Raw genomic sequence first — 288358 nt, forward strand, 5'->3', positions numbered from 1 at the left:
AAATTTATAGTTATTCCCCCACTCCCCAACACACACACACACACACACACAAACTTCAGAGGATTATTGGTAATATATGAAGATTTTCATGTACTTCACAATCTATCTTTTTTTTCTGTAGAAGATCCTGAAATTTATTCTTAACATAGATCAATCATCAGTAAAGGAAAGAGCAGAGATGTTGGAGTCAGACAGACCTGACTCTGACTTTCAGCATGTTGTGCAGTAGAAAAATATGTCATGTGTGATATGCCTAGTGCTTTGGGTGGCATGTGGCAGGCAGATCAGAAATGGTAGCAAGTATTCTTGTTTAATGAAAATCCAAATTGCCTCTGAAGAGCATTATCCAAGGAGCCTGCCTTTTCCACCAAGTTTTGCAGAAGCCCCTGGAGTGTGGCAGTGAGTTGTGGTATTAGCAAGCTCGATGTTGGTAGGTGTGGAAAGAGGCCTGGAGAGAAGTGCTGACCTCATAGCGCAGGTGGTGAGCACACATCCCTCCCTTCCCTACGCACCCCTCCAACTCACACACCATATGACCTCCTCAAAGAAAACCCACCAAATTACCAGGAATAAGTATTAGGAGCTCATGGCAGATCTGGCCCATCTGTGTTGTCTTGAAGAAAGGACATTTCAAGGGGACAAGACTTGCTTGGTGCCTATAAATTGAGGAAGAAAGAAAAAAAAATAACCACTTAGTTTATTTCTAAAAATAACCAACTAAAAAGTCTAAAAATGCTCACCCTTTGTGAATAGGGAGGGGTTTTGAAGACTCAGAAAACCTTTCTTGATCCTGCACTTCAAGACTTACCATTTGGTAGAGGGTAACCCCCTATTTTAAACATGGATCTCAACAAAGGTATGTGTGTTTCTATTTGGATGTGACCATCCCTATATGCAGTGTGGATGCCAAATGCAGACTGGTGCCGAGCTTGACAATGAGCTCCAAAGTTTAGTTTGGAATCACCTAAATAGAGTTGCCCTTTTGTTCAGCATTACTGATATAATAAAAACAACAATAACTAAGGAAACCGATTTTATTCAAGCAATTGGAAAACAGAGAGCATTCGGACCTGAGGAGCATACTATCTCAGCAACCTGCTCTTGCATTTGATTCTCATTGGGAAGAGCAAAGAGTGGAGCTGTTTACTTCATATTTCTTAATTCTTAATTCTCATTTAGAAGGCAAAAAGGCTAATTCCAATGTAACCCTGATTTTTTTTTTTTTGGGGGGGGGGGTATGGGGATGGTGGCTAGCAATCAGAATCTGTGCCAACAAGCCCAGTATATATTCTTGATAACCTATAATTAAGTCATTGCCCCTTTCTCCACAAACTGGTGTTGCAAGACCTGTTACCTAAATGCTCACATCTTACAGAGGCCATAAACCATGACACAAAGACCCCCCAGAGAGGTGTTATTAGCACTGGCACCAAGCCAGGCTCTTAGGTATGGTCTCAAGACCCCTAACACCCGGGGCTTTTTGCAAAGCCTGGGAAAGGTCCAGAAGTCCCATTCCATATTTGGGGGACAAAGAAACCAAAAGGGGATAAAAGAGGTGCTTCTGCCATATTGCTTTACTCAGAATTTGAGAGGCAACCTCCTCTGGGCCCGTTGGTGTAATAAAGCTATGTAACTCCATTTCTCTACATGTTGCTTGATTTTTCTTCAGTCTTCTATAACAGTTCTGCAGTTGGGTGAAGGCTTACTCTTTGAGCTAAGCAGGAAATTATTATCTCTGTGTCCATGGAGTTTTAGGGGGAAAGACCTAATTTTAGGTAATCCTTCATGAAATGAATAAGAAGTTGGAAGGGTTATATCTGCCCTTTAGAGCAGGTTCAGGAAGAAGGAAAGGGGTCTTTGTTTGGCCTCATCACTAGTAAACAAGGGGGTCATCAGCTAGTCTCATGGGAGCCATGAGAAAAAGTTGACAAGGAGTCTTACCTTAGTCATAGAGGGAAGGGATTGGTGGGCAGCCATTTCTTAGAGCATAAAAGGATGAAGGGATTTCTGAGACCCACAATGGTGGGGATGGTGTTCTTAAACATTGTTGTTTTCAGAGCACAGGTCTCAGGGAAAGTTCAACATGGATATTGACATAAAGATATAGCTCTCTCTCTCTCTCTCTCTCTCTCTCTCTCTCTCTCTCTCTCTCTTTCTCTCAGCATTTTAGAAATATGTACAATATATGCTAATAATTATTAGTTAAAATAAGAGTGGTAACATGTCTTACAGAATTATTTCCTTTTTACATGGGAAATATGAAGTAAAAGTGTCTCCCGATCTTTAGTACCTTTGAAAAACAGTAAAAAATGCCACTATGGCTCAGTGGGTAAGCACTGACATATGAATCAGGAGTCATGGTTCAATTCTGGGTCAGGACACATGCCTGGATTACAGGATCAGTCCCCAGTTAGGGGGCATGCAGGAGGCAGCCCATCAATGATCATCTCTCATTATTGATATTTTTCTCTCTTCCTCTCAGAAATCAATATATATATATTTATATTTTAAAGCATAGGAATTCCACAGGAGTGAGACAAAAGGTTTGTCTTAGTTTGACAGCACATTCTTTATATTCTAGTTAGCTTAGCAGAAACCAATTTAGGATGTAGAAGTCATAAAACTGTATCAGTGAATTGTTTCACTAATACTAGATATGAGCCTATAAAACTTATAAAAAACACAAACTATATCAGGGTTTTTGTTGTTTTTCTTAGGAGTTTTACTAACACACTTTTTAAAAAATAATTCAAGGGCTCAAAACTCATCTTTTTAAACTAATTTTGGAATCTAAGCATGTGATAATATCTTCTTTTTTGATTATAGACTTCTTGGAACATTTGACTAACATATTTGACCAATAATTTTATTTGTGCATTACTTATGCTTAGGGTATGTGTGTGCACATGTGTGTGAGTGTGTGTACTGATATATATAGGAGAAGGCCTAAGACCAGGTTTATTATTAAGTATCAAGGGAATAAAGTGGAGTAGGAATGGGATTGTATGTGTGAATTAGAGAAAACTACTTAACAGTTATGATTAGATTCCAAACACAAGAGATAGAAAGGGAAAACAAATAACTCTTTGGGTTTGTTTTTCCAAAAAGAATTTCTCATTGTTGGAAAACTCAAAGTTGACTCCCTCAGAGACTAACCAGGACAACTGCTTCCATTTTGCTTTGAGAGGAGAGCCAGCTCTGCTTTGAAACAAACAAGAAGAGTTTAGAATGGCAGCCAACTGTAGTACTGATCATTGCTTACATGAAAAAATTCCCACCTGGGACTGGAATAACAATATCCACCCAACTCTGACCTCCCCTCCCATTGCAAATGGAAATAATTTTTAATCTCTACTACATGGAATAATGATAGTCTCCAGTTAACAGTTTAAATATTAAAGAAAACATTAGGCAAAAATCTCAAAATCATCAACTTGGGAATGATGTAAAGAGAAAAACTTAGGAAGTATTCAATTAGCAAAGAGGTATTCCTTTGTCACACAGACCTAGTAAAAAATGTTGGTGCTCTTTTGCCTTAAGGCAGATTTGCAATAATTATACACTATTTTCAATGCCCATTCCCCTGCCCTAACTCTGCTTGTTGTTCTCTCTCTCTCTGGAAGGTCTAAAGAAGTAAACTCACAATTTGCCTTTCTAGTGGTTCTCAGTGACACACACCTGATGTCTTTGGACAACTGACTGGACATCAAGATACGTCTTTAGGTAAAGCATGGTTAGTTTCCTGTATTTGAACCCTAAAAGTACCTTTATTTTCTCGGATCATGGAGGTATCAGAGAGAACCCTAGAGTAAACTCTAGAAATCCCATATAGTCTTGAAGGTTGACAAAAGATACCTCATGTCTTGTATCAAAATTTATAAAAGGAACCCAGAAAGATTTAGGAATTACATCAAAAAGTTGTGAACACTAAAATTTGTAGCAATCTACATGTGTGTTGGAGGAAACCCCTGGAGGGAACTACACCTCCTTCATGAAAAACTTTCAGTGTTTTCTGGAAGCTGTATTCTTGTGACCTCTTGAATAAGCAAGACACACTCAAGATCTTATCATCCTACAAAGGTAATGGGTAAAAAGTGATACCTTTCACCTTTACAGATTTCAGACACACTCGCTCCTTCAAACTATCCAAGCACTTCCTTTTCCCTATGGAAAGATGACCATTTTTGTCTTCCTTTCCTTTTTCCTTTTTAATTTAAAAAGTTTGTGTGTGGCCCTAGCCAGTGTGTCTCAGTGGTTGAAGTGTCAGCCAAATGCACCTAAGGATCCTAGGTTCGACTCCTAGTCAAAAGCATGTACCTGGTTGCAGGTTCAATCCCCAGTTAGGGCATGTGTAAGAGGCAACCAATTGATGTGTCTCTCTTACATTGATGTTTCTGTCTCCCCCTCCTCACTTTCTCTTTCCCTCCTCACCCTTTTCTACTCTCTTTAAAAATCAATGGAAACAATATCCTTGGGTGAGGATTAACAACAAAAGTTGTGTGTGTGTGTATGTGTGTGTGTGTGTGTGTGTGTGTGTGTGTGTGTGTACATGTGTGCTACAATATGGAACATCTTGGGGTTGTCCCTCTTTTGTCTCCAAGCATGAGATCAGAAATGTCATCCTGGAGGAAGAGAATCCTATACATCAAAGCTGATCCAGAGCTCTGTGCTTTCAAAGATTCATCAAACTGAGTTGCAAACACTTTGGTTAGGCTAAAACACATTTCTGAAAACACAAGTATTAAATATCTGATGAATTTAGAAAGTATGTGCCACTAAAGCAATAAATAGAGTTGATGGTGTGATCAGTGAATTCTTGATTCTTTGATATCATGAAATTTATGGGCAGTGGAAAAGGCACTGAACAAACACACAGGCAACCTAAACTTGAATCCTTATTACTTGAGCAAACCTCATGACCCAGCAATTCTGCTGCTGGGACTATATCCAAAAGAAACCCAAAACACTAATTTGAAAGCGCACATGTGCTGCTGTTTATTACAGTATTGTTTATACCTTAAGCAGCCTAAGTGCCCATTAGTAGATGAGTGTGTATGTGTGTGTGGGAGGGGGAGTGGGGGGGGAAGGGCGCACTGTGGTACATTTACACAATGGAATACCACTCAGCCATAAAAAAGAAGGAAATCTTATCCTTTGTGACACCATGGATTGACCTGGAGAGCATTATGCTAAGTGAAATAAGCCATGTGATTTCACTCATATGTAAAATCTAATGAACAAAGGAATTAGCAAGCAAAAATAGAGACAGACTAACAGCTTTCTGGGGATGTGGGTTGGGGGGCTGGGGAAGGTGGATGGATTAAACAAAAAAGAACAAAACCTCATGGACACAAACTACGGTAGTGTGGTGATTGCCAGGGGGAAGAAGGCGGAGCATAAGTGGAGAAGAGTGAAGGGGAATAATGGTGATGGAACAATACTTGACTTGGGGTGATGAACACACAATACAGTATGCAGATGAAGTATTGTGGAATTGTGCGCCTGAAGCTTGTATAATTCAGTCAACTAGTGTAATTTCAATACATTAAATAAAATGTAAAACAATATTTTTTTTTCACAATCTTAATAATATGTGTCAGGTTTCATGCTTTTTTCCAATTGGGTACCTTTCTCCCACCAGAAGACAATTGCTGTTTAGTATAAATACTCAAGGACAAGAGCTAGACCATTCTCTAAAACCTGCTGCCTTGGAGAGTTTATCACCAAGAATGCTGTCTCCACTATCAGTCTTTGCCCTGCAGAATTGAGGTGGAAGTAAAAAGACTGATTTGATTTCTCCTTTGGTCTTAAATTGCCTTCATCTAGCCTAAGACATATTTGTTTTGAGTTATAAATATCTATAACTATCTGTATCTATAAATATTTCTACCTCTACATATCTATATCTATATCTATATCTATCTATACCTATATCTATATCTATCTATATAACACTTTCACTCCTCTCAGTGCTGTTGGGACTAGGAATTTTAAGCTCCTGACTTTTGTACATATATTTTTAGTCATTTCAATTAGTGTTGGTGGCTTAGTGAACTGCATTGAAATAATGAAATCTAAAGTAATACTAGTAAATGGATCCTATGAAAATTTGACATGTTTATCAGACGAGGAACACTTAGGGACCTAGTAACTCCTCAGAGTCATGCTTATCACTATTTTATTGATGGATTAATGCCATTTATATTAGAGAACTCTTGTGGTAAGAACCTACCAAATAATATGGTCTATATACTATCAAGAATTTCTCCTTTAAAAAAAAAAAAAAAAAAAAAAAAAAAAAAAAAAAAAAAGAATTTCTCCTTTATATATCAATGTAATTGCTTTTTAGGTAAAGAAAAGTATTAAGAGTGATGCCAGCAAAATGATGGAATAAGGACCTCCATATTATTCTCCTCTATAAAAACAATGAGGAAATTGGCAAAAGTGGTCCAAATCAACATTTTTAACTGTAGACATTAATCAGAGCAGTAATCTGAGGAGCATTTCTTCAAGATAAAAATGGCTGACTCTTGGTAAGAACTGCAAGGTTCTCCGAGTTTCATTTCTCTCTTGCTAGCTCCACAGTAGCCTTGAAAACTAATAGCCTGCAATCACAGTGAAAACCGGCAGACTGGAGAGGGGAAAATGAAGTTAGAGACATTTGAAAGCTCCATTGCCAGAGAATGGTCATTATTTGACCTATTTGGTGATTCCCTGTAAAACCCAATTACAAGGAGGACTTTACTTTATGTGACTCAGAGCTCATGCTATTTGAAAAGCCTTTTCCCAAGGGATTTATTTTTAATATCTTTTTAAATGATTTTTTTAAAGGAATGGAGAGAGAGAAACATCAATGTGAAAAACATCAATGTGATCAGTTGCCTCCCACACACACCCCCAGGCCAGGGATCGAATCTGCAACTTGAATATGTGCCCTGATCAGAAATCAAACTGGCAACTTTTTGGTGCACTGGACCATGCTCAACCAACTGAGTCCCACTGGCCAGAGTCCAGGGGAATTTCTTTTTAAAAAATTTGAAGAAACTGTTTAACTTTGTTGTTGTCTGAAGCAACAGACAACAGTTGGGGCAAGCCATAAACCTAGCAAAAATCTTAAAAGAAAAAAACTGGGGAATGAGATGTCCATGGGCCTTTGAAAATTCCAAAATATTTGCCAGACTATAGAAGACCAGGCACATGAATAGAGCTATGCACATGCCCAGGGAAAACCTGGCAAGGCTGCACATTTTCTTCCCTGACAGACCAGAGGTGCCATATAAGCACGAGGTGAAGGAGAAGGCAGAGCGCATACATTGTCAGAGCACCGAAGACATGCCCCACACTTCCAGAAACACTTGGCAAAGACTGAGAGACTTGTTGGTTTTAGGTGTTTTAAAAAATCTCTGTGAAATCATTAATTAGCCACTAAGTAACTCTGCAAAAGCTTCAGTGACTAAATACAATTTTAAAGAATGAGACCAAAAATTTAGCAAGCAAACAACAACTGCTACTACAAACAGCAGTAACATCAAGCTGTAGGGAGGGGAAAATCTGATTTTCAGAGTTGTTACATTATATTATATAAAATGCCAGTTTTCAACCAAAATTATGAGACATGCATAGAAACAAAATATGACTCATATGTAGGGGGAAAAAATCTAAAGAAACTTTCCCTTAGGAAGCCCAGGTTTTGGAATTAATAGAAACAGACTTTAAATGGGCTATTTTAGATATGTTTAAACACATAACAGAAACCACATCTAAACAACTAAAAAAAGGGATAAGAAGAATGTCTCACTAAATAGAAAATATCAGTAGAGAAATATAAATGACAAAAAAATAAATTTATAAAAACTGAGTTGAAAAGTGCAAAAATTGAAATGAAAAATTTATTAGAGGAGTTCAACAGCAGATCTGAGTATATGGAAGAAAAATATTAGCAAATGTGAAGATAGATATATTGAAGTGATCACATTTGAGGAACAGAAAAAAGGAAGAAATTTTAACCGAGTCTCATATACCTGTGGGACAATATTGTGCATACCAAATAATAGGATTCCCAGAAGAAGAAAAAGATGAACAGGCAGAAGCATGGAACAGAATATCAAACCTCAGAAGGGAAGGCACGAATGGAGTGAGATCAACCAATGAACTTATATGCCTACTAGAGGCCTGGTGCACAAATTCGTGCACTGGTGGCTTCCAGCTGGCCCACCCCAAAGGGAGTCCATCAGGCTGGGCCAGTTGGGAGGGGAGGGGCCATGAGCAGTTGGCCATCTTGCCTCTGCCCTGATCAGGAGTGGTGCCAGCCTGGGGGAGTAGCCAGGGGAGGTTGGCCATCAAGCTCAGGATCAGACTGGTTGGCTGCCGCATGCACATCATAGCCACACTGGTCATTCTAGTCATCTGGTCATTCCACCCTTCTGGTCACTAGGCTTTTATAGATATAGATATGCATAACCCATGGACACAGGTAATAGGGTGGTAAAGGCCTGGGGTGGAAGAAAGGGGCAGGATGGAAGAGGTCAATGGGGGGAAAAGGGGAATATGTAATATTTTCAGCAATAAAGATTTAAATAAAAAGACAAAAACAAAATAATATTTGAAGGGATAAAGGCCAACAACTTTCTATATTTGATTACAAAAACAGTAATGTACAAGTCTGAGATACTCAACAAGCTACAAATGGATAAAATAAAAAAGATCCATAACTAAGGCAAATATTTTAAATCATATCTAATAAGGGTCTAGTATTCAGAATATATAATAAACTCTTAAAACACTAAAAATAAAAACCCATTTATAAAAATGAACAAATATTTTGAATAGACATTGAGAGAGAGAGAGAGAGAGAGAGAGAGAGAGAGAGAGAGAGAGAGAGAGAGAGAGGGAGAGAAACAAAAAGATAAGAAAAGTAAATGGCCAAGAAGCATATACAAATATGCTCAAATGGTCATCAGGGAAATGCAATTCATAACACAATGCAATAACATTTTATACCCACTAAGACAGCTATTAAAATTTTAAAAAGGACCATAAGCTTAGCAAGGATTTGGAGAAAGTGAAACCTGCAGAGTGAGAATTTTATATTGTGCAGCTGCTGTGGAAAACTGACAATTCTTCAAGTTAAACATGAAATTACCTTATGACTGAGCAGTCATTTTCATTGGTATACATCTAAGACACATGAAAACAAACATGTACATAAAATCTTGTACACTGATGTTTGTCATGGCATTATCAATAATGGCCCCAAAGTGGAAATAATACAAATATTCATTGACTGATTAATACACAAATAAAATATGGGATTGCCATACAATGAAACATTTATTCAGCCATAAAAAGGAATTATATATATAAAACCTTGTGGATGAACTTAAAAAACATTATACTAAGTGAGTGAGCCAGACTTAAAAGACTACATATAACTTGATTCCATTTACATAAAATGTCTGGAATAGGTAAATTCATTGAGATAGAATGTAAATTAGTAGTTGCTAAGGACTGGTGGGAGAAAGGTGTGGGGTACAGTACAAATAGGTGCAGGGTTTCTTTTGGGTGTAATTAAAATATTCTGAAATTACATAGTAAGGATGGTTGCATGATTTTATAAATATACAAAAAAATCACTGAATTAATATGGCTGGTGAATTATATCTCCCCCAATAGAGGAATATTATAAGGTCAAATATTCTTCGCGGAATTTACATAGTTTTAAAAAATAGAAAATTATTTAATGTTTGTTATTTATGTATAGCATATAGGCACTTTATATATTACCTCATTTATATCTCAAAACATCCCCTAATATCTTATTTAAAACAGAAAAGCGTAGGTTCTGCCCTCGCCCTGTATTCAGAATCTGCATTCTAATGACACTTTCTATGTCTTGTGATCCTTATGCCTTTTATTTTTGAAAAAGGGATGAGGTTGTCATGAAAGATTCCTACAAATGTAATGAATGTGAGTCACCAAATATCAGTTTTCCTTAGCAGAGGTAATACCAGCTACACATACTCAAATCAGGGCTAAGTGATGCATTCTTCTTATAACTTGACTTTTCCCTCCTGCATCTATCATTCCCTTTGAGTAAATGTGGGGGAAAGACAAATTTGCATCAAGTCTATTGAAGAGTCAACAACACACTGAACCCTGTGTTGACGCTGCTCTCACTCACCTCCACACTCTATCGTTTTACTGGACATGCCCAGTCCCTTTACTCCACAACATGGCTGTCTCAAGATAGTAGGTGTAGGCCCCTTTACTGAGGGTTTGAAGGTAACGGAGGGAAATCCATCACAGCACTTCAGAGCAGATAACGTACAATTGGCCTATTAGATATGTCTACTCTTCAGAGTTTGTAAGCTACCACCTCTATGGAGCGTTTCCCTCCAGGGAGCTCCGTTTCTTCTCATTAGGTTTCTCCTTGAAAATCCACACTTCTTGCTGTATTACTTAGGCCAAGTCTATTCTTTTTCTTCTCTTATCCACTTTCTGAAGGCTCCTGATCCACACCCAAGTGGCTCATTAATGTGTTTTCATGTACAAAAATGTACTATAGTAGAGCAGGTTTTAAGAGTTAGATGTGACTGCTTGTGGTTTTACATAAATCTTTCCTACCATAGTCTTAATGGATTTATCTTGTCAACCTAGTAATGCACTCTATTTAGGAACTGGAAAGCATGAAAACAGAGTGTGACTGAAGAGTTCGAGAAAGCAAAACTTTAAGGAGAAGTCAGACATCACTTTTGCTGAGCAGAGCAAGGGCCAGGCTATGGACATAGGTTGTGAGCCAAGCAGTGCTGCTGGACTACCGCTTCCTGGCATAGAAGTGGGCTAAGCTTAGATTTGTGGTTTATCTGGGCACACACAGAATTTTCATTTTGTTTTTGCTTCCTCTTTTGATCCTTTTAATAAGCATTTTTTTTCTTATTTATTTTTCAAATAAATAATCTGACAAAAAGAACTTAAGTTACCAATCATAGATCACAGCCCCAAAGGTCTATTGAAATTGGAGCGAGTCTCATTTATCAAATAATTCTTATATAAAACTTTTAAAACTATTTTCTTATGCTGCACTCCTGAGAATGAAAAACATTGTTCTGTTTTCCAAACTGTTACAAACAATAAGTCTTCCTTTCTTCTGTTCTTCCTTCCTTCCCTCCCTTCCTTCCTTTCCCCCTTTTTCATCCTCCTACTCTTCCTCCTCCTCCCCCCTTCTCCTCATCCTCCTCCTCCTTCTTCTCCTATCACTCTCTCCCTTTTAAAAAATGCAATATGTGAAAATTGAAACCTCTTTTAATTTATATTCCTTTGATAATTTTACTCTAGTTAGTCTATATATTTACTAATTTAATTTCCTTTTTATTAGCTAATTATACCTATCTTACTTCTATTTCTTTTAATTTTCCACATTAATGATGCTAAATCATCACAAATCATATCTTAATTTCAAATCTTGGCATTTAGAGATTTTTCTTTAGTAAGTATTTAGATGTCCCCCCCTTAACTGCACATTGGTAATGGTAGCGGGCACTGTGGGTGCCCTGACCAGATCCTCTCCAATCCCTGCCACCGTTTTTGTGTGGTCTCCTCTAGTGTCCATATGCTTTTGCTCTCGGTGAAGCCCGTTATCACTCTGATTGGGATACCCCACCATATTTGGGCTACCAGATAGTTTACTATAGGAGGGAGAATAAATGCAATGTGGATTCCTATGTTTGTGAAGATAACTGGGAAACCAAACCTGACTAATTTTTAACAAGACTTGGGGGGTACATCCTACAGGCAAAGTGAGGATATGGCCATAATACTTCTGCTACACAAAAGACACTGTCATGGGAACTAGAGAGTGGAAGTGAGTACATTTTCCTCAGATGCCTTGTCAAGCAAAATTGAGGTTGCTTTAACATCCAAAATTTGATTAAAATGCCCCAAATAAGCCTGTTAAGAGCACCTGATTGCCAATCCCCATTGTGTAAAATTGCAGCAACTAAATGCCAGAATAAATTTTAACTCACAGCCAGAAACAATACCAAAATGCAATTTAAATGCTCAGAAAAGCCCAGTTCAAATAAATTCCAAAATAAAAAATGTGCATGAATTCACAAGTTGGATGGCATCACATAGTTTCCCTCTTTATTTCCCCTTTCTTTTTGTTCTCATGTTAAAGAGTTGCCTCATCAATATGACTCACAAGTGGGACAAGACTTTGTCAGAGATGCTACTACCAGTTAGTGAAACGCCACGGAGGGCTGTTAGAGTAGCTGAGGACCAGCGCCTTCTCTGTAATACTCAGCTGTGGGCTGCCCCAGGCCAGAGGAGGGTTTTTCCTGCTTCCTGTTATTCACCATGTTTATAATTTGAAAATCACTCAGACCAAGGAGGTGGGCAGATATCTTCAGCAGCTAGGATAGCACTGCCTCCTTACAGCAGCGCAAACAGGATGTACCGATCACTTAGAGTTGCAGCCTTGTCAGTGTGTGATTCTCAATGAATGTTTAACTTTATTAGGTTCTCCTGGCCTCACATTTTGTGCATAAATTAAGGCTTTATGACTTTTTTATATAGTATTATTTCAAACGTGCACAAAATGCATTCATCTTTTATAGGATAAGTGTAGTAAGCATCCATCACAGAAAACAACGTTTAGGAAGGAATCAAGCGTTCTTTCCAAACCTTGATCCCTCTTCTCCTGCCACATAAAAGAAGAATTTTCTAGTTCAAGGATAAATGATGCCCCAAAGACAATAAATTACTGTGAAGCATAGAGGAGAGGAAAGTGTCAAGGATGATCACCGGGTCTCTGGTTGGGCTGTCTGGATGTATGATGAGGCTACCCCTGAGAAATTGGGTATTGGAGGAGAACTACATTTGTGCAGCTCATGACCTTGGTATGGGCACACTGAGTTAGAAAGGCCTGTGGAATAATATAGTAGGTAGGTGGGTATCAAAGCTGAGACTCACAGAAAGCATAAACATGTATTTAAACTAAAAGTGCCAGATGAATGTTTTATTTGTTTGTTTTGTTTGTTTGTTTGTTTGTTTTGTTTGTTTGTTTGTTTCTCTCTATACTACAAATGTGTCTTTAGAATAATACAGGAATGAAAACTCTAGACATGCCGAAGTCTATTCCACCTTCACTGATATCCAAGGTCCAGGTGGAAATTTCTCTCAATATAAATGAAACATGACTTGATCTGCCCTAACTGGTTTGGCTCAGTGGATAGAGCGTCAGCCTGCGGACACAAGAGTCCTGGGTTTGATTCCAGTCAAGGGCATGTACCTTGGTTATGGGCACATCCCAGTAGTGGGTGCCCAGGAGGCAGCTGATCAATGTTTCTCTTTCATTGATGTTTCTAACTCTATCCCTCTTCCTTCATCTCTGGAATAAATCAATAAAATGTATTAAAAAACAAACAACAACAACAAAAAAAAAACCACGACTTGACCTGGGGAAAACAGACCTCCATGGGACAAAATTTGCCTTGAAATCCTCAGGGACTCAGGGGGCTCAGAAGAGAGACTACACCTGGGTGAAGACCCTGCAATGCGCACACTCATCTCCAGGCACTGCATCCAGGCTGCGTTATGGGGAAAAGTCTGCGTATAAAACGCATTCTTACCAAATGTACCCTGAGCATATGGGAACCAGAAATAAAACCAAAGATTATTCCTCTGATCAAACATGTTTTTGTAGTTTAAATTAGATTCTGCCTATAAAAAAATGTGGGAGATTCAAAGACTTTATTATACTTTGTCGTCATATGTTTTTGAGAACTAAAAATTACAGTTTCAAGTATTTTCTTCCTAAGCATCGCTTTGCCAAAAAAGAAAGTTACACTGTCTCAACATTTTTTAACTTTTATACAACAGTCATTATGATATTTGGCGTTTTCCTAAAGGATACATATTACAATCAGTTAGGTCCCATTTCAACCCTGTTCTCTCCGTAGCAGCTTTTGTTCACAAGTCACGTCAAAATCAAGCCACTTCATTTCCTGAGGCTGTGCGATGCTAACTCAGCCCTTCCTACAAGTGATTCCTTTTTCTTGTATCAACTCTGTGCTCTGCCAAGTGATTTAGAAGCAAAAGCCTAGAAATCTAGACTCGGATTATGACAATTTGCAAGGCTAGTAACTTTGATAGTGGGACCCAGTGCACTAAATCAAAGCCAAGAAGTGAACGTATTTGCCTGACTGGACAGGGAGTTTATAAATGCTATATAATCACAGTGCCAGGAGATGAAGATAAATGGCTCTGGGTAAGCCAAACGTTATGTTTTGGTCTGTCTTGAATATAAATACATGTCTGGGAGGGGAAGAGAAGTCCGTTAGAAATAAGTCACAACAAAGGGGTGAGCTTGGATTGTCGCTGGGCTGCGTTACGTGTAAGGCTGGACGGAGAGATTGCATGTCTGTGCATTTTAGATGCTCATCTGTGAAAGGGGATCATAATGCTCTCTCCGTGAAATCACTGGGGAGACCAAATGTCATAAAGCATGTAAGAGCTTGTGCACCCTTTGGTACGTTTTATGAAGATAAAATGCCATGAAAACTATGGTTTCAGGGAAAAAATTTGCTTGTAACGAATGACAGGTAAGTAATTCTGGGGGGAGAAATAGAGTAAGAATAATCATTACAAGTGAACCCCAACTCACTCCTCCGGAACTGCAGCTCCTTTGACCTTCTTCCAAAGACGATGTGTCACCTACACATAGACATGTGTCCTCGTAGATGAAATGGCCTTCAGATCCAGGCAACAAAATGCCACCGCATCCCTTCCCAGGTGAAGGGGTGAAGACATCAAAGGGGCAGCCTCGTTAGGGCGACCTGTTTCCACAGGAGTTCTTGCCCTTCATCAAAGAGAATCTGTATGAAAACAATCTGAGTACTTCATGCCATTAGATCCCAGCCTGGCTCCTTCCTTGGTTATCTTGCTTGAAATGCATGCGTCTGACTGTCTCATCCCTCCAGTTCACAGTCGGGCCCTTGGGCCTTTTGGGAAATGGACAGCAGGCCGTGTTGTCACTCCCCTGCCAGAGACCCAGAGTGAGTGGTGCTGGCACGCACCAAGGCATTCACACCTGCGCTCACAGTGGCTAATTACAGCATTACATCAATGACTTCGTTGCAAGACTTTGCTGCGAAACTCTCCTGTAACAAGACTATTTTCTCTCCTTGGCCACTAACAGCCTCCCTTTATGTGCTATCATAGTTTACTTCTTTGCCCTATAGAATGGGAGAGAAAGTCTGAATTGCAGTTTATTGGGTCAGGAGTATAGAAATAATTATTCTTTAGTTGTCTCTCCTCTTCCTGATAAACACATGAAGCTAGATTTCTCCAAAATCCAGTCCTATTTTTTTTTTTTAAGTCTTCTAAGAATTTGGTCTTCTCTGGAATCTAATATACTTCCTTCTTCTTCTGGACCACAAGTAACTCACAGATAAATCCAAATCTTGCCTTCAGTTGCAGGAGCTTCGCATGGTCTTTACTTTCTATCAATGTAACCCTTCTTGCTGTGCACCCTGACTTAAGCTGTTAGGCCAAACAATCCCATCACGCACCAGGAATCAGAGTGCAGTGCAAGCACAGGGAGCCTCAGCTTCCGGCCTGATAGAGGCTAAAGACTCTCCTTCTCTCACTTTTTGTTCTGACTTCTGTCCATACCTACTCATCTCCTGACCCACTGATTATCATACGTACTCAATTCCATTTTGTAATTTATAATTGTTTCCTGTTTGTGTGTGTTTTTTTCTGACTTGATTTTGCTCCACTCCTGGGACTTCCCCCCCCCCCCCCCCCCAAACTATATCTGCTGGTTCTTTCCACCTCTGGCTTCTTTAATCAAGGTTACCTGCCAGAGTGTTAGTTTCCTGCTATTTAAATCACCATCACTAACAATCGTCTAAGCTGGACTTGCTGGACATTATTGACCTCTTGCTGTTACTTAGTTTTAACAGTTTTATTTCACCTCATTCTTTTATTGTATGTTGCCCCATTTTATTTTCTAGAAGCAGGCAGCTAATAAATAATAAAACATTTGCTTTGTACATCAAATACTTGAGCCAAAACACCCATCTAAATTCTAATGTAACTATGTCAAACTCTATCAATCAAGGGGTAAACAAAGAAAGCTCGCTGACTTAGACAAGAGGGTTGGGGAATGCAATGTTCATGACATCATTCTCTTCTCCCTGCTGAGTTCAAAGGACCGTTATTCTTTGGAATAAAACTACCTACAATCAGGTCTTTTCTTTCTGGCCATAAAGGAATCAAACAGATACAAAATGGGATTCCGTATAACAAAATCTAATGGTAAGGAAACAGCAGAAAGCCCACAGCATTTATTCACATATGGTAATGCAGTTGTTGACAGTACATGCTGCTAATTGGGAGTAATTAGAGAGGACTCCTTCCACTTGAATTTCAAAACTTTTCGATAATGGAAGAGTCTCAAAGAAATACAATTTTATCATTATAAATACAGCCACGAACACAAACGCTGGTAATTTGCTGCCAAATTGATTTCCTGGAAGACTTGATTTTACAATTTAAGCATTCCTTATATTTAAATGTTTCTTTAAAATGGCCAGGAAGATGAATAAGACAGGATATTTACCTCAAATAACTTGTAGTCCAGAAAGCAAATGAATAAAAATCCTACCAAGCCCACCAACAGGCCAAAAGCTGGAGAAAGGCAACAGCCAGAGTGAGGTGCAAGCGGGCTCCGGGAAGGGCCCAGGAGAGTGACCCATCCACAGCGGGACGCATAATGTTTGCACAGGACATGCCATTGCAGCCACGGCTTTGTGTTGTGGGTCCCAGTGTGCCCACGTGTCAGAAGAGAGTTTTGAACCTTCTAAGGTTCAAAAATTCCAATTCTATGAATGAGAAAAGTTTTCAGATGAGTCCCCAAAATGAAGAGAAGTAAAGAGGTGGAAGAAAGAACGCCAAGTAAATGAAGGAACTCAAGCATAAATAAAGGAAACCAAGGTGGGAATTGTTTGGTTTCTGAGGGAATACCAGTCTCTTCTCTTCTCTCTCTTTCACAATGCCCTCTCCCCTAAGACGGCCAAAGCCAGTCACTCATCACAGCACAGGAAAGCCTCCTGCCTCCCACAGCTCCGGCTCAGGCCCATGGAGGCCACCTTTGCTTCCTTAGGTCTCAGCCTTTTTCTCCACTTCTTTCCTTTCCTTTCCTTTCCTTTCCTTTCCTTTCCTTTCCTTTCCTTTCCTTTCCTTTCCTTTCCTTTCCTTTCCTTTCCTTTCCTTTCCTTTCCTTTCCTTTCCTTTCCTTTCCTTTCCTTTCCTTTCCTTTCCTTTCCTTTCCTTTCCTTTCCTTTCCTTTCCTTTCCTTTCCTTTCCTTTCCTTTCCTTTCCTTTCCTTTCCTTTTCTTTCTTTTCTTTTCTTTTCTTTTCTCTCTTCTCTTCTCTTCTCTTCTCTTCTCTTCTCTTCTCTTCTCTTCTCTTCTCTTCTCTTCTCTTCTCTTCTCTTCTCTTCTCTTCTCTTCTCTTCTCTTCTCTCCCTTTTTATCATTTCTTACACCCAGTCCCCCACTGCTCACTTTTGGAATGCATCTCAAAGTTATAAAATGTCTTTCATAAGAAGCCTTAGAGGGTGGGGATGATGAACTCCAGCTGGAAAAATAACCTTGGCCAGAGGGCCTGTGGGGGAGCATGGGGGGTGCCCAGAGCACTACTAATCCCTTTTTGCCTTTCTCCCTCCTTTCCTATCTTCCTTTCACTTACATTTTACCATGTCATAATACTCCCCTCATTGATCATTGTAGTTCTCTCTCTCTCCTCTCTCTTTCTCTCTCTTTCACCAAAATACAATATAATGTGGCGCCTAGAGGTTACAATTATTTCTATGATAGAGAATGCATGTGAATATTCTAAGATGCCAGGGAAGATATGACCAGGTGTAATCTGTTCATAATCTTTTAAATATCTTTTGTGAAAGATGAAATTGGGGGATGAATGGCTTCCTATCAATAGAACTGGCACCACTCTCAGCACCTCCCAGAATCCTAAGCCTTTACCTGCCCAAGGGGATGTGCTCAGCAGTTGTCAGCCCTCCTAGTTTCCAGCTGCCACTAGATGTCCCTCCTACCCAATGCTGAGATGCACTCACACCTTCAGGAGTCCCGGGTCACTGAAGTGTATAGATGGATAGCTGCTCAGGTGCCCCTGCCCAGCTCCAGGACTGCTATCTGATTACAGGGGCTGTTTCCAGCTGGGCGTTGATTGTGCCTCTGGTTATGTCTGCGTGGCTCTGATGCAGGTTGAGGAACTTGTTTATTCATACTAAATCAGACATGGCTTCTGGGTGTGTTTCTTTAAGAATCAGAGTTGTGGGCGCCTTCTTTCAGTCTTCTCGTGTCTGTCTTGGGCCTCGGTTCCGAACTTCATTACTCATTCCTGCTTCCCAGTCACCATAGCTGCCTTTGCCCTCTGCCTGGCTTGACTGCATCAATGGGAAAACTATGAGGAGCTTCAGAGTGGAGTCCAATGGAGCTGGTTGAGTGTTGAGGCAGGTACACCCTGTGGTGACTCCTGGTGACTCACACTCTTGTCTCATCCTCTCCCCTGTATGCTGATGAGTCTGTGGCTTTTCTCTAAGCAGTGCAATATGGCAAATGTGACAGGATGTCACTCAGAATGTTATGTTGCATTACATGGCAAAGATGAAAGGATTTTACAGATGTAATTAAGGTGCCTAATCTGTTGACTTGGAGTTAATTAAAAGGGAGATTATTCTGAGTGGGCTTGACCTCATTAGAATAGCTCTTTTAAAGAGGATCCCGGCCTTCCCTGAAGTCAGGGACTCAAGTAGCATAAACTCTGCTTTCTCACCCTCTTGCTAGCTTTGGCAAGTAAAGCTGCCATGAATTCTGTAACTATATAGACCTAATCTCTGCCAACAACCTGAGGGAACTTAAAAGTGTTTTGTCCCCAGTTAACACTCCAATGGGAATGCAGTTTAGCCATCGAGCTATCACCTTGACCTGAGCCTTGTGAAATTCCAGGCTCAGGAGCCAGCTAACCAGTGTGCCCACACTGCTGATATACAGAAATTGTGAGGTGAAAAATGAGAATTATTTAAAATGCTAAATTCATGGTGATTTTCATTACAGATAAAAATAAAACAGCTTATATTAAATATATAAATATGGTCAATTAGCTTCTCGAAAGTGAACATCTTTATTCTGAACCCCATCTAAATGTTATGCGTTCATCTGGTTTTTGTTTGTTTGTTTGTTCGTTTAGTTGAAGTACAAAAATAAAAGATGCTAATTTTTGTTGCTATTATGTAATAATTTTTAGTATAAGGACTTTATCACTCTTCTGCATTCATTTCAGTGTTCCTCAAAGAAGTAACAGTCGTAGAGTCCCTTATATGTTGTTGTTTTTTTTGCAAGTAATCAGTATTTCCTCCTCTCTGAGCATGAGCCTTTTTATCATTGTTTCATGGGTTATAGAGGGTTTTTTTTTTTTCTTTTTGTAGCAACACTCAATTCCACCAATAAATTGCTGGTTTTCGTTATAATTTGCAGGTTGACTCTCCTAGTCATACTCCAGGTTGTGGATGGGCTCTGGTTTTCTTGTCCTGGGAGCTTCTGTTTTGCTGTGCTCATCTCAAAGTGACCACCAGTAAGACTGCAGAAGAACAAGAGGATGTGTCCTAGCATCTTCACTCAGGGGGGCACTACGTTAGGTAACTTGTGCCCACACTCCATTTCTCAGAGTGTTGTGGGCTGGCTTGTCCCGCCCCCTCCATTCATAAGGTGAAGCCTAAAGCCCCATGTGATGGTACTGTATTGGAAGGTGATTACTTAATGAGTGCAGTCCTTATTACACGAGACAGAAGATCCCTTCTCTCTCTCTCTCTCTCTCTCTCTCTCTCTCTCTCTCTCTCTCTCTCTTTCTCTCTCTCTCTCCCTCTCTGCTGTGTGAGGACACAGCAAACCAGGAAGAGGGCCCTCACAAGAACCTAATCATGTTGGCATGCTGGTGTCAGACTTCTAGCCTCCAGAGAAATGAGAGATACATTTTTGTTGTTTAAGCCACCAGTCTATGGTATTTTGGTGTAGCAGCCCCAACAAACTAAGACACAAAACAAGCCACATGGCCAACCTCAAAGTAAGCTGACAGACAAGTATATTCCATCCCACAGGTAGATATATATATATATATATATATATATATATATATATATATATGGAGAGAGAGAGAGAGAGAATATATAATTTCTCTTCTATCTGACAGCTCTTTAAATATTTGAAGATAACTCACACATATTATTGCACAAAATAAATATCACTTCAAATACACCAGGTGATACAGACACAAGAATCCTCATTGTCCTGACTGTCCTGCATCAAAACAATATTTATCTCTTGTTTCCATTGTTTGTCCTAGACTCTAGTGTTTTGGAAGCAAAGTGTAGAATAGGATCCATTAAATCCCTGTTCCCATATGCTATAGCCCCATTAATTCAGTTTCAACTTCAATAGTATTTTGGAAGGGAGAATAGTATGGTTTTGTGAGAGCTCAAAGTTGGAGTTGAAGTACATGCACTCACTAGCTATGTGCCTGGTTTCCTCATTAATAAATCTATAAGATGCCAATTTTATGGGGTTCTACACAATTCCAATAAGACAACACTCACCAAAAACATCCAAGGTATCTGGCACATAATGAGAGCTCAGCTAATATTAATCACTATCACTGTTATTCTGCAAACTCCTGGTTTTTGAAATTATAGTCAACTAAATTTCACAGTGTAAGATACTGCATTCAACACTTAAAAATACTGTTATTTCTTCTTTATCATGTCAATCCGTAAATTCTACCTATTCAATGAATCTCTTTGCCAAAGTAAATCAAAGCTCTCTCTTCCATGCTGTTCCTTGACATGAAAGGAACCTACTCAGACCTGGAAATTATCTTTGAATTGTTAATTTTGAATAAAATAACATAACACCGGTAGCAGCAATAATAGCACCATTTATTGAGTATTTTCTGTGTCAGCCATTGAACCACACACACACACACACACAATCACATTAGCTTGTTCCTGTTTTTCCCATCAATAATCTCAGAATAATGATCATAATAGTGATAGTAATAGCAGCAGCTGCTCCACTCCCTGAGTCACGCAGACATTACAGGGATGAAAAGACAATATCTGGGTATGTCTTTCCCAGGACCTGCCACATTTGCCAGCAGGATTTGCTTGGGGGATTGGAACTCTTTCACAGGCAATTTCTTTCCCATTGAAAACATCCCCAAAGGCCAGTCCAAATATCAGCTCCGCTTCCCTTTGGCAAATACATCACACTCTCAACATTTCAATAGAATTGTAATACTAAAAAGTTTAAAGAACTTAACAACACTTGTGGCAAAGCCTGCAAGATCACCAATCAGGTAGGAAATTAAGATGTGAATTCATACTCTGATGCTCTGTAGTGTTTGCCCATCCCACCACACAAGGCCGCCTTCTGAGACCTTTGGCCTGGGAACCATATGGCCTACTTGTCTCTGCCACTCACTGTGGGTGTGGCCATGACAAAGTTATGCGGCCCCTTTTAACATCTGCTTCTAGCTCTGAAAGGATCCACATAATCCCTCCCAGAAAGCTGGCGTTGAAAGTGACCGTGAGGATGAAAGCGCTCTGCAGACTTGCAAGTGTCTGACAGAAACACATGTGTTCCTGACTTACAGGTAAGGAATGTGTGCATATTTTCCAGAAGTTTACACCTGATTTTTCACAGTGGCAGTTACTCAGTGATTATTGCTTTCCACAGTTGAACTCATGATTTCAAAGTACGTGCCTAATACAAATATACAGGCAGTTTGTAGCCATTGGTAAATGTATAAGACATGACTTCATTGTTCAGTTTGGAAAGTCTTTTCAATATCTCTTAATTTGTCCTACTGGTCCCAATTTCTTCTCCACACTCTTGTAGATGGAGAAAAGCCAATAACATAAAAGCACTGATTTTGCATTTTAGAAATAAATTTTTAATAAGTATATAAATTTGCATAGTTGGGATAGATGGTCTGTTCCACGTTTTCTTTATGCTCTACTCAAGCTCACTAAGGCATTTTATCTACTTATTAGAGGCCCAGTGCACAAAATTCGTGCATGGATAGGATCCCTAGCAGCTGCCAGCCTCTGGGCAGGGCCTTCTTTCCCTGACTGCTGGCCAAGGCCTTCCTTCATTCCATGCTGCACGTGTTATAGTGAGTGATGGAACTCCAGGTCCATTGAACTCCCAAGGGGACATTTTATTAGGTATATATATATATATATATATATATATATATATATATATATATGCATGCTTCATTTTCATTTTGTTGATCATGAGTATAGAAAAGAAATGTAACCATAGAATAAATGTAAATTAGTTTTAAATTATAAAATGTTATAAGATAGCTTATATTATTATTCTTATGGTTCCAAAGATTGCTTCCTAGTTTAATAGGCCTTGCTTGGGAACCTCAGACTTATAGCAGGAGTTAATATATGTCTTTCCCTGTAAGATTCATTTTTGCAAGAGTTTATATACTGGAGAAAAAAATCTAAACATCAACCAACTAGCTCAATGGTTTTGGTCAAGTAGTTCTGTACAATAGGATTTATAGTAAAACTATGTTTAAAAGTGTTTTATAATTCAAAATGCATTTACCATGCATATATATTATCCACACGTAAAACACACATAAATGTATCCGGGGGGAAAATTAAATCATAGTGTGAGAAGTGGTTGGCTGTACTTGACTTATAGGGCAGTGACATTGGTAAAGTGCTTAGGATTTGTCTAATGTACATCCAGCTTGCTAAATCACACAAAAGAAGAAAAACCTAAAATAACTCTCCCAGTTTCACCACGCCCATGAAGGTTCCTAAGGCAGGCTGTCAGGGGCCATCACAACAACGAACATCAGCTAACTAACCCAATATTACCCCGTTTAAAAAAACAGTGCTTGTTATTCAGTTTTCCACATCTTTCTCTTTCTTTAACTAATCAGTTTATTCCTTTCCAGTATAATCCATCCCTTGGAATTAAAGTTAATCAGTTTAATACTTCACACATATTACAGCCTCAATAGAAGGATTAGCAGAAAGTGTGTGCTGATAAGTGCTTAAAACTGTCTCTTTAACAATTAATGCTGGAAATGTAATGAGCATACAACATTAAAAGGCAGAAAACCACCAGCTTTAAATAAATTTAAGAATGAAAAGAGTCTTAAAAAGAGATATCCTGCTTTTTTTTCTGTTGATATGTTGAAATCTCTAATTTCATAAATAATTGTCCCCCAACCCTCGGGTGTTTGGAACTACCATCATTGCTACCTCTCTTGTTTCTCTCCTAAACTTATGAATTGAGAAGTTTTTCTCATAATGTACTCATTCTCTAGCCCCTTTACAACATAGCTTCAATTTTCCTCTCATTTAAAATAACTAGCTTTTTACATGGCCACAAAAGGCTCCCTTAGGCCAAAAGCTAGCATCTATTTTCTATTCTCTTTCTCTTTGATCTCCACAGAGTTCTAATTTGTTTTTTACTTTTTATTCCTAAGAATTCTCTACTCTCATAGCTTCCTTAGTACTATATCCTCTTTATACTCCTACCATCTTTTGATGTACTTATTCTAGGCTCCTGGGCTGGTCCTAACTCCTCAAATACATACCTCCATCAGCAATCAATTTTCAATTTCCTGCTTATAAAAGTCTATACACTCTTCTTTTGAAATGTCAGTCATCTATTAATTCTTTTTCCTTCGGGCAATCATATTTTTCTCTTCCAACATGATTCATGCAATTTTATAACAGCTATTGGATACAGTGATGAAAGTTGCCATAAAAAGGCCCAATTATTAAATTATTATACTACCAAATTAATTACACATTTTAATGTAAATATATTGCTCTCATTCTTGCCTGACCAACAAAGTACTTCATCCCTGGACATCACTGGTACAGCTTCACACTCAAAATGTATCTAAAATGAATTCATCGTTTTTCTTCCAACTAGCCTAATGATCTGAACTATGTTCCCTGTAAGATATGACCCTTCCCCTGATGCTAACACTCAACATATTGAAATCAATGTTGACTATTTTTTCTCACATTGTCAGCATAATTAAGTAGGTAGTATTTCTTGTCAGTTGTTTCTGAATCATAACTGTTGAATCTCTTTCCATCTTTGAAATCTGAATGCTACCCCTCTTTTCAAGGCCCTTCACATTAAGTCCTAACAACTAAATTGTCTTGCAGTATTGAGAAGCTTACCCTTTCCCTCAAGTCTATTTTATTCTACTAATATATTGTTAAAATTATCTTCATAGCCCTAACCACTTTGGCTCAGTTGATAGAGCGTAGACTTGCAGACTGAGGGGTCCCAGGTTCGATTTCGATCAAGGGTATGTACCTTTGTTGCAGGCATCTCTAGTAGGGGGTGTGCAAGAGGCAGCTGATGGATGTTTCTCTCTCACTGATGTTTTTAACTTTATCCCTCTTCCTTCCTTTTTGTAAAAAATCAATAAAAATACATTAAAACATTATCTAGATAAATACTAATTAGAATCAATTTCCACCAATCCTAATGATTTTCAACTGCTCAAGTCATCACAAAATTTTAGTGGGGGCACTCCATAAGCTAGCTCAAAACTACTTTCTCAGCCTCAACTCCAACTGTTTCTTTCATAAACACTCTTCTTGCAGTCTCAGGTCCTTTCTATCTATTGAGCTCCATACTTGCAGTATGGCTTTCTTCTCTCCCTCTTATTGATCATAATATTATATCAACTTATCTTTAACCAACTTATACCTGTGCTTATGATTTATTGTTAAATTGTACACCCTTTATTTTAATACTCTCCAGCCTTTGATTCTGTCCCAGAACTGATGTCATGTACTAATATTCTCTTCATTATTTATTTGGCACTACATTCATAGTCTCAAACGGTTCTTACATTCTGATCACAAAATTTTCTAATCTGCAATATAGGAAATGAAGATTTTGTGATAAGCTAGACAAAATATGCAGTAATAATAGCCAGCATTTTTAGACATTGCTTGCAAATTTTCTGCTCTATTTAATTCAACTATTCTTTTAAACAATGTAAATATATGGTTCTCTACATCCAATTGGGTCCTTAAGACTCTTGAAAACTGTTCTAAATTTTATCATCTTTGTTTCCTCAGTTCTTGACATCTAGAATGCCCTCAATAAGAATTCATTAATATTGGATGTTGGATGACAATCACATACATAGCCAAAATTACAATTATATGTGTACTTGTTGATCTGTATAATGAATGTTCATACCAGCAGTCATGATGATAAAGGTAGATCAAATTTGATTAGCACTGCCTACCTAATATTCAACATAGTAACTGAAATAGATATTTACCATCAGCTGATCATATAGTATATAGTTAGTATAGTATTTATATGATAGTAAATATTATTACAGACAATATTTTGGTTATAAGAGAAAGAGAAGAAAAGAAGCAGAATTTACATTTGGGGACCTTCAAAATTCATCAAAGGGATGATTTTATTAACTACTGGTTAGTCTGGGGAATATGTTGCATATAATTCATTGTAGATATATAGCTATGGTAAATAAATCAGATATACTAAAAAAGAAATATTCAATTAAGTTCAAAACAGCATGAGTAATTATGAGAGATAAAAAATAATATTTAGCGAAAGCATACCCAACTCTTGTTAGCAAGACTCTCGTGGTCCTCAGTGCATCAGACTGCAATGCCATCCTGACCACCTTTCCCTCCCCATCACTACTAGGGCCAGAGCCCAGACAAGAGCAGTCCCAGAGCTACACTTCTAAGGAGAACCAAACTGAATGCAAAGAGGAAAAAGTGAATGTCTCAGGTTTCATTTTCTCATGGTCAAGTAGTGCATCCACTCATCATGGTCATCTTCTCTTGGAATTAATGTCTTGGGATTCTGTTCTTTCTCTTGATTGCTCGTGGAAGCCAACTGTAGAGACCATGCCTTCTTTATTAAAGCCTTAGGCCTTCCCACTGTAGATAAAAATGAGATGTCAACTTGAACAGGTGGGTAACTCAGATTTTTAGGGTAAATTCTTGAGCTAACGGCCAGTAGTCCCTGCAGTCCGAATGGCCTGGCACTGATCTCGGGATCTGTAGGTCATCTTGTTATCCTGTGTCTGTGTGTCCGCTCATGGCCACGGTTGTTGGCTGGTCTGTTTGCAGACTGATTCAGAATTAATTCTGAGAACTCGCCATTTCTCACGCTCCCCTAGAGAAAAGAATATCATGAGGCACTCTGGGGGTGAGAGCAGCTTGTGTAAGAAAACAGATGTCTGACTTCATCAGGCTCATTTGTGTGGGCGTCTGGGTGCCTGTAATTGCACCTGTCAAAGAGGCTTGAAAACCACCTATTATTTGATGCACACACCTTAGAACAGTGACTATCAGCGAAGAAAATTTGCTTTTCCAGAACGGTATCAGCAACAGCAGCAGCAACAATAACAAAAAGCCAACCAAATTACTGTTAAGCAGCTCCTAAGTCGATGCATCTCAAACACTGCGATTACATATTTGTATAAAACTAATGTGAGTTTTGGCCGCGGCCACACTTTCTAAAATAATTATACACCCGAGGTGACTACAGTAGAATAAGGCTAGGCCTTATCTTAATTCAACCTTTTCATTTTGTTGGGGGAGGGGAGAGCTAGCATTTTAATTGAGGATGAGATCAAACCAGTCTTAGACACAATTGCTCAATCAAAAAAATAATAATCAGCACATTTCTTTTCTAAATCCAAAGATTTGCCTCTCCACCAAAAGGCCTTTCCCCTCCCTGATGACTCTCAGATAAATAACACAGGGATTTGAGACACAACAAGAATATCATTATCTTTTAAATGTTAACGTAGGTATCACTATGCATATATGTATGTAGTATAGCTATTATTATCTTTATGGAATGTTCAATTTTATACCCTAAATGCAAAGCATATCCAGCCATTTTCTCATGTGTCAGAATAAACAAAACAATATACCTTAGAATTGTAGTGCAAAGATTGTTGGCTTTTCACTATTTAAAATCTCTCTCTCTCTTTCACACACACACACACACACACACACACACACACACACACACACACACACAAATACACACACACACACACCAGATTGTTGGTTGAAATTAATCCACATTTTATTTTCTAGGTCACTGAATACTTGTCTGTAGCCTCCTGCTACTTCTTGATTAAACGCTTCTTTCTCTGCTAGATTATTGCTTCAATTTTTAGTATACATATGATTTGGATTTAATCAAAGTTCAATTGCAGAGGTATGACAACTTGAATATTGTATAATTGTAATGTGCAGGTGACATTTGGAGTAAATTCTGTGGTAAATTCTTCTGAGGAGGTGAGACCTCTCTTTTTGTTCTGCTTGAGTAACAGTAGAGTGTCCCTCACATGGCATTCCAAGGGAGAAGAGTTTTAGCTAAAAAAAAAAAGTAGGAAAGGCTGGGCTGTTCTGTGCCATAGAGAGATTTATATTCAATGGGGAGGGAAAGAAAGGAAAAGAGAAGAGGTGATTTGCTCATTTCACAAACTTTGAGGATGAAAAAATGGATATATCTAAGAAGGATTTTATTAAGCATGTGCTATGTGTTATACCTTTTCTCCATCCTCCTAGGAATATATCTTCAGTAAAAGGTTGATATTTTAATGCATTGAGGAGTTGGATCTTTTCTGAGTTGTGCCAAGTGCTATGTCTTGTTTCAAAGTCAGTGGGACCCTGGAACAGAGATACCTGTATCTGTCATCATCTATATCTATCTTTGTATTTATTGATCTACTAGATGCCCAGTGCATTGATTCATCCAGAGCATGTCCAGTCCATCTCACCCAGTCCTGATTGGATCGATCAGGGCAAGCCAGCAGGGCAAGGACCATGAGAGGGCTCCAGGGCATGTCTGGCTGGTCTTGTCCAGTCCAGATTAGCCAGACCCCAGTAGCAAGCTAACCTTCCAGTTGAAAAGTCTGCCCCCTGGTGGTCAGTGCATGTCATAGCGACTGGTCAAATGAATGGTCGGACATATAGTATATTAGGCTTTTATTATATAGGATTATCTATGTATTTATCATCTATATTCTATCTATCATCTATCTATCTATCTATCTATCTATCTATCTATCTATCTATCTATCTATCATCATCTATGTGTCTATCTACAATGACCTGGACACCCCATGGAAGATCACATCCCATACATTGCCTGTCTGTAAAAGGCAGAGGATTTTGGAGGTAAGTAGCACCCAAGAGCCAGGATCTGACATCAATATTTCAGGAACTGTTGGGTTCATTGACCACGTTTTATGGGGCTGAGATAGAGGGAAAATGGTAGCAACATTTTTGACCATTTAATGCCATATTTCCATGCCCACCTTAACTTCACTGCCCTCTGTTCACTAGTCTGACATGTTAATTTATGGGTCTGAGCTCTTCTTTCTGTTGAATTTCCTCTTTTTAGACATTGCCAACACAGTCTGTTGAAGGCATTGCTCACTGCAATGATGGAAAATGCGACCTCAAAAGAGCTCTATAGTTATCAGAGGAGAAAAGACAAGGTCAACTGAATTAAGGATAAGAAGTTTAATTTAAACTGGATCTTTCAATGAAACACCTAATTAGAAATGGGAAAAGTTTATGATATGACAATTTAGATCTGGTAGAAATAGGATGGCAAAAACTTTGAGGTGATGGATTTAAAAAGTCTGAAAGCCTAAAGTGTCTATTGATACTGCCTACTGAAGGGTGGAGGGAAATTGGAAAATTTGGAGAAAGGCCTGCAATGAACAATCAACTTATTTGCCTTGGCAAGGGCTTTCTGGAACATTTATGGCAATGAGAACAATGGAAGAGTAAAGTCTTGTTAATATAGATTATAATGCATATGTTAAACAGTATATGTGGATGTGGGGATGGGGCAATAGGTAGTTTTACAGCTTTGGTTTTCAGACTTTATACTGAGTAAGAGAGGAAGCCATAGGAAAAGGTTTGAGAATCTCTCTTTGCATCAGCTCTTGTGATAGCACATGCTTCATTTGCAGTATTTATTTAAGCCCTGGACTCCTTTGTATTTTCATATGAGGGCTTCCATGGGCTGCTCTGGTCTTGCTGTTAGCGACCTAGCCCAGGCTGCTCCTCCTGCCGGAGGAGAGCTGCTCTACTGAAGCCAGCCCATCAGGAACGCTCCTGGCTTTCTGCAGGACCCTTTCAGGTACTGCACGGTACCTGTCACCTCTCTAGGTGGAAGGCTCATGGCTAATTCTAGAAGCCCATGTCCCTCTGGTGTTAAACTGGACATGCAACTCCAATAGGACGAATGTGTGGGCTTCCGGAGGCAGTGCCTGACCTGCTCCCAGAGGATGCACACCCTTGTCTTCAACCAGGGGTGCCTCTCAATGGGCCCAGGCCTGGCCCTGGGTCTCAGCAGGAAGGTGAGTTGCCACAGTTCAGCATGAGGGGGGCCTCATGGTCAATGATGATGGGAAAGAAAATAAAAAGTTTACAAAGTGCCTTCTGAAATCACATGTTTCAATTTGCATAGCTTATGACCTTTATCATATGATGGTGGCACAGTCTCAACTCTCCTAGGATTTCAATGTCTTTTAAGATTTCCTCTCACTTAGGCCGATGAGTGGAAAGACCATATGTATTAAGAATCTCCATCAAGATTTCTGCTTTTTAAGTCTAATTGTGGTAAAATTATTATTATTATTATTATTTTTTTAATAAATGTTTATTGTTCATATTATTACAAATGTTCCTCCCCCCCCCCCCAATTGCTCTCCTCCACCAGGTTCCCACCCCACCCTCTGCCCTTTCCCCATCCCCCATTGTCCTCATCCATAGGTGCACAGTTTATGTTCAGTCTCTTCACACACCCGCCTCTCCCCTTTTCCCCAGGAATCGTCAGTTCACTCCCTTTCCATACCTCTGATTCTATTATATTCAACAGTTAATATTGTTCATCAGATTTTTTTTTTAATTTCCTTGGTTTTTAGATTCACTTGTTGATAGTTACGTATTTGTTGTTCATAATTTTTATCTTTATTTACTTTCTCTTCTGAAAGAACCCCCTTCAGCAATTGCTATAATTCTGGTTTGGTGGTGATGAACTCCTTTAGCTTTTTTTTATTATTATTAGTGAAGTTCTTTATCTGACCTTCGATTCTGAGTGATAGCTATGCTGGATAGATTATCTTTGGCTGAAGGTTCTTACTATTCATCACCTTGAATATTTCTTGCCATTCCCATCTGGCCTGCATGGTTTCTGTTGAGAAATCAGCTGACAATCGTATAGGTGCTCCTTTATAGGTAATTACCTGCTTTGCTCTTGCTGCTTTTAATATTCTCTCTTTGTCTTTTGCTCTTGGAATTTTAATTATGATTTGTCTTGGTGTGGTCCTCTTTGGATTCCTTTTGTTTGGAGTTCTGTGTGCTTCCTGGACTTGTAAGTCTAATTCTTTCACCAGGTGGGGGAAGTTTTCTGTCACTATTTCTTTCAGTATGTTTTCGATATCTTGCTCTCTCTCATCTTCTGGGACCCCCATAATTCTGATGTTGTTTCTCTTGAAGTTGTCCCAGAGGTTTCTTACATTATCTTTAATTTTCTGGATTCTCTTGCCTTCTAGCTTCTGCGGAGGAGTGTCTTCTGGCTCTTTATGTTCCAAATCTTTGACTTGATTCTTGCGATCTTCCATTCTGTTTTTAGGACTCTGTATATTTTTTATTTCAGACAATGTATTCTTTATTTCTTGTTGATCCCTTATCATTTCTTGTTGATTCCTTATTAATTCTAGTTGATCCCTTTTCATATCCTCATAGGTCTTATTGACCTTTTCTAGGAAATTCTTGAAAATCTATAAGCATAGATTTGAACTCTATATCCAGTCACTTTTTGTCCGTCATTTCTTTTGTTTGTGATCTATTTCGTTGTCACATTTTCGCAGCTTCCCTGATGGGGCGGGGTTTCAGGGTGGAGCCTACAGCCTTGGCTTCCGTCAGCCCCGCCCTATGCAGCTCCTGAGACTCAGGGTCCTTCAGTACTCGCTGCAAGCACCTATGAGAGAAAGGTGCCCTTGATTTTCGCCTGCTACCAAACAGTCTAGGCTCTCCACCAATAAGCCCGGTATTGGGGTTCAATTCAGTTGGAAGTGGAGTTGGAGGTGGCGTTCAGAGCAGTCCGGGGTTTTGTCTCCTTCCCGCCAGGGCAATCCCGCGGCACAGCCAACCGTCCCTTCTCTGCGCGCAATGTGCGCGCCGCCGGGACCTCCTTTAGCCGCTCGCCCGGGGTTCCACCTAACAGCCCAGCTCCCTCTGGATGAGCCTGGGTCCCTGGGGTCTGGCCTAGAACTGGGGTTCAGAGCAGTCAGAACGGGCCCAGCACAGTCAGAGCTTTTATCTCCTTCCTGGTGGGGAATGCCTGCCAGGCACTCAGCCTCCCTCCTCTCCGGCTCCGTCCTCTCCGCGCCCACCACGTGTCTCTGTACCTTAGGCTTTTACAGCTCCTCTGCTCTTCCTTCTGGTTTTCTTCTTGCTTCTCATTGTAGAATTTCCAGTCAGTCGACTTTCCTATAGTTCTGGGTAATGTCCATTTTATATTTTAGTTGTATTTTATTGAAATTGTTGTGTGCAGCTGTGGCTAGGTGTCTACCTAAGCAGCCATCTTGGATTTCTGCCTCCAAATTATCATTATTATTATTATTATTAGCATTTATTTCTTGAGCCTGAGCATGTTTATCCATGTTTTTAAATTTTAAGAATCAACGTATTACAGGCCCAGTTCTACCTCAAATTCTGGAAATCTGCAATTCTGAAGATCTACTTATCAAAATCTGTTTTGGGGATTTATTCTGGAATATTGAGGAATCTTATTTATATTCTCCATGTGTAGGGAACACTACTCAGCCCAAGTCCTTGGACACTGTTAGGTATAATCAGATGTCTGTGGGAACAGAAACTATTTTCTAGAGCCTCAGCAGACTCCATTGAATGGTATATTGTCTAGAGGTTGGCAGAGATCAGTGGGTGGGATGGTGTTCATAGATATTTCAAATGATTAGGAACTGAGAAGATATTTCAATTGGGATGGAATCAGAAACAAAAGGAGCTAACAGTAGATATTTTACTCTATTTGAACAAAGTGTATACAGGGTGCAGTGAAATTAAACGGGGAGGAAGGACAACGTTTTGGGAAGAAAGGCACACTTTTCTTAGAGGGGACCTGAAATCTCAAATATTCTTTACTTGTTCAACTTTTACTAGCAATGGTTTGGGGTCTATAGGAACTTTTGAATCCTGCAGTGTTGGAGAAATAGAAAGAAGCAGCTTGGGCTTGTGTTGAGGAAGGAAAGACTGTGAAATTGCTTGGAGCTTTTCCTGTTATAAATTTGGTGTCTGAGATGTATGCTGCATCCTTGGATGTAGGCCACTCTATTTATTATGAGAATGCCAGAAACTCAAGGAACTATAAATGGTATGTGGGGGCCAATAAGTATATGTGGCACAAAGAAAAGAGAGACAAAGGGATATTAGATATTTGGATTGAGTGTTAATGCGAATAAAGGAAATTCAGAAATTACCTGGAGATGAGGAAGGCCCAGCATTGGAAAATTCTGTCTTAATATTTAATTTTTCCTTTCAGAGAGGAGCCAGTCAGTTTGCATTACTGATAAAAATTGTTTCCCCAAGTATGGAAACCATAGAGCCACAATGAACTTCTGGTTGCAGCTAGTCTGCAAATATGGCTGCCATCAACTTCTTCCCAGCATTTTGTACATGTTACTCCTCACATCAAGAGCTGAAATCTATTTCACCCCCACCCCTTAAATATGAGACACTTTAATGATTTGCTTGACTTCTATTCAGTGAATGTGATATTATTGTAGTTCCAAGTAGGGTCAGAAAAGGCTTCCCAGGTTTTCCTAGGCCTCTTATAATTCTTTTAAAAAAATATATGTTTTATTGATTTTTTACAGAGAGGAAGGGAGAGGAATAGAGAGTTAGAAACATCGATGAGAGATAAACATCAATCAGCTGCCTCTTGCACACCCCCCACTGGGGATGTGCCCACAACCAAGGTACATGCCCTTGATGGGAATTGAACCTGGGACTCTTAAGTCTGCAGATCAACACTCTATCCACTGACCCAAACCAGTTAGGGCATAATCCTTCCTTCCTTCCTTCCTTCCTTCCTTCCTTCCTTCCTTCCTTCCTTCCTTCCTTCCTTCCTTCCTTTCTTTCTTTCTTTCTTTCTTTCTTTCTTTCTTTCTTTCTTTCTTAAGGCATAATTCTTGATTTGAATATTATTAATCTTAGAATCCAACCACCATCCTGTGAGAAGTCCAAGCCATTCAAGGGGGACACATTTGGGTCCTCTGGTTAACAGCCCCAGTTGAGCTCCCAGCAATACCCAGCATTTGACTAGCTGTCACTGAGTGAGCTATCTCTTCATCCCACTCAGTGTTCATGTGACCCTGGTTCCAGCCACCATCTGACCAGTCTCATTAGGTAACTCAAGGGAAAGCTGCTGGCTGAGCTCAGGCAACCCACAGCACCCTGAGTGAAAAAAGCAAGCTGTGGCTTGAAGCCATACATTTTGATGTGGTCTATTAACCCACAATAGATAACCCGAGCACCTTTTGATGTGCTATTTATGCACATTTTCTGTCAGTTCACAGTAGGTGGATTCTACACAATTAAGAAAAAATGAGTTGATTTGAAGATACAATGGAAACCACAAACACTTTTTCATGTACTTTCTTATGTTTCCTCTGCCTACCCTGGTTTTCCAGATAATTCAGACCTGCATTATCATGGTTTCCTCTTAAAATATTCCCGCTCTAGGATGGAATTTGTACTGCAGATTATAAACTGCTTCAGTGATCACATTTTATTTTGGGATCCTGATTGCCTCATCTAAATAATGATGGTGATGTTCTGGTATTCTATGTTGTCCTCAAAGCTCCAGGAAACTTTGTAAAGAGACAACAAGGGAGAACGTTAGGGAGGGCGCAACCCACCTTCACAGATGTTAATGGGGCATCTTGAGAGTCGTCTGTGATGCAGGAGGCAGCGGCTGACGCTGAAGGGGTTAACCAGAAGTCAGCTTCCCCATGGCTAGGAGAGGGTGGAGGAAGATACAAGCAGAAAGATGCCTTTTCCAATTTGGAGGGTTGAGAGGAGGGTAGGATCACTTTGTTAGAATTTACCTTCTGTGTGCACCCAATAGTCAAATTAACACTGAGCATTTCCAAGTATTTTCTTTTTTTTAGGGTTATAGAATATTTGGGTCATGTGACATCACTGGCATTGTATGTGCTTATATATTGTTATTTAGTGCACATCCTGGTAATCCCAGCTGGACTAATGGATAAATGTGATTAGAAAAGGGGAAGTGAGAGACCAGTAACTGCCTGGCCTGGTAGGCAGTGTGTGAGGAAATATTAATGAGCCTTCAGGGTCCTACTGCATGTGCCATTTTTCCCAGGTGACCATTAAGAAACAATTGAAAGGACTGGGGTAACACTGGGAATGGTTTTATTCTCCCTCTGAAATGATGTTATTCTCTCCAGAGGAACAGCCTTCCTCTAACAGCCCAGGGGTGAGGATAAGAATGAGGGAAAAGATATAGAGGAGAGTCATCACACACCAGCCTCCAAGGGGAAATGAAGGCGGCCTCATATCCATCTTCTATCCCTGCCTCCCTCCGCCACAATTCTCCAACAGCCCTCTGCTTCCCAGTCCGCAGCTCACCATGGAATGCTGTCCTGTGTGAAAAAAATAATGTTTACCACTTTCACGGGGAGAAGAGAAAATTCATTATTCCTCATCATGCATTCTTACTCTTACCAGAACCCATATGTGTGTGTTTGTGTACACCCACACATATTGTCAATAAAGATGGAGTTCTCTTCTATAATTTAGCAGTGATAGAAAGTTACTGCATATTAAATAAAAATGCAGGAAGAAGCTCTGCTGAAAAGCCACTTACTTTTAACTGAGAAGCCTTGGAAACAATTAGAGTCACGCATGGCAGATGCTGAATAATTAAAAGAAAGTTGCAGATAATTCACGTTCGCTCCTTGCAGCCACTGCCTGATCTACGAGGGATCTGAAAAATGATGTGGTCTGATGGACTTGTTGTTTCCCTTGCTGACAAATAACAGAGTATGATGTTTCTATAATTATCCTGAAATATTTCAGTACTACAACCCAGAATCATGGCAAAGTAACTGAAATGAGGTTTACAACGGAATACCAAAATAGCAGCGGTCGTTGCAAGGAATATGACTGACTATATCTAGAAGAAAACAAATATTTAAAAACTTCATGTTTCTGTAACTGGATCCAGTTCACTTCAGAGTTTATGAAATTATAGTACGTATCCTACATATGACTGGATTCTTGGCTACTTCATTCTCTTTGGGGAATGGGCAGCAAACCCTGGCGTTAGGAATGTGAAGCAAACATTTTTAAAATCTGAAGGTTTTTTTAAATTTTTATTTTATTGATTTCAGAGAGAGGAAGGGAGAGGGAAAGAGAGTTAGAAACATCAGTGATGAGTGAGAATCACTGATAGCCTACCACCTGCATGCCTCCTACTGGGGGTGGAGACTGCAACCTGGGCATGTAGCCTGAAAGGGAATTGAACTTGGTTCATGGGTTGATGCTCAACCACTGACTGAACCACACTGGTCCAGCTGAAGTTTTATTTTGTCCATTATTTGCATCTGTGATTTGGGAAAATCTCAAATTCAACATTTTCTGTAGCTTTATCTATAAAGTATGTGATAGCTTATGATTGTAAAGCCCATTTTAGAAACAAATTACACAAATACTAGCTCATCCATCTAATAAAAGGGTGATATGCAAATTAACCACCACTCTGTCACAAAGATGGCCGTGCCCATAGAGGCTGGGATGCTGGATGCTGATGGCATTATCCCGGCGACAGGCCCCAGTGTCCTGCACACCCACCTGTGGAGGGAGGGAGGGCGGGTAGGCCTCTGGCCAGAGGACACTGGTGTCATTGCAGGCTGGGCTGATGGACCCCATTCCCCTGTGCATGAATTTTGTGCACTGGGCCTCCAATTAGACTAAAAAAAACCTTGAATAAAGAAGTAACTATTGGAATCAGAAAAAGAAACTGAAACTTAGAAAAGTTAGAAAATTGTCTCAGATCACACAATCAAGTTTCTGACTCTCAATGCAGTGGTCCTTTTGTTCCAGCAAATTATTTACTAACTACCAAATAATTTATGTTGGTACATTTTGATACTTCAGAAGTACATTACAAGAACGCAATTGGCATTTATCTCTTTTTGTTTAGGTTACATCTTTTAGGGTCAAAGTAATTGGGCAAACCATCTCAGAAAATGTCGGCCTGACAGCCCTAGTAGTTATTTTGTAGGAATAATAAAAAATGAATATGAACATACACAGTCTGAACATTAGACTAGAGATCTGTAAACTATGAAAAGTCATTCTCTACATGTGGTAGCATCTCAACTTACTAGTGTTCCCAAGACTATTTGATGTTTCTGGTATTCCTGAGGTTTAAAATAGGCTTTGGAATATTATTTTACCAGGTTTTGGGGCATTTATATCCATTCTTCAAGTTTTGCTGAGCAGATTTCAGCACTAGCTTTCCTCTGTGAAGAATCCAAAATTTTCTCCTGCCTGTGCAATTAAACCCATCCTAAATAACCAACCAACCAACCAACGAAACAAAAAAACAAAAAAACACCTTTCACCAGAAACATGTAGAAATCCACTGTGAATCTAAACACACATGGCTGAGATTGCCTATTGAGCATTTCTCAGGTTCCAGGAGAGAAAGCAGAGAGTGTCTGACAGACACTGAGACAGTTATGTGAGGAGTGCTGCAGCTCGACTTGGATGGAGAGAGGGGCTGGAAAGCCTGGGCAGCTGGCATTTGGGAGGGATGGAGATGAGTCATCTAGCACAGAGGCTTACAGTGGGAATGGTTCTGAACCCGCCTGCAAATGTTTGATATCTGGAGACATTTTTGGCGGCCACACTGTGGGGGTGCTATGGTGTGGGTGGTGCTAACGACCTCTAATGGGCAGAAGCTAGACAATAGGAAGCGAAACTTCCTATTGAACAAAGCAGCAGCCCAGAATGAGGAATCATGTGGCCTGAAATGTCAAGAATGCTCAAATTGAAATACTCTAATCTAGAAACCAGGAGTTAGAGTCAAGGAAGAGAGACTCTGGTCCAGAGGAGTGAAAATTTAGAACTGAGACCTTCAAAATGAAAATATTTGTTATATATATTATTAATTTTTTACAGAGAGGAAGGGAGAGGGATAGTTAGAAACATCAATGAGAGAGAAACATCGATCAGCTGCCTCCCACACACATCCCACACTGGGGATATGCCTGTAACCAAGGTAACATGCCTCTGACCAGAATCGAACCTGGGACCCTTCAGTCTGCATGCTGACTCTATTCCACTGAGCCAAACAACAGGGCTAAAAAATATGTTTTCATTGATTTCAGAGAGGAAGGGAGAGAGAGAGATAGAAACATCAATGATGAGAGAGAATCACTGATTGACTGTCTCTTGCAGGCCCCCTACTGGGAACTGAGCCTGCAACTAGGCCAAGTGCCCTGATCAGGAATCAAATCATTGACCTTCTGGTTCAGTCAAAGCTCAACCACTGAGCCACTCATCTCGGCCAGGCCTAAAATGAAAATCTTTAAATATATTTTTTATTGATTTTTTACAGAGAGGAAGGGAGAGGGATAGAGAGTTAGAAACATCGATGTGAGAGAAACATCGACCAGCTGCCTCCTGCCCACCCCCCACTGAGAATGCGCCCACAACCAACGCACATGCCCTTGACCGGAATCGAACCCGGGACCCCCCAGTCCGCAGGCCGACGCTCTATCCACTGAGCCAAACCGGTTTCAGCCCCAAATGAAAATCTTAATCCTAGAGGTGGTCTATTCTAAGGTAAAGGGAGAACTAAAAAAGAAAAACAAATCACATATTTGTCAGGGGAATATTTTGTTCTTTTTGTTTCTGCCTGGAATGTGTGTAAATACAAACTCCCATGAGTCTAAGCAACCTCGCAGTTTGTGAATCATATCTACCAGTTCCATATCTTGGATTTTAAATACTTAGAAAATAAAATGAACACTAATTGTGTCTATGTGACGTCACTGGGGATTTGTTGCAGAAGTAGACACAAATATCTTTCTGGCAGGATAGTTTCAAAATTTTTTTTCAAAGAAAAAAAAGAAAACAAAAGGATAGATATGAATTTACAATACAAATTTAAAAAGTTAATGCACCAAAAAAGAGATTAATGCATTCAACTGATGGTAATATTGAAGCCCTTATCGCTTGAGAGAATAAAAAGGAAACACAAACTAAGTTAAGTTTAATGACATCTCATTTATTTAAAAATTAATTAAAATCCTGTGAAAATGAAGATACTATAAAAGAATAAGTTGATCTACACAAGGAAGCAAATCAGACTTCTAAAAATAAAAATAAAGTCACTGAAAATAAAAATTCAGTCCACAATTTACACAAATTAAGAGAGAATATTTTACTGCAATAACTTTGAAAATTAGCTAGACTAGAGCAGAAATGGGTAAAAAAAAAAAAAAAAAAAAAAAAAAAATTAAAAATCCCAATAATGCTGGAAAACATGAAAGCTTGAGAAACATGGAATTTAGAATAAAAACTGTCAAAGTTTACATAATGGAATTTTTAAAAGAAAGACTATAGATTTTTGGAGATAAAATATTCAAAATAATGGAACTTTTACTTGTAACAGTGGATTGGCCTATTCAGACAAACAGGTTTTTTGCTTTATATATTTGGGTGCTCCAAAGTTGGGGCATAAATATATATAATTGTTATATCTTCTTGATGGATTGACCCCTTTATCATTATATAATAACCTCTTTGTCTTTGTTTCTTTTACCATTTTCATTTTAAAGTCTATTTTGTCTGATATAAGTGGAGGAACCCCTGCTTTTTTTGGATACCATTAGCTTGAAAGGTCTTTTTTCATTCTTCTCTCTCTGTCTATATATTTTTCAGGCTAAAGTGAGTCTCTTGTAGGCAGCATGTTGTTGGATCTTGGCTTTTTTGTTTAGTTTTATTTTATTTTGTAATCCATCAGCCATTCTATGTCTTTTGATTGGCAAAAAGTAATCATTGAGAAGTAGAGACTTTGTTAATTGTTTTCTGGTTGTTTTGTAGATCCTCTGTTCCTTGTTTGTTATTTTCTGTCTTTTTCATTTTTTTTTTATTTTTTTATTTTGGTATCAGTATGCTTTGACTATTTTTTGTGTTCTTTTGTATAAAATTTCTACAGCATTTTTCATTGTGGTTTTCATTGTGGTTCTTGAGGCTTACATAAAATATCTTAAATTAACAACACTCTATTTCAAACTGATAACAACTTAACTTGAATGGAATTTGTAAACTGCATACTTTTCCTTTTCTTTACTCACATTTTAGGTTATTGCTATCACAATTTACGTTTTTTTAAAAAATATTATGCACCTAATAGATTATTGTAGTTATTTTCTTTTTTACTATGTTTGCCTAAAAAAAACCTTTTGTAAGTGAACTCTCATGTTGATTATAACTAAAACTTTTAGATGAATGATGGGAAAAACTTTGTAAAATCTGGGAAAAGCTAACATGTTAGTGATAAATTATTGGGCAAAATCCTATCATTAGCTGGACACATGTTGTGTTAACTTCCTGGCCTAGATTCACACACCTGGTGGGTATTGTAGGTATAGACACCACCATTAGGCCTGGCTTAGCAGGTCACTATCCTCTCAGGACTCCAAGGTCATGGCAAGTTCTTTTTGCTTCTTCTTAGGTCTGGTGATACAATATTCTACTTCCCAATTCATAATGAGAATGGCATTTGAGGGTGCCTAACTTTATTTAAGAAACTCAGTTCTAATTTCCTGCTTCTGTGATCTGAGACATTATGACTTATCTAGTAAGGACAGTCAAAGTCAAGTTCCCGGGACTCTAAATCCATTATCTGGTTAATGCTTCCTAAGTTCGGAGGCTAACTATTCTGACTTTGAGTACTCTCCATGAAAGGGAAGCAAAACACTCAAGGATTTCTTTAGCCATCAAATAGACAAATCAAATTAATAATTATGTTATATTATAACTGAAGTAAATGTGAATGTTAATCTAGGACCTAGTTAGAGACTTATAATAACACAGATGCTATAAATATGAAATCAATATTAAAAGGTGTCAAAAAGAAGTTATTTACAAATACCTTGGTTAAACTAAATACTTTGCAAATATTATTTTAAATTTTAAAATTAAAACTCCCATAAGTTTTTTTTTTTCTCTCTACTCCATAAGTGAGGAAATCAAGTTTAAAATAAATATCTTTCAAAAGTTGTCCTAGCTAGTTTGGCTCAGTGGATAGAGCCATGGCCCGAGGACCAAAGGGTTCTGGGTTTGAATTCAGTCAAGGGCACGTACCTTGGTTGCAGGTTTCTCCCCAGCCCAGGCCCAGGTCGGGGCTCCTACAGGAGGCAACCATTCTATGTGTTTCTCTCACATAAATATTTCTCTGTCTCTCCCTCTCACTTCTACTCGCTCTAAAAATCAATGGAAAAATATCCTGAAGTGAGGATTAACAAAACAACAACAAAAAGTCACATAACTAGTAAGTGTTTAGATTATGAACCAATGAGTCTAATTGCTATACATGAGGGTTGCAAAACTCACAGTATGCATAAAAATTATCTATTTGTTCAAAATGCTTGTTTTCAGAGCCCGGCAATACGGATTCTGATTCTGCTATTACAGGGCCTGGAATATGCATTATAAACATTTTCTAATGATCTTAACAACTGTATGAAATTAAAAATGCTATATTACCCTAATGACTAAGCATTACTTAGATTTTAAAATTAGACAAAGATAAGGATAATATATTAATTATAATACATATAATTATAATTATACACATAACAAACTATATATTACTCTCACAAAAGAAAAGAGCTTCTAATATCTATTAAATGTATTATGATCAAGTGGAGTTGCTTCAGAAATAATATTACAAGGGATCTGCCTCCATACATTTTGGAAAAGTGGGGACAACACAATACTGGAAATCTTGTTGGCCACATGATGTCCATCACACCATGGCAGTAAAACAAAGCCATTCTCAAAAACAGGTCCGCTCCCCAAAGGCTTTTAATTATAGAATTAAAGAAATGTTCCCAGTTGTTTACTGAAGTCTATTTTTCTCTCTTATGCATGGTATAAAGTACATATATTTTATCCTGTTTTGTCCAGTGGTCTTGTCTTCTTCCATATTGGTGCTATGCCTTTAAAAAATAGTGCATGCTTCTGTACATAATCTAATTTATTCCCCAATTATTTTATCAGTTCATTTTACCCATTTATTTTAATGAATTATATTTTCTTTTATGACACTTAATGCAACATAAATAATATGGGTATATTGGCTCCATTTTGACTATAAGGATAATATTGCTTTTATTTTCCTTGATATTTTTAGGACCTACCAGAGGTTTGCAAAGTCATAATGATACGGGATTTTTGGACTGGAACACACGGTGTTCCCCTGGACTGGAACCCAGATTCTTTGTCCGCCGGAGTCGAAGAATGAATTCACAGACAGAAGGTGGTATAGCTAAGGTGAAAATTTATTTTTAAAAAAGCAATTACAGCCTCCCACGTGGAGAGGGGAAGAGTCCCACTGAGTTCCTTTTCCCTGTGGTTTCTGAAGGCTGAAGATCCTGGTGTCTCGATATCCCCACTGATTGGTCACTATTCCCTTAGTCTGGTTATTATAGTATCTCCTGAGCTCAAAGGTCAAACCTTACCTGGGACAGGTGAGGTTCTCTCCCTCCTTCCTTATTGTTTTCCTGTTCCCTTTGGGCTTTCTTCTTCTCCTTCTGGAGGAGGGACTCCCTTCCCTTTATTTTGTAGATATAGACCTTCTGCTGTTCCCAGCTCCCCCATTCTATGGAAATGTACCTGTTGGAGTTTTCAGCTCCCCTATTCTATGGAGATACACCTTCTGCTGCTCTGCAGCCCTGTGCTTCTTCCATGCTCCCCTTGATTTCTAAAATGTCTAAAATTTCCTAAATCTGTCCTATTTCATCCCTAAAATTCCTGTTTCAATAATATTCCAGAATTTCAGGCAGAGATTAACGAAAGGTCAGCACATTTAAGAATTTCAATGAATTCATTTCAAACTTTATTTTAATAATATGAGAATACAATTATACAATATCAATGAAGTGGATGGTTAACTGGCTTTGAAAATTATAGTTTATTAGTGAACCACCAGAGAAATCTGTATAAAATCAATATTTTAAAAAAGCAAAAACAGTATACCTACTATTACCTGTGTTATTTACATTCCTTGGAGTTATATCTAACAAGATATAACAATAAATAATAGATTAAAATACTGAAAAGGAGACAAAACTTGCCACTATTTCTATTTGCTTCAATAATCCACATAGAAAATCATTAGAATAAAATAAAAATTTCCTTCAAGTCGTAAGTATTAAGAGTGATAGTATGATGAGTAATGGCTCCAAACATGTCCAGGTCCTAATCTTGGGGACCTGTGGGTGTTACCTTATATGACAAAAGGGATTCTGGTCATGAGATTAAATTAAAGATATTGAGATGAGATTTTCCTGGATTATCTTCCTAGACCCTAAATATAATCACAGACATCCTAATGAAACAGGAATTCTAGGGGTAACATAGACAGGTTTAGGAAATTTTAGAAATCAAGGAGAGCATGGATGGAAGAAGCACAGGGCTGCAGAGCAGCAGAAGGTACATTTCCATAGAATGTGGGAACTGAAAAGCTGCAACATGTACATTTCCATAGAATGAGGGAGCTGGGAACAGCAGAAGGTCTATATTTACAAAATAAAGGGAAGGAAGCCCTTTTTCCAGAGGGAGAAGAAGAAAGCCCAAAGGGAACAGGAAAACAATAAGAAAGGGGTGGGGAGAGGGAGAACCTCACCTATTGGTGAGGTTCCACCTTTGAGGTCAGAAGTTACTATAGTAACCAGTTTAAGGAAATAGTGACCAATCAGAGGGGTATCAAGACACAAGGATCTGAAACCTTTATAAGCCACAGGGAACAGGAACTCAGTGGGACCCTTTCTCCCTCCCAAGTGGGAGTCTATGCCCTGAGATTCTTTCCCTCTCCCCACTTGGGAGTCTGTACTTGTTCTTCAATCAATTTCCACCTTTGCTATACCACCTCTGTCCGTGGTTTTCATCCTTCAACTCCCATGGACAAAGAGTCTGGGAACCAACCTGCCAGGGAATTACCGCATGTTCCAGTCCAAAAATTCCATTTCACTGATAACGGGGATGGGAGAGGGAAGGTTTTACTATAGAAGTAGATGATGTGTGATGGGAGCTGAGGACACAGAAAAAGTTTAAGATGCTATGTTGTGACTTTGAGGACAAAGGAGATTCTATGAGACAAGAGACAAGATAAACAGCTCTTGAACCTGGAAAGGCAAGAAAAGGGATTCTCATTTAGCGGGAGAGGAAGCATGACCAGTGAAATCAGCTCTGGACTTCTGACCTCAGAAATGGTAAGAAAATCTGTGTTTATGGTAAATTCTTGCAGCAGCAATAGGGAACTAATATAAGAGAGGAAACTCCTCTCATAAGGTCTACAAAGAAAAAAAAATCCATATTTTGGAATTAACTTCAAAAAGTGTATGCTTTAAATAGCTCTTAAAAACATATCTAGAAATATTTTTAAAAAATGTACGTCGAAGTGCAATGGTGTTATTTTAATAATCATTTAAAGCCTTAATTTCATTCCAGTAAATATTTTCTAAAACTTTTTTGTGTTAAATTTTAAAAAAAATGCTGTTTTATATGGAAGAATAAATCTGGGAGAATGGGTAAGAAAAAAATTAGAAGAATAAATGTGGGGAGAAAAGTGAGAATGGGGAATATGGCTTACATTGACAAATATGAAAATGCTTTAAGCTAAAATAATTTTTCCTGAAACACTGATTTCTTATAGTGCTATGTTGAAGCCAGAAGAGTATCTTTCTCAATGAAACCAGGATTTTAGAGGGCAGCCACCACCTCATTTATATATATATAAACATTTAGCATCTGATAAATGTGACATTTCAAATAAAGGAGAAATTATGAATTATTCAGTAAATCCTGCTGAGACAATTAGTTATCGCTATGGAGAAATGATATACTCTATGCCAAAATAAATTCCAGAAAGATTAAAAAATGACATCTAAAAATGAAACAATAAGTACATAACAAAACCTTTCTATAAATAAATTCAAGGGTAGAAATCATATTACAAACATTGGAACATTTGACTACTAGCAGTTACAAATATTTGTATCTCAAAAACTAGGCAAAATAAACATAAGTAAAAGGAAAAAAGTAAGCTTGAAAATAAAATTAAAATTTGACAAAAAGTGTTTAACTTTTTTAAATATTAATAATAAACATTAATACTCCAGTGAACATAGGTAAAGGACAGATGCAGATTACTTAGTAAAGATAAACAAATGTCCATTACACTTCAGGAAGAACAGGAAGAAAAGTTCAATCTCACTTATAATATAAATGCAAATTTTAAGAACTAAGGTTTTATTTTGCCTTCCACATAGGTAAAGATTGGGGGGAGAGAATTATGCACTGCGTAGTAATTGTAATTTTTAGTATAATGAACATATTTTTATGTTGTAATAAGAATGTAAGGCAAAAACCAACACTAAAGGAGAAATTCCAAAAATTCTTTGCTCTCCTTTCTTGACCGGGATAGTCATTTTTTTTACTTGGCTAGAGCATTTTGGGCAGTTACTCCATTCCAGGCAATGTGCTAGGATCACAGGCAAGAGCTTCCAGTCATTTTATAGGTGGATACGTATATGTGGTTGGAGGGTGGAAGGTGGGTGTGATACCAAACCCATGTTTGGCTGCCTGCCACTGGAAAGCCAATAATAAAGAGATAGGGGCTTGTGAAAGGAAAATAGATTTATTCAAAAGCCAGCAGCTTGAGAAGATGAAGGATTATCACAAAGACCATCTTAACAGTTGGAGATGGGCAGGGGTTTTTGTAAAGAGAGAGGTGGGTTGAAGGGGGAGAAGCAAGCAAAGTCATTCACAACCCAGTGTGAGAAGCACAGGGGCTGGAGGTGGTGGTGGCATGGAGAACATGGCTTGTGAAGATAGAGAAGCCCTACGACAAGGCCATGGGAGGAAGTGCTCAGCTAAGGCTCAGAGTCCCTCCAGACAAAAAGGAGCTTCTCTTTAAGAAAGCAGGAGGAAGAGGGAATGGCAGGGAAGTGGAGAGGAGAAGCAGGGCCAAGGAGGGAGCTGTGATAGTTCAGTACCACTGACACGTGGTCTACCAGGATGTGTGGGTACTAACGATGATGCAGTCAGCTGGGACTGCCATGGAATTCTTGTTTGCTAAGTTGAGGAGATGGGGCTTTATTCTGTAACTCTTTGGGGATTCTCCGGATGTTTTTGGCAGAAGGTGGTAAGATCTTGCAATCAAAGAGAGGAACAGAAACTGTGGATGAATAACTTACACCTGCAAGAAAAAGTTAAAACTATTCAGAAAAATGCACCTGGGCCTCTGCTGCTCTCTATGCTTCTGTGTGTTTGTTCATTGTCTGTCCACTGCACAGAGATGGCTGCACTTCCAGCACTCACTGAGCTGGCAAGCCCACAGGAGGAACCCGAGAAGGTTAGTGCAGTACTACTGGGTGAATGTAGGTTGAGAGAAGGAGACAGGGAAACAAATAGGTTTCAGGAGAGACTGCTGTGGGGTCGAATCCTGGAGTCAAAATAAGACCACCAGAGGCTGCTAATTGATTTAAAAAAGCAGGCAAGGATTTATTGAACTGGCCAGGACGGCCGCGAGAGAACCACACACAGGTGGAGTCCACCCTCACAACCACACCGCTACAGGTGTAGGCAGTCCTTTTAAAAGTCTAAACCACAAACATTTTTCTTTGTTGTAAATTCTAAATTCTAAAGGTTGGGAACACGCAGGGTCGTTCCCAGCCACATCTTGCTGGACATTGGAATGTGGCCCTATCTTTTAAAAGCAGATAGTACAGAAGCAGAGCTGAGCAAACTTAATCTCTAAAGGTTATCTGCAGTTTCAACTCCTGGAGCTACGGAGTTAGTGGGCATCAATCTCCTGTGGTCCTGAGCCACAGGCACAGGAAAATTGCCTTAGCTTCCAGGTCATCTGGAAGCTGAGGCAACTACCCCATTGTTTAAGCAAGTAAGCGACTGTCAAAGCCAGAATAGTAGGGTTAAAATTCAAACAGCAGTTTTTACCTAAGTATGGTTGCTACCATACTTCAGAGATGGACCCGCAATGTAACAGGTGGTCCTGGCTAAGAAGGAGATGTCGGCACGGCTTTGTGGGATGACAGCACCGTTATTACATCTTTCTCTGATGGCTCTATGGCTCCCTGGGCATAGTAACCAAAGGTAGAGCCCACAGAAGGTAGAGAGCCACGCTGATCTGGCCTGTGCTCTCACCCACAGCTGCTTTGAGAATGAGATAACTGAGCTTTTTCTTCAGTTTCAGATGCCCTGATATCTCAGGACTTCAGCAATTCAAACCCAGCTAGGATTCCACTAACATTTCAAAGGAATTCAATTTATAAAGGAATTCAATTGTTTGTTCTTTAAATATATATATATATATATGTTTATATTTGGGGGGGGGTGGAGATCCAGTTTTTAATACCAGCCAAGATCCATTTGAAACAATGACTGTAATAATTTTCCTACTTCATTCCCTCCACAAGTAGGCAGGCAGAAAAGGAAAGAAAGAAAGTGTGGATAGGAAGAGGGGGAGGAAGGGAGGAGAAGAAAGAAAGCAGTGAGGAGCAGAGAGAGAGACAGCCCCAGATTCACCTGTGAACTGTGTGCTGGTGCGCTGGCCTGTGGCTGTGGGATTAGGGCCATGGGAGTGCAGCTGAAGGGGCCTCAGCCCTGGAGCTGCCAGAGCTGGGACATCAAGATGAGGTCTGAACAATGGTCCTCACACTCTGGGTTGTGCTGAATCTTGTTAAAGATCATTTTAATACCTTTTTCTGGGAACAAATATCTTGCTCTTTACAAAGAAAAGAAAAAGTCCCTCCCAATCTCATCCCACTTGTCAAGTGGTTTGTGTCTGAGAGGGAAAGAGGGGGGCGGGGGTGGGGGCGGGGGCGCAGAGGAGAAGGGAGAGCAGGTTCGCTTCCCTCAGGTTCCCCAGCTTCCTGCGTCCGCCTCTGCCTAGACACTCCCCAGGGGGGTTCCTGCCCCCTCTCTCTGCGAACAGAGCCAATCCCATGACATTTCTACGGGAGCATCCGGATCATGCTCACATAGAGACAGTGACATTTCACAAGTTCATCAAAAGGCAAACGCTGTAACTCATAGTTCTTTCCAGAAGCAATATGCAATTTTCTCTGCACAGCCCAAATCTAAGAGAGAGAGAGAGAGAGAGAGAGAGAGAGAGAGAGAGAGAGAGAGAGAGAGAGAGAGACTGAAGGAAAATGAACCAATATTGCTCTTTAGAAAGGTGAAGTATTAACCCATGCCTTTATTGACTGCCTTTCACCCATGCAGCTTTCATCTGCTGGAGAAGATGTCTTACTCCATGAGACCTAACTGGTTCTCTAACCCTCAATGCCACTTATTACTTTCCTTTTCAATCTCGTGTTACATGCGTAATCCCAGGAGTACACATCAGGGCCCAACAAAAAGCAGAATGCGCATTTAGCCAGGTGTTGAGAACAATTTGATGCAGCAGCTAGTGCAGAGGCATAGCCAGGGTTAAGGAAATCAGCAAGTGACACTGAGGTTCACAGGGAGTAACTACAGCCAGAAGCCATTACCGCTCTGTACCTGAAGGGCGAGGGCAGGAAATGGAGTGATTGGATTCAGGTGGGAGCTAGAGTTATTGAAAGGACAGCTTACTTTCAGTGGTGGTCATACAGCATCGTAATCATTGTCAGAAACAGGGGATTGGCTAGGAGGAATTGTGTGTACGTGTGTGGGTGGTGTGGTGTGGAGTATACCCTGAACTCTCTTTATGAGTTCTGATTTCCTGCTAGAGCAAAGATGGGTAGAGAATGGACCAGGCATAGAGGTTGGTAGACCCTCAGGTGTATTCCATTAATGCATGCAATAGCTTAAAAATCCATAAGCAGCCCTAACCAGTTTTGCTCAGTGGATAGAGCATCGGCCTGAAGACTGAAAGGTCTCGGGTTCGATTCCGGTCAAGGGCATGTACCTTGATTGCGGGCACATCCCCAGTAAGAGGTGTGCAGGAGGCAGCTGATCGATGTTTCTCTCTCATCGATGTTCCTCTCCCTTCCTCTCTGTAAAAAATCAAGAAAATATTTTTTAAAAATCCATAAGCAAATTCTCTTTTCAGCTAACAAGTTAAGCTCACTTGCTCAGCCAATAGGGGAATACAGGGTGTAGGGAGAAAAAGGGCACAGCCTTTTGTGTGGCTATTGAGAACTATGATGACATTATTGTAACTATATAATTATGATCATATTCCCATTATTAGACTGTGAGTTAATCAAGGAAGAGATCTTTCCTTAGTTTATTTCTATATCTAATCCATATATCCCTGTCTCTAATTCATGGTCAGAGTACTTTCAAATATTTGTAGAAAAGAAACTCCTAATTTAGCATCAGTAAGCCCACTTGTTAACCAGCACATCTTCTTGGGACTATTTTTCTAGTGCACAATGTTTATTTAGCTCAGATGCCAATCAAATTCTGTTGGAACTTTTTGATGGTAGGGTCAGGTTTGTTAAAGAACACTATGAAGGGCACTTGAATCTCCTTGTAAGTCTGAGGACAAATTCAAGCAGAGTGGAACATAATGCATATGAAATCAGCAAAAAAATGAAAGCCCACTATGGAAGCTACTGAAATAAACATATGAGAAATATAGATATGGATATTGATATTTACTTATGAGAATAAATCCCATATTTGTATCTGAGAAACAATCTTACTAATACTGTGTTAGAAGCACTTTCATAGACAAAACCTTAATTAGAAAAGTAAGTTAATCATAAAAGACATATGCCCACAAACTCTGGAAGAAGATTGTAATTAGGGAAAAAGAGCTCACTAAATAATTTCAACCGGAGTAAGGATAGTGGGAAACTGAGGGGTGAAGCTAATAGTAATTGTAAATCCTATCATACTCATAATCACTAGTAAACACAATTCATAAATATAAAATTGTCAATTGACCAGTGCGTGTTGAATAGGAACATGGGATTGCTTTACCCTGAACCCCGGCAAGCAGTTAGAAAAACAATGCGTCATTGACAAATGGGTTAACAGGGATTGCGAGGCTTTGAAACAAAGGTTCATCTGGGTAAACAAACACTATGCCAGGGTCATTTGGGCAAATGCATCTACGATCACCAGAATAATGGTGTGTATGTATGAAAATGATGAGGCAGAAAAGACTGTATTACTAATGGAACATTCTAGTGTCCAAATATGGCCTCAAAGCAAGCCTGGGGACAGTTGCCACAGGTGCTGATATCTTTTTGGACACCATCATTGACTCGGGGGCCACATGAAGATATGGGATAAACGCAGGTGGCTGCATGAGTAGTGAAGGGTAACTGCTAGATGCTGGTCTCTCTGGCTGGGATGCATAATGGATACTTTAGCACAAATTGATTAATATTTTGTCTCTTCCTCCTGGGGCCCATGAATAGCTCACTGTAAAGGTCTCACTTAAAGAGAACCTCTATTTGTATTCTAGTGTGATCCGTCTTCATCAGCGTTAGTCGGAGATCAAAGGCTGCAGGGCAAGGTTCCTTTGGGGAGGGGAAGTTGACTGCTCATCACATATGACTCAGAAAACGTGACGTAGGGCCAGGCCTTAAAGAACGTCGTTTCCATCCACAAAGTTTCACTACAAGGTTCATGAGATGCGCTAGGAGTGTAACTCTTGTTTATGTGAGTGAACTTACAGTAAAATTGGCTTCACTTGATGTCATTTTACCTAAAGTGCAGAACCTATTGACAAGTAAGGACTGACTGTACCTAAAAAATCTACTCCCTTCTGCGTCTGAGATATTTGAGGCCCCTGGGTTCTTCTTGTTACTCTGCTGCCCTGAAGTTAGTCTGCATAAGAACAGCTGTGTGAGAGACTGAGCACTACAGTTGGCTTCAGGGGGAAGTGTAGAATCAATTTTCTAAAATAAAATTTTGAGCTGAAACCGGTTGGGCTCAGTGGATAGAGTATCGGCCTGCGGACTGGAAAGTCCCAGGTTCGATTTCGGTCAAGGGCATGTACCTTGGTTGCAGGCACACCCCCAGTAGGGGGTGTGCAAGAGGCAGCTGCTTGATGATTCTCTCTCATCGATGTTTCTAATTCTCTATCCCTCTCTCTTCCTCTCTGTAAAAAAACAACAAAATATATTATAAATAAATAAATAAATAAATAAATAAATAAATAAAATTTTGAGATAATTGTAGGTGTGCATTCAGTTGTAAGGAGCAGCACAGAAAAATTGAATGTATACTTTATCTAGTTTCTCCCAATGGTAACATCTTTCCAAAACTATAATATCACAGAATATTGACATGGTACAAATCCCATTCATATTTCTTCACTTTAACTTGCTCTTGTTTTTGTGTTTGAATGTATGTGCTCATTTAGTCCTATATAATTTTTTTAATGTATTTGGTCATTTTATTTATTATTATGATATTTAAATAATTCTTTATTGTTTAAAGTATTATATATGTCCCCCTTTTTACCCCATTAACCCTCTACAGCTCACCCCGACCCTCTGCCCCAGGCCCTCACTGCCCATTGTCTGTGTCCATGGGCCATGTGTATATGTGTTCAAGGTCCTTGGTTGATTACTTCCCTCCCACCACCCTCCCCACCTTTTTTAATTTTTTTATTACATGGATAGGTTTGTCGTGTTCACCATCACAGACAGGATGCAGAGCAATTCTGCCACCATGAAATCCAGCCTCTCCACCCTTATTATCTCCAAGCCCATGTTCCTCCTTCAACCCCCTCCACTCTCATTCCTAATCTCTGGCAACCAATATATATTTTTTCTCCATTCATAAAATGTTATTTCAAAATTCTTGTATAAATGGAATCATGCACTATGGATCTTTTGAAATTAACTTTCCCCCCGACAGCATAATTCTCTGGATTTCATCCAAGTAGTGTGAAGTGTATAGTTGGTTCTCTTTTGTTGCTGACTAGTCTTCCATGCTGTGGATGTATTGCCATTTGCTTAATCATTCACCCATTCAAAACCATCCATCTGGCTTGTGTCCAGGCTATAACTATTACAAATAAAGCTTTTCTGAACATTGATATACAAGTTTTTATGTAAACACAAGTTTTTACTGGGGATATATGACCAAGTATTCAATTACTAGATCATGTAGTAGTTGCATATGTACTTTCAAAAGCAATCGCCAACTTTTCTTCCAGAGGGATCAAACTTTTTATATTCCCACCAGCAATGTAGGAACCTTTTTTCATGTCTTCAGGAGTGCAATTGCTGAGTTGTAGGTAGTTGCATGGTTTTTGTTTTTTAAAATATCTAGAAGAGGATGTTTTTCCATTGATTTGTAGAAAGAGTGGAAGAGAGAGGGAAAGACAGAGAGAAATATTGATGTGAAACACATCTATTAGCCTACAACCTGGGCATGTACTCTGACCAGGAATAGAATCAGTAATATTTTAAAAATATATTTTAAATAAATATAAAAAGAGAGGAAGGTAGAGGGATAGAAAGTTAGAAACATTGATGAGAGAGAAACATTGATCTGCTGCCTCCTGCACACCCCCCACTGGGGAAGTGCCCGCAGCCAAGGTACATGCCCTTGACCAGAATCGAACCCAGGACCCTTCAGTCCGCAGGTTGACGCTCTATCCACTGAGCCAAACTGGTTTTGGCAGAATCAGTAATATTTTAAGCATGGGACAACACCCAGTCAATGAAGCCACACCAGCCAGGGCTCTCCTATTTTTTTTTTTCAATGTATAGTTACATATTACAAGTTTAAGTTCATGATCCATTTTGAAAATACTTTTTGTATAAAGGTGTAATGTAAGGTTTAAGTCATGGTTCTTTAGCTTAAAGATGTTCAATTGCTACAGCATCATTTCATAAAGATATATTTTTATTGATTTTTTAAAACTTAAACATTTTTATTATTTTTAAAAAATGTATCTTTATTGTTGAAAGTATTACAGGTATCCTTTCTTTTTTTTTCCCCCCTCCATTGATCACTTATACCCCACATCTACCCCTTTCCGCCAGGCCTACTGCACTATTGTCTGTGTCCATGGGTTATACATGTAAGTTCTTTGGTTAATCTCATTCAAGTCCCCTGGCCCCCTTTTTAAGAGAGTTTGACAGTTTCTCCTTTCACTCTCCAACTTGTCCCAGTTTGGATAACAGTTACATGGTTATCCCTGCCTGATGTTAGGGCAGAGTGGAAAGGTCCTCCACGAAGGGACTTCAGTGCCCTCGAGCCTGATGGGTGTGGTGTGCCCTGATGCTGGTCTCTGCCATGGCTAATGGCACTGAGCCACACTGGCCAGGGCGTTCCAGCATCATTTGTAAGGTCACCCTTAAATGAATTTTGCACCTTTTGGTACTTAGGGTGCAATGGTTCTTTAAGGAGCCAAAGAAACGATGCCCTCACACACCCCCCATACAATGTTCAGTCACGTGTGTGCCAGCCAAGAATGCCTGAACTCGATAGTGCAAGATGGTTACCAAGCACGCTTCTTTTCCCCGGGTTACACTCTTTACTTTCCAGGGTCTCCGATCTTGGAGGAAAGGCTCTCCTAGATGTGTGAGTGGCCTCTCTCCACATGTGTTTTATGATATTGCCTTAAGGGAAAATCTTGATCTGTTGGAGAAAAAAAGTTTAAGAGCTACTCATCCCAGGGTGGTCCTTTTGGGGAGAGAAGTTCAACTTTAGCAGTACTCAACACTTAGCAGTACTCAACATGTAACTCTCATTTCAGGGGTGGCAACTGACAAAAATGTAGTGTTTTGTTCCTCTTTCTATGTCATATTTTGATCATTTATAAATGATGTTTCTGACGCTGACTCAGTTATATTTTATTACCTAGAAGACATGTTTTTAATTTAAAAATGAGCACTGCTGACCATGCTTTTTTGCTTTTATAGATAAAATATCCTAAATTATTTTAAGGTTGTAAATTAATGTTTTCTCCTTTTTGAAAAAGGAACTTTAATAGGGTTTAACTATTTGAACATCCTATCTAATAAAGAGGGAATATGCTAAGTGACCATCACTCCATCACAAAGATGACAGCTGAGGCCAAGCTCCCATAAGGAGCCTTAATGAGCAATCAGCAGGGGCATGAGGCTACACCCTCCCCCACCCCCATGGGGCTTGACAAGGGACCTCAAGGTGCACTTCCCATACTGGTGCTGGGCTAGGGGACCTCAGGCTGCTCCCCCTACCCCCCAGTGACAGGCAGGGGGACCTCAGGCCGTGCACCCCCAGTGCTGGGTTGGGGGAACTCAGGCCACATCCCTGCCCAGTGGGGCTTGATGGGGGACCTGAGACTGTGCCTCCCACCCAGTGGAGCTTGACAGGGGATCTCAAGCCATGTCCCCCACCTGGCAGGGCTTGACGGAGGACCTCAAGGCATGCCACCCTCCTTGGTCTGGGATGGGGGACCTTAGGCTATGCTCCCTGTCCTGGCCTTGGGCCAGGGGACCTGAGGGTATGCTCCCTGCCCAACAGCACTTGACAAGGGTGGGACACACCGATCTGGATCTAGCCCAATGGGGGTTGCTGGCCCAGTCTGGGTCTCATGCAATTTTGAGGTGCATGTGGGTGGGCAGGGACTTGACTCTGGGCCCCGTGGTGAGCCCTAGACTCTGACATGAGGAAGGTTTTCATATACATTTACTTTTTTTTTCATCTCTGACACTTCTACTATAGAAAAAGGGCAAATAGCAATATTAAATTATTTCCTCTAATTAATCCCCTTTTAATGTGCACAAATTTTGTGCACCTGGTCACTAGTGTATTAATAATCTTGTTTTCCTGAACCTTTTTTGCATATCTGGTGATTTTTCTCTATTATCACAACTTTACAACAACACAATGCCAACTCCTGCAATAAGTTCACTCATGCTGTGCTTAGGTCCTATTTAGACTCCCGGAAGGAATCCTGGCTGCACTAGGAGCCCAGTTGGTTTGGGAGGTCTAAAGAAGTCAGAGCTGAAAAGGCCTCCAGAGGCTCCCGGGCTGGCATTCAGCTTCACACTGGAGTTATTTGATGTGGTCCTCCCCGTCAGCTGACCCAGCGCCCACTTGTTTATTGGCGTGAGTGGCCTCCCTCTGAAACAGCCACCACAGGTGCCTTCATAGTGGAGACCATGTACTGGCTGCTCTGTGAAGCCCCAGCTGCTGTGCATTTGATTAAGTTTTTCATAGGATCATGGTCTCTCACAACCTGGCTGATGGGCCTCTCTCAGCCCAACTCCTGCTGTTGGAATTAGAGGTGATAGCTGCATTCCTCTGCTTGGTGGATCTTTTTATTTAGTGCTCCATGACCTTTTCCTTTGCATGTAATCAATAGGTTAGCCTTTATTTTCTTTTTCAAACATATTTTTATTGGTTTCAAAGAAGAAGGGAGAGGGAGAGAGAGAGAGATGGAAAATTCAATGATGAGAGAGAATCATTGGTTTAGCCATTGTTTTCCTGGCCTTGGCCTATCACTAGTTAATTTTATCAATAATAATAATAATTGTTATTTAAAAAATTTTTAAAGTTATAATTTACATTCAATGTTATTTTGTATCAGTTTCAATTGTACAGCATAGCAGTTAGCCAATCATATGCTTCACAAAGTTATTGTTCCTATCAACTTTTGTATATTGAACTACAAGTAAGTGCCAAATAGCGTGCTGCCACAACCTGGACAAAGTAGACGCGGTGATCTAGGTTTTATAGATAAGGAGGCACTACATAGTGTCCTCACACTCATGCTGCTTCTAAACGGCAGAAAGGGGTTTAGTTGAGGGCAGCCTGGAGCTAAAATTCATGCTTACATCCCTGCACCAAGTCTGTGGTACACAAACAATTTTCCTGGATTACAAAAGAAAAGGATTTCCTTAACTTTCCACACAATTTTTCCATGTTGACGGAAAATTGGTTGTGCTAAATGAGCTACACGAGTAATGTAAGGGTGCCAATTTGAATCTAAATCCTATGTTTCCCTTTATTAGATTCTTTCTTAAACATCACTCATTGAGACTGTTGGGCAGATCCCACACCTGGACACCAAGGCTCCTGACTGTGGACTAAGCACGTCCGATGGGGACTTTATTGTACCTTCGTCTGTCCCTGCCAGACCCAGCCCAGCAGTGTGCTCCGGGGCAGATGGTGAATGGGATGACAAACCAGCCTGGATTGGCACGCCACCAGGATCGCAGAGAGCAGACCGAGCCTGGCAGACTTGGCATACATGCCTTGGGGCCTCCCCATATAAAGTCAGCCAGATGGGCCAGAGGCACAGGAAAACTCTTAGCCAGTTTGTGAGGCACCCAGGCCTTTCCTAGTTCTTATTGTCTGTCTCCATGACTGGGCTCTACATCTAAGAGACTTTCCTTGTCTCTGGCCTCCTGCATTCTGAAATGCATCTTTCCAGAAAGCGTCTTTCCTGCTTTCTTCTTCTGCTTCTTCTTTTTAATTTTAAATTCTTTATTGTCTAAAGTATTACCTATGCCTCCTTTTCCCCCATTGACTTTCTTTCTTGATCTGTTTCTCACACATCCCTTGACTTCATTCCTTACTTCCAGTGCCCCCCTGCCCCAACCCATGACGATGCTTGGAGAGTGTTACTAGCCAAAATTCCTTATCAAAAGTCAAATATGTTTTAGAATTTAGAGCTTCTCAGATTATAGAGAAGTTTGATGCCTCGGGTAACAAAACATAGTCAAACCTGTTAATATTTTTTATTTGACAGTCTAAGGGAAAGAGGTCAGTGTCCCTGACTAAATGTATTGCATGTTTTAGAAATTCTTGTGCCACACCAGTGTGCCTTTTGTGCACATGCATGAGAATCGCTGCTCTGAACACATAGCTAGAGCTGTTAGATTAGATTAGTGCAAACCACGGCTTGCCAGCTGCAGTTTGCCGCTCTGTTGACTAATGAGTTTGCCGTCCACTGTCATATACTACCCTTTACGTCTTGGCACACAATATGCCACAATTGCCTAATCCTCACAGCTTCCAACTACACGGTAACATTTAGTCTAGTCCAGTGGTCGGCAAACTCATTAGTCAATTGAGTGGCAAACTGCGGCTCGAGAGCTGAATGTGGCTCATGAGCTGCTGTTTGCCAACCACTGGATTAGATGGAAGTGGGGGCAGGAGAAAAAAGTCATGTGACTGCCACTGGGAGCCTGAAGCTTTGCTGTTTTTAGTTTTTTGTTTTGTTTTGTCTTGTTTTGTTTTGTTTTGTTTTGTTTTGTTTCTATTTCTTTGGTTATAGTAAAACTGTGATTCTATCACACTTTTCTGAGTTGTGTGAGACATTCTAACGAATCAGCACACCAAAGTGGACAGTGGGAACCCCAAAATTGGAAGCCAGTTGGTTAGAAGTGTGAGTGGTCTGGGAATCCTGAAACTTATGTGTTGTGTCTGAAGTGAGAGTAGGCTTGTGGAGAATTGAATATCTAATTTGTGAAGTCTGGCTGAATGGTGAGCAGTGTCAGAATTGCATTGCAGAGGGTATATTTTTCCCTTCCCTTATTTTGAGCCATTTGTGATGGTTCAGTATTCAGTGATATCCGTGAGTAGAAAAGACCGCATAAGCAAGACATGGGAGTCAGTGTATAAGGACTGCTCATACAACTCAAAATCCCTGGATACTTTCTCAGGGTTGTAACAGCTACAGATGCTTTTAAATGCATTTGACAGCGGGAAATGAGAGAAGCAATGAATACCTTACATAATGGTTCGGCTTGCATGGGAATAACACTAAATACTGCTTTTCCATTGCAGCAAAAATGTGATCTGGTTAGATAGACCCAAATTATGGGTTCAATCCCTGGTCAGGGCTCATCCATAATCAATCAATGACTGTATAAATAAGTGGAACAACAAATTAATCTCTATCTCTCTCTTAAAAAATCAATAAATTAAAAAAATATTTAAATATGATCTGGCTTGAATTATCTAGATTTTGTGGGAGAAAAAACTAACCAGAAAAGGAAGACTTGAAGGCATCTTTGAAGGGAAATATCTGGTCTTTGATTATGCCAAACTGTTCTGTGCAGGCCCTCAACAGCAATATGTAAGAAAATGCCATCTCACAAAACTTTTTTACATTCCAGAGAAGCACTGCCATGGGTTTTTGGAATAAATATTTCTTGTTTTAGTTTTTGTTTGTAGGTTTGTTATTTTTAAATAAAAATTTCCCCAAAACACATTCTAAAACTTGTCATGCATTTAAATACTCTCTGACTGAAATTTGTGAAAAATGGAATATGAACAGGGAATTTTTAATTCGCTGGTAATAGCAACAATGCATAATACAACATGACAATGATGAGAGAAAGAGAGAGAGAGAGAGAGAGAGAGAGAGAGAGAGAGAGAGAGAGAGAGAGAGGGAGAGGGAGAGGGAGAGAGGGAGAGAGGGAGAGACTAAGTTACAGTGAACATCTCATTCAGCATTTCCTCCTATGCTAGGCAATTTGTTGCCATGTTTCTGCTCACGTAGAGGAAACACCCAACGGAAGAGGTCTTTACCCTGGCACACCTGGAAGAGGGTGGGAGGCATGTGCAGCAGAGCCATCTCAGCCATCAGCACCTGCAGCAGAGATACCCCACCTTTCTGCAAAGTAATGAGAAGCAAAGCTGCCACAGCCTCGGCCTCGGGCAGCTGATCCCCCCTGACCCATTGATACGCTACTTCAGTGGTCGGCAAACTCATCAGTCAACAGAGCCAAATATCAACAGTACAACGTTTGAAATTTCTTTTGAGAGCCAAAATTTTAAAACTTAAACTTCTTCTAACGCCACTTCTTCAAAATGGACTCACCCAGGCTGTGGTATTTTGTGGAAGAGCCACACTCAAGGGACCAAAGAGCCACATGTGGCTCACTAGCCTCAGTTTGCTGACCAAGCTGCTAGATCATTTTTGTTTTAACTCACTGTTTTGGGGCAGTTTGTTAATAAGCATTGCTGATTGATATAGATCCTGAATCCCAAAAACAGGTTGTGTACTTCACAGCAATTCAAGTTACAGTAACTCAGAATTTTACATGATATTCTACAGATATTCTGACCATCGGAAGATGAACAATTGGACCATAGGTCAAATTAAGCCTGAAACATCACTGGAGGCAAAAATGACTAGACTGAAACTATCCTACTTCAGACATATCATGAGGAAGCTGGGATCTTTGGAAAAGACAACCATGCTGAGAAAAATAGAAGGCCATAGGAAAAGTGAAAGGCCAAATATGAGAGAGAGTAACTCTAAAAAAAATCCATAGGCATCAGTCTATAGAGGCTGAGCAGGGTAGTTGTGGGTGGGACTCTTTGAACATGAGTCATTCATAGAGTTGCTACGAGTCAGAGCCAACTCAATGGCATGTAGCACACACATTCATTTAATATTTCTAAAATTAAAAATTGTATGTCATTTTCAATTACTGAAGAAATGTCATGGGTCAAAGAAATAGTAAAACAATTATATATTTGGAAAATAACAAAAAATGGTAATTCTTGGTATCTTATGAAAAATGATAAAAAATACAGAAAAAGTTGTCACTGTTAATGCTTTTAATACTAACCATATACTAGTCCTATATATTAAAAGAGTAATATACAAATTGACTGTCATTCCAACACACAAGATGGCCACCCATGTGGTCAAAGATGGCTTCCTCCATGTGGACACAAGATGACCACCACATGATTACCTGCAGGGTAGGGCAGTTGTGGGTGATCAGGCCAGCAGGGGACGGCAGTTAGGGGGAACCAGACATGCTGGGGAGGGCAGTTGGGTGGAACCAGGCCAGGAGTGGAGGGCAATTTGGGGTGACCAGGCTTGCAGGGGGGAGGTTATTGGGGGTGATCAGGCCTGCAAGGAAGAGCAGTTGGGGGCAAATGGGCCAACAGGGAAACAGGCATCAATCAGGCTGGCAGGAGAGTGGTTAGGGGGTGATCAGGCTGGCAGGCAGGTGAGCAGTTGGGAGCCAGCAGTCCTGAATTGTGAGAGGGATGTCCATGGGGATTGGGCCTAAATGGGCAGTTGGACATCCCTTCAGGGGTCCCAGATTGGAGAAGGTGCAGGCTGGGCTGAGGAACACCTGCCCCCCCCCCCATGCACAAATTTCGTGCACTGGGCCTCTAGTGTGTGTGTGTGTGTGTGTGTGTGTGTGTGTGTGTGTGTGTAATCTTTTATACTTATATGTGGAGGATATGCATCAAACTTTAATAGGACTTAGTGCCTTACTGCTATGGAGAAAGAGTGTTTGGACTCAGTGCTAGACATGGGGAAGAGTTTCATCATTTGCTGTGCATAGTTTAGTTTGAATTGTTTTCAAATATAATAATTTCCTTATTGCCCTAACCAGTTTGGCTCAGTGGATAGAGTGTCGGCCTGAGGATTTAAAGGTCCCAGGTTTGATTTTGGTCAAGGGTATTTACCTTGGCAAATCCCCAGTAGGAGGTGTGCAGGAGGCAGCAGATCAATGTTTCTAACTCTCTATCCCTCTCCCTTCTTCACTGTAACAAATCAATAAAATATATTAAAAAATAATTTCCTTATTATGTAGTTTTTCGAAGAAACTAAATTGGAAGGATACTCATCAAAATGTTAGGGTTCGTTACAGCAATATATGTTTTTTGTTATTATGTGTTTTAGTTTGGATTCTCCTGAAAGCAGAGCCTGAGAAAAAGACTTGCAACCAGATGGTTTATTTAGGAGGTAAAACCAGGAAACAGAGTGAGGGTAGAGTGAGACAGAAAAGGTAAAAAAAAAAAAAAAAAAAAAAAAAAAAAAAAAAAAAAAAAAATTACATAAAGCCATCACTGTGAGCAACAAGTGTCTGCTACCACTGTTAACCTCCTGAGAAGTATTCAGAATGTCTTCCAGAAGGACTGGAGCCCTGAACATTGATCTGTCACTTTCTTCTTTGGTTGAGAGTCAACGGCAGGGTCGTTAACTTCTCTATGCTTCCAGGTCATGATTACCCAAGGGCTAATTAGGTTCCTTCAATGTTGTGGAAGTTCTAGGGCCAAAATCAAATAATCTCACCTTGGATGCTTATGGGATAAATCTGATAGCATATGGGGAGTATGAGCTTAAATGGAACTGTCAATGGCAACTATGGCTACAATCAGCGACTGAAGAGAAAGGTTATCCTAAAAGCATTTTGGTAAAATACAATTATTTCTTACAGAAAGGGTTATTGGAAGCATTTTGCATTTTTATTCAGAGCATCGTCCATTTAAATATCTCACTGTGAGCTTTAAAACTGCTTCATATACCTATAGTTTCATAAATTGATTTTGGTGTTATTAATTAAATACACTGACAAGGAAACAGGCTTGCCAGGATACAATGTCTAACAGTTGATCATTTAAAAACCACTATAAAAATACAAATGTAAGAAATTAAGGAAAAACATGATTAAAAATAGGTCTTATGGTTGTTTGTATTCTGTTCTTTTATTCTGTAATTCTTCACTGGCCAGAATCATTTTTATGTTTCTGCTTCTTGATGAATCTTATGTGCATTTAAAATCTCTTATGATGATATAGTCTTTTATATATCACTTTATTCCAACAACAGATGTGTATTGCATTATTGCTGTGTTCCAGGCATTATGCTAAGAATTGAGATTAAATGATGATTTGATTGCATGGCCACTATCTTCATAAACCTGTAAGCTTATAGAAGCTGGACAACTTCATGAGCCACCTGAGGTTTTATACACACTCTTTATTTACCTACCTCCTTGGCTGTTCTTGAACAAGACCTTTTTTTTTTTTTTTTTTTTTTTTTTTTTTTTTTTTTTTACAAGACTTGGTAAATTCAGTTTGCCTTGAAGAAATTACTTTCTCCATTTGGGATAATTATGGCCTTGATATTTTCGGATTGCAGCAAAGTAACTGAATTTTATGGTGAAGGAATTTGATTTCACTAAGTGTTAGAAGTTGCACAGTCATAGCTATCTATTTGCTTGAGCAACTTGTAAATATTTACTCTAACCATGACATCTTTAATAAATGCTGCATAAAATGGTGAATGACAAAAATCTTTTACATTTTAGCAAGGAGCTTGTTTAAGGAACATGCCACATTAACTTTCTAAGTATTTATATGGGCTCTACTTCTTACTACACTAACCAATGTTGTTTCAAATGCTCGCTATGACCTTATCCGTGCTTACATCAGAACCTCTCCACTGTGAGGGAGCATGCCATGATCTGTTTCGCCATCCTTTTTCAGGAAATGCCTTTCCCCTGCTGGGCAATCTTTGAAGGGACAGTGGGCACTTTCCTGCCAAATCCAACCTGAATTTTGCAAAGCACGTTCTCATTTCTATTTAGTGTCGTTTCAGTACCTGAATACCTCCTATCTGATTGCACTTAGCACCATGGCTCTTCCCTTAACTTCTAGAGTTTCAGTCTATTTTTATTTCATTACCTGACAGTCTTCTGAATGAATCTCTTGGATTATGCCATTTGCCCTACCTTTCCTTAAACTGCCTGAAATGAAAACGAATTTTCTTTAATGGTTCAGAAGCACGTACATCTGGTTGCTTCAAACTAAATTTAAACCGTAATAAAGGGTTTTGCCTTAAAATGCCAATAAATTTAAAACTTTCAACAAAATAAAACAGCATGATGTCAGATTTACCTTACCTCCTAATTATTTGTTTAAGAAACATACCCACTGGCTTCAATACATTTTAAAAGGCTTCTGAATGCTGTTTTTCTTGGTTTACATTTGCTAAACAACTAACCCAGAATGAGAATAATGTCTTTTTTCCTTTAGCTCATTAAGTAAGAAAAAATTGTAAGAGAATTTATGGAGAAAATAAAATGACTCTAAGAATTACTTAAAATGTATAATTCACTGTTTGAAGCTTTATTTTTGGCTCTGAATGCTCTGATTTGTCAGCATTTAATTTTCCCAACATTCAGTCATTGAGTCTTTAATTAAACATTGAGGTATCTACTGCTCTGAGTTGGTGTATTAGAAACTATGCTAAAAGCATGATCTCAGTCATCTAGAAGCTTAGAGGAAAGTAATCAGAAATTAAAATGTGATATAAGAGCTACAATATCCAGTCATTCATCCATTCTTTATTTAGTCATTTACTTATTTGGTGCTTTAATTAATGTTTTGAAACTTACACTATATATATTACATTAATAATATAAGTACAAGTAAGATTCAGTTTATAACACCAAGTAATAGTCTATAGGAAAAGATAGGCACAAAACTAAAAAATAAAACAACCCTATCTAACAAAGAGGGAATATGCTAATTGACCATCACACCCTCATAAAGATGGCAGCACCCACAGCCTATAAGGAAGGAATATGCTAATTGACTTCCATGCCCTTAAAGATGGTGGCGCCCACAGCCACAAGATGGTGACACCCAGTCCCCTTAGCCCTGCTGGGGTAGCAGGCATGGGCATGGCTGGACCCTCCTTGAGGTGGGTCCAGTTGCTCCATGCACCTGCCTCTGAAGCCCGCAAGTCTCCTCAGCCTCTCAACCCCCCAGGGACGGCCCAAGGTACAGGCAAGCCTCAGATCATGGCTTCCCAGCTGATGTACAAGGTGCAGGCAAGCCTTGGATGGTGGCTGCCTAGCTGATGCCCATGGCACAGGCAAGTCTCAGATGTTAACTGCCCAGCCACCCAGGGCCACTCAAGGCTCATGTAACCAGGGCTGGCTGAGGCTTAGCAGAGATGTGATGGAAAAATTACCTTTCCCTATCACCAAGTCACCTCCTGCCCCTGAGGGCTCCTGGACTGTGAGAGGGGGCAGGCTTGGTTGAGAGACTCCCCTCCAGTGCATTAGTTTTCATGCACTGGGCCTCTAATGTATCCTATCTAACAAAAGAGTAATATGTAAATTGATGTCACCCCAAGACACAAGATCGCTACCCCCATGTGGTCAAAGATGGCTTCCCCCATGTGGACACAAGATGGTTGCTAGAGGAGGGCAATTGTGGGCAATCAGGCCAGCAGGGGAGGGAAGTTAGGGGTGACTGGGTCAGCAGAAAAGTGCAGTTGGGAGGGACCAGACCTACAGGGAAAGGAAGTTTGGAAGGACCAGGTCTGCAGGGGAGGGCTATTGGGGGAAACCCAGCCTGCAGAAGAAGGCAGTTGGGAGGGACCCAAGCCTACAGGGGAGAGCAGTTGGGGAGGGGAGGGGGGGGCAGTCCTGCAGGGGAGGGCAGTTGTGAGGGATTAGGCCCATAGGGGAGGGCAGTTAGGGGCAATCAGACCAGTAGCAGAGCAGTTAGGTATCTATCAGGCTGGCAGGAGAGTGATTAAGGGGTGATCAGGCTGGCAGGCAGCAGCAGTTAGGAGCAATCAGGCAGGCAGGCAGGTGAGCAGTTGGGAGCCAGCAGTCATGGATTGTGAGAGGGATGTCTGACTGCCCATTTAGGCCTGATCTCTCCAGATTGGAGAGGGTGCAGCCTGGGCTGAGGGACACCCCCCCACACACACACACACAAGAATTTCATGCACCAGGCCTCTAGTCTAATATAATAATATAGATATGCACAAGGCATTATGGGGGAAGAAGAAGGGGAACTTACTTTTTGTGGGAAAGGCTCAGGAAAAGTTTTATCATTGATACCTGAGGGAAGAGAAAGAAGAAGAATCAGCAACAGCTTCATAGACAAAGGCTATGAGCACATTGAATGTGGGCCTTTGAGAACGATGAGAAGTAAATAACTTCCTTGTTAATTTAGCATGTATTTATTGATAATTTATAATGTGCTCCACATAGTCCTCACTCTCAATGTGGTTACATTTAGGTGAGACAAAGAGCACTGTAGGAAAGGCTTGCATAAAAGGACACAAGAATGTTAACACTTTGCCTATTAAGATTCCCCTAAGCTCTAACATGAATCAAGAGGAGTTAGATCCCTCCCATGGATAGGACGGCATTTAACTGCTATACACATGCATTTTAGTGAGATAGCTCTGGCAGCAGCATAGCATCCAGAAGGTCTAAAGGGGTGTAAAACTGGAGACATGTCCACTATCAAAAAGTGTATTGTGCCAAAACTGGTTTGGCTCAGTGGTAGAGCGTAGGTCTGCGGACTGAAGGGTCCCAGGTTCGATTCTGGTCAAGGGCATGTGCCTTGGTTGCAGGCATATCCCTGGTGGGGGGTGTGCAGGAGGCAGCTGGTCGATGTTTCTCTCTCATCGACGTTTCTAGCTCTCTATCTCTCTCTCTTTCTCTCTGTAAAAAATCAATAAAATATGTCTTTTTTAAAAAAGTGTATTGTAATATCTAGAAAGAAGAAGACAAAAATCTGAAATAAGACAGTATCACCTGGCCATGGCTCAGTGATTGAGCATTAAACCTATGATTCAGGAGGTCATGGTTCGATTCCCAGTCAGGGAACATACCAGAGTTGGGGTTGCAAGCTCAGTCCTAGATCAGGGTCATGCAAGAGGCAGCCAATCAATGATTATTTCTCATTGTTGGTATTCCCATCTCTCTCCCTCTCCCTTCCTCTCTGAAATTAATAAAAAATATATTTTTAAAAAGAAACAAGACAGTATCAACTAGAGTACATTAATTCAACAAATATGTATTGTATTATAGACCTATCTTCTTTCATTGTGTTAGTCACCTTAGAAAAGAGTAGGACATATGAGAATGTGCATGTGTGTGCCCATATACATTTTTATAGTTAAATCATTATATTATACAATTAGATATATCTCTAGCTTTGCTGCAGGAGTAAATTAATTGTGGATTGACCTCAGGCTTTAGTTCTGCTCCATGTGTCATCTCATTCTAGGTCCCAGGCTGAGTAGCAGTCCCTGTCTGTCACCTGCCATGAGAAGGCAGAGGAGATAGGATAGTCCTCAATTTCTGCTGTCACACTCCAAACATATACCGAATCAGCCTCCCTTTATTCTCACACCCATTTCTGCTGTATCTTCTCCACATTCCGTCCACAGAAGCAAGGAAGCAGGAACACTGGCAGGATCTCGTGATTCCCGCTGGAGCTTCTCCTTGGGTGGGGGGTGCACCACATCTGCTCTCATTCCAGTGGCTGGGGCAGCAGTCCACATGCGTGTATGTATGAATGATACACAGTGATCACCAAAACCCATGCCATCTGGCAATGCCCGAACACTGACCCGTCACAATGTAAGCACTGGAGTGAGGTCCTCGGCACCCCTGGGTGTGGCAGCTATGGGTACACTACTTGTTGATGTGGGTAAGATGTTGGGGGATCCAGAGGAGAGGCTGGAAGATCTGGGGTGCTGGGGGACTCAGACTGTGGGTGTTTTTTTTTCAAATAGGAGCAAAATAGTTAGTAATTCAACCATCATTTATGCTACATTGGTGTGAACAGGGTGAATATTAGCTTTGTAAGTGTGTGTGTGTGTGTGTGTGTGTGTGTGTGTGTGTAGGGTGTGTTCAGGAATTATTTCTGGTTTCTGGCTTGAATGATGACTACGTGAGGTAATATAGAATAGGAAAGAGATAATGGAAGAAAAAACAATTAGGAGAGAGATAGTTTATTAGATTTGGTTATTTATTAAGTACTTATGTGTGAACTAAATAGTTCAGTTGTTTAGTTATATCAGTCAGAGTTCACAGGAGAGCTTTGCTGGACATACACAGGACACCGCACAATTGTCAGCTATAGACTGAGACAGAAAATGCATAAGCATAAAAAAAAAAGACTTACATGGTTGCACAAATTAAAACATAGAATTTATGAATATCACATGTTTAACAAACCCTATAATAAAAGCCACACGTTGCTTTAAGAATATACAGGGTAGGGCAAAAGTTGGTTTACAGTTGTTTGTATAGAAAATAATGCAATGATGACTAAATTATAATATAAGAGTAAATTGTGTTTCACATACAACTGTAAACCTACTTTTGCCCTTCCCATCTTTTATATGGAAGGCAAACAAATTATCTTAATATATTATATAAAGAACTCTAACACGCAGAACACCATCAACCCAACATAAAAAAAATAGGTAAACATAAATAAATACAAGTGGCTTCTAAATCTGTATGATGATTCCAACTCTCATAATTACATTAATACAACTCTAAAATGTTTTACACACATCAAAATGACAAACATAAAATGCTTCTAAATAAACAGTGCTGAACAGGATAGAGGGAAATGCTACTGCTGGAAGTGTTAGTTGGTGTAACTGCTTTGGCAACCAATTTGTTAATATCTGCAAATACATAGTAAGTAAATTAATTCAATGAGCAGAATATGTTCTAAATTTTTTTGCAGATGAGAAGTGTACATGTATGGAGACTTACAAACAGCATTTTTTCTGGTAGACTATTCCATAAACATTTTGCTGCGGTTGCCTCTTTGGAGAGAGACTTGGGATGCTGGTGAAAGAGAGAGTACTTTTACGCTGACATACACCGTTTTGATGTTTAAAGCTGTATCATTTGCTTCGGCTTTTTAAAGCATTTCTAAGGAAAAAAATTACATGAACAAATGCATGTAAATATTTGATAAAACAGTACTTATTTATGGACACTTAGGAAATAATCATACGGATTTATGAAAACATTTCGGAAGCATCTCTAAAACATCAAGCGGTGTTCAAAACAACATGTTTAATGGTTTTTATTCAAAGCTACTAAGAGGCAGAAGTAAATATGACTCGCAAGCTGCCCGGATGAAAAGCCCCACTATTTTCAGCACTCTGCAATTCTCATAATAGCCCCTGAGCGTTCTCTTCTTCCTTCCATTAAAAAGAAGTTGTGCAACCTTCACTAAGTACCTTCATTATTTGGAAAGACACAGTGTAAGTACTTTACAGAACAGATCCAGTGGGTTTATAGTGAGCTATGATGACATCCTAGAAATTAGTGTCCAATAAAGCTTAAGAGAACTCAGCCCCTGCCTGCCTTGCGGCGGCACAAAACCACCAAGCCTGTCTACTCAATGTTCTCCCTTTGAACACAGTTGTAGCTACAAAGCTACCCTCTCGGGTGCAAGCTGTGGACATGAAATGGAAACAGGCTAGATGACCTACCAGACCCAGCTCCATAAAACATTGGCATTGACTGAAATTAATCTATTCTCTGAGTCTGTTGCTATCAGGGTTGCCAAGGAAGTCCTTGCAATCTATTAGCCTGAACAAAAGAAGACAGAAAAGGCAAGAATGGGAAATCTGAAGCCATGTTTCTAAAGTGAATCCGGTTCTGGAAGAGTTTCCCCTCACTTGTTGTTTTTAGCACCTATTCTCACAATCATTCTATACTCAATCATTACGTGCTGCTGAAATAGCAACCTGGATTCAGTAGGTGGAGGAACGTTTATGATCAAAGCGCCTTGCAATTGGAAAGTCCTGTCTTACATGGGCATGCCATGGACGATGGTCTAATTCATCTATACTATATGGTTCTGACCACCTTCTACTTACCCCTCTGGTGGAGGGACCCCAAGCCCTAAATTGTCCACAGTGGTCAAAGATGATCCCAGCACTGGGCAGATGAGACTGGCAGCAGAGTTTAGTCACATGGCTTCACTTCCCAGGGAAGGAACACACTGCAGCCTGAATTGGAAGGGACTGTGAGCAGCGGGCTTTGTAGTGACACAAATTTAAGATTCCCAGGATTCCCCTGGGAGGATGTGACTGACTTGAGTATTTTAATGGATTGACAGGGAGGTGAAACCTACTAGATTGCTGAGGAAATCCCAAGAACCAGGTGGGATGCAGCTAATCTGGCTGATTGGGGCAGATAGCAGGTTGGGGAGCCATTCTCAGTGGGTGACATATATGAGCATATATGATAACCACAGGGGTACATGCAGTTAGGACCCTGTGAGGTTTCATCATGTCAAAGCAGCACTGGAAATTTTTCGATTTTATGGTTTAAATGTTTATAATAATAATTTCCTAACACAGAGTCTGAAGAAAATAAATAAAATAGATATGTGAAATACTTAGTAAAATAAAATGTGTTTTAAACTATTCTTGTAAACTTCATTAGAAAAACTAAATTTTGATTCTTAGTTTACATTTATGATTCCTCATTTGCATAATGATTTGTTAATAGAAAGTATAGAATTTACTTTAAATCTTAGTCATGGGTTAACCTTTTCTACACTCTTTGCCATAAATGAAGAGGGCAGCTCGTGTAGTATTGCTACATATAATTACTCTTCTCCATGGGACTATGTTGAAAAGTGATTGTGTAAGTGATATTATAAAAAGAGAACTGGACCAAAGAAGTCAAGATAGTTATGGGTAAAATGTTCAAGAGTCCTCAAGACCACTCTCAGTCTCAATAATCTGATGGAAGGATTCAAAGAACTTAGAAAAGCCATTATACTTATGGTTGTGATTTTCTACACCAAAACTGGCTAAACTCAGCCAAGGAAAGAGTTCCTTGGTAGAATTTCCCACTTGTCCTCTCCCTAGGGACTTGTGTGGATGGCACCTATTTTTCCAGCAACAACATCTGAAAATACACATGAAGTCTTGCCAATAAGGGAAGCTCACGCCAGCTTTGGTGTTCAAGTTTTTTACAGGGGCTTGATCATATGCACATGGATGACCACCTGCATGGCCTGCCTTAGCTCCAGCCCTTTCAGAGATTGAGCTGATCCATCTGCACACTGACACCCTGTGCTGGTGGCCTGGTGAGCACACAGCTGGGGCACCAGAGCCACCCTGCGGTCTCTGAGGTGGCCCTGCTCTCCACAGAGTTTGAGGAGCTGCGGGTGATTGACCTGTGGGACCTTGCCCAGTTGGCCAACTTCTCTGAGAAGGAGCTGGAGACCTTTCAGGTGAGCAGGGCACAGGGGCTGCCTGTTCTGTCATCTCCAGGCCTCTTCATCTCTGTGTTCCGAGGCTTCCACCACAAATCACATCATAACATTGACAATTTACATGTTTCAAAGCCCCCAGGCAAATGAAGCCACTCTTTCTGGACAAAGACATCTCAATGGAGATTACTGCCCAGAGCCAAGGGCAGAGTCATGCTTCTCTTTGGCAAGGGTAATGTTAGCCACTGGAGTTCTCTTTCTAGCTCTCACACAAATTCACCATCTTCGACAGCACTGAGCGTGGGTTTCCGCACCTGTAAATTAAGAGAGCTGGTCTAGATTAGTGGTTTCAACACTGAATTTTGAGGAGAATTTGGGGTTGTTTTAGAATTAACTGAGATATTGTTTGGAGAAAGAGGAAGCTACTGGGAATCTGCCCCAATCAAAACTATTAAAAGCAATTTATACAGTGGACCTTTATCTACACTTTAACAGGAAGAAAATACTCTTCCAATCACTGAGAAGTAAAAAAACAAACAAAAACCTGGAAATACATGGTTTTGAAGGTTCCTTCCAACTCTAGTGTGGGAGAGTAATACAGTTTTAAGAAAAGATAACCTCTTCAGTAATTATTTGGAAACTGCATTTTAATATAATAGTTTGAAAATACAAATATATTTCCATTTCTAAAGTGATTAAGGCTACATCTGATTTCTTCAAGAGCTGTATATGATTATCTATGATATTGGTAATAACTGATTAGTGGAAGTTTATGTAATATAAATTGCTCTAAATTCTCTATAGGTTTTATGTCGACTCCTACTACATGAATTATTTTTCTATTTTACAGAGGAGTATTTTAAGAGGGTAAGAATCCTCTGTTGTCAAAATGCAATAAACAAACATGAATTTTGAATACCCCTGTCAAAGAAATACTATAACCTAGTAAGTATTAGAAGCAATAAAATGGGTTTTAACTGGGACTTCCTCTGGAAGTCTGGAGTGAGGGCAGGGGATCCTGTGGTGTAACCTGATCCAGTGGTGCTATTACAGAAACATACCTGTTATGTTTTACAAAACAGATGCTTTCACTGTAATAAGGTAACATCCTTTTTTTTTTTTTTTTTTTTTTTACAATTTCCCAAGCCCTTCCTCTATCTTGTTTGTAAACAGGTGGGCTTGTACCTAAGGATCAAATCACTAGTTAACTTTTAATCTGTGAAGTGCATCACCCATTCCAAACCCTCTCCAATAAATAAATTTAACTTAAAACATGAGTGTAAATAAAGGAGCATGCTCACGTAAGAAGAATGCTTCTCTGGAAGCAAAATAGCTATAGCCATCTCTGAATATATTAGTTACTTACCCAATAAACTCCCACAATGCTGTGCAGAAGTTACAATTGGTAATAGATACCTTAATTTCAACCAAGTTATTCCACTTTAGCAAGAAGCTCTGTATGTTTCCCAAGCTTATTATTAAAAGCTTATATTTCAGTGAAAATCACCACAGTAATGAAAATGCATAGCACATTTTGGGTTCATTTTGAATGAGTGAGGTTCTTCAATCAATGAAAAGGAAAACAAGCCAATTACAAAGACATGTGGGTAAATGGCATCTTGGGAATGGCGAGTAGGGATCTGGATCCTTAGCATCACCCTGGCTTCCCGTAATTCTCAGAAAGAGCCATTGTTTAGGCAACCCTTACCCCTTCAATGGATTAGTGTCTCTCAACCCAGGGTAAGCCTTACTGTCTCCCATGCAAATTAAAATAAATACAAATGCCCAAGTCCCATCACAGGTGTCTTGTTTTAATTGATCTGTTACTAAGGTCTAGACATTGACATTTTAAAAAGTTTTACAGGTGACTGATGTATAGTTAGGATTCAGAACACCTAACTTGTTGTACTTACTATGATCAAATTTCCATTTTCCCCATTATGCAGTAAGCAACAAATTATATCTTCCATTTCCCTAGAGTCTGGAAATTATGTTACCATAATTATATCACCAGTTAATTTATATGTTGCATGTGGGCTTCTCGAACATATTGATAGAATAACATAAACTATTTTTATAATGTCTCTCTAAAAATGTCATGGAAATGTTAACACTCTCAAGTATTCTTGAACACTAATGAATGCTTTCTTTCTTAGACTTTCCTCCTCAAGGATCTTGTATTGGATTCTACAAATTCAGAATAGAAAAAAACACAAATAAAAAATCAAAAAAATCAGAAAGGGAGAGGCATAAAAGAATTTTCATTAAATAGACGGTATTAGTGGTACATTGTATAATTAAAATTTTATAACAAGCTTTGGAGTTTAGGGATGAAGCAGGAACTGAGGGAGTAATGAGCAGGAAGGGGAGATGCAGTGGCCTCACAATGTTTGGAGCTAGTGGAACATGGGAGAAGCCATTCTGTTGAATAAATAAATAAGTTAGTGGATGGATGAATGAACCGTAGGTCTGGAGACTTGGACCAAGAGGAAAACGTTAGATTATCGAAGCTCAGAGATGTCAAGATAGATCTGTGCCTCCACGTTGATGTGAGCTAGTGGGATTGGAACTGTGGAATGAGAAGTTAGAAGGGATGTCACCGTAATGATGAGTATCACTATCCAGCACAGTGATGGGCTAGAAAGGAAGGGAGGGAGACAGGTGAGACAGGTACTGAAGTCCTTGAGGGAAATGAAGGAATGTTCCATGGAATAGAACAGGGATGTCTAGAGACATTAACATGGAACATGACAAGGGCTTCAAAAGAAGTGCCATTGACCAGTGGCCCAAAGAGGCACTTTGCAGAAAGGAGGAAGTGCCAGAAGCATCTAGGTGTCATACAGATAAAACCAGTTTGTTAACTGTAAAGGGCAAACCATGTATGCTATGTAGGCACTTGTTAAGAAGTTCATATTTGAACTAATGAAGTGAAATAAATTTATGTCTTATATACTGATAGGATGATTCTTTTTTTTCTTTTTTTATATTTTATTGATTTTTTACAGAGAGGAAGAGAGAGGGATAGAGAGTTAGAAACATCAGTGAGAGAGAATCATTGATCAGCTGCCTCTTGCACACCCCTACTGGGGATGTGCCCGCAACCAAGGTACATGCCCTTGACCGGAATCTAACCCGGGACCTTTCAATTTGCAGGTCGACGCTCTATCCACTGAGCCAAACTGGTTTTAGCCTAGAGTAAAGTCTACTTATCGCCAACATCTTTGCAGCTAAATGTGACTATATGGCAGAGGTGGTTCATGTAGCTTCCAAGAATTTTTTAAAGGGCATCCTTTATCTTCCTTTTCTCCTTCTAATGGGCTGAAATGCAGCCATAATTGCTGGAATTGTAGCAAGCACCTGATCCTGTGAGGTGTTGGGATCGGAAGTCATGCATAGCAGAGAACAAAGGAGAAAGAACACAAATTCCTGACCTGGTGCCCTGCCAATCAGTTCTGCGGCAGCAACCTCTGTCAAAAGGAAACAGGCCAGACTTTTGGTAAAGCCAACAAGACAGATTTTATTCAGGCGACTGCAGTGAAAGAGGGAGACTTCAATGACAATTGAAATCAAATCTAATCTGGGAAGAAATTATTGGAGTTTTAAGGGGAAAATGAGGATTTAGAGAGAAGGAATTGAGGTCTTGCCTTGAGGAGAATCAGGAGAGTGGAGAAATTACAGAAGTTGAGGGAGGTTGATTTTTGAAAACTGTTAGGTAAAGTAGGTGTTGGTTTAGGGTTTGTATTTGCAGGCTTGATTGGAACAAACAGTTAATCCTTTCAGCAGCCTGCAACTTTCCCAGCGGGAACTTAGCCCACCTGGCTCAGCCTGGGACACAGCCCTGATCTGCTTACAATCATGATAGTCTTTGTTCAGGTGTCTAGTGTTGGGGTTCTGTGCTGAGAGTTCCTAGTTCTCATTGGCCAAGAAGAGGGCTCAAGGGAGCAGCATTAAAGTTTTGTCAAAGAGAGAGTGTTATCTCAGACTTTGAATATGAAAATGAAATTAATTCCAAAGTTAATTAATGCTATCTCATGTTTGTTGAGCCTAAGTATTACTGAATATAGTTTCTTTTCTTGAAATAAGTTATAGTAAACATTAATGATGGAATATATAATAGCAGAGGTCAGGTAGAGAATTAGTATTAGATGCCAGAGCTTAGAAAACAAATCAGGACAGGAAGTTTAACCTGGGTAATATTGACAAATGTATGAAGTTGAGTTTCTCAGCAAAGGACAAGAATAAGTGGGGAAGAGAAAACAGCCAAACATAAATCTAGAGGCATGCCAACTTTTGGCCACATGTCTTAAATTAATTTTCTAAGATTGGTGATGGGTTTGCATTGCTTTATTTAATTATTTATTTTTCTCCTCGGCTTTATTTAGATATAATTGACAATTAGAAATTATATATATTTAATTTGTACATCTTAATAACTATACATACATATATATATATATATATATATATATATATATATATATATGTAATTACAACAACCTAACTATCTATCATTTCACAGTATTCATTTTACTTTTTTTTGTGGTGAGAACACTTAAAATTTACCCTCTTAACAAATTTCAATTATACAATACAGCAATGCTACTATAGTATTGTATCAGTATCTCCCCATGCCCAATTCTGTACCCATAGCCCAGGTAACCACCATGCTATTAATTTCTACAATCTTTCAGAATCTCAGAAGAGAACTGGTTTATGTGTAAAAGATGTAGAGAACGTCTGATACACACATTTAAGTGGGAGAATACTGTCTTATTTTCTTCTCAAACCAATGCTTCCTACTTAAAGGTGAAGAGCTCACTTCTTGTTTTTCATTTCCCCCCACCCGTTAACTAACTTGAAGATTCTTCAAAGACTCTGCTTGCTGTGAAACACTATTTTTTTCTGGTTCTTTTCATTTCTAAGCACTTCTAATTACTGTTTTCCATCAATATCATCCACTTGTGTGTGATCATCCAAAAGAGAAAGTAGTTTTTATTGCAATATAAAAAACCCTTATAATTTGAAAAACCTTTGTGTTAATGTACTGGGATACTCAAAGATGAAGCTTTATCTCAAAATTACATTGTGTATTTCTCTCAAATATCATATTTATCTTTTATGGGCATTATTATAGTCAATGAATTTAACAATACTCAGTTAACTTAAGATTGGCAGTATAGGAAGAAAAAACAAACAAACCCAGGATACTTTTTAATTGAAACATATTTCTTCATATAAAATTTCCCCCAAGAGACTGAAGGAATAATAAGAGTATACATTGAGGATTCTTGGATTAAAACTAACAGATAAACCACATTTCTACAGCAGTAGGGTTAACACTTTTTCTAGCATCCTTGACTCTTGATACTTGTTAATTTCTACAGTGTTCAAAGCGTAGCCTCTAATTCAGAGAGTTAAAACATGACCAACTTGTTGAATGTAAAGAATGGAGTCATCAGCCTACTAAGCAAAATTTGGAAGCCTTATCTATGACTGTCCCCTTACCTGTCTCATGGAGTCTTTAAAGAGGTACACTAAGGAATAAAATAATTTTTTTGGACATGAAGTTTAGAAAAGAGATATTGCCCATATGGTTATTGGGCTATTGTCAATAATCTTAAATGCTTTTATTCAGTTTAGTTCAGTCCATTCCAATTGAACCCAATCCAATCCCATCTAATTAAACTCATAGCTTTTGGGTATTAACAATATGTTAAAACTATGCTAGACTCTAGAAATACAGATAAGGCCCCTGTGTCTGAGTACATTAAAAAGGAACATAAATAAATACATGGCAGCAAATTATTGCAATTAATATTGGGTTTAGGGCAACATGGCAACAAACACAACAAACAATTGGCAGGTTTATAGAGAGAATGTGACTTGGGGAAGAGAACACTGAAGAAATGATGCTTGAGTAAAATTGGGTGCTTAAAATTATTAATAGGATAGGTAAATAAGGGGAAATACGTGGGAGTTATAGATAAAAGAGCATGTGACATTACTATTTTCTACAAATAACTGTCTATTTTAAAATAAATTAATTTTTAAGAGTAAAAAACTGGCATGTGGCATTTAGAAAAGCTATCAGTATTAAGGGTAGCTTAATAGAGATAATATGTGGAAGATAGTAGATGTTAACAAAGGAGAGAAAAGACAGATCATTTATTCCATGATAAAGAATTTACCCTAACATAACTACAATAGAGGATTTTAAATAAGATAATAATATTGAGATTTCTGATTTTAAAATATGATTCTGATACCATTAGAGAATTAGGTATTAGGAGAGTGGAAGAGATGAAGTTATGCAGAAGGAATAGTTAAGAGGTTTGAGGTGCTATCATTGGCTCCATAGTGGAGATTGATATTAGTGTAAAGGTGCTCAAAAAATAAAGATCTGAATTCATGTTATGTCAATAGTAATGGAGAAGGAGAAAAAGATTTGGGACACATTAAAGAGGCAGATTAAGAGAACTGATGACCGATGGGATGTGGAAAAGGAGAGAAACAAGTGTCTGGGATGATAATGCTTTGTGTTGGAAAAAACACAACATTCATTTCATTATTGAATGCAGTGGGATGAGCATCGGCCTTTAGAGAATAAAGAATATAGAAATGTAAGAAAATCATGGGCACTATGATTTACTCATATGAGTTCCTTGCAGTATCCTAGATAAAAAGGCCAATGCCATAAACAAACAAAAAAAAGTTACAGAATTATTGTATCAGGTAATTCATGATGGATTATATTGTGTCCTGTGTTCTCTGAATTTTTACAAGAACATATGAAAAATCATGGGATTGTTTAACATAGTTGATTATTGTTTCTAATACATACCTCATAGTTGACATTAGCAAATAAATTTTCTTGCAAGAGATTTAAGTTTGACATTTATTAGCTTTTACACACAAATGTAAACTCAAAGTATTATATTCATGGTACATGAATTTGCTCTTTTAATGATATATTATTAAGTGCTTGGCACATGTAAATGACTGGTGGTATTCTAAATATAAGCATATTAATGAGGACTTGTGGAAAGATTTATAGATGTTTATATTCATGAACCAGTGTTAGAGAGTTTCTCAATGGAATCTAGCAACATGTGTTTCTTAAGTCAGCTTCCTTTTATATATTGGGAGATGGAATTGTATGCAATAAGTTTATTGGGTAGTGCTTTGGGAGAATACATGTGAGGGACTAAAAGAAGGAACACTGGGCAGGGGAAGAAGTTTCAGAGAATCTTCAGTAGATTCGATAGAGAGCTTTTGAGTTTATCAAAATTTATAGTTGTCCTGAATTAAAGCAATGGATATGGGTTTCCTGGGGATGAATTAACCTTGATTGAGATAGCTCATTTTGTCCATAGTCAATTTCTGGAGAGGACTGAGCTGTGAGCCATATGCAGCCAACATGACTGGTAGCTGGAGGAATGAATGTCTTGGTCCTATATGGGAGATTTGGATTGTACACCATGACATCCTTAACATCCTATTCTTTGTGCCACTTGGTTTCATGTATCTATCTATATAAAAGGCTAATATACTAAGTGTCCTTTTTTCTGTCCAGGTAGTGACTTCACATAGTAATGCCCTACTTCCTCTCCCTATCGACTACTGGCCTTCTTGCAGTTTCTTCAGCCCAGGAAACTCTTTATACTGTAACCAAATGTCTGTGAAGCATTTTCTTGTGCCTCTTCTCATTTGATCCTCACAGAAGTCCTGGAGTAAGAAGATAGGAGACTCAGTGGAATCCTATTTTCTTTTCGTTAGTTGGAAAATGGAGATTTAGAAAGTTTAAAAATGACCCTACTAAAAAGAAGTTAGAAATGGTGGACCTTGAAAATGACTTCAGGTTTTCTCACTGCGCAGAATATAGTCAAACACTGCTACAGTTAAATATTTTACCCTTTGTTCTCCCTGCGTGATCTACAATAATAATCTGCTTCATGTTGATATTTACTGCTGAGTTGCTAACAATTATACTCAATATTTAACAAAAGAGGCAATAGCATATAATAAAGACAGTCTCTTCAATAAATGGTGTTGTATAAACTGAACAGGTACATGAGGAAAAAAATGAAACTAGACCACCAATTTACACCATACACAAGAATAAACTAAAAATGGATAAGATTTAAATGTAAGTCACAAAACCACAAAAATTCTAAAAAACATAGACAATAAAATATCAGACATCTCAGGTAGTAGAATTTTCACAGATATATCTCCGGGCAAGAGAAACAATGGAAAAATGAACAATAGGACTACATCAAACCGAAAAGCTTCTGCACAGCAAAAGATACCATCCTCAAAATGAAAAGGCAACCCATGATATGGGAGAACATATTTGACAATAATACATCTGATAAGGGGTTAATTTCCAAAATATATAAAAAAAAAACCTCATAAAATTCAGCAAAAGGAAGACAAATAATTAAAAAATGGGCAAAGCATGAATAGACAGTTCTCCAAAGACAACATACAAGAGACATATGAAAAAAAATGCTCATCATCACAAATCATCTGAGAGATGCAAATTAAAACCACAATGAAGTATCATCCCACACCTGCCAGAATGACTAACATCAATAAATCAATAAATACCAAATGCTGGCAAGGATGTAGGGGAAAGGGAACCCTAGTAAACTGCTGGTGGGAATGCAGACTGGTGCAGCCACTGTGAAAAACAGTATGGAGTTTCCTCCAAAAATTAAAAATGGAACTGCGTTTGACCCAGTGATGCCACTCTAGGAATATATCATGAGAATTCAGAAATACTAGTTAAAAAGAATACATGTACCTCTATGTGCATAGCAGCATTATTTACAAATAGCTATGATCTGGAAACAGTCTAAGTGCCCCTCAGTAGATGAGTGGATACAAAAGCTGTGGTTCATTTACACAATGGAATACTATTGTGTTTTCCCAAAAATAAGACATCCTCTGAAAATAAGACCTAGTGAAACTTTGGGAGAAAAAAATTAATATAAGACACTGTCTTATTTTCGGGGAAACAGGGTATGTGGCTGTAAAAAAATAAGTATCTCTTATCCTTTGTGATATCATGGACGAACCTGGAGGTTATTATGCCAAGTAAAATAAGCCAATTGGAGAAAAACAAGTCTCATATGATCTCACTTATATGTGGAATCTAATGAACAAAATAAATTGGTAAACAAAATATGGATTCATGGAATAGGCTGACAGAACTGAGAGACAAGGAGTGCAATGGGTTAGGAAGGGATTAACCAAAGATTTTGTATGCATTCTAGAGGCCCAGTGCACAAATTTGTGCACAGAGGGTCTGGCTGGCTTGCCCTGATTGGGGCTGATTGGGCCCGAGGGGAGGGGATGGAGGTGGTTGGCAAGCTGGCCCTGCCCACATTGGTGTGTGAGGGGCCAATCAGGGTTGGGGCCAGCTGGGGGGGGGGGGGGTGTTAGCTGTGGGTGATTGGCCAGTCGGCCCCACCCCCTGATTGAACTCCCAGTCAAGAGGACAATTTGCATGTTAGTCTTTTATTATATAGGATATGCATAGCCCATGAACACAGAACATAATATGGTGAAAGCCTAGGTTGTGATGGGCTGTGTGAAGGGGCCAAAGGGAGAAAATGGGGAACATATGTAATATTGTCAACAATATAAATAAATTTTAAAAAAGAAGGATATAAGGCAAGCAGCTTTAAGCTTCTTCCTCGAAGCACAGGAGCAAACTATCCTGTTCTAGCTTGTCCTGTCCTGGCTGTCTCACTGCTGAGTTTGTATTATTTGGCTTTTCCCTGCATTGCAGGGCAATGTCCACATTGGACTGGGCTTGGAGGTGAAGGCAGTTTGACCAGAGTCAGTGGAAGGCAATGCCAGGAGAGGCAGCTCAGATGAAAAGAGGCTCCAGAGGATAGGCCAGTTTAGTAGAGTTCTAAATTGCAGTTTGGGGTCAAAGCCAAATAAGCAATGCACTGTTCTTTTGCTTTTCTTTGTTTCTTTGCATATTTTTTACTTACACTAAAAGCCTTATATTAATGGTAGGATTTGGATATTTTAGGAACTGTTTTCCTAAAACATTATATCCTCAATATAGAGGAGAGGTTTGATTGTAACTGATCTTTATTTATAAATATTGTGAGATTTTTCTTTATGAATACTTGTGGAATTATTTTTTGGGGATTTTATTTTTAAAATTGCCTCCATATGTATATTGAAACTTTTCCTGTTCAAAAATATTATTCACTGTTAACTGTGTCCTTTGATTTTAGATCAGGGAAATATTTTTTTCTCTAAATTTTTCTCAAATTTTTATGTATTGTATATTTGGTTTATCTCCATCTTTCTTTTTTTTCTGTATGTATTTGTTGCATATATTTTAAGTTTAATTGGAAGAATATCCAGAACTTTTATCCTAATATATAGATTTACTCTTCTGGTTTTCCAATCTGAGAAGCTGCCTCATTGTAATAATACAGTAGTTGTGATTTTAAACCCTCTCGTGGCTTTCTGGGATTCACTACTTATTTATTTTTTACTTTTTGTGATTTTTTTTAATCTTTCATAAAAGAAATTTGCTATGGAACTTTGCAATTTTGTTAATAATTCAAATGGTCTTTCCCCCATCTTTAACTTTCATTCAACAGCATCCTTAAAAACAGCAAACGTTTTAAGACTGTGACTATATCTGCCAATATTTCTACTAGACAACACAAATAATAAGCATGAACATACAGACAATGAGTTCATTATACCATATTCATAGCTAGATTTTGGTATTAAAATCAATGCAAAACTTGAGATTTTATCATTGCATACTGCCTAATTAAACTGTACAACAAATAGCATTTAGGTAGGACCAGTGTGAAAATTTGATATCCACTTGAACTAGGATAATGAATGGATCATATTAATGAAAAGACTCAGAAACATATCCTAAGATGAAAGTGAGAAGGAACTGTCAAAGTGTGACATGGCTCCCAGGAGGGTGATTAAGTCTACTATTCCTGTGTTGCCCTAAGAAATAGAAATTCAAATGGTATAATCCAAAAAATAAATTTAAAAAATCTATAGCATGTCAATCAAGAACAGTATATTCAGCAGAAGCTGTATGAACATAAGAGAGATGTAGGAGAATCCAAGCATGGGCACAAAACCATGGGAACTGGCTTGACCATCAATGTTTCTGCTAATCACAAGCTTCTATGATTCCTTTTTCCCTCTCTTCCCGTGGAGGACCACATTTCATGAATCTGGCATGGAAAACAAAGATTAAGAGACTTTGAGATACAAGGTCTTGTTTTTTGTTTTTCAAAATTGTGTGCTGATTAAAATGTAATTTTATAACTGATGAAGAGTCCATACAAAATCCGTACATGAATGTTTATGGATTATTTTATTCATAATTTTCAACATTTGGAAGCAATCAATGAATGGATAAAGAAACTTTGGGCCCTGTTCAGTATGACTCAGTTGGTTGGGAGTTATTCCATGCACCAAAAAGTTGCCCATTCAATTTCCTCTCAGGGCAATGTCCAGGTTGTGGGCTCAATGCACAGTAGGAGACACGCAAGAGGCAGCTGATTGATGGATTGATTTCTCTCTCACATTGAAATTTCTCCTTCTCTCTTCCTCTCTCTTCCTCTCTCTCTAAAAGTCATTTTTTTTAAAATGAAAGAAACTTTGGTACCACCATATAATGGAATGTTATTTAGGGATAAAAAAAATGATTTATTGAGCCACAAAACACATGGATGAATCTTAAAATAGTGTTACTAAGTAAAAGAAGCATGTTTGAAAAGATTACATACTTCATGATTAAAACTATATGGCATTCTAGAAAAGGCAAAACTATGAAGATAAGAAAAAGGTCAGTGTTTGCCAGAGAGAGGGTCAGGGGTGAGGGAGAGATGAGGGCTATTGAGGGGCAAATAGGAGGAGCTCCCGGGATTTTTAGGACAGTGTAGCTACTCTGTATGGTACAGTGATGATGAATACATGTTATTATACATCTAGCAACACTCAGAGAATATAAAACATAAAGAGTGAATCATAATGTAAACTATAGATTTAGTTAATAACGTATAAATATTGGTTCATCAATTGTAAGAAATGTACTATATCAATGCAAGATGTTGCTAATAGGGGAAACTGAGTGGTGAGATGGAATGAGTATCTGGGAACTTTCTGATTTATTTTTCTGTAAACCTAACAATGCTCTAAATGTAAAGTCTATTAATTTAAAAATACGTACAACTACTTAAATATTTTCATAAATAGTAGAGGGACCTTTAAAGCAATACAGTACATTATTAAGTGGAGACTTTTCTTTAAAAAGGAAAAGACAAACTACTCTATTATTTTGCATGCTTTTTATTCTTCTCTTTTAACTGAATAGTCAGAAAATCAATTTTTATGGATGATTACTGCTGATACCTTAGGGTTCAATCTTATATAAGTTTGTTTTGTAGTCTACCATATTTGGTACAGTTAGCTAGGGTTATGTGCTTTTTTATTGAGATGTGTGATATGGCTGACTTTATCACTTTTTAAAATGCAAGGCTCCAGGGCATGTTTTGCTTTCTCTTCAATATAGATTTATTTTCATGTGGGAAATTCTTAATTAATGCAATCTATATTCAGTTTATTATTTTACACACACACACACACACACACACACACACACACACGTGTACACACTATATACACTGGCACATATGCACACATATATTGGCCCTAGAGTCACCCATGAATTACTTAGAAACTGCCTTACTGCCTAAGAGATGCTCTGTGGGCTTCTTTCAAAGGTATTTTTAATTGTGCGCTTGAATCTCTCTGAGGCACAACTTTCTAAATGATGGGATTCTGCTTCTCTCACTCCAGCAAACTCATGGGTGGAAGTAGTGATTGGAAAGAATTCATTCTTTAAAATTACGCAATGCAATTGGGAGAATCTGTGCTGTTGGAAAAATGGATGTTCTTACCTGCTATTTTGTCTTCTCCTGTGGTGGCCAACATGGGACACACTATATTTAACCTTTTGCCATCGGATATAGAACTTGATGCTATTTTGAATTCAATTCAGCCCAAGTCAGAGTCAAACCTGAGATTTCTCTGTTTCCTTGGCAACCTAAAAGACACTTCCTTCTAAAATGGAGGCTTGGAGCTGTTGGTATGGGTGTATTGTACCTGACTCTAGGCCCAGGCTTAAAACACTTGGACAAGTTTCTCACTTTTGAGGGCGGGGGCAAGCACTCTCTTTATCCTGATGACGCTCAGCTGCCCAGAACTGTCTCAGTTCTCGATACAAACTGGGAGACTTACTGAATTTTCTTTGTAATGTTATAGCTTATTTAAACCTAACACAAACACCAATAGAAAATTGTCTATGTATATAATTTTTCACTTTAGAAAAAGGTGCTATACCTTGGAAGGTTAGATCAAGGGCTTAATCAAAGTAAAAGAAAGTAGGATGTTCTTAATATCCTACTTTGTAAGTAAGTGTTCTAGATGTTGATTTTGTTTATGTGAGTGTTCTGCAACTTTAGTCTGTTAGGAGCAAGTGGAAAGCTTGTTCAAACAGAGGCCGAGCCCTGCCCCTAAAATGTCTGATTCCATGTGCCTGGGAGGAGCCTGAGAATTTCCGGTTTGAACAATGTCCCAGGTGTTGTTGATGCTATTAACCCAGGGGCCACATTATGAGAACCACAGGTCCCATGAGTTCTTTCCTCACAAGTGAGGCATTTGATTTGGGATTCATTCTGTACTCTGCGTCACATTAGACAGTCTTGGATAAATATCATAATACATCTGAACTTTAGTTACCTCTTTCAGTAAATGGTGAAGATAATGCTCTGACCTGAAAATAGTCCCTCAGATCTCTGGGATATTCTGATAAATTCATTCTTATTTCCTACCAGCAACAGTTGAGTATATGTTGCATTTTACAGATCAAAGAAATTTTAGTGACGGATAAGGCGCGGTCCTCCGCATGTAGGAATTCCTGGCTTTCCCCAGTTGAGCGATAAGGACAGTCCAGCCATGTTTTATTTGCACCCTGAATAGCACTGATGTATATTAGATGGTTATGTAATGTACAGTGGAGTTAAGGTGGTGTTAAGGCAGGGGAGATTTGGTGGAGATTAGATCACCTAGCTTCAGCACCTACCATGAGGGATCTTTCTTACACTTTTACTTCTCTGACAGTAGCAGCCTGTGACCCTTTACCAATCTGTGCAGATGGAGAGAAATGAATTTTTCCTCTCCAGAGTAAGCTCTTGTGGTTTACCTATCTTGGATTCACAAGGTACTGAATACTGTGAATAGAATATTGCTTGTAGTTCTTTGGTTAAAACTTCATTCAGATATAATTTACACACATGTAATTCACACACTTAAATTACATGTAATTCACTGGTTTTTGTATATTTGCAGAGTTATGTCTACAGCACAATATAAATATAGAGCATTTTCTTCATGTTGAGAAGAAACTTTATACCCATTAGCAGTCACTCATCATTCACCACAGTCCCCACCCCAGGAAACCACTAATTTATTTTCTGTCTCTAAAGTCCTGCCTATTCTGGACATTTAGAAAATATTTTTATTGATTTTTTTTATAGAGAGAGTGAGGAAGAGAGAGGAACACACAGAGAGAAACATTGATGTGACAATGAAACATTGATGGGCTGCCTCTTGCATACTTCCACCAGGGATGGAGCTCATAGCCCAGTCACATGCATGACCTGGAATCAATTCAGCAACCTTTCAGTGCAAGGGATGACACCCAGCTCACCGACCCACCAGCACTATTCTGGACATTTTATATGAATATAGACTCATACAATATTGGTCTTTGTGATGGGTTTCCTCTGCTTAGCAGTTTTCAATGTTCATTCATGTTATAGGATGTGTCTTTATTATTTATTAATATTCCATTGTACAAATAGATCTCATTTTATTTATCCATTCATCAGTTAATGGGCATTTGAGTTGTTTAAGCATTTTGGCAATTATGAATAATGCTATAATTTGAGCAAACACATTTGTGTGCTTTTATTTCTTTTCTATAAGTGAAATTACTGGGTGAAATAGTACTCTACATTTAACATTTTGTAGAACTGTTTTATTTTAAATTCCCACTGGCAATAAATGAGGATTCTAATAATTGTCCTCGTAATGGGTGTGAAGTAGTATCTCGTTGTGGTTTGATTTTTATTTCCCTATGAATAATGATGTTGAGTGTTATTTCATGTGCTAATAGCCATTTGTATATCTTCTTTAAAGAAATGTCTACTCAAATCCTTTGTAAATGTTTGAGTCATCTTTTCATTATTGAGTTGTAGGAGTTCTTTTTTTTTTAATAAATTTTTATTGTTTATATTATTACAAATGTTCCTCCTTTTTACCCCCCCTCCCTTGCTCTCCTCCACCAGATTCCCACCCCACCCTCTGCCCTTTCCTCATCCCCCATTGTCCTCATCCATAGGTGCACAGTTTATGTTCAGTCTCTTTCCACATCCCCCTCTCTCCTTTCCCCAAGAATCATCAGTTCACTCCCCTTCCATATCTCTGATTATATTATATTCAACAGTTAATATTGTTCATCAGATTTTTTTTAATTTCCTTGGTTTTTAGATTCACTTGTTGATAGTTACGTATTTGTTGTTCATAATTTTTATCTTTATTTACTTTCTCTTCTGAAAGAACCCCCTTCAGCAATTCATATAATTCTGGTTTGGTGGTGATGAACTCCTTTAGCTTTTTTTTTATTAGTGAAGCTCTTTATCTGGCCTTCGATTCTGAGTGATAGCTTTGCTGGGTAGATTATTTTTGGCTGTAGGTTCTTACTATTCTTCACCTTGAATATTTCTTGCCATTCCCTTCTGGCCTGCATGGTTTCTGTTGAGAAATCAGCTGACAATCATATAGGTGCTCCTTTATAGGTATCTACCTGCTTTGCTCTTGCTGCTTTTAATATTCTCTCTTTGTCTTTTGCTCTTGGAACTTTAATTATGATTTGTCTTGGTGTGGTCTTCTTAGGATTCCTTTTGTTTGGAGTTCTGTGTGCTTCCTGGACTTGTAGGTCTAATTCTTTCACCAGGTGGGGGAAGTTTTCTGTCACTATTTCTTTCAGTATGTTTTCGATATCTTGCTCTCTCTCATCTTCTGGGACCCCCATAATTCTGATGTTGTTTCTCTTGAATTTGTCCCAGAGGTTTCTTACATTATCTTCAATTTTCTGGATTCTCTTGCCTTCTAGCTTCTGCAGAGGAGTGTCTTCTGGTTCTCTATGTTCCAAATCTTTGACTTGATTCTTGCGATCTTCTATTCTGTTTTTAAAATTCTGTATAATATTTTTTATTTCAGACAATGTATTCTTTATTTCTTGTTGATTCCTTATTAATTCTAGTTGATCATTTTTCATATCCTCATAGGTCTTATTGACATTTTCTAAGAAATTCTTGAAAAACCTTATAAGTGTAGATTTGAACTCTATATCCAGTCACTTTTTGTCCTCCATTTCTTTCGTTTGTGATCTATTTTCTTGTCTCGGCATTTTTGCAGCTTCCCTGAGTTGTTAGCCTTAAAAGTCTCTGTGTTCTGCTTGAATGGGGCGGGATTTCAGGGTGAAGCCTGCAGCCTTGGCTTCCGTCAGCCCCTCCCTTTGTGGCTCCTGAGTCTCAGTAATCCCCAGGGTCCTTCAGTACTCCTTGCAAGCACCTCTGAGAGAAAGGTGCCCTTGATTTTCGCCTGCTACCAAACAGTTTAGGCTCTCCCCCAATGAGCCCGGAACTGGAGTGCAGTTCAGTTGGAAGGGAGTTGGAGGTGGCATTCAGAGCAGACTAGGGCTTTTGTCTCCTTCCTGCCAGGGCCAGGGGAATCCCGTGGCACAGCCAACTTTCCCTTCTCTGCGCGCAATGTGCGCACCTCTGGGACCTCCTTGAGCTTCTTCCCCGGGATTCTGCCTTTCAGCCCCAGCTCCCTCTGTTTGAGCCTGGGTCCCCAGGATCTGGCCTAGAACTGGGATTCCCAGCAGTCGGAACTGGGGCCCAGCACAGTCCGGAGCCTTTGTCTCCTTCCTACCAGAGCAATCTAGCAGCAGAGACAACAGTCCGTCCTCTGCGCGCAATTTGCGCGTCTCTGGGGGCTCTGTCTTTCACCGCTCCCTGGGATTCTGCCTCACAGTCCCGGCTCCCTCTGTTTGAGCCTGGGTCCCCAGGGTCTGGCCTAGAATTGGGGTTCAGCACCGTCGGGTCTGGGGTTCAGCACAGTCGGAGCTTTTATCTCCTTCCCGCTAGGGAACACCAGCCAGGCACTCAGCCTCCCTCCTCTCCAGCTCCGTCCTCTCCACGTGTCTCCGTACCTTAGGCTTTTACAGCTCCTCCGCTCTTCCTTCTGGTTTTCTCCTTACTTCTCATTGTAGAATTTCCAGTCATTCGACTTTCCTGTGTTCTGGGTAATGCCCATTTTATATTTTAGTTGTATTTTATTGAAATTGTTGTGTGCGGCTGCGGCTAGGTGTTTACCTGTGCAGCCATCTTGGATTCTCTCGCAAGTAACTCTAGTTGTAGGAGTTCTTTATACATTCTAGATACAAGTCCCTCTTCAGATAATACGGTTTGCAATTATTTTTCCCATTTTGTGGATTTTCTTTCCACTTGATCGATTTGTCACTTGGTAGAGCACGGATGCTATTGGTATCAGCAAGAGAGGGACATACATCCACTCCTCAAGATCCTCCAATCTTTGCACCAACTCCAAAGTACCCATACCCCTTCACAGAGTGAGGGCTTCATAAAAAGCTGATTTCTTTATTATTACCAAAGTAATGCATCATCTTTGTGAAAAAATACAAAAGTGTATAGAATGACAGTTGAATTTCTTATCTTAACCCTGTACCTGCAACTAACTCTGTTTGTATATACAGACATGCTTTATTAACCAGAGAATGACATTTCTTCTATATTCCGTTGGGATTTTGAAATTTAATAATTATTTCATGCATACTTTAAATGGCAATAAATATCTTAAGTATAATGTGTTTTGCAATTATTTTTTATCAATGTATATGTTTAAGATCTTTTTTGTCACAGAAGTTTAAGTTGTCATATTAATAAGTGTCATTATAATTTTAAGTCCTCCAATAATGTTATTGGGCATTTTGGGGGTATATGTAATATATATATATATATATATATATATATATATATATATATATATATATATATATGTATGTATTAACTTTTCACTTTTGCCAATTGTTTTCAGGAATTTTGATATTTTAATTTTTAATTGTACAAAATGTTAATATAAAAATCTATTGTCATTTCAGCCACTAACAATCTCACATTCTGCTATTTTCTTTCAGTTCCCAAGACCATTTTCACTTTATTTGAACCCCCTTTCAGTAAGCTCCTTACATAAGTTTAACATGTTCTTCACTGTCTAGTTCTCTCCTGCCCAGGATGGCCCTGGAACCAGTCTCTACCACCTGCCTTGCAGAGCAAAGCAGTTCTTTCTATGTGTCATTATGGCCCTTATTTTGATTCTCTCATTTCACACATTTAGGTTCATCTAAATAGAAACAATATATTTTTATTCTTTAATATTTAATTTTCTAGATAATTTTCAAATGAAGTTGACATTTTCAAAAAAAATGGGATTCAATTTAGGATGTGTTAAATTTATGGGTACATTTTCTTGGCAAATGCCATCATTATAATCTTGGAAAAGTTTATGGATTTCTAAAAATTATTGTTGAAAGTTTTACATATGTTTCTGTATTCCCCCCATGGAACTCTCCTCACCTGCTTCCACCCCCTCTCTCGCCCAGTACATGCCTCCATCCCCTTATTGTCTGTGTCCATTGGTTATGTTCATATACATGCATACAAGTCCTTCGGCTGATCTGTTACCCCACTCCCCCACCCTCCCCAGCCTTCCCTCTGAGGTTTGACAGTCTGTTCAATGTTTCTATGTCTGTGAATCTGTTTTTGTTCATCAGTTTATGTTGTTCATTATATTCCACAAATGAGTGAAATCATGTGACATTTATCTTTTCCCGACTGGCTTATTTCGCTTAGCATAATGCTTTCCAAAGTTCATCCATGCTGTTGCGAATAGTAAGAGTTCTTTATTTTTTACAGCAGCATAGTATTCCACTGTGTAGATGTACCACAGTTTTTTAATCCACTCATCTGCTGATGAGCACTTAGGCTGTTTTCGAATCTTAGCCATGGTGAATTGTGCTACTATGAAAATAAGGGTGCATATGTCCTTTCTGATTAGTGTTTCTGATTTCTTGGGATATATTCCTAGAAGTGGGAACACTGGGAAAAAAATTTTGTAATTACAGTTTCATCCTTATTAGTTTTACTCAGTCTATTCAGATTTTCTGATTCTTCCTGATTCTGGTTTGGAAGATTGTATGTTTCTAAGAATTTAACCATTTTATTCTGATTGTCTAATTTGTAAACATATAATTTTTCCTAAAAATGTTTTATAATCTTTTGTAGTCTGTGGTATAAGTTGTTACTTCTCCTCCTTCATTTCTGATTTTTTCATTCTTGTTTATCTTTTCAAAGAACCAGCTCTTGATTTCATTGATCTAGTGTATTGATGTTTTAGATTCTATTTTGTTTATCTCCACTCAATTATTTATTATTTCTTATCTTCTACACTCTTTGGGCTTTGTTCTTTGTTCTTTTTCTAGATCTCTTAAATGAAAAGTTAGATTGTTTATTTTAGATTTATCTTGTTTCTTGAGTTAAGGAATGCTATGAATTTCCCTCTTGGGCCTGCTTTTGCTCTGTTGCATAGGTGTAGGGTTGTTGTGTTAAAATTTTTATTTGTTTCAAGGTATCTTTTGATTTCTTCCTTGATCTCATTGTTAACCCATTCATTGTTTAATAACATGTTATTTACCTCCATGTCTTTGTGTGTTTTCCAGCTTTTCTTTCTAATGATTGGTTTATAGTTTTATACCATTATGGAAAGAGAAGATACTTGCTTCTATTTGTTTCTTTATGTGTGTGATTTACTGAACTGTGTGTATCACTTATAGTATAATATATATTTATATTTAAATTTTCCTCGAGTATCTAAATGCACTTTATTTTTATTTGATTTGTTACATAGGTACACTTCATATATCAATTTCTAAAATAACTATTACAATTTTCAGCTTATAGTTGTATCAAAAACTTCTATGAAATATTCATATCTATTTATAACTGTTATTCTATACTAGAGGCCTGATGCACGAAGATTCATGCAAGAATAGGCCTTCCTTCCCCTGGATGCTGGCACTGCCTTCACTCTGGCCTGGAGTTGCCTTCTGCCTCTTGCCTTGTCACATCAATTTGCATATTCCCTCCTGATTGGCTGTGGGTGTCACCATCTTTGTCATGGAATTACAGTCAATTTGCATATTCCGTCTTTATTAGATAGGATTAATTTAACAACATCTCCCTTATAATAGATATGTTGTTAATTTTGTATGTGAAATTATACTCACTTTTCTAATATTTGATGTTGGAAATAAAAATTATTTTAAACCATATCTTTATTTTAAAAAATCATCATTTTGTGTTTTCTTATCAAATGTAGAGAAAGAAATTACCATTTCTTTGTAAATATATTTTGTTTTTCTTTAGAACAGCTTGGCAAAAAAACACATCAGTCCTTGTTATTTAGCAAGTTTCATGGTGGAAGACCTGGGCCAATTTATAAAAGCTGGATTAGCATATTCACTGAAGAAGACCAAGATCCAATGTTAAAAAGACAACTGCAATGGACAAGTAGCCCCAACGAACCAAGTTCAAGTGATGGGGAAAGCCACAGAAATTCTAAAACAGTATCACCTTGCTGAAAGAAGGGTGGGTCTAGGATGATGATTTGGGATAGGTGGTAACAGTGCAATTAGAATATGTTACAGGATATCTGACCCCGGTTGGGAAAAGAGGATGGGGATCTTATCTTGAGAAAGTTGAAGTTTGAAGGACAATACCCACTTAACTGGCAGCTTTATTCCCCTACATCACAGTGCCAGAATTAATGTGAACTCCCTGTTACAAGTACATAAAAATGTTGAGTAAGACATAGTAAGAACAACAATAATAACAAAACAAAAATGATGGATGTTAAAAGCAAGTTGTGGAATCCCTGTGGCAGAAATAAAGTGGGAGTTTAAAAACCTGTTTGTGAGTTCATGTAGCAAGGATCTGCAGAAACATCAGAAGTGGATTGTGTCTGGGGATTTACCCCCTACAAGACTGAAACAGATGTGCCCATTGGGTCTTTGAAAGTGCAGAGACCTTGAAGGAAGGCTGAATCAACAAAAGGCAAAGTGATAAAGAAACTTGCTCTGGCACTCTAGGTAAACAGAGATAACAGAATTGAGTCAGAATTGAAATATCAAAAAGCTGCTGGAATCCTCGAGGTGGTGAAAATGCTGTGAAATTATTCTAAACAATAACACAAATAACAATGCAAAAAACACACACTCACACACACTAGACAACTGGCAGGAGGAAATTAAAAACCACTGTCATAATAGAAGGCAATATTAGAGTACCAGGAGGAGAGCAGGATTAGAAAGGAGATCAAAATTTAAAATGCCTGTAATGTGGGTAACTGGAGCCATTAGAAAGGCACAATAAAGTAAATATCTTGAAAGGGAGATCAGAGGAGAATCCAAGATGGCTGCTCGGGTAGGCAACTAGCCGCAGCCGCACACAACAATTTTAATAAAATACAACTAAAATATAAAATGGACATTACCCAGAACTACAGGAAAGTCGACTGACTGGAAATCCTACAACAAGAAGCAAGGAGAAAACCAGAAGGAAGCACGGAGGAGCTGTAAAAGCCTAAGGTACGGAGACACGCGGCGCGCGCGGAGAGGACGGAGCCGGAGAGGAGGGAGGCCGAGTGCCTGGCGGGCGTTCCCTAGCGGAAAGGAGATAAAACTCCGACTGTGCTGGGCCCCTGACTGCTCTGAACCCCCGTTCTGGGCCAGACTCCGGGGACTCAGGCTCAGCCAGAGGGAGCTGGGCTGTAAGTCGGAACCCCGGGGTAGCGGAGAAAGAAGGTCCCGGAGGCACGCACACAGCGCGCAGAGAAGGGACGGCCGGCTGTGCCGCGGGATTGCCCTGACGGGAAGGAGACTGGGGCTCCAGACTGCTCTGAACGCCACCTCCAACTCCACTTCCAACTGAACTGAACCCCAATACCGGGCTCATTGTGGGAGAGCATAGACTGTTTGGCAGCAGGCGAAAATCGAGGGCACCTTTCTCTCAGAGGCGCAGGCAGCGAGCACTGAAGGACCCGCATAGGGCGGGGCTGACGGAAGCCAAAGCTGCAGGCTCCACCCTGAAACCCGGTCCCGTCTGTAACTGTGAAATGCGACAACAAAATAGATCACAAACGAAAGAAATGGAGGACAAAGAGCGTCTGGATATAGAGTTCAAATCTACGCTTATAAGGTTTTTCAAGAATTTCCTAGAAAAGATGGATAAGGCCTATGAGGATATGAAAAGAGATCAACTAGAATTAATAAGGAGTCAACAAGAAATGATAAGGGATCAACAAGAAATAAAGAATACATTGTCTGAAATAAAAAATATTCTACAGAGTCCTAAAAACAGAAGGGAAGATCGCAAGAATCAAGTCAAAGATTTGGAACATAAAGAGCCAGAAGACACTCCTCCACAGAAGCTAGAAGGCAAGAGAATCCAGAAAATTGAAGATAATGTAAGAAACCTCTGGGACAACTTCAAGCGAACCAACATCAGAATTATGGGGGTTCCAGAAGAAGAGAGAGAGCAAGATATCGAAAACATACTGAAAGAAATAGTGACAGAAAACTTCCCCCACCTGGTGAAAGAATTTGACTTACAAGTCCAGGAAGCGCACAGAACTCCAAACAAAAGGAATCCAAAGAGGACCACACCGAGACACATCATTATTAAAATTCCAAGAGCAAAAGATAAAGAGAGAATATTAAAAGAAGCAAGAGCAAAGAAGGTAGTAACTTATAAAGGAGCACCTATACGATTGTCAGCTGACTTCTCAACAGAAACCATGCAGGCCAGAAGGGAATGGCAAGAAATATTCAAGGTGATGAATAGCAAGAACCTACAGCCAAAAATAAGCTACCCAGCAAAGCTATCACTCAGAATCGAAGGCCAGATAAAGAGCTTCACTAATAAAAAAAAGCTAAAGGAGTTCATCACCACCAAACCAGAATTATATGAATTGCTGAAGGGGGTTCTTTCAGAAGAGAAAGTAAACAAAGATAAAAATTATGAACAACAAATACGTAATTATCAACAAGTGAATCTAAAAACCAAGGAAATTAAAAAAATCTGATGAACAATATTAACTGTTGAATATAATAGAATCAGAGGTATGGAAGGGGAGTGAACTGAAGATTCTTGGGGAAAAGGGGAGAGGGGGGCGTGGGAAGAGACTGAACATAAACTGTGCACCTATGGATGAGGACAATGGGGAGAGGGGAAAGGGCAGAGGGTGGGGTGGGAACCTGGTGGAGGAGAGCAATGGGGGGGGGGGGGGAAGGAACATTTGTAATAATATGAAAAATAAAAACTTATTAAAAAAAAAATATCTTGAAAGGATTTAATGGATAAAGCAAGGTATTAGAAAAAATGAAAAATATAAGAATAGGAATATTTTAAAGGAAATCAAATATTTCTAGAAATATAATTATAACCCTTGATATAAAAAAGTCAATGAATTTTAGATAGCAGATTGAACACATTTAAAGAGTGATTCAATAAACAGAAAGATGGAAGTGAGAAAATTATTTACAATGCAGATTATAAATGGAAAAAGAAAATAGAGGAATAAAGAAAAAAATGAAAATATATAAGAATCAATCTAGCAAAGATATACAAAGCTATCATAGAGAAAACTAACAATTTTATAAAGAACATAAAAAAAGCCCTATTTTTTGCCAAAACCAGTTTGGCTCAGTGGATGGAGCGTCAGCCTGTGGACTGAAAGGTCCCAGGTTCGATTCCAGTCAGGGGCATGTGCCTGGGTTGTGGGCACATCCCCAGTAGGGGGTGTGCAAGAGTTAGCTGATCGATGATTCTCTCTCATGGGTGTTTTTAATTCTCTATCCCTCTCCCTTCCTCTCTGTAAGAAATCAATAAAATATATATTTTTTTTAAAAATCCCTATTTTTTATTTTTTTAGTTACCACCTGAGGATATTTTTTCCATTGATTTTTAGAGAGTAGAAGGGAGAATGGTGTGGGGTGGGGAGAGAGAAACATTGATGTGAGAGAGAGAGAGAGAGACACATCAATTGGTTGCCTTCAGCACATACCCTGACCAGGACCAGGATGAACCTGCAACCCAGGTACTTGCCCTTGACCAGGAATCAAACCTGTGATGCTTTAGTGCAAGGCCAATGCTCTAACCACTGAGAACACCAGTCAGGACAGAAGGCCTATATTAAAAGAAAGATATCTCATTCTATGGACGAAAGACTCAATATCACAAAAGATGTTACATCTCAGGTGCAAATACACATCTAATTTATTTTTCACAGAGCTTAATAGAATAATCTTATAGTCAGATAGAGGAGTAACATTCATAAAGTTTTTAGAGCAAAATTAAGTAGAGATAAGAGTAAATTTGTATGAGTATGTCAGTCAGAGAAAAATAAATACCATATGACTTACTTATATATGGGATCTAAAGAACAATATAAATTAACTAACAACAGAAACAGTCTCATGGTGGCCACATCGGTAAAAAAAGGTGAAAGAACTAGAAGTACAGATTGATAATTACTATACAGCTAGAGAGATATACAGCATTTGAAAGTCTATATAATAAAAAGATAATATGCAAATTGACTGTCACTCCAACACACAAGATGGCTGCCCCCATGTGGACACAAGATGGCCACCACAAAATAGCCAGCAGGGAAGAAACTGCAGGCCCAGTTACCCCAACTGCTCTTCCATGCCAGTCTAGTTGCCCCTAACTTCCCTCCCCTGCAGACCTGGTACCCCCAACTGCTCTCCCCTACAGGTCTGGTCCCCCTCAACTGCCCTCCCTGCAGGTCTTGTTACCCCCCAAGAAATGTTTTTAAAATAAAAAATGAAAAAACAATGCTTATAGAATATACATAGATCAATACAACAAACTAGCCAAAAGAAAAACTGAATGGGCAAACAACATCTTGAGTCAATTTAATCAGGGCAGCAGGGGAGGGCAGTTGGAGGGACCAGCCCTGCAAGGGAGTGCAGCTGGGGGCAACCAGGCCTACAGGGGAGGGCAGTTAGGGATGACTGGGCCTGCATAGGAGGGCAGTTGGAGGTAACCAGGCCTGCAGGGGAATGATGTTGGAGGGGAGCAAGCCTGCACGAGAGAGCAGTTGGAAGGGACCAGGCCAGAAAGGGAGGGCAGTTGGGGGCAACCAGGCCTGCAGGGGAGAGCAGTTGAGGGGTGACCAGGCTTCCAGGAGAGGGCATTTAGGGGCAACTAGACTGGCAGAGGAGGGCAGATGGTGGCAACCAGGTAGCAGAGAAGGGCAGTTGGGGGCGACTGGGCCTGCAGGGGAGTGGTCAGGGGGTGATCAGGCTGGCAGGCAGGTGAGTAGTTGGGAGCCAACAATCCTGGATTGTGAGAGGGATGTCCATCTGCTGGTTTAGGCCTGATCCCCATGAATATTGAGTACTTTTTAAAGTAGATAAGTGTCTATCCACTATGCTGTACACCTGAAACTAATATAAAATAATATTGAATGTAAACTGTAATTGAAAAAAAAGTTTTTAAAATAAAAAATGAAAAAACAATGCTTATAGAGTATATATAGATCAATACAACAAACTAGTCAAAAGAAAAATTGAATGGGCAAACAACAGTTTGAGTCAATTTAAGAAGATGAAATGTAAATGACTAATACTCATGGAAATATGGCCAATCTCATAAATAGGTAAGTGCAATTTTGAATGTGAGATCCCTTTTCGTAATCATCAATATCACAGATATGAAGATGTGGAAAGTGAAATATTGCTGCTTTAAGTGTAAGTGCCTACAGCCATGTTTGAAAGCAATTTGCCAGTCTTTAGCAATGTTGGACATGTGCATACACTAATCTGCATCAATTTTCAGTATATGCTCAGGAGAAACACACACATGCATGCATATGGAGATATACAAGGATTTTACTGTGGCATTGTCTATAGTAGCAATAAAAGGCAAGCAAAAAACAAATATTCATCAACTGAGGAAAGATTAATATTTCTAGTGTTAATGAGTACATTATTTGCACACATATTGATATTTGTCTATCATAATATAACAGAGTAATATCTTACAGAATTGTAAGTATAACCATATCATTTTTATGTAACATTGGGAAATGCAATATACCGTGTTTCCCCGAAAATAAGACATCCTCTGAAAATAAGACCTAGCGCAAATTTGGGAGAAAAAATTAATATAAGACACTGTCTTATTTTCGGGGAAACAGGGTATTACTGTTTTAGTCAGAGAGAGAGAGAGAGAGAGAGAGAGAGAGGGAGGGAAAGAGAGAACAAATAGATAATAAATACATATGGATTTATGGAGTTGGCTGGAAAAAATAACCACAAGTTTGAGGATAAAGGATGCTTCTTGGAAAAAATAGAGAAGAATGGAATTGAAAACAATTTATATGAACATTAATTGCAACTATAATATTTTATTTTCTTAAAAGTGACATTAAGCACTTTTGACAATGATACCTTTATCACATGAGTGGTGGCATCGTTATCTTATTTTTGTACTTATTTCCATACTTGAATAATTTAACAATGTTTAAACAGGGAAAAGAGAAAAAAGTATATACATGTGTCTACACTTATGCATTGATATTCATGTAAATATATTTGCGTTCATACAAAATCACACACACAGTTGAAAAGAGTGGGGGTGTGCTAGAGGTTGAATTATTCAAGTCAAAGTATGCAAAGGATAAAAAGAAACAGAAATTTCAAGGCTGCTAGTACAGCATAGATATCAGTAGGCAATAGATTGGGCAGACCATTGTTAAGCAACAGAGAATTCCACTGAAAGTTTTAAAATTTAGGTGAAAGAGAAGATGGTTTTAATAAATTCTGTTTTTAAAGACCCTGCACAGTGCAGCATAGACAATGCACCGGGTTTATTCATGAACACTGTGGTCAATCTCTTAGAGATCTATTCCCAAGAAGAAACAATAGTAGCTTGTAGCAGAGTAGGGTGGAACATCAGCAGGACTTTGAAATAAATTGGGGGAAGAAAATGAAAGTATCAAAATGCTTGAGAATATTTGGCCTGTGCTCTGCCATTAGTCAAAGGATCCAGGAGAAAGTGAAGTTCACCATTTGAGTTTGAATATATTCAGTTTGATGTGAACTTGAGACATGGAAATGGAAATGGCAGGTCATCCTGGAGCTCAGGGGAGCAGTGTAGGTTGGAGGTGGAGAATTATGCATATTTTGGTAATTGAAATCGTGGACTAATTTTGTGTAGTCTAGGCGAGCATACAGTCGGAGGAAAATGGCCTTGATCTTTAACCTGGAAGAAGCTCAATTTCAAATGTCACTGTGATGAAGAGGTGCATGGAAATGAGTCTGAGAAATCGCCAGGGGGGTTGGACGAAAACCTGGATTCAGACATGTCAGTAATGTTAGAAGATATTGCTGCAAGGAAAAGATAGTCAATAGGATTGAAAGCTGGTGGGAGGTGAAATATGATGAAATCTAAAAAAAAAAAACACCTACGGTACCTAACTTAGTTACATTGTTACCATAGAAAGAACTGCTTTAGTTTAATAATAGGGACAGATAGCTGACTTGTCTGAAAATTCACTGAAGTATGGATAAATGAAGATAAGTGAAGAGTATAAACATTTTGAAATGGGCTCATCTGAGAGAAGAGAGAGATGGCCGTAACTGGGAAAGTCTGTTGGCTCATAATTTGATGTAGTATATTTAATGGGAAATTAAATTGAAAGATAGATGCTGAATATCCCAAATAGAAAGGCAAATGTTTGCACGTTCATGAGCAGGGAGATTGTAGAGGAATCAGGCTCAGATACAAGGGTAGTTTGTCATCGCTAAAGGGAGGGAAGGGAGGCAGACATGGTAGTATGTTTCTCAGAGGGAAAGTGGAGAATTCTAATTTGATTTTCTCTTAAGTAGAGGTCCAGATATCTGTAGAGACTGTTTGAGAGTGAGGACTGGGATACTTGATGAGCATGGACAAGGCATAAAATAGTTACTGCAGAGAGTGAGAGCAGGTCAAAGAAAGAACCAGACTTCTTTGGCCCTGCCGGTTTGCTTGTCCACTTGAGAGCATGAATTTTTGGCAGTGACAGTGTGCAATGGCCGGTCAAGTCCCCTCGCTGCCTTTGGCGCTCAGGTTCGGCACAGAGAACACGCATGGGGAGATGCTGGGCCATGTTTTTGCTCCAGCAGTGCAGTGACAAGTCAACAGGTGTCTGCCCCAGCCCAAAACCCCTGATGGAAATTGTGTGCAAAGCAAGTATGAGAGAGGACTGAGAGAATGCTTTATCACTGGTGACTTGCTTTCCTGGGGGAGATTAGAAAGAAAATGGCCAGATTTATTTTCAAGCAGATTTTCTGCTGGTTCATAGATAAATAAATATACGTTTAGCTGGAAGGCACTCCCCACTGAGTGCGGGGCTGTGACTCAGCCCAGGCCTGGGCTCTGCAAACCGGGCTCCAGTGGTCAGGACTCCTGTGTGAGTATCCAAATCCGGTGTCTGTGCAAGCTGCTGAGCTCCCTGGTCACAGCGCACCCCACTTCTGTGATGAGCAAAGCCACTTGCTGGGGTGGCCCCTCACGCCTCCACCACTGCCAAGACCCCTGTGCGGCTGCCCCTTCTCCATCCCATGCTCCCAGGCGCTATGCTCCATTCCCCTGGGAGTCCCACGGGTGAGATGAGAGAAGGCGCTCCCACAAGGCAACCCACGTGCTCCACATGTTGCAGGGGGTAGGGAGATGGGGGGGGGGGGGGCGGCTGTCTCCCCTGAGTGCTCTTTTCCCACGGGAGGAACTGAGGCTCAGGGAAGACCTCTCTACCTGGGGCAGCCTTGTCCTGCGGGGGCGCGCTCACCTCTCCGTGTAGCTTCTCCTCCTGCCTTCTAAGGCCTTCTGTCTGGGTGTCGGAGGTGCAGGGCTGCTCCATCTCACCTCCATGTCTAGCATTCTCTCTGGAGTCTTGTGCTTGAGTAGCTGTGGCTGTTCTTATGAGGGGAGTGAAGTCAGAAACTGCCCAGGCTGCCATCTGGGCGATGTCCCTCCCAAGTTTTTCTGTCAATACCCACTCGTCCTGGTCCTGCTTGCATGGTTTGTGTGGGGAAGATGGATGTTATTCTTATCTTTGTCCCTCTCTGGGCCAGGCATCCCCCACACACCCCCAACTCTGGGTTTGTTCAGGATTTTTACTTTATCTTTGGTGTTCTGTAGTTTAAAAAATGATTTGCCTAAGTGTAGGGTTTATTTTGTTGTTTGTTTATTTTTGTGTTTATTTTTTGCATTTATTCTGCTCAGGGTTCTCTGAACTCCCCAGATGTGTGGTTCAGTGTGTGACATTAATTTGATGAGATTCTCAGTCATTATTATTTCCAAGGGTGTGTCTGCTGCTTTCTCTGATGCTGCTGTCCTCATGACATTGATGTCACACCTCTAGTAGTTGGTCCACAAAGTCCTTGGATAGCCTGTTCTCTGGTTTGTTTAATTCCAGCTTTTGTTTTCTTTGCTTTTTGGTTTTTGATTTAAAAAAAAAAAAAATACAAAAACACAAACCTCACAAATATTGATAGATCCCCTAGCTCAGAGATTCTTCACCTCTGTCCAGTCAACTAATAACCAATTAAAGCCATTCCGCATCTGTGTTCCTGTGTGGTTTGTCGCTAGCATATCTCTCTTGTTCTTTCTTAGGATTTCCATCTCTCTGCTTACATTGCCCATTTGTTTTCGAGCCCTGCCTGCTTTGTCTATGAGAGCCCCTGGCATATTGATCATGCTTGTTTTATATTCCTGGTCAGACAATTCCACCACCCCGGCCATGTCTTCTTCTGGTACTTGGTCTGTCTCTTCAAATTGTGTTTTTGTCGATTATTCCTCAATAAAGCATAAAGCTAAAAAGAAGTGAAGAAACATATTTTCTGCCTTTTGGTATACCTTGTGGTTTTTTTCTTGCTAGCCAGACATGACGTGCCACATAAAGGAACTGTTGTAAATGGGCCTTTAGTAACAGGAGGTGTTGGGGAAGGGAAGTAGGCTGGAGCTCCATGATTAGGTCTCAGTCAGCCTGTGCCTCGGGACCATGAACTTAACAAGTGTGTTTTAGGGTTTGTTTCTCTCCCTGATGGGGGACAGGATGACTAGCGTGGGTTGGATTTGGGTATTTTTTCTTCCCCAGATCAGTTAGGCTCCAATAAACACCAGCTGGTTAGGCTCTAGCTAACTAGTTTACCCTGGGGTTGAGCCTTGTTAGGAGAACAGAACAGAACGTGCTGGTGTATTTCAAAGAGATTCGAGTTTCCCTCCCCCTGTCAGAAGCCTGAGAGATTTTTCTCTGATATGTACTGTGGGAGTCTGTTTTGCTCTTGGAAGTAAATACCACAATATTATGGGACCCTCTCACCCCAACCCCCGCCACTGCTGGGTCCCCCCGGAGATTTAGCTGGCAGAGCTTGCACCCCGAGCCTCCAGCAATTCACCAATTACTGAGCAGCTCTTCCTACTGGTTCCTCTGGTGGTTTCAGCTCTGTAGTCCCGGGTCTGGTGAACGTGACGCCTTGTCTGCTGGACTCTGCACCTTGGAGCCAGTGATTTTCCACGGACCCTCCCAGCTTTATGTATCCAAAGAGAGCTACTGGTTTCTCAGTCTGTCCCGAGTTTCACCTGTTAGGATGGATGGCGGGCAACTTCCAAGCTCCTTCCAGGTGGAACAGAAGCTTAACAGATATATCGGGAGTGTTTCAAAAATCATCTTCATTCTGTGATGTCTCCTTCTGTGCAGCCTTCTCTTGCTATCACACAGAGTCTACATTATGTTAGAAATCTCCACAGACACTAATCGATACATTTATTTGACTGTCTCCCTCATGTTCTGCATTCCTTCTCTTCCCACTGGGCTGAAATGTTTTGCTTATTCACCTGAGTGCATCTCTAATATCAAATTTGTTTTTTCTCCAGTTCCCACAGTGGAAGTTTGTTTTTGTTTATTTTTTTTATGTGCCTAGAGATTTTCAATGGTCTGTTTATATTTTCCGATGGATGACTACGTTAGTCATTTTAGGTATTTGGCAGATGTTTACTCAGTAGCTGAGACTAGCTGTTTCTGCTCTGGGAGCTTCCCAGGAGGGAGCTGCTGAGTGCAGGGTCCCACAGGTGAGTTGCTGCATGTGCCCAATGCAGACGGTCATTGGACTAGTCCAGCAGGGAGCTTCCAGTGAAATAAGAAACTCTGGAACCCTTTCAGGAGAGAGGCCTGTCTATTTCAGTCACGGGTTGGCTGTCTTCTTGCCCTTAATGCCTTTTGCATTTTATGAGGGTGCTTTTTGTGCACAGAGTTCTGCTGTTACCTCCTGGGATCTGCTTCTCCTCTATATCTGGTCTAACACCAATACAGGGGTGGGGAAAAGTAGGTTTACAGTTGTAATACAAATACATAATACAATAATCTGTATATATAAAAGCCTAAGCTACTGAATGACCAAACAACCTGTTGATGTGTCGTTATGACACACACTGACCACCAGGGGGCAGACACTCAATGCAGGAGCTTCCCCCTAATGGTCAGTGTGCTCCCACAGTGGGAACACTGCTCAGCTGACTTACAGACACCAGACACCAGGCTGATGGCTGGGGTACACAGCTGAGGTGGTGTGAGCCTCTCCCACCTCCACCTCCATGGCAATGCTACTGAGCAGAGGTGGCGGCAGGTGCAGTGAGACCAGGATGAGCGGGAGCAGTGCCTAGCCCAGGCTCAGGCTCCTCCCCAGCTGCCTTCCACTTTGTGCATTACCACATCCCTGACAGGTCCCGGATTGTGAGAGGCCCAGGCCAGACTGAGGGACCCCACTGGTGCACAAATGCATGCACCAGGCCTCTAGTTAATAAATAATAATACAACTATTTACAACTGTAAACCTACTTCTGCCCCACCCTGTACAAGAAGCAGATTAAACTCTGGAGAACTGCTCTCTTACCTGCAGTGTGGGACACTGGTTCTTAAAGTGTAGTTCAAGGGCCTACATTGGTGACCCTGGGAGTTTGATGGAGATGAAAATTCATGGATTGCTCCAAACCCACTCACTCAGAAAATCTTGGGGTTGGATTTAGAAATCTGCATTTGAAAAACCCTCCAGGCAATTCAGATGCACAATAGTTTGAGAACCACTGTTCAAAGGGAAAAGATACACAACGAACTCCTCTGTATGTATCCCTAGGTAGAAGTTGGGATATAAAATAACTTCCTTGGCTGGCTCTGCTCTTCCACATCCTTAATTAATTACATTGTCAGCAACCTATTCCCCTTTGCCTATTGATCTGAGCTTATCTGTATGTTAAGTTGGAAAAACTGGCTTTGAGATTCTAAGTCAGCCTCTCTGGTGCTTATTTCTGTTTGAGATTTTTCTACTACTTTATATATAAACTAGTGGCCCGGTGCACAAAATTCGTGCATGGAGGAGGTTCAGCGCAGCTTGCACTCTCTCTAATTGGGAACCCCTTGGGGGATGTCTGACTGCCAATTTAGGCCCATGGGATTGGGCCTAAACTGGCAGTTGGACATCTCTCTTGCAATCTGGGACCACTAGCTCCTAACTGCTCTCCTGCCTGCCTGCCTGATCACCCTTAACTGCCTCCGCCTGTCTTCCTGATTGCATCTAACACCTCTGCCTGCCTGATCACCCCTAACTGACTCTGCCTGCCTGCCTTATCGCTCCTAAATGCCCTCCCCTGCCAGCCTAATTTTGCCCCCACATGCTCTTCCCTGCCAGCCTGATTTTGCCCCCAACTGCTCTCCCCTGCCAGCCTGATCTTGCCCCCAATTGCCATCCTCTGCCAGCCTGATCTTTCCCCCCAACTGCCCTCTCCCACAGGCCTGATCTGACCCCAAATACCCTCCTCTGCTGGCCAATTTGGTTATGGTTGGTGAGTTTCTATGCCAGTCAGTGTCAACAGCTCCATCTCCTAGGCAGCCATTGGTTCCTCACACTTCACTCATATTTGGTTCTGATTGGTTGGTTTCTATGCCAGTCAGTTCTCTGGGACTATCAATGGGGCCTGATCCAAAGGGCAGGCTGATCAGCAGCCCTGGTGGCAGCTGGGAGAGAAATGGATGTGCAACTGCTGGCCAGACTGGGAGAGAAAGAGAGAGGCAAGTGCTGATCAAAAGCTGCTACAGAGGCAAAAGAACAGTCCCTGCTTCTCTCTTCAGTCCTCTCTCTGGCCCTGATTCACAGCCCTCTCAGCAGTCAGTGCTGGGGCACCATGGCAACACAGCGCTGACTGAAGGACTGACTTCCGGATGGTGGAGCCTCAGTTCTTACTGGATGTTATGACCCAGGGTTTTTATTTATTTGGATAATTGTACTCCTCATAATAAAGAAAATGAACATAGCAAATAAATGCAGGTATATGTGTGTGTGTGTGTGTGTGTGTGTGTGTGTGTGTGTGTGTTTGTTCAGACACATATGCATTTACTATATATATATATATATATATATATATATATATATATATATATATATAGTATATACTCCTATGATAAGGGGTATATGTATTTATACCCCTTATCATAGAGACCTGCAAACTATACCATGTGGGACAGCTCCTCCCTCCCTAAGGCACACATCCATTCTGTCTGTGAGTTCTGAGGGCTCTGCCTTGTATATATTCCTGTTCTCTGCTTTCTTCTGCACTTCCACTGGTGCCATAAGTTACAGGTCTCCTTTATCTTTTACTTAAATTATTTCAACAGGCTTTTCAATGTGTCTTATGACTTCTAAGCCCTCATCTATGTGAGAGTGATGATTGTGGGTACCTATCTACACTAATAAAAGAGGAACATGCAGATCACATCGCTCCACTATGCCCAGCAGCCAATCAGAGTGAGCATGCAAATTGAACTGAAAACATGGTGGCAGCCCCAACCCCCAGCCGCTCCCAGCCTGTGGGAGTGGGAGAAGTCAGGCACCAGGGCCTAAGGCTGGCTGCAGCCACAGAGACCAAGAAGCTGCCTGCCCCGTGAACCCAGGCTTTGCCAGCTAGAGAAGCTGCTCGCCCCATGTCCACCCTCCCCACGTCTGCCCTTCTCATGTCCACCTGCCCTACATCCTACGGGAGACTGAGAAACCTGGCCCCAGTACCTGAGGCTGGCTGCAGCTCAGAAGATGAAGAAGCCACCTGCCCTGTGATCCTAGGCTGCAGCCAGCTGGAGAAGTTGCCCCCACTGCATCCAAGGGAAGATGGAGAAGCTGCTTGCCAATGGTTCAGGCACCAGCACCTACAGCCTGGTAGATGGAGAAGCCGTCCACCCTGTGGTCCCATGGTCCCAGCGGTGGCTGCAGCACAGGCAAAGCCACCTGCCCACCATACCCTGAGACTGCAGCCAGCCTGGGCACCTATGGCTGACCAGAGGGAGGGAAGCCCAGATCCCAAGTGCCTGTGGTTGGCTGGAGGAGGGAATCCTGGGTCCAGGATGGGGGGGCCAAGGCAGAGGTGGTTAGGGGCAATCAAGCCAACAGGGGAGCATTTAGAGACAATCAGGCTGGCAGGCAGAAGCAGTTAAGGGCAATCAGGCAGGCAGGGGAGTGGTTAAGAGCCAGCAGTTCTGGATTGTGAGAGGAATGTCCAACTGCTAGTTATCCCACAAGGAGTCCCAGAATGGAGAGGGTGCTGGGGACACCCTCCCCATCACTTCCCCCTCCCCTGTGCACAAATTTCCTGGACCGGGCCTCTAGTAAGAAATAGAAGGACATAATGAGCCTTTCTAAATCTGTTGACTCATTTATAAAATGGAGATACTACAAGTCAATTATATTAGTTATAAAACCAATACTTGTTATATAATGAAAAAAATATTGGTAAGTTAAATATTTTTTTTAACTGTAAGGGGTAATAAAAATATTCTGGCATCAACAAATAACACTTTTGTATAAATTGACTTTTCTCACCAACACACACTAATTATAATGTATCTGTTCATCTTAGTGACTTTGGATTCTGTTTTCTAATCCTGATATCTTATTTATTGTAAGATATACCAGCAATTTAATAATAGCTCTTCAGAAATAAGAAAAAAGTTACAATACTAATTATATACAGTAATTGTAAAAATACTTTGGGGTTAGAACATCAAAATGAGAAATGTGTAAATATTAAAAAGGAGCTGTGGCAGGTGGACAGTGACCATGCCATCTCATGTTAGCAGCCAGGTGACACACTTAGAGGGTTCTCTGGGCTTTGGCTGTGTGTCAGGGGAAGGAGTGTTGGTCTCTCCCATCCTATAGAAATGGAATTCCAGGCTCAGTGGAGTTCAGTTTTTGCCTATTTTACAAATTGCTAAAATAGCATGGAAAGTTGTTTCAGTGACTTCCAATCCTGGCTGTATTTGGCGCACTACCCTGCTTTTGTAGGTCAAAAGTATCACCACTTAATCCCACTAGAGGCATTGAGTTCTATCCTCTTATTTAACCAAAGGGCAACTTGGTAGAAAAACAACTTTCTTCATTCTTTCTCCAGTGCTACCTGTAGAAATGGCATCACTACTCTTAGAAAAGAAAAACAATTCCAGTTTCTCTTTGAGAATTTTTTTTCCAGCCTTTATACAATTTAACAAGCAAGGAAAATCCTTAATAAATTGCTCTACATGGGAAATGTGGAGGTTTTCTTTCCCCATCTAATTGGACGTGAATAAAAGTTACAGAGCTTCCTATAAATCCACGTATTTTCTTTTAACTTTAAGCAGAATTCACATGTAAGTACATTTCTGTTTATTTGCAGAAAGGCCACAGACCTTTCTGCCTGGAGCTAGCTGAAGGTGAGTTCCATCTGATGTGAACTGCTGGGATTTCTCTTGCTATGTTCATTGTAGGTCTTTATGTGGTTTCTAAAGTTTTCTTAGCCATTTTTTCTCTTTATAGTAAATTATGGACTACTTCAACTAAAAGTATGCAGTACATTTATTCTTTTGCTAATCCCAATTCTAAATGTGTTGCTTTTCCTTCTGGTGGCAACTTATATTACTACAATTGTGCTATTTCCCTGTTTTTTTGCCCCTATCTGAACTCACTGATGATATTCACAGAATAATTCCTTAATGGACTATTCTTAGAAACATTGTCAAAGAGTAGTGATAAGAGAATCTGCTGTGGACCCTGCCAGTGTGGCTCAGTGGTTGAGTATCAACCTATGAATTAGAAGATCATGATTTGATTCCCAGTCAGGGCATATGCCTGAGTTGCGGACCAATCCCCAGCGTGGGGCATGCAGGAGGCAGCCGAACAATGATTCTCTCTCATCATTAATGTTTCTATCTCCCTCTCCCTTCCTCTCTACAATCAATAGAAAATTTTAAAGGGTCTGTTGTAGAATTGATTGTATGGGATGCAACTTAATCTGTTATTTAGAACTTCAACTTCTTCACCTTTGATGTTGAAATAACAAATGAAACTATTACCTGGTATGTATAATGAGAATTAAATGAGACAATCTGGGTAACTTCAATAAATGCTAGCTATATCTCAGTGCACTAATGTAAAACATTTTCTCTAGTCTTTTAGCTTCATTGTCCAGAGCACCTGTTAACTAATTCCTCCTTTCTCTTTAAAAATATAGTTTCTCACTAATAATTAGGATTTCCCTCTCCCCTTTCCTCCCTTTCTTCTCGCTCTCTTTTCCTCCCTCCCTTCCTTCCTTCCTTCCTTCCTTCCTTCCTTCCTTCCTTCCTTCCTTCCTTCCTCTTTTCTTTTATGAGGAAAACAGAAGGGAAAAGAAGGAAGAGGAAATTGGGAAATTACAGCTATTCAAGGAAAGAATTTCACATGGGAGATGCATATTATCTTCATCTCTAATATTTTATAAACAAAATAAACAAGAATGTTCAGCTCACCAATTCAATCATTGGGAATTTAAAAATCTACCAAGTCAACTACCACTAGAACATACCTTATAGTATACTTGGGTTTTTCTAGACAGAGCCTATTGGATACATTTAGAAAATTTACTATATAGTAAATTTTAAAGATGTTAATCAAGTTGTGTTTCTTTCTGGGCATTCAAATGATGCTCAGAGTCCCTTCCCTATACATTTTTGTTCTCTGATGTCCCCAGTTTTATTCTGAGTTGTTTGCTGAAAGCATCTGGGAGGTTTTCACAATATCCAATATTATTCCCCAAACTCCTTCCCAGTTAGCCTATTTATTTATTTACTTGCTTATAAATAGTGGGATTGGATTGTGTAAGGTAGGAGGATTTTTTAATTGTGAAGTGGTCCTTGGGGTCTTAGGAGCACATCATAGATGCTTTACCTTGCTAAATCACCCCAATTACTTAAACTAGTAAGAGACCTGTGAAAAGTAGTTTGCCAGCCTTCAAGTTCTTCAATGTCAAAACCTTAGGCTGTACAAGATGATTTTTTATGCCTTTTGTGGCATCTATAAATGAAGAGTCTCTTGGCCACACATTTGTTGCTAAGGAAGGGTGTTGGGCATATGATCAGCCACTTCCCAGGTTCTTTATTGAGGAAGTAAAACCATGCAATTAAGTTGATTATATATACATTAGAGGCCAGGTGCACGAAAGTTGTGCACTCAGAGGGGCAGTCCCTGAGCCCAGCCTGCACCCTCTTACCATCTTTGAATCCTTGGGGGATTTCCATCTGATGGCTTAGGCTTACTCCCCACAGGCCTTAGAGCTGCTGTGGAGAGGGGAGAGGCTCCTGCCACCACTACTGAGCTTGCCAACCTTGAGCCTGGTTCAGGACTTCTGGTTGAGTGGTACTCCCCCTGTATGAGTGCACTGACCACCAGGGAGAAGCTCCTGTATTGAGTATCTGCCCTTTGGTGGTCAGTGAGTATCATAGCAGCTGGACATTCCACCTTTAGGTCGATTTGCATATTGGTCTTTTATTATATAGGATAGCTTCCTGAGCTATTTACATACCTTGAATGAGTAATGATTTTAAATGCCAGCTTAAGGACATCGGTGATATGTGCTAAAATGTAAATCATGGATTTTTTTTAACAAGAAAATTTGTAAGAATAAAAGATTCTAAAAATCTATATTACACTTAAATGAAAAGAAATGGAAAAGGGCAAACCCTACATTTACAAATGCTGATTTATGTTGGAATGAGAATAGGATGATTTTTTGATCAAATACAAACCACACGAATTCTTCAGTGCTCTAGTGCTCAGAACATAAATTGTTCACAAACAATCTATTAAAGCAGCCTTTCTTTTGGCTATAGAATAAAATATAGCATAATCATTCCAAATATCCATCTTTATATATAGTTACAAAATTAGAGCTATATACAAATTTTCTTTTTAACAATTCAGTCATGTAAATATCTTATTTTTAAATAACTAGATGGATATTTGCACATATTTAATGACTCACTTCAAATCAAATAGCCATTGGTGACAGATGTCAGAAGCCATTATAGCTCTTTTGATTTCCTGAAAAATGCTGTTTTCATGCTGAATGCTTCATTTAACCCTTGGGGACGGGCTTTTAGGTCATTTTCCCCTCTCCAATGGTTTCCCCACTGGTACTCTAAAGTGCCTGCTGCTTGGATGTGAACGAGGTAGGTGCTCACTGGGGAAAGTCCAATCCTTACTTGGAGATCATTAGGCCAGCTATGCCTTGTTTAAAGGAAAAAAACAAGTCCACATACTTGTTATAGTTGGTAAGAAAGACTTGATTCAAGAGGCACTTAGGGTTTTGCAGTAAAGGTGAGATATGGGGCTCAACTCCAATAGCAAAGAGGGGACTTATAGCAATGGAGCGGGTGGGAGTGGAATTGTAGTGGGTGGAAAATTATAAAGAAAAAACATCAGGGTTAGGGGGGATTCTGGCTAAACAGACTTGACAAGATTCATGCTACAGTCAGCTCAGGTTGATAATATATTAAGAGAGGTAGATGAGGACTTTATTATTATTATTATTATTTTAAATATATTTTTTATTGATTTTTCACAGAGAGGAAGAGAGGGATAGAGAGCTTGAAACATCGATGAGAGAGAATCATCGATCAGCTGCCTCTTGCACAGCCCCCACTAGGGTCGCACCCGCAACCAAGGTACATGCCCCTGCCCGGAATCAAACCCAGGACCTTTCAGTCCGCAGGCCGACGCTCTATCCACTGAGCCAAACCGGTCCTGGCAATTATTATTATTTTTTTTAATTATTGTAAAACTTTTACTTTTTAAAAAAAAATAAATCTTTATTGTTCATATTATTACAAATGTTCCTCATTTTTCCCCCTCCATTGCTCTCCTCCACCAGGTTCCCACACCACCCTCTGCCCTTTCCCCACTCCCCATTGTCCTCATCCATAGGTGCACAGTTTATGTTCAGTCTCTTCCCACATCCCCCTCTCCCCTTTTCCCCGAGAATCATCAGTCCACTCCCCTTCCATACCTCTGATTCTATTATATTCACCAGTTAATATTGTTCATCAGATTTTTTAATTCCCTCGGTTTTTAGATTCACTTGTTGATAGTTACGTATTTGTTGTTTATAATTTTTATCTTTATTTACTTTCTCTTCCAAAAGAACCCCTTTCAGCAATTCATATAATTCTGGTTTGGTGGTGATGAACTCCTTTAGCTTTTTTTTTATTAGTGAAGCTCTTTATCTGGCCTTCGATTCTGAGTGAAAGCTTTGCTGGATAGATTATTTTTGGCTGTAGGTTCTTACTATTCTTCACCTTGAATATTTCTTGCCATTCCCGTCTGGCCTGCATGGTTTCTGTTGAGAAATCAGCTGACAATCGTATAGGTGCTCCTTTATAGATAACTACCTGTTTTGCTCTTGCTGCTTTTAATATTCTCTCTTTGTCTTTTGCTCTTGGAATTTTAATTATGATTTGTCTTGGTGAGGTCTTTGGATTCCTTTTGTTTGGAGTTCTGTGCGCTTCCTGGACTTGTAGGTCTAATTCTTTCACCAGGTGGGGGAAGTTTTCTGTCACTATTTCTTTCAGTATGTTTTCGACATCTTGCTCTCTCTCATCTTCTGAGACCCCCATAATTCTGATGTTGGTTTGCTTGAAGTTGTCTCAGAGGTTTCTTACATTATCTTCAATTTTCTGGATTCTCTTGCCTTCTTGCTTCTGCGAAGGAGTGTCTTCTGGCTCTTTTGTTCCAAATCTTTGAATTGGTTCTTGTGATCTTCCATTCTGTTTTTAGGACTCTATATAATATTTTTTATCTCAGACAATGTATTCTTTGTTTCTTGTTGACCCCTTATTATTTCTTATTGATCCCTTATTATTTCTTGTTGATTACTTATTAATTCTAGTTGATTGTTTTTCATATCCTCATAAGTCTTATCGACCTTTTTTAGGAAATTCTTGAAAAACCTTATAAGCGTAGATTTGAACTCTATATCCAGTTGCTTTTTGTCCTCCATTTCTTTCGTTTGTGATCTATTTTCTTGTCTCGGCATTTTCGCAGCTTCCCTGAGTTGGTAGCCTTAAAAGTCTCTGTGTTCTGCTTGAATGGGGCAGGGTTTCAGGGTGGAGCCTACAGTCTTGGCTTCCGTCAGCCCCGCCCTATGCAGCTCTTGAGTCTCAGTAATCCCCAGGGTCCTTCAGTACTCCTTGCAAGCACCTCTGAGAGAAAGGTGCCCTTGATTTTCGCCTGCTACTAAACAGACTAGGCTCTCCCCCAATGAGCCTGGAACTGGGGTTCAGTTCAGTTGGAAGTGGCGTACAGAGCAGTCTGGGGCTTTTGTCTCCTTCCCACCAGGGCAATCCCGTGGCACAACCAACTGTCCCTTCTCTGTGCGCAATATGTGCGCCTCCGGGACCGCCTTCCGCAGCTCCCCTGAGGTTCCGCCTTACAGCCCAGCTCCCTCTGTGTGAGCCTGGGTCCCCAGGGTCTGGCTTAGAACTGGGGATCAGAGCAGTTGGAACTGGGGCCCAGCACAGTCGGAGCTTTTATCTCCTTCTCACTAGGGAACGCCCGCCAGGCACTCAGCCGCATGCTCCTCTTTGGCTCCATCCTCTCCGCGCATGCCGCGTGTCTCCGTACCTTAGGCTTTTACAGCTCCTCCGTTCTTCCTTCTGGTTTTTTCCTTGTTTCTCATTGTAGAATTTCCAGTCAGTCAACTTTCCTGTAGTTCTGGATAATGTCCATTTTATATTTTAGTTGTATTTTATTGAAATTGTTGTGTGCTGCTGCGGCTAGGTGTTTACCTGTGCAGCCATCTTGGATTCTCCCTTGAGTGTCCTCGATGAGGACTTTGATCAGATAGCCTGGGTAGAGGGATTTTCAGCTACATGAAAGCAGCAGGATTCTTGCTAAAACTGGACTAAGCTGGTAGAGGACAGAGCTGAAGGATAGGCCTTCTGATAAGACCACTGGAGGAGCCTGACTCAGGTTTGGCCAGTGAGAGAACCTTGATGCCAGCTTCTTTGATCCTATTTGGAACAAGAAGAATCTTCCATCCCTCATTCTTATAGGCCAGTGGTCAGCAAACTGCGGCTCTCGAGCCGCATGCAGCTCTTTGGCCCCTTGAGTTTTTAGCAAAGGCCAGCTTAGGAGTACCCTTATTAAGTTAATAACAATGTACCTACCTATATAGTTTAAGTTTAAAAATTTGGCTCTCAAAAGAAATTTCAATCTCTGTACTGTTGATATTTGGCTCTGTTGGCTAATGAGTTTGCAAACCACTGTTATAGGCCTTTATCTCAATGCTAGGGAAGATGTGCAAGGCAAAGGGCAATCTCAGTTCAACCAAGCAACTGAGGTTGCTCTGAGAAAAATAGTAATTTCTTCTCTCAGCAGTTTGTGTACTAGTAATCTTCATTCCATTGGTAACTTTTTAGAGCGATCCAATGCCAGGGAATAGCTTGTTCTCTAGGAGTGGGAGGAACACACCACAACTGAAATATCCAGAAAGACAGTAAATTGTAGATGAAGCTAAATCTGTTCCTGCTCCACTTCATACTGGTTTTAAAGTATATCAAACTTATAATAAACAAACAAACAAACAAATAAATAAATAATTCTTTGTTGACTTTTCCTCATTTTTACAAAAGATTAAAGAGAAAAAATTTGTGCCCCGACTGGTTTGGCTCAGTGGATAGAGCATTGGCCTGAGGACTGAAGGGTCTGGGGTTCGATTCCTGTCAGGGGCATGTACCTTGGTTGCAGGCACATCCTCAGTAGGAGGTGTGCAGGAGGCAGCTGATCGATGTTTCTCATCAATGTTTCTAACTCTCTATCTCTCTCCCTTTCTGTCTGTAAAAAAATCAATAAAAAATATATTTTAAAAAAAAGTTGCCTGCTCTCCTTATATTTCAAGTGGCAGGTGTGGGATTGTGATTATAATTCAATTGTGTTTAGGTATAAGGGACCAGTGACTTTTTGTGTTGATTTTGCTTCAGAACCCAAATTGCCATGATTCTTTGGTTTGGTAGGCGGATTTCCTCTCTCTCCTCTGTAGTCCAGGATAGCTCAAGCTGTTACCCGCGATCCTTGAAATCAGGTGAGGAGAGGCTGTATGTGCTGCTCTCACTGATATGGAAATTGTGTCATTAGACAGAGTAAATGTGTCTGACTTTCTTTCTTATTGTGAACGCATCGCCTTCCTGCCACTTACCAGTTGACAAGTGAATTTATTCTTTTATTTAACTTTTTTCAAATTTATCGATATTGAACTTGACCAATTGTTCTAAAATTTTAACTTTAAAAAAAAAAATATATATATATATATATATTATTGATTTTTTACAGAGGTTGACGCTCTATCCCCTGAGTCAAACCGGTTTCGGCTAAAATCTTAACTTTTAATCCTAGGAGGTCTAGGAACTTTTGGGGGAGCTTGGTGGCAAGTCCTGTTAAGGGTGAATACCATGTTTTCCACCTTAGATTTAGTGTAAATGGCATCATTATAATTAACATCTGCAGAGACGTATTTATCCAGCTTAGGTCTGTGCCTAAAATAATATTGAATGAGACAAATTAGAATGATTTTATTTGAAATACATTGCATTTCACACATCAGGAATCTATTTATGTACACACTTGTTCATTTATTCAAGACATTTTAGTGGGTACCTCATAAATGACAAGCACTGTAATGCTGAGCAAAACAAAAACAAACAACAAATCAGACACCGCCACAATCCACAAATTGCTTATGGCCCAAGTTCTTTTTTTTTTTTAATCACCTTTGATGAAAAATAAGATACAATAAACTTTCCATTTAAAATTGTTGAATCCAGTTTATTGTGATAATTATATAAACCTATGAAACCATCACCACAGTCAAGACATAGAACATTGTCATCATGCCCTAAAGATTTCTTGATCCTCTTTGCAATGATCCCAATCTTTTATCTTCATCCATAGGCAAACATTGATTTGCTTTTTGTCACTAGATTTGCACTTCATAGAAATGGGATCATATAATATATTATATGCTCTTTTGTATCTGGCTTCTATCACCAAGAATGATAAGTGAGAGATTCAGCTGCATTGGTTCCTGTATCAGTAGTCATTTCTTTCTATTACTAAGTAGTTTTCCATATATGGCTGCACAACATTTTGTTCATATATTTCTCTGGTGATGAAAATATGCATAGTTTTCAATTTTTGACTTTTATGAACAAAGCTATTTGAACTTACCTATACAAATCTTTGGGTTGACATATGTAAATACTTAGGAAGGAATAATTAAGTCCTATGTCAGAACTATATTTAACTTTTTAGAAATTGCTGAACCATTTTTTAAAGTGGCTGTGCAATTCTACATGACTACCAGCAATATTGTGAGCATGCAAACCAGAGTTTATTCTTGTATTATTATTTATTAATTATTGTATTATTTGCCATACAAACAACTGTTAACCTACTTTTGCTTACCTCTGTATGTATGAATTCTAGTTGTTCTGCATCTTCACCAAGGTATTGCCATTTTAAATTTTAGTCATTCTCCTAGGTGTGCAGTCAAATTTATGTGGTTTAAATTTGCATATCCCTAAAGTCTAATAATGATGAACATATTTACATGTGTTACTTGGCTTCCTTTTATATGCCTTCTCCTGTGAAATGTTTGTTTAAATGATCATCCATTTAAACAATACAAAATACAAAAAATCATGCTCTTTGTATTTTAAATTTAAAAAATTTTTGTATGTATAATACATATATGTGTATAGTGCATATATGTTGAATAGCTGTAAACCTATATTGATAAACAGTAAAGATATAGATAAATTATATAGACATAGATATAGATGATATAGATATTGTTATATATATAGATATAGATGTAGATGTAGATGTAGGTGTAGATGTAGATGTAGATGTAGATATAGATATCTATAGGTCCCTGTTTTTAATTTCTCAATTCTGACTTGTGTTTGTATATATTCTATTATATGTTGAATTTATTTTGCTTTATTTTGGCTTCTTTTGAAGAAGCCAATTTGGTAAATTCATCTTATTATTATTTTCTTTTCATATTTCATGACTTTCATGTCCTAAAACTAGGATACAAATATTTTTCTCTATGTATCTTTAAAGTAACTTTATAATTTTAGTTTTGACATTTAGGTCCACTGATCTATTTCCAGTGCAGTTATCTAAACATACAAAACAGGTTGTTTGTATGTTCAGTGATGTTGTTATGTTTTACAGATAGCTAGTTATTCCCGTATAAGCTTTGAAATTACATGGTATAGGTTTCTAACATTTTCCTTTAAAAAATTACTTTGGATATTCTAAATTTTATAGATTTCCCTATATATTTCAGAATCAGCTTATTATTAATTTGTACAAAAATGAATATTATAATTTGTGATTTGCACTGTTTAGGTATTATATGCCCATTGTTAATTTTTTCTAAGTAATTATGTTTTAGTGCATACTTTTAAGTTTTATTTCTTCATTGTTAACTACTTGTGCCTAAAATACTATTGATTTATGTACATTAACTTTGTATCTTATGACCTTACAAACTTCACTTTTTTTAGGGCAATTTGTGTATCCTATTATTCTTCAGCCTTAATAAAGAAAACAGGTTGTTTGTATTTTGATTCTGGCTTACCAATAAAAAGAACATATGGTGTCACAGACAAGAATCTTATGACTTGTCAGCATTTTTCTTTGTTGTCTTCATATGCCCTGGGGTGTACACAATCTAATTTATGCTTCTGTTTTTTTTACTTGTACTGTTGTACAATATGTGTATCAGTAATTCTTATATTTTTTTAAAAGTGAATTTTTAGCCGAAGCCGGTTTGGCTCAGTGGTAGAGCGTCGGTCTGCGGATTGAAAGGTCCCAGGTTCGATTACGGTCAAGGGCATGTACATTGGTTGCGGGCACATCCCCAGTGGGGGATGTGCAAGAGGCAGCTGGTCGATGTTTCTCTCTTATCAATATTTCTAGCTCTCTATCCCTCTTCCTTCCTCTTTGTAAAAAAAATCAATAAAATATATATTTTTTAAAAAGTAAATTTATATTATGTGTCTTTATTATTGAAAGTATTAGAGATATCTCCTTTTTTCTCCATTGACTCCCTCTACCTTGTTCCCCCCACCACGTTCCTCACCCAGCCTTAACCATCGCTATTGTCTGTGTTCAATTTTAGTAGTTGGTTTTAGAAGCTAAACAGTTTCTGTGTAAAAATAATGTCATCTGCAAATAGAGACAGTTGTAATTCCTTGTTATCATTTTATTTTATTTTATGTTTCTTGTTTGATTCTACTGGGCAGTATTTCCTCTTGGCCATGTTCTGTAGTTTTTAGTGCTTAGTTATTGCATGTCCATTGTTATTTTTTATGTAAGTATTCTATGTTTTGGTGTTAATGTAAATATATTTAAAATTTTGTTTTCCCATTAATTATAGTCATTGGATTCTCTATTCTCTCCCATTAATCCATTTATCTATTCTTCCAGATATTACATAGTTTTTATTACTGCAACCTTAATGAAAATCTTGAAATGAGTACTTGGAATCCTCTAACTCCTTCCTTCTTTCCTTCCTTATTCCTTCATTTTTGAAGGAAGTTTTGGGTTCACAGAAAAATTGTGACATTTCCCACATATCACCTGCCCCCCCAAATATGCATAGCCTTCCTCATTATCAACATTTCTCACCCACCAGAGTTGTACATTTATTACAATTGATGCCAGCTTATTTGGGTGTTTCCTGAAAGTCTGGAGGGCTAACCAAGTCTCTTCATTTTGAGGTCAAATTCCAAACTTTGTCTCATATTACATAGCCTCTGAATTATCATTATTTTTATGTGTAGCATATCAGGAAAGGTTCTTTACTGAGCCCCCTGGAATCTTGCCATTTTCATCTATGAACTTGGCGAAGGATCAGATACAAATATTTATATAGATTTGGGGTAAATTTTCTGTATTTTTTTCCTTTTTGACTCTGTCCCCCAATTCCAGATGACATCTGTCAGCTCCTACCTCTGTTTCCTCCACCCAGTAAATCACAATTTTCCTATTTGAATTAGATTATCATGTTCTGATTTGGTAAAGCCTTCAAGATATGCATAGTGAATATCTGGTTGTATATTTGGTTCAACCAATCTGCATTGGTTGAGGTACAGCATCTGTAAAGAGTTGCTTTTTACATATTGTCAACTTTTTATATTTTGTTTTAATTGCTTATGGAAGAAAGGCAATTCTTTAAACAGTTACCCTCTTGTGGCCAGAACTAGACATTACCCTGACATTTTATTCTAATATAAGTTTAAAATAAGTATTTCATCTAATTGGCATACCTTTTTCTATTTTTGTTGGTTTTAACCTTTAAATATTTAAAATAATTATGTGCATAAACTTCTTTACATATAACTTTAATATTAATTATAAGTATTTATGGCATCAAAGAATATGTACATTTTTTAAAAAATATATATTTTATTGATTTTTTACAGAGAGGAAGGGAGAGAGATAGAGAGCTAGAAACGTCAATGAGAGAGAAACATTGACCAGCTGCCTCTTGCACACCCCCTACTGGGGATGTGCCTGCAACCAATGTACATGCCCTTCACCAGAATCGAACCTGGGACCTTTCAGTCTGCAGACCGACACTCTACCACTGAGCCAAACCGGCTTCGGCAGAATATGTACTTTTTAAATATATTTTTTCTAGATTGTTTTTGGTGTGTTTTTTAAATTACATTCTATTGTGATGAAATTTACTCTCTTAATTATTTCTAAGTGTACAGTTCAGTGATTTTAAAATACATTCATATTTAGTGCAAATGATCTTCAGAACTTTTTCTTTGAAACAAAAGCTTAGTCCAGTCAGATTCACAGGGAAGTTTTACCAAATATTCAAAGAAGAGCTAACACCTATCCTTTTCAAACTATTCTAAAAAGTTTAGGAGGAAGGAATACTTCTAAGTTCTTTCTAGAAGGTCAGCATTACCCTAATTCCAAAACCAGAGAAAGACACAACAAAGAAAGAGAACTACAGGTCAATATCCCTAATGAACATACACACTAAAATCCTCAACAAAATTTTAGCAAATTGGATCCAACAATACATGAAAAAGATCATACACCCTGACCAAGTGGGATTTACTCCAGGGATGCAAGGCTAGTACAACATTCGCAAATCAATAAATGTGATACAGCACATAAACAGATTGATGCAGAAAAAGCATTCAACAAATCCAACACCCTTTTTTGATAAAAATTCTAAGCAAAGTAGGAATACAATGATCATTCATCAACATAATAAAAGCCACATGTGACAAACCTACAGCCATCATTTTACTCAATGGGAAAAAACTAAAACCATTTCTTCTTTGAATAGAAGACAGAGATGCCTTCTTTCACTATTCTTGTTCAACATAGTTCTAGAAGTTCAGGCCATTGTGATCAGACAAGAAGAAGAAATAAAAGGCATCCAAATTGGAAAGGAGAGAGCAAAACTCAGTATTCCCAGATGGTATGATACTGTACTAAGAAAACTCTGAAGACTCCATAAAAAAAAATACTAGATTTAATAAATGAATTCAGTAAAGTAGCATGATACAAAATTAACACCCAAAATTCCATAGCATTTTTATACACCAATAGTGAACTCTCAGAAAAACAAAAACAAAAACAAACAAAAAAACAATTCCATTTACCATTGCAACAAAAAAAATTAAGATATTTAGGAATAAACATAACCAAAGAGGTAAAAGACCTGTACTCTGAAAACTACAGGAAAAAAGATGTAGAGGAAGATATAAACAAGTCAAAAATATACCATATTCATGGATTGGTAGAATCAATATCATTAAAATGTCCATACTAACCAAGGCAATCTATAGATTTAATGTAATCCCTAATAAAATGCCAGCAGCATACTAGGATTTCACAGACCTAGAACAAACACTCCAAAAATTTATATACAATAGAAACAAAAAGGACCCTGAATAGCTGTAGCAATCTTGAGAAAAAACAAAGTTGGAGGAATCACAATACCAAATATCAAGTCATGCTATTGACTTGATATCACAAAGCTATTGTGCTCAAGAACAGGCATATATTGTAGATCCACTGAAAATAACAGAGATGTCAGAAATCGAACCAAACCCCTATCCTCAATTAATATTTGAGAAAGGAGGCCAGAGCATCCATGGGAACAGAGATAGTCTCTTCAATAAATTGTGTTGGAAAAATTGGACAGCTACATGAAAAAAAGAAAGAAAGAAAGAAAGAGAGAAAGAAAGAAAGAAATTAGACCACCAACTTATACCATACACAAGAATAACCTCAAAATGAATACAAGACTTAAATGTAAAATGTGAAACCATAAAAATCCTAGAAGAAATCATGGGCACCAAAATCTCAGATATCTCTCATAGCAACATGTTTACCAATACATCTCTTACGACAATGGAAATTAGTATAAAATAAACAAATGGGACTATATTAAAATAAAAAGCTTTTGTTATTTCATTGATGGTTTCTGGGCGTGGGGCCTGTGGTGGATTGCAGACCAGCCACGCCCCCGGGTGACCCAAGCAGAGGCTCTGGTATCTGGAATTTATTTATCTTCTACAATTGAAACTTTGTAGCCTGGAGCAGAGACAAACCTCCTGCTCGCTCTATGGCTGCAGTCATTTCTGTTGGAATCCATGTATCTTCTATAATTGAAACTTTGTAGCCTGGAGAGAAGGCCTGAACCGGCCAGGGCTGCAGAAGCGTGGCTTCCTTCATCGCCTGGGGCAACCCTAGCCTCCTGCTCTTCAAGCTCTGTGCCTGCTGCCATTTCTGTTGGAATGTATTTACCTTCTATAATTGAAACTTTATAGCCTTGAGTGGAAGCCTGGGCTGCCAGGGTGTGTGGAAAGCTTGGCTTCCTCCATTGCTGGGGAAACCCAAGCCTCTCTCCTGCTCTCTGTGGCCACAGCCATCTTGGTTGGGGTTAATTTGCATACTTGCTCTGATTAGCTGGTGGGCATGGCTGATGGGCGTGGCTGGTGGGTATAGCAGAGTGATGGTTAATTTGCATGTTACTCTTTTATTAGATTATATATATATATATATATATATATATAATAGTTTGTGTGTGTGTGTGTATTTGATGGTCTTTCCAAGTTAAATTTCAAGGCTATAACTTAGGGGTGTCGAACTCAATCAGAGAAGGGGCCAAAATCTAAAATCCAGCCTAAATCGCGGGCCGAATGGTTTACTGAACAGTCATAAACTGACAATGTCATAAACTGACAGCGGAGTGCAGTGATGACAGTGCGGTGCGGGCCACATTGCAAGGCCTGGCGGGCTGGATTTGGCCCGCGGGCCTTGTGTTTAACTGAAGGATGATTCTTGGAAAACTCCAAAGACCTGGAGTAATTCAAGAAATTTGTACTCCCTTCTTAAAGAAAATATTTTGAATTTAATTGATTTAATATACTTAAAATCACATGGAAAGCTTTATTAAATAAAAATTAATCAATATAGTTTACTTATATACAAATATTTTATTTTTTAAATATATTTTATTGATTTTTTACAGAGAGAAAGGGAGAGGGATAGAGAATTAGAAACATCAATGAGAGAGAAACATCGATCAGCTGCCTCTTGCACACTCCCTAGTGGGGATGTGCCCACAACCAAGGTACATGCCCTTGATGGGAATCGAACCTGGGACCTTTCAGTCTGCAGGCCAATGCTCTATCCACAGAGCCAAACTGGTTAGGGCTATATATATATTTTAAATGTTATAAAGGTTTTGGCCTCTAAGGAGGGCAGGATAAAGTAACAAAGTATTTCTTGGAATCCAACAGCAGAATTCTAAGACAGAATTTTAATAACAAAAGCCTCTAGCCTTTTTTTGAAATTGAGCCTGCATTTCAATTAGGCTGGAGATGCGGCAGCGTTGGTGCCTTGTGAATCAGATGTATAAGTTTACTATGCTGTGTTTTGCCTTTTAAATAAAAATGCCTACTTTAATTACTTAATAAATTAGCTTTTTAAAATATAATGAAGGTCTTATATAAATTAAGTTATGTAAGAAGCCAATATATTTGTAAGCAATTTAATTAAGTCATCTAAGAAAGTTACTGAAGGCCGTCATGATCCCTCTGTATATGCAAATAAGCCTAAGGGGAACCTCTTTAAAATATAATTTTAAATTTAATAAAAAGGAGAAATTTGAAAATTTTGAAATCTCTTCCACTAATATTTACAGGGTAAACTAAAGATTGTTGTTAAAGTATTAAATCTGACAGTATATAGTAGTCAACTAATTGTAATGAGAGTCCTTGTACTATAGTTATTCAGACACATGACCCAGTATTCAAGCAGCAGTCCTGTAGGTTGCTTGTTGTAAAAAAGAAATACAAAGACTTTTGAGTGAAACATTCTGAGGCCTTAAAATTATTGTGGAAGAAAATAAAGAGAAGTTTTTTTCAAACATCTGAGGAATTGTCATTAAAAGTCAATATATATTTGTCCTCATAAAGAAAAGTAATTTGTGCTTTTGCCTCTCTGACAGACAAAGTTTATGTATAGTTACTCAGAGACTATTGCAGAAATTTTAATTAATGTGATTTGCTATCCATAACCTAGGACAAGCAAAGTAAAAAAAAAAAAAAATCAAATGTTGGTTTGAATGTACATCAGCAGTGTTCAATGCAGATTAATTTGATGAATTCATTCTGAATGAAAATAAAACAATAGGTATCAAAGCTTTTAAAAAATGAAAATTATGATTTTAGCAATTTTCCATGAGACCGTAATAATGGATTATGAAATTATGTACAAATAAGTGTATAAAATATAGAATTACTCATAATATTATAAGACTAGAAATATATTAATGTTCAAATTTTGAGAAAGTATAATGTATATGATTTATTCACACAATGAAATATATACAATTGATTGATAAGAAAAATAAACACTGAGTGGCCATATTATTATGATCTCTGAATGTATAATAATCTGGCCACTCAGTGTATATCTTATATAATAAAAAGCTAATATGCAAATTGTTTACTCAAGCAGGAGTTCAACCAACAGGCAGGTCGGCCAACTGCCCATGTCCCCTCCCTCTTGCAAGACTGGCCAGACCCCACCCATCCATGAATTCATGCACCAGGCCTCTAAAATCTATATCTATATCTATATATACATATATTCTTAGTGGCCAGATTATTATGCATTCAGAAATCATAATAATATGGCCACTCAGTGTATATTTTAATTCAACATGGAAACTACTTGTTTTATTTTAAAAAATGATATGTGTGCAAAATGTAATTTAGAATAAAACCCCATAAATGTGTATATGCATCTTAAAAGTATATATGTATAAATGTTAATAATGCTTATTTCCAAGTGGTGGAATTTTAGTTGACTTTTATTTCATTTTATTTCCTTTTAGAATATCTTTATTTTATAAATTTTTATAATAATCACACATTAATATGCTATTTTTATTATTAAAATTTTTTAAAGAAGTTAAAATTTTTTAAGAATTTAAATATCCAGTTGTGTGTATGTGAAAGAGAGAGAGAGAGGAAGAGAAAAAGAAATGGTTTCCTATATAAAATTTATTCTTGGCCTGGTTGATTTTTTCGTTATTGTATGCTTTCCTTCCTATATATTATCTGAATATAGTGTTAAGGAACTAAGCAGATGCAGCCTTCTAAGTTACTTGAGATAAAGGCTTGCATTGTAAAAGGGCAAAATTATTTTCCTGAAGATATGCAGTCAACAGCCTTCAACAGGAGGCTTCATATCCCTGGAGTAAGGCATTGCTGTAAACTTGCACATCCTTCCATAAAATATCATTGGCAGGTATTAGCCATTTCTCTGCAAATGCAAAGCCCTCATTTATCATCTCTCCACAGAAATGATGTTAAAAAGTTAGCACAGTTGTTGTTTTATACCTTTCATTTTTTATGACCATTTTCTCTACAGAAAAAAAAAAAAATGTTATATAAACTGTTGAACTGCTTGTTTTCTTATCTGCCCGTTTCTCTGCTTTCGTGTGCCTGAGCACTCTTCATTTGTCTTTATTAGATCTGCAAAAGGCTGAAAACGCCTGTCTGGTGTGAAAGTTCTTGTCAATTATTTAAGGAGGGAAACAGCTCTCCAAGACAGAAAGGCATATGGATTGTTCTGGTTACTTTTCCTCATGTGCTTCTTAGCCAATATCTGTTGTCCAACCGCACCATTCAAGAGGACTCAGATTTTCTTGAAAATCGGGGCACAAAGGCTTCCAGCCTAATTAAAACCAGAGGGAAGTGAGTTCTCCCTGCACAGAGTGGAAGGTAAACACACATTTAAATGCTGGCCTTATTCAAAACTAAGCTAATTTAAGCAGATCCAGAAGAGAGGCCACTCCCCCAACCCCCACGCCCCCACTCCCTGATCGCAGATGTTTTCTCAAACCTAATAATACAACTGTATTCAAGTTTTACTCTTCAAGGTTTACCAACCAATCTCTTTCAGGTGCGCATTTAAGTGCCAAACCCAGAAAGAGGACGGTGCCTAGGGCAGTGTTTCCCAACCTTCTCTCATGAGAATCACCTGGTGGAGTTGTTAAAACACAGATTCCTGAATCCCAACTAAGAAGTGCTAAACTAGAATTTTTGGGAACATATAGGTAAAATTGTATACTTAACTAGTGCTCTAACACAGATGTTATATACAGAGCACTAAGTTAGGTATGCAATTTTACCTATATGTTCTCAAAAATTCTAGTTTAGCACTTCTTAGTTGGGATTCAGGAATCTGTGTTTTAACAACTCCACCAGGTGATTCTCATCATGAGAGAAGGTTGGGAAACACTGGCCTAGGGCATCACGGGCCTCATCAGCTGAACTTCCTGGAGGACATAGGGCCCATATTAGCACCTAGGGGCCCAGGTAGGGAGGCCCGCCGGTGAGAGGTGGCATACAAAGAAGACAACTGTAAGCCAAGAACCAATAAGTAAAACATATAAGGGGGGGGGGGGGGGGGATCGCAGGAAACTATTAAATAGGCAGTGAACTCAAAAATCGGAAGGAGTGAGAGACTGGACAAGTATATTGAGACTCCCAGTTGAAGACAGAGATTAAGCTCTAATACCCCACAGAATACATTTAATTCCATATTTTTGCTGGGCTCCTAGTATTTTTTTATTTAAAACCTCTCCCATTCATTAAATTTATTAAAATAATCTGTGAAATACGCATGTAAAACTTAATGGTAAAATTGCTAATAACCCTTCCATCTTAAGATATTTTGCATTGATAAATTTTATTTGTATATTTTAAAGTAAAATTTGAGGTGCACTATATATGTGATTTTGTAGCTGGTCACATAAGCATCATCCATAACCTACTAATAAATATATTCACTGGATATATAGAGATATGTCATATGGATATGTTTTGTTTTGTTTCTTAAACAGTTCCCATGCTTTTGGGATGTGTTTTCCTTTTATTTCTTTTTGCTGATATACAGCACTGCCATGAACAGATTTGTGTAAGTACTTTACTGTGAAAATATTGCTAAATTATTTTTAAGAGTCGTATAATGCATTGCAATATTAAAAAACAGGTTATTTGATTAGTGCTTTTTGAATTTTAATGAACATTTGAGTCACCTGAGATCTTGTTAAAATAAAGATCCTGAATCAAGTCAGGTATTGGGTGTGGCGTGGGAATCTGACATTCTAACATGCTCCCGGGTGATTCAATGTGACAGGTTCAGGGAACACATTTTCAGCTTCAAAGTAGTAGATTACATGGTCAATAAATCCTCATCCACTGAAAAATAGTCTTTTTTTTAAAAAAAAAAAATTGGTTATTTTGATCATTGAAAAGGAGTAATAACAGAATATTGATTCTCATAATTTTTTTTTTTTTTTTGCTGGTGAGAATAAACAGTTTTGCAAATTTTTGCATTTTCTCTTTCATTGTTGGTCTGCTTATGTCCTTTTCTCATTGCTTAATGACAGAATCTCTGACAAAGACAGAGTTCATTGTTTTATACATTTTAAGAACTTTTATATGTATTTATATTTGACAACTTGCCTTCATCTTTAGGATCATAAAATAACGGATAAATGTGAATATAATAATGATAAGGAGTTATATTTACAATTTTTCTTTTAAAAAGTAAATTTAGCTGTAACTGGTTTGGCTCAGTGGATAGAGCGTAGGTCTGAGGACTGAAAGGTCCCGGGTTCGATTCTGGTCAATGGCATGTACCTTGGTTGCGGGCACATCCCCAGTAGGGGGTGTGCAGGAGGCAGCTGATCAATGTTTCTCTTTCATTTGTGATTCTAGCTCTCTATCCTTCTTCCTTCCTCTTTGTAAAAAAAATCAATAAAATATATATTTTTAAAAAAGTAAATTTAGATTATGAATTCTAAAAAGCTATTTTTAGAATGTTTAACTTATAAAAGATGAGTTTTTAATATATCAAGAATTCTTAAAACCAATCAGAAAAATCTAATAGAAAAGTAAGCAAAGCAAGTAAGCTGTCATTGTTAAAAGAGAATAACAGGGCTAAACATTTTTTTTAATGCTACCCTAATTAGAATCATAAAAATGCCAATCAAGATCCCCATGAAATTCCATTTTAAAAATAAATTTTTAAAATGAAGTCTGGAAGAGACACTAATTAGAGGAGGCTTGGATCAGGACCCCTCACATGTTACTGATGGGAATGTAAATGGGTGCAATTGCTTTGGAAACTATTCTACAACTTTCTTGTAATTCTGCACTTTCAGATATACACTCAGCAGTTCCATTCTCAGGTATAAATACATGATATAAAAATGCATTTGTGTAACAGGGGAATTTTTGTGTGGATAATAACAAGAATTCTGGAAGCACACATATCCATGGAAACAAGAAAGAATGACATATATGTATGTGTATGTGTATATGTATATGTGTACGTATACGTATACGTATACTTATATGTATATGTATAATGGCATGTTCTCACAATGATATACCAAAAACATCAAGAAGAATCACAGCCACATGCAATAACAGGGATAAAGCCTACTAATGTAATATTGAGTAAAAAAGAAATTTATAGAAAAATTTTTGCATGATTTATTTTTTTTTAAATAACACGCTTTTATTGATTTCAGAGAGAGAAAGGGAGAAGAGGGGAGAGAAACAGAAATATCAATGACAGAGAATCATTGATCAGCTGCCTCCTGTTCATCCCCAACTGAGATTAAGACAAAACCTAGGCATGTGCCCTTATGGGGAATTGAACTGTGATCTCCTGTTCACAGGTTGAAACTCCACCACTGAGCCACACAGGTTGGGCTGCATAATATCTTCTATATACAATTTGCAAACAAGAAAATCTCAATAATTTATTACTAAAACATATCTATTTGCATGAAGAACAAAGAGAAACAAAATATACAGAACACAATTGAGTTAGTTGCTTTCTCTGAGCAAGGAGATAGAGATAAGGTAAGGAAAAAGAAAGTTTTCTTTTTTGGCATCATGAGGAGTTGTTCTTCCTGTTTTCTCCACTGTCTGATCATACACTCTGATCATGTTTCTCTGCAGCTCTATTTACATGCTCTTTTGCATAGCTGGTTACATTCAGTTTGAATTTTGCAGAGTAAGACAATTGCTTACCGGTATTTATCTTTTTAATTTTTGACATCTTTATGGGCTCAGAACACTCTAGTCTCTGTTGCATCTGCATACTCTCCACCTCCTTATCCAATTATGGCATCGGCTGTGGTCAGTATCAATAAGGCTCCTGATTGCAGGAAGCCTGTCTGACAAGGTCTGGGTGGCTACTCACCTGCGCGGTTCCCTCCTCAGCTGACTTATGTGTATAAGACACCCCTCCATTTTCCGCCTAACAATTTGGGGGGTAGGGGTGGGAATAGTGTCTTATGCACAGAAAAACATAGTAGATGTAATTTTTCTGGTGTCATTGTAGTTCATTCATTGGACAGTCTAGTAGACTTTCCCCACTGGTTGATGGTAACAATGCTACCATTTATCAACCTTGAATATGTATGAGTCTCCTTGTAGCCTCCCTACTCTTTTTCTTTCACTATTTGATTATTCCCAAACAAATAAAACATTGTATTTATTACTATGTCTTTGTAAAAAAACAAAAAACAGTTCATGTATGTTGGGGCAAATCATCCTACCTTGTTTTTCAGAATTGTTTTGGCTATGCTTAACCTTTGCCCTTATACTTACAACGTTCTCCATTAAATTATAGCACACATTTTTTTAGATATTCTTAAATCCATTGTGGATTATGTTATTATAAATAGAATGTTCAATATGTTTCTTAATTTATTTTGTATATTGATCTTTCATCTATCACTTCTGCTGAAATATTTTAGTACCTCAAAGAGTGTACGGATTATTATATATTTTAGACGTTAAGGATTATTGTTCCTTTCTTTGCAATTCTTATACTTCCTTATTGATTATCATCTCTAGTGGTATAGTAGCATTTTTGTCTCATTCCTGACTTGTAAAATTTTATTCCTATGAAAGTTTGTTTGCTTTATAATTTTCATATATACCACTTATGAAAATTCTCCTCTATTCCACATTTCTAGGAGTTTCATTGTGAATGTTTGTTGAATTTTATCAAATGATTTTCTATATGTATAGACATATTTTTCTTCTCTTATCTAGCAATATACATTTATTTTTGTACATTGCTTTAGTTATTGTAGCGTTTGTAATATTGTTCACAAATACTCTCATTCCCTGTAAAAGTTTTATAAATCTGTGCTCAATGTCATGTGACTTGCAATTGCTGTGCCAACTGTGGGAAAATTATATATTCCTTCCTTTGCTCTAGTCTAGATGAATGCTTTGGTTACAGATTGAACAGAGACAGCCTGGAGTAGTGCTGTAGCTGACCTACTGCCTACACAAAATGAGACATAAAACAAACAGTGCTGCTTTAACAAGATCAGTTGTGCAGCAAAACTGACCAAAACAGTTTATACAATGTCTGTTTCATAATAATTTTGGTAGCATCATTTTATAAAGATTTTTTAAGTTAAGATTTGATTTTTTATAAAAATTTTCAACGTTAGAATTTATTTGCTTCTTCATTGCACTGTAAATCCCTCACTGCGTTGTTTTAATGTATGTTGCATTGTATTATTTCTATGAATTGTGCTAGTAATGTATTTAATTTTATAATTTACTGTAAGGCCAATTTTTAAACAAGCTCCATATGCATTTGAAAAGATAGTATTTCTTCTGTTTTTCAGAACATGCTAGTTATGTGTGTGTGTGTGTGTGTGTGTTTGTGTGTGTGTGTGTGTGTGTGTGTGTGTGTGTGTGTAGTAACATATATATGTATATATATCAAAACTAGTTTTTTATTATATCACTAGAGGCCCAGTGCATGACATTTGTGCACTGAGGGTTGGGTGTGTGTGTGTGGAATGGGCGGGTCCCTCAGACCATCCTGCACCCTTTTGCAGTCTTTTACACTTTTATTTCTTTATTGTTAACTTTAGTAAGTGTAAATTTACTCTAAATTCAATTAAAAAATCAAAATCAGTGCTATTAATCTTTCCATTTTCTCTCCCTAAATGCCCATCCTGCCTAGTTATATTGCTATAATCATATATTTCCCCCTTACCTTTGAATTACATTCATTTGAATAATATGCTTAAACTGTTTGCTCCTTGAAATGTCATATTTAGAGTATGTTATGTGAAATACTCACTATGAAAAATGAGAACTGTGTCTTCATACTTTCCTTAAGTCTCTTACCATTTAAAAATTATACTTATATTTTTACATTATCAAGGCTTATTAAACTTACATTCCAGTCTGTCCTAAAAAGCTTGGAGTTTTATAGTCTTACTTTTATATTTCAATTGATATGCTTAACTAATGTTTTGTTGCAATTTGTTTTGTTTCTAGTTATAGCAGATTCTTTAATTCTAGGTTTTAAAACTTTGTCTTGTCTCCTGGCTAGAATTGATTTTATTTATTTTACTGAATCTATTGAGATGACCATATGTGCTTTATTATTCTGAATTATCTGGATGGTCTACTGTAATCAAAAGATTTCTGATAAGAGGGAAAGGGTGAGTCAGAGTTAGAGATGATGTTAAGGAAGGCAGCAAGAGATAAATTATACCTTTCCTATGTGGGTGAAACAATTGAATGACAGTGGATGTCTCATCAGAAACAAAGATACCAGCAGGCAGAAGCGCAGGTTTTAATGCTGAAGTAAAAGAAGTGCAAGCCCGGAATCCTATACCCAGCAAATATCCTTCAGTGATAAAGGAAAAAGCAAGGAACATTCACACGAAAGACAATTAAGACCTCACTCAAAAGAAGGCTGAGGACGTTCTCTAAACAGGAAGGAAATGATGAAGCGAGGTATCATGGAACATTAATAAGGAAGAATGAGTGTGGTAAGCAAAAAGATGGGCATATGCAATCAACTTTCCCCTCTCAGATTTTTTAAATTATGTCTCGATTGTTGACCCATTATAAAACTCTCTCCTGTAATTCTAAATGTAGAGAATATGCAGGGCAGGGCAAAGTAGATTTATGGTTGTGAATAACTGAAACACAGAGTTTATTCTTGTATTATTATTAATTTTGTATTATTTTGCATATGAAGAATTATAAATATCCTTTTCCCCCACTTATATTTGACAATTATGAAAGGGGAGGGTAAATGGCCTAAAGGGAGATGTCATTCAGGCTGGTAAAATAACATCAGTAGACTGTGATAAGGAGTGTAACATAATGTAAAATCCCTGGTAATTATTTAAAAAGGTATGCAAAATATACAATAAAAAAGCACTCTGGGTAAATGAAAGGGGAAATTTAAGTGTATTCAAATAAGTCACAAGAAGGCAAGGAAAATAAAACAGAAAAACAAATAGAATACACAGAAAACAGAAAGGCAGACTTGTCTTACTATAACAATAATTACATTTCTGTAATTGGTCTAAATATGCCAGTTAGAAGACAAAATTTGGTACATGACCCACCTATATGCTGTTGACAAGAAATTAATCTTGATATAGTCAGGTTGAAAGTAAAATGATGAAAAAAGAAAGAACTCTAACATTTGCAACAGCATGGGTGGACCTGGAGAGCATTAACTAAGCGAAATAAGCCAGTTAGAGAAAGATAAATATCACATGATCTCACTCATTTGTGGAATATAATGAACAACAAAAAATTGATGAATAAAAACAGATCCAGAGACATAGAAGCATCTAACAGACCATCAAATCTCAGAGGGAAGGGAGGGGGAGCATAAGAGATCAACCAAAGGATTTGTATGCATGTATATAAGAATAACCAATGGACACAGTTGAGGGGTGAGGGAATGTGCTGTGGGTGGGAGCGGCTGGGGACAGGTCAATGCAGGGAAAAGGAGACATATGTAATACTTTAAACAATGAAGAATTTAAACAAAAAATGGAAAAATATATATTCAAGCATTAATCAAAAGAAAACAGTGCTGGTTATATTAACATCAGATAAAGATTATTTCAGAGCAAAAAGTATTGTCAGGGGCAGAGCGGGACATTCTAATGTAACCTTAAGTGTGTAAACACCAAGCAACAGTGACAAAACATGTGAGGCAAAAATAGATAGACTGGAAGGATAAATAGACAAATCTATACTTTAGTTAGATATTGCAACACCCATTTCATAACAATTAATAGAAAAACTGTAGAGAAAATCAGCAAGGATAAAAAATTCAATATGCCACCAAACAAAGGCATAACAGTTATATTTACTGCACCTGACAACAGCAGAATACATTCTTTGCATGTGCTGATAGAACAAGTGCCAAAATAAACTATATATAGAGCCATAAAAACAACAAATATTAAAAAAAAATTTCGAATAGAATAGAATGTGTTTTCAATCATATGGAATCAAAGTAGAAATTAATAGCAGAAATAGCAGCTTATACAGTGAGGAGGCAGTGTTTGCTGATTCTTCACAGAAGGTGCTTATAATATTACATTTTCTTAAACGAAAGGGAATTGGTTAGTGGTTACTATCAATACATATCAATTTTAGGAAACAGCTTAAGTTTTGCTTGTGATTTCCAAAGAAATTGATTCTGTTGTAATTAACCATCGTATTAACAACAGGGAAGGAGCAAAGGGAAGGTCAAATGTTATAAGAATGGTCATCGGGGCAGCTTCACCAAGAAGCTGCAGCTTTCAACTCCTCAGTCCATTCCTCACAAATCACAGAGGGAAGGGACTGGACGGGAGAGTAGATCATGCCCAATAAAAATTGGGTGATGTCGGAAAGGTTCTTGTCTGTCAGTCATAGCTGGGAACAGGTCAATGGACAGAATAGGTGAGGCCATTGCAAGCATGGAAAGATTTGGAATACCGAATTCTCTGAACAAAGGAGTTCGTTCTTTTGGATCTTTGGGGACTCTTGCTGAAGGGAGCATGCTCTCTTGGCTCTCCTGCATTCACTCACATGCTAGATCAATGGACTAGTGGACTGCAGCTAGCCTGATGCTGCACTGGACCCAGTACAACATGTAACAGACATTCTGAACACTGGGCTTTGCATTTAACTCTCCTGAGACCCAGCTGTACTTCCACTGTGATTGCAATGGTAGTTGGAAATGCAGGGGTGTAATTCCACTCAAATAAAAATCACTCATCCTCCCATGAGAGTTCAGAAAATTATTTTTCTCGAGATATCATAAGAACTCCACCCTGTTTTGGAAACTGAATAAAGGATACATGGACTTCTGTATTTTTCTTACAACTGCATGTGACTATTCAATTATCACAAAATAAAATGTTCAATTAACAAAATATAATAGAAAATATGAGTAACATTTGAATAATAAATTTGAAAATTTAGATGAAATCCTCCTGGAAAAAAAAAACTCATCTAAAATTATCCAAAATTATACATCAAGTGTATAGTGTCATATATCTCTTGAAGAAACAATTTAATAAAAATGGTTTCCATAAATTAATCCTCCAGCCCCTTGCCTTCAATAATGAATTCTTCTAAACTTTTGAGCAATAAATATTCAGAAAACTTATGTAAACTTCTGATATAGGAAAGTAGGAGCACTGTCTGTATTACTTTTCTTACACTGCTAAAACAACTTACCATAGTTTTTGTGTATAAGACGCTCCTATATCTCCCACTTTTCAACCCAAAATTAATAAATCAATATTTTAAACACAAAACAGAACACATTTTTATTTAGTAATTACCACGGGTAATGTTTACATATCAGTGCTATAATATTATGCTGCATATCACTTTATTCAGCCTCTGTTGCATCACTGCTCTCTTCTTCACTATTAGTTCCAGACATATCAATTTATTCAACTTCTATTGTGTCATTGCTGTCTTCTGAGTCACTGTTTATATATGTGAGACCATCCTCATAAACTGGTGGCATTTTCTGAGCTAACTTTGTTCATGTTCTCATGGCCAAGTCTTCTCTCCTCATGAAACTGAAGCACCATTTTGCCTTTCCTGTAAAATCAAGAATGTTCATTTCACCAGCAAACATTCTTGTCTGACATTGAATAAGTTTGGTTGGCACACATAAGCCACTCTGGTGCTGCTCCATAATGCAAATCTTGGGCCTCTGCTCCAAGTTTGTCCATTTTGCTGGTTTTCCTCTTAAGGCCTTCTTCTTTGGCCCTTTAAGGAGTTGTTCTTCCTGTTTTCTCCACTGTCTGATCATACACTCAGTGGGAGGAGGTCAAAATTGTCTCTCTGCAGCTCAGTTCCCATGCTCTTTTGCATAGCTGGTTACATTTATTTTGAATTTTGCAGAGTAAGACAATCACTTACTAGTATTTATCTTTTTATTTTTTGACATCTTTATGGGCTCAGAATGCTCTGGTCCCTTTCCTGTTGCATCTGTGCATTCTCCACCTCCACCTCCAGTTACGGCATCAGCTGAGGTTAGTAACAATAGGCTAATGATTGGAGGAAGCCTGTTTGACATGGTCTGAGTGGCTATGCACTCATATGGCTCCCTCTGTGGCTGACTTCCATGTATAAGATACCTCTCAATTTTCAGTCTAATGATTTTAGAGGGAAAAAATAGTATCTTATACATGGAAAAATATGGTACCTCAAGTTTGGAAGCCTCAAACAACTCCAATCTATCCATTCCAAGTGGTGAAGACCATAAGTCCAAAGATATCAGCAGAGCCACCTGCCCTTTGAGGGCTTCTTCCAGCTTTGAGCACTAGGTGTTCCTTGATTGGTAGCAGCACCCTCCAATCTCTTCCTCTGTTTTCCACATGGCCTCTCCCCTGGATCTGTGCCTTTCCCTTGTAAGGATAACTGTCACTTAATTTAGGGCCCATACATCAGATTCAGGATCATTTCATAACAATAACTTTAACTTGACTGCAATAGCAAATAAGGTCATCTTCACAGGTTCCATGGGCATATCTTTTGAGTATTATTCAACAGGGTGAATATTTTATGAGGCCAGAGATACTTTAATATCAATATTTGACAAGAACATTACAAAAATATTATAAGCAATTTCTCACAAACATGAATAAAATTTTTTAAAGAAAATATTAACAAATGAAAATCATGATTTACAAAAGCATATCACAGAAAATTTATTTCTTTCAGAAATAAAACTTTAGGTTATATTTTTTAAAAATTAGTCATAACATTTGCCATAGTAACAAAACAAAATAGAAAGAGCATATGATCAGCACAGCATCATTTTATTATAAAAACTCTTAGTAACCTATGAATAGAAGAGAAATCCCTTGATATAATAAAACATAATTCAATTAACATTTTGAAAACTCTTCCTTTGACCTCACAACTTCTATCAACTAGTTTCTTGCTAGTCCCATAAAACAGAGAACAAATGGTAGTCCAGTCAGCATCCCTCAGTGGTTGAGCATCAGCTTATGAATCAGTCACAGTCAGGGTATATGCCCAGGTGGCAGGCTCGTTCCTCAGGGGAGGGCATGCAGGAGGCAGTTGATCAATGATTCTCTCATCATTGATGTTTCTATCTCTCCCTCTCCCTCTCTGAAATCAATAAAAACATGTGCTGTTTTTTTAAAAGAAAAGAAAACAAATGAATAAAGACATGAAAAGAAAGAAACAAAACTCATTATTGCAGATGGCATGCATGCAAATAAACAAAATTCAAAAGAATCTTCACTTAGGATAACTAAGTAAATTCACAAGGTAAATGGATAAAAGGTCAAAGTAAGGAATCAATTTTATTTCAATTTACTAATAATCAACAAATAGAACATTAAACCTGAGAAACAGTGCCATTTTAAAATAGCATTAAAAATAAAATACCTAGGAAAAATAAAACAATATTTATTTCATTTTTGAAGATTGTAAATGCAATACAAATTTATGACAAAGAACTGTTACCAAAAATATATTTTAAAAATGCACGCAAATCATGTTTTTAAAAAGGTAGTCAACCAAATGGTGAAAAGAGGCAAACATTGAATGACATTTCACAAGAAGCCACCCAAATGGCCGAGACACTTACAGTGTTATCATAGAAATACAAATCAAGACCACAATGCACCATGTCTATATACAGTGACTAACACCCAATATCGGTGAGGATTTGGAACAGCAGTAATTGTCAATACTGGTGTGTAAGTTTATACAACCACTTCCAAACCTGCTTGACAATATCTATAAAGGCTGGATATGTGCCCATCTCATGATTCAACATTTCCACTTGGAAGGGTTATGTCTAACCATGATGCTAACATATTTACTCAAAATACTGTACCATGATGTTCATAGTGGCATTATTCATAGAAGAGATAAAATAATTTATAACATAACCCTACAAAAAAAATACTACTTTACAACAAGGAGAAGAATCTAGCAACTTAAATTTGAGCCAAAGAATCTTGGTGTAAAGGATTGCATACTGTAAGATCTCACTTACATACAATCAAAAACTAATCAATGATGTTAGATGTTCAGAGAAACCATGGTGTAAGGATGCTGAGTGGGAGGACCAGTGATGCTTCTGAGGGGCAGAATGCTTTTTCATCTGAGGTCTAGTTACCTAATAGTTTCTGTACATTATATGCATTGTGCTTCATTAAATGTTTTTAATATAAAGTAATAAAGGCTAGAGATAATGTCAGCTTTAGCTGTCAAAAGATTTTATTTTGTAACATTTAAGAAAAATGCACATTCTGATAAAAAAAAAAAAGAGCATTTTAAATAAGAGGAAATTATAGACTTCCCAACAAGTTATGATGAAATAATTGGCTATCTCTTTGGAAGAGTATAATTTTGTTGTTTTGAACCATAAATCATACATTAAAATGAAGTGCAGATGCTTTAAAGTAATAAACAAGAAAAGTTAACCATGTAAGAACTTGGAAAAAATATGAGCAAATCTTGCCATTATTTTGAGGTGAGGGAAGAATTTCGTAGCATAAAATAAAATTGGGATAATTAAAGTTGAAGAATATACAGATTTCACTATATGTAAATATTTTAATGGTTAATAAATTATCTATAAAATTAAATATTGAATAACTTAAAATTTATAGATCAGTCATAAGCTTTAACGCCTTAATATTAAAAGAGTTCTTGTAGTCAATTAGAACTTGATCAAATGGATAAAAATAATATTGGGCCCTAACCAGTTTAGCTCAGTGGATAGAGTGTTGGCCTGTGGACTCAAGGATCTCAGGTTCGATTCTAGTCAAGGGCATGTACCTTGGTTGTGGGCACATCCCCAGTAGGGAGTGTGCAGAAGGCAGCTGATAGATGTTTCTCTCTCATCAATGTTTCTAACTCTCTATCCCTCTCCCTTCCTCTCTATAAAAGAAATCAATAAAATATATATTTTTCAAAAGAATATTGGAAGGAAATCTGTTCACTTTTTTAAATCAAATAAATGCAACTTAATATAAGATATTGCTAATAAACTATCAAACTGCAAAACAGAGATAGAAAAAGAGAAAGAGAAAGGCAAGAAGAAATGGGAAACACATGTCCAGCTTTGGCCCACAGGCATGGCCCAATGGCTGAGCATAGACCTATGAACTAGGAGACCACGGTTTGATTCCCCATCAGGGCACACGCCTGGGTTGCTGGCTCAATCCCCAGTGTGGGGCTTGCAGGAGGCAGCCAATCAATGATTCTCTGTTATCATTGATGTTTATCTCTCTCTCTCTCCCTCTCCCTTCCTCTCTGAAATCAATAAAAATATATTTTAGCCAAAGCCAGTTTGGCTCAGCAGTAGAGTGTCGGTCTTCGGACTGAAAGGTCCCAGGTTCAATTCCGGTCAAGGGCATGTATGTACCTTGGCTTCGGGCACATCCCCGGTAGGGGGTGTGCAAGAGACAGCTGGTCGATGTTTCTCTCTCATCGACGTTTCTAGCTCTCTGTCTCTCTCCCTTCCTCTCTGTAAAAAATCAATAAAAAAACTATATATATATATATATATATATATATATATATATAGATAGATAGATAGATATAGATATAGATATATATATTAAATAAAAAGAATATAACATGTTCAGCATAGTCATGTGGTAGAAGGAAAGGTATGTTTTCATTCTTTTGTGTTAACCTTTCTGCTATAAAATAAATTAGATTAAGAAAAGCATACAAATGTCTAACTTAGTGGAATAAGACACCCTTGTAACCACCATCCAGGCCTGAGAACAGGACTTCCCAGCCATCCCAATGTACTTTCTTTGAGCTCACAGTTTCACACTCACTCTCCTTAAAGTACCCACAATCCTGACTTCCACAGTAAGCATAACTTTATGCTACTTTACAGTTTTATCATTTATTTACAAGGATGCATCCTTATAACTTTTAAGAATCTTTTAGTGAGACTATCTATAGGAAGGATACATAGCCTGGTTGTCTGTCATTTGCGATATTGGCAAACCAGTGCCTAATCAATGGGAGTTGGCAACATTCAACTTTTTATAATGGCTTTTTTCATTTATCAGTTAGAATGATTTATATCAAATAACACTTTTCTTTATCTACCACTATTTGTCCAATAATATAATTCATATAGGTTATTTACTTGAGATTGTTCTTGTTTCTTGAGGTAGTCATGTAAGCTGTAAATTTCCTTCTTAGAACAATGTTTGCCATATTTATAATTTTTAAAATATATTTTATTGATTTTTTTACAGAGAGGAAGAGAGAGGGATAGAGAGTTAGAAACATCGATGAGAGAGAAACATCGACCAGCTGCCTCCTGCATACCCCCTACTGGGGATGTGCCCTCAACCAAGGTACATACCCTTGACCGGAATCGAACCTGGTACCTTTCATTTCACATGACGATGCTCTATCCACTGAGCCAAACAGGTTTCAGCAATTATTCTCTAATTAAATTGTAATCCCAGTTCATTTCTGAGAGCAAGTGAGTGTTGCTTTCACTTTCTCTGCTGCCATCTTGAAAACCTCCTGTTTAGTTACTTTTTCAATTTTAAAATATTTCATCTACTCTACCTTCTATTTCTATTGGCATTATTTATTGTGTTTAGTCACTCTTGTGTTCTTGCTAATCAGTCTCCACTTAAAATTTTTAACTTCTAATTATATCCTGACTTTTATCATCTCATTTGAGGTTTTTAAATTTTTTATTTAAGTTGTTCTATTACATCTTATAACACTTTCTTAATGTCCTTTAGCTCACGTAAAAAGTATGAATTTTGATGTCATCTGTGATATGTCATTCTTGTGTGCTTTCATTATACACAGAAAAGTAATTATCTTTATTATCATTTTTCTTTTGTTAACTTAGTATGAAATTTGACTTCAGTACTTTTCTATTGCTCATTTTTTTGTGAAATGAATTATCCTGAATCTTTATTTTTATTTATTTATTTATTTATTTATTTATTTATTTATTTATTTATTTATGTAATCCTCACTGAGGATATATATTTGTTTGTTGTTTTAATTTATTTCCTAGTGAGAAGAAGCGGGAGGCGGGGAGAGAAAGAGAGAGAGAGAGAGCGAGCAACATCAATGTGAGAGAAAAACATTGATCAGTTGTCTCCTGTACTTGCCCCAACTGGGGATCCAACCTTCAATCTAGGTGTATTTCCTGACGCAAATTGAACTCACAACCTTTTGGTGTAGGGGACAATGCTCCAACCAACTAAGCCACGTGGCCAGGTTCTCCTGAACTTTTAGAAGGAAGTGTGGTTCCTGGTAGCTTTTCTCATTTCAAAGAGCTACCTCTTCTGGTCTTTTCATATAGACTTCAAAACTGTGGAAGGTTGCTTTCTGAACTTTCTTGGATCTCTTCCTTTTCCCATTTTTACCTGGACCTTCTCTTCACTTTCAGCATTATCCCTGTCCTGCTCAAACTCAGTGCCACACCTAGGGTTCTCTTCTCTGTGTGGACTCCTGCAGTCCTACTAGAAGGGAGCCCCAGGAAGTCAGTCTTTCTGGAGTTCACAGAGAATAGATTAGTCCAGAGTCCTTACCCTTTACTCCAGCTTCCTAGTACCCAGTCCCTATTAGAAGGGCAATACCATCTCTCAGTTTCTGAAACAGTTCTCAAGTTGGTCAGCCCTTTCATCTGTGGGCTATTTTGAAATACTTTTATTCCCATATCTGTCAGCTACCTCACGATCTCTTTTGTTCTCTCCTGCACAGACACTGATACCAGGTAGGTCTTGTGGCTATTAGTAGTTTGTCTGCTAATAATTTGAAGCTTTTTGTAATATTTATAACCTATTTTTTGAATTGATTTTGGAGAAAGAAAGAGAGAGAGAGAGAGAGAGAGAGAGAGAGAGAGAGAGAGAGAGAGAGAGATCCATTTGTTGTTGCACTCATTCATGCATCCATCAGTTGACCCCTGCGTGTATTCTGACTGGGATCAAACCCACAATCCTGGTGCATCCAGATAATTCTTCAACCAACTGAACAACCCATCAGGACTTTCGCCTTGTTCTGTTGTAAATGTTGTCTCCATGTCTTTGGCTTTGTTATCTATTTACTATGTTTGCTTTTCTGTAGATTTGGAGATACTCAACATCTATGCCACCACTCCCTCCTCTTCCCAGGATACTCATGGGTAGGATGTTAAATTAATAATAAATTAATACTTTCACTGATTAAATTATTTTAATTTAGATAATACTTTCCAATTTGGTACCTATATTAGTAACCAATGAATTTTATTCTCAGAATTTATTTAAAGAGCATAATTATATAAAACCACAATGATATGTGGGCAAGAGTTGTCATTGGGGTCAATATATAATTGCAAAAATTAAAAAAAATGTACATTTACAATATCAGTTGATTAGTTTAATAATAAATTGAAAATATACTGTCTAAATATTAATTAATAATCTGATATAGAAATACATTCAAAATAAAAGCACTTAGTGAGAAATAAAACATAGGCTCTGCAGTGCAATCCTTTTAACTTATAGAGCTAGATATAGACATGTCTCTTTATATAGATATATCTGAGGGTAAATGAAATATTTCAGTGATTGGTTAGTATGGTGGAACTTTAGTAATTTATTTATACCATTAGGTTATATATATTTTTAATGTGAATTTCAAATTCTCTTTATTCAATACTTTGACCTACTTGTGGGTAAGTGATAACCTAAGAGAAATGGTTGCAAAGGTACTTCAACACCAGAGTTGTAAATAAATTCCAGAAAGGCATGTGGTATGTATTTCAAAAAGGATTTTCCTTCTCTACTGACCTCTGCAACTTGGTTAATTTGCAATTACTCAAGAATTATAGGTTTGCAATTTCTGGTTTTGATTTGGGGCCAGGGTTTCTTATCACTCAGTGAAGTCTGTGACTTTTCATTAGATTTCAGAGGTTCAACAGGAAATAAAATCCTCTAATCTATAGGTAAACTGAAAGAAAATGGAAAAACAAAGCCTCTCATTTTTTTCTGTCATGATTCATTGATTTTTAATGAACTGTTTAACTTTATTGAGTAACAAAGACAAGCCAGATGTTTAATGGTCCAATAAAGTAATTAATCGGTACTTCTGGTTTAACAATGTTTTGCCTATCAGCCTCCATGGCACAATTTCAAATATATTGGATTGTTTAATTGCATTAACCAGGCCTGCTAAACCCTTTATCAACAATTAATGACAATGGGATATTTTTATTTACCACTTTCCTTTTACTTCCTGTAATTTTGCATGATCATATGAAGTTGGAATCTGAAAAATTATCAATTCATCTCTTCATATAACAATTTTGACATGTGATTAATCATTAGATCTTATCTGTTCTACTGCAGATTCTTTTTTCTTTTATCCATCTCTTTTGCCTTTGTTCTAACTCAGGTACATATATATTTCGTGGAACCTTAAACTTGTTCCCCCTAATTTTAATACACTTTCATGATCTTATGTTTCTACAGATTCAAAATGTGTGCTGGATCACCATGCCTCACAGCAGGGTTATGCTCTCAAAATGCCTTTGAGGGCCAGGCAGATCAATAAGTAACATGAGCAAGAGCAGAACCCAGACAATACAATAGGTATCAGAGTGCCGAAAAGCCAATTATCTTAAAAACATCCCCCTGAATCAAAGGAATGCATCTGCAGGGGGGGGGGGGGGGGAGGGGGGGGGCGGGGGCAGAAGAGACACAAAAAAGACAAGTTTATGCTTTCTGTCTGTGAGGACAGAATTCCAAATCCAGATGTAAGCATCCAAAACACCTCAGAACCTTTCCCCTACTCATCCTCCCATTTGTCAGTGTTGTCAAGTAATGACAGGTGATATTTCCAAATAAGCAAATAAGTGGGGACCCTCCATCCTTTATTTTCCTTCCCCCCCCCTCCCCCCTACAAACGCAGGCTTTGAAATTGCACCAGGCTGGGGTTTGTTTTGTTTTGTTTATTGGGTGTTTTTTGTTTTGTTTTGTTTTTTGCTTTTATGAAGAATTTCCTGCCATCTTAGTATCCTCTCCTGATTAATTATACTTTGCGCTTCCCCATATTGTTCCCTGCTCTTAACTGAGTTTGAATATATTAGCATTGCATTGCAATTATCTGTTGATGGGAGCTTCTGAAGATATGCTCCCGCTTCTTGGGGGAAGGGGCTGGGGGTTCTTCCCTGGTAACCTGTGCTGTCTATGGAAGTGCCCGGTCCATGCTTAACGAAGACATCTGAATTAATTTATTCTTCCTTTGACTTGTTTATAAAACAAACAAAAACATTTTGTTTAATATGTTTTGTTCTAAAACCTGGACTCCAGTGTTCAACTTAGAAAAACATTCACAGTGATCATCTATTTAATACATGTTTCTTTCTTTTTTTAAAAAAATATATATATATATATTATTGAATTTTACAGAGAGGAAGGGAATGGGATAGAGAGTTAGAAACATCGATGAGAGAGAATCATCAACCAGCTGCCTCTTGCACACCCCCTACAGGGGATGTGCCCACAACCAAGGTACATGCCCTTGACCGAAATCGAACCCGGGACCTTTCAGTCCACAGACCGACGCTCTACCACTGAGCCAAACCGGTTTCGGCTATTCAATGCATGTTTCTTAAAGCCAGTAGCATTTCCATGATTGAAAATCATTTCCAAACCTCAAGTTCTTTTAGTTCTAGTAGGGCCACCTGTGAGGACGGTGAGCAGGGTCAGAATAAAAATATCTGGTTTAGTGAGAACATTTTACAAATTGCACCACAGCTAGTGGGAATCTTTGTTTCATTCACTTCCTACAAGATTCTAGAAAGATGGTCAATTTTCCCTCCCAGGCTGTTCAAAGGAATCAACAATACATACTTTATCAAGTTGCTGCCAAAGTATAATTAGGCCCTTGGCACAACGCATTGGCACAGTGCCCAGCCCTTTGCAAGTACTGACCTCCTTCCCAGACCAGGATAGGGGCCACCCCTCCCTCTGGCCTCTCCTGGCAGCTGCGCAGTCTGAACAATGTCTTAGATGTCATGTTTATGGATAACATTCTTGAGATCTAAGCCAGGTGTGGGCATTTTGTAAGGTTTCAGAGAAAGAATTTCAAGTTGCAGCTTCACCTCTGAAAATGATTTGCCCGTTAGACCTGGTTTCACTTCAAGGGCTCCGCTCCACTTGAAATCTAAGTGTGTTCCCAATCATCTCAGAAGCAAAGTTCCCGGCGAGGACACTGGTGTGGTTTTGTAGGAAAAAAAGGCCAGCAGCTCCTGTTCATGGGCGAGAACACAGATGCCGGTCCACACCAGGGGGTCAGCTTAGGTTCAGGGCACACACCATAGGACGTGTTGGTTTCTTGGACACGTTGAGTCTGAGGCATTCAGTGACCCTCTTCAGAGGGTGGAGTAGTCAGAGAACGACTTTTAAATCACAGCCCCTGGGAAATGACAGGTGAGAGAAAAGCAGAGAACGGTTATTTTCATGGAAGTAGCAGTTTTCATGAACCCAAACTACCTCCATTCTCGGTGGTCTACATTTTCCTGCTTCTGGGAATTCATGAGGAACATTTGGACAATAAATAACAAAACCTCACAAAACAAAGCACAACAAAAAACAGCTGCCAGCTGGTTTTGTGCTGAGGCAGGAAACCAGGTGCTACGCAAATGCAACCGGGGCCTCAGATTTAGTTAGTTTTATGAAACCCAGTATTTCACTGTGTCTTGAGATTGCAGTATCCGCGCAGGCTGATTCAAGACAGCTTATATCCATCACCACATACGGAAAAATAGATCATGCATCTATCGAAGAGCACCGTGTATGTCATAAATATTTCCAGCACTAATTTGGCTCCCATTTCCAAGCCAAAATTCCTTCAGCCATACACAGCAGCATCCTTGAATAACAAGAAGAAAGTGAGCACATTCCTGTGACTCACTTTGCCAATCTGGCCTCTGTTCTCAGGCTCCTGTTATCAGGCAGGGGTGGGCGCTGTTGGCGTGGCTTCTCAGTCTTATTTCTGACTCCTGTGTCTTCTACATGCTATTTCAATCCATTCTCACCCTGAATCTCACACACATCTCACAAATAAAAACCGGATGTCAAACAGGAACATGAGACTAGAAAATGTACTAGATGTGAAGTTTATACCTTCATTCCAATTTATTAACTTGCTAAGGGCAACTACCTTGAGGAACAATTCATATCTCTTGAGCATTCACATAAAGGATCTTAGGAAAGTTCTATTCCAATGCATTTCCTTTGTGGTAGCTGAAGTATGGTGGCAAGCACGGTAAAAACTGCTGTTTGAACTTTAACCCTGCTATTCTGGCTTCTGCACTCACTCACTTGCTTAAACAATAAGGAAGCTAAGGCAATTTTTCTGTGCCTGTGAATCAGAATCACAGGAGATTGATTCCCATTGACTCAGTAGCTTCAGGAGTTGAAATTGCAGATAACCTTTAGAGATTAACTTAGCTCAGTTCTGCTTCTGTACTATCTGCTTTCCCAAGATAGGGTCACATTCCAATGTCCAGCAGGATGTGGCTGGGAACGACCTTGCAGGCTGTTCCCAGCCTTTAGAGTTTAGAATTTAGAACAAAGGAAATTTTTTTTGGTTTAAACCTTTAAAAGGACTGCCTATACCTGCAACGGAGCGGTAGTGAGTGTGGACTCCACCTGTGTGTGGTGCTCTTGTGGCCGTCCTGGCCAGTTCAATAAATCCTTGCCTGCTTTTTTTAATCAATTAGCAGCCTCCGGTGGTCTTAATTTGACTCCAAGGTTTGACCCAACAACAGTAGTGTAATAGACTGTCAGCTTACAGAAGAGCAAATCTTTACCCAATTGTGGTTTATCTGTCGTACTGACTACTATGTACTTTTTCCTGACTATTGCTTCTCATTGGAATTAAGCCATCACCCTGCCACTTGATATTTGTATTGTCCATATCTTTGAGTCTAATATATTTTTCAGGACTCAAAACTAAGCCACATAAGCATCAGACTTCTCTGCTGGTGGAGAACTCTGATCTCAGTGTAAGGGACTCTCCTGTTTGGCCTTTGGAGGCCATGCAGTCAGAGCCCTTGGTAAGGTCTGTGTCAGTGCTCTTTGCAAAGCGAACCAAATGTAATTTTGAGTCAGATTTGAGAATTAATTACGCAGATGAGCTTGCACATTTTCCTTAGCATTCTGACAAGAGTACATGAGAGGATGGCTGCCGTTTGTCTCACAATCTGTCTCAACCATATAGTTCCCCAGATTTCAAATCACTGTTCAATACAGTGATTTAATTTTGGAACTGATAAAGCTCTCAGAGCTAGCCCCTCATTTTTGAACGAGGACACTGATCCTGCTCTGTTTGTCAGTTTATCTTGTTCATTATATTCCACATAAAAGTGAGATCATGTGGTACTTGTCTTAATCTGACTGGCTTATTTCACTTAGTACAGTGGTCAGCAAACTCATTAGTCAATAGAACCAACTATCAACAGTACAACAATTGAAATTTCTTTTGAGAGCCAAATTTTTTAAACTTAATTATATAGATAGGTACATTGTAATTAACTTAATTAAGGTACTCTAAGCTGGCCTTTGCTAAAAACTCAAGGGGCCAAAGAGCCGCAGTTTGCCGACCAGGGCTCTAGAGCAAACTGTGGCTCTTGAACCACATTCGGCTCTTTGGCCCCTTGAGTTTTTAGCAAAGGCTATCTTAGGAGTACCCTAATTAAGTTAATAACAATGTACCTACCTATATAGTTTAAGTTTAAAAAATTTGGCTCTCAAAAAAAATTTCAATCATTGTACTGTTGATATTTGGCTCTGTTGACTAATGAATTTGCCAATCACTGCCTGGGCTTTGGAGTCCAGGAGAGGGAAGGATGGAAAGGGACCATAGATGTTAGATACATAATAACACATTTGCTCTCTTTTTATAACTACAATGTACTTGATATCAGGTTTTACAGAAAGCTCCTGAATTTTAGTTCTGGCCCTACTAATTTTATATGATAAAATGCATTGTTTTATGTAGTTTGGGTAGGAAAGAGAGGGGTAGTAAGGACCTAAACCACAGTATCTGGCCTAAGAATGAAAACTTAGACTCATTTCAAGGTTGATTTAATTTTGTTTATTCTCAAAATTGTCAAGAGCCACAATACCGGGGGTAAACTGTGAGACAGGAATGCCGCTCCCCATTGACTTCTTCCTGGAATTTGTATTCTCATGGAGTTTGCCCAAAGCTTGATGGTCTTAGTATTTTACTCAGAAGATGTCTTTTGGGTGTCAGGGGCTTGGAACTGTATTTTAAGCCCCTGCAATGTTAGTTCCCACAAACTACTTATATAATCCTAAGAAAAGAAGTAATTCTGTTACTCAGCAAGCCGTGTCCTTCAAATGGAAGATCAGAAACAACCAGGCAGCACTGGGGCAACCTCTTTTCAACATGTGAGCTGTAAGATCTGGGGGTGTTTCAGTGTTTCTTCCTAGGGTCATTTTGGGGAGCTCTGCCCCAGCCCCCCAGTTTTTCATATTAAATGTTTGAGAGCACTTGCTGCTGTTTAGGTGACAGTAGAATTATGGTGTGTGGTCCAAAAAAGTGGAACCCTTCTTGGCCTGTGGAAATCAGCGGTGGAATTCAAGCAGATTAGAGGTCCTGAATTGTGGAAACTCTCTTCAACCTGCAGTCACAATTTTTGTTGTGTGAGTTTTCATTTTTTCTGTCACCACAGGTGATTCTAAAACCTTATGGTGGGACATGCCACATCTGTTTGTGGAAGGGGACGTAAAGGTGGCACAAGGCTGTTGTCCTACAGATGTGCTGAAGGAGGGCCTCCTGTGGACTGGGGATGCCTGAGCACTGCGCTAGGAGCAATCAGGAAGAGAGACTTCCTGTAAAAATAAATACTAATTACATAATGCAGGCTCATCGAGCCTGTTCTAAGTTGGTAGAAAACAAAAGACACCAGGGTTAAGATATTTTGGAGACATTGCAGATCTAAATGCAAGATAGGGGTGGAGATAAGAAGACTAGGTGAGTCCTCCTGTGTCTACAAGTAATGCTTCTGTATGAACATTTAAATGATGGGTATAATTAAGTGTTGTTTTCTATGATGAGTTAAGAATGTTATTGCCCAGTCATCATGGCTCAGTGACTGAGCCTCAACTTATGAACCAGAAGGTCCCTGTTTGATTCCCCTTCAGGAAACACGTGTCTGGGTTGTGGGCTCAATCCATAGTATGGGGCATGCTGAAGGCAGCTGATCAGTAAGTCTCTCTTATCATTGACATTTCAATATCTTTCTCCCTTCCTTTCTGAAATATATATATATTGGCAACATTTGGAATCTAAGGAGGAAGTGTGCACTCTTTTTAACGTTCTCTCTGCCATGTTGTGGAGTTGTGGATGGAGACAGGGAAGGACAGGAATAGCCTGAAGTTTCAGCTGGATGGACTCATGTGGAACCTCTGGAGAGGCCATGAAGATGACTTGGTATTCTTGTTAAGTGACTTGAAGGAAGAAAAACTTTATCCCCAGACTGCGTGTTATTTGGGGTGTATTTTATTAACATGTTCTCAGTAAAAAATTTCAAACACTGTGCATTAGTTCCTCATCCTAAGATTGAAGAACATTATCTGGTAACCTACAGATTTATCTTAAAATCTCCACTGACCCTACCTCTTTTCTTTGCAAGTATCCAAGTGTAATAGACACACTCGATGGAAAAGAACAGTTGAGGGACATTAGGCTTTAAACATAAGTAGTTAAAGTACAAGAAGATTCCCTGAAGTCCTATTGGCATTATTGATTGCTGTTTTATTACCAAATAAATGTTAAAATCTTTGTATATTTTGCACATATTTGTCATATATGCAGAATATATGAGTTTGTTTATGGCATTCTCTATAGAAGTGTAATATATTTGGGTGAGATTTCACTTGACTTACATACTGATCTTGGCCATTATAAACCTGCCTTAGTTAGCTGGTTTTGGACTTTAGTTATTAGGAACAGCTGCTCCCGTAAGATTGCCTGGAGAAAATGCTGATGCAGCTACTTTCCAGTAAATTGACTTAATCTTACTTTGAGCAGTTGACTTAATCTTTTCTAAGCATCAGATTTTTAGACAACAAAATTGGGATAATAGCAAGTAAAAATTAAGAGTTTATATAAAACACTTAGCACATATTAAATGCTCATCAAGTGGAAAATATTATTAAATGTTATTTGAATTATATGTTATCCTGGACTATCCAGATCACATCTCCATTCTATTTACCAGTATATTTTTTTTAAAATAACATAAATAATTACTATTATTATTTAAAAGACAACAGGCTTATATGTTCCATTCTATATATATTTGTTAAAAAATAACATAAATAATTACTATTATTATTTAAAAGACAACAAGCTTATATGTTCCAAACACTGTTCTAAGACCTCTATTTACATATTAAGTCATTAAGCCCTCAGGTAAGAACCCTACTGCTGGCATTAAGAGGTGACAATGGGAACAGAATGTCCAAGTAATGGGGTCTCTTTGCAAGCTCTCCATGAGCTTCTGCTTTGACATTTTTGGTTAAATGATACTCTTCATGGCCTTTAGATGTTTTAAATGTCTGAAGTGAGACAAAGAACCATGAGAGAAAAACTTTTAAATTAGATTACAATAACTTTAAATATTATTTTTAATTTAAGAAAAGTATTATGTGATATTTCTTTCCAAATACAGTAGGGGTGGTGTGTAGGAGCCGAATGCCAGTTTGCTAATCTGAGTGGCAGGTTTGTTATGATATCTAACAGAAGCCAGGTTCCTTGCAACGATTAGATCAATATTGGTTTTGGTTCAGCAGCAAAACAATGTCAAAGCTCACCTGATTGACCTCAGTCCTACTGCCAGTAGCATTAGGAACAGAATGACTTGCAGGAAACCAGCTCATTTGGGTTCCCACTTGGGACCACTCAGCCCAGACTACCCTCCGGCCCCACCTCCAACCCTCATCCCGGACTCCAGGGAGAGAGATTTCCCAGGCCTTCTGCTCCTTGGGCAGGAGTAGCCTGAAGTCAATATCGGTTATTATTTGAGCTGCTTTGTGGATTTAATTACAAGTTGTTGTTTTCTCTTTATGTCTTTTTAGAAATAGCTTCCTGGAATTGTGTGCCTTAGATATTCTGCTTCTAATGACAAATTTTACCAAATCGTCCAATGGTAGATTTTATACCTACAAAAATCTCCAAATTGGTTACAGTGAAACCTGCAAAAACTTCACGTTTGCAGCTTAATCTTTAGCTGTGCAAGGTTTTAATGTTTGATTGTGTGACACAAATGCAATTTTAAAAATGAGCCATCTTTATCTCGCCATATGGTGCGTGACAGGTACCTTCGGTCTCCTCCAGGTAGTTACTAACTGCCTGTAAATGACCATGATGCAAGGTGGTTTTGCCTGGGTATAATCCTTTTTTGATTGAGTTTTCATCCCATTTTAAGATGCCACCCGAATCTTCTTAATTTCCCTTCATTAAAATGTGTCCATTTACAATGCAGGGCAGGAATAGTCTTTACTGTTGATTGTTGATTGGGGTCTCCTTCACTCACTGTTCCTTTCAAAGAATGAATTACCAGCAGATCAGATGGAATAAGAGCAGGTATAAGAGCCCAACCTAAATGTTACCGAGGGCAGACAGTGAAGCGGGGAGCTTCGTTAGCACCCACTGGGGCAGAGTCTGCTCAGCAACCCAGGAGAGAGAAACCACGATGGTCCCACACAGCCCACATGGACGAGGTGTGAGGACTAGACAAGCTGTTCCATTCTTTGAAGTACAACTCGAAGTACATTTCTTCCACAAAACCTTTCCCAATTACTTCATACCCATCCTATTTTTTTTTTTAACTTAGGCTGAAAAAATTTCTTCTACAAATATTCATAGTCCAAAAGTTAATTAAAATAACAATAGCTGTTTGTGTGCTTTACTATGCACAGATTAATTATCTTATTCAAGCAAAAGTTTTAATTTATTTTTAATTACTGCAAGTCTTATAGCACATGTCTGGCATGCAGATAACACAATAAATGGTTGTTGAAAGAAAGAAAACAAATAATAAATGTTACGGAGCCGTGAAATGCTTCCTTTCCACCAGTGACCTCACCACTTCCAATTTAATTTGATTTTATTTCAAACACACATCTTCGTTTTCTCCCTTTTCTTCCTCCCCACATTTTTCTTTCTTCCATAATATGCTAGAATTAGCATCTCTTTTTCATTCTTGTATCCCATTCCTAAAAAGTGTAGCACTTTGAGGCTAAATGGTGACTTCTACAGAGGTTTCAGAAGTGCCCCGTTTCTCTATTGCCATTGAAATGACCAAACCCAGGGAAGCAGCCAATCTGAATCTGTGCAGTGCTCTCTCAACGACGCAGCTCTGCTCATCTCGTGAACGTCTTTATTAAGCTATTAGTAGCCCTGCGCACGCAGCTTGCTGCCGCTTGCCTCAGCTGGCCACCTGCCCTTCACTGCTGGGAGCTCTCCACTGCTGTAGCTCGCTGCCCAGCTCTCCTGGAGCTCTCCTGACGCCTTTCCCTCATAGCTTGATGCCCTGCTCCATCCAGTAGCTATCTGCCCCCTGCTTGTAGCTGGCTGCCCCACCCTCCTGCTGAACTGTGATATGGTTGTCACACAGTAGGTCATTATGCCTCAGGGCGTAACGGATAATTAGCATATTCCTCTCTTATTCTATAGGATTGGCACAGGAGGCTTCTAGGACCAAAAGGGATACAGCATACTAGAGCTCAAGATGTCTGAACACAGGGGAGCCATAACCAGGCACATCTAACCAGTGTCTAGACACAGGAAAGGCACAGGAGCAACCTTCCCGGATGGGAGTAAACTCAAGAGGGAGTGTGGTGTCGGAGTCAAGCTTGATAACCTGCAGAGTTGTTAACTGCTAATGGCCTCAAGAAAACACGTTCAGGTCATGCTTCTCATGCAATTAAATGAGGAAGAAATGCCCCAAAGTTGAAAAAGGGTTCCAAGTAGTGTGATGCCTGTGATCGTCATAGATAAAGGATGGAGAAGAGGCCAACACAAGGGGAGTGGGCTAAGGATCTCCATTGCAGCTGGTAAATTTAAAAAAGGTCATCAGCAGCACCAGAAAAGGGAGCTCCCTCTTTTCAGATAGGATGCCTATTCCCTGCAGCCTGGAGGTGCTCAGTGACATCTTATTCAGGGTGAGAGTCACAGCCTTTACCATCACCTCCAGGCCCTGGGTGCCTGGCACCCAGTTCGCTCTCTAGCCTGCCTCTCCTTGCACTCTCCCCATCACACACACCCATGCTTCCCATTCACTGCCCCAATGCCTGAGGCAGTGGGCTCTGTAAAACCTTTTGCTAGCTCATTTGAAACTGTGTATCAAGAACATTTTAAGATGTGCATTTTTTTGAATTCATAACAGAACTACAAGTGTGCACAAGGAATATTTGTAAGAATAGTCATAATTCTATTTAATATTAAAAAATAAAAATGGTATACACCTAAACATATGGTAAAAGTCATAAGTGAACACTTTAAATTATGGTAAATGCATTAAAAGGAAGAATTAAAATTGATGGTGAAATGCTAATTTTATAATAATGGGAGATTTTTACTATATATTTTGTGACTGTTGAGATAAATATATAGATTATAACTTGAATTTTAAATACACACCTCTATTATATTCTATCATATATAACATTTTTATTATATTCTATCGTATATAGCAATGATATAATATTGATTGGATATTCACAAAAGTGAGTGTTAAAGATATACATCTCTTCGTAATTGAATTGAGCATAGATTTAAACATTTTTAAGTATTATTTCTATATTCACAAAAGTTTTAAAATTTGACTTCAATCAGAAAGTTAAAATGAGATTGAAGAGAACTGAGACATTACATGAGAAACTAGGAGTCCATAAAAGGTATGTTGATATGATAGCACCATTATTTAATGGTAACCACTTATTGAGAGTTTTTAGTATATGTGACAACCACTCACACAGTCTTCAGTGTTATTTTAAAGCAATCAACAATTGTGTTGGTTTGCTTCTTTAACACATGAGGATACTGAGAAGAAAAATAGCCCAATGCATCAGACTAACGCCGCCCTTGTATCTCAGTGGTTCTGACTCTACACCCTTCGCAAATGTGTGTGTGTGTGTGTGTGTGTGTGTGTGTGTGTGTGATTTACATATATCTTCACCTCACAGATAAATTGAAAGCACTTTCAAAGGAGAATAGGTGTCATAAAACATTTTCCGATCATATTTTATATCCAGGGTCTCTTATTTTATAAGATGGCATCTTGTTTTTCCCTTCCTCTTAAACTTCTTTCATCGGTTGGTATATGTCATAATAGCTGTTTTCAAATCCCCAGTCCTGATTGTCCAGTTCTGCCTTGAGCATGAGTCAGGGCCCCCCAGCTGCACAGGCCTCACCTGGGGATCTGGGCACGTACCCTGCCTTTGGATACGGTCCCAGGGGTTCCAGAGGCACATTCAAGTTTGAGAAGCTCTGGTCTAAAAGCTTTCTTAAACACCAAATGAAGAAAAACCTTTCCTTTTCTCTTGGTATTTCATGTGAACGGATTCTGACTCGTTATCTTTGGGAGCATCAGAACTCTTTTGTTTTGCCATTTGTTCCATGAAGTCTTGCTCTGTGGTGCCCCTGCAGAGATCTGGCTTGAAGGAGTCTGAGGTAAAACAAGTGAACTGTGTTTCTCCTGGTCCTGGAGAGATCTGGTGGTTTTTTCAGTTTGCTGCTTTGGCCATCTGTGATATCACCTGGGTGCCTGGCTTACTTCTCAGCTCCCACTCCCTGCCTGTACCAGCTTCCTTTGCTGTCAGGTGCACAGGGGAAGACCCTACTCCCTGCATTCTGGAGAGGCTCAATGACACCAGCACCTGCATGGCAGCTGTTGGCCAAGAAGCAAGTTATGCTGTAGGGGCTTCCAAATCGTCTTCCTTCTTCCATTACACCTGCCGCACCTGCACTAGTTTCTCATCTGTGTGAAGGACCAGGTTTTCAAAATGGAGGGGTCCCCAAATGTTACCTTCCTGCTCCCTCCCCACCCCCCCGGAACCTGAGCTACTCAGAACCAATCTCTCAGAAAATTACCTGAAACAAAACAATTCACATAGCACCATTTACATAACTTAAAATTTACAGTGCAGTCACTGATACTAAATCATAGACAGCCTTGTGAAGTAGGTGCTATTGTTATATATCCTAAATGACTAATTGTACCTCAGAGAGTTTGGTTATCACCCTGAGGGTCACATTAGTGAAGGATGGAGTCCCATATCAAGATCTCCATTTGCAGCTCCAGTCCCAGGGCTGGGAAATGAAAGGCAGCAAAAGGAGATTTGGCACTTTAGGGTCAGAGTAACACTGGGATCTCCTGTGTTGTGGTCACATCAGATCTCTCTCCAGAACTATGCCCACCTTGTTTCCTTTGTCTAAAATGGAAGCCCTTAGGACCTGTCCAAGGATCAAACAACTCATCTTTAGTCATCTATCTTTTAAAAGAGTATCATGATAGCTGACTGTGCCTTGGAGATGCCCACCAGCCAACCAGGAGTGAGTATGAAAATTAACTCAACAAAGATGGTGGGTTAATTTGCATATGCAGGTGCCGAGTGGCCAGGGGTGGGATGGGATGCTTGCATCGTTGCCATGGTGATGATGCAGGTGTTCTGCATCACCCCAGCCACTCTGGACAGCATGGGAAGGTGGAAAGGCAGCTCTGTCCAAAGCGAAGGCAGTGCTGGCAGCCAAGGAAAGAAAAGCCTATTCCTGCACAAATTTTTGTGCATCATGCTTCTAGTAAAAGTTATAAAAAACATCTTCCTCTTTACAATGGAAGTATCGGTTAGCTAATATTTTATTTAGAATTTATGTTCATATATTCTGTTTTTGAACTGTCCTTTTTCAGATTTAGAATCTAATTCTACTGTGGTGTTTTTTGTATTTTTTTTTATTTTTCTGTTTCTGCTTCTTCTTGCTCATGATGGGGGAAAAAAGAATGGAAGCGTCCCCTTCAGTACTTTCCTTTCCCTTCAGCTTTGCTATTGTGTCCTGTCTTCAACTCAGAAATTCTTTCTTGGGTTCCCTAATATGTCAGGCCACATAATTTGATCTGATACTTTATACTTGTCCAGAAGTCACCTTCCAGGGGCAGTGGGTACCACCAACTGGCTCCATTGTATCCTATGGGAAGCATTCAGACATGTCCATTTCACATCTCTGCCACTCAACCACTGTCAAATTTTATACCTGTTTTCAAGTACAGGGTTTTGTCTTGCTCTTAGTCTGATCTCTTGTGGTAGCCTGTTTATTACCAAGAGATCTGGCCTCTAATTTGCCTATGGCCTCATCTTCCCTGCTGAGAGCTTGATATCCAAGCTTGTGTCTTGGATCCTGACACTGGCTGTCATTGATAGCTGTCCTCTAGTCACGTTCCTTCTCTCTCTGCCTGCCCTGCACTCTACTGTCCCTCTGGGACACCTCAGTCACTTTGTCCAGGTCCCTGATACCAAGGACAAACCTGCACTGTAATTTATGGATGGAGACCACCTGCATACTGTATTTACCTTGACGATAGCTACCCTCCTGTTTTCCCCACTAACTCCCTTATCCCCCACCACTCCATGTTGTGCTCTTTGCAAGAGAGTCTAACTCTAGGTCCCGCTCTCTCCCTGCCTGTAGTTCTTTAAGCCCTGACGGACTAGCCTCCTCGATAAGAAAGACTACAAGGAGGGAGAAAAGTGAGTGTGAAAATATCTAAACAACAAACAGCAAGTTTCACTGGGTTTCCCCCCCATTCAGTGTTGTGTGGTGATGGGTAGTGATATATGATGAGGACTCAGTTACACTGAGACGTCATTGTGTGTCCGGCCCTTTTCAATCCTTCACAGAAGACAGATGCCTACAGTCGTGTCCAGTGGCTCTTTTCTCACTTCCTTTTTCATATTTTTTCACCCTTTCTGTGACACAGTGACCTGAGAGTGGGTAATAGGAGGCATTCTTGTTACTCTGAGGGTGAACAAGAAGATTGAGATTTATTGATTTTTTTTTTTACACTATCACTAACTACAAAAATAGCCTACCCAGAAGAAAGCCACGTGTAATAGGCAACTTTCCTTCTTTCTTCCTCTCTTCCTTTATCCTTTCCTTTTTCTTCTTTATCCCCCACCTCCTCCTTGGCTTTCTTTTTCTCCCAATAATGTAATTGATAGGAATAAAAATATACCAGCAACTTCAAACCAATTTTCAATACATCAAACTAATTGTCTATCATGGGAGGGTATTTTACAAACTGATGATCATCTTTTCACAAAAACATCAAACCCGGGTCTTCTATGATTTTTCTAAATTAGCTTTGGAAAAATCAGCAAAGAAATCATCCATTTGGAGTCTTAGTTATTACACATGATTTCATGATACCATTTATCAGGTAGCTCGGGTTTTTCTTTTGAGCAGATGCTCTATTGCATCAGCCCTGCTCTCAACTGTCCACTACAACATCGTCTGCGGTGGCTGACCTCCAACATGACCAGGAAGCCCATCCCTGAGCCTTCTGGGGCTTTCTGCATCCTCATGATGCTTTCCTAGGTTAGGTGCAGTCATAAACCACTCTCCGGTGACTGAGTAAGAAATGTGTGGAATCCTAGTTCCTCTAAACACTTTCCAACCCGAGTATTATATTTACCAGCTTCATTAAAGCTCTGTTGGATTAGAAACTGTGGTTTGTGATATGTTTGCTATCCCTGAGATCTTCCCAGAATTGAGATCCAGGACTTTAAGTACAGTTACAGTAACCCCGCACTTACTGTCCTCAACAAGTTCAGTGACTTTAAGTAAAATGAGGTATAACAAAACCAATTTACCATAGGCTAAATGACATAAATAAGAGTGACATTCCTTTGGCACCTTATCAACATCATAATGAAATGACATTGAATGAAATGACATTATTCCAGGACCTGTGGTACTTCATACTTTATTTCAGTTTATTTTTTGGCCTTTTATAATGTTACTATGTTTTCAACTACAATAAGAAAGGTGAATGTTATATCATCCACACGTATACAATCCTAAGTGAAGAGATGAGTAATAAAGACATAGTAACACATTTTTTTTTTAAAGCCTGCTGTGGATTATAAGGCACCTTCACAGTAAAAACATATATAAATAACAAGTTCACAACCAAGTCCTTACATAATGACTTGAATGTGGAGAATGACAATATTCTGTTTTGGAAGCTATGGTGGTATCTTACAGTAGCAAGATAACGTATATTCTCAATTTTACTAAATGGGATAAAAAACTGATATTCTGTGTCTGTTTTAAAATACTTTATTTTTGCATGTACATAGTTACATATTTTTTGTGTATTTGTATATTTTTATTTTTCAATTACAATCTATATTCAATATCATTTTGTGTTAGTTTCAGGTGTACAGCATTATGGTTAGACCATCATTTACTTTATAAAGTGGTCCCCTGATATTTCAAGTACCCACCTGGCACCATGCATAGTAATTACAGTATTGTTGACTATATTCCCTATGCTGTACTTTACATCCCCATGACTATTTTATGGCTACCAACTTGTACTTCTTAATCTCTTCACTTTTTTTTCCCCTCCTAGTTCCCCAACCCCCTTCCCTCTGGCAACCATAAGTTTGTTCTCTTACCTATGAGTCTGTTTCTCTTTGTTTGTTTATTTTGTCCTTCAGATTCCACATATAAGTGAAATCTTATGGTATTTGTCTTTCTCTGTCTGACTTATTTCATGCTGTTGCAAAAGGTGAGATTTCACTAATTTAAAATGGCAAAGGCTAAAAAACAGCATGAGAAAGACTTTACAGACAAGGGTACAGTGGAATTTTTCTGTACTTTTTATTCCCTATTTCCCATACAAGGATTTGAGAGTTTATGTAGAAAATAAAGTTCTTTTTGTAGCATATTTCATAATGTATGGCCATGAGCAAATGGCCTACCCATTTTTAGACTCAGCATATTTGTTTTAAGTTAGAGGCCCCAAGTTATTCTTCTCTGTATTGTTTTATGAGAACTTAATTTGATTATGAGAGATTGTAGTAAAAAAAAAAAAACAAAAAATGTTATGCAGCTCTTTCTCCTCTTTTCCTTTCTCTCTCTACTTTTGAAAAAAATATATTTTATTGATTTTTAACAGAGAGAAAAGGAGAGGGTAGAGAGCTAGAAACGTCGATGAAAGAGAAATATCGACCAGCTGCCTCCTGCACACCCCCTACCGGGGATGTGCCGTAACCAATGTACATACCCTTGACCGGAATCGAACCCGGGACCCTTCAGTCCACAGACCGATGTTCTATCCACTGAGGCAAACCGGTTTCCGCTCTCTCTCTAATTTTTATTGTTATTATTAATTTTGAGAGCAGTTTACCTTCTAAAAAATACAATATCTGGTGTGATGTTTAAAGCCTGAAGCATTATATAAACTGAATATCCAGGGTGTCCCCTCAAAATGTATATACACTTTACCAACTGATAGCTCAATCTTTGAAATTACTTTAATAAGCATTGCCTTTATTACTATTCAAAGTATCTGTATATACTTTTTGAGTATATGCTGAATTAATATTTGGAATTTAGACCAAGAGTAAGATGTAATCTATTAATTTTAAGTATAATAGTGGTATTTATTAAGCAAGTACTATTTATTTTGATAGAGAGTAGGTACTTTACATTTATTATTATTCATGCTAACAAAAATCTTTCAAGACTAGGAGTATATCCCCAATTTATCAATGGGGGGAATCTGAGGTTCAGTTTGAAAATCTCTGTATATAAGAAGCCAGGGTCCATAATGTCCAAAATGCCCGAAGGAATGACAATGCCAGGCTGCACCCTCCCCCTCCCCTCTACCCCAGTATGTGTATAATTAGCAAATCTCAAAGTTAGAATTTGAATTGAAGGAATAGCTCAGCAGCTTCTCTAATTCCCATCCTCCCCCACCCCAGGTACTCCATTCTAACTACCATAGGAAGGCAATGTTGGAAAACAGAGGTGTTGTGACTACTTGAAGAACTTTTTTCAAAATTTCCTTTAATCATCTGATTAATTTTGACAGCAGACTTAACTCAATGCATCTGGGAATAAAATTACTTTGATCAACCAAAAATCCAATTACCTTTATCATATTTTCACTAGTTTAGATTACATTTAACTCATGCTATTAAAAATATTATTTAAAAAATCTATCCAATGATATTTTAATCATAGTTTATAAGTGCCATAATCAATTCAAATTGCTGATATTTATTTTAAAATCTGCTCTTGACTGCAGGAAGATGATTTACTCACTTTCTCCACTGCACTATTTCTGAGTCATTAGAGTCTTGCTTTGAGGCTAAGCTGTTCACTGCTGGGCTTTAGAAATCTTCTTCCTGGTGACAAAGGTCAGCTAGGGCCCCAAAGTCCTGTCCATGCTAGTCAAAGGCACTATCCCAAGCCAAGGAGGAAACCTATGTCAGGACATAGTCTGGTAAGAAGCCTGGTTGGCAGAAGAAGGGATGGGTAGAGCTTGGTATCTCCCTAAATGGATTCTCTGTAGACCACTGGATGGAGGAAAGACTGAAGATTAACTAGAGAGAGCTGTTTTATAAAAACTCTTGAGATACTAAGACCAAAAATGCTCACAGAACATTGTCTTAAAAGGTGAGAGGTACTCTCCTTCATTTCTCATCAGTCCACATCTACATTTCTACAAATCACATATCCATCTCCAGGGCACCAGCATACTGGACACTGTGTTACAGTGAGGCCCTGTGGGGTACGGCAACTGAGTCCAGATGACAGCCCTGAGTTGATATGGCATCCCTAAAGGTGCTCAGAGTGGCAAAGTCTAATAACATAGCAAAAATCTGAGGCCAGGGGTGGTAGAGCCTAGGAAAGAAAACATGGGTTTAGAGGAAAAGTAAAGAAACCACAGAATTTCAGGGCAACCAACCAGGCAGCTGATCAGAATTGCTTGAGATTACTGGGTGTTGTCCTATCAATAGTCCTTAGTAAGGCTTAGTGAACATGTTACAGCTTTCTCTGGGCTTTTGACTTTTATCTATATTATCAAAGGCCTGTGGCCCTAACACCATAATGACCAAAACTAGCGTGGGTGGGCGGGGCTGCACAATTTCACCTGCTGGGCTTCTAGTTAACATATATTGTTACATTGAATCTTAGATTATATTAAATAACTTTTATAATATTTTCATTCAACAGTTAACCATATTATAGCTTTGGGGGTGGATAGGGTCCTTTTGTTCTAGTTTTTAAATATAGTCAATATTTCTGAACATGCCCAGGGGCACTGAGCGCATTTACAGCGTATGTTGTAGCCCTAAACTCATTTCCAGTGTAGAATTTATGACTTTATTTCATCTGAAATGCAATTTTAGATACTACAAAGTTTTTATCAGTTAAAACTGAGCTGTGGGCTGCCAACTCGTTTTGTAGCCCAGGGGACCATGTCACAGAGAGCTTTCCTGTCCTGCTTGAGTAGGGGGCAGTGGGCTGTATGAGAAGGTCTTGGGACTATGACTGGATATACTTCCTGCCCATGAGTGGGAAAGTTCATGCCCATGATGTCTGACATCAATACCAAGAAGAAGAATTTGTAACTGGTTATGAAATTTAAATGGGACAAAGGAACCTTGAGGAGCCATGATGTGTGACTATGGATGTGGTCAGAGGAAGAGAATTCTACTGAGTTCAGGTTTTGACTGCAAAATGTCAGTCATCTATAGCTTCAGTTCAGGGAAATAAGCCAATAGAAAACTTTTGGCAATATGCTTAGGAACAAGAAAGTTAAACAGCAGTACTAAAAACATGTGCTTCAATTTTAATATGCACTTAACTCTTCTTTTCTCTTTAAACTATTCCATCCTTAGTGCATCTTCCAATTCTGCAAAAGACTCATGGGCTAGTAACGGACTGACAGATACTTTCCCAAAATAAAGTGGCTTGTAAAGAAAACCTCTAAGCCAAACTTCTTGGTCACATATGCTAAGTATTTTCTGTACAAGGAAACTATGGTGCATCCAAACAATTTCCTCACACAGCTTGAAGATGCTGTAAGATAGGAAAGATAGTGGTTTCCAGAGATGAATGTATAGTAACAGTAATTGCCTCATGAAGATCAAACTCACTGGAACTGCAGGGCACTTTCTAAGAGGGCGAATAATCCTTACTGTCACTCAGTGACAGGATAAAGGGTAGCTGGAAGCAGGAATGGCTCAGAATCCACTACTACCCTCAAACATTTCTGGTTCTTCCTACTCTTCCCTATTTCATTAGAAGTATCAGCTCCACAGTCTCCAACCCCAAACCCTGCAGCCATCCTTATTTTCTCTTTGACCTGTAACTGATCATTATGGGCCTTCAGTCTATATCTTGAGTGTGGAGTTTTAAATTACTTGGGGAGATGGGTGTTAACGAGTTGATGAGTCAGAGGGGAAAAAAACCACCCACAAAAACATCATATTGTATAAAGAGAAGATGACATAACTTCTGGGACTGGAAGGTCTTAGTGACCTTAGTTATGGACTTCAACTTTAAAATTGTTAAAACTCTAACATCTCAAAAATATGTCTAGTCATATCCATGTTTATGTACCCTATTTCAATCTTCATCATTTATCATCATTTCCCAATGCTGCCAGATTTTAAAAAATCCAAATCTCAGTGATATCATTCTTTAAAAAAATATCTACTGCCAGCCACTTCCCCACAGTATATATCTTCTTAGCTTCAACCCTGGTCATCCTATTTTCCAGGCATAGAAGTTTATATGTAGTTTATAAAACAAGTAATTAATTTCAACACTTGAATGTCTTGGATCATGCTATTTCAACTCCATGCAGTTTTCTCTCTTTCCTAATCACCCCTACACCCCTACCACCTTCATGTCTTCTCCCTTTGTCCACCTTCTCCTCATTCACCTTGAAATGTTCTTCTCAACATTGGAGTAACTCCTGGCTCAATTCTTTCCTAACTTCTTCATGAAGAATGAAGTAATTCCATATTTATGACCTGATGAGCATTTTATTTAAATTACCCATCACCATATGCCATTCATTGTATTATGGTTAACTCTTTGCATACCTGCCTACTCTGCTAGGTTGTGAATCTGTGGAATTAAGTCCTATTCATGCTTTTATCCCTTACATCTAGTACACTATTTGGCAGATAGTGATCAACACATATTTAAATAAATTTAAAGTAAATATTAAGTTAATTTATCCATTTATATCCTAAGGAATTAACCCACAAATGCCTGGTAAGTGCATATTTTGGGTGAATTCCAAGTGATATTCAGATACATTTTCTTGTTACCACTCCCTCCAGTGCTGAGAGTTCTGAGGACAGGTTTAAGTATGGAGGATTTTTCAAAGGGAAGAGAAAGAACTGAAAAAGAATTGGAATCACCAGACAAACCATTCTTCTTTAAGTTTTTGTATTTAGGATTTTAGGAGGGAAACGAAAATGCATTGAAGAAAACCTAAATTTCTACAACTGCCTTCTTACTGATATCCTCAGATAAAGTCAGCTTTATCTGTAGAGGCTCACTGTCCAAGATGTTGTTGAGAGGATTTAGCGGTAAGACAGGCAGTAAAGTCCATAGGAAAGGAATGCATTTGTGATGGGCAGAGCCAGCTCCAAACCTCTAGAATGTTTATCTTATAAGCAGGACAGCAGAATGTTAAAAGAGGAAGAGGGAGTGCTGGGTGAGCTTTGAAACTGACACTAAGCAGGGAAGGGGAAATCAGACAATTAGGAAAAAACACAAGGGGGACATAAAATGAGGAAGGGCCCAATTAGAAAGTGGCATGAATAGACAAAGAAGCTTCCAGCATTTATAAACCCTTAGACAAAGAGTCCTCATGGGTTTTCCCATTTGGGGGAATCTCTCCCCACACAGGAGTTGGAATATACTTGCAATAAATTTCATGCTTTTGCTTAAAATCTAGTCCTTGAATTTTATTCTTAAACCTTTGTGGGACAAGAACCCCAAATCCAGCTTGCTGTTCTGGGTAACAGTATCTACTAACCTCACCTGGCTATTTGTTTCAATTTAATTCATTAAAATTATATAAAACTACAGATTTAGTTTCTTGGTAGCATTACCCGCATTTTAAATGCTCAATAGTCACCTGTGGTTAGTGGTGAGCATATTAAACAATATAGGCATAGAATATTTCCATTCATCTGTACAGAAACTGGGTAGAAGCCATCCATAAGATTTCCCAAACTAATGGAACAGACATCTTTGTACATGAAGCATGTTTATGTCATTCTCATGCCCAAATCCTTTAGTGAGTCAATATTATGGACAATGTGAATTCAATATATATTCCTACCCTTTAAGAACTCCTTTACAGATGATCCCTCCAGCCTTTTGGCTTTTTATAGTCCTGCAGTCATCCTTTGTGCTAGAGGAATGGATGTCCTGGCACTCTGACAGAGTGACTAAACTCTAACCACCTACATATAACTTTTTTCAAGAATTAGGCTCATGTGCCTAATTCACATGACTTTTCCAGCTCCGTGCTGTCCTTCTCAAGAGCACACAACAATATGAAACTGTCATTGGCTTCCTCCAGAAGTAGTAGGTTCATCTGTGGTCCCCCAGTTACATGTGCTGATCTCATACCACAAACATGCTGATTTTCAGCAGTAATTTCCGCTGAGCAGTAGTGCTATGCCCTTCACTCTAGCACATGGTAAATATTCTGGATAAAGCATAATGACTGATTCTGTGGAATAAGTACATCAATGTTAGATCCAATGTCCTCTTACCATCCATCTTTAGCACCCAAAAGGAATGTAATACATATGTGGTGGATAGTTAGACAGATATAAGCAGAGCAAGGATGATGGTCCAGATATAGAAGGTCACCAGGGTGGAATACCCCTGGGTGTCTAGCAACAGCAAGACTGAGAAAACAAAAACCTTGCCCCAGGGTAATCTTTCCTCCCCTAACATATTACTGGATATGCACTTTAGACCCCTGACCTTTCATGTTGCTGGCCATGGGGTTCGAACCCTCCTCTGACCTCCCTAGCGCTCCTCCCCAGGTGTCCCACTAGTCACGTGTTAGACCCCCTTGGAGGAGGAACAAGGGTGAAAGAGTGGCCTCATGGGACTCCCAAGCAGAGCCTTGTATGGCCACTCCCTTAAGCATTAAGCCCTGGGGATAACATCTTGGTCTCAGTTGTGTTTCAGCTCCAGGTGTAGAAAAGGAGCAAAACCAGATGAAACATGCCATGGCTGACATCAGAATCAGCCATGTGGCTAAAGACCAATCAGTGGAAACAATGACCCTGAAGGGCACACCTGGAAAGCTGATGAATATTCTATTGGGATCCTCCCCTGAGACCTCCATGTAAATACCCTCAAGACAAGGCCTCAGCTCTGTGCTTCCCTCTCAGGAGCATACCCAAGCCTTTCCTGTCCAACTCTTCCTCCTGCCCTGAGGCATATTACCTTATCTCTCCTGAGCTCCAGTGCCCTTATTTGGCATCTGTAATTTGTCCCCTGAGCCCATTTCTTCTACAGCTCACTTTTTCTACCTCTGTGACTTTCAAATAAACAGATGTGTCTTGGCGACAAATTCTTTTTTTAGCCAGAACTCAAGTACCGAGGCTGCTGAATCTGGGTCTGGTCTCACTCGACCTGTCTAACTCTTGGTGTCATTTCCACTACTGCCAACACGTAATTCATTCCAAAATGTGGCAATCGTTTAAATTAGATATTGCTGCTTGATTACATTCTACAGTTATACTATTCTCTGATTTACAGATTTGTTATCTAATATATATAATAATAAAATCATAATATGCTAATTAGACTGGATATCTTCCAGATGAAGCTGGGGCTGCAAGGGAAACTCGGGTCCCAGGTGCCAGAGGAAAGCTGGTGCCAACAGCCAGGGGAAGGAAGGCCTACTCTTGTGTTACAGAAGACCAAAGAAATACCAAGCAGGCTTTCTAGAGAAAGGGAGGGACCCTGTTTATTAACACTAATGAACTCCGGGAGTAATTTCCAAATCAGAGTGAAGAAACACACAGAGAGCTTCACTTTTTATAACCTTCTGAGGTCTTTGTCTTGCAGATATGGTTCTGCCCCCTTTCATGGACTTACAGAAAGGCCCCCAGGCCATATCTGATGGTCTGTCCTGGCAACAGCATAACAACCCTACCCTCCCTCCAAACCCCGACATTGCATTGTTCACAGTTCCATAGTCTCTGCATTCAGATAACAAGTTCTGCAAGACCAGTTTCCTCCTCACTTGCATGAATTTCATGCAGCAGGCCTCTAGTATATCTATAAAAATGAAAATGGAACACCTATTTTTTAGTTAGTTACCTAAATTAGTAATTCACATCATTTACTTTGCTTCTTTTAGTAGACTTCTGCCTTGACCATACCAAGGTAATGATTACACATTCAGAGAAGTTTTTTTTAACACAAATAGCACAGAAAGTTAGAGAAATGTATCATGAGATGGAATATTCAGAGAAATAATAGGAGAATGTATTATTCTGTCAACATTTAGCCATTATATTCAGCTTTAATCATCAAAAGTGCCTTCGAGTCTTTAGTATTTTAACATTAATTTCAAAATAATTTATTCTATTATTACACCGACTTTCATACTAATGTAAATGAACTTCATAAGATGAAACCAAAATGTAATGTTAAAACAGAAACATAATAGAAATTGTAATCCAAATGAGCACACTATAAAGCAAGAGATTTTTGGCTGGCTTCTATGGAGGAACTTTCATTTCCTTTAGTCCTTGTCACAGACTTCTCACATCACCAAAAAGGGCGATAAAAATTCTAATGGAATCTTTTTTGCATTTAAGTAGCTAGTGTTTTGTGTTCATTTGCCTTGGAAATGGGCTGAAACTCTTCTGAAAACAGGGGTACTGAAGGGTTAAAAGTACCATTGTGAAGCTGATTGCTCACTCCCCTACACAGCCTGCACTCCCCAGAGATTTTTCTGTCTTTTCCTCCTTATTTTTCAATTAGAAAGTAAGTGATCTTTGTTTAGTTTTAATTTTTAGAAACTGTAAGTATTACTCAATTAGTCTTTGTCATTAAGTCTAATCTGCATTAATTACCTGAAAAATAATGAAAAAAAATTAAGTGTACTTATTTAACTCTTGAATCCTGGGGAATATTGGTTGATGTTGATGTTACTTTATTCTAATTCAAAATGGTGAGAATGGAAAAGTACACCATGAATCCAAATAGTGGTGTGCACATCTAATGTGGATTAGTTTTGGGACTTCTTTAGCCTCTGTTGTTCTCCTTCATAAAATTTTCTAACAATTAGTTCATATTTACTGTGGTATAAAAAATCATGGTGTAAAATAAAATAAAATGATAACTTGAAAATAGTACCATGATTATTAAATAAATCTGAGATAATATAATGTATTATCTCTCTAGTCATGCTAATGAAAATACATTTTATGTCTTTAAAAGCCAAATAACCAAATTGAAAAAAAAAAAAAAGATATAAAACACAACATGACACAGGCATCTTTTATCCCTTTCACTATTTGCGTTCTCTACCTCCTGGTAATGTTAGCTGTGGACTTTCCATCTTATTATTTCATTCTACACACACACACACACACACACACACACACACACACACACACACAGGCACGCGCACATCCTAACACGGTTGGTTCCATGACAAGACCTAATTGCTTCTGTTCAAAGTGCCGATATTCCCAGAATGACCCCTTATCCTGTCATCCTCTTCCCTCCATGGTATATGCATGCTTTGCTCCTGTCTCTGTAATCACTCCCAAGGCTATGCTGCAGGTGAGTTTCCTGTCACAGCTGCTCAGTCACAATGCTTTCCGAGGCAGCAGCTCCAAGGCCTACAATAATCTGTGCATATGCCTATGACATCCGGACCACCCAAAACAGAGCTTTAAAAGCACAACTGGCTTCCAGCTACCTTTTTCTCTAACTGTAACACTGTAGAAACTTTATTTCTTTAGTATGACCTTTTCTCCTTGCTTTCCTTTTGATTCAAACTGGCTTCACTAACCCTCTTCTCCCTTGCACGTTCACTCCCTTAAACATTAAGGACAGTGAGGTTCTGATCAGCACTTAATAATTGTAGGAACCAAGCCTCTTCAGGATTGGTGATTCAAAGAGAGAATTTTGGTCAAACAGGAGACAATAATAATGAGGTTTCAGTTGAGTTTCTGCTCCAGGCCCAAAAAAGCCTGGAAACCAGATGAAAGGAGGCTACGGGTGACATCAGAACCATGCACTGATCCACTGCCCGTACCCCTCTACTGACCAATCAGTAGAAACCACAACCCTGACCAAGAGCCTAACCCCTTTCGTCACCATGATTAATGGTTTTCCCTGTAAAGCTCCCCCCTAGAGAGCTAGGGCTCACCTGTATCTACAGGCATTCCTAAAAATAAACCCTTACTTTGCTGCAGGCTCCTGTGCTGTCTCGTTGGGCTTTGATGTGGACGAGCAAAAGAGCCTGTTAGTCCAGTAATGTGACGTGAAGCTTCTGCTCTGCTGTTACTTGAATGATCTGTTTTGTCCTCCAAGGTGGACAAAGGCTCTCCACACAGCACAGTTTGTAGCCAGAATCTCTGCTGCCACAATTGTTCCTGACTCAGAGTCTCCGTATACATTGCCTGCTCCACAAGTCCCACTCTGGCTTTCTCAGTTAGAAACTGTCTAGGTGTGCCTCCCTAGTAGGGGGTGTGCAAGAGGCAGCTGGTCGATGTTTCTCTCTCATTGACGTTTCTAACTCTCTATCTCTCCCTTCCACTCTGTAAAAAATCAATAAAATATATTTAATAAAAAAAAAAAAGATGCCTTTAAAAAAAAAAAAAAAAACTGTCTAGGTGTGCCATATTGAACTACTTATTTTTTGGGAAAAGGGGAACTGTTCATATTGACATTGAATTTTGATGTGGACACCACATCTAACTAAGCAGCACTCTTATAGTCTGGCTATTTCTCCTACATGGGCCTTGGGTCGCCTTGCCCTACATGTCTTTGGAATATTTTGCTATAACAGAGTACAGAGTGTTGACAAATTTTATCCCTGAAGTAAGACTGCTGGATTTGAGTCCTAATGCCATTTCTTCCTAACCATGAGACCTGCATCTCAGTTTCCATCTGTAACATGAAGGTAATAATAGTGCCTTCTACATACATTTGTGAGGATTAAATGAAATAATTTATAAAAGTGCCTTACACAGAGTTAATTTTCTATAAGTGTTACTTATGATAATTTCTAAGAGGTGCAAATGAGATTTCTAAATTCAAAGCCTATCTCTGTCATCATGGATTTAGCATACTGATTACATAAGTGGAATTTTGCAAATGTAATTAAGTACTTATGTGCATTTGTAGCAAACAGACTCTGTTACTCTTTGCATTCCCATTGCACTGTGTATATAGGAGGCATGGATCAATTATTCTTATCTAAGGTCAGAGAGATGAGTTTGACAGATATAAAAACATTACATGAGCAGTTAGTTGAAATAATAATATAAGTGAGGAAAGTTCAATTGCTTTAAGACAATATTTTATTAAATAATATAAAACTAAGCATTCTTCCTTTAAAATATTGATTACATGGCAATAGAATGAAATGTAGTTGGCCTGAAATCTCTGAACAGTATTGGTCAGACAAGGCCCCGAACCTTCTGGATTTCTACATCAGATAGAAACTGGGTTCTGAAGAAAGGAAGGAAATGTGCTGTAGAGTAAATGTGTTGTTTATTTAACATCTCTTCCTGGGAGGAACCACCTCTCTTCTCCATGGTCCTGGTGAAGTCTGAGTACCTCTGGCAGGTTGACACAGGGTAGGTGATGACTCATCTGGGCTGAAGAGCCCTTCAGAAGACATTTCTGAAAGTGCTGGTGAGAATGACCCTCCTGCTTTGGGAAAATGAAGCTGGCAGGGTGTGAATTTGGGGCTGCCAGAGCCAACTTCCCTGACCACATGGAGGAAGCCCATATGTGTGAGGAAAGAATGAGGTCAGAAAGAAATAGATCCAAGTAATTGAGAGAAAGAGAAAAACTTAGGAACTTTATTTGGAACCCTGGAGGAAACTTGGTTTGAAACCACTTCCTACACCTCCTCCAGGAGTTTCCCACTTAACTAAAGCCAATATAGCTTCATTTTTACTCAAATCCATTTGCATTGTGGTTTTGTCACTTTTCTATAGGAAGTATCCTGATTAATTTATCTAGGAAAACATTGAGCTAATGTTGCTTTTAACTATTCCCTTGTGTCCAAGAAAAGAAAAGAAAAAATTAAAAGGGAAGCTATTAGCTATAACTAAGATGTTTTGTTCATTCAGTAATCAAACATTTATGAAATATTTGTTGAGCATTTAATATGTGCCAGTGTTTTTTCCTAGTTGTTTAGAGGAAATCAATATATAAAACAGGAAAATATTCTTGCCCTGATCACAGTTATATTCTAATGGGGAGAGGCAGAAATAGAAAAGCTTAATAAATAAATGTATATTTTGCAGAATGAAGAGTATACTGCTGACAGAATGTGACGTTATATGGAAAAGGGAAGTAGGACAGAGTAGGATGTGTATGTATTGCGGGAAGTAGGAGACTTGTATAGGGCAGTTGGGGTAAACCCGTTTAAAACAATAGGATTTCAGCAAACATTTGATGAATGTGGAAGTAAAGAGTTCTCCAGTTTTAGGGGACAGCCAGTGCATGAGCCCAAGATGAAAGCATGCCTGAAATATTTGAAGAACAAAAGGTACCCAGGGTGACTCTAACAGAATCAGCACAAAGGTGAGTAGGAAAGATGTCAGAGAGGTGATGTAAGAGCATTTCCCAGAAGGCTCTGTAGTCATTTTAAGTCAAATGGGTAGTCATTGAGCATTTTAATAGTGACATTATATGACCTGCAATTTAAAAGTATATTCTGCTGTCTTTTTGAGACTAGACCTTAGGGGGCAGAGGAAGGGAAACAGTTAAGAAGTTCTTGCAGTTATCCAAGAGAGAGATACTGGTAACTTGTCCAGACTGGACATTGGTGGAGCTAGTGTGAGCTCACTAATGAGCATGTGCTTTGCGTGTGTGTGTGTGTGTGTGTGTGTGCGCGCGCGTGCGCGCGCGCGTGTGTGTTTTAATGTAGAGCTTACAGTATTTATTTGTTATTGAAGGTGAGAGAAAGAGATGAGTTAAGAAAGATGTCAAGATTTTTGCTGGGCCCAGACTATGTAGCTCACTGGTTGAGCATCAACCCATACACCAAGAGGTCACTGGTACCATTCCCGGTCAGGGCACATGCCCTATTTGCAGACTAGATCCACAGCCGCCACTGCACTCACCAGCGTGAGTCTGGCTTCTGGCTGAGCAGCACTCCCTCTGTGGGAGCACACTGACCACCAGGGGCCAGTTTCTGCCCCTTGTGGTCAGTGTGTGTCATAACACCCAGTTGTTCCACCATTTGGTCAATTTGCATATAAGGGTTTTATTATATTAATATATGATAGTAGATTAAATATGTTTCAGGCTAAATAAGCATTTATGAGCATTTTGGTCAAAACTATTCTTACATCTCTAAACTTTTTACAAATTTGACTAATTAGTATCAGAATAACACTAGAACAAAGAGCCAATAAGCAAATCACCCAAGGAATATGGATAATGAAATAGGTAAAGAGCCATCTGTCTCTCAGCTTGTTTCAGGGCTGACAGGAACAGCCTATGAGAAGCTATTCCATGAAACTTGGGAAGGTCTGGGGGTTTTGTCCTATCAGAGACATTGCAAGGACAGGAAACCTGTGGTGTCCATTACTAAGAGCCTCATTGACAGACAGATCAGATGCTCTAATCATAAACTATTGAACTATTACTTAAATGTTTGGTGACATACTTGAGTTTGTGTAGTATGTACTTATTCATGTGTGAACTGATAATTACCTCACATGGTGATGGGTACTAACCTGCATACATGAGCTGGAAATGTTTGACAGCTACTGAATCATGATTTTAGCATCAAGCGTTGGTTGTGTTGAGTAATGAAGGCACTGAGAGAAGTGTATAACCAGTTTCATCTTCAGACCAGACATGTCCAAGAAGGAAAGTGGTTATTTAGAGCTACAGAGTGCATTTAGATGGACTGTGGCCTACTGCGAGGCTTGGTCAGCTCCTAATGTCTGACCATGGAACCAATACATTAACCAACTACAATCCTTTAGCAGATTTTCATGTGCTCACTGTATTTTGGCCAAGAAGTCATAGCAAGGACAGATGCAAAGAGTAAGAAATGTTTAATTAATAAACATTTGGAGTTGCTTTTATTATTTCTAAGTATCTACATAATTAATAGTTTTGTGAAACCTACTGGAATTTTCAACCCAAACAGAGGAGAGAGTGGAGATGATATTTGGTATTATTGGTCCATAACACTAAAAAATGCAGCATTTCTTTCACAGTGAAAGGGCAGGGATCCCAGTTGCCCATTTATCCTGCTTTGGGGTAGATGAAAATGATTATGACAGATAATGTTAATTACCACTCACTTTCCACCTTCCTTTTTTCTTTGAAATACAAACCTCAATAAAACATGGCCACTCAGCTGAAGACTCCAATTCCCTCCTTTCCTTGATATGATGTGTGGCTATACAGCTAAGTTTCAACCAAAAGAATGTGAGCATAGTAAAGATTCTGAGCCGTCCTTCACAGAGAATAGGGATAGAATTTCCTCTCTCTCTCTCATCTGTTGAAAAGCATTTATGATTAGAGGAATTAAAGCAACTTTAGACCATGAGGCAGAATCCATATGTAAGGACAGTAGACTGAAAAAGCAGAAAGAGCCTGTTCTGCAATATCACCCTTGGGTTCTTGGCTGAGATGTAAGAAAGAAACACATTTCCACTTATTTAAACTGCAGCATATTATTTTGATCTTCGATTTAATAACTGAACCGTTAATTCGATTATTAAAGAAGCAAATGAATGCTTTCTCAGTTATGTTAAAAAGCGAATTTGGTGAGAGCTATGGCTACTCAGCATTAAAAAATCGTGGTGCTCAGGTTCAGTGTCATGAGAAGTATTCGATGGTTTCAGAAAAGCAGACTCTTCAATTAAAAGTAGTTTCATATTTAAAAGTGAAGCCATTAGCATCCTTGTTTTTGAAGTATAGGTGACAGTCCAGGATGAGACAGCCAAACTGAGCCATCAAGTTCCCATTCTATTTACTTTTGTCCACTTCCTGGGGGGTATTTCAGCAGGACAAGATATGACCAAGACATTATTAATCAGGGGAGCTTCAGGTAGTTAAAAGGCACTTAACTCTTTCTTTTTTGGGAAAAAAGGAGGAATGGAAAGTCACATATGACTCTGAAGGTGCTTAATTTATGTGGATAGGAGCTGGAATCCACAATACGGATATAAGAAGACCCTAAACTGATTTCTATATGCAGCATCTTAATATAGACACATCAAACATTTGAAACTATAGAAACCTGTCAATGCAGACAGGCTAGTCATTCAGCCTTCTTTCATTCATTCAGTTACCACCATTCTGTATCCAATAAAAAATCTAGACTAATAAATAAGAATTCACTTCTTATTACTGCTCTGTACTGGAAGCTGAGTTTAGGATCTAGTGAGTTAAGAAAAATATATGATGCCACTTCACCCCAAGGAGCCTGTTTTCTAGAGTTTTCCTCTAGCTGTTCTATCAAATGCTATCTTTTTTTAAATAAAGGGGGATTTTTAGTTTTCACATATTCACTGCTAATGCACTTGCGATTACCATTTTTTTAAGAGATAAATCAAGGACTCTTCTTTTTCTCTGAGAAAAAAATAAAGTGATCATGCTGATATTTTTTATGCTTTATTTACTTTATTGAAATACTGCCCATCTTTCCAAAGACAGTTCTGTTAAAGGAATCTACCCTACAATTTGGAACTTTGGCAGAGAATTCATATGTACACTATTATATGCTAAACTAAGAATTATGACAATCACTAATGGTACAGTAATAAAATAACAGGTCCAGTTTTCTGGTAAAGCAAAGAAAGAAAATTGTTCTACTTTTTGGAAATTTTGAACTAATTGGAAAAATACTAAGGGTAATTACAATGACTTTTTGTGATAAAAGGATAGTTATAGTAATCTTACTTTTTATTTCACATATTGATTATATCTATCTCTGTGATGATTAATGAGATCAAATACTCATTGAAGGATTGATTGCATTTTATCATTTATCAAAAATCTTTACAAGAGCTGATCACAAGAAAGTCTTTTAAAATATTGCAGGTTAACTCTAAACACATTTGGCTATTTAGTTTATATAATATGAAAGAAGCTAATATAAATTTTAGGTAGGATGTGAATATAATGACAGCTAATGAGTTTAGATAAGCTGAAAAGTGACAAATGAGTATCTTTGTGCAAACGAATATTATATTTTGAAAGGAACTTGAAATTTATCCAGTTCTTCATTTTACTAGCACTAAATTTTGCAGAGGGGGAAGTGTACTTAATTTATAAAAAATTTACTTCACTTGATCACATAATGAAATAAGATTTGATAAGATAGAATTAGATATGTTTTGACCATATGATAGTATTATAGGAACTTAATCATCCTCAAACTATTCATATTCCTTGATTTGAAATTCTGAGTTGATTAATTCCTCTTGTCTTAAATAATTTGGAATATTTTAATTTTTGTTCTGTGTTTTGTAAAATATATTTTTATTGATTTGAGAGAAAGAGTGACCTCTTGATTCCTGGATGGATGCTCAACCACTGAGCCACACTGGCCAGGAGACAATGGTAATATTCTCAACATGTTCCTCTTAAAGGACAGATAAGTGGCCTTTATATGCTTATTTCCTTCTCTAGGACTCAAAGCTAAACAGCCTTGAAAGATAATGAAGAATCACTTTATCCGTTTCCACCCAAAGGTTCTGTGGCTTAGCCTAACTGCACAGCTATTCGGAATCTTGATAAGGCAGCATCCCGAAGTTCAAGGTCCTTTTCCTGGCTGCGGCCTCTCCCACTCGTTACTTAACAGCTGAGTCTGTTTCCTCAGTTATGAGCTGGAAAATATCTTCTCTCTGGGATTATCCTAAGAATTAACTATGGCTAACTATTATAACCATTGTAAAAATATGTCTTCAATTATATAGTGCAGTATAAAAATATGTCTTCAATTATATAGTGCAGTATAAATCCAGGCTATTTTCATACTTTGATTATTACTATTGTTTCCAGTTCCTTTGACTTAGAAAACATATGAAAAGTTACTGAACAAATATTTACTAAACATTTATGTGTTTTCTATTTTTAGTCACCCAAGTTGACAAAAATCAATGAAATAGTCTAAGGGTAAAAACAAAAGCAGGACTGAGAAAAGCACTTGCATTTTCTCTGGAATAAATATGCAATTGAAGAATGTATACTGTATTGTGCAAGCTGCAAATTCTTTTAAAAGGGAAAGACAGCAGGTCAAAACCTACCTTCTTTGCAATTCTATAATCAGCCTTTTCAAATATGAGAAATTGTGACATTCTATTGAAGATAATAAACAGTCTGTAAAGAATTATCCTTTCAAAATTATCACCCTGTTTTCCATAATTCATAGCAAAATCACATCTATTTGTGTGGGAACTGTTTGCTCCAAATGCCTGCTCTTCCTTCTTGATCTCTCACAATCAGAGCATCCCAGCAGTAACCACAGCCAAGAGCGCGGGATGTCTAAACTTGATTAGTTTCTGCAATTTATATTTCATCATTGACCTATCAGTCTTTAAATAGATCAAGGACTGGACAAGTTAGAAATAAAATTTGCACATTAAACAACTGAAGACAATCATTCATTTCTTCAAGCAATTAATCCACTCTTAATGAAGAATGAAAGGCTTTCTGAATCATATTTTAGTTTAATCTTTTTCATCTCTTACATTGACCCTTCATTTATAGGCCCATACAGAGTATTATTGTCTATATACTTAATAATTGATCAAAATCATTACTTCAAATTTTAACTAGACATTTTATTTTGAAAATCTTATTTCATTAAATTACTAAAATATGGGTATTAGACAAATTATGAGTAAATAAAATTAGCATTGAGTTTATACTCCATGAGTCATTCTTTTGTAATTACACCTTAGATACCCAGAATGACTTATGAAAGGAAAGCACTTTAAAAACACACACTAAATTGCTTTTTGCAAGTTTTGGTAAAAAAAAAAAATTAAACTAAAATTTGAAGTAATATAACATACACAAATGTTTTACAGACACACATTTGCCAGATGAAACCTCTTACAGGAGAGTTTTAAGTTCTTTTTATTCCTTGCAGTTCTGAGAGCCCTGGAATTGCACCAATTTGAAAACTGGACATCAGTGTGTTAGCTGCATGTCCATGTGCATGTGTGTTTGTGTATGTGTATGGCCAAATACAATTCTTGCCTATTGGTTCCACTTCTATCACTTCTCATTTTGCTCAGATTTGGTAACAATAACAAAGCAACCAAAATAAAATGGTATAGAAGGCCCTGGAGGTGATATGGATGCTATTTATTTCCTGTGATATGGTCAGGAAGAGAAAATGATGTTGTTTTATAGGGATGGCAGGTTTTATTGTCTAAATTCACTGTTTCTTATTAACAAAATAAAACTAAATTGATCCAATTATTGGTATGGATTGGTTAAATGTTTCTACCTACAACTCATTTACTCTTTAAATTCATAACTTTAATAATGAATTATTTGATAAAATATTTGAATATCAAATATTATATTTAATAATTAGAGGCCGGGTGCACAAAATTCATGCACAGGTAGGGTCCCTAGGCCTGGCCTGCGATCAGGGCTGATTCAGGCCTTCCAGTTGCTGGCCGGGGCCTTCCTTTGTTCCACACCGGCCCCTGGTGGTCAGCACATGTCATAGCAAGCAGTGGAACTCCCAGCCAGTAGAACTCCTGAGGGGACAATATGCATATTAGCCTTTCATTATATAGGATATAATATTGAGTATACTTTAAGCATGAACTAATAGCAAAGATGTCTTAATCACTTCATATGCACTAAACAAATAGACAAGGTGTGATCTCTTCATAACAATTATATGAGAAAAATATTACCACTATTCCTATTTCTAAAATGATGACACTGGGGTGTGGGGAGGATACATGTACTGCTCAGCATTACTATCCTGTGTGTGATAAGTCAAGTGGAGGCCAAATTTGAGCCTAGAACTTCCAGAGCTCTTGCCCACAGTGCTTGTTCTCCTCTTCAAGGACACAAAACCTGCCTTTTGTCTCTTCATGATCTGTTTTCCAAATTTGTCAACTTCTCTAGAATATGTTTTTAAGTCTGTACTATTCTTCCACATTGTCACAGCTCAACTTAAGCATTTCTCCTGCATACAAATTTAATACTCTGAATTTGAAACAGTTAAAAACCCTGATGGCATTATATTTTCCTTTATTTTATTTAACATTTTAATTTTATTTTAAATTATATCCAAGTACGATCCTCCAGAAATTCTGAAGTCCAAATTACCCTTGATTTATATACATTGTCATTTGCAAATACCTATTTCTTTAATTGTATGTTTTTAACTTACCTCAACCTCATTTTCTTCTAAGCAAGACAGATAGGGAAAATAAAATATTCTAAAATATCTAGAGTATTTCAAGAAAGAAAAAGGAAGAAGAGAAATACAAAAGAAAGACAGATACCATGTTAAATAGAAGTAAAATGTTTTAATCACAGACACATACAGAACTCTTTCCAGGTTTATCAATATTTAAGGAGATTAAGACAACATTAATTAAACTACTCTTTAAATCTCAGTAATTTCAACTCTGACTACCATTATAGAGGGTAAAAGAGAGACAAAGATATTGACTCGTTTGCATTAATATAGGCTGTTTTACTTTATAAAGCCCATTTAACAATCATAGCAATTCTGTGAAGTAATTTATCTTATGAAGTGTTTAATAGATATTAAAACTAATGTGAAAAATGCAAGGGGCATGCAAAACTGGGCAATTAGAAAGTCAATATTATCTCTGATGGTTATTTCCATATACTGCGTTGTCAACACATTTGACAAGAGAATAAATAATGTTAAAGATCTAATTTATTTTAGAAATATCAAGTCCAAGTGAATGTGTTATAAGAAGGTTGTAGCACTATTGAGCCAGAAATGTAGAAAGGTGGAATTTCTACTACATAAAAGAGTTCAAACAGACATAGTCATATTTTGGGTTTATCTTGATCTACAGTCTAGCCAGTCAAGGGAAGATCTGGGACCCAAGAGAATAGAAAGTCTCAGTTGACATCAAATATGTGTATATAACATTTATACTAATTTAAAAACAACAACAACATGTGTCTGGGGCTCAAAAAGACACACAGTCTTAGTACCATAATAAATTTGTTACATATTCATGGAGAGTATTTAATAATTTGAGCCTAAATTTCTTACTTGGTTTCATAATAATGATAATACTTAACTGTTAGTATTATTGTGACTAATCTTATGGTGAGATTTACATTATGCTAGATATTATACTTGGCTGTTGATTATGTTTGACTTTACCAATAACTTTAACAGTCTAGAATTCTATAGTTTTATAATCATTCACATTTTAGTATTTTCACAAATATCAATGGCCATAAAATTTGGAATTTTATCTACTACCTTCCTGGAGTATTGCCTTAATCAAGTGTTCCTCAATTACTGATTCATCACCTCTAAAGAGGACATAATATGCACTTTTAAATTTGATTAAAAGTTAAAATTCCAAATAGAGTGAAGAAAACTGCAAAGGATTATTACTCCCACCCTACCAACAAGAACAGCCAGCTATTGTACACAATCACAATTTTTAACGCATCAGAGATTTGAGGTTATAAAATGTCCAGGTAAACTGAATCCCAAAGTATAACAAGTTTCTCCAAGGATAAATAGGACAACTTGTTTTATATTTTACAATTGATTTTATTTTTATGGGAGTGACAGCCATCAAAACTGATAATAACAAAACAATTGATTTTTGGGAGTAAATTCTTAAAGGTCAAACGAGGCTAGTAACATAGCTCATAAACCTTGCACATGCCAATTGGATCTTTTCCATGGCCCTTTATAAAGTGTTCATAAAACAATTCAGTCATCATGTTGCATATTACATCTCCATTATTTATATATCTTATAGCTGGAAGTTTGCACATTTTGATTACCTTTACCTATTTTGCCCATGCCCAACCCCTGCCTCTGGTATTTTTAAAAATTCCATACATAAGTCAGATCTTGCAGTATTTTTCTTTCTCTGACTGACTTATGTCACTAAGCATAATGTCCCCAAGTGCCATCCATGTTGCTGCAAATAATAAGATTAAATTCTTTTTTATGGCTGAGTAATATTTAATTGACTATATATACATACCACATCTTATTTATCCACTCATCCATCAGAGTATCCTACATATGTCTTGACTCTCTATAATATAAAAGCCTAAGTGACATATGATTGGATGACCAGCCAGTAGCTATGATACCCAATGACCACCAGGGAGCAGATGCTCAATGCATATGCTGTCCCCTAGTGGTCAGTGCACTCCCACACTCAACCTCCTGCAGCCAGCCAACCTTCCCATGGTCCCTCCCCAAAACCAGCTAACCCTGATGGGCCCTGATCCGACTGGCCAGCCAACCTCCCGCAGCCCAGCCCCGATTAGGACTGGGAGAGATGACTCCAATGGCCCTGATCACTGGCCAAGCCCAGGGACCCAACCTCTGTACAAATTCATGCACCAGGCATCTAGTAGTCAATAATGCTGTAATGAACACAGAAGTGCAGATATCTTTTTGAGATCCTGGATTTATTTCTTTCAAATATATACCCGGAGTAAAATTGCTGGATCATATGGTAGTTATATTTTAATGTTTTTTGGAAGCTTCTATAAAATTTTCCATAGTGGCTTCACCAAATTACATTCCCCTTATTAACTCTTTTTTATAACAGCCATTCTAACAGGTGTTAAGTGAAATCTCATTGTGCTTTTGATTTGCGTTTCTCTGATGATTAGTGACTAAGTACCCTTTGGCCATTTGAATGTCTTCTTTGGAAAAAAGAGCCTATTCAGTTCCTCTGGCAATATTTGATTTTTATTTTTTATTTTTTTTTTTTTTTGCTATTGAGTTGTATGAGATCTTTATATATTTTAAATATCAACACCTTATTAGATATATAATTTGGATATATTTTCTTCCATTCTATATGTTAGATTTTCATTTTGTTGATTTTTTTTTTCTGTGCAGAAACTTTTAAATTTGATACAATCCCACTGTTTATTTTTTCTTTTGTTGCTTTAAATTTTGGTGTCAGGTTTAAAAAAAAAAAAAAAAAAGTGTTTCCAAAACTAATATAAAAGAACTATTTCCATGCTTTATTTTAGAAGGCTTATGGTTTTAAACTTCATGTTTAAGACTTTTAATCCATTATGAATTAATTCCTATGTATGATTTAAGATAGGGGTTTTATTCTTTGGATGTGGCTATCCAGTTTTCCCAATACCTTTTATTGAAGGGACTATCCGATCCCCAGTATATATTCTTGGCTCCTTTGTAATAAATTAGCTTATCATATAAATGTGAGTTTATTTCTAAACTCTCTATTATGTCCCATTGATTTATGTGTCTGTTTGAAAGCTATAGCTTTGTAATATAATTTGAAATAAGGAAGTGTGATTCCTCCAGCTTTGTTCTTTCTCAAGATAGCTATGGCTATTCACAGTCTTTAATTGTTCATTGGTCTATAAAAATTTTAGGGTTGTTTATTTCTGTGAAAAATGTCATTGAAATTTTGGTAGGGATTACATTTAATTTAATTTGGGTTGCATGGACATTTTAATAATATTAATTCATATAATCCATGAACACAAAATATCTCATTTATCTGTGTCTTCTTTAATTTGTTTCAGCAATGTTTTATAGTTTCTATAACATAGATATTTAATCGCCTTGATTAAATTCATTGCTAAGTATTTTTCCCTTTTTGACCCAATTGTAAATGGAACTTTTTTCTAATTCTTATTTCTTATAGTTTGCAAGTGGTGTATAAAAATACAACTAATTTTTGTCTATTGATTTTGTATCCTGTAACTTTACCAAATTTATTTATTAGTTCTAACATTTTGATGGAGTCTTTAGAGTTTTCTCTATTTATAATGGCATCTGAAATAGAAAGTTACTTCTTCCTCTCATAATTGCTCTTCCTAAGGACTTCCAGTACTGTGCTGAATAAATATGCCTCCAGGTCTTATCTCAGAGGAAAAGCTTTCAGCTTTTTACTGTTGAGTTTTATTTTAACTGTGGGCTTGTCTCTTAGAGCCTTTATTATGTTCAGGAACATTCCCTCTATATCCAATTTGTTGAGTGTTTTTATCAGGAATAAATATTGAATTATTTCCAATGTTTTTGTTTTTGCATTTATTGAAGTAATCATGATTTTTATCCTTCATTATGTTAATGTGGTATACCACATGGCTTGATTTGTGGACATTAAACCCTCCTTGTATTTTAGGACTGAATCACACTTGATCAGACTGTATGATATATTTAATGAATTGTTGAATTTGGTTTGCTAATATTTCATTGGAGATTTTTGCAGGTCTGTTCATTAGGAATATTGGCCTGTGATTTTATTTTCTTATAGTGTTCTTGACTGCTTTTTGTATCAGGGCAATGCTTTCCTTGTAAATGAGTTTGGAAATATTCCTTTCTCTATTTTTGTAGGTTGTTAAAGAACAGGTTGTTTAATCTCCACATATTTGTGAAATTTTGTGTTTCCTTCTTGTATTTGATTTCTAGTGTCATATCACTATCGTCAGAAATTTTGCTTGCTCTAAATTTAATGTTTTTGAAGTTGAGACTTGTTTTGTGGCCTAACATATAATGTACCTTGGAAAATGTTCCATATGCACTGGAGAAGAATGTGCATTCTCCTGCTGCTGGAGCCAATGCTCTATACATTAAGTCCAACTACTCTGTTTCCCCGAAAATAAGACAGTGTCTTATATTAATTTTTGCTCCCAAAGATGCGCTAGGTCTTATTTTCAGGGGATGTCTTATTTTTCCATGAGGAAGAATATGGTACACATTTATTGTTAAATGAAAATAAAGAAAATTTATTACCTTTATACAGTATGGTAGTACAGTAGTTGTCAACACAAACCAGACAAACTGTGAATCCTACAGTATCAAGAATTTATTCATTTATTCAATGACAATCATGTCATCATCTTCTGGAACATCATCATAACAATCCAATTCCTGAATTTCCTGGTGAATTTCTTGTGACTCCATTTCTTTCAGAATCAGTGGACCAAATCTCTCATGTTTAGCCTAGGGGGCCTTATTTTCGGGGGATGCCTTATATTTCACTCAGAAGGAAACCTATAAGTAGGTCTTATTTTCAGAGGATGTCTTATTTTCGGGAAACACGGTAGTCTAATGTGTAATTTAAGTCCAATGTGCTTTTTTTATTACTGATTTTGTGTTTAGATAATCTATCCACTGATGAAAACAGAGTATTGAAATCCCCTACTATTATTGTATTACTATCTTTTCCTCCCGTTAGCTATGTTACTATTTCATTTATATATTTTTGTGTTCCTATGTTAGGTGCATTGATATTAATAATTATTATACCTCTTTTTGAATTGACCTTGTTATTACTGTTTTAAGATCTTCTTTGTCTCTTACCGCCGTCTTGCCTATTTGTGTTATATCAGTATATCCTGCTTTCTTTTGGTTTATGTTCCTATAGAATCTTTTTCATCCCTTAACTTTCCATCTGAGTATGTCCTTAAAGCTGAAATTAGTATTTGTAGGCAGCATATAGTGGGGTCTTGTTTAATCATCTATTCAATCACTCTATGTCCTTTGATTGGAGAAAATCTATTTACATTTAAAGTAACGATTAATGTGGGTTTATTCTTTTTTAAAAATTCCTGTGGTCCTTTTGTGATGTGATAATTTTCTGTTGTGGCATGCTTCAATTCTTTTATTTTCATGTATCTACTATAGGTTTTAGCTTTCTACTAGTAATGAGGCTTACATAAGACATCTTAGAATTGTAGCAGCTAATTTAATGCTGTTCAAAAACTTAACTTTGAATGCATAATAAAGCTCTAAATTTTTACTCCTCCCTAACATTTTGTTTTTAATGTCATAATTCACATCTTTTACCTTGTTTATCTATTCACAAATATTGTAATTAAAATTATAATCATTTTTAATATTTTTACCTTTTAATTTTCATACTAAACTTGTAACAAATTTATCCACCACCATTACAACATTGAGTTATTCTGAGTTTAACTATTATATATGCTATTCTGAATTTAACCATCTGATTGGATTACCAGTGAGATTTATACGTTTTATATGGTTTTCTGTTATTAATTAGTGTCTTTTTGTTTCAGCTTAAAGAAGCCCCTTTAACATTTCTTGTAAGGATGGTCTTGTAATGAAGAAGTGTGGCTTTTGGTTGTATGGGAAACTCTATGTCTCCTTATATTCTGAGGGATGGCCTTGCTGGGCAGACTATTCTAGGTTGGCAGATTTTCTTTCAGCATTTTGAATATATTGTGCTACTTTTGTCTGCCTGAAAAGTTCCTGCTAAATAATCTGCTGATAATCTCATGAGGGTGTCCTTGTAAGTAGTTATTTTTTCCTTGCTCCTTTTAAGATTCTCTTATTTTTAAGTTTTGACAATTTAATTATAATGTGCCTCCATGTGAGTCTCTTTCAATTTATCTTATTTGGAACTTTCTGGGCTTTCTGAATCTGGATGTCTGTTTTTTTCTCCAAGCTAGTTAAGTTTTCAGCCATTATTTCTTTAAATAAGCTTTCTGCCTCTTTCTCTTCTCCTTTTGGAATTCTTATAATGTGACAGTGTCCCAGAAGTCCTTAACTCATCTTCTCTTGTGTTGTTATTCTCCCCCCCACTCCTCCTCCTCCTCCTCCACCTCCTTTCTCTCCTCCTGCCCCTCCCTCCTTCTCCTTCTTCTTTTTGCTCCTCTAATTGGATTACAGCTACAGTCCTATTTCTAGTTCACTGATCCTTTCTTCCACTTATTATTGTTTGCTGTTGAATACTTCTATTGAATTTTAATTCAATCATTGTATTAATCAGTTCTGTGATTTCTGTTATTTTCTTATATTTTCTATCCATTTCTCAAAATTCTTATTTTGTTCATGCATTATTCGCCTGACCTTGGTGAATATCTTTGTGACAATTATCTTGAGCTCTTTATCAGATAAATCACTTATCTGCATTTCATGAAAGTCTGTTTCTGGAGTTTATCTTGTTATTTTGTTTGGAACCTATTCCTGTTTTTTTACAATATGTAGTTTTTCTTCTAGAACCTTTTGCTTAACTCTATGATTAATATAGTTTATGATCTGTTTTCTTGGTTTTCTCAGTGCTACATGCTATTTCCTGACTAACTTGTTATTACCTTAAATTTTCCTAAGTAGATCCTGCGTGCTTTCTACCAAAAATGATTTTAGATTACAGATTCCACAGTGTCTCAAGGACTATCACCTTATCCTAACTAATCCATTGGTTCTAAATTTACTTATTTTCACTGACTTGCCTCAAGAAAATATGGTAAACTCTGCATCTTCCCTTTGCCAATTAGCGCTTAGATTGCTTAGGTTTTCTTGGATTCTTTCCTGACTAAACTATTCTTCCACCAACTTTATTTTGCAGAAGCTCAGCTCTGTGTTGGTGCTGAGATAAAAACATTTGAATAAGAAGTAAATTAGCAGCCCCCCCCCACTCCCGCCACCGTGCTTACCTTTCTTATCAATTTATATGATGTACATATACAATAATAGTATAAAACTTCAGTTTAGAGATGAGATAAATGTGTACTTCACTACAGTCCTCTATTCTGCATCACTCTTCTTCACAGCACCATATGGTAGGATATGAAAGAAATTGGGTTTTTCTTCTCTTTCTAGTTTATCTAGTTTTGGAGAGTAACCTTGAGGTTCCATACTTTCTCTAGGCTGTATTATTCTTTCTGACACTATCTTTATGGCTTCAACTTAATTATGAGTGGATGGGGGCTTGGAGGATATGTTGACTTAATTACAAAGATGCATAAATATAAAGACATAAAAACACTATACCTTTTTTAATATAGATAGAAAATTTAGATTAAATATTTAAAAACAGTCACTTTCCCATTTTTAATCCAGAATGGTTCCAAGTGAGTCTCACATTATGATACAGACAGAAGTTTATTGAAAGCTTTTATCAGTACTACTCTAAATTCACTTTGATTTATATATAACAATAATACAGCCAGTGGGGATATTGTTGTCAATACCAAATACTTTTGTAGGATACAACAAAAATTAGCAAGCCTCTTAGGGGAGATCACAGATGTAAATGTGATCCCTTGAAGCCATTTGATCAATCTCACCATAGTCAACCAAGACAACATGACTAAAACTAGGAGGAAAAAATTGGAGGAAATATTACAACTTTGAAAACATGGCATTTGTAGCTGATATTTCATGTATATACACCATGAGAGTAAAAATGGGCTCATTTTTACTGTGGCAAGCTAATATAACTTCCACTCTGCCCCAGCCTACCTCTCTTTAGATTCTTCTGATATAGTACTGAAATTTTAGGAGTTATGCCTCGTCGAGTTGCCGTGTGTTTGATATTTGCCATTTTTCTCATCTCCAGTCCTATTTTGCCAATGCATAATGTGGCAACAATACCATTAGTGCCCATGGAATATCACAACACAAATGCCCACAAGAAGCACACATGCTAATGTTTATTTCCCCTGATGTGTGCTCTAAAGGCAACCAAATCTCACTTCTGACAACTCCATGGCTTCTGTTGTATGCCAAACATCTTAATATATAGAAAGCAGTGACTTAATACTGAGAATGCCTGAAACCTTTGGTGTCCCATGAGTTGGAAGATAAACAGCTGTTTGAGTTTTTTCTCCAACTGTTTTACTGGGCATGCTCCAATCCCAGGAATCAGGAATGAATCCATAGTTCTGTTCTAAAAGCCAAGCTCAGGCTGTGTTGAGAATCACCACTCCCTTCTAACTCTTGTGAATTGCTTTTGAGTAAAAGTTATGACTTTCAATGGCCATCTCTTAGAGTTAATTATTTAGTAGAAATATTTTCAGTCCCTCTTGCTTATCTTAACTCAACCCTTTAGACATTCCTAGGTGCAGCAAAAGAAAAATAAAAGATAAAATATATTAACCAAAATGGAGAATGTGGGAAGCTTCAGGTAGGGAAAATCAAGCATTCAGTTTTAGGCATTTAAGTTTAAGCATTTTGTTAATATAATTTAATTTGAAACAATAGTAACAGGAATAGTAAATGGAGCAGATAAATGTTTCAAATGTCTTCACATCACTTGACACTCAGGAGTGTGTGGCCAAAGATATAAGGTTGAGCATCATGAGCTATCTCAGCTCAGGGAACCCATAAGCTCTTGGGTTCTTTCAGGTACTTTGCCTTGTTAATCACATAACAGTAATTTAGGAATGCATAACTTGCTCCCATCCGCTGATGCATCCACGTCTCCAAATTACAAGTTAATCAGTAGAACTTTCATTGAGTATAAATGCATGGTTCCATGTAGTGTTCTCAGCTTAAGTCTCATTTACATTGGCTTCGGGATAGTCTTATTAATTCTTTGAGTTACTGTTGTACTTAGAATTCAACAAGGAGTAAAATCCTCAAGTGTCTCTGAAATGAGAGAAATGGAACATAGCAATGATTAAAAACCTGCTATGCACCTGCCTCTGTGCTATTTCATATACTTATAGCACTCAGGGCTCATACTACCCTGGAAACAAAGGAGATTATCAGAGGCCAGCAAAAAATTAAGACCCAGAAAAATCAGGTAATGTCTGCCAGCATTGACTCCTAACAAAACATATCAAAAGATACACAACAGTTGCTTTGTTTAGCTCATGGCTCTATGGGTCAGCTGAGGGACCTTTCTTTCTGGGTTGTCTTGACTAATCTATATAGGTGGTGGGTCCACTGGCAGCTGAGGGATTTGGGATAGCCTCACATGCGTGTGTGGTGTTGGGCAGCTTGTCACAGGCCACCACATGGCCTTTCCAGCAGGCTGACTTGAGTTCGTTACCATGATAGCCACAGAATTTTAAATTCTAAATGTCTAAATTCTTTTAAACTAGCAGCTTATTGCATGTTTGTTAATGTCCTGTTGGTCAAACCTAGTCATAGGCCAGAGTCAATGGAATAGAGGACAGTCAAAACAGGTAGGCAGAGTGGAGAAGCATTTTAGTCATTTTTGCAAACAATTACCATAAGCAAAAATACTTACAAGATCTTTTTGTTGAATCTCTAAGTGGGGATGGAATTGAGAAAGTTGGAGAAGTAATTATATATTAGATCATTTAATAGCACTCTAATAGATATGGCACAGCCAAGCATGTTGTCTGGGGAAGTAACTGACCATGGGAGTTCTGAAATTATGCTGTATATAAGCATTGCTTACTTTATATTCTGTGCTAATTTATTCTGATGTTGGTTATGGGCTTGGTTATATCAAGAACCCAAAAGATATTGTTCTCATTTCATGTCATCCATCTAAGATTATAAATTTACAAATTATATTCACATTAGCAAATAGAATGCAAGTTTTATTTTCCCACCACAGATTTGGTCTATTTATTTCATATAACTTGTATCTTTTTTTTTATTCCCTACCCCTTTAATGATTTGAAAATGCTTATTCATTTTTCACAAAGCCTCATCTTCCTTTCTTTGATCAACATAGGTTGATAGAATTAATGTATGAATAATATTGAGTGTCTGACAATTTTTCAAGATATGTAAGATGTAAGTTGATGATTTACATTATAGCATAAACATTCAGGAACTACTACATATGCAATTTTTATCACTCCTATTTTTTTCCTTTTGTTGATGGAAAAATCACTATTTTTTTTATATATTCAAACCTTTAAGTAATTATCTTTTCAAAACTGTTTCCTTTCTCTCTTTATGGACATTTCTAAAGTATTGGCAGTCTTATTGAAAATCTAGTTGAATTCCTCAGGTTGGCACAAACAATCATTAATCATAGTTGAGTACTAAGATTTACTTTCAGTACACTGTGATGACTTTCTTATTCCAACTTTTATATTTAAGGTCCTGCATTTTTTTTGTAGGTCACTTATATTACTTACCACAATAAGGGCAAAGCATCCTCTATAATAAAAGGGTAATATGCAAAATGACCAAACGGCAGAAGACTGGTCGCTATGCTGCGCCCTGACCACTAGGGGACAGATGTTGTTCAGTGCGCTCCCACAGGGGGAGTGCCGCTCAGCCAGAAGCCAGGCTGATGGCTGGTGAACACAGCAGTGGTAGCTGGAGCCTCTCCCACCTCTGTAGCAGTGCTCAGGATGTTGGCCATCCCTGAGGGCTCCTGGACTGGGAAAGGGCACAAGCCGGGCTGAGGACCCTCACCCCCAACCCGAGTGCACCAATGTCATGCACTGGGCTTCTAGTTTCAATATATAATCAATCAGGTGCCATGTTTAATGTTTCTAAAGTTCTAATCTAGCCACAGTTCAGTACGATGCTATTGTCTTCACTTATATTTACTTACCATTGAAAAGGTTTTTATTTGAGAAAGATAACTTGTCTTGCTCATGGGAAGAAGGGCCAGTCAGATGACATAGTAAGAAATGTGTTGAGGGAAAGAATGTGTATTGGGCCCTGTCAGTGGGAGTGCAGATTGGTGCAGCCACTATGGAAAACAGTAAGGAGGTTCTCTTATGTCTCTCTAATGGTAAAATCCCAAAGTCACCATTGACTCTAGCTCTTCCTATCTTGCAAATCCATTTTCTACCTCCAAGCCAAAAAGTTCTAAAAGCAATCCAAAATCTCCCATGTCCTTTTACATCTTAAAATCCTTCACTGGATTCCCATTGTTTTTAGAAATAAAAAAAAATCTAAAATGTTAACGTAAGTTACACACATCATCTAAACACATATCCCCGACCTGGACTCTAGTCACATCACTAGCTTTAATTTAAAGCACTCAACACCTTACTCTCGGAATTAACCAGAACAAAGCAGTCTTCATCTTCGATGACATGTTCTGCTGCCCACTCGAAGCATTTCATGTGCTGTTCTCTCCGGCTGAAAAGGCACTTATATTTTCTATCCTCAAAATAATTCTTTAAATCACATCATAAGCAGCAAATTTTCAGAGAATGTTCCTTTAAGTCTACAGTGTGAATCATCTTTTCTCTAAGCTCTCTTGTTATGCATTTTAAATATATAATTTATTAACATTTTATTTAGACCATTAAATATACTTGGCTATTTAATATTACTCCACTCTAGTTCCTTGAAAGAAGGGACTATGCCCACCCCCAACCCCGTCACAACTCATTGTAGATTTAGTGCTTAACACAGTGTCTTAAATGTGGTGGGTCTTCAACAGTGGTTTGTTTAATAAATACATGAACCATAATAGGTCAGTTCTCCATGTTGATATTCTCTACAAGGCACTATCTATTGTAAATGGAAGCTTAGGAAAGAAAAGTCTCCAATGAAAACAGAATTTTCCAAAACACAAGTCTGCTGAAATACACATTCTATTTAAATTAATAAACAGATGGACTCTGGTGTTTTATTGCACTCAGGTCTTCTCTGGGAACAAAGAGTCCTTGCTTTGCATTTGCAAAATAAAAGGGCTCACTGAAATTTATCTTCCAGAACAAAGGGGCATTCTAATAGAAAAGTGAAATTCAGTTTTAATATGCAAGACAGATACAGGTAGAAAATATTAAACTGCAACTTTCCCTGCTATTGGCCTTCAAACCTCCTCTGGCTTTCTAACCACACACAGGATGGTCTCATACAGAGTATGTGTACATATGCACAGATACATGTATGTTAACATGTTTATGTGTGGGTCTGTGATCATGTATGTATACACTACTGTGTGTTTTTGTGTATGAATATGTACATGTATGCAAGAACATGGGAATTTTGTAGATGTATAAAAATGGATCTGCAGCAATGCTTTGATAGAGATTATCTGTAGGTATTAATAATGTTATTGATTTTTTTCTGCTTGAAGTAAATTTTTTCAATATGATCATGTGTTGCTTAGGTAATTAAAATAAAACCATACACTAAAAGTTATTTCAAAATATTAAAAAGTTCACTGGGTAACATTTTTTATCAATAAACCAACTGGGATGAGTAACATTTACAAAGCAATGGGACAAACGCTCCCTCCTGATATCCTTCAGCTGCTTCCTGTGGAGAGAGGCCGCTATCACCCACTGTCATTGGGAGAAATGCTGAAATGCGGTAAAAATAGCTACTGAAGTCCTTCCTGAAACCAATTTTCTTTCTTGATTTGCCATTCCAAATATTAAAAACCTCTCCATTTTTGTGCCTGCTCTCTCATAGACTTTTGCATTCTGCTTCTTTAATGAGTTAATTAATAGATTACAACCCACTACCTTGGTAAACAGGCAATTTCCGTTTCCATTGGGCAACTCTTAAGTAAATTTATTGGCTATTTATTTCCCCCCAAGCTGAACATCCCTTGCAAAATCTAACAAAACATTTTTACATTTGCACTTTCAGTGTTTGTAGTGTCTACTAAAACTGCTTCCAGCCATGGAATTACTGCTGCTCTAAATCCTCTCTCTGAGGGAGGCTCCACCCGTGATCTTTGTTTCAGGAAGTGAGCCTCCCTGAGAACTGGAGCACCTGGGCTGTGGTTTGCCCCACTGGGACTCAGTGAGGAGCTTCATGCATTCCAGTAGGGTCTTCATTTCAAATTGTTGTCATTTTCTACTTTTGGTTCAAGATCTAGATGAATATTTCTGTTCCAATTAAGAACAGAAAGAGATCTTTTCGCTACTTATTTTTAAAAGCAGGAGAAACTTCTTTCTCTATTGTTCAGTTTTCTCTTTCAGAATTTATCAGAATTCATGGAGCAACAAAAGTCTTACAGCAAGTTTCATATAGAACGAACACATACATCTATGTCCTCTAGAAAACCACCTGACAATGCAGTAAAAGGATTTCTTTAAATTCACAAGAATGAGAAGAAAAAAAAAAAGAGAGAGAGAGAAAGATGAGGTTGAAAGAGTAACACTAATTTGGAAGTTGGGAAACATGTGGACAGTTGTATAATAGAGAATTTGGCTGGCATTTGGCCTTGGCTCTGGGGAGAAAAACTCTTAAAACCCTGAGAATTTCCCAAGTGAAAGAACTGTCCTTGTTACTTATGAGCCCCCGGGATAGTGACTGTGTTTATGCTGAGGAGGTGACTCCCAATAGGCCCCTCCACAGCTTCAGGATAGCGGCTGGTCACCAGAAAGACCACAGCATGATCACAGGGTTGAGATTTTCAGCTAGCCTGACCTCCGGGTGTGGGAGCAAGAGACTGAGTTCATTTATGTGGCCAGTGACTTAAGCAATCATGTCTAAATTATGAAGCCCCAATAAAAACTCTATACCTCAAAACTTTTTTGAGAAAACTATTATCAATCAAATGGCATATAGTAACATGGCTAAGAGTAGAATTTGTCTCTTTTCACTTTCTTGATTGCTTTATTATTTGTTCTGGCTGCCATGAGTGTGGCCAATAACTACCTATTGATCTAATAAACAAGATGTAATTTCATCAAATATGCTCCATTAATAAGAATTTCAAATGAATACCTTCTTCCCTGTGTCAGAATACTAGTTTCCATGGAGCACCTAGGAAATTGCAGCCTTAGTAAAGAAGGATGTGTTACACTGTTGAGTACGTGCTCCTCTGTGGGGACTGGACCTCCTTGGATGCTGGGAATTGGAAAAAGGCATGAGCAGCCACAGGTGTATGAGGCATGCTTTATGGGAAATAAAACATCCAGCCACCGCTGGTCAGTAGCACCTTTTATACTAACTCAAACAAAAGAGGCTTCATGCCAATTAGTGACATCTGGGTTATCTATAATAACAAAAGGGTAATATGCAATTAGACCGGACATCCTTCCTTCTAGAAAAAGCTGCAGCAGGTGTGGGGTAGTGGGGGGAGAGAGGAGGGAGATTGGGAGGAGGTCCTTGCACGAATTCTGTGCACTGGGCCTCTAGTATTAACATAAGTGGGTTATATAAGGGTGAGCCCTAAATCTTGAGTACTCTGGTCAGGGCCCCCACACACAGGTTGGTATTTTGTTTTTCTCCAGCCAGACAAATGATCCTCCCAATTTCTTTATTTGTTCTTTGGAAATAAGATTTAAAATTTTCAAATGATTATTTATTTCAATTCCTTTAAGACCAAAGGAGAGTTTATTTCCCATGCTGTGTTAAAAGATACCAACACATCTGGGACAGTAAGCACTATTGCTGAGAAATGATATAAGTATAATCTGTTATGTAACAAGAATAACTCTACTTCGATCATAATTGTGTACCTAGAGCTAATTAAAAAATTTAACCTTTACCATAAATGGAAGTATTTGTAACTAAAAGGCACAGAAGTGGCGCCAGTACTTACTGTCCCTTGACAGCTCACCTTGGAAGCATTGGTTTATTTGTGCAGCATTAAATATCTTGGAAGGAAGACACTTTATTCTTCAAAATAGCAAATGATCCAAATGAACAAAACCGGGAAATTAAGTCAGGTGAATAAACAGCATATTTTCTTGTTTTTGTTTAAAATAGTCAAATATCTGGCTTTGTAAGAGCAAAAAAATTATACAGTTTGGGAAAAGGTGTATTGTCACTCTGAACAAATGATTTTAGTAACACATTGCTACTGAGTGGGGGGCCTTAGGAATAGGCCTAGGGCAGTGGTCAGCAAACTGTGGCTCACGAGCCACAGGCGGATCTTTGGCTCCTTGAGTGTGGCTCTTCCACAAAATACCATGTGCGGGTGCACATGTGGTAGGTCTCCCATCCCAGTGTTACTGACTAGGGGAACCAATCTGCAGATCACAGAGGTAACAGAAATGAGGCCAAGAAGGCATGAATATACCCCCAAATCTCCGAAATGTATGTTTTACCAATTGAGGCTTTTGCAGACACTCTGATAAGTGTGCAAATAGGAAGAAATAAGAAAAGACACTTGGTTTGTAAAGACCTCCCGCCCTGGTTAGCTCTCAAACAGGGATTGGCAGAGCATCTGAGGGCCAGTCTCTAATACAGGAGCTTCTGGTGCGAGTCACCTGCACTCCAGGGAATCAACATTGTCAATAAACAAATCTTCTCTTACTACATGATATCAGAAGCAAATATTTGGCTGTTTGTATATTGCCAAAAAAAAAAAAAAACAACAAAAACATAAAGTGTTAGAAACCTTTGTAAACCTTGGTAACAACCATTCATACTTTTTATTTTCTTTATAGACATGTGAATGGCAAATGGCTGTAATCAATATTCCAAGTGAAAACAGTAAATGTTTTACTTTGTGTATAAAAATGAGTTTTGTATTTTGAGGCATTTCTAAAATAATAGAGGTGATTCAAAGTTAATTACTTTTAGATCTCCTACTTGATATATTTACACCTGATAAACATTAACTGTACTTTCTCTGTGAATTTGTCTAGGATGCCAAAACTGCTTACATACCAGCTCTGCCTTTTAGGAAACCATAGTCTTACAAGACCATAGGTGCAGCAACTTTATGTAAAAGTTTTGTGCCAATTGCTATGGGAAATCAAAATGCTACTGAAAACATTCACTAAGATAATTGTAGGAAAGTTTCATAAAGAAATTCACATTTGAGCCCTAGCCAGTTTGGCTCAGTGGACAGAGCATCAGCCTGCAGACTAAAAGGTCCCAGGTTCAATTCCAGTCAAGGGCACATGCTCTGGCTGTGGGCTCAGGACCCCCAGTGTGGGGGCATGCAGGAGACAGCCAATCAATGATTCTCTCTCATCACTGATGTTTCAATTTCTCCCATTCTCTCCCTTCCTCTCTGAAATCAATAAAAATATAAAAAAAGAAATTTGCATTTGAGATAGGTTTTAAATAATTAGTAAAAGTATGTATCTAAGACTGAGATGAAGTAACATTTATTGACATATATATATATATATATATATATATATATATGCTTTATTTAAGCTATTTCTCCTAATTTTCACAACTTAATGGGGAATAATTATGTTCATTTTATAATTAGAAAACAAAAGTTCAGTTGGGATAACTAACAAGAATAAAACAGTAACATAAAAGTAGATATTTTTATATTAACTAGGTTTCTGAAATTTCCACAATTGAAAAAATGGAAGCTTCAACTGTGTCTGAGAATCTCTTTAAAATTAAAGAGAATCGTACAGGAAATGTTCCAAATATGGAAAGTAAAATGAAACTGGGTTGCAAAATAAAGATGATCATTATATAACCATCTGTTTTGTTTGTATGTTTGAACTATGTTAAAATTAATAGAATACTTTATTAAAAGCATAAAAAAATCTATGGACTGAGCTTACTGACAAATTCAAAAATAAATACTGACAAAAAATATACTCTTTGAAATATCAGGGTAAGATTTCTCATACAAAGTTCAAAACCAATTTCCAGAAATAAAACAAAATAAGAGCCACAAGATGATAGCACACAGATTCAAAAATATTTATCAGCCAAAATATCACTTGCACTCTTTTTTTTAATCCTCACCTGAGGACACACTGAGAGAGAGAAAGGGAGAGAGAGAGAGAAACATAGATGTGAGAAAGAAATATCGAAGGGTTGCCTTCCATGCCCCCACCTGGGATTCTCCATCAGGCAGGTACCCTGATGGGGACTCAAACTTGCAACCCTTTGGTATAGGATGACACTCAATCACTTGAGCCACTCTGGTGGAGTAGGACATTTTTTTTAATATAAAGTGTCAGAGAAGACCACTCATTTATCTAATATCATGATGATGCAGAATTTTTGGATTGGAACCCATATTCTTTGTCTGCTGGAGTTGAAGAATGAATCCACAGACAGAAGGTGGTTTTGCAAAGGTGGATATTTATTGAAGAACAAGTACAGACTCCCACATGATGAGAGGGAAAGAGTCCCACAGAAAGTACTCCCATGTGGGGAGGGAAAACGGGTCCCACTGAGTTCCTTTTCCCTGTGGCTTATAAAGGCTCCAGATTGATAGTCCCTCTGATTGGTCACTATTCCCTTAGACTGGTTACTATAGTAACTCCTGGGCTCTAAGGTTGAGCCTCAGGTGGGACAGGTGAGGTTCTCACCCCTCCTTCCTTATTGTTTTCCTATTCTCTTGGGCTTTCTTCTTCTCCTTCTGAAGGGCTACCTTCCCTTTATTTTGTAAATACAGACCTTTGTTCCCAGCTTCCTCATTCTATAGAAAAATACCTGTTACAGCGTTTCAGCTCCCCTATTCTATGGAAATATACCTTCTGCTGCTCAACAGCCCTGTGCTTCCTCCATGGTCTCCTTAATTTCCAAAATTTCTAAAATTTCCTAAAGCCTGTCTTTTTCACCCCCCAAAATTCCTGTTTCAATGATCACTGATTCTAGCTAAATGTAGATAGGTGATAATGTGACTGGGAATTTCTGTTTGGTAATAATTTTTCCACAGTAGATTGCAAAGAAAATTTTAGTAAAAATTTATAAGCAAAGTTTTAAATCATCTCTTTGTGAGAATATGCAGGATTCTTAATTGCATTTAGAATTTGTCACTTCAAGTATACAAGAATAAGCAGGTAATTTGAGTAATACCACCAGCTAAGATTTACATAAATCACATAGTTATAGGGAACCACTTAATTCCTAAAAAGAGAAATTCACACTCTTTCTTACTCATGTAAATGTTTTATTTTTGAGCACTATATCTCTCTAGAAAAAAATCTTAATAAATTTTAAATCATATTTATTTTGTTAGCTATAGTCTCTGATTTGTTAAATAAGATAAATAATAGAAAGGTGACAAAAAATTACATGAAAAAAGGAAATGCTTTAACAGTTGATATAAAGATCAAAGAGAAGATAAAAATAGAAAGTACAGCTGAAACCAGTTTGGCTCAGTGGATGGAGCATCAGCCTGGGAATTGAAGGGACTCGGGTTTGATTCTGGTCAAGGGCATGTGCCTTGGTTGTGGGCACATCCCCAGTAGGGGTATGCAGGAGGCAGCTGATCTATGATTCTCTCTCATTGATGTTTCTAACTCTCTATCCCTCTCTCTTCCTCTCTGTAAAAATTCAATAAAATATATATTTTTTAAAACAGAAAGTACACATATCTATCTATCTATCTATCTATCTATCTATCTATCTATCTAGTACATAAGTATATCTATCTGTATAAAAGGCTAACTGTCCTTACCTTAAGGTAACCAGACATTTGGCTTTTGACAGGACAGTCTCTATTTTTAACAATTTGTCCTGCATCCCAAGGAGTTTTAAAAAAGTCTCGATTTTTGGAAAGAATGCACGACAAGCTAGGGAACGGCAGGAGAATGGGAAGGGAATATATAGTTTTCAGTGGCCATATGGCTACTTAGCCAGGATATGAGTTTTATATTATTTTTGTTAATTTTATAATGTTAAACTTTAATAATAACAAATAATTGTTGAGAACTGATTATCGAGAACTGCTTATCAAAGTTCGCATTGTTGATCAGTTGTTAGAATTCGACCACCATTGTTTGGACTTAATGAGCAATGGCATTTTTGGGGATTGGCAATGACGAAAACATTTTGTAACTGTCTCTCAGACGATACACATCATATGTGTGCTAGTAAGCTAGTTAAACAAGTGATGTCATTACATATCAGCTATTCAGATAATTTGGGTAAGTAATTTATTTATTTATTTCATAAATACATAAATTTTCTTGAATTTAGCAGACAGTACTTTTGTATTATTTATATTTTATAGTGGTGGCAAAAGTCTAGAGCCGGCCTTGAAAGTGATACAACTATACTTTATTTATTTATTTATTTATTGTATTTGTAAATTTTACTGATGTTGAAATTTTAAAAATATATTACAATACTATTTTTGTGTTCTATGAAAATTTTTGTTGCTCTATATAAACAAATTTTTAATCTCAAACTCCCCCCCCCCCCCCCATTAATGGTGTCCCGCTTTACCAATATTAAAATCTGATCACCTTACCTTACCTGGCTTCTTCTCCCTAGCAACTAGCCTCCTTGCAGTTTCTGCAGCCCATGAACACCATTTGCTTTATAGCCAGGTGGAAACACTTTACACTGTAACCAGATGTCTGTGAAGTGTTTTCCCCTGCCTCATTTCATTTGATCCTCATAGAAGTCCTAGAGTAGGTTGATAGAAGAAGAGGGGAGGAGGGGTGAGGACCTCACCAGTCTCATGTGAGGTTCAACCTTTGAGCCCACGAGTTACTATAGTAGCCAGTCAAAGGGAATATTGACCAATCAGGGGGGATATCAAGGCACTAGGATCTACAGTCTTTATAAGCTGTGGGAAAGAAGAACCCAGGGGGACTCTCCTCGCTCCCCATGTGGAAGTCAGTTCTGGGACCTTTACCCCCCCCTCTCTACTTGGGAGTCAATTCTGTGGGACTCTTCCCTTTCCCCATGTGGGAGTCTGTACCTGCTCTTCAATAAAACTCGGCCTTTGCTATACCACTTTCTGCCCGGGGATTCATTGTTCGATTCTGGTGGACAAAGAATCCGGGTTCCAGTCCAAAAATTCGGTATCAATATTATGGCTGGCTTGTGTTATCCCATGACTGTAAATTTGGAAATATTAACAAATAACAATGTAATTTTGATATGGACTTCATTCTTGCTTCATAAGAATACTTGTGAAAAAATAGGAACATCTAATTATATTACCATTATTTTTCATTTTAATTTCTGCTGATGAGATTTGTCTCTTATATTAACTTTTCACTGTATTACTGCATAATTTTGTTGATGCTTTTGAGTGTTTTGTTTTAAAATTGCTGATGTCACACTTTTTATTTCCTTTTTGCTGTTGGTAAAGGAACAGTTGCATCAAGCTATGTTACTATCATGGCATAGAGACATTCCATCCCTTTTATTTCCTTATTCCCACTCCCTGCTTTGGAGGGCGTGTTCTTCACTTCCTTTACTACACTGCTGCCTGGATGGTCTTGTTAGGAAATTTTAGGTTTTTGTTTTTGTTTTTGTTTTTTCTGTCCCTCCTATAGATGTAAGCCATGTGATAAATGTGAATGGATAGAAAGAATCTTGTTTATAGAAAGAAATGGAGGCAGGACAAAAGCTGAGGCTGGGTCCCCTGAGTAGTAACAGCTGAGACATGAGAAGTGGCCGCAATGGCAGGAGAGAGCATCTGCACGGTGTTAGGTGGGGGCTGGAGAAACAGGCTCCCAAGAATATCTCCTCTTGGCTGTACATGGGAACCAACCTCTGTTCCTAGAGGGTCACACATAAAGACTCAAGTTTCATTTTTAGTTACTTTTCACCAACTATGGATTGAGCGCATGCTATGGTAGGCGCGTTCACATCAAGAATACAGCAGTAACCACGCTTGACTCCATGTAGTCTACACGATGTAGAAAAGTAATTTAAAAGTGAATAAATAATTAAATATTATCTTAGATTGATATAAATTGAAATATAGCAAAAAAAAAAAAAAAAGGAAACAGGTATGGGGGAAGGGATGCTATTTTATATAGGTAGCTATGTAAAGCCTCTGGGATTAGCTGATCTTTGAGCAGAGATCATAATCAAATTTCTGGATTTTATTTCTATGAATGAGGTGTTGAGCTAGGACTGAGCTGCCTGAGGATCCAGGTTCTACTGGGGCTGCACTTTTATTAGAGGTAAACATAGGGTCCTTTGGGAGGACATGTGCTCATTTAACTAGACTCAGTTTAGTGTTCATACAAGGTTTTCAGGGGCGACCAAAGTCTCAAAGGTGAAGAGAGAAACAGGAAGTCAGAGGAGACTGAAAAGGTGTGCACAGAGAAAATAGTGTGCATGAAGGCATAAAAGAATGATGTACTACTGCAAGTAACTCTATTTGCTCTAGCCTGTGGGGTCAAAATGATAATTAAGTCAAGAGATGCAAGCAGAGGCAAAAACAAAAGTATTTCTCTGACAAATTACATAGTTTGGATATTACTCTGAGGCCATTGGGGAGAAAGTAGTGATTTTAAGCAAGGGTGTAACAAGGTTAATGTAATGTGTTGGAAAGATCATTCCACATGTTGGACTCTGGCCAATTTAAAGAGAGCGAATTGAAAGGAATAAGACTAGAATCAGAAAAACTAGTAAAACATCTGAATTTACCTAATCTAAACATGAATATATTTGTACCTATTGTCAGGCATCTTTTTTTCTTAAGAACTGGTCATACAGTAGAAAATAAGGCTGGGATAACACAATACAATTTTATTATGGAACAACTAATTATATTACTACTAGGAGTCCAGTGCATAAATTTGTGCACCTTGAAAGGCACTGTGGGCTACGAGCCTGCAGTTGGCATAGCAATAGGTCTCAGCCCATTCTCTGTGCCCCTGCCCAGCCCCTCCCACCACGGCCCCTGGTCCTCCTCTGCTGACAGCCCCACTCCTGCCACCACCACTTCCATGTGCTGACAGCACCAGCCTTGCTCCCATCCACTGACAGCCCGGAGCTATTGGGGCCAGCACCAGCAGCAGGTGCTAGTGGGGCTGGCACCTTCAGTGGGTGTGAGCGGCAGTTGCTGCCCTGATCACCCCTCAGGAGCAGAGGGAGGTGAAGAAGCCCTGAGGGGCAATTGGGGCCAGCAGCCACTGCTAGCACCCCCTGATGGAGCCAAGCAATCAGGACCAGTGTTGGGCGCCAGCAACAAGTGTAAGTGGGGCCATCGCTAGCAGCAGGTGCGAGCTCTGGGTGGGACCGAGGCACTGGGGAGCAAAGAATTTTCAGTAACCATCAGAAGCTTGCCCGGATTACAGTGATCAGCACCCTATCTTGGTCTGGGGCCACCATTCACCTGCTCCACCATCCCGCTGTGAAAGAATAAAGCAAAACTAACTACCCTCCATAGTGTGAAGCTGAGACCCCAACCTCAGGAATGCCAGCTATCCTAACTTTCCCAACCCCCCACCTGAGTGGACCAATGAAGCTCCAGGAAGGCAGCCAAGGTCCAAATTAGGCCATGCAACAGAGGGGATGGCTCAACCTTAGAATACGGTGGTCAATTCCTGACCATTCCCTGGCCAGAATGGCCAGTCACTGTCACCCACGACCTTCATGTCACCCTCCTAAGCCCACCCAGATAACTAGCCCTATATAGATATTGTTCTCCAGAGCCGGGTGCTCTCTATGTCCTGTGCCGCTGCATCGGCAAGTGCAGTGGACAGGGAGCCCAAACCGGTTTGCAATAAAGACTCTTTGTTATTGCATCGGATTCCACTGGCTCCCTGGTGGTCATTTGGGGACCCTGGAATCTGGGCATAACAGCTGCAGCCAACGCCTACCATGTTCCACACTGCCACTTGCTTCTAATGTCCTCCATGTTCCACGTGTGCCCACTGGTGGTCAGTGTATGTCATAGCAACCAGTTGTTAGGTTCTTCCTCAGTTCAATCTATTTGCATATTAACCTTTTATTATATAGGATACGTTTTTATTTTTATTCCTGCTGACCATTTTCATGTTCATATGCTGCTCTAATAGCCTCAATAGTGTTTACTGAAAGGTTCACAGTTGGGCTGGGATCACATAGACCGACTCCAAGCTCTGTAGTCAAAAAGGTATTTATTTGAGGCACCTGGGTGCAGGTGGACTGAGTTCAAAAAAGAAATCAGTGGTGAATGGGAAGGGGGCAGGCTTTTGATGTGCATAGGGAGAGCTTGCAGACGGCTTTAGGCTGACACACATATCAAGACTTTGTCCTCTATCATAGTTTTAGGGCCTTGCCCTTTGTCCTTCTGCTGGTACCAGATGTTCTTCCTCCTGGGGGCTGTGTAGGAATTATGGTCTTCAGGCTTTTCTGTACAATAACTACTCAAGGGGAGCGAGGCTTAGGATTTCCGAACAAGCTTTCTTTTGTTAGCCCCTGGTTAATCAAGAGCCCTGTTTCCTGATTAACCCTTTCATGTACTTTTAGCCTGGACATCTTATTGAACCATGCATATCATCAATAAGCATAATGATATAGCTATTCCCTCTGGTTACAGTTCATAGCCAGACCTTTATTGTAACTCACAAAATTCAACGATTATATCACAGGGTTAGTTGCATCCATCTAGTCTTCATTGCATACATTTTCAAGGAAACTCAATTTAATATTCAGGGATCAAATGTCCTAGGCTTTAATCAGGTCACTGTTCAATGCTTCTGTAATCTCACAGGTGAGTCTAGGTTACAGGTTATCTGAACCATCAACCTTTACAAAGAAAGCTCCTACTGGACTGCCTATTATTTCCCACTCCAGTACTTCCTCTTTGTCTAAACATTTCCCCTTTGAGGCAAGTCATTAACATTTGCTTTACAAACCACAAGTGCTGTTTCCCTTCCTTTTGTGTGACAATGAATTGAGTTATCTAGGAAAACATTTTAACCACACAGCTGTTTCTCACCTCTAAGAATTCCTTAAAGATACTTTTATCTTTGGAGCCCTTCCTATTCTGAACTCTCAATGGTTACTTTATAATGTGACTCAGAGTTAATCCTAAAATGATCATTTTATCTCTCTTAGATGCAGAAGATACCATGGTGGATCCATCCTGCAACAAGTTAGCTCTGAATACCCTCTTGTTCACTGGTTGAACAGACAAGTTGCTATGTAAGAAATAAAGCTCTACATATTTTGTTCCTTTTGCTTTATACATATACTGTAAACAAATAAGTAAGGCATAATGTTCTCCTTCCTCCCAACTGGTGGGCAGAGTTATGACATTACTGGCATCTGTCACAGAGACATCCCCAGGACATTGAGCCACCAATCAGTGCATGCCAAAGTGTCCTGGAGCCCACCCCTTCCTGTTCTGCCCTGGGTCCAACCCTCTCCTGTTCCTCCCCTTAAAAAGACCCCCAGACCAGCCATGTGCTACTGATCCTCCATGTCCAGGTGGCAGCCCAGCTGGTCCATCCCCCCTCCCTACTCCTTCAATTCTGATTTCTCTACCTCCTTAATGAGTCCCGCTCATCACTGGGGAATAAACTTTATTTTAAAATGCCTTGGTGGTCAGTTTCCTGCACCTCAAACCTTACATAAGGTACATTTTATGTTCCAGTGTTACAGAAAACTGAAGAAGAACAAAGCAATACCAGATAGATGGAGTTACATTTTTTTTATGGGCGGGTCCAGAGGAAAATGTCTCTCAAATTCTGGGCCCCAATATGCAGGAATTTTCCCTATTTATATGTTTTTACCTTCTTTGTCTCCCAAATATGGAATGTTTCTGGCCCCTTTTCCAAATTCTTAAAGAGCCCGTATGTGCCGGGCCTTGAGACCTCAACCAGAGGCCTAACCTGGTGCCAGCACTGATAACCTTGTCTGGGGAAGGTTTAATGGCCTCACTGAAGTGGGAGTAGTTCTAGCAAGCAAGAATTTACAGAAGCCAATTAGTAGGGTTAAAATTTCAAACAGCAGTTTTCATATAAGATGGATGCTTCACCAGGAGCAGCATCCCTAACTTTATGCTACTGTTTATCCATCCCAGATAACCCAAGCATTTAAAAAAGGAAACTTTTATACATTACATTTCATTAGATGTTCTCATAAGGAACTAAGATATGGTTAAAAAACAAACAAACAAACATGGGTTTACTAGTTTTATGGATATACCTATGGATGGGGAAAAAAAAAAAAAAAAAAAAAAGCCCACATACTAACCTGACTAGCTCAGGGAAGGCCTGCAGCAGGTGGTTTTGCAAACTCAATGATCTAAAGTAACCACAAAGGATGGTCTGAAATTAAAACTTTAACTAAAAGTAGTTTATGATGGGTAGTCATGTATCTTCCCTGATAAAGGGCAATCTTTACCTTAACTGAGCCTACTGTCTTTTTGCATCCATCAGGGTAAATTGTAACTTCCCCTTTTCTGGACCTCTCTGGGCACATCCAAATGCACCTGGATGCCAGGACTGATACCATAAATTCCTTCATTGTTATTGTTATCATGTGAATTGTTGACTGTTAACTATCTTGCATCCACCTAAGTAAAAGAAGTATGTGTCTATCATTTTACTTTTTATCCAATCCCAGAGGTTTCCCCTCCCCTCTCCCAATCCTCCACTCTTTTCTCCATCTTCCCCACCCCATGCCCACTTTGCTTTCTCTGGCCTCCCTCATCTATCACCAATGGATTTCATGTAACCCACTTATGTCTCCTTTGACTGTAATGTTTAAAACAAGGTGAAGAATTGCCATTCTCTGGAACATTATCTCAATCCATTGAGATTCTGCTTCCTGGCAATTGTCAACAGTTTGGCTCAAATAAATTCACAAAATTCTTTACAGCAAGTAGGTCAACTCAAAGGCTAATACAGGACAAATAAACAAAGTGTAAGTTTATGTGGGCTGCAAAAAAATAAAAACTTTAATTTTAATAGAAATGTAGGTTTATTTCAATAAAGACATGCTGAATACAAAGGACTAAAATAAATGAGTAATTGGTAACATAAAATAAAACATTTTAATAAAAATTAATATTTTTTCTTGAACATTAACTTATCAGACACTGAATAACTGCACAAATTAATAAGTGTAATGCAAATAAGCCTATTTTTCTTATTCTTCAAAAGAAAAAACTTTTCTTTTGCACACACCAAGCAAGTCAGTCCAAGAATAATGACATGGCAATTGGCTGCTAAAATATTCGCTTCTGGTATTAGTGGAGAGAAATGGTGCACCTGCACATAAGGTGCAACACGATTATAGTAATCAGTCATTAGTGAACATTGTAGTTTGTTATTAATAATTATGTATAACAGGATATTGTAAAAATTAAATCATGAAATTTTTATTAAAACGTTTCTTACATACAGTTACATTGGTTGGGCTGCAAAAATATTTGTTGTGGGCCCCATGTGGCCCATGGGCTGCAAGTTTGACATGCTCGCTTTACAGGTTTGAATGTTTTTATTTCCAAAGTACATGAAATTGGGTAGCTGAACATCTCTGAACAAAACTTTCCACATTTGTAAAATAAAGATAATAATATCATGATTCAGGATTTTAAAAATCATTTATATATTTACTAGAGGCCCAGTGCACCAATTTGTGCACCAGTAAGGTCCCTCAGCTTGACCTGTGGGGATTGGGTGGAAACCAGCAGTCCAACACTACCTGCCACTCCTGCCTGCCGCTTCTGCTCATCCTGGCCCCACTGAGTCTGCTGTGGGCTTGTGCCCAGTCAGTCCCTGTCGGGAGAGGTTTGAGCCATATGTCTGGCACCCATCAGTCAGCTGAGCAGTCCTCCCACTGTAGGAGCGCATTGACCACCAGGGGCCAGTTTCTGCATTGAATGTCTGCCCCCTGGTGGTCAGTGCATGTCATAGTGACTGTTCGTTCAGTCGTCGGGTCGTCTAGTCGCCTAGGCTTTTAAATATAGAGAGATATCTATATGCATATTATGGTGCATTTATTAGATATCAAAAGGATGACCTTGGGTTGGGATTTAGAATTGCATTCTATTTGTAAGTTAATATTTTCCCTTTTATTTTAGAAGTGGGATTCATTTTTCTACTTATTCAAGATGTTTGTGTCTCTCTCTTCTCAGAATATTTCCTTCACCTTTTATTCTAATGAATTCTGGAAATCCCTATGGACATTAATGGAGAGGTAGATCTTTCAAATGTTGGTCATTTTGTCCCGTTTTTATTTTCTTATTTTTATTTTTAACAACTAGACACTGAAGGGGTCTAGAAGTGAAGTGGATTTTTGTTACTTTGCATTGTCCCATCCATAATATTCCTTTATTCTCCCTAAAAATTATTTTTTGTGGCAATTTAGACCAGTCTACCTCTAACTCCCACTTATTTATTTCACATATTTGAAGTAGCTCGTACTCTTCATTACTATTCCTGTCATCATTCTTAGGATAGCAGCTTAATTACAAAAACAGCCTCAGATTTCTGTTTATCTCTATTTTCATGAGCTTAGTAAAGGTGACTTTGCTGATGTGCCTCAGGAAGTATAGAATCTATTTCTCCACACCTCGAACTTGAGCTAAACTTGTAACTTACTTTAGATAGTAAAATGCGGTAGAATATTGTGTTTGCTCTGAACCTAGGCCTCAAAAGTCTTTCACACCTTGCTGTCTTTCAGATCACTGTGAAAACAGAACCTGCCTGGGTTAGTTTGCTAAAAGATAAGAGACAGAGAACAGAGCCAAGTAAGTAGCTAAGTGGTCCCAGCTGAGGCCCCAAAATTCTGATGGGACCCAGCCAAGAATATTAAAGCCAACCAGCAACTGAACTGTAGCTGAGGACAGATGTGTGGGTAAGCCATGTCAATACCAGCTCAGACTAGCAGAACTGTCAAGATGATCCTCAGGTTATGAGCAAAAATAAATGTTTATTAATGTATGAAACTGAGATTTTGTGATTTTTACCCAGTATTATTGTGACAATAAATAACATGTAAGAATTGGTTATGAGGAAATAGATATTTCAAAAATATGTAACACAAACAATAATGACTCTAATAACAGTGTACAGTGGTGCCTCACACAACGAACTTAATTCGTTCCAGGAGCAAGTTTGTTATGCGAAAAGTTCGTTATGTGAAACGCGTTTTCCCATAACAATACATGTTAAAAAAAATAATTCATTCTGTAGCATAAATATGCTAAGATGACATAAAAAAAGATAAATTTTTTGTTATTACAAAATTTTTTGTTATTTCCTGTTTCATTTCAACAGAAATCACCTTCCTGCTTTTTTTAGAAGCCATGATATAAAAAAAATATTGAGTTTAACTTAAAAGGACGACTGCCGTGATACGTGCGTGATTTAATTCGTAATGAAGAACGATTGCCGCGATACGTGCTTAAGTAAAGAGCAGTGACTAACGACTGCCTGCAGTGCCTGCGCAGAAGGATGCAATACATCGGCAGCGATCCTGGAAACTCGGGCGAAGCAGTCGTGGAAGCTCGGGCAAAGCGGTCGTGGAAGCTCGGGCGACTTCGTTGTGTGAAACGAAGTTCGTTGTATGAATCATGAAATGAAGTTCGTTGTGTGCAGCGTTCGCTGTGCGAGGCGTTCTTTATGCGAGGCACCACTGTAATTAGAAGCTGAGTCCTCCACAATTGATCTCTCCATTGGCCACCACATCTCTTACCAGTCAGGAAACACAATTAATTGTAAACGTCACACAAACATCTAAGCCAAAAACCACACCGTTGCAATCCGCACAACACAGTTTCAGAATTCTTCAGTCATTTATCTACGTTACAGACACATACCTCCAAGTTGAAAAATGTGAAATGAAAGTTGGCTTTTGGAATGGGCACTGAGAAGTGAGAGAGCGTCATGAACTGCTGTCAGGATGCTTGGGGCACCTGGGTGTGTAGCTGTGGGCTTTCGAGCCAGTGCTTCTACTCCTTTCTGAAACTTCACTTTCCCCGGTGAGTTTATTCACTTTCTTACCAGTCCCACACACCAGGAATCGCAGCACAGGGCCATCTCCACAGACGACTTCAGAGAAGATCCAAACTGAGTCAGAGGGGTGGATTTTTCAATTTTTAAAAAAAATATATACTTTATTGACTTTTTATAGAGAGGAAGGGAGAGGGATAGAGAGTTAGAAACATGGATGAGAGAGAAACATCAATCAGCTGCCTTCTGCACACCGCCTACTGGGGATGTGCAGGCAACCAAGGTACATGCCCTTGACCGGAATCGAACCTGAGACCTTTCAGTCTGCAGGCCGATGCTCTATCCACTGAGCCAAACCAGTTTTGGCCCTTTGCAATTTTTTTGATGACTTAACATGTTATCAGTATGCTACCCTCAATTTCAATCCTCAATTACTGAATATCCTTTCTAAGGTTTGCCATCTGGCAATCAAGGTCGAGATCATGAAATACTCCCAGTCTCACAAAATCAAAAATCTGTTAAAATCTTTCAAAATATTTTTACCTTGACTTATAGTATTGAAATACTATAAGTTCAGCCAATTTGAACTGTTTTGGTTCCCTACTTTACATGAAGGAACTGGAATGACTTTGGCATCAAAGCATAAGCATGGGGAGGAGGCAGGTGCCATCCATCAGTCACATGCTAACTTGAACCCATGTGCACATCACCTTGAGATATTCTTCAGTTACAGTTTCTATAGAGTAACACTGGCATGAATAGGTTTCCTCTTGTAGCAATGAAAAAAATAAGGTTAAGAAGCAAATTATTTTTATCCATTTAAAAACAATCTGCTAATATGTAGTTAAAGAGCATGAGCTTTAACCTTACTGAAATAAGTTAAAACTCCAATTTTTCTACTTTGTCTTGTGATGGTAGGGAAGGTTGCTGAGAGCCTTAGGAAGTTGCCTTTTATGTGAAAGAAAGTTAATATTGATTACCTCGGTGTTTTGGGTATGCTTCTATTTTTGTTTGAGGAATTAAGCCAGTTGTATCACAGTACCTTGGAAAGAGTCTATGCTCAGTCAATTTGTTTCCTCTACTTCAAAAATCACACATAGTTTCTATTGTATATTGTTTTAGACCATTTGTATTCTCTTCTTATCAAGGTCATTTTTTTTCACCAAGATCATTATTAATTCCTATCTAATCTATGAACCTTACTCAAATGTTATTGATTGGTTTCCATTTTAATTCCAACACATGCTGTCCAATAAAACTTTCAGCCATGGATAATGGCAAATAGGTTACTCATTTTGACAATGTTTTTATTATACTCTGAATATTTCATTTTCAAGAAATCTTTCTTCTTAAAATATTTTGCAAAAATTTGGAGGAAAGGGACAATCTCTTGGTCCCATTATAAATAGAACACAATGTTAACAACAGAACAGAATTCTATATAATAAAAGCCTAATATGCTAAGTGTCTAGTTGTCTGGTCAGCCATTCAACCAGTCAAAGCATAATATGCTAATGATATCCTAAGACCGCTCAACTGCTTGCTATGATGTTCACTGACCACCAGGGAGCAGACACTCCGACTAGTACGTTAGCTTGCTGCTGGGGTCCAGCCAATTGGGACTGAGTGAGATGGGCCAGACATGCCCTGGAGTTTTCTCGTAGTCCCTCCCAGCTGGCCAATCTCCCACGTCCCTCCCTGCCCTGTTTGTGCACTGTTGGGGTCTCATGGCCTAGCCTGTGCCCTTTTGCAATCCAGGAACCCTTGGGGGATGTTGGAGAGCCAATTTTGGCCCCATCCACAGGCCAGGCTGAGGGGACCCCATTGGTACACGAATTCATGCACCAGGCCTCTAGTATAATACATATTTGCTAATAGAATCAGTGAATTGAGCCTGAGAATAGTCTTTAAAATCTCATTAGAGAAGATATAGAAATCTGCATAGTCCTGAATTTATTATAGAAATTATATTTGCAACTAAATTCTTTAAATAACATCAATCATAACATTGACAACAAAAATCTCTATGGGCCTGATAGCATCAATGATAAAATATACTATATACTAGTATTTAAGGAGCACATAGCACCAATTAAAAAAAAAAAAAAAAACTTCAAAAAATGAACTGATTGTCTCTAAATAGAAAAAAAAAATCTACAAAAGGAGATCCTTGAATTATACCTTAATTTAGCAAGATTGTAGAATACATATGTATGTCATAAGCATAATCTTATATAATAGTGATAGATATTGTAATTTGAAATTAGAATTTAAAAATACTTTTTAAAATGATACCAAAAATAAAACATTTAGCTATTATCTGCATAATATCTATGTGACAAATCACAAAACATTGGTTTAAAAAAAAAAATCAAAGAAGGCCCAAGTAAATTAAGAAATATACCCAAGTTCAGAAATTGAAAATATTCAATTTTGTTGAAATGTTATCTCTCACAATCTGATCTTTAGATCAAATGTATTCTCAATCAAAATCTCACCAATGTTTTTATTAGATATTGACATGCTAATCCTAAAAATTCTATGGAAAGACAAAGAACTTAAATAGTCAATGCTGAGACTCTGAAATTATGAAAAATAGGAACAAACTCATAGGTCTGACACAACCAAATTTCAAGAATTATTGTGAAGTTTTAATTAATATGAGAGTATGGGATTGTCAAAAGGAAATACACATAAGTCAAAGAGAATGAAGAACCTATAAATATATTCATATAAATATATTCAACTGGTTTTTATAAAGGTATAAAAATAATTTGATAAAAGATATTTAAAAAAAATTTTTGTTTCATACCTTACATCATATGCAACCCCCCAAAGTGGATTATAAATCTAAGATATAAAACTATAAATCTTCTTGAAGAAAATATAGAAGAACTCTGTTTACAAGGGAAAAATTAAAAACTTTTTAAAAATCAAAAGCATGATCCATAAAAAATATTGGTTAATTGAACTCTATCAAATTTTTAAATATTTACTCTTTGGAAGACACTGCTGTGAAACTGCAAAGACAATCAATGGGGAAAATGTTTGTAAATCACTTATGTGAGCAATTACTTGGGATGAAAATATATAAAAAATGCTGAACTCAATAATTATATGAAAACCATCAGCACAATAAAATGCATTCACAACATTTGAAGACATTCACATATATGTGTATATTGCACATGTGTCAAATAAACACATGGGACAATGGTCAATATCATTACTCACCTGGAAAATGCAAATTAAAACTAGTGAGCTGTCACTACACTCTTATAAGAATCTTGAAACATTTTAAAAACTGGCAATATCAAAGGATTTGGAACAGCTTTATGCATAGCTAATGGGAATTTGAAATGAGACAGCTATTTTGGAAGATAATTTGGTAGTTTCTTTTAAAGTTAATATTTTAAGAAACATCATAGTTCTCTTTAAAAAGTCATAGTAATCATGTGATCCAGCAATCTCACACAGGTATTTACCTAAGGGAATTCTGAAATTTATGTTTACGTAGCTTTATTCATGATCACCAAAAACTGAAAGCAACCCTATGGTGAGCAGAACAATGATTCCCCAATGATATCTACATTCTAATCCCTGGAGCCTATGAATATGCTAGTTACATGACAAAGGCATGTTAGGGTTTCAGATGGAATTAAAGTTGCTAATTTGTTGACTTTTCAATAAATACAGAAGTTATCCTAGGTTATGCAGGTGGATTGAAGGTAATCACAAAGGTCTTTTTAAAAAATATATCTTAATGATTTTTTACAGAGAGTAAGGGAGAGGGATAGAGAGTTAGAAACATCGATGAGAGAGAAACATCGATGAGAGAGAAACATCGATCAGCTGCCTCCTGCACACCTCCTACTGGGGATGTGCCCCCAACCAAGGTACATGCCCTTGACCGAATTGAACCTGGGACCTTTCAGTCCACAGGCCAGCACTCTATCCACTGAGCCAAACCAGTCAGGGCCACAGAGGTCTTTAAAATTGGAAGATGAATTGGAATTCAGAGCCAGAAAGATGGTCAGTAAGAAGGCTCTGCCTAACATTGCTGACAGAAGATGGAAGAAGAGGACCAGGGTCACGAGTCCGAGAATGAGGGTGGCTTTTAGAATCTGGAGGGGACGAGGCCATTTCGCCCTAAAGGCTTTGAGGGAGGGGAGTGCAGGTCTGCTGATACATTCAGTTCAGCACAGTGAGACTCACTTGGGACCTCAGACCTAATTAAGTTACAATAATTACTTTGTTTTATTATAAGCCATTAAGTTAGCAATAATTTATTTCTGAAGCATTAGAAAATCAATATATTCATATGTCTTACAAGACAAGAACAGACAAACTGGTACAGCTGTGCCATTAACTACTTCTCCACAATAAAAATGAAACTACCCATGGAATGACATAAATGAAAATTAAAGGCATTTTACTAATTCAAAGTAGCTAAAAACCAATGGCATTTAATGGTGTTCACACAAAATGAAAATGACAAGGATGGGAACAGATAACTAGTTACCAGGGTTTGGAGCTGTACAAGTGGGTTGATCACAAAAGGGCAACACAAGAGTATATTTGGGGAAATAGAACAATCCTATGTAATAAAAGCCTAATATGCAAATTGACTGAATGGCTGAACAACTGATCATTATGACGTGCACTGACCACCAGGGGGCAGACGCTCAATGCAGGAGATGCCCCCTGATGATCACTGCACTCCCACAGGAGGAGTGCTGCTCAGCCAGAAGCCGAGCTCATGGCTGGCGAGCACAATGGAAGTGGTGGGTGCCTCTCCCGCCTCCAAGGCAGCACTAAGGAGCAGTCAGCTGAGTGGTAGGAGCAGCGAGTGGGCGGGCAATTAGGAGCGAGGGCTCTTGGACTGCAAGAGGGATATCTGCCTTCCAGGGGGCGCAGGCCGGGCTGAGGGACCCCCCCATCCCCAGCCCCTCAAGTGCACGAATTTTTGTTCACTATGCCTCTAGTTTTAAATAATACATGACTATATACCAAAGTCCATGGAACTGGATGCCACAAAGCAGGAATTTTAACTGTGCAAATAAAAAATCAATCAGGAAGTTAGGGGGAAATAACTATATGTATCCTATGCCTCTTAGCAGGACTCCTGCCCAGGTCTACACTTGACTGTGCAGCAGACAGAACTGTGTGGGTGGTCAGCAGACACCATGGTTGGCAAACTGTGGCTTGCGAGCCACATGCGGCTCTTTGGCCCCTTAAGTGTGGCTCTTCCACAAAATACCACTGTCTGGGCAAGTCTCTTTTGAAGAAGTGGCATTAGAAGAAGTTTAAATTTAAAAAATTTGGCTCTCAAAAGAAATTTCAATCGTTGTACTGTTGCTACTTGGCTCTGATAGACTAATGAGTTTGCCGACTACTGTGCCAACAATATATTGCCTCACAATATTTGCTAGTTAGCTGCTAGAAAAATGCACAAATGACTATTTGTAAGTAGCATCTGCCTGCATAATATAAAGTAGGACATGAAGACAAGTAAGTCTCTATTTCCATTTTTGTGCACTTATTAAAATTGTCCATGTCATACAATGTCCATAAAGTGGTCAGAATTTCCAGTTTCACTTTGTTTCCAAATAAAATATATAAAATGCATGTAAGGCTAATCACATTTTCAATTCCAGATAATGAAATCATAATGTCTATGCAATTTACCTCACCGTTTTATTTCCACTATGTTTATTGGAAGGTTTAAAAATTATTTTTATTGTTATAATGATTATTTCTGTGCAGCCTAGAAATATTTAGTTCCTCTCTCCTTTATCAATGTTTTCCCATTTTTCTTCCCCATCAGAAAATCCATATAGCTTAAAATAATAGTCACCCAAGATGGCTTGTTTCAAGCAAAGCTTTTAATTTATTCTGTCATGAGAAAGCAAACGTTTACCCTTAGATTAAAATATACTACTTTTCTTTAAGTGAATACAATTTTTCAGTGAATCATTCCCTGTGGTGCATTGCACACAAAATGTGATATAAATTATGAATGCCACAACTAGATAAAAGCATATCTTGATTAGTCATGTTTATATATAATTATTTACACACCTAAATGCTCATGCATGTATCTACATGCACAATTATATATACTTATTTCTAAATTTACTATTATTGTCTTACTGTTCTGGTCAAGCTTTCCATTGTTTATACTGATGGTGAAAGAAAAAAACAAACAAAAAAACCCAACTGTTGAGTGACTTGCTTACCAAGATCTGAAATCCAGAGTTTGGAATATTCCTTTTGTGTTGGCAGCAGCTCACATTTAGTTCAGAATATTGGATTTTTCATATGGAATTTTAAAGAAATATGCATTTAGGGGAAAATATCTATAGTATGTTGAAGACCCTGATTCTTTATCTCATGTACCAAAGCCGTGTCCATGTTTTATCATTGAACCCCCATGTCTCTTCACCTAATTGGATTTCACTTCCTGATCTTTTTAATGACCCTCTTTATCAGGCTTTCCTCTTGGCTGTCATTAGAAAACATTTCTCGAATAAGAAGGATAGATGCTATGAACTTTGTCTTCTCAGAGTGAATTCAAGGGCTTTCTCCTAAAATGGATAGTCAGTGACATCCTGAAATAATCAATTAACCTCTATCAGAAGTCCCTGCTCTGTAACATTCTCTATAAGTGTCTCGGACCTTGGCAATGACCTTGTTCCTCTCCACTTGTCCACTTGAAAGATGTCCACATTCCCTGTGGATGCATTAAACACGCTCATAAATGCACTTTGTGGCCAATGACATTCCCTTTGCAGCTGCTTCTTCATGAAGAGCTGCTCGTGGGTTTGAGAAATAGTGGCTTCTGAAGCCTGAGACTAGTTCTGAAACACTTAGTTTTATCTGCTCTTTTTGTAGGCACATAGCTCTGGCCTTTCTGTACTGCTTCTTCTGTGTTTTTTTGTCTGGTACTTTAAATACAATGGAATATAATTCTGAATATTACAACGTGCAGAGTCTTATATGTCTTTAGTTACACCATATATATAATTCATAGAGTCTTAGACAAGTTAATTAAAATCTTAAAGTCTTGCCTTTTTGTGTGTGTATGAATAAAATAAGAAATAATTACAGAAACTTCCTCAAAAAGTTTGAAGACTTAATTCTATGTAAAGTACCCATTTACTGCCTAGTGCAAACTAACCACATAATAAAAATAGACCATCTATTGTTTGTGTTAACAAAAATATCTAGGCTATAATAAAAAAAAAAAGGGTTTATTTGAGTAAAGAAGTGATTGCAGTACAGGGCACAGATTCAGGGAGCAACATATATTAGGATCCTAAGAGATAAAAGGAAGACAGGGCTATAAAGGCAAGGGCTGCAAGCACTGTCCCCAGTCCCTAGTCTTTCTGTAAATGAAGGAGCCTGGCTAAGTTCACAGGGTTTGGATGAGCTCAATATGCAAACAAAGGGTAGCAAAACTGATTGGCTCCTTTTAAATAAGAAACTTAGCTGGTCAGGCTGTCATGGTGAGACAATGAAAGCTCTGGGCTGAAAAGTTCAAAAGTTCCTGAAGAAGCGTTCTGGGTGGAGAGTATGCAAGACAAACTTCCTCAAGGCCTCCTGGCTCCATTTCCGTTCCCTCAATGTAAATGACTCCGCCTTGGCAATCTCCGTTCACTTTTGTTATTTATGAAAAGGAGCCTTAAGCACTTGTCCTATAAAATAAAACCCTAATATACAAATTGACCAAACAGCTATGATGCATATTGACCACCAGGGGGCAGATGCTCAATGCAAGAGCTGCCCCTAGTGGTCAGTGTGCTCCCACAGGGGAAGTGCTGCTTAGCCAGAAGCCAGGCTCATAGCTGGTGAGCATAGTGGCTGTGGCAGGCTCCTCTCCCGCCTCTGCAGCAGCACTAATGACCCTTCAGGGGGATGTCTGCCTGCCAGCTTAGGGTGAGTGGGCCTAAAATGGCAGGTGGACAACCCCTGAGGAGTCACATACTGCGAGAGAGTGCAGGCTGGGCTGAGGGCACGAATGTCATGCACTGGGCCTTTACTTAATACATAATCTCATTTGAATCATAAACAACTCTGTGATAGAGGAATTGTTTCAAATTTTCCATATGAAATATCTGAACACCAGAGATATTAAAACCTTAAGTTTCCACAGAGTTAATGGAAAAACATGCATATGGTGCAGGGCCATTTGATTTCAATCCTGCACACTTCACACTCTGCCGTAGTTACCAGGAGGCTGGGAAAGGAGACATCCTACAAGGATAGGCTGCCAATGTACCCACTAAACTTGTCAGCACTGTTTTCACAGCATCAAAACTCTCAGCCCTCAAAATTTGCTATTATTTCCATTCTATCTCACTGGTCTAAAGACCATTACTAGTATTTGTCTCTTGAATTATTGCACTGGCTTTCTACCCTATCCCCACTTTGCCAGCTCCCACCCCGCACACAGCGTATACAATCAACACATTAGACTACATGATGCTTAATCTTAAATGAGACCATGGGGGTTTCACTTCCTGGTCTTTTTAACGACTCTCTTTATCAGGCTTTACTCTTGACTGTCATTAAAAGCATTTCTTGAATAAGAAGGATGGATGCCATGAACCTGGTCTTCTCAGAGGGAATTCAAGGGCTTTGGAAGTTTCTGTAATTCTTATTTTATTCACACACAAAAACACCATACTTTGTTCAAAATATTTCATTGGCATTGTACCTGTTTCATTTGCCAAATGTGTCTTGAAACTTAAATGAATATAAGTGGGTACATTGTTAGGTAGATATGGGCATCTTAAAATGGTGTTTAGCATTTTATATTAAAATATATATATATACAACATAAAATAAATATATATATCCTATCTAATAAAAGAGAAACATGCAAATTGACCACCCATCCACTACACCCACAAGCCATGCCCACCAGCCAATCAGGAGCAAGTATGCCAAATTAACCCAACCAAGATTGTGGTTAATTTGCATATCCAGGCACAGAGCAAAGACTGAAGACAGCATAGAAGGAAGCCAAGTTCTGCAGGATGGAGCAAAGCTGTGGAGAAACAAGTGGGGCAGTAGAGAAAGGAGGGAAGCAGGCGGGGTGGCAGAGAAGGTCACAGGAAGCCCTATTCTTGCAGGAATCTTCCTGCAATGGGCCTCTAATATATATATATATATATATATATATATATATCCCCCTTTAAATATTTGGCAGTTTTCTTTTTATCCATATTCAATGGTCTAATGTTTGTCTCCCTAAAATTCCTATGTTGAAATCCTAATCCCCAAATATGCTGGTATTAGGAGGTGGGGTCTCCAGGAGGTGCTTAAGCAGTGGGGGTAGAGCCCTCACCAATGGGATTAGTGCCTTATAAAAGAGGTTACAGAGAGCTCCCTACTCTTTCCACCAGATGAGGACACAGCAAGAGGAGCCTGCTGTGAACCAGAAAAAAGTCCCTCCCTCAACAATGCAGCCCACTGATCTCCAACTTCCGCCCTCCAGAACTGTGAGAAGTAAATGTGTGTGCATCAGTCACCCAGGCTGTGGTGTTTAGCTGCAGCAACCTGAACGGCTCAGGGCACCATGTGCACGGATCTTCCTGCTCCTCTACCAAAGATGATAGTTGCTGTGCTTCCTACCTGCCTCTCCTACAAAGGTCTTCTCCTTGTAGTTACTCTCTGTCCACAGCTCTCTGGTGAGTTCAAAATCTATTTGCTTTTGTAGTTAGGCTAAGAGTTACATTTCCTTGCCATTTGTCAAGTCCTACAGGGAAGCAGAAATCTAACTTTTTGAAATGGGACTTTAGCTCATTGCTTTTCAATCTGTTATCTTAGGTATAACTTCACATGTCAGAAGGTGCCCTTTCAAGTAGATTCCTCCTCATGGATGTGGCCCTCTCTATTTTATTTGGGCATGGCTGATCTAATCCCAAAAGGTTTAGATATTTTCTCTGTGGCAGAAAAATAAGCTGACTCTGATCACAAGAATGTGCACGAGGTCAGATGACTCAATAAAAGATGAAACTTTTTTGCTGAACCAGTGTGACTCAGTGGCTGAGCGTTGACCCATAAAACAAGAGGTCATGGCCTGGGTTGTAGGCTCAATCCCCAGTGTGGGGCATGCAGGAGGCAGCCGATCAATGATTTCATTATTGATGTTTCTGTTCCTCTTTCTCTCACCCTTACTCTATCTGAAGTCAATAAAAAACATATTTTTGAAAAGATGAAACTTTTGTTTTGATCCTTCTTTTGAAAGCCCTCCAAAAAAAACACCTATCTTTTGTCTTTAGCATATATTTTTCACTCTTACTTAGCATCCATTTTCCTCTTGATTGTCATTTGTGCCTTTTCCTGCTTAGACTAATTTTGTCTGACCTGTTATGGGTGACTGTACCAGAAATTTAAATGCCTTCACATCCAACATTTCTTTTTCTTTTTCTTTTTCTTTTTTTTGGTGTGGTTTAAGTCAGCTAAATTTGACAGCTTTTAAATAACCTTCCAACTATTTTTATTTAAGTGCTAATAGAATAAAAAAAGTTTTAAATACATGAGTCACATTAGTTTTTGAGTGTTTTTTTGAGTTCCTCTTATGTATCTATTTTCAATCAAGGGATTTAGACACAATGATAACCACATTTTTCCCCACCTCCTTAGGATTTATAGACTAAGAACTGTATATGACTGGGACTATATGGCCCCAGAAGTCATGAAAATATTGTTCTTCTTATGATATAAATTCAGTATACATATTCTAGAGAAAGAAGTATGAGAGTAATGTATCACAGGTTCTAATTACTGCATCACTAGTTTATGAAAAATGAATGTGAAACCAAATAAATGGGAAGATATTGAATTTTTCCAGCCATCAAAAATACAAGGTAAAATATTAAGTTAAGGTGTAAATCTATGATAAGACAAAACAATAGAAAAATATAGAGCCTTAGGGAACTTGTTGTAATTTTACATATTTTGGAGGGCTTTCAATAATTAACAGGGAAAGTCTTAAATGGTTTCACTCTGCAAGGGTCCAGCAGTGTGAACTCAAAACCAAAGAGGTATTTTACAAGTTTAACAAGTTTTATTTTAATCATTATGTTTCATTATTATGATGTCTAACATGCAAAAAAAAAAGGGAAATAATAAAATTCAATTTTATTCACTCATTCAAAAACAAAATTCACTGGGAATACAATTTAGCAATACATTTTAATAATTTTAAAGTTTTTTTTTTAATATTATTCCCGTAAATATATAACAGAATAATTTAAAAGAAAATAATGATGTTTGTAAATAAAGATGTTTGTTGCATATTTGTATCTAATAAAGTATAGTATGTTAATATTATAGATTATTTTTCAATATATAAAATTATTCTTATACTTTCTCTCATACATTGTGTTACTAATCCCTTTGGCAAAAGTCAAAACCTTAGCATACTTTGTCCATCTGTAATCATAGACAATCAAATTAAATCTCTTCATAACTTTTCCCCTCAATTATAAGTGCCAACATTTTTGGTTCCCATTTAGGGACTCATATGAGTTTCCTCCTACAAAATGAGGCAATGAAAATATTCTCTTCTACAGAAAGTTATAATGAGTGCAGATTTAGTTGAATACAACATTTAGAATAATTAACAGGGAAAGTCTTAAATGGTTTCACTCTGCAAGGGCCCAGCAGTGTGAACTCAAAACCAAAGGGGTATTTTACAAGTTTTATTGTCATCATTATGTTTCATTATTATGATGTCTAACATGCAAAAAAAGGGAAATAATAAAATTCAATTTTTATTCACTCACTCAGAAACAAAATTCATTCCAATTCAGGACATTGGTTGTATATGAAAATGGATGGTGTGTAATGGGATGAATAACTTCTATTTCTTCTGCATTTTATGCCCTGTGTTTTTCCCTCTAAAGACTACAAATAAAGAAAGCTGATTCTACTGTTTTGCTAATAAGCTGCTTCAAGAAAAATTCTAAAATGCAATTTAAAGTCTCTATAGCATTTACAGCAATTTAGCAAGATTGAAACAATTATGTTTTTAATGGGACTTGAAAATAATAGTTCTAGTGTTTACAGCAATGTTTAGTGACAAGCAGCTCTTTTGGACCAAATGACATTAAAATTTGAAGTAGTAAATATGAGACAAATTTACCTGCATAAAACCTTTACAATAAGTATATCAAACTCCTTGTCAAAATTAAAAAGAATAAGTGATTCACCTTTGTGTATAAAAATTTAGCTTTGCTGTAGTGATTTTAGTGCAGTTTATTAGAAAATCACAATGGTTGTTAAATAAACAATAGGAAATTAATGTGGCTGAAATCCTTCAGCTTTTTCTTGACTGGGAAGCTCTTTATATCTCCTTCAAATTTAAATGATTGTGTTGTTGGGTAAAGAAGTCTTGGTTGTATGTTTTTGCTTTTTATCATTGAGTATTTCATGCCAGTACTTTCTGGACTAAAATGTTTCTGTTGAAAAATCAGCTGACAGTCTCATGAGAGCTCCCTTATCCTATCTAATAAAGAGGGAATATGCTAATTGACCCTTTGCCATCACAAAGATGGTGGCACCCACAGCCAATAAGGAGGGCATATGCTAATTGACTGCCATGTTCTCAAAGATCACCATGCCCACAGCCTCAAGATGGCAGCGCCCAGTCCCCTCAGCCCCACTGGGGTGGCAAGCGCATGGCAGCTCCACATGCCAGCCTCTGGATTCCCCTCAGCCCCCCAGCTATCCAGGGCTCAGGCAAGCCTTGAATCGTGGATTCCCAGGGCTGGCTTGAGGTGCAGGTAACCAGGGCCAGCTGAGGCTTGTGCTGCCAGCAGTGGCAGCAGCAGAGGTGTGATGGGGCATTGCCTTCCTTTGATCGCTGGGTCACCTCCTGACCCTGAGGGCTCCTGGACTATGAGAAGGGGCAGGCCAGACTGACGGACATCACCTCTAATGCATGAATTGTCATGCACTGGGCCTCTAGTAGGTAAATAACTCTCTTTCTCTTGCTGCTTTCAAGATTCTCTCTTTGTCTTTTATCATTACCATTTTAATTGTGATGTGTCTTGGTGTGGGCCTCTTTGGGTTCATCTTGTTTGGAACTCTCTGTGTTTACTGGACTTGTGTGTCTTTTTCCTTCACTATATTAGGGAAGTTTTCAGTTCTTATTTCTTCAAATAAGTTTCCAGTCTCTTTGTTCTTTCTCTGATCTTTCTGGTACCCCTAAGATGTGGATGCCACTATGCTTCATGTTGTCCCAAATGTCCCTTAAACTATATTAATATATATATTTTTTTACTTTGCTGCTCTGATTGGGTTGTAGTCTTCATTTAAGATAGTGTATTCTTAATTTCTGACTGGTTCCTTTTTATGGTTTCTATGTCATTTTTATATTTATTGTTTAAGGGTCAAGTTTTCATTGATCCGTCCATTCTTTCCCTAAGTTCTTTGCACCCCTATGCTCATTAATTACATTAGCCAAGATTTGCAATAACATTATTAATAATAGCCAAGACTTGGAAGCAGCCAAAGTACCCATAAGTAGATGCGTGGGCTAAAAAAACTCTGATTCATCTACATAATGGAATACTATGTTGCCGTAAAAAAGAAGGAATTCTTATCATTTGCAACAGCATGGATGGAAATAGAGAGCATCATGCTAAGTGAAATAAGCTAGTCAGAGGAAGATAAGTATCACATGATCTCATTCGTTTGTGGAATATAATGAACAACATAAACTGATGATCAAAAATAGATCCAGGAGAATCCAAGATGGCTGCTCGGGTAGGCAACTAGCCGCAGCTGCACACAACAATTTTAATAAAATACAACTAAAATATAAAATGGACATTACCCAGAACTACAGGAAAGTCGACTGACTGGAAATCCTACAACAAGAAGCAAGGAGAAAACCAGAAGGAAGCACGGAGGAGCCGTAAAAGCCCAAGGTACGGAGACACGCGGCGCGCGAGAAGAGGACGGAGCCGGAGAGGAGGGAGGCCGAGTGCCTGGCGGGCGTTCCCTAGCGGAAAGGAGATAAAACTCCGACTGTGCTGGGCCCTCACTGCTCTGAACCCCCGTTCTGGGCCAGACCCCGGGGACTCAGGCTCAGCCATAGGGAGCTGGGCTGTAAGTCGGAACCCCGGGGTAGCGGAGAAAGGAGGTCCCGGAGGCACGCACACAGCGCGCAGAGAAGGGACGGCCGGCTGTGCCGCGGGATTGCCCTGACGGGAAGGAGACTGGGGCTCCAGACTGCTGTGAACGCCACCTCCAACTCCACTTCCAACTGAACTGAACCCCAATACCGGGCTCATTGTGGGAGAGCATAGACTGTTTGGCAGCAGGCGAAAATCGAGGGCACCTTTCTCTCAGAGGCGCAGGCAGCGAGCACTGAAGGACCCGCATAGGGCGGGGCTGATGGAAGCCAAAGCTGCAGGCTCCACCCTGAAACCCCGTCCCATCTGTAACTGCGAAATGCGACAACAAAATAGATCACAAACGAAAGAAATGGAGGACAAAAAGCGTCTGGATATAGAGTTCAAATCTACGCTTATAAGGTTTTTCAAGAATTTCCTAGAAAAGATGGATAAGGCCTATGAGGATATGAAAAGAGACCATCAAGAAATGATAAGGGAACAACAAGAAATAAAGAATACATTGTCTGAAATAAAAAATATTCTACAGAGTCCTAAAAACAGAAGGGAAGATCGCAAGAATCAAGTCAAAGATTTGGAACATAAAGAGCCAGAAGACACTCCTCCACAGAAGCTAGAAGGCAAGAGAATCCAGAAAATTGAAGATAATGTAAGAAACCTCTGGGACAACTTCAAGCGAACCAACATCAGAATTATGGGGGTTCCAGAAGATGAGAGAGAGCAAGATATCGAAAACATACTGAAAGAAATAGTGACAGAAAACTTCCCCCACCTGGTGAAAGAATTTGACTTACAAGTCCAGGAAGTGCACAGAACTCCAAACAAAAGGAATCCAAGGAGGACCACACCGAGACACATCATTATTACAATAAAATTCCAAGAGCAAAAGATAAAGAGAGAATATTAAAAGAAGCAAGAGCAAAGAAGGTAGTAACTTATAAAGGAGCACCTATACGATTGTCAGCTGACTTCTCAACAGAAACCATGCAGGCCAGAAGGGAATGGCAAGAAATATACAAGGTGATGAATAGCAAGAACCTACAGCCAAAAATAAGCTACCCAGCGAAGCTATCACTCAGAATCGAAGGCCAGATAAAGAGCTTCACTAATAAAAAAAAAGCTAAAGGAGTTCATCACCACCAAACCAGAATTATATGAATTGCTGAAGGGGGTTCTTTCAGAAGAGAAAGTAAACAAAGATAAAAATTATGAACAACAAATACGTAATTATCAACAAGTGAATCTAAAAACCAAGGAAATTAAAAAAATCTGATGAACAATATTAACTGTTGAATATAATAGAATCAGAGGTATGGAAGGGGAGTGAACTGACGATTCTTGGGGAAAAGGGGAGAGGGGGGCGTGGGAAGAGACTGAACATAAACTGTGCACCTATGGATGAGGACAATGGGGAGAGGGGAAAGGGCAGAGAGTGGGGTGGGAACCTGGTGGAGGAGAGCAATGGTGGGGGGGGGGGGAAGGAACATTTGTAATAATATGAAAAATAAAAACTTATTTAAAAAAAAAAAAATAGATCCAGAAACATAGAAGCACTGAACAGACCATCAAACCTCAGAGGAAAGCACTGGAGAGTGGACAGAGGAGGGGGTAAGAGATCAACTAAAGAACTCATATACATATAAGCATAACCAATGGACACAGACATGGGAAAGAAGATCTGGATGGGGGGTCTGGGGAACAGAGAGAAGTCAATAGGGAAAAGGAAGACATATATAATACGTTTAACAAAGAATTTAAACAAAAACAAAAACTTTTTAATGCATAATTAGCAATTTGTTTCTTATATCTTCTTGATTCAGCTTAAGTAAACCACCGTATTTTCCGGCGTATAAGACGACGCCCTAATTTTACAGTTAAAACATAGGTTTAGGCCTATATTCGCTGTATAAGACTACCCCCCACTTCAAAGAAAAGACTTACTTTGCCTTCAAGATCTGCAGGTAATTTTTGTGCAATTTTGGTCTTTTGCCCCCCGATTTTCGGTTGACTTTTTTTTGTTTCAAAAGTCATCTTATATGCCGGAAAATACGTATATGTTTCTAGTTATTTGTTCAGTTCAGTTTATATAATTTTCAGACTGGAATTGCCATCCACCTCTATGTGAGTTAGACAGTATCTATGTCATGGATGTTCTTAAAAGTGAATTTTTAAAACTTATTTATTTATGAAATTTATTGGCCAACATGAATATATAAGCTTCAGGTGTTGGTTTCTCTGTTACAAGACAAAGATGAATATTAACTTAGTTCATATATATATTCAGAAAATATTTCCTCCTAATCCTATTAAACAAAACTATAGGAGAGTTCGTTTATTATTGATCATGGTAAAAATATTACCTTGAGGACAGATGTACTAAAAAACAAAGAAAATTAACATCATTATCACATATTTTATGTCAATTATTTTTACATAGTTTCTCATTTCACTCTTCTAAGATTCTTGAAAAATAACTATTTTAGAGAAGTAGAGATCTTCATTCAAAGTCACATTACCAATAAGTGTCACATTACCAATAGTAACCCACATCTGTTGGTTTAAGTGTCCACTACCTATATACAATTTCCAAATTTCTACATCACCCAACATTGTACTTGATCTGAAAGACTAGACAATTGATGGTAATTCATCAGTAAGAACAGTATACTTGCCCTAGCTGGTGTGGCTCAGTTGGTTGGAGCATGGACCTGTACACCAAAAGGTGGCAGGTTTGATCCCTCGTTGGAGCATGTGTAAGAGGCAACCGATTGATGTTTTTCTCTCATATCAATATGTCTTTCTCTCCCTTCCTCTCTCTAAAATACAAAAAGAATAATAGTACAAAATTAAAATTGAGAAAAAAATAGTATACTAAGAAAAAATTTTTTTAAAGGGGAGAGATTCCCCGCCCCCCCCACTGTGAAGTCAGGTTACAAAAACAAATGCATGGTTGCATGCAGAGGAGTTCAGTAACCAGTTGTATATTTGAATGATCATGAATAAATAGATTATCTTGTCTGAATGATATGCATTGCATTATATAATATGCCATAGGTAATGAATGGTTATCAGACCTAGAGTGTGAGTTTTTAAATTTTTATTTTTCCTTTTAATCTCATACTGCAGGCACAATTTCAAATGGAAAAAGCAATAGTTTGAGTGTTAGAAGACCTGAGTTCTGGTTTTTGCCTCCCCCATTTGGCTGGCATAATTGGACAGTCATTTCTGCTCTTTGAGTCACAAGATTTTAATTTATTACTTTACGGAGCTGACCAAGATGACTTTTAATTCCACTTTAAGTTCACCATTTTACTTGAACGGTTGATATAATCCAAATCTTCCAATATTTTATTTTTTTGTCATTAAATAATAATATAAGGTTTCATTGTTGTGAGTTTCAACAAATTTCAAGTCCATCAAGTCATTGTTTGAAACATAATTTCTTCTAAGTTTACTAGAAATGTAATTTTACAAAAATGTAAAATATTTTGATGTGTAGATGTATGAGTAAATGAAGAGTTGTCCAGTGAGGGATTTTAATGAAATTAATAAAGCCACTTCATTATTTAGGGGGAAAAAATCTGTGCTAAAGTCTTCTGCTTTATCAGTGGAATGAAAAGTTATCAAAATGGAATAAAAAGAACTAGTATTAACCAAAAGAAATATGTTACATGTTTTGTTACTGAAAATGAAAACAATTAGTTTACTCAAACTTATCAGATAAAAAGTTATAAAAATTAACTGTTCTCTTCAAGTTCAGCGAACTTTATTTTTAAATATTTCAGTAACATACTGTTCTGATGTCTTTTTAAATCTACTTTTTTAAGGATTTGTGATAGGAAAGGAATTAGATATTAATTGGCCATTTATTTATTATTCTCCTACCTTCTGTATTTTGAACAGTCTCTATTTAATGAGCGAAAGCTCATCAGAAAAATTTCTCTATTCTGTTACATTTTTATAGCAATTATTGATTTCATCTAGATCTTACAATAATTTATTTGTATGAATTTTATTTCTTTATATTTGTATCTTCTATTCTTAAATATTTTTATTGATGAGAGAGAAAGATAGAAACATTGTTTCCCTGTATGCAGCTCAACCAGTAATTGAACCTACAACCTGGGCAAGTGCCCTGACTGGAATCAAACCCACCACCTTTTGTTGTATGGGATGACTCACCAACCAATGGAACCACACTGGCTAGGACTGTGTCTTCTATTTTTTATTGATAAGTATTTTAATTGAAAGAAGAGAGAGGTTACAGGAACTATTGCTGATCAAATATTTAAATATAATATTCCTATATCAGTAGGACTTAATTTTATTTCAATAATTAAACATTAAATAAAGCATTCCATGGCATTATTTTAATGGTGAAATAAAATCAATCTTAATTAAGGAATAAGAAAAGTTCTATTGTATAAGTCTATTCTAGAAGGTCTAACCTATTAGCTTTGCTAGTGGAATATCTTAGGTAACAAATTGACAGAACCAATGGATGTGATCTCTGAGGCTATGGTCTGTATATCTCCATTTTTTCAACATCCAAGGGAAATTTTAGAACTCTTTTTCTACAACATAAAAAAAATGAATGTTTTAAAAAATTATAAAATTTGAAAAAAAAACCATTATTAATTATGTAGGAGATATAATATATGTAAGAGATTGTTTTCCTGAAGCAATCTTTTTTTATAATAAATATTTATTATTCAGATTATTACATGTGTTCCTCTTTCCCCCTTCTTCCCCCATAGCTCCCCTCCACCTGATTCCCAACTCCACCCCATACCCTTACCCCCGCCCCTTTCTTCATCTATAGGTTTAAGATTTTTGTCCAATCTCTTCCCTCACCCCTTAGACTCCCTTCCCCCTGAGAATTGTTAGTCCAGTCCCTTTCTATGCCCCTGATTCTATTATATTCACCAGTTCATTTTGTTCTTCAGATTTTTTATTCACTTGATTTTTATATTCACTTGTTGGTAGGTATGTATTTTATGTCTTTTTGTTGTTCATAATTTTTACCTTTACTTTTCTTCTTCTTCCTCTCCTTAAAGAATACCCTTCAGCATTTCATGTAATCCTGGTTTGGTGTTGATGAACTCCTTTAAATTTTTCTTGTCTGTGAAGCTCTTTATCTGACCTTCAATTCTGAATGATAGTTTTGCTTGATAGAGTAATCTTGGTTGTAGGTTCTTGTTGTCCATCATTTTGAATATTTCTTGCCATTCCCTTCTGACCTGCATAGTTTCTGTTGAGAAATCAGCTGATAGTCATATGGGTACTCCCTTGTAGGTAACTAGCTGTTTTTCTCTTGCTGCTTGTAAGATTCTCTCTTTGTCTTTTGCCCTTGGCATTTTAATTATGATGTGTCTTGGTATGTTCCTCTTTGGATTCCTCTTGTTTGGGGTTCTGTATGCTTCCTGAACTTTAAGTCTATTTCTTTTACCAGGTAGGGAAAGTTTTCTATCAATATTTCTTTCAATAGGCCTTCAATATCCTGCTCTCTCTCCTCTGGCACCCCAAAAATCCGGATGTTGGTACGCTTTAAGCAGTCCTGGAGGCTCCTTACACTATCCTCACACTTTTGGATTCTTCTTTCTTTCTGCCTCTCTGGTTGGGTGATTTTTTCTTCCTTATATTCCAGATCTTTGGTTTGATTCTTACAGTACGTTGATCTATAGTTGAGTTTCTGTATATTCTTTATTTCAGAGATTGTATGCTTAATTTCTGACTAGTACTTTTCCTTTTTTTTTTTTTTTTTTTTTTTTGGTATTCTCACTAAGGTGTTTGAAGGTCTCTAAGCTTCTTGGAGGTCTCATCAAGTTTCTCAAAAGTTTTTAGAAAATTCTTGAGTAATCTTATAAAAATGATTCTGAACTCTGTGTCATTCATTAGTTTACTTTCCTCCATCTCTCCCATTCATGACATGTTTCTGTGTCTCCTCCCTGTGTTGATGGAGTGGCTTTGTTGATGGAGGTGACCTATAGGGTCCAGTAGTTCAGCTTCCCCAATCACTTGGTGTGGTCACTTTTGGTATATCCCTTTGTGGGCTGAGTGCAAAGTCTTGGTGTAATTAAGCCTTGTTTGCTGTTGATACACTGGGAGGAATTGATCTCCAGGCCAATTGTCTGTGAGGACCTGCTCTGTCTATAAAGGAAGAACTGCTGCTTTGGAGACACGGCTTGTTTCAGTGGGGCTTTGGTGCTCCCTGAGACCATCTCCCGAATGTGTCACTTATGGGTATGAGTGGTTGAAATTGACCACTAGGAACACTGGCTTCTGGATCTCCACTGGGATTCAGTTCAGTTACTGTCTGAAGCCACCCTGCAGGAGCTACAGTGAGAACTACAGTTTTCTCCTGTTTGCTTGGGACTTGGAGGTTTTGTTGCTAAAGCTGCACTTTATATATGGTTAAGCTGCCTCAATACAGGCCATTCATATGTAAATATAGCTGTGTGGTGCCTGGGCAGGTCTGTAGAATGTGTGGGCAGGGCCTCAGGCCCCACCTCAGGATTGGGCGGGGTCTCAGGACCTCACTAGTTTGGGGCATGGCTAACAGCAATGGCTGCCATCAGCCTTCCTTGCCCTTCCGTGTTTCCAAGTCCTCACTTCCACGCGTTCCAGTGCAGTAAACAATGATTGCTGCACGCACCTCTGCAAGAGTTGCCCTCATTTTTAGACCAGATGGCTCCTCCCCATAGGTGTCTGGGTCTCCCACATGATCCCAGAAACTGGATTTCAAAGTGATCTGGGGCTTGTTTCTTTTCGGGTTGAAAAGAAAAGCTGCCCGCCACCAGCCTGATTCACCACCAGCCCGATTCGCGTGCCTCTGTATCTAGGCTCCTCAGCTTTTCAGCACTTGAACTCCTTTCTCTTTCAGTCAGCCTTCCCGTGGTTTTGGATGATAGATGTCCTTTGTATTAGTATTAATTTTTTAAATTTTTATGCTAGCAGCAGACCAGTTGTTTACCTTCACCGCCATCTTGGTTTCTCCTGAAGCAATCTTTTGAAACCCTTTTAAAAATTGTTGAAATCCTTTTAAATGTAGATGTTAAAGTTATATATTTTGAAAGTCAATAGTTTTTATATAATCTAGTAAAATCACTTGAAATTTTTCAGGAAGACACTTTCATTAAAAGCAAGATGTCTTTATGTTGTAAATAAAAATATAACAATAAATCTATATAAAGTATAAGAAGAAAGCTATTCAAAATAAATTTTTAAAGTCTTGCAAAAAATAGAGTGGCATATACTTAAATCATAACATCACAACAAGCATATCTAAGCATTAGAGAGAAGACAGTATTAAGACAATATTGCTAAATATAACTATTATAATTTTTTTTAAATCTGCAATTCAAAAATTATCATAAACTTAAAAATAAAAAAGAAAACAACCTGTAAATAAATGAAGCATATCTTACAGATGATGGACTTTTTATAAAGCACTCTTAAAATTACTAATCAGAAGACAAAAACACAACTAGAATTATTAACAAAGCCTATAACAAGCTATTTACTAAAATAAATGCAAAGGGCAAATGGACAGAGACATAAATATTCAAACTCAGTAGCAATCAAAAATGTAATTTTAGCAAGAATGAAAACCAATTCTTTTAACCACTGATTTTGAAAAGAATTTTAAAGCTCACATTTGCTAGGTGGAAGGTGAGGAGAAATGAGCACTTTCAATCACTGCTGACAGGCTTGTTAATTGCTAGAAACTTACTTTACTTCAATTTAGAAATATTTGTCAGAAGCTCTGAAAATGTTCATGTAATTCTACTTAGCAATTCCACTTAGACAAAGTCATGCTGAGGAAGTAATCATGAATATGTGCAAAATGTTGGTATAATGACAAATGGTATATAAGATTTAATAAAAAATTCCTATCTACCAGGAAGAGAAAGATTAAATGATTTATGAGTACAGACACAAAACTCCAAAACAAAATGTTAGCATAAGAACATACATAAACACAAGAAAACAACATGAGATACTACATAACTCAACAGTAAAGGAAAGACCCAGAGATTGTGAATAATTCATTATCTAATTCTGTGTACCACAAGTAAAATTTTTTTTAGCTTGTGTTATCAAGAAAGTCAAGAATGTAGATAATGTGAATTTAAAAAAATATATTTTATTGATTTTTTACAGAGAGGGAGAGAGGAATAGAGAGTTAGAAACATCAATGAGAGAGAATCATCGATCAGCCACCTCCTGCACACCCCCACATTGGGGATGTGCCCACAACCATGGTACATGCCCCTGACCAGAATCGCACCCAGGACCCTTCAGTCTGCTGGCCGACACTCTATTCACTGAGCGAAACTGGTTTCGGCTAATGTGAATATTTTTAAATGTACTAAGGACTAGTTTATAGTGAATCATAGTAATATATTTCATAATAAGAACTATTGTAACATTATCTGCAGATATTTAACATGGGATAACTAATTTACTTCCAAGACAACCCTCTAAAATTATACTGATTATTATTATTTCTGCTGCTAAATAAGAAACTTGCCTCTTATTATTGATAAAAGTGGGATCCAAAACTTGGTAAACTGAAAGTAACCGTGTTTATAATATAAGAAGAATCTACTATAAGAACCGTGTTTATAATATAAGAAAGTAACCGTGTTTATAATATAAGAAGAATCTACTTTTAAATGCAATCTACACTAGCAATAGCCTAGGTGGTGTCATGCCCTCACATCATTACAAGATGGCCATCACAAGATGGCCACATGCAGAGGTGGAGACTGGTAGCCACTCTGTGTGGTGAGGTCTGGGGGTCTCATGACTCTGCGTGGCATGGAGGAGGCGGGTCCCAGTGGAGGAGGCAGGCTGAGGCAGGGGAGGGCAGTTGTGGATGATCAGGCTGGCAGGGGAGCGATTAAGGGGAGAAGCAGTTAGAGGCAATCAGGCAGGCAAGCAGGAGAGCAGTTAGGAGCTAGCGGTCCCGGATTATGAAAGGGATGCCTGACTGCTGGTTTAGGCCCTATAAGGATAAATCGGCAGTTTATCCCCCAGATTGGAGAGGGTGCAGGCTGGACTAAGAGTCACCCCTCCCCAAGCATGAATTTTGTGCACTGGGCCTCTAGTAAACACATTATTCTATGACATATTAGCCTATAAAGGATGTCTGAGTAAATTCAAAAGAAATAACATCATGAGACTATGATCTAAGTCTATAATGGAATGTATTTTAAAATTATTTTAGAATTCCATATATTTTCTTTTTATTTTTTATATTTAAACTAAAACCTAAGCTACCACATGTCATAAAAATAATTAAGAATCAATAATAAATAAATTATAAAATAATCAGGCATGAAAAAATTATATTTATAAATATAAACTATATGTATATATAAAATTTGTAAGAGACACATATTATAACAGTATGAAATACTTTCATTAAGGAATGTGAAAGATTGCCCTGGCCAGGTGGTTCAGTTGAGTGGACTATTGTTCCAAGAGGTTGTAGGCTCAATTCCTAATCAGGGCACATACCTGAGTTGTAGGTTCAATCCTGGTAGGAGTGTGTGGAAATCAAATTGGTGCTTCTCTCACATCAATGTTTCTTTCTCTTTTACTTTCTCCCTTCTTCTCTCTAAACATAAACTTGTTTGAGGATTTAAAAAAAAAGTGTGAAGGATTAATTGAAAGGTGAGGTTTACATCTATAACTGGAAGATGTTCCAAAAATTCAAGTAAATTTAAACAAATTGAAAGAAATGAAAAAGAAGAAATACAAAGTGATATCAAGAAGAAAAAAAAAAGAAAAATTTAACCAAGAGCTGTTTTTCAGAAATATTAGTAACTCTAGCAGGGGCAATTAAGAAAACAAAACAATAAAACAAAACAAAAAGAAAATAAAAAGGAAAAGAGAATGAAAGAAAAAAGAAAGAGATTATACTATTAAAAACATACTATTTATAAAGGGATATTAATGATTATATTGTAATACACTAGAGGCCCAATGCACAAAGATTCATGCAAGAATGGGCCTACCTTTCCCTGGCTGCCAGCACTGCCCTTGCTCTAGCAGGAGCTGCCTTTCTGCTTCACACTTTCCCATCTGCCCAGAGGCCTTAAGCGGCTGGGGTGGTTTGGGATGCCTGCATCATCACCATGACGACCACACAAACATCCAGCCCCACCCCCATGGCTCCAGGCTTGGGTATGCAAATTAACCTTCCATCTTTGTTGGGTTAATTTGCATACACTCTCCTGATTGGCTGGTGAGTGTTGCAAAGATATGGTCAATTAGCATGTTATTCTTTTATTAGTGTATATTATTTTAATTTAAAAATTTGAATTAAATTAATATATTTCTAGAAAAACATAAAGTTGTTAAATGAATAAATTAACAGATTATTTTTTCATATACATAGTCAAACTTGAAATTTTATTAAAGCAACTGTTAACCTAAAAAGAATAGAGATGGGATCAATGATAGTCACATGAACTTAGAAATGTGATTAACACTTTGATCTTATTATTAAAAAAGCAGGGAGGTAGTAGACATTCCCATCTCTATTCTCTTTCATTTAACAAATACTGAGCACCTATGTGGCCAGACATTCTGTCACATGATGAGGATAAAATTGCCATCTCAATTTCAGCCCTTAATGACCCTGGATTCCTTGGATAGCAGACATGTGCACAATACAATGAGACACATTCCAAGAAGCCAACACAGGAGCTATACAAATATAATGTATTCTGTCTTCAGACCACACATTATTTTGTCTCATACACTGTGTACTTCCAGAGACATAATACTTAATTACACTTTTTTTGGAATTGCTTTTTTTCTTATTGCTTGAGGACAAGCACCTGGTCTATCTTATTTGTCATAGTATCATGAACATCTTACACAAAAAGTAGGATATAGTCAGTGATTCATAAATATTCATAAAGTTAGCAAGTGCACTAATGGGTACTAGTTAAAATTTCAGAAGTACAATTCTGCTTCGTTAGAATTTATTTCCATTTTGATAGTTTTCAACAGAAAAGCCATGGCAGATGATATAGAAAAATGTTGACTTGTCCAATTTTCAGTAAACTTATATTTAATGGCTGTGAAATTACAACTAAATATAGAATTTTTATTTTTTTACCATTATCCCAGTGTATGACAATTCTGAGTTTAATAATTGTAATATTATTGTTTGCATTTTTTGTTAATCCTCACCCAAGGATATTTTTTTTCATTGATTTCTAGAGAACATGGAAGGGAGGGTGGAGGGGTGGAGTGGAGAGAGAGACAGAGAGAGAGAGAGAGAGAGAGAGGGAGAGAGAGGGAGAGAGAGAGAGACTGATATGAGAGAGACATGGATTGGTTGCTTCTCACATGCAGCACCCTGCCTGAGGCCAGGAATCAGACTCACAACCCAGGCACTTACCCTGGGCTAGGAAACAAGCCTGAGACCCTTCAGTCCACAGGCCAAAGTTCAAATCACTGAGCCACAGCATCCAGGGCTAACCATTGTAAATTAATGCTGCTATTCATTACCAAACTACCAATGCAGGGTGTGATATTATTCTATAATTTACGTTATATCCTTTGAATGCCTTAGAGTCAGGCATGGCATTATTTACAGAGGATCAAGAGATCCATCTACTGTGACATGTACATGAATTCACACTATTCAGGTATGCAGAAAGTGGAGCAAGAACACTGAGACAATGGAAGGAAATTTTCTATGAAGATGAAGAAGCCAAGAGCAACCTACAAGAAAAATAATATTTAAGTTAGACTTTAAAAGGAAAGCAGAACTTCACCATCTGCACATCTATCTATCTATCTATCTATCTATCTATCTATCTATCTATCTATCATCTATCTATCTATCATCTATCTAAAAACCTAAGTGACTGAACAACTGAATGACTGAAAGACCAGTCTACTGGTTGCTATGATGTGCACTGATCACCAGGGGACAGACACTCAATGTACAGGATCAGGCTTCCTTCTGTCTGGATTGGGCCTGCAGGGATTGTGCTTTCTGACATCCCCCAAGGGGTCCCAGATTGCGAGAGGGCACAGGCCAGGCGGGGGGAACCTACCGGTGCACAAAACCATGCACTGGGCCTCTAGTAAAGTATAAATAATTATTTGGAGAATAAAATTAAGGAAAAGAACAGTATATCTTAGAAGCTGGGAGAAATCAAGTGTTCTTGTGAAACAGACTCAGAAAATTCCATATTTACCCACATGTATTCTGCTGTAGACATTAAAATTCTCTGTGGAGAAAGGAAATTTGTTGCAGATATACATAGCAGGGTAAATGGAATAAAAAAGAGTGTGAGACTGTAGACTCAAGGTAAATAGTGTGCAAATCAAGATATTAAATGTTTCACTGGGCAATGATGAAGGGTTGTACATTTGCTCTCTTCTAATGTATGAGAAATTGATTTGCTAAATTTGAAATTCACAAGGTAACTGACAATCATTTTGCATAATTTCTGAAAGGGTGCTTAAGATACATGACAAAAGTCAACCATGATCTTAGCTCAAAAAATAATTTTTTCCTTGCCTGTATATTTTACATGTGAACTGTGAAAATGTGAGAATTATGGGAAAGGAGTAAGAACATTTCAAAGGCAATAGCTGTTCTAATAATGAATTGCTCATTTTAGTTATTTTGCCTATTCTGTTAACATGCGTATTACAGGCAATATGGATGTAGGATGCCAGCATTTTTTGGTATCTTGTTATAAGAAAAACATATTGAGGATTGAGTGTGCAGTATCTCTCCCTGTAAGTCTCTTAAGAAATTTTCATGAGTAAGATGCTAACTGCAGAACCAGTCCCACAGAACAATTAACTTGGAGACATTGGTGGAGGGTATCCTTGTTCTCCTAGCAACTGTCCTATAAAGTTTGGGTGTAAATAGGGCATTCACTTACTCACAGTGAGGCAGTTTTAACTCATTTATTTAACTATTTTTTCCCAAGGTTCTTAAGAAATGAGTAAAAAATAAGAAATTAATGTGGAGATACATATACTACCTTTAATAAAGGGTTTCAGACATCAAAAGATAGATCCCAAATTCAGGAATTGCGTGAAAGTGGTAACCCACTACATTACATAATGCAGTACAAGACCAGGTGGAAAGAAAATAGAGTTCCTGTGGATCTGGATTTAAAGAAACAGACACACACACAAATAAACTGGAAGCAGCATACCGAAGACCACCGCCTGCAGCACGGCATGGAAGTGCAACAAGGAATTTGAAGGCCATAAGCCTTGGGCGTCAGCAGGACTGACACCAGCAGAGATTGCTTTATCTTTGAGTAAATGTTTATGAACTTTATTGACCTTCACTGACTGATGTTTGATACTATCTGCTTACTATGTGCTCTGCCTAGGTACTTTGCTAAGGGCAAATGTGTAACCAAGTTGAATAAAAGCAGGCAAGACAAGGACTCATAGTTCCTCTCTTAAAAGAGGTTCCACCTGGCCCCCACGCTTAAAACTTAATTCCTATATAGTGTCTTCATTGTGCTGGGGCCCTCCTACAGGTCCTCCTGAGCCCACGATGCAGGTCACAGCAGCAGCAGGGGCTGAGAATCATGGAAACGTCGGGGTGGTGAACTGAGGGTAAGTTGTATAATTTGAATAAATACCACCTCAACATCAAACCAATTAACCCTGGCATACACAATAATCATTCTTTTAGCACACATACATTGCTAAGTAAATCTTGAAAATTGCTACAACCAACTTTTAAAGGCTTAGAGAGAGAAGAGTATTTTCTCAATCAATTCAGGTGTGATTAGCAAAGCAGTACATTCCCTGTGTATGTCCCTCCCTCCATGTCCTTCATAGCCATTGAGTGACTGCAGACTACCCATTAAAACTACAGGAAATAGCAGATTTTCCATTTAAAATCACCAAGCATGTGATGTAGTTCAGGAGTAAAAGGAGGAATCTTACCAGAGAATTCAGAAGGAAGTATCCCAATATGCATTATTTTAGTCTAAGAAAAAAAGAAAACATGTGGAAAAAACACACCTACTTTGTATCTTTATTAAGATTGAAGAATACTTTGAATTTTTAAGGTAAAGATGACAAAATCAGCAAGAAAAAGTTTTGGATGGAAATGTTAAACATTTAGACTTTTAAATTGTAAACAGAGACACTGAAAGCATACTGAGGGAAATCCCCTGCCTCGGTTCCTATGTCCTCACTTCCTTCAGGTGTCAGCTCTAAATCACCTCTCCTATGTGGCCTTCCTCAGCTTTCCTTCATACACCTGGAGCTTCTTCCTACACTGTTCTTGTTTTCTTCTCATCACTGTAAGGTGAAATGTTCATCACTGTTTACTTGCTTATTTCGTGTCTTTGCCAAGGAAAGACAGGCCTCCTTTGGTTTGTTTCTGATTCTTTCACTCCATTATCAGAACCATCCATCACATATCGAAGCTGCTCAAAAATTATATATATATAAAAGCCTAGTATGAAAATAGAACAAATGACAGAACATCTGAACAACCAGTTGCTATGATGTGCGCTGACCATCAGGGAGCGTTTGTGGAACATGGTGGGCATTGGTCACAGCAGTATGGTGGAGCAGGTGAGTGGGGGTGCTAGACTAAGATACGGTGCCCATTGCTATCATGGGGGTGAGCGTTGGGTGGTTACTGAAAATTCTTTGGTCCCACATGCCACGGTCCCACCAGGCACTTGTACCTCTTGCTGGCGCCCAGTGCTAGTCCCAATCACTTGGCGCTGACAGAGGGTGCAAGTGGTGGTCATCCAGCCCCAATCACCCCTGAGGACTTCTCCACCTCTGTTGGCACTGGCCCCAATTGCTCCGTGCTTTCAGTGTGTGTGGGAATAGAGGCAGCGGGAGCGGGAATAGGACTGCTAGCATACAGGAGATCAGGAACCATCATGGGAGGGGCCGGGTGGGGGGGTAGAGGATGGGCTGAGGCCTGCCCCTATGCCAACTGCAACCTCATGGCCCACAGTTCCTTACAAGGTGCACAAATTCATGCACTGAGCTCCTAGTCTATAAGATAAAGAAATGAGGCATTCCTATAATAACTAAAACCATTGCATCAGCAAAGAGGCAGTCTGTCCTTCCTAGAATAAAATAACCATGTCTATTTAAGGAAGACCACAGTATAAATAGTGCTTATCTCTAATAAGCCAGTTCTTTAGGAACTATACTTCCAAGTTAAATTATTTTGAATCCCTTACATAAAATCAACATCTGCTTCACTGAGTCTTTTTTTTTTTCAAAAGCATTTTTTAATATATATTTTTATTGACTTTTTTATAGAGAGGAAGAGAGAGGGATAGAGAGTTAGAAACATCGATGAGAGAGAATCATCGATCAGCTGCCTCTTGCACACCCCTAACCAGGGATGTGCCCGCATCCAAGGAACATGCCCTTTACAGGAATCAAACCTGGAACCCCTCAATCCTCAGGCCGATGCTCTATTCACTGAGCCAAACCGGTTTTGGCCTTCACTGAGTCTTTAGCACATAAGCCCTGAACTTCATTTCCTTCCAATGCTTTTATACTTGCTATTATAATCTTTACCATGGTATTTGTTATCCTGGGTGCAGATCATATTCTATTATGAGTATGTGACAAAATTACAAAGGGATGGGGCCTCCTTACACCAGCAAAAACCTAATTTTGGAGTAGGACCTGGTATTTATAATATTTGAAAACTTTTTGGGAGTTTTTAAATATTAAAGTTATAAAGTTAATGTTGAAATCTATCGCTTACCACTTTCTCTCTTTCCCTAGAATAAATGTTTTTCTGTATTACCCACAAAAGGCAGCTGCTTATTCAAACCCATGACAATCTTACTATATTTTTTGCTGCTTGTTTTATCAGTTACTACTAAACATATACTAAAATCTACCTAATTTATTTATTTCATCATTTAATTCACTAATTCATTATTTATACATTTGGAAGTTATTTTATTAGGTGCAAAAAAATTCAGAATTTTATAACTTTCTTGTGTATTGATTATTTTTTTATTTTGAAACATCCCTCTTTACCTCCCTATTTATATCTGTTCATGATTTTTTTTTTGCATTAGATGCTGAGTTCTATCTACACTAGTAAAAGAGGAAAATACAAATTGACTGTACCTTTGTGATGCCCACCAGCCAATCAGGAGTGAGTATGCAAATTAACCCAACAAAGAGGGCAGGAGTTCTGCACCACCCCAGCTACTCCAGGCCTCTGGGCAGCATGGGAAGGCAGAAGGATGTCTCTGGGCTGGAGTGAAGGCAGTGCTGACAGCCAGGAAGGAAGGAAGGCCCAATCTTGTGTGAATCTTTGTGTATCGGGCCTCTAGTTTTCATATAATGCCCATACAAATGTTTTTCATTATTTTACTTTCAGTCACTCTCTGTGCTTCTATTTAAAATGTTTCTTTTAAAACTGCATCAGTTAAATATATTACAAGCAATCTGATAGTGTCTTGTCATATAATAATTCATTTGCCATATAATACAATATATTATATATAATTACATATAAAATATTTATAATATATTCAGCTGACAATTCTTATTTCTAATTGGAATAGTCTATCTATATTTAATGTAATCAAAATATGTTTTATTTAAAAATTGTTTCATATTTATCTTACATGTCTTATGCTTCTTTTTATACAGAGACCCAACAGCAGACTAGAGGAACACAAGAATCAAGTCAAAGATTTGGAATACAAAAAGGTAAAGGACACTCCTCTGGAGAAGCAAGAAGAGAAGAGAATCCAAAAAGTTGAAGATAGTGTAAGAAGCCTCTGGGACAACTTCAAGCGTACCAACATCAGAATTATGGGGGTGCCAGAAGGAGAGAGAGCAAGATACTGAAAATCTATTTGAAGAAGTAATGTCAGAAAACTTCCCCCACCTGGTGAAAGAAATAGACTTACAAGTCCAGGAAGCACACAGAACCCCGAACAAAAGAAATCCAAAGAGGACCACACCAAGACACATCATAATTAAAATGCCAATGGCAAAAGACAAGAGAATTTTACAAGCAGCAAGGGAAAAACAGTTAGTTACCTATAAGAGAGCACCCATATGACTATCAGCTGATTTCTCAACAGAAACTATGCAGGCCAGACTGGAGTGGCAAGAAATATTCAAAGTGATAAACAGCGAGAACTTACAACCAAGATTACTCTACCCAGAAAAGCTATCATTAAAAATTGAAGAGCATATAAAGAGCTTCACAGATAAGAAAAAGCTAAAAAAGTTCATCACCACCAAACCAGTATTATATGAAATGCTGAAAGGTATGCTTTAACCTGTTAACCGGGGAATTCCCTTTTTAATTACGCAACATGTATTCTTTCACTAGTACATGTCAGTACGTCACACCCAGAGGAAGTAATTTCATATTATTATTATTTTTTATTTATACTTAAAATAAATGAAAAAACTATGAAATATATATTTTTTCATTTATTTATATATAAAGCAGAAAGGAAAATACAAAATTACAAACAAATAGAAAAGAATACCAACAAAAAAATGGAAACATCGAATTAAAAAATCATAAATTTTACAAACAATTATAAAGATTACAAAAAAATATATTTTTTATTTTGATACACAATAAAAAATATAAAAAGTTAACAATTACAGAACAATAAACAAAAGCACACAAATAAAATAGAAATATTGAGTTTAAAAAAATTAAAATATAGATGTAAAAATTCAAAACTCAACTTCCGTGTGATATATTTTAAAACAATTGTTGATACATAGTGCTACCTTACAATCTGGACACCAGTATGTAGATTCTTTTCTAACACCTTTTTTTGTAGCAAACTCGGCATTTCCTGGATTTAGTTTTTCCTATATCACTTTTCATTTGTTCTGGAAAATGCCTTTCAACTAAGCGTGATGGTTTAGATGTAGAGCTGCTTGTTGATGTCTTTGGGTGGGTTTTCACTATGTTGTTATCTACCAATTTCTCTACACACTCTATCAAAAAGTGTAATTGATCCAAATGACCTTTATCTTTTTTGTATATAATATATGCATTGAAGCAGCACATATCAATTAATCGTAGAAAAAATTTTTTTATAAAATTTTCTTTTACCCTATTACGGGCAGCCGTGTAGGCCACCATAACTCCATCTCCCAAATCTACGCTGCCCATATTCTTATTATAATCCAGGACAACATTTGGTTTTTCTTGCCTTCTTCCTCTCTTTTCAATCATTGTCTTTTCATCATTATGAATAGAACTGAGCATCAATATGTCATTTTTATCCTTCCATTTTAAAACCATAAGTTTGTCTTTGAATCTTACTATATGTTCATTTTTCTGTAATTTTTTTGTTTTTATTTCACTGGGGATTCTGACTCTGTTTATCCTCACTGTTCCAACAATGTCTGTATTGTTTTGACACAAGAGTTCAGCCAAATGAATTGACCTATAGAAATTATCTAAGTAAATCCTATACCCTTTATTCAGTAAGTCATGTGTTAACTCCAAAACAATTCTTGTTGAACACGTCCACCACTCTCACTAGCTAAATTATACTGATTCCCTCCGTGTCTTAAATTCATGTTGAGACATGTATGGATGACTAATACCTTTGTTGTTCAGAAATATACGTCCCGCCTGTCTCAGGGCGCAACATATATTTCAAGGACGTATTCATATGTCCTACCCTTACCCGATATTGTTTACGTTTGACATACTTATACATCCCGCTCGGTTAACAGGTTAAGAAGAGAAAGAAGAAGAAAAAAGATAAAATTATGAATAACAAATATATATATATATCAACAAGTGAATCTAAAAATCAAGTGAATTAAAATCTGAGGAACAGAATAAACTGGTGAATATACTAGAATCAGGGGCAAAGAAAGGGAGTGGATTGATAATTATCAAGGGGAAAGAGATGTGGGGAGTGCAGGAAGAGACTGGATTAAAATTGTATACCTATGGATGAGGACAATGGGGAGGGGGGAGGTAAGGGAAGAAGGTAGGGTGGGCACCGGGTGGAAGGGAGCTATGGGGGGAAAAGGAGAAACAATTGTAATAATCTGAGCAATAAAGATTTATTAAACTTAAAAAAATCTAAAATAAATACATATTTATTTTAGAGAGAGAGGACGGAGAGAAAGAGAAACATTGATTGATTGATTTCCTCCTACACCCACCCTCCAAATGGGCATCAAACCCACAACCTTTTGGTGTAGGGAAAGAGGCTCCACCCAACTGAGCAACCTGGGCAGAATTCCTCATTTCTTGATATTACTGGATCAACTAATATAATTATTTTCACTTCTCTCCTCTATTGGCTTGTTAATTCATAAATTTTATTACTTAGTTTATTAAGAGTTGTATATTTTTATCTTATCTGTTTTCCCTCTCTAACTGTAATATGTAGAATGTCAAAGGTGATCTCATTTCCCTCTCAGAGTTCCCACACAGAGTGCTTTTTCTTAAGCACACCCATGGCCTTTTTGTTATCCCTATACTCCCTCTTCCTGTGGAAATTGTTATAAGTCCTCATTCTGCCCTACTTGCTGTTATATGTAGGGGAATAATTTGCCATGTTTTACTCAAGTCTCACTGTCCTTTCTGGGAATGGGGCCTTCCCACAAAACACAAAAGTTGTCTTTTCCCCCAGACTTTTATTTATCCAGGTGTCTCTTATATCATTGAGAAAATCCTGTCTCAAACATGGATAAAATTCCTGGGTGAGTAAAGCTGATTAATATCAAAGATCTGTGTTAAGATATTGATAAGACTTGATGTCACCTTGTCAGCCAGCTTGTTTTATCACTAATAAAGGCGCCATATTTTTGCCTCAATCTTTATTCCTTTGTTTTATATCTCAAATTGTTTGCCAGCCAGACTGAGAAGATTAGTTTTTAGAATTCTGAAAGACAGACACCTCTGTGAAGACTACTTACTGTGATCTTATATGAACCATTTGGTCCAGATCTCAGAAGAATAGCAAAAAATACCAAAGAAAATGCGTACAACTTCAAGATTCTGAAGTCTGCTAGCAGTGTCTCTTTAACGCATCCTCAGGGAGAACAGGTCCTTGTGGATGTGTTTCATTGAAGATGGTGTCAATTCTACACGTTGCCATTGCACTTGTAAGATTCAAGCATCAATTCTACACATTGTCATTGCACTTGTTAACTTCAAGAAAGGCACTTTTTCTGTCAAACAAAAGTGAATAATATAGTAAAAACTTTTTGGGTTATTTTCCCAGAGTGCTTGGGACTCCCATGGAAATGGCACATTTCAGTCATGTTGCTGCTGTGTAATCCTTCATGGAGACGGTAGCCTTTATCTCCCAATAGTTCTGAATGTTGAAAAACTGAACACCTATTAGTTTTTGAGAGCTGAGTTAAATTAGTAAAAACTCTAAAGGGAAAATCCACAAATTCCAAATGTTAGGGATACTTACTCTAATACCACTTCAAGCCTCTTTTCTCCTTTCTTATATTATAATATTCTTTCTTTTGCATTTATTTCCCCCTAATTTCCTAGATGAATTCAAATAAATGACCAATTATAAAGAGTATGGGAGAGACCTATTATATCCTATGTCATTTTCTAGTTACTATGAAAAGTATGCTATACCAACCACAGTGTGAAATCTATGTATAGAGAAGCCTAAGTGACCCAACAACTAAAGACCAATCGACCAGTCGTTATGACGTGCACTGACCATCGAGGGGCAGACTCCCCAAGCAGGAGTTGCCCCCTAGTGGTCAGTATGGTCCCATAGCCAACCTCCTGTGGCTGACCAACTCCCTTGGCCCCTTACTCTGCTGGCCAACCTCCTGCGGCCCCTATCAGCCCCGATCACTGGCCAGGCTGTAGGACCCCACCTGTGCCCGAATTTGTGCATCAGGCTCTAGTATAAAATATTAACACAAGAATAACTTAAGAACATTGTCTACTGGTCTTTGCAACATCTAAATTGACATTCTCCTTGTATTCTAAATTAACACAGAGAATTGTGAGTTTTCTTCCTATGAAAATGAGTGGGAAGGTATATATTCAAGTATCCTTTGCTATTAGTCTTTGAATTTAATGAAATTTTAATGAGTTAAATGATAACATTTTCCAATCAATGGTTACTCAAATATGTACTTGGTTTTTATTATATAAATGTATATGGTGAAGGTATTTATGTGTGTATGTTGCATGTGTAAGTACATATAAGATATATATGAAATAACAATGACTATGGGAAATGAGATCATGTTAAATGAAGAACCGATTTTGCATATTAGTTATGTGCATGTTTGTGTACAAGAAATCACCATGTACATACAGACAGTGCCATTACTAGTAGATGTTGGAATTATGTAAATAATGAGAGTTACTTTTCTAGACCCTGAATATATATTTACAGATACTGAAAATAGATGAGGACAAGTAATTAACGGCACTCTGATAGCTTTAATGATGGAAACAGATGTTCACATTTAAGGCATCAAATTGGAGTGGCTGTCATTGAGCTGCTGCCGCCTGTGAGCAGTGGTATTGTGGCCTCTTTTCCACAGGAGAGAATATTGTAATGCAGATTGTTGTAATTGTCTGAAAATATCTCCATGCTGACAATACTTTTTTTTTCCTTTTTCTACACTCTTCTTTGGTAGTTAAATGGGGACTGCATTTAACAAGCACAATTACGTCTTTTCTTGTTTGTTATGCTGCATTTAAGCATAATTGCTTGAAGAAAATCGATAGAGGCCCCTTCAAGCTCAAATTCCTGATTTCCACCAAAATAAAAAAACAAACAAACGTGATCTAAACATTTTGTTTCTTTTAACATTTCATAAATTAAAAATGATATTGGTGATGAACCTATTAAACAAGATTAGGGTTAAAGTAGTTTTTTTCTAGGAATCTAGGAATTTAACTTAAAAGCTCTGACTCAGGCTTAGGTTGACCCCTTTTTCACAGAAAAATTAAGGATTCACTCTATAACAGCTTACTTTTGGAAATAATAACTTTGCTAAATATAGTTTTATACAGATCAATTTTCAGTGGGTCAGAGTAGCTCTCATGTAAGTGACCCAAATATTTTTTCATTTTTGAATTTATGTTTCCAATCAGAAATCAATTAAAACTTTTAAAGATTCAGGAATTTATTATGAGACAGTTTTATTTATTCAGATAAATCTGATATTTTCAGAATCAAAAGTTTTATTAACTTATTTTATTCATAATGTAACAGCCTCAAGAAGGTGCTTTTCATTGGACTCTAGCTTTTTAGAAAACACTTTCAAATCTTCCCACATAGGGAACTTATTTCCCTGCACCAACCTGAGAAATTCCTTAGTACTTTGTTGAAATATTCAAATGAAGAGAGTATGTTCACTAGGCAGGCTCATTAGTAGGAAAATTGTAAAAGGAACGGCTATGTCAGATATTTTTTGTTTGTTTGTTTCTGATGACAATGAAATTTTGCCTGAAAAATAGAACCAAGTGACTAATTATGGCTGAAATTGGGCAATTACTCTTTAAATTAGCCAAATGAAGGTGTAATTATTATTTTAATAAGACTAATTTCTCAAGATAATTTGCAAAGGGGAGCATGCATTTGTTGGAGGTGTAAGAACTCCAGCTATTTTACACATGGCAAATATAGTGTGATATTAAACAATAAGAATTGAAGCCCTGGCTGGAGTGGCTCAGTGGTTGGGCATTGTGCAAGGCACTGAAAGGTTGCTGATTCTATTCTTGATCAGGGCACAAGACTGGACTGTGGGCTTGACCCTCAGTAGATGGCATGCACAAAGCAGCCAATTGATGTTTGCTCTCACATCAGTTTTCTCTCTCTCCATCTCACTTTTTCTCTCTTTAAAAATCAACTAAAATATTTAAATATATATCAATACTATAAAAAATAAACAATAATATATATATTATTTTCACTATATATATATATATATATATATATATATATATATATATATATATATATATGAGAGAGAAGAGAAAGAAAATCTTATGAAGGAGTAAAGGAAAGATCAAGAGCTAAGGTAAAACCATTATATTTTCCTATGAAAATGGTAAAATAGGGAAAAATATTCTAATACCTTAAATTAAGACAAATATTTGCCATGTGAGAATGTAAGCCATTTCTGAAACCAAACACACCTATCACAAATTATTTTTAAAAGTCTCCTAAAATTTATCACTTTATTTTCTCATAACTTCTGAACATTTCTAAACCATCATTATATCTCATCTGGATTTCTGAAATAATTTCTTAATTAGTATCTCTCTTCATATTTTTCCCTAACAGTAGCCATTATGATATTTTAAAATATATTTTATTGATATTTTACAGAGAGGAGGAAGGGAAAGAGATAGAGAGCTAGAAACGTCGATGAGAGAGAAACATCAACCAGCTGCCTCTTGCACACCTCCTACCGGGGATGTGCCCACAACCAATGTACATGCCCTTGACCGGAATCAAACCTGGGACCTTTCAGTTCACGGAACAACGCTCTACCACTGAGCCAAACTGGTTTCGGCACCATCATGATCTTTTTAAACTATATAATAGAGACGATCACTGACATGCTGTTTTCTAAGGGTATTTTATCACAGTTACAGACCTTTCTATGACTCATCCTCAGAACTGAATCAATTCCACAAAACACAACACAACACAAACAACACAGCACAACTTGTAACTCTCTCCTTGACTGATTTATTTTAGCTAACCCAGTTTTTCCTCTTCCTCAATCACATTAAGATATTATCTGCCCCAGGGTCTGGGCAATCACTGTTTGTTTTATAGATAACATGATTATTCCTTTTTATTCCAATGATACCTTCCAGACAATATAATCTGATGATATTATGTAAAATGGAAATGTTACCAGTGGAAATGGAAGATTCCTGTCCTCATCTGCTGCTGTAGGGAGTGCATTTCTTGAGAAAGAATTTTTGGAGACTCACACTGAAGGATGACCTATCATAGAAAGCTTTATTTTTATAGAATTAAATCTCTGAGTTTCCAAGGTTTCATTTCCCTTCATCCAGTCATAGAAGATGTGTAGCTGGGGCTTCTGAAGTGCTAAAATCAGAGTCAATGTCCAAAGTGTCCTTCACATGTCTGCACAGTCCAATATAGCATTATGCTTGCTTATCTTGTGTTTCTTGCTGTATCTATTAGTCCATTGAGTGTGGGGTCCGCATGGTTCTGGGCCATTTGGGTGAATGCACGAGAGCAGAGCTAAGAGCAACAAAAGCAATAAGAGTCACAAAAGAGCAAATTCCTTGCAGGGGTCTTCAAACTACGGCCCGCGGGCCACATGCAGCCCCCAGGGGAGTCTGATCCTGCCCACCAGGTTTTTTGGGCAGTGAGCGCAGCCAAGGTGTTACAGTAGGAATTAGTATAGTCATATAGTCCGGCCCTCCAGCTCTCTGAGGGACCGTGATCTGGCCCCCACTTTAAAAAGTTTGAGGACCCCTGGTTTAGGGGGTTATGTATCCCAGAATTTTCATGGGCTTGCATTGTGGCCCGTCCATGGTTCCCCGGGCTTGGCCGACAGGCAAGTATCTTCCCTAGTCACCCCACTTAGCAGTGCATGCATTTATCTCCCTTTGTTCCATAGAGAATGGGCTGGTGGTTCCCTGGGGAGGGCAGAGTTGCAGCTTCCTGGTGAAGCTGCCCAAATACCCATGGTTATAATGTCTGCTGCCCTTTTACTCCTTACCTATTATTAACAACCAGCTAATGACAACATTATCAATAACATTTCTGTAATATTTAGACCTCTTGTAAATAAATCATTTCTTACTTTTTCTTTATAAGACCTAACAGAATCTATAATGTCCTCTCTGTTTATATTTTTATGCCTTAGTAGATGAACACATGAGGGATGAGAGTGGATGTTGTATATATGTGTGTGTGTTTTTTAAGATATGTGTTTATAGGTTTCTGAATGGAAGGGAGAGGTAGGGAGAGAGAGAGAGAGAGAGAGAGAGAGAGAGAGAGAGAGAGAGAGAGAGAGAGAGAGAGAATCATTGATCAGCTGCTTCCTGAATACTGCCTATTGGAGATCAAGCCCACAACCTGGGCATGTGCCCTTGACCGGAATCATACCTGGGACCCTTCAGTCCAAAGGCTCTATTCACTGAGCCAAACCAGCCAGGGCAAGAGTGGATGTTTTGCTGAAATTTTTCTTGCTGTATTTCCTGTAACCATGTCTGGGATTTACAGATAAGGAGAAGGGTCAGTAGATAGAAAATTACTAAAAAGAAACATCACGTGTAAGGGGGGATTCTGGCTAAACTAATTTGACAAGTTTATTGCTGAAGAGAAGCCAGAGGGGTCAGATACCAAGAGTGGGGGTGAGGAATGTGGTCAGATATCCTTGGTAGGGATCCTTGCTAACCTGGCAGTATAAGTTTTGAGGACTCTTTATTCCCTCCGAAGGAAATAAAGGCCAGAGGCAGGGGTTGTAATTGCCTTTCCCAACAGCCTACAACCTCTGGTGCTTCCGGACCTCCTGGTGGTATACTGGAAAATCAGAAGGTGGAAAAAAGCACTCGTAAGACATATTCAGAGTCTGGGAAATTCTATTAGGAAACTGGATGGACTTTTATATTGGTTTTCAAGTTTATTGATTTTCTTATATCCAAATATTTTCTCTTACCTTTCAACCTTTCTGCTTTGTACCACCTCTTTGTAAATAATAATATAAAGAAAGCCACATTAAAATGGATTCCGAGCTCCCATCCTATTAGCACCACTATGCTCTCTTATCTGCACCGATAGATAGGTCTTCCTGCTATTCATGTAACTGTTTCCTTCGCTTTATCATAAAAACCCTTGCCCTTGTCTCCTAGTAAAAACACTATTTGGGTTTCAGTGCTTCTACCATAGCTATTACTCTTTATCTCCAATAAATGCTTGTTGGCACTCACTTTGGCCTTTTATTTTTAGGTTAACATCTTTTTGTAAGGCCAGCAAGCCAAATGCCCATACATAAGGATTTATTGGAATAACAGTCATGCTCACTTGCTTACATCTCATCTGTGGCTACATTTGCTTCACAACAGCCAATCGAGTAGCTGCTGCAGAGACTGCATGGCCTACAAAGCCTAAAGCATTTATTCTATGGTCTTGAGAGAAAACATTTTATGACCCCTGCTATATCCTTATAATAAAGAGCTAATATGCTAATTAGACCGAATAGTAGGACGACCTTCTGGACTAAGCCGAGGCTGCATGGGGCTATGAGGGCTGGCCGAGGTAGCTGGGGCTGCAAGGGTCAAGCCCCTTGCACAAATTTTGTGCATTGGGCCTCTAGTGTAATACATAATATAATTGCTGTCAGCTTCAGCTAAACAATAACATCACAGGCATGTTGTACATATTTATATGCATTATTTCACTTAATCTTTATATCAACCCTCTGAAGGAGCTATAGCTTTTTTCTTTCTTTCTTTTTTTTTTTTTTTTTTTAATTTAGACATGATGAAACTAAGCTTTGGAAAGATTGAATAGATTGTGGTCTGAATTGTAGCCCTCATGCCCTTCCCTAAATTAGAATCCAGTTCTGTTTGATCAAAACTTTTAACATTAACACGTAAAATATCTTCTACTGGCCAATATGGGCTTTTCTGGATGTTTATTTAAAAATAATTATAGGTCCACAGAACATTGCAAATAAACATGCTGGAAAATCCCCTGTACTCTCACCTAGTCTTCCCCAAAGTAACTGGTAAATTCAACTGGATACTTTCATACATGTGAGATTCTAAGGTGCCTTGGCTTGAAGGGCTAAGTGAAGCAATAACTGTGAAACAAAAAATGTGGGTGTTTGAGTCCAAGGTTTATCTCCTGAAAAATGCAGTCGTGGGAAAGAAAAAAAAGGATTAAGGAGCCAAAGTTTATTGGGAGAAGCCAGTCCTGGAAAAGGTGCAGTTAGGGTTCTAGGAGCAGGCCAGTGTCCAGAGCTTCCTTTCACAGTCAGGAATAGTTCAGTACCCAAGCTAATTCAAGTCTAATAGTCCATGTGAGCACAGGGGCTGCTGTCCCCGCACAATAGGAATGCCAGGTATCCACTGGGCCCTGTTCCTGGGGAGAGGGGGGCAAGGAGAAAGCGCCCACACTTTATTAATTTGCGGTGTGAAAACAGCTAGCCCCTCATTGGTTATCTTCAAGTTGCTCTCTTTCTAATATCCATGAATTTTAAAGTTCACAACTCTAGCATACCCTACCTTCCCTGCCCACTTGGGCTGCCTTAGTGACACTGCCTTGCTGGGTTCCTGGTTTCACTTCCTCTTCCCATGGTCCTGCCGCTATTTACCTAATATATATATATTTATAATATATATATATTAGGTAAATATATATATATTTTTGTCTCAGAAGGGGTGTGGATCTGGATAATAGGAGCTGCAAGAATGCATGTGCAGTACCTGCAGACCTGAAGTGCATGCTGGTCTCCTCCATATCTGGGAAATGAGGGTTGAATGAGAATTATTAGTATCAGGAGCAGCCCATGTCACCTGGTCTGTCATTAGGTCAGGACTATAAATATACTTTGGATGCCACTGAAAGAGTGGGAAGACCTTGACAGGTTTAGGTGCACCCTAAAACTAAGGATCAAATGCCTGATACTTTCTATAGGAGTATTTGTTCATTTGCTTTTTAATTATTTAAAAAATAATTATAGATTCACAGCACATCACAAAATATATATAAATATGGAAATCTCACATTACCATCACTCAGCCTCCCCATGTTAATATTTGATATAACCATACACCTATACAATGATCAAAGCTGATAAAATCACACTGATATGATTCATCATGCTGATTCAGATTTTACCAGTTTCCTAGTTCTCATTTGTGTGTACAATTCTATCATATGTGAACCACCATCACAATCAAGATATTTAACTGTACATCATCATAGGCTCACCTGTATTACCAATTTATAGCCACACATATCCACTCTTACCCCATCCTAACCCTGGGCAACCGTGATCAATTCTCTTTCTCTATACCTAGGCTATTTCACAAATGTTACAAAAATGAAGCCATGTGCTTTCATCATTGTGAATTTAGCTTCTTTTTTGCCTCAGCCTAATTTCATTGTATTTCCCTACACATTGGTAAACATACAAATAGTGCATTCTTATTGTGTAATAAATTATTCATTTTATTACTGAGTTGTATTACATGTATTTATGTATATACCATTGTTTGTTTAACCATTCACCACTCAAAGCCTTTTGGGTAGTTTCAAATATGGCTTTTATTAATAAAATTGCTATGAACATTTGTGTGCAAGTCCCTGTGTGAAACTTAGTCATTTCTCTGTAACAAATACCTAACTGTGTAATTATTGCATGGTAAGTCCATTTTTCATTTTAAAAGGAACTATTTTTAAAGTGTGTCTACCCCCATTTTACATTCCCAGCAGCCATGCATGAGTGATTCACTTTCTCCAAATCCTCACCAGCATTTTTTTTTTCATTTTGATAGATTTTTTAGTAATAGCTCATGGCAATTTTTAATCAAAATGTCTTTGTTGCTGAGGAAGTTGAATATTTTTTATTGTTTACTTGCTATTATATATCCTTTCCAACAGTTTGTGTTTATGTTTTGTCCATTTTTTAATTGCCGGTAGACTGTTTTGTTTGTTTTGCTGTTGAGTTTTGAGAGTTCTTTATGTCTTCTAAATTCATCTTTATCCAATATGTGATTTGAAAATATTTCCTCCAGTATGCAAATTGTTTTTTCATCTTAATGGGGTCTTTCTTAAAGAAAAATTTTAAATTTTGTTGAGTTTCAATGTATCAGGTTTTTTCACTTATGATTTTGCTTTCAGTGTCAAGCCTAAAAATAATGTGCCAAGCTCTATGTCCCCAAAATTTTTCTGCTCTGTTTTCCTACTAGAAGTTTTATAGTTTTACATTTAAACTATTATTTATTGTGATCCAATTTTTTAATATAAATTATGAGGTTTAAGTAGAGGCTTATTTACTTTTTGCCAAGGAAAGTACAATTGCTCCAGTGTCATTTATTGAAATTAAAATTGTTTTCACCATGTTTGGTCTTTTGCCTTTCTGTATAAATTTTAGAATATGTATAGTAAACACGCTAACATTTTATAAAGAATTGGGTTAAACTCCTAGGTTAGTTAAGGAAGAATTGACATCTTTGCTTTGTTGAATCTTCCAACCCATGAACATAATGTGCATCTCCAAATATTTAGGTCTTTGATTACTTTCATCAGCATTTCATATTTTTCATTATACAGACCCTGTGTGGGTTTTATTAGGTTTATTTCTAATGTACCCTTTTTGTGGAAAAACTATAAACAATACAGTGATTTTTGCTTTATTTGCACTAGTTCATTGTTGCTATCTAAAAAAAGAATTGATTTTTGTTTATGATCTCGTATCCTGCAACATTATTGAACTCACTTCTTAGGCCTAGGTGTTTTTCCTTTTTATAGTTCTTGGGTTTTAGAGACAGAGATAATCATATTGTCTGCAAAAGGAGACTGCTTTATTTCTTCCTTCCAAAACTGATTTCATTTATTTTGTCTTACTATAGTTTCTTGATTTTCCAGTATTGCCCCGTAAGAGTTTCCTGATGTTAGAGGAATGATGCACTCAGTCTTTCTCCAGGAATTGTGATGTCAGCTGTAAGTGTTTGTTTTTTTAATGGGTGATCTATATGAAGTTGCGTGAGTTCCTCTGCATTTCAGCCTAAGGGAAATGTTTCATCACAGGCTGTAGGATTCACTCCAATGCAGTCAGGCTCAGGAGTTACAACTTCTCATCCTTAGAATGAACTGGTTCCTAGCGAACACGCCTGAGCCCCTTTCTGGGCGCCATGCTCTGCCAGCTCTTGGAATGCGGAGTTGAGGAATTTATAATCCAGCCAGGAGGAGCAGGGGATACTACAAAACACTGGGGGGAAAAGCTTAATAAAAATTGGGTACTTTGTGAAATAGCTTTTCTTCTATAGTTGATATTATTTTTTAGTTTTAATAAAACATAAAAAAGGTTTTTTTTTTGTTTTTTTTTTTTAGCAAAAGAAGTTACAGTCCAGAAGACACAGATTCAGGTGGCAACCTAAATTGTGCTCCCTTTAAGCAAAAGGTTTTATAAAGACCCCACCCAAGTTCCCATTTATATGCAAATGAGGTTTCCAAATTGTGCAGGTCTGATAGGTTTAAATTGTGTGCTTCTGGTGGGTCAGCGTAGATGCAAATGAGTTTATAATTTGCATAATTCCAAGTAGATGGAGCAGAGAGGGGAAGGCTTAGTCTATTGGTCAAAGATGACACCAGGGCTTCCTTGCTGTGGTTAACCTCACCTAACCAAGCAGGCGTAGTGTGGGCAGCTGAGAGTGCAGATGAGCTCTTCTTGGAATATAGAATATGTGAGGAGCACCTGGACGCTTATTATTCATAATATGATATTTGGGCTCCTGGTTGTCTAGTAGAAGTATTTTTCAACAGATAAATTCCTTCTCAGGATTCACATCAATGGAATCTTTCTTCTCAGAGTCCACAATTGCATAATTGAGTTTTGAATATAGAACCATACTTACATACCTAAAAAAATGATCCTATTACAGTTATGGTATATTTATTATTATATATTTTTTGAATTCAATTTGCTAAATTTTTGTTGTTGTTATTGTTTTAATCTAAGTTCATGAGAGATATTGGTTGTTTGTTTTTGTGCTGACATTGTGTGGCTTGGGTATTAGAGTAATATTGACCTCATAAAGTCAATTCGGAAGGATTCTCTCTTCCATATTCTAGAAAAGATTGTGTAAAATTGGTGTTAACCTTTCTTTAAATGTTTGGTAAAATTATGTACTAAAATCATCTAGTCATGGTGATTGACTTTTCAGAAGCTTTTTAAAAAATCCTATTGTTGAAGGTATTACATATATCCCTTCTTGTTCCCCATTGACCACTTCTAGCCTGCCCTCCCCTTGCCCCCGGCCTTCCCCACACTATTGTCTGAAGCTTTTGTAATTCTTCTTGACTAATTTTTGGACTTAATTTTTTTTCAGGAAAATCAATTCTTATAAGTTGTTGAATTTTAAAATGTTATTTTGTATGTAGTACACCTTTGTTACTCTTTTAATTGTTGCAGGATGATTGTTTTGTCATTCTGTGTTATTCTTCATATTAGCGAACTGTGTGTTCTTCCTTTTATCTTTGTCAATCTATCAATAATTTATGAAGAGCTCTATCTGATGCAAGCAGGTATTTAGTGTGTAGTCAGTTTATCTAAATTAAATCTTTGTTTAAGGTGTGTTTTAGCCTTTTGTAAGACTATTCTGGGTAATTCTTATAACAGAATTTATAGAGATTAGGTATAGATAGATAGTCTGACAGATATCTGGTATTCTAGTAGCTTGGCTAAGATTATTTTTTTTGAAGTGTTCTATAGTATTTAAATGAGTTTATAATAAATATTAATTTTACAATAATAAGTTAATGTTTCTCTAAAACAACAAGGATTTTTATTTCCTTGAAATGATAAGCAGTCAGAACTTATAAAATAGAATATTTAAAAATAAGGGCTTTAGAAATGTTGACTGCTTCTTATTTTTAAGCTAGCATAGACTTTTCAATTTAAAAAAAATTTCTGACTAACATTGGGACTGATTAGCAATCATGCAGTATGTAATTTGGAAGTGAAATCCTGCTGTATTAAATTCTGATCCCTTTTAATAAGATGCTTCTGGATGAGCTCAATGGGACACTGTCAAAAAGGTCAGTATCAGTGACGTAAGTGAGAGCTCTGATGTGGTGCAAGAAAGCCAAAGGCCAACTTGCCCAACATTCTACTTCCCAATCAGAAACTTAAATCCCCGGCATTAGAATCCCTGTGAAGACTTAAGCATCTCCCCCTGATGAAATAGCTTCAGGCAAAGTGTAAATCAGTGATGTGGATTAAATTATGATATCTAGAGAACACTTATTAACATTATCTCACAAAAATGTAAGGCCTGCTCATTACTGCAAAGGGCATCCGGGAGCTCACAACTGCCCTATCCTTTGCCCTTAAATAACAGGCATTTGCCCAAAGATCTCCTCTGTTTCTGAAAGGCTCCAAAAGATTAAGAGAATGTATATATGTTCAGCCCTTCAAGACTTCCAAATGGGTCCTTGGCACTAGGCTGTCTCTAATGATGTCTGAGGATGTTGTGATTCAGCTGTTTCCTAGGTAGCAGATGCTGCCTATTTTTTGTCAAGAATTCTAGTTACTCCAGATAAACTTTAGTATACCACACCAGTCTTGATAGTTGAAGATCATCTAAAAATTCAATTATTTTTAAATTAACATACACGAATATTGACTTTTTATCTCTCTCTCTCTCTCTCTCTCTCTCTCTCTCTCTCTCTCTCTCTTGTGAGGAGAGTTACAATTCTCTGAGGTTTAGAGTATTTATAAATTTGTGTAACTACCACTACAATTATGATAGAACTTTTCCATCAAAAATAATATTTTTTTGAGTATCCTTTGAAATAACTTTTCTAACCTGTGACCTCTGGCAATCACTGATCTGCTTTCATCACTACATTGAAATCCATACATTATATAACCTCTTGAGAATCATTCTTTTACTCAACAAAATGCATGTGAGATTCCTCCAAGTTGTTTAATATATCAATATTTTATTTCTTTTTATTGCTTAATATAATTCTACTCTGTGGCTGTACCAAGTTTATTTATTCATCAAACTATTGAAGAACATCTGAGTGGTTTACAGATTTGATAATTACTAAACCAACTAGAGGCCCAGTGCATGAAATTCATGCATGGGAAGGGAGTCCTCTCACCTCGGCCTGCACCCTCTCCAATCTGGGGACCCCCCCCCCAGGACCTCTGGCTTCTAACCGCTCACCTGCATGCCAGTCTGATCCCCCTAATTGCTCTTCCGTGAGAGCCTGTTCACCCTAATTACTCTTCCCTGCTGGTCTGATCCCCCTAATTTCTCTCCCCTACTTGCCTGATTACCTCTAACCTCCTCTGACTTGGCCCCGCCAACATGGCTTTGTCTGGAAGCTGTTCAGTCTAATTAGTATATTACCCTTTTATTAGTATAGATACCACCTTATCCTAAAAATGCAGGTTGTTCCCAGGTTTTCCTATCATGGAAGGGGAGCACGCAGTAGTATCCTGGGTTCTGACCAGGGCTTATGCACTTGTGCTTTATCTCAGTAGATGTGATTCCTAGAAGAAGACTTTCGGATGTACCTTGAACATTTCTATCCAATTTGTCAAATCATTCTCCAAAAATGTTGAACTACTTTAAACTCCCACCAGCAACCATGAGTGTGCCCTTTGTCCCACTTTGATGCCAATATCATTGATTTCTCCCTAGAAGCTTCCCTCCCATCAGCCAGGATTGCTTGGTACTTGAGCCAACCTCATTGTTCAGCTGGGGACTTGATTTCCCGAAATAGAATTATGGAGGAGAAAAAATAGTTTTCCTCTGCCTTTCTGAGTTCTTAGTGGAGGCCCTTGTAATGAAAGATAGATCACCAAGAAAAAAACAAAAGTTTATTAACATGCGTACCTTGTGTATATGTGGAAGATCCCAGGGAAAAATTAGTAACTCTCCAAGGAGGCTTAGAATGAGATTTAAATACCTTCTTCCCAGGGAATAAACCCAAAAAAGCTTGTTTCCTCTGATTTGCCATAGCATTATTCCCTAAAGACGGTATTCTGACCAGACCTTCCTGGGAATGGTCATAACATACCCTGTGCTTGTAGAAAGGTATGGTCCACATCACTAAATAAACCAGGGTCAATTTTCTCATCTTGTGGAAAGGGAGATAAGTTATGAGAGTTTATCTCCCTTTCATCAGGTTTCTTGTGGGTTTGTGTTTTTGCTGTCTCTCCCCACCCCACCCCCTGGCAGCCCCAGAACCTTGGCAGCAGGGCTTGGGGCTGCTGGGTGCCGGGCCTGTGGGGTTTATGTCTCCAATTTGGCTTACAGCAGCCCCAGCACCACCTTGGTGGAGCTTGGGGCTGCTGGGTGCTGGGACTGCAGATTTGTGTCTCTGATCCAGCTCCCAGGATCCCCAGCATTGCCTGGCCACTATGGGCATCACCATCTTTATTGGGTTAATTTGAATACTCACTCCTGATTGGCTGGTAGCATAGCAAAGTGATGGTCAATTTGCACGTTTCTGTTTTATTAGTATAGATTTGAGGGTTATTTCTTGGGAAAAAATAGGGGTATGATAAATGGTACATGGAACTTATGGAAAGTAATTGGATGAGTTTATTGATTTTTTTGAGGGAATTACAATGCTAAAGAAACCAAAAACCTTATGTAACAAACTTTTGACTGAAGAGCATCAGGAACAAAAACATTTAAAAGGAAAAGAAAAAAACAAAAATAAAAACAAAAACCCACCCAGGAAGATTGGCCATTTAAAAGAAATGTTTACCTAGAAATGGCACTTAAGATGTAGCTGAGGAAAATGATAGGTAAGGAAGAGTTTCCCAGAAGTTGGAGCCTGGAATATCAAGAGTAGTGGACAAGACATAAAGGATCAAGGTCTAATCAAAGAATTTACACCTTCCCATTCCTATTCTGTAGGTCAGTCATTGATACTGATTTATTTCCTATTCTCCCATTAAAATGCAAGATCTAATAATAAATAGTTCATCTGTCTCTGTTATACTTCTGTGTATTGGATTGGGAGGGTGGATAGAGCAAGCAATGTCTTTTGAATTCAAAGTTCAATAGGTCATGGAGACATTTTTTTACCTAATGCAAAGTAATGTGTCCGACCTACTTGGAAAACCAAGATCTGAGCTGAATTCAGTTAGTAATGAGAGTTTTGATTATCTCTTTTGTAAAGAGAGTGTGTTAAATATATAGGGGGAAACCCTGGTATTCGGTGAACAAAAGATGAGATTAAAGGGGGGAAAAGCTATTTGTCAGATGCTATTTTGTTTCAGTGAATAGGAAGACAACAATTTCAAATTTTCTTGAAGAGTAAATGAGGATATTTGACTGAATTCCAGACAATGGATTGAAGGTTTTATTGGTGCATATTAATTATGAACTTTGTCTTTAACATTTTCCTTATAATCCTTCATAATTTCTTTCATAATGTACCAGCTATCCAAAAAGATCCAGTGGAGGTCTCTGAGATTATTGGGAACAGTACAACCTCTACGTTGGTGATTCCCAATTAAGTAATTTAACCACCCCTCCTTCCTCATCCAAAGAAAACTGGGCAATGTCCACAGAAATTTTTGTTTGTCAAAACTGTGATGGTACTACTGAACTCTAGTGGATAAAAGTGAGTGATATTCATAAACATCCTGCAGTGCACAGAAAAGCCACCCACAGTAAAGAAATATCTAACCCAAAATGTCTCAGTACCAAGGTTAAGAAACCCTCCTCTAGAGAGAGAGAATCTTGGTGCTTATATAACTATAATGAGACAGAGTTCCTCTGGCCACCATCATTGGAAGATAAATGTGAGACACAAACCTTTATAGTGTTAATAAACCGAAATTTGAGGATTGAGTTTGCAATATTTTCTAACATAGTGAGAAGGCTAACTGTTCTAAATGCTTATTAATAGCTACCACATGGGATTGATGCGAAGATTAAGTTATTAGTAAAGCATTTTGAGCAATAAGTAGTACAAGGTAAACTCTCAAAATTTACTGTTAAAAAGAGGAGTTTGCCCAAACTGGTTTGGCTCAGTGGATAGAGCATCAGCCTGTGGAATGAAAGGTCCCAGGAGGCAGCTGATTGATGTTTCTTTCTCATCAATGTTTCTAACTATCTTTCTCCCTTCCTCTCTGTAAAAAATCAATAAAAAATATTTTTTTTAAAAAAAGAGGAATTGTTTGTTGCTCTTTCCTGACTTTGTTCTTCATGTGCTGTAAATATTATTATTTTACAGTTTCATTTTGCAGATAAGAGAATTAAGATCCAGAGAGGTTAAGTAACTTGACCATAATCACAGAGATAATAAATGATTAATCTGGGATATGAACCTGGATAACCTGGCTCCCAAGTCCATGTCTCCAATACTGTGCTATGACTGCTTCTTATTTGGAAGAAACATGGGGTCCACAGATAGGGGACATTTCACTTAAATTAGAAATCTTTTTTCTCTGTGTATCACCTGATTATAGAATCAGTTGCCCGTGGAGGCTCAACATTAATTAGGAGATTATCATACAGAAATTCAGGTGGTTGAAGAAAGCCTCTGTTACATACACAGGCTTCCCACAGTGGGGTAGTGAGTAAGCAGACTGAGCAGAAGATTAGATACTGAAGTCTTATATTTCATGTAGAGACTTTCCGAAGTAAAATAAATAACTATGCTGAGATATAGTTCACTTGTTGAGACTGCTCAGATACCAGGCTTCTCGATCGCTGAATGTTTGATTAAAATTTATAGCAAACTCCCCTTTAACTTAAAATCTAAGAAAAATATTCTGACAGATTTTATCTTGAGAGTGAGAAAATAAAAAGAGCATATATTTATTGAATTTGGGGTAAAATACCATTGATATAAATCTCTACTCAAAGTATGAGAATAGGAAACACTGAAGAAATATGACACATGAAGGTAACAGAATTTTTCTGTGACTTGTGGGGGCAGAGGATGGTAATATCCCTATAGTGGGAGGCCCTCCATAACCCACTCAATGTGATTAATGTTCTCAGATTGGTTAGAGATGAGAACTGATGCGGGATGTGCCAATCATAGCTCAAAGTAATAGTGCAGAGAACTGACAGCTGATGCAAAAATGGCCAATTAGAGTCTTGAAAATGTTAAGAAACAAACGCTACTTTCACATGAGGGTTGCTGATTTAGAATCTTTTGACTACAGATGTAAAGGAAGCCATGTTGCCGGTAATATGGAGAGGCCTGCAGTTATCCATTCATTCATTCATTTATTGATTCATTCATTCAGTGAATACTTGTTTAATGCCAATTATGTGCCAGACACTCTTCTAGTCCCAGGAGATACTACAATAGGTAACAGATAAGTTCATGCCCCTGAGAAGCTAACTTTCTAGTAGAGGAGACAGATAATAAATAAGTACATAATGTGGAGTCAGTTTAAATAAATGTGTTTTTTTTTTTAAATAACTAAAATAAAGATGAAGAACTTAATAAATATTGGAGGAAGGAGGCTTGGATCCCAGATTAAGGGGCCTATTACTCTCTCAAGAGAAGTGCGAATTAAACTCTGATAACATATCTCATATCAGATTGGCAAACATCATTATATTCTGCTGGCAAACGTGTGAGGAAGAAAACACGGTCACTAAATCGTGTGCAAATGCGAATTTTATAATCCTGCTGGAAGGGAATTTGAAAATATTTATCAAAAGCACATGTGTGCCTTCCTTTTGATCTTTCAATTCCACCTCTAAGAATTTCCTCTGGAGCTAGACATCCAATAGATATTCATTGCAATGCTCTTTGTAATCGCAAAACAAAGGAAGTAATCTAAGCCTACATACATAGACTAGTGGGTCATAAAACGTAGTTAGCCTAGCCCTCGCCAGTTTGGCTCAGTGGATAGAGCGTCGGCCTGTGGACTCAAGGGTCCTGGGTTTGATTCTGGTATGTATTTGGTTGTGGACACATCCCCAGGAGGGAGTGTGCAGGAGGCAGCTGAATTGATGTTCCTAACTCTCTATCCTTCTCCCTTCCTCTCTGTAAAGAATCAATAAAATATATTAAAACAACAACAACAACAGAAAATAGTCTATACATTAAAATATTATACAGCTTTTCAAAATGAGGAAAATATTTTTTAAATTAATATGCAATTGATATTCAGTTGTTTTTAGGACCTAAGGATGACTCAGCTAATAGTAAGGAAGAAGCTGAGGGCTTCAGTCATATATGCAACTGAATTATTTCTCCCAAAATTGGGATGAATTTGGAAGTGGCTTATTGTGCAGATGAGAATGTAGCCTGGACTATACCTTGATTGCAATGTTGTGAAACCTGAGTAGAGGAGCCAGCTGAGCCATGACAATTCCCCCATCTCCTGGAGCTGTGACATAATAATGTGAGTGGTTTAAGCCAATGGATTTGCAATATAAAACCAATTCAGTGTCCATAAGATGCTAAGTTAAGTAAGCAAATGAATGAATGAAACGGGGGGGGGGGAGGGGGGGGAGGCAGTTTGATCTCCTTGTAGTAGAATTCTAGAAAATAAATGTAGAAGAAATTATGAAAATAGAAAATAATTAGGCAAATGCCAGTTATTTGCCTATTATTTCAGACTAAACTCATAAATTAATGCGAAAATTAGTGGGCAAAAATACAAAAATAAAATGTAAAAAAGGATATTTACATAGTCTCAAAGAATCTCTCCACAAGTCACTTATTAAACATAAAAGACAAAAAAAAAATAACTTTTCAGAGGTCACCACCTTAACCATGTGATCAAAGTTTACATAAACTATAATGACACATGAATATCACATACCCTCTGATATGCTGCACTGAGAAGGGAAAATCATCACCTCCATTACAATATTAACAAAAATGAATAACTTTAATGTGATGAGAAGAAAACTTTGGAAAATTAAAAGACAGTCTACAAAATACTTCAAAATTATTAACATCCTGAAAGACAAAGCAGGATTAAGGAACTGCCACAGATTAAAGGAGATTAAGGAGACATGACAACAAATGCAGTGCGCTATTCAGGGTTGGTTCCTGAACAAAGTGAGTAGGAGAATTAATAAATTTTTAAAAAGACCCATGAATAATTAATAATATTAATAATTAATAACATTGTATTAATATTGTAATAATTTATTAATGTTGATAATGGTACTGTAGCTATGTCAGACATTAAGGTTTGTGGCAAAAAGATAATGAGAACTCTTTAGAACATTGAACATTTTCTGTAAATGTAAATTTGTTTGAAAATAAAAAGTGAAAAGAAGAGCTAGAATATGCTATAACCTTAATAATACCAAGAACTAGAGTTATAGGGATGACTCTATATATCTATGGAAAAATAAAGGCAATCTTAACCATAAAAGAAAAACATGTTGATATGAAATAAGAAAACAGCATATAAAGCTTTATAAATTAAAATATGGTTATTATATATTTTAAAACCATCATATTTGATGAATATTATAATAGACTTAGGCAAAGAGAAAGTTATAGCACTAAAAATGTTTTATATTGAGGAGTCTCACTGATTTATGACCAGATGCATGAGAATTATTTAATGCTAAAAAAAAGTTTGTTGACATTTTAGAATTCTAAAGATAAAGAGAAAATTCTAAAATCTCTGCTATAAAAAACTACAATTTATAAAGAAATGAAATAATTTTCATTAGACCTATTGTCAGTGATATTTTAAAAACTAGAAAGAATTCAAAAAGATACTGAAAGAAAATGAAAAAGTCTTTAATAAATTGTAAAAAAAATTATTTTGGAATTAGTATTTTATACAATTCAGCTAACATTCAAATTAGATATCAAAGTAAAATTTTTTTTGACATTTAAGTACTATTTTTGCATTTAGAAAACCTCTGTTTCTGGTTAGTAAAAAAAATAGCTACTTGCAAAATTTTAAAAAGCATTAGAAATAAAAATAATTGGAGCACAAAGTCAATAGTGAGAAAAAACAACAGCATTGATCTTAGTTGGCTAAATAATTTTTGACAAAGTGTCTAGAAAGAAAATGTAATTATTTCATCATGAAAAAGTGGGACAAACACAAAGCAAAATTAAAATGTTAGAAATAAGTTAAAATACAACATTAATCATACTAACATCCAGAGAAACAGATATAGTGGAGCACACAGAAAATTTATGAAAGCAATGAATAATATGCTCTTGAGAATAAGGAAAGATATTAATTTCACGATGAGTATTGTGCAGAAAGAGAAAATTTAAAATATGCTAAAGTGTTTTGTTTGATTTCTATTTGATAGGTGATTCTGACTGCCCTATATACTGAGGAAGTATAAATACAAATTTATAATATTGCAAATATTTATTTTTTAATATACAAGAGTGGGAAAAAATAGGTCTGTAGTTGTGAGTACATAAAACGCAGAGTTAATAAAGCTATTGTAATAATCATAACTTGCATGTCTTTTTCCAGATGTACAAATGTAAACCTACTTTTTCCTATCCTTGTATATATAATTTGAGTAAATGTGTGTATGTGTGAAAAATAATCTAGAGGAAAATGCTACACAGAAAAAAGTTGATTGCCCCCTTAAAGACAGTATCCTATCCTATATAATAAAAGTCTAATATGCAAATCAACCAAACAGCAGAATGACTGGTCACTATAGTATGCACTGACCACCAGGGGGTAGATGTTCAATGGAGGAGCTGCCCCAGTCCGTAGGTCCTAAGCCAGCCAAGGCAGGTGTCAGTGGGGGCCCCCTGATCGTCCTGCCAGAGGCCCTGCAAAGGGAGGCGACTGACAGGGGGTAGGGCTGGTGAGTAGGCACCACCAGGCCAGCCAAGGGAGGTGCAAGTGGGGGCCCCTCTGATTGCCCTGCTGGTCACCTCACAGATTGGTGCTGATCGCCAGCCAGGTCTAAGGACCTTACCCATGCATAAATTCCATGCATTGTGCCTCTAGTAATATTATAATTCAAGGTAATGGTCTATCACCACTGCCAGTAACTCAAAGTAGTTCATAAAGCCTGCACCTAGTAGGCTCTTCATTTTTGTCCAAACTTCAAACTTTCTTCCAAGCATCAATATCTCAGGCAGAGTATGTAAGGTATGGTGGAGGCATAAACTTTTTGACTTACAGACTTTTAACCTTACTTACAGTTGCGTTGACTAATCATGTTACCAGAGATTGAACCGTTCTGTGCAATCCAACAGTTTCTTGAATGTGAAATCTCTTCTATTTATAAACTTAAGACCACAATTCTGTTATCTCACTTGTGGTTTTTGTTAGTGTGCATATCTTTTATTTTACCTCAGAATTAAAAAAAATAAACAAGAACTTATTAACATGAATACATGTTTACCATTTAATCCTCATAACTCACTCAAGATTTGCTAATTTTCTAATAATTTGTTTATAGCAACCATCCTATATAATAAAAGGCTAATATGCAAATTGTCCCCTCTACGTGGAGTTCAACTGGGAGTTTGACCAGGGGGTAGGTTCAGTTGGCCAACCACCCGTGACCCCACCCCCTGGCTGGCCTGGCCCCCTAGCTTCCACCCTGATATTGGGGACAGGGCCAGCCCACCAACTGTCCATGGCCCCTTCCCCCTGGGCGGCCTGTCCTGATTGGCCCCAATAGGGGTAGGCTGGCCATATTCCATCCATGAATAAATTTGTGCACCGGGCCTCTAGTCCTATATAATAAAAGCCTAATATGCAAATTGTCCCCTCAGGCTTGTGAGTTCAACTGGGAGTTCAACTGCTTGCTATGAAGAAGGCAGTGTGGAACATGGCGGGTGTTGGCCAGGCAGCATTGGCAACAGGGGGGGGAGGGGGAGCACCTCCCCGCTCCCAGGCACTGAGGGAGAAAGGGCAAATAGCAACATTAAAATTTTTTTTTCTAATTATTTCCCTTTTAATGTCCACAAATCCATGCACCAGGCCACTAGTTTCTTTATAATTTAGTATATAACTCACTTTACTTACTTTATATATTTCTTTAGTTCTCTTCAGCCTGCACAATTCCTCTGTCTTGTTTGGCTTCCAGACCTCACCAATTTTGGAGATTACACACCAGTTATTATTCAGAATGCCTCTCAATTTTAGTGTCTAATTATGTGTTGTCTATTGGTGAGATTCTGTTTATATATCTTTGTCTAAAATTCCACATGTGTGGTGTGCTATTCCCATTCTGTTGTATCAGAAAACAGAAGGCTTACATTTGCCCCATTACTGATGGTTTCCACTTGGTAATTTGGTATTTAACACAATCCTCCACTTTAAAGATATGTTTTTCCACTTTGTAATTAGTAGTGATATTATTAAGACATACTTTAAATTATGTTAATATTTTGTTCTTCATAAAATTTTTAATGTACTCATTTATTTACTTACATATGTATAAACTCATGGATATCTATCTTATTAAATAGGTTATAATCCATTACTATTATGATTTTGATAGACATATTGCTCAGAGTTTGTCTAATAAGAGATTATTTAGATTGGCTTCTGTGTTCTTTTAGACTGTCTCAATCATTCATTGAGTACATTCTTCTTTTCTAACATGAAAGGTATTCTAAGCATATCTGTAGCTTTCCTTCCCTTCCCTTGGAATATATACTACTCCAGAGCCCTGATTCCTTTCAACAATGAGTGGTATTTGGAAACCAAGCAATGCATGCATATATGCTCACTGCTATTGTGGTGTCATTGATTTCATGCCCTCACAAAGGCATTTTCTCTGTGTTTATTTTTCCATGTATACATAGAAAACCACAAGTCCCAATTGATAATTTAAATCCTAATCCAACACCTTGGGATATATTTAGTTTTATTTTTAAATTTTGTTTTGTTTTGTTTTTTGTATTTGTAATTTGCTTTTCTAACCATTGAAAAATGAAGCCATTATTCTTAAAACTTACTTGTTAAATTTTCCAATATGTAACCATTCTTTTCTATTCCTTTGTGGTCACTGATTTTCCATACTGGGCTACTCCCCAGCGTGTACAATCTCATCACTGTTTTGTGCTGTGACTTGCCAGCCCTTCATGTGAACACTCATTACTTGTTTGGGCTTTCACACCTTGCTCCAGCTGCTGCCATGTAGAAGCACTCCTAATGCTGATCACTCTGACATCGCAGGCCAGTCTGCCTGCCAAGGGCCTAGTAATTGAGATCAACCTCTGACAGCAGCCTGATTTGCATTGTACTTACCCAATCCCAACTACTGACACCTACCTTGATCTCTCCCACATATATAATGGATGTAGGAGGTAAAATGGAAGAACTCTTATTTAATTACTAGAGGCCTGGTGCATGAAAATTCATGCAATGGAGGGGGGTGGGGTCCCTCAGCCCAGCCTGCCACCTCTCACAGTAGAGGAGCCCTCAGGGGTGGGAGGCAAGCTGGTGATCAGGGAAAGGTGATGCCCCCATCACCCTCTGCTGCTGCCACTGCCAGCAGCACAAGCCATGGCCAGCTCTGGTTATCTGAGCCTCAGGTGGTCCTGGGCGGCTTGGAAGCCACCATCTGAGGCTTGACTGAGCCTCGGGCATCAGCTGGGCAGCCACCATCCAAGGCTTGCCTGTGCCTTAGGCATTGGCTAGGCAGCCACCATCTAAGGTTTGCCTGCACCTTGGGCCAGCCCAGCATGGCTGGGCAGCTGACATCTTAGGCTTGCCTGCACCTTGGGCTGACCCTGGTCAGCTGGGGGTTGAAGAGACTGGAAAATTCCAGAGGTAGGTGTGTGGAGCAGTTGGAAGCACCTGGGGGCAGGCCCAGCTGTGCTGCACACCTGCCCCCCGGCAAGGCTGAGGGGACTAGGTGCCACCATCTTGTGGCTGTGGGGGTAGCCATCTTTGGGAGCATGTGATGGTCAATTAACATATTCTCTCTTTATTAGATAGGATTCTTAATTATTTTCATGTCATTTGGTAGCTTGGTTCTAGTTTAAATATAAAAAATATAAAGAAAATCATTTTAAAATACATCTATCATTTTATTATAGGCTTACAACATAGTCTCATGATGTTAATTCTTTTGAATTTACTCAGGCATTCTTTGTTGACTAATATGTCTTAGAATTATGTAATCACTAGAGGCCTGGTGCACAAAATTTGTGCACAGGGTGGGTGGTACCCCTCAGCCTGGCCTGCACCTTCTCCAGTCTGGGAACCCTCTGGGGATGTCTAACTGCTGGTTTAGGTGAGATCCCTGTGGGCAGTAGGACATCCATATCATAATTTGGAACTGCTGGCTCCTAACTACTCACCTTTCTGCTTGCCTGATTGCACCTAACCGCTTCTGCCTGCCAGACTGATCTCCCTCTAACTGCTCCCCTGCTGGCTGGATTGCTCCCACCTGCCCTCCCCTGCTGGCCTGATTGCCTACAACTGCCCTCCCCTGCTGGCCATCTTGTGATGATGTGGGGATAGCCCTCTTGTGATAACAAGAGGGCTCGAGGGCCACCAAGGCTTTTATTCGTATAGATATCAATTATGGCTTCAGTTGATTCTAATTTCCAGTTCTTGGTTTTGTTTTTATACTTTCAGAACCAGCTTCACCATAACATCAATATCACTGCTCTTCCCTTCAAAGTCCCTATCCTTATAGGTCCTCCTTCAGTGAGCTGCCCTCCTGCACAGCCTGAGGCCATAGAGGCCTCTGCAGGACCTCTACCACAGCCTCCTGAGGCCCCAGTGTCATCTGAGATACACCTCTGCCCAGACACAAAGGTCCTATTTTGAGAGGGAATCTCCTCCAAACTTCTAGGCTTTAATAACCTAACCTCTTCTACAGCCCTACCCACGTTAGCAACTTTTTGCAGTCTATCATTCTCTTATGTCAGAAGTTTTATGTATTTGATATTCTTCCCTTTTAAACCCTTTATATGTCTAAATAATACCTTATATTAAATGCTAAGTTAATATAAATTATCTGACTTCTAGTTTTCTGACTAAACTCTGACTGATACACAGCACAAATATTCTGGAACTGCTTATTCCTTACTTGGCTGACCATAGACATTTTGGCGATGAAGTAAAAAATATTTCAAATATGAATTATGATATCGAACACTCTCCCTGTTCGCTTGGCTTCCTACAAAATACAATTTGGACTTACATGAACTTATGTTCACCTCATAACAGATTACAACTAAATTTTTTATACCAATATGTAAAATTTCCTTATTCTTTTTATTAAATACCATTAAATTCATTTAACCCTCAAATACCCTATATAATGGTTTTACACTAAATAATGACTATATTGAAGCATTCAATCAATTTAAATATTAAAGCCATTTTAAGTAGTTGTGAGTCTTGGTGAATAGAAAGGACATCTGTGCTATGCACCACAACAATGTAAAACTTTTAAACTCAGTGCCATTCAAAACTGGGTCTAAGAGGAATAGGGTAACTCACAAATCCAGCACCACTGAGACAATTGTGTCCTCTATCTTACTGGAAATAATACATTTTTAAAAATATATTTATTGATTTTTTTACAGAGAGGAAGGGAGATGGATAAAGAGCTAGAAACGTCAATGAGAGAGAAACATTGACCAGCTACCTCTTACACCCCTTACCAGGGATGTGCCCGCAACCAATGTACATGCCCTTGATCGGAATTGAACCTGGGACCTTTCAGTCCGCAGACTGACGCTCTACCACTGAGCCAGCCAGTTTTGGCAGGAAATAATACATTTTTATACACTAAAAACTTACTATCATCACTATTCGGGTTTGTTAATGAGGATCTTATTTGTTTACGGTGTAGGTCAGTGGTTGGCAAACTGGGTTCTTGAGCCACATGCGGCCCTTTGGACCCTTGAATTTTTAGCAAAGGCCAGTTTAGGAGTACCCTAATTAAGTTAATAACAATGTACCTACCTATATGGTTTAAGTTTAAAAAACTTGGCTCTCAAAAGAAATTTCAATCGTTGTACTGTTGATATTTGGCTCTGTTGACTAATGTATTTGCGGACCACTGGTGTAGGTAACATTTACATTTTTATAAGTACCATGTTTTGATATGTAATGCATCAAATAGAGTTTGAGGCAACAAAGACTCAAGTTCAGAAACTGCCATGAAGAAGGGCCTTGGGCATCACATTAGGGCCTTAGCTGGAAAACCCCAGGACCACAGCCCAGAGGCAAAAGCAACAGCAAACAGGCAAGTGAAGCCTACACAACCTCTCTGAAGCCTAGCCTGATAGCAGCAGCTCAGTCTCCGACTGGATTTCAACAATTAACCTGTCAAAGGAGAGGTAAACTGAGGTCTGTGAAAAACACAAAGTGAACCTGATTGATCATGAATGGACAGTTCCTCAGTCCAAATTAATAGAGGAAACACAACCATGAAAACCAGAAATATCTAACTGGAGCCTCCAAACTTCCAACAATCCAGTTTAAAAAGGAGACCATGTGAGTGGGGCCAGCGTGGGGTGGAGGACGGAAGCCAGGGGTTGAGAGTTAAGCCCTCATCCACCACGGCACAGATGCACTGCAGATGGTCTCCCATCTCTGCCTGTAGCTGGCGATGAGAGTGCAGCCTCGTTTTACATCTCTTCCCTTTTATTACCCATTCCACTTGTCTGAAAGACTCTCGTGATAAATAAGGTTATGCCTGCCAACTTTTATTTGCAACTGTAAAGTTCTGATTAGATGATCCATGGTTATTGGAAAAAGAAAATGGCTTAAGGCAGAAAATTCTATAGGGGAACACTGCTTGAGGGCAAAGCTTGTCAGTTGGTTGGGTAGCAAGTGTAAAATGTTATACTAGGGTCTGGATTTTGTTACTGATTCAGTATGGTTTTAATCAGATTACTAGTGACACTTGCAAGTCTTGATTAGTGACTTACCTCTACATTGTAATATAATTACATTGGAGAAAGGGACAGGGTGGTATGTACATGTTGTATATGTATGTTTGTCTATGTTATTGAAATAGTTGGATATGCCTTTGCCCTCACTTCCATAACAGAAATCAAGATGTTACTTAGAATTATAATCAGTAAATAGAAAAAGTATGTTTTGTAGGTATATGCTAATAAGCAAAGAATTAATTGCTCAAAGAGCTTCAAGTTTTACCTCTAACTAGAACTCAGAGGTGATGGGTACAGAGTAGTGGGCTCATTTTGGGGGTTCAAATATGCAGTATTGCCTTTTGCATTATACTTATGCTTTACTTGTTTAAAATAAACATTAAATGTGACAGTAAAAGTTGAATATGTTTTTTAAAAGCCACATACCATACAGACTCCTACCTGATACACTTATTATCATACCACTAGCCACTTAGGCCTTCATGCTTTACTTCAAGGGGCTCCTCTCATGTTGATCTCCCCACTCGATAGTGATCTGCCCTGTGCTGGCATGTCACACTGCTTCCCCCTCTCCCACATCAATTACATTATTCTACCTTTAAAGGGAAAGCTTCGCACATACCTGCCTCTCCAATTTGGTCACCAATTCTTTCCTGGCATGTATCAGTTGGCGGAATGCCTCCTTTTGTGAGAAGATTTCAACTATTTTTTCTTCCTGAACATTTCATTAAATTAGTTTCTACATTATGTACTCAGTATTAATATCGTTAACCTAACACTATTGTATTTTACAGGGTCAACATTAATTTTACACTGGATATTTAGATCAGAACTAGATGTGTAGATTTTGATTTTACGTAGTTTTAAGATGTAGAGAGAAGCTGTGTCTATCTGTAAGAGTATGACCATTCAAATTCAGCTCTGCATCTGGTAACATCCACATTATCCAAGGTCTTATGTAAGTGTAATTACAACACAAAGCATCAGGGGTGTTTTCATGACCTGTGGATAAAAGTGTACTCATTTGATTATTTCTACATGGTTCGGAAGATTTTAATATTTATAGATCATATGTAAAGCAGTAAGTCAAAGTAAAAAAGAGGGGATAGACTCAGCAGTGAATCATTTCATAGTAGACTTGGCATTCATGTTAGACTATGCACACACAAATCTGATTTCAAAATCTATTTTATAGCAAAATTAAGCTAGAATAGTTAGAAAGAGGTTATTAGTTTTATAACCTTCTTCCTACAAGTTCTGTGACCACAGACAACTCATTTATTAATAACTTGCCTATGCATTGATTTCCTCACCTACGATAAGGATCTGACACCAGACAATTTCCATTTTATTATCTATTTCTAATGCCATAGGTACTAATGGCACTAAGTGTGTTCTCCAAATGACACTTGTGATAAAATGTCATTAGCTATGCAATTAAGTTATTAAACTCTGCTTAAAGATATATATTTTGAAAATGATCACAGAGGTTTTCACTTCTATGACAAACTTATTCTCAGTGTTAATTCATTATTAATTTAATGTCTATACAGTTTAGGAGACACTCGGCTGAGCAGAAACTAATGAGAAATTCACACTGAGCTAGTTAAATATTCACAATCCATTCATATGTCCATATAATGATTCTGCTGGCTTCCAGTTTTATTATGAATTTGCATTATGCTGGGTACATCCTAAAACACAATGGAAGATTTTGGAATGAGAAGATTTGCAAGTATATGAGATATGTAGGCTGCTTCATGGAAGGCAATTATTTTGCATATAGCCATGTTTGATCAGAAGTAATGCATATTATTTTTTGGATAAATATGTAACTTATAATTTGAATTTTATTATCACATCCACTTGGTTGCAATAATTTTTAAAAGCCACATATACTTAAAAGGAACTATAAGTAGATTATTCATTGAATACCTACTATGTGCAAGGCACCTGTGCATCTAGAGCTCATGAGAAGTAATGTCAAGTTAAAATTCTCCCAGGTCATGATAGAATTCAAGGTAAAAAAGTGATACTTTCATTAAAGAGTAAACCTCATTTTTTATCACAGTAAAATACTGTTGAAGGTCATCAAGAGAATGTGACTACTTATTGACTCATAAGCTGGACCTGGCCAATCAGAGGCTTCTACTTCCTCCCCTGTCCTTGGCATGCATGTTCTGCCCACCGTCACACAGTGGGAGCTGTTCCTGAGGAGACAGCCGGAGAGGATAATGCATTTTGAGGCCATCTGAAAAGTCAATGTGACTAACTGCATTAAGGCCTCAATGTAAATTTTTAAGATTCTGACAGGTGAATGTAGGATCGACTCATTGTTCAGCTTCCTAGGACAAAGCTCATAAATACTCTCCTGTGCATATTACACCTGCCATCTAGCAAGTCTTTGTGCCTTGCCACCACAGATACCAACCTGTGGTCAGGTTCAGATTTCACCTGAGGAAGCTTGGGAGGTTGTTAACCAACAAACATATCTTATGTGATGGGTTTTCTCTTACTGCATTGTCTATTATAAAATTATCTCTCTCTCTCTCTCTCTCTCTCTTTCTCTCTCTCTCTTTCTTTCTCTCTCTCTCTCTCTCTCTCTCTCTCTCTCTCTCTCTCTCTCTCTCTCATATGTGTAGAACACCTTTTACTATTCACACACACAGGTGCACGCATATCATAATAATCTGGCCACTCAGTATGTATATATATTAGAGGCCTGGTGCATGAATTTGTGCATGGGTGGAGTCCGGCCAGCCTGGCCAGAGGGAGGAGACATGGGCGGTTGGCCAGCCTGCCTGCTGGTTGAACTCCTGGTAGAGGGGACAATTTGCATGTTAGCCTTTCATTATATAGAGTATACACTGAGTGGCCAGATTATTATGTATTCAGAGATAAATTAAAAAAAAAATTATGCCCAAATAATTATTTTTATCCTTTGTAATAGGAAAGTGGAAAGATTAGATTTCAGAAGCAATTTTCTTACAATACCTGATTATTGTGGAAATGCATTACTATTAATAGAGAAATGCCTGACTTCACTTACTTTATTCAAGTACACTTAATTTTAGTCAACATGGGAGAGTTTTTCCCCAAACTTGACATTTATCCCTATCCTGGCTTTAATAGAATGGCTAATTTCTGATTTTCTTTCTTTCCAAATTTTATTTTTATCTGAGTTCACATAGATATGGTTGTTGATTATGTTTGCCCATCAGCTTGTCCATGTATTATTCACCAGTTTAATCAGCTAGTGGTGAGCAGAATCATTTAATACCATTAGAAATTAAGACCAAAGCAAGTATAGATTTAACTATCATATAAAAAATTAAATTGAACTGGTTTAAGCTAAGTTGTACTTCAGTGCTCTTAAGCAACATCTGACCATTGTTGCTAACTCGCTATTGGTCCTGATACCATTGCAATGAGCTAGTTATTAATAGTAGAAAAGGAGCAAAGGGGAAGACCAGACATTGTAAGAAGGACCATTTTGGGCAGCTTCACGAGGAAGCTGCCACTTTGCACTCCTCAGGGAACCAGGGGCCCATTCCCTGCAGAGCACCGGGGAAAGGAGTCCATCAAAGGGGAGATGGGTGTATACTCAGTCAATTCAGGGTGATAAAGGGAGGGTGCCTGTCAGTTAGACCTGGAAGCAGAGATGGTTGGCTGTAGGGGGAAGGACTATGCAAACCTGCAAAAATTCGGAGACACCTAATTGTGAATGGCGCCCCCCCCCCCCCCCCCCCCATGTCCTGAAAGGTTCAGGGTTTGGGTTCTGGAGGAGGCCACACACAAATGAAAGGAACTAGACAAGAAAACATAAATTTGGGAATTGGGGACGGGGCGGAAGCCCAGACCAAGAGGAAGGACTCCACTTTGCTCTGGCCTTGCTATTCCTTTTATTCAGGTTTTGGGATCCACCCATAGCCCTTAGGCAGGTAATTCCAGTAAGAGCTCCATGATAGCCCATCAGTAAGGATTTACATAAAACTAAAAGGTAGAGGTTGCTTCAGCTACCGTAGTCTCAACTAGACAGTGGGTGCTTGGCTCTGACCTTTCAGAGCTCAAGGTCTCCAGCCTTCTGGGTTTCATGTCAATATATCTCTGCTAGTGAAGAGAACAGGCTGCTTCCAACACCTAATTCCCCCCCAAAAAAAGCAGTTTTCTCTCTTGGCCCATGACTCCCTTGGCTCTCTGGTTCCTTTGGCCTTGCTCCTGCCCACGTTCCCTCCACGGCAAGTGTCCCAAGGGTCTGTGAAAGAAAAAAGCCACATGCTAACCTGACAAGCTCAGGGAAGGCCTGCGTGGCAGTCTTGCAAACCCAGAGACCTAAGATAACCACAAAAGATGGTTTGAAAATTAAATATCTAACAGGTTATAGTAGGTAGTCATGTCCCAGATATTTTCCCAGACAAAGATCAACTTTGATCTTTTTACTGAGCCCATTTGCCTTTTTGCCTCTAAGATAACATATCTGTGAGATGTCTGGGTAACTTGTAACTTCCCTTTTTCCAGAGCCCCTGGGGAACAACCAAATGTGGTGGGTGCCAGGAATATTGCCTCAAATTCCTTCGTTATCATGTTAATTGTTCCTGCACTCACCTGAGTACACCTCCATCATTTTACTTTTTATCCAATCCCAGGAGTTTCCCACTGCTTTGCTTTCTCCCGCCTCCTTACTCCATCACCAATGAATTTCATGTAACCCACCTATGTCCCTCCTTTGATTTCAGTGTATAAATAGAGAAATGTAACCCACCATTCTTTGGAGCATTATCTCAATCCGTTGAGGTTCTGCTTCCCGGCATATGTCGACAGTTTTGGCTCAAATAAACTCATTAAAAAATTCGTTACAGGTTTCAATGTTTTTTTTTTCGTTAACAGGTCTGATAGGGGGACTTAGGATCTGATAGACCACCTAAATGAATAAGTCTTAGAACCCATATACTTATGTGAATAGAGGGGTTAAGTTTCCTTTTCAAGGCCTGTGCAAAGCGATTGAGGTGATTCAGCTGTGAATCCAGCAAGTAAAACCAATAAACAGGGTCAGATAAACCCACCAGGGGTCAAACCATCATCTCTTACCTGATGATTAAGGATTGTTAATGAAAAAACCATTGAAACCTGTAAAAAAATTTTGTGAGTTTATTTGAGCCAAACTGTCGACATATGCTGGGAAGCAGAACCTCAATGCATTAAGATAATGCTCCGAAGAATGGTGGGTTACATTTCTCTATTTATACACTGAAATCAAAGGATGGACATAGGTGGATTACATGAAATTCATTGGTGATGGAGTAAGGAAGCAGGAGAAAGCAAAGCTGTGGGAAACCCCTGGGATTGGATAAAAAGTAAAATGATGGAGGTGTACTCAGGTGAGTGCAGGAACAATTAATATGATAAAGAAGGAATTTGAGGCATCTGTTCTGGTGCCCAGGACATTTGGTTGTGCACCAGGGGCTCTAGAAAAAGGGAAGTTACAAGCTATTCAGACATCTCATAGATATGTTATCTTAGAGGCCTGAAGGCAAATGGGCTCAGTAAAGAAGTTCTAAGTTGATCTTTGTCAGGTGAATTATCGGTCTAGGTCATGACTACCTACTATAACCTGTTTGTAGTTAGATATTTAATTTTCAAACCATCTTTTGTGGTTATCTTAGGTCTCTGAGTTTGCAAGACTGCCACACAGGCCTCTCCTGAGCTTCTCAGGTTAGTATGTGGCTCTTTTCCTTTACAGGATAATACCTGACATCTGCAGATCTCCAGGGCTGCATGCAGTTGCATTATGTTCCCAGCCTCACCCTAGCCAACGCCCATTTATAATCCTGTCCCCTGCACCTGGCTATTAAGACAGGATTTGAATGCTTGTGAATGCCCCATCTTCTTTGTTGGCTGACCTTCTCAATAAATGCTCAATATGATTCTATTCTGTCTTGGTTACTGGACACAGCCACAGGCAACCCAAGCCCAACCGGAGTTTTCCCAGTAACAGGTCCACTGCAGACCCCACATGCAATGGACTGATGGACCGCAGTGGGAGCATGAGCTAAGCTAGCCTGATGCCAGACCGCACACTGATGAACAGGAAGTGAAAATTCTGGACAGTGGCTCTGATTCTAGCCCCGATGAAGCCACAGCTACACTCTTCCTTAAGGGGATGAAAGGAAATGGGACCTTGGAAACAGGCATATGATTGCTCAGAAATAAAACTTTCTACCCTATCTAATGCCCCCACGAGAGGCTCAGAAAATTCCTTTTTTTTCTTATCTTTTAAGGATATCATAAGAAGCCCACTCCCATGAGCAACAGGTAGGGTGAGGATCCCTTCTCATAGATAACACTCTCTTTGTGTGTGTTTATGTTCATCTCTATCGTTAAATGCCTGCAATTTAGAGGTCCCTCTTGTATTATAATGCAAACCTAATGAAGAATGATTGCTAAAAGTAGATCAAAGTGGCTAAGTGTAAACCAACATCAGTCTTTTTGCCCCTGTTTGTCAGGAGAGGAAGCCAGGTGGCTGTGGTTCTCTGGAAGAACGTTGCTATGTAAACAATCACTGTTCTTTGAAAATAATCCTGTAAGTCAGTCATTTAAGATAATTTCAGTGTTTATCCATGTGTCTTCTGAAGAAGTCTGGAGTTTACATTTGCTAACTGATGTTTAACCTTTTCTCACATCAGTTTAATCAGATCATTTAGAATACTTCAAGAATCTGTTTAGTCAGATGGACACAGGAGATTGAACCGAATGGGAGTCAGAAGACCTGGATTTTAATAACAGCCATTACCTCTAACCAGTGCAGAGGATATTGGGAATATTTGCACACCACAGTCACTAGATATTTTGTGATTTTTAAATATATTTATATATTTTTTCCTCTTTTTTTTCATTCTTAATTTTCTCCTTTCCTTTCCATCCACATAATGCATTTTCTTCTTCTGAAGAAATGTGGTTGAACAAAAACCATCTTGAATTTTGGAAGAATGGAAGGCAGGGTCTATAAAAGTCCCTCATGCTCTGTGCCACTCTGCTATTCTGCCTCTGCCAACAGCTCCCTTCTTATCGCAACTGTCTGAGCGGCCAGGACCTAGAAGAGGCTACAGTCGAACCCAGCACCTCCTCCCACCAAGAAGCTCTCATAACAAATTCCACTGCGTCTGGCGTCTCTAGAGGCTTGGCCTCCTTACAGAGTGGGAGGAGGTCAAGCGAGGCCAAACCTGCCAGGTTAGCCTCTCTCACTGGAAATCGTGGGCCCGTTTGGCTCTAACCTGACTCAGCTCTGTCCACTGTGAAGTGCTGGTTGGAAGTGAGTCTGTTTTTTGGAAAACTTCCCATGTATCCTCAGACTCTTCTCTGAACATGCTTTGACTTTTTTATTCTCTCAGAAATGTGCATGCTCCATGAAAATACTGTTTTCCTTATAGTCCTCTTACTACGAGGCTGTTTTCTTTCCACATTCTATTCCAAACCTGGTTACTAGCTCACTAATCACAACTATCTCTTGTCATATTTTTTGTTATGTTAATATCATATATATAACTTGGCCACCTCCCTAGCCTTTCTGTTCTAGTCCTCCACACTTGTAATGCACTAGTCCTCTATTCCAAATACAGCCCTATGTTGAACTCTAAAAATTGACATTATCAATTAGCGTAGACCTCCAGATTAAAACTCGTCAGTCCCCTGCCACATTCTCTTCCTTTTACTCACTCTCCAGGCCCAACTCCTCCACCACCAGGACTTTTGTTGACCGTACCATGGTTTTACTATCTAATACCCACCTTCCTAGCACAGGCTGGGTATTATCCACCATTACAATCACTTCATTGTTTAGCCTTAATTTTTTGCTATTCCCTTATTCCTATTTATTTTCTGGCAAACCATAATCCCGGTTAAATCTATTTTTACCTCTCCATTCCTGAATGTAGCCCAAGAAAAACAAAGAAACTTGTTAACCAGTTTCACCTGAAATCTAAGATCTCAGGTTTTAAAGGAACCTACAGAGTCAGGTTCAACTTTCAAAGGGTAATCAGTGTCTATAGGATAGGAAATTGGGGGTGGAAGTGGCAACAGCTGTGTAGGTTTAAATCACATAATTCTACAAAATTTCATTAAAAAGGTAATTTCTGAGCTAATCCTTGAAGGAGATATGGGAGTGACTCATATGAACATCTGGGAGGAAAGTAAGAATAAGTAAAGAGCCAGTGCAAGGCGGGTGGGGATAGGGGGTTGGGGGTAGTATCTGGCAAGTTCAAGATTCTGCAAGACTAGTGAAGTCGGAGTTGAATGAAAGGATAATTGGTCAGGAGTCAGAGGAGAAATGGTCTGCCAGGTAATTGGGAGCTATGTGTCAAAAAGGCATTTAAACAATTGTAAGAGTTTTAGATTTAATCCAAGTGAGAAGAGAAAGTATTGTGGAGTTTAAGACAGAAGAGTGACATGATCTGAATTGCATTTTACAATGATCACTCTGGCTGCTATGTTGGGATAAGACTGTGGTAAGCAGAGAAGTAGGGTGACACATTCTGAAATTATTGTAATACTCCAAGTGAGAAGTTCTGATGAATTAGACCAGATGGGAGAGATGGGCCAAGACTTCTACCCCAGTAAATAGAATTCACTCTTTTCTTATCATTCCAAGCAATTTGCTCTGGCAATTACCCCTCTTTTCCTCTTTTCTGGATTATTCCCATCAGCATACAGACAATGAAATAATTTAAAAATTAAAAATAAAGTTTGCTGACCACTGTCCTACAGCAACCAACTTCGAAACTTTCTTTGCAGGTGTCATCGAAATGTTATGTATATAATTTTAAAGGTTAATATTTTGAACAAGCTTCCTAACAAAAAGCAGCAGTCACCTGCTCCACCCTGATGACCACTTTAATTCTTCTAGCTGTTTCTTCTACTTTTTGCCACCATGTTTCTAAATAACATGCTCTTTGGCTATTTCCTCATTATCTTTGTTACACACACAAGCACAATTCTCCCTTCACTATTTACCCAATCTAACCAAATTGTTGGTTAATTAACATGGACTAGCATTAGTCTGGAATTGAAAATATTAATCACAATTGAGTCACTTATACACATATTTTGGTTTCTCTTGTGCCCTTTATATTCTTTCTCTTCCACTCTCTTTGCTTATTTGGTCAGGTTTTTTTTTACATATCCATTATGAATACATTCCTGAAATTCCTTCCAGATTGATAAATCTCCTCTTGACATGATTAGAACACGGGGAAAAAAACAGAAACTTCTAATATCTTTTTCCTGGACACTTCCCACCTAGAACCCTGTTTGCTTCAGTCTGGACTAGATGCTCGGGAATATGATGTTGTCCTTGGGCTCTCCTCCACCTTCTTCCTCTGCGTTGACATCATCTCGCCAATGCGTTGATCCTCTCTGCCCTGAATTATATATTGATGTTGGTTTACACTCTTGTTTGAATGGAATATATTTTTCAGAACTTTCCAGAGATAGGATGCATGGAAGATGATTTTTTAAGGCCTGGAATATATCCTCTGTGGTGATTTCTAATTGGGACAGTTTGGCTACACTGGAACATTGTTCACCGAATTTCTTCCCCTTATATTTCAGGTTAGGTTTGGCCACAAGAGAAATTTGTATGAGATTTGGGATTGCTGGTGAAGCAACAGCCATTCCACACTGCCTGTCGGTGGAGAGCACCAGGAGTCACTATAGCCCACACACCTTGTCACTCATCTACTGGCTCCCCTGGTTCAAGTGGAGTAGCAGCCGGGCCTGCAGCTCTCCAGCTATGACCAGATCTGCTCCTCCAGCTTCTGGGCCAGAGGCCTGTGCAACTGTGAGATAACGGGTAGCAGCAATCTTTTGCAGGTCAGCTACATCCAGATAGGAGGTAGTGAGAGGCGGTGAGAGTTCCAGCTTCTCCCTTACTCTCCTCTGCTTTATGTGCAGCTTTTCTTCCTACCTGCTTGTCCTGCTGACCTGCAGTAACTTCAGGGAGTGAGCAGACACATAAATTTGTCTATCCGCTTTCACGATTGTCTATGATGTGAACCTTACACTGTATCTCTTTATTGTAGATCACTCAAGTGGTTTTACTCCCTTGATCAAACCCTGATTAGTATTCCCACTTACTGGGAAGGTAGTTTAACTGGTTTCTAGGTGGACTTTCCATGTAAATATTTCTAAGGTGGCAATCAGTTTATTTTGGATTTTCCAAAGCCTGCTACACTGAGTTTGATATCCAATGACCTCTTGAGAATGCTGATGTTTTTCTGATTTTCAATTTCTATTTTGTAAACTTGTCATATTTTCTCTCAATGCCTTAAATTAGCATGATTATTTGATGTTCTTTTTAAAAAAAATCATTTTTATTAATTTCAGAGAGGAAAGAAGAGTGAGATAGAGATAGAAACATCAATGATAAAAGAGAATCATTGATTGGCTGCCTTCTGCACTGATATCCTACTGGGGATTGAGCCCACTTCCCAAGCATGTGCCCTTAGATTAGAATTAAACCTGGGACCCTCCAGTCCACAGGCCAACACTCTATCCACTGAACCAAACCAGCTAGGGCTTGATGTGCTTTTTTTATCTTCCATGCAATGCCTTCTCATTCTATAACCAGGGGAGGGGAACCTTTTATTTGGCCAAACATTTAATTAACTCATCCCTAATGCCTTGGCAGGGCCAGACCAAATGATTTCACAGCCCCTATATGGCCCATGGCTGGATGTCCCCTACTCTTACCCCTTTCATCTATTACCCATTTCTGCACCAACCACCATATTCTCACAGGTGCCTCTTGGCTGTGATTCCTGAGATTGCCTTTGAAATTCTGTGGTGCAGTACACCTTGCCCCTGGTCTTTTCACTGTTGCTGTGGGTTTGAGTGTGTCCTGGTATATTTTGATTTCTCTTCCTCATATACAGGGGTGGGCAAAAGTAGGCCTACAGCTGTCCATATGGAAAATAGTACAATAACTAATCAATAATAGTACAAGAATAAACTGTTTTGCATACTCACAACTGTACACCCACTTTTGCCTGCCCCTGTACCAAGTTGCCTCGCTGCTTTCTAGCTCTTAAAATTTTGTTGCTATCATTTTCTCTGTTATTGTTTCAGTCTTGGAATTTATTTATTTTTTCTGTCTTTGCTCCCATTAAGAAAGAGTTTCTGAAAAATAATAAGACAATATCTCCCATAGATACCCCCAACCTGCACAGTTTTCCGGAATCACCACGCCCAGCTGATTTCCTCCTTTCATGTGGCCACTCGGCTCCCTGCTCAGTTCCCTGCTCTTCATGTTTCCTTTTCTCTCTAAGCTCTCCTACAGTGGCTCACCTGTCCTGTCATGAAATACCAGCTCTCCAACAATCATTTTAAAATTTACATCACCAGTTCTGATCTCCCAGCAAAGCCTCTGACTTATCTATTCCAATCTTCACTTGGATATTTCAAAGGCTTTTCAATCATAATATATCCATGGCTGATCTTTTGTTTATTTCTTCCCCCTAATCTGATCCTCTCAAAATAGCAGTTCACCCATCCAGTTGCTCAGGGCATAAACCCAAGCATCTACCTGTCTTATTCTATGAGGCACCTCAAATCCAAACCATGACAAATTCTACTGGCTCAAGGTATTTGTCCATTACTAATGACAAACCTGAACGCTTTTTACCACCTCAATGGTCTTGAATTGCCAGGGCCCTTGGTCTGAATCTTTGTAACCAGGCCTTAACAATCCTCACTGCTCCATCATTGTTCACTCCGGGTCTGTTCTCTACAAGGAAGTCAGAACGATCTTTTAGATACCCAAGGCAATCATGCCACTCCCTTTCTCAAAACCCTCTACCATTTTCCCATTGCATTTCTAAAAATTCAGCTTTTATCATGAATTAAAAGAATTTTTCAATTCCCAAATATACCAAGGTCTTTCTCAAACCAGGACCTTTGCACTTGCTAAAATACATTTCCTCATACAGTCTCATATTTCAGTCACTCATAGTTTCCAGAACACTATTCAATTTGGCCTCTTTAGGGACATCTTCCCTGGTCAACATAGCTAAAATAGCAGCCCTAACACTTCCTGTCTCATCCTGCACACCATATTTCTTCAGAGCACTTATCACTACCTGATATTATATCATACATCTTGTTTATTTGCTATTGCCTGTCTGTCTCACTACGACATAAAGTGTTTGAGGTCATGCTAATATTCCCAGCTCTGGAACTGTGCCTGGCACATTGCAGAAATACAATAAATATTTACTTAGAAAAATGAATATTGAATGATTAAAGTGCCAGGCACTGTTCCAAGTGGTGGCCAAAAACACCAAACAAGACGATGAGGTCTCTTCTCTCATGGTCAATCACTTATATCTCAGTGGTCAATCATTCTCATCGGCACATACCATGTTTATAAATTTGCCTTTTCTATGAGCCTACGGATTTGGCTTGAAAATTATGTCTCTGAGATCATCTTGCTATCCTGTGCCTGAACTAGTACCTGGAAGGCAAAATCTCATTACAACATTTTCAGTTATCCTATATATTTCCTTTTATTTACTTGTATTTATTACAGAATATCTAGCTTTCTACAAAGTATACAATTATATTTTAAAATTCCCAGTAGGCAAATGCTATCTCATAAGTCAGACTTAGGACTTAAGTAGCAAACTGTTAATATCCCCATTTACAACCAGGAAACCACAAAAGAGTGTGGAAGTAACTTCCCCAAGGTTATCCAATGAATCATTGCCAGAGCCGGAATTAAGTCCCATAACTCATTCTTGTTTAGGAAGCACTTTTATTCCTGGATCTCAGACACACTGGGAGAACACTGTGTATTGCCATCATTTTTCACTGGAGAATTTAGACTAGACAAGGCCTAAACCAACTCCATAACAGAGGTCTTTATTTAGTTTGAATTTCAGTGAAATATGATCATGGATCATTAAATGTTACAGATTGTTTTAAGCTGAGATTGGCTCACGATCATTATTCAACTAGTGAGTTCCTAAATAAATAATTCCACATATTGGAAAAAAACATTGCTAGTGGTCTGAGTTCATTGCACCTACTATGAAAGAAGTCTTTATTAATTGTGAAAATATTAAAAAAGGAAGTATCTATATAATGGTGTTACTTTGCATTGACCATTGCTTATACAGAAGATCAACAATAATAATTCATTTACATGAAGTCACCTCTCTTAACAACCTATAATTAGATTGTGCTCCTAAAGTTGAAGGAGATATTGGTGGGAAGCAATAAACATAATTAATATTGTAATGATGATTACTAAACACAGCACCTAAATTGGATTTTAGCTTATTGAAATCAGTTAATACTACTTTAATATAAAAAAACTTTATTTTTAAATGTTACATATTTTTTTCTATATCATGATAATTATGCCTTATAGATTATAAAATCAGGCTCCTCATCTGGCTGAATGATTCTTCTTTCATTCCTTCTTTAGTGCTCAGAATAAATTTTTATCAACTTAAATCTTATTACATCATTCTTTTGTTTAAAGGAAAAATCTATTAGATATCAAATTTATTTCCAATGAAACCTAAACCTTTTTCATGACCTACAATGCTCTATGCGATTGGTGCTTGGAATTCAACTCCATCTCCTCCCTATATGTACGCTTCATTATGGTCCACACCCAATAGGCATCTTTGTGAGAACCGAAATTCTAAAGTTTTAAGACAATTGAATTAGTTATTTCCTGTATCTGGAATATTGCTTTGTATTGCTCTCTTCTTGTGGTTCAGGTTTTGTCAAAGACTACGTATCGATAGCATTCTGTCTAGAATATCACTTTCTGAGTGTCCAATTCTTGTTGTAGGCAGAATTTTATTGCTTTTATTTTCATACATGTCTTTCCTCAACACCTTCCCCAGAACTTAATATAACATAAATTCTACAAGGATAGTGCCTTGAAGTTTTGCTAACTATTTTGTCCCTTGAGGTTAGAAAAAAATAATGGACTATAGTAGGTACCATTACATATTTTGGTTGGATTAGTAACAAATTTCTCTTCAAGCATTACTATGTTTGGCAGATTGAGGTAACGTACTGGACCCCAAGTTTACTTCCTCTCCATATTATTATATGAATGCAAATCCAGGCCTTGCTATTAAATGAATTATTTTTAATCTTAATTTTTAAAAAGACTTGTTTACATAAACTACCCTAACTGGAGGGTTTCATAATTTCATAATTCAATATGCACAACAAGGCACTGTGCAACCAATGACAGAATTTAATATCCATACTCGAGTCCTCTTCTAATTTGGTTTAAATTATATTACAGCAAACTAGCATACTTTGAAGTATGTAAATGCAGGTTTTTCCTTCCTTGTATCAGCATAAGTGTTTATTATTTTTTATTTTTTATGGTATTGGGAGTGACATACAGGACCTTTTCTCACTCTTTCCCAGTTCTCTTCTCCTCTGATGAACAACCCTTTTTCATCACAAAGCATGTGAACCACGATTATGAGGCAGAAAACATATATTTGCATGAACATTACAGGTTTTCTTGTAAAATAAATTATAAAACATTTCTAAATTCATCCAATAAGGTAAATTAAATCTTTCTCTGAAACTCTAGGAATTATTCTAAAAGTGAAACAATGCTTATGGTTTTTAAAAATCCTATAGAGTATTTAAGGGGAATAATGTCATTAATTTATTTTAGCCAAATCTAAAAATAGACTGTATAAACGATATCTTTCAAGATAAAAAAATAAACATTTCCAGAGGCCCCAGAAATATAAAAAAAAATTATCAAGAGATTTTTTATTATATAATTTAATAGGAAGGATAATGGGTCATCAGAGATATTACTGAAGTTGGTATTCAATGCTACTCAAGGTAGTACATACCAGAGTATCAACATCTCTGGGCACCTACTTAGAAATGCAAATTCTCAGGTCCTGATCCAGACATTCTGAATTAAACATTCTTCATGCAGGTCATAGCAATCAGATATGAACAAGTCCTTTAATCCTTATGCACACCACAGTTTGAGAGCGATGGTCACACATAGGCAAACTCAGGACAATTTGTCAAATTGTTTTCTAGACCTATTAATGCTGAGCTATTCTAATTTGAGAAGTTTGTGATAAATGATCATGCTAGATTTCACTTATTGAAAAGAGATTTCACATCTTCCTTCTAATTTCTGTTTGTGGATACATTTTTATGACTTTTAACTTAATCATTCTAAATTATTTTTTTTCCTGTGCTATAAACTTTTCTCCTACACATTCTAAATTTTCTTGTTTGCAACTACACAGAATCAGAATACATAGAGTGGGTTAGGATTGTAGAGCATAGAAGAGTTAACAAGACTTTCCCCCCCCCCCACCCACCCACTTACCTTTTATAACTTTAAAATTAAAAATGGTGGCCTTAGTTGATTTGACTCAGTGGATAGAGTGTTGGCTTGCAGACTGAAGGGTGCCAGGTTTAATTCTGGTCAAGGGCATATGTCTGGGTTGTAGCTTCTATTCCCAAGAAGCAGCCCATTAATGATTCTCTGTCATCATTGATGTTTCTATCTCTCTTTCCCTCTCCCTTCCTCTCTGAAATCAATAAAAATATATTTTAAAAAATTAAAAATGTTGGACACCAGTTAAAATTATACTAATTTAAATTTACCAGAAGAGAACACAACACATACAAGTGCTACCACCACAGCTCAAAGTCAGCCTATATAATAAAAGCCTAATATGCTAAGTGTCTAGTCATCTGGTAGGCCGTTCAACCAATCAAAGTGTAATATGCTAAAGATATGCTAAGGCCACTCAACTGCTTGCTATGACATGCACTGACCACCAAGGGGCAAATGCTCTGTTAGCTTGCTGCTGGGGTCTGGCTGATTAGGACTGAGCAAGATGGACCAGACATGCCCTGAGCCTTCCCATGGTGCCTCACCAGCTGGCCAATCTCCTGCATCCCTCCCTGGCCCCAATCATATATTCAAGGCATCCTTCGGCCTGCACCCTCTCACAATCTGGGACCCCTTAGGGGATGTTGGAGAGCCAGTTTCGGCCGGATCTCTTAGGCCAGGCTGAGGGACCTCACTGGTGCACAAATTCATGCACTGGGCCTCTGGTATTCCAAATACCAAACTCATTCACTATCATGATTGTTTTCTAAATTGAAGAACTAAATTGTGAGTCCTTATTCTTATCACTTCAAAAGCAGATTAAAAAAACAAACATGGAATTACAAGCATAATTTGAAGGTTTGTTGTAAATGAGCTCTATAATAGCTTCTCCAATTTGTATACTTAAACCCTCTCTAACTTAATGTGGCAGACTTCTGAAACAGGGCCTTTAAAAAAAAAAAAAATATATATATATATATATATATATATATATATATATATATATATATATATATATGTACGTATGTATGTTTTATTGATTTCAGAGAGAAGAATGAAAAGGGAGAGTTAGAAACATCAATGATACCAGCCAATCATTGATTGGCTACCTCCTGCATGCCCCTATTGGGAATCAAGACCTAACCCTGGGCATGTGCCCTAACCTCACAGTTCATAGATCAACAACTCAACTAGCAGGGCTTAAAGCATGTTTTATACCTGATTCCATGTGTATATGTATGCATATAATAGAAAAACATGCATGCATATACACACACATGCACAAACACACACATGCACAAACACACACACACACACACACACACACTCTAACAATTAGACAGTATTGTATTTGCAATATATAAGATACCAAAATGAGGACTCAATTAGTTTATTTCTAAATTATTTTCAATAAAAGTGCTGTTATTTAAAAATTGATTTCTGCTAAACAAAACAATCATATTCAATGTGTGAAAGATGAACCTACATTTTAAAATACGTAAAATTTTTCACAGATGATATCAGAAAAAATAAAGAGGTGTCAAAAAATGACCACTGTCTTTGTTAGTGACCACAATGAGTAAAACTCCAAATGTGTCATGGAAAGACTAGGATGCATCTTATCCTTGGAGGAAGGAAAAGGTTGCTGAATGATCCCAACAAACATAAATTAGCTCTCCTAGCATACTCTATTGCATTGAGGGATAGTAAGTAAAAACTTTCTTCTTAGTCTTTTTCCTTGAACAAATCACATGCCTCTATACTCATCTTCCTAATCTCTATTTCAAATTCTATTGCTTTCTTATTTTGTTGGGTGACTGAATGGCAACTATGCATTATTTTCCATCCTACTTTTTAAGCTCAGCTCAATAAGTAAGTAGTTCACCTACTGCACAATGAGGCAAGATGGCACCATAAATAAACTCATTAATTACCCAGGCTCATGTTTCCCATTTAAGTTACCAGTCAGTCTTGTTAACCATTTCTTCAAAATAAAACTCAAATGTGTTGCCTCCTCTCTACAAACATGGACATTTTTCTTAGTGCAAGCCCTACAATGTGAGTGCTTATGGTACTAGAATCTTCAATGTAAACTAGACCTGTGGCCTTCAGAAGAAAATCTTTATATAACTAAATTCTTTGTAGCTTCTGGTGGCCATGTGATGAACTTCTGTCTCCTGGGGAAAATAATACAAGAAAGAATCTGTAAGGAGATGGTGTTTTTTCCCTTCTTTTTCCTATACTTGCTTGTTTAAATATGGTACACTCATGGCCCATGTGTGACCTTGGGAATGGCAGTCGGTCAAGGTAGACAACAAAAGGGACAATATCTCTGACAATATGAAGGACCATTCTGACCCTCTACTGATAACCTCAAGACTTGTTGAACATGAGAGAGAAATATTGTCTTTGTTATATGGTTATTTTGTACAATTTTGCATTGAAGCCACTCTCAATACTAGAAACAATGCCCTCAACTCTTACTAACAAAACTGCAATCTTTTCCTACTTGATTTGATATTACTCCACGCCTTTAAAACAAACTATAGATAACTTCCCACTGGAACATCTCAAACCCAAATTCAACCATGATTACCTATCTGGTTATTCCTGTCTACTGCCCATTCCTGTCTACTCTCTATATTCATTACAGATTTTTATTGAGCACTTACTTAGGCTCTGCTCTTTCAAGCACCTTACATCCCTTCCAAGCTCCTTGGACTAGAACTTTGAGCTTCCTCAGCTTGCAAAAACCTTCCTTCCTTTGCTGTTCAATAGGGGCTTCTATTTTGCCTTACAGGTGAAGCCATCCCTAGGTCTTCTCTTAATCTGTCATCTCTTATTTCTATTTTACACTGTACATAGTTTAATTGGTGATTTTCATGCCATATCGCTTTCTTTTATATGTTGATTTTACTATTAGGCTGTACTTTTCTTTGTAAGATCCTATATAATAAAAGCAGAGTATGCAAATTATCCCCTCAACCGGGAGGTCATCCAGGAGTTCAACCAGAGGGTGGGGTTGGCCACGGGAAGGGAGAGAGTATCTGGCCAGCAGCCACTAGGGACCCAGTGCATGAATTTTGTGCACTGGGCCTCTAGTAAATATTATAATCACTTCTAAATTCCTAGAATTGGCCAGTGTTAGGAACTTAGTAATGTTGAAAAATATTTGTGAAAAGAATATGAACAAAGCAGTTTCAGATCTAAAATAGACATTGCATATCATCCTGCCCACCCTCCTTTAACCAGATGAGAAAACAAAACTTTAAAAATGTTTTAAAAATTAAATTCATACAACTGTGTTCTAATAAAATCAAGATTAACTCTGGTGTTGTTTGGCTCACAAATTAATGACAACTTATCCAGTTCATGTTAGTTTTATTTTTATATCTGAATTGTTTTGGTAATTAATCTTATTTTTCATTTCCCCTGCCATATCTATTCACCTAATGTTAAAATAATGTTTATTTTCTCAGTCTCCTAATGACTGGCCTCCTACAAATTAGAACATTGTTAGGAGACAAAGACTAAGAGAAAGGTTAATGGGTATAATTAGCAATCCTCATAAACATTGTACCAAAATAAAGGTAAAGTGCAATGACCTAAATTTTTCTCATGTACAAAATCCACAATGTCTCATTGTCTTTTCTCCCATAATAATTGAAACCTATTATGAATTGATAATAACTACCAGACACAGTTGAAAATCATATCTGATATATTTCAGTGATATTGAAAATGTTCATAAAGGAAAAAAGTGTGTGTGTATTTTTTAAAACATTATCCTTATAAAACTATTCAGGCTTTAGCTTCTTTAAGAAAGTGAAGCACCACAAAGTTGCCATCTTCAGCATAGAAGATCAGCAGATATCAATCAGTCTTTTGGATCCCATGTTTAGGAAACAGGTCTGAAAAAGCCCAGGATGCCTGACCCCATAAACAAAATTATGAGAAATATGTCACTGGAACTGCCATTTCTAAGCTCCCCTAAACTAATTGTTCTCCCCCAAGCACCTTCTGTGTGTTTGGGCTGGGTTGAACATATTTCAGGAATAACACAAAGAAAGGAAGAAATTTAGCAATCATGTTTAGGCAGGTCAATATTAGAGAAAGATACTTATTTTCTTTGGGGGTCTTTATGGAAGACAGAGGGGTAATTCGCTTATTTAATTCTTGTTTGAAAGGAGAATCTTGAACTATACCTCAAACTTACATTATTTAAATTTTACAAATACCCTTTTGATATCCACATCGTACAAATGAGAAAACTGTGATGTAAAGAGGCTAAGACATCAACAACGGTAACAACAACAAACAGTTCTTAGGCATTTACTGTACCAAACAATCAACTGAGATGTTTATAATATGATCTCATTTTCTCTTCCTAGAAATCATACAAAACAGATGTTACTATCACCATTTAACAGCAAATATAGAGGTTAAATAATCTTCAAACATTCACATATGTTAAAAAAAAAATGACCAAAATTAAGACCTATGACTTTCCTTTTAACTCCAAAATTTTAGCACAACTCTCCTTAGGAGAGAAAATAATGACTCCTTGTGAGTTATAGACCAGTAGGGGTAGCCCTGCTATGCTGGCAAAACAGCCGAGGAAGAACTCTTGGCTTAAGAAAATTGGCGAGAAGTATAGACGTTTACAATGCACTAGACAGTGTTTCTCCAAGTCCGGTCCTGAATCAAAGAAACTTGTTACAAATTCAAATGTCAGGTCTCAACCAGGTGAACTAAATCCACCACTCTGGGGTATCCCTCATAGCCTCTGCTCTAACAAGCACATGGGGCTGATTTTGGTGAAAGCAAGGGAAGACCCCACTCAAAGCCACTCAGGCTAGGCCTTAGGACCCTGTCCTACTTCCCTGATTCCCTCACTTGGGACTCTATGACGTTGTGAGGTGGCATTTATCCTTCCTGCATTAAATCCAATAATCTTAGCTTTGCCCTCAGAAATGTTTTTCATGTGGTCTCAGGGGAATCAAGTCAATACAGCAAATTGGTAGATGAAATCAATCTGTGGGAACCACACAGGAATAGGGCCAGGGATTAAACATCTCAATCTTTTTCTTCTCTAGCCCCCTTCTACACTGCCAGTGCCTCTCCCACCCAACTCAGTCAGAAGATAAAGGGCCAGGGAAATGTAAAGTTTCCCACATAAGTCAGTCTCCCAGGCCCACACTGAGGTAGATATTGGTAGAAAGTGAATGTAGAGCAAAAAACGAACAAAATCCAGCAATATTTATTAATGTCCCCCTCCATATCTACTAACTTCTTTTGTCCAGAATAAAAACTGGTTTTTGTCAAATAGGGAACAAATAAGGAGCAATCAATTATTACATTGAAAATGTGCATTATCCATTTAGTCATACTGCTGCTTGGAACCTAAAATAGCAGTCACTTCTAGTGTTCTGCAGGTGAGACACTTGGGATAAAATGAGGAAACCAGAACTGCCAAGGCAGAGCTTTTGATGTGTCCACTTCTGTATCTAGTCATGAGGCCTAGGCGAAGAGTTGTAGCTTCCTTTTTCAGGGGGTCCCAGAATCCCCTCACTTTTTCAGCCTTCCGATTGAACGGTATTTTTAGCCAAAACTTTGTATCTGCAGGATCTGAGTATTTCCTGGACTGTATTTATTGGGCTGCTAAAGTTAACTATCGATCAAGGTCACTGGGCAAGAGAATATTAGAGGCGTGCAGTAAATCCCCTGGACTCCCCAGTGAATCCTCCTTGCACCCATTGATTTCCTCTGGAAATGAGGGCTAATCACGCTGGCTCCTAGGTAATCTCGCGTTCATGCTTGCTGAATGAGCAGCGCCAAGGGCCTTCAGCGCCCAGGAGCACTCCCAGCCCCCAACTGTAACAATAACTCTGCTTTCTAGTTGGAAGCGTTCTTCTCCTGGGCTCTTCAGAAGTCTGAACCCATTGATCCCAAGGTTGATTGTACAAGAATTAAAAATTATCTCAATGGGTTATTTAGTGTAATAATCACCTCCATTTGGTTAGCGAACTGTGAATCATGACTATAAGGAAATCGATTGGATGCCGGTTTAAAGAACATGCTTCATTGGTCTGGAAAAGTCTCTCCGACAATTGCAGGATTTCACCTCCCAAGTAGAGCTATTAGGAAGCTTTGTGAACCCAGCCATTTCTTTGTAATTAAATACATGGCAGCGGCAGTGAACTCCATGTGTATGAGCTCATCCTTGCGCGCCACGGAGGCAATGTATAGATTACCATGGCCTTGCGTGAGGCGTTCTGTAGATCCATGCCAGGGGCACTGCAGAAGCACTTCAGCCTGAAGGCGTGTTCACACCTGAACTGTATCTGTCCTGTGAGGAAACATCACTGCTATCCTCATGATAAAAGGTATTGAATGTCATCAACCTACCAAATGCTTTCCCAAGAAAATGTTCTCATTTGTGAGGGGATGCTCAGTGCTGGCTTCTGCTTTCATTGATTGGACAATAATTGGGTTTTAGAGTCAAATTAACTTTTATGAGGGGAAATCAGTTTTTTAGAACCCATCTCATATTTCAGAGTCCCTTCTTTAATCCCACAACTTCTCTTAGAAGAAACGTCTTGGCAAAGTTAAGCACGTAACTTGCAACTCCATAAACCTTATTCTCAAGTTCAGGGTTGATAGATATATTGTCCAATTATTACAGGAAGTAAATGACTTCTTTAAAATTTCCAAAACTCAGCTTTAGATTAATAGTCATAGCCATCTATTTCTCCTTCTATGAAATTGCAGTCTTATAAAAAGACTGCAGTTATTACTGAGCCTAAGTGTCACAGTTTCTTGATTTCCCAAATAATTCCATATCATATCAATTTATTAGAGGCCCAATGCATTAATATGTGCACAGGTGGGGTCCAGGTAGTGCTGGCTTGGGGAAGGGACCACGGCTGGTTGAGGGGTGAAGCTTGAGGCAGGGCTGTGGGTAATTGGCCAGCCAACCCTACCCCCTTGTCAAACTCCCAGTTGAAGGAATAATTTGTATATTAGCCTTTTATTATATAAGATTATATAGAATAATAATTTGTATAATCATGATGCCCCCATATGATAGAGCTTACAACTGTGCCATTCCACACTCTTCTCACCCTGCATTAGCTCCTTAAGACTGCCCTAAAAAAAGTACCACAAACTGAGTGGCTTAAAACAATAGAAATTTATTCCTCACAGTCCTGAAGACTACAAATCTAGAATAAAGGTGTCAGCAGGGCCACACTCTCTCTGTGGTCCTGGGTAAGATCCTTCCTTGCCTCTTGCTTTTGATGGTGGCTGTTAATGGCTGGCATCCCCGGACTTGAAGCTCATCATGCCATCTCTGCCTGTCAATTCACATCACTTCTTCTGGGTGTCTCTATATTTAGATGGCATATTCCTCTTTTCATAAGCACATAAATCACATTGGATTAGGGCCCAATCTAATGACCTCATCTTAATTTGATTTAATGTGCAAATACCTTATTTCCTGATAAGGTGACATTCGCAGGCACCAGGGATTAGGATTTCAGCATATCTTTTGGGGTACAAAGTTTAATAACACCTTCCACCAAAGAGATTAGTTCCATGTTCTTCAAATATGTATGCAACTTGGTAGGAAAGAATTTTTTTACTCTGTAATTTGTATAAAGAGGTGATTTGCAAAGGCATGACAGCATATGGTAACCAAAAACTACAGCTTGAATTTCTTACCATTTCCAGAGCTAGATGAGGAAGAGCAGGATGCAGTGACTGAAACCCAGAGAGAGGAGCATATGGAAACTATACCCTCCCAGTTGCTCTAGTTTTTGACACACAGATTAAGCCAGCCCTAATCTCCCCTCAGAGTGCAAGATCACAGAACACACACTTGGTCCATTTATATTCTTATTGCCTGCCATTGCCTCCTTTAGGTCAAAGCCAACTGTCAGGTACCTAAGGCATAATACATAGAGGAAAAGAGAGCTAATTAGGAGGGCCAAAGAGAAAATACCCAGCACAGCTCATGTAATCACAGTTCACAAAATTAAAATTAAAAAAGTTTATGCTTTTTAAATTAAAAAAATTTAAATTAAAATCCAATCACTAGCCCATAGATTAGTGAACATCATAAATTGATAACACATATTTTTGGAAAAATAGGTAATTCTGTCCAAAATTTAAAGGCAAATCCATTTGATTCTGTGATTTTGTTTGTAGAAAAATATTTTCTACATATCTATTAGACATTGTATAAACATTATACAATAATTTCATGGAAGCATTATTTATAACAGAACAAGCCTGACCACTACATGAATATTTATAAAAACAGCTTAGATGAAAATTATCATATCAATTTAATAGAACTTTAAGAATCCACAAAAAAATAAGCTAAAATATTTCATCATGTATATGATATTGTATATTGAATACATTAACCTCTTTAACCTGAAAAAGTAGTAATAACTCAATAGCAATAAAAAAGAATGATATAAAGACAAATAGTGACTTTTATTTCAGAAAGAATAGAGAACCAAATATTTAACTTTCTTTTTTTACATGGATATGATTTCTCCATAAATAATTTATTGAATGTTCTAAGCATTTTGGCAGAACCATAAATCCAAAGTATTGTTTACCTATTTTGCAGTTAGGTGTGGCACTGTTTTTGAGTTCAACAATTTAGTCCACTATGTTTCCTATTTTTGTTTGTTTTGATTTTATCTATTATTTTCTCCAAGAAAATATATCCTGCAAATATTTTGCCTGTTCATGTTCTTTACAGTATATTTGAAGAGCAGCTTTTAAAACTTTAATGAAGCCGGATTTATCTTTTTGTTTTATTTTGTGCTTAGTGGTAGTTGTGTCTTATGTATGAAGCCTGAGAATCAAAGTTCTTGAAGAAATTCTCCCATGTTGTTTTTCTGAACTTTAGCTTAGATTATGTATTTGTCTATGGTCCATTACTAGTTTGCGTCTATGTTTTAAGGAAGGGGTCAAAGCTTATTTATCCCATTGTGTTAAGTGCCATTTGTGAGAAAGACTTTCTTTTCCCTAATTGAACTTTCTCAATGACTTTATGGAATAAAAACTACATTTCTCAGCATCTCTTGTCATTAGTTATGACTAATGGGGAAAAAGAATCTAGAAAGAGTTCTTAAAAAAATAAAAATTATATATATATATATATATATATATATATATATATATATATATACATATATACATATACATATATATATATATATTCAGAGAAGAAGGGAGAGGGAGAGAGACATAGAAACATCAATGATGAGAGAGAATCATTGTTGATTGTCTGCCTCCTGCACACCTCCTACTGGTGATTGAGCCCCAACCAGGAATATGCCCTTGATGAAAATAAAACCCAGGACCCTTCAGTCCACAGACTGGCTCTTGATCTACTGAGCCAAACCAGCTAGGGCACTAGAAAGAGTTCTTTATTCTTTGCTACTTCTTGCTACTAAAATGTAACCAAGAGGGTTCCATTTTGGGACATGTGAATGAAATCACATGCTATCATCATTATGTCTCCAAAATGGGCAGAGTTTTCCTCCTGATAAACACAAAGCGCACACCCAACCGGCTCTGGCTACTTTCCACAGGACTTTGTTACAGTGAAGAAATGTACCTTTGTATTTGTAAAAAAAAAACCATGAAGTGATAAAATTAAAAAAGAAAACAAACAAAAAAAACCCCCCAAAACAACCCACCACCAACAAAAAACACA

The sequence above is a fragment of the Pipistrellus hanaki genome, assembly GCF_964339955.1.
Source record: "Pipistrellus hanaki genome assembly, chromosome: 14".
Taxonomy (NCBI): domain Eukaryota; kingdom Metazoa; phylum Chordata; class Mammalia; order Chiroptera; family Vespertilionidae; genus Pipistrellus; species Pipistrellus hanaki.